This window comes from Anabrus simplex, chromosome 4, assembly GCF_040414725.1.
Source record: "Anabrus simplex isolate iqAnaSimp1 chromosome 4, ASM4041472v1, whole genome shotgun sequence".
In the NCBI taxonomy this organism is placed as follows: domain Eukaryota; kingdom Metazoa; phylum Arthropoda; class Insecta; order Orthoptera; family Tettigoniidae; genus Anabrus; species Anabrus simplex.
Genome location: NC_090268.1, coordinates 75,460,307 through 75,748,664, shown reverse-complemented (window position 1 = coordinate 75,748,664; position 288,358 = coordinate 75,460,307). Strand labels below are relative to the sequence as shown.

The window sequence follows — 288,358 nt, the reverse complement described above, 5'->3', positions numbered from 1 at the left end:
TCTTGAAGTACACTTTGAAGTTCAGTTCATACTGGTGAATCGTTCTATACATTCATTGGTATGTTTATACTAAACATTCTGGAACATTCTATGATATGGATGTAATAAAATTTATCAAATAATACATTAAAATACGAAAAAAATATGAAAAAAATGTTCACATGATTCTTGCGGTACGTTTTGGAATTATATTAATTTTGTACATTCACAGATATGTTTGTACCAAGCATTCTAGAATATTCCACTATGTATGTTGTTTTTCTTTTAAGTTCATATGATTAAGAATGTTGAATAATGAACATGAAAATATTATGGTGTATCATTAGTTTTCTTGGTACTAATCTCGTTAAAAGATATTGAGTAGGTGCAGATGCTCCCTCTTTGTAGTTTTGTTGTTGGACATTCAGTAATCTGCGAGAACAGAGAAGAATGAAGTATAAGAATTTTCTCAGTGGAATGTCTAATGAACGTGTGGAATAAGTGTTTACTTACATAATCCTGTTGACTGGTCGAATGTGTACTGTTAGGGAGCACGTCGTGTACTGCTCCGTGTACGTCTAGGGCTAGTACTTGCGGTAATGGAGAGGGGAAGTGGAGGGGCATGAGGGGTATTGATTGGGGAAGGTGAGGTAGAGTTGGTAGAGAGGGGGAGTGGAGGTTCAATAGGGGTAGCGATTGGGAGAGGTGGAGCATGGCTGGGCGTGTCTTCGGGAGGTTCCTTGATATATATTGGATTCTGTTTTTTAACTATTTTTATGTAGGTGTTTTTTAAAATCGGGATGACTGTATTAAAGAGGATATTAACTTTATCTGTAATTTCGTTCAAGTTATAATTTGGGTTTGCGTATTGATCTATAGTAATGTAAAAATCTTCCGTTTTGAGATGTCTCCGATTTGATGATGCTCAGACGAGAAATGAAAGGAAATCCGTCGATAAATTGGCAGCGATATGAGAAATATTTGAGGGCTTTGTACAGCGCTGTAAAGTGTGCTATTCTGTGGGAGAGTACGTCACAGTTGACGAGATGCTTGAGTCTTTTCGAGGGCGGTGCAGTTTCAGGCAGTATATGGCAAAGAAGCCAGCAAAGTATGGTCTCAAGATTTTCGCCATGGTGGATACACGGATGTTTTACACCTCAAATATGGAGATCTACCCTGGAGTTCAACCGGATGGGCCGTTTGTTACCGATAACAGACCAAGTGCCATTGTGAAAAGATTGACAGAACCAATAAAAAACACTGGGCATAATATAACGATGGACAACTGGTTCTCTTCAGTGGAGCTAGTGAATGAACTGGTGAGAAATGACAGTCTTACTGTTGTCGCTACCATCAGAAAGAACAAGACTGCAATCCCATCAGAAATTGTGAACACTAAGCAAAGGGAAGTGAACTCTACTCTGCATTGCTTTGTTAGTATCCTACGTGCCACGGAAATACAGGAACGTGATACTAATATCAAGTATGCACAATTCTGACGAGAACGATGAATCTTCTGGTGACTTGAGGAAGCCTACAGTCGTTACGTTTTATAACCTTACCAGGGGAGGGGTGGACGTAGTAGACAAGCTGAAAACTCTATACACTGTAGCAAGGGTGTGCTATCAATGGCCTCTTTGTATATTTTTCACATTACTTGATATAGGAGGAATCAACGCCCAGATCATTTTCTGAAGCAACATGAATGAAGAGATGACGCGAAGAAAGCTCTTGAAAACATTGGCTTTAAATCTGACCAAGAATCACATGGCACGGAGAGCTTCTACTAGTGGCATTCATTCAGATCTTCGAATGAGAATGCAACAAAACCTTGGGCTACCACAAGAAGAGCTGACAACTCTGCCACAACTAGACTAAGCTAGGGCGAAAAGTGCCTACTGCCCGATGAAAAAGAATCGAAAAACAATGACAAGATGCAGTAAATGTCAGCTCTCAATATGTGGTCAACACACTGTCAGTATTTGTCAGAGGTTGAGATAGGCATGGAAGACAGTAACTAAATGTACCCCGAGTCCACAACACAGCATGCATGGTCGAAAAAGAAAAGCATTTATCAGTGACATAATAATGTTAACTTGATAATTATTGGAATGTTAATTATGCATTTCACAACAATAATTTTTACTGTAATTTGTAGTTATTCATTGTGCAGTGTTAGATTCCTATTTATTTGCTGTAAAATATGTAAACATATATTGCACATGTAGAATAGTAAGAAAAATGTATTTAAAAATGACATGTGTAGCATTAAGTACTTTACCATGGTGTTTGCAATAATTATGTGTATTCTGTTTCAATGAATATTGTACTTAACCTATCAACAAAAAAATAATTAAAGAATAAACAAGTATCAAAATTACAACAATAACACCAAAAATAATAACAATAAAGGCCTCAAAAATCATATTACGTTACTGGTGAGTGCTCCAGTCACCCGCGACCAGCGACGTTAAGAAATGAGGTGCGACCAACGGAGGGTTAAATACAATGGATCAACAGTCAACCATCTGTATTTTAATACATCATATACAGATATTTCATAGATTTGGGACATAAAATGAAAGATTCTTAGGTTTCAATGTTTAATATTGTTGTATTGTCATTTTGTCCGCAAAATGTTGGTACATAGTTAATTTTAAATAAGGTGTTGATACACAGACGTTTCATAGAGTTGGGATATAATATGAAAGGATTTTCACGTTTGAATTTTCTAACATTGTTGTATTGGTCTGGGGTGGCTAGTCACTTACTCTTATCTTCTTCTTCTTCTTCTTCTTTTATGACCACATAGGATCACTTTAGTCAGTCCGTCGTTCAGGTCTCTTTGAAGGGATTGTTCGGGCTTTGCGGTCCTCCCAGTACTTCTTCAGACGCTCCGATCTTCGTGCCCCACTTACTCTTATATTATGTGGCCTGAAAGAATGGACTTTGGAAAATACCTGCTTTGATCTCTTGCCTTCAGTCTCTAGCAATGAAGCTAAATAGCTGAAGTGAATGGGTCAATCACTCTACACTAGCATCAATTCCAACAATACACTTTTAAAAGTGCAATAATGATCTTTATGTTAACTATCTCTTTACATACTTCCTACAAAAATTAAAATACCGTATTTACTCAAATAATACCCGCATTTTTCTTTTAAATGAGGCACAAAATTGAGGTGCGGGTTTTATTTGTGTCAATGTTGGCAACACGCTCCTGGCTCACGTAGTTTTCGATACTGGGTGTAGAGATATGCTTTGTGTAACTGCGGATGGAAAAAAAAAACTGTCCCCATGTCATATTTAAATAGAAAACAATTCAGACTTTTAATTTAAAACTGTCTTTACATTTTAAAAAAATAGTATTTTACACAGTAATTTAAATTCAAAATTTCTCCGTAACACGGTAGAATGCATTTTCGGGAACGTGCAGGGATAGCTTTCTGCACTATCACTCACTTTGGTGTGTTGACAGTTTGTTTCATATTCGAGTGAAATCATAATTCTTTTGTATTCAGCATTTTAAGGAACAGTATCCTGTAACAGGCAGTGTGCGAAGAAGCAGAATCCGCGAACACTGGCGATTCTCTTTGGCGATGCCGACAGCTGGCGAAAAAGCGTGGATCATAATTATAATCAATTTGTATGCAACGAACAATATTGGCAATGCCAATGAAACTACATTTTTTATGCCTAGCTCAAATGGACTTTTTTTAAAGGAGATGGAGGTCACTGTACTGTGTTGCAATGCAAACGGAACCAAAAGACTTCTTCCCATCGTGATAGGAAAGTTCGATAAGACACGATGTTTTAAGGCCGTTGGGTAATTACCATGCAAATACAAGATATCTAAAAATGCGTACAGTATAGTAATCCAATGAATAAAGTACTTGCACAGGGGAGCCAGTATAGACTTCTCGTCTTTGAATATTTGTCTTCTTTTTTCTGTCGTTGCGTGAGGTTATGTTTGTCAGTGAGTTATCCAAATGCATTATTTGAATACTGCAAATGAAACTTGATGGATACATTTCGGAGAGGATTCCAGTGGTGCAAAAGACGATGAATCTTTCGATCTACAGGATATCAAGTCTACTGCAAGTTCAGATTAATGAAATACATATGCCTACTTGATAATTTTCATGGCAAATATATTTTATAGCAGTGATATTTCTCAAATATGGTCAGGCAAAGCAGCTATTTCCGTAAATTTACGCATTCATATTTGCGTAAAGACCACGTGAACCTTGCAGAGTGATACAAAATGTTTGTGTATGCCTATGTTACTCTTTGAATGGAAAAATTTTTAGTTAATTTACTTTTTCTCAAAATGAGCCTTCCTAAAATTAGGGTGCGGGAATTATTCGGCGGCGGGGATTATGCGCGTAAATATGGTATTATTTAATGCTGACATCAATTACATAGTGATAAGAATTAACAATCAATGATAATGATGTGACAACTGCTTTTACAATAGTTACTGAAGTTACTGAATATAATTGGAGACATACTCCAATGAGAAAATTTGTTTATATAAATACTGTTATTACCAATCGCTGTTTATAAATATATATGATTGATATTCTATTATTTACTTTCATAGCGAGTTTCACTAACAGGATCTGTGCATTCTGATGAAGGAGATACATGGTTATCTGTTCTTGTGTTTGAAATGGATATTTCATGCTTGTTATGACCTGTTATTTCGTTGTTCTCTGAAGGTTGATTGTAGACTTGTGCCGACTTCAATCCCAAAATCTCTGAATGTTCTTTCCAAAATGCATCTCCAATCATGTCAGTAAAGAAAGGGACCACAACTTGACGAAGTTTTTTATCTTCATGTATTTTACATAATTTTCTGAGAAGAATGGTTCCTTTACGATATATAGCTGGCTCGTTGTTATAGTTCAAACCAAATTCTGTAAACAACAGCTCATTCTTGTCAGCTGCTAGGGTGCCTTTTAGTCGTTCTTCAGCCTAGAAAAATAAAAAAGTAAGAATGTTAGGTTACTATTGTAAGACCAAAATAAAAAACCTATTTGCAAGAAGTAGCTTGATATCTCGGACCCAAATATGCACAATAAGTTCAAATGAAGGACTTAAGTGCTCTTAACTTTAAGATTAGCATGACTTCAAAGGTTCAGGCATGTGAAAAGCATGTAAATCACAAGAGAACCTACTAAGTGCACAGATTAGAGATGGGTGAACCAGCAGAGAGACAATGTGAAGCAAAGAGAAACAAAATGGACCACTGCAGTAGAGACTGAGGCATACCTACATAACAACTCTGCAAAGAGCTCACTCGGCACCACCCTAAAAGGGTTACATCATAATGGTCTCTGATATTACAGAAAAATGAAAATCCACAGCCTGTTTCCAATCATTCGACCGGGTTAGGAATGGAATGAATGAAGCCCCCATCTTGCGGCGAGGATAGGAATTGTGCCGGCTGACGAAGCGTTGCACTCTTCTAGGGCAATGATCAATGACTGACAGATAAAATGTTAATGGACAGTATTGCTGGAATGAAAGATGACAGGAAAAACCGGAGTATCCAGAGAAAAAGCTGTCCCGCCTCCGCTTTGTCCAGCACAAATCTCACATGGAGTGACAGAGATTTGAACCATGGAACCCAGCGGTGAGAGGCCGGCACGCTGACGCCTGAGCCACGGAGGCTTATCTGATATTACAGGAATGAACTAATTCAATAGCGTTGCTAATAAAAGCATTTCTCAATGGCCTTAAGATATGGTAATCGCAGAGCAACAGATCAGTTCTGTAGTGTTCCACAACCATTTTCTACTCATGGCACATCAAAATGTTATTCCCCTCAAAAACGTATGATATGACACTATTAATATAAATACATATACTTCCTGCAAATCCTTGAATCTTATCCGTGCTAGTAAAATTACTTTTGTTCCTACCTTGCATTTTCTGTTCAGCTCATTTTAAGCATGTGAAAATATCAGAAAAATATGCCCAAGTTTCATCATCTGTGAATAAACATGCATACTCATGCCTTTCAACAGTCAAAAATGCAAGTGCATACTCATGCCTCTCAACAGTCAAAAATGCAAGTACCTTGTCTTTAAATTTCAATATTTGCATTAACAATTTTCCTCGTGATAACCATTGGTACTTCTCAGTATAACAGGGATGTAGTGTGTTCCGATCCCATTTCCTGGCACAAAACGGAAAATAGCCTGGAATTTAGGGGACACAATTTAACAAGGTTCATGGCTTTTACCACAACGTCCAGCGCATCTTTAAAAAAAAAAAAAAAAAAAGTGGCAAAGTTTTAGCAACAATGGCTTTGCAGTGAATAAAACAATGATCACGTTGTACACTAGGATTAAATTTGCATTTTTGAGCTGCTTCGCCTGTTGCCATTTCTTGATGAATGCAGTACTTTTTGCATCTGTCTCTTGGCAAAGACCAGAGAAAAATGCAGCTTTCACCTAAATCCCAGCCTCGTCCATGGCCGTGACAGTATGGAAGCTGCTGAGGTATGGCGTTGAGTAATGAAATTCGTTGTATGTCTAGCGCATCTGAATTTTTATGAAAGGAGTTGCTCAAAGGGTCAGTGTGCTGCAATAACACTTTCCGGCTCAGTGAAAAAATGAAAACCTACAATCTGTTTTCCAGTCAATGACCGAGTCAGGGATGGGATGAATGAAGCCCCCAGCTTGCGGCGAGGATATGAATTGTGCCAGCTGCCGAGGCCTGTCGCACTCCTCTAAAGCAATGATTAATGACCGACAGATGAAATAATAGTGTAGAGTGTTGCTGGAATGAAAGATGACAGGGAAAACCGGAGTACCCAGAGAAAAACCTGTCCTGCCTCCGCTTTGTCCAGCACAAATCTCACATGGAGTGACCGGGATTTGAACCACGGTATGCAGCGGTGAGAGGCCGGTGCGCTGCCACCTGAGCCACAGAGGCTCCACTTTCCGGCCCAGTGAGAAAAGCAATGGCAAACCACATTTCCTAATAGCTTCATTTCAGCTGTGCCATCAGTTTTTATGGTTTCCCTATAACCACATAACCTTTGGTGGTGCTATTTGAGGATTTTTTTGTTGTTTTCTTGCTACTTGCTTTACGTTGCACCAAACAGATATGTCTTATGGTGACGATGGGATAGGAAAGGCCTAGGAAGTGGAAGGAAGCGGTCGTGGCCTTAATTAAGTTACAGCCCCGGCATTTGCCTGGTGTGAAAATGGGAAACCACAGAAAACCATCTTCAGGGCTGCCGACAGTGGGGCTCGAACCCACTATCTCCCGATTACTGGATACAGGCCGCACTTAAGCAACTGCAGCTATCGAGCTCGGTATATTTGAGGATCCAACCAGCCTCCAGCCTGATGACTTAAAAGACAAACGTTGAGCTGCAAATCCTTTCACTTGGCCTGTCATAGGATAATCTCCATCTGTACAAACATTAACAGAATCCTTCCATTCATTTTGGAACACACATTAATTAGTCACATGAAATATTTCTTCACTGGTGGATTGCACAGGAACTTTTTTGCAAAAAAAAAAAAAAAAAAAAAGAAGAAATTAGTTGCAATTACACCTCCATCAGTGTATCGAATGTAAGCAAGAAGTTGTGCATGGTGGCTAATATCGGTGGACTTGTCGATCTTAAGGGAGAAATGCTGATTGCTGTTGATTTTATCCTTCATAATTTCTTCAATATTACTGGACATGTCGCCTCCCATAAGTCCAACCCCTCGTCCACGTCGTGGGAGGTGGGCAACTACATGAAGTAGGGGATTGCCTGTAGGGGTGAAGTACAACAGGGACTGTGTGTGCCCCAGGACCGCTACGTTAGCTGTGAAGGCCCTTCAGGAACCCTGAAAAGTGACAGCTAACGGGGCTCTGGTGAAGTCCTCAATGGCAGATGCGGCGGAGAAGGAGACCTTTGGAACGGCAAATCTGGCAGACGAGGCAACCCTTTTCACTTGGGGTTGAAGAAATGGGGGAAACCACTGCCTTGTGGTGGTGAAGAGGGATCTTCAAAAGCTAAGGGAGACAACCCCTACAGAAAACGGCAGGCTTGGAGGCTCAGGTGGCAGTCCCACCACCAAGCTCGGGTGCTGTGGGCTAATAACTCGCACATTTTAAATCCACTTATTAGGGAAACTGAAGTGAAACGAAACCGGATGGATACCTCGATGACGAGAGGAATGAAAAGAAGAGGATGTGAGAGCCAGAATAAGGAAAGCAAGTAGAGCCTTCAAACAACTGTATACGGCACGGAATAATAACAACATTTCAAGGAAAGCGAAAATAAAAATTTTCAATACAAATGTTAAATCAGTCCTTCTATATGCTTGTGAAACTTGGAAGGTTACTCAAACTATCACTAATCTCTTGCAGATATTTATAAACCATTGCTTACGGCGCATCAGAAACATCAGATGGCCTGAAATTATATCCAATGATGAGCTATGGAGAACAACAAACCAAGTTCCAGTCGCAGTGGAAATCAAAAGGGATAGGTCATACTTTGAGAAAGACAGTGGGATTTATAGAACGCACAGCACTGGAATGGAATCCGCAAGGCGCACGGAGGAGTGGTCGTCCTAGGAAGACCTGGAAGAGGACTGTGGAGGAGGCGGCTCTTGAAGCAGGGAAGACTTCGAAGGAAGTTAAAGCATTGGCAAGTCGACTACCACAATGGAGACGTTTCACGGATGCCCTATGTTCCAGTGGGAACGAGAGGAATTAAAAGAAAAAAAGACTGGACATGTCGCCTTGTAAAAGATCTCTGGTGACACGGTGTTTACCCGACAAAATGAATTAAAACTGGGCCATAGGTGCCCAAAAGAGATTCAGTTTACTCTGCTATCTAATAGACCTAGAGTAAAACAGAACGTAGAAATTGGATAGCAAACAGCCAGATGGCATCAAATTGAAATGCTTGCACATAGTAGCTGAGGGTATACGATTATTGTTATTATTATTTACTAGACATGACAATAACTCAATGACTGGTTTTGTCAACAGAGATAAATTTTTGAAATTTTGCTAAGTTTCTTTTTTTAAATTTGCTTTACGTTGCACCAACACAGATTGGTCTTATGGCGACGATGGGACACCTAAGAGTGGGAAGGAAGCGGCCGTGCCCTTAATAAAAGTACAGCCCCAGTATTTGCCTAGTGTAAAAATGGGAAACCATGGAAAAAAAATCTTCAGGGCTATTGACAGTGGGGTTCGAACTATCTCCCAGATGCAAGCTCACAGCTGCGTGCTCCTAACTGCCCGGTCTATTCTTGTTCTTTTCAGATCCTAGCGTATTAGGTCACAAGGCCTCGGGAGTCTTTCACTTTCACGACCTGCATGGCCCTTGTCGTTCTTTGGCCGATACCTTCATTTTCTGAAGTGTCGGACCCCTTCCATATTTTCTCTCTGATTAATATTAATAGAAGGTGGTTGCCTAGTTGTACTTACTTTTAAAACAATAATCACCACCACCCTCTACAGCAACCGAGTGCTAAGCCCCGGAGTTACATGATTATGAACGAGCAATAGAACACTAGAAGTTCAAAATACTCTGTTATGTCTCGTTCGTCATTATAACACTAAAATAGTTCAATTCTGCAGTTAATATTTACCTGTCTGATATTATTGTTAATGCCTTGAAAGGAATACTTTGAAATTTTATCATATTCATTTTTTACATAGTATTTCCCGCCCGGCTACTCATTCTTGCCACCTGGCTGACGAAAATTTCTGGGGAGAACACTGGTCTTCTTAATTTCTCTCAGCTTGTTGGAAGTAGAAATAGCTAACCGCCAAGATAGTTTGACATAGCTGAGAACAAACATCCGTACCAGGTATGTTCATAGGTGTAGGTGGCAAAAATGCTGCTTCTTTTGCAGCTTTGTCCGCACGTTCATTTTCCGCAATCCCAATGTGGCTTGGGAGCCAAGTGAAAATGATTTTGGTGCCATTATCACACAACCTAGCTAGGTCATGAATTCGCCGCATCAGTGGGTGTTGTGGGAAACAGATGTCAATATACAGCAGAAAATCGAAATCAACTTTCAACCTATTAGGTCGTGTTCTGTACATGTAAGTATGTGTTGAAGAGATGTTAAGTACAGAACAAAATTGGCCAACCAGACACCAGTGGTATCCGAACAGATCCCAGATTAAACCAGTGAGGGATAAGCAAGGAAATATGCTGTTATCACAAGAAGAACAACTGAGAAGATGGCAAGAGTATTTTTCAGAAATTGTAAACAAAGATGAGGGAAATGATCAGGAAATGCAAGAAGTAAATGAAGGTTTAGATAGTGAAGACTCAAGAATAAAGCTAGATCCCCCAACAAGGCATGACGTTAGGTTAGCACTGAAACAATTAAAAGAATGTTAAAGCAGCAGGTATAGATAATACAGATCCAGAAATATCCGAACAGATCCCACTGGTGTCCGATTGGCCAATTTTGTTCTGTACTTAACATCTCTTCAACACGTACTACATGTACAGAACACAACCTAATAGACTGAAAGTTGATTTCAATTACAATGCAGTCATGAAAATTCAATATTCATGCAGCAGAGAACTTAATGAGACAGTACATATGAGAAAGTGGTATTTTTTGTCATCCAGTGCAAACTGCAGAGCTTCTAAGATGGTGAAAAGCTCTGCAGTATAAATGCAATACACATTGGGAAGCAAAATCTTTGTGCTAATATCATCAGAGACGAAATGGCATCCTAGAGTTTCCCCAATCTTAGAAACATCTCAAAAGATATCTCGCATGGTCAGATACTGGTGAACAAAATCCTGGAAATAACTCCGATGAACATAGATGTCCATGTTCACCTTTGGTCCACCGAGTAATCTTAGCCATATATCCAGCCGCAGAACTAGCTACAGTAGGTTCGAATCCCACTATCGGCAGCCCTGAAGATGGTTTTCCGTGGTTTCCCATTTTCACACCAGGCAAATGCTGGGGCTGTACCTTAATTAAGGCCACGGCCGCTTCCTTTCAACTCCTAGGCCTTTCCTATCCCATCGTCGCCATAAGACCTATCTGTGTCGGTGCGACGTAAAGCCCCTAGCAAAAAAAAAAAAAAACTAGCTACAGAGGTACTTTGCTACGGGTCCATTCAAGATTAATGCCAATAGCCACATCTAACTCACGATACAAGCTATCAATTTGAATCCCAACTGGCCGTGTGGGATCTGGCCGGTTTTGGTACCTCTGGTGGTATTGGGTATTAAAAATGCATTGATAGCCGAATACTGTGGCATTTTACGAATTTTGGCTGTGTACGTGAGGAGTATCTGCTGTCATCTGATTCTTATAGGTGGAACTCCTGATTTGGTGAGTAGGATGGAAGTGGGACTAGTACGGAAATAGAGAACATCATAATATCTAAAGAAATTTTTAGGTCATGATAAGATGTGCTAACTGCTGAGATACTTAAACTACTGAAGGAATAACAGTCTTTCCTTATGGCTCGTTTGTTCAACAGCATCTATTGAAGTGTAATAATCTCAAAGGACTGCCATAAATCAACTTTCAGAATGTTATTGGAGAAACCATGATACAAAATGAATATACCATAGATGTGAAGAGATCCTAGCAAAACCAAAATGTTTTAAAACAAAATTTGCCTTACATCACTACCACACAGATAGGTCTTGCGGTGATGATGGGATAGGAAAGGGCTAGGAGTGGGAAGTGACCGTGGCCTAGTGTGAAAATGAGAAACCACGGAAAACCATCTTCAGGGCTGCCAACAGTGGGGTTCAAACCCACTATATCCTGAAAGCAAGCTGAATTTGGTTTCAGAAATGGTTATGGTTATGGACAATGTCATCATGATATAAAGGTTTTCACTTGTTAATACAAATAAGGCAACATGACAATAAGTCCCTACCAGAAGAAATTAAAAAAGAATGTCTTGGTAGTGAGCTCACCGTCCTTTTTTCATAACCAAAGTGAAGAAAAATTCAAAATGCGTTTGACAAAGTCCAATATCACAAACTGATGGAAATTTTTCTGAAAATTGGGTTTTACAGACATGACATCTAAATGATAGCAAAACTGTACTGGAACCAGAGATAGAAAAAGATGCAAACATCTGAGAAGTAGGCATACCACAGAATACTGAAGATATCTTGAAGAGGTAGCATTTCTAATGTTGAACTCTGGTGTTGTTATCATCATTTTCATTTCCCCTTGTCCAGCTGCTGCCAGGTCGGGGTGTTGATGGTATTTCTCCACCATTGCCTCTCCTTTTCCAAGATTGACATTTACCATCACTCATTTTTAGGCTGCTGTTATGATGGGGTCGCCTCTCCCAAAGGCTTTTAAAAGCTACAACAGCTTGCAATTATTCAGGTTGCCTCTTACATGAGGAACAGACGCCCTTGCAGCCATCCCTAAAATGGGAAACAAATCCTGCTGATGAATCCCCAAGTACTGGGCTGCTTCTTCCGCAATCTCCACTGTTCCAAAGTCCATCTTCTCCGCTGTAGATTCCGTTGAGGTCTTCACTCGTAACCCTGAGCTGGGACCCTTACCAGATGATGCACACCGGGTCAGTGTGCTCTGGAACTCAAACAAATAATGTGAAATACTTCATACCATCAAGAAAAGAAAACTAGAATACTTTGGTCATATGATATGGTACAAAAATATCATCTGGACCAAGTAATCCTCCAAAGCCTGAACCAAGTTGTCCAAGAACTTAAACGAGTAAGTGGTATGGACTGAATACATTATTCTGCTGTTTGGAATGGTATGGACAAAAAAGCAAATCAAGCTACTGCCAACATTTAGAGAGGACCAGGCACCCGAAAAACAATGTCTGCAGTTTCAACCTTGTAAGACACCTTATACAAATCAGAAGACATGACAGTAACTTCCTATAAGGAGAATTTTGAACAGAATGTCCTCGTAAGAAGTACATTGTCCTTGTTCAACAGGCGTGGACTATGAAATTACTCAGAACTTCTTTCGTAACCTGATTAAATGAAGAAGTAGAATGTGCGTAATTTAATGAGGCTAGGCTATATAAAATTACAATAGAATCCTGTAAGATACAGCAGATCCACTGCAATACTCTATCGTATTAAAAGGTTCAATCCTTTCCTCCTGTATTCACACTAGTATGGGAAGTAATTTGCCTCACATGACCCTACACCTTACAAAATACTGTGCTTATTTGTATAAAATTTTAAATCCCCTGTTAGTAAGTAAAATCTTGACAAGTCATCTGTTTATCACTTTGTAACTGTGTGACAATTTTTAACTGTAACTAGTATTGTATTTGCTGCATTGCAAAAGGTTACCACACAAAAATATAACAGAATAAAAACTTGTAAAAAGAAATTATTCAAGACTGGCTTGTATGTATGTATGTTCAGTCCTCAGCCCTAAGGCTGGTTGGATCCTCCACAGCTCCGCCATCAGCTGTCATAGATGGCCTAGGCATCACTGCAGAGGCGTACTAGGGAAATGAGGAGTGAGGTAGTTTCCCGTTGCTTTCCTCACCGAGCCAGAAATTGCTATTACATATCAGTCTGCCAAGCCTACTGAAATGCATGCACCAACCAGCCCTATGAGCAACATTTTACACCATTCATAGCAGGGACTGGCTGCAGAAGGAATGGCATTACTAGCATCGCTCATACCTTAGTCACTTTCATATTGTCAAAGCCAAGGATAAGACAGCGACAGATCAATGAAAGTAACAAAATTACTCTAGCCCATACCAGAAGACATAGTGCAGTGTAAACACTAGGTCCTGCCAGCAAAGGCATAAGACTGGCTTATTAAACATAATTGTCTTCAGCTAGTATCCTTCTCTTATGATTGCTATATTTCAACTGGCCCTAATAAGAAATCAAACAAGGCTGGAAAAAAGTATATTATGGTCCCTTCAAATACCATATTATCTTTACTGTGAAATTCATGCCTTTTTTTGTTTTTTACAATTTGTTTTACGTCACACCAACACAGGTAGGTCTTATAGTGACAATGGGATGGGAAAGGCCTAGAAGTGGGAAGGAAGTGGCTGTGGCCTTAATTAAATTACAGCCCTAGCATTTGCCTGGTGTGAAAATGGGAAACCATGGAAAACCATCTTCAGGGCTGCTGACAGTAGGGTTCAATCCTGCTATCTCCCGGATGCAAGCTCACAGCTGGGCACCCCTAACCGCACAGCCAAATCTCACAATTTCATTTCAACTAAAAACAAGTGCTGGATATCCTATTAATAAAGTATTGGAACTGATTTTTGACATGACAGGAGATCTGTGAGTGCCTGTTGTGTTTATCAAAATTAAAATCACAATTATTAGAGCCAGGCTCATCTACACAATCTTGGGTTTTCCAGGCTGTTGAAAAATTACACATTCACTTATTCTGACTAAAATATACTTAGTATTATATAAATTATCTACAAAGGATATGACTTTGCAGTTCATACTACCTTTGCATTTGAATATCCCTTCTTCAAAACTAAGTTCCAAAAAGCTGTGTTATATAAATTGTTGACATGGACGTCGGCTTGTCTCCAACTTAAATAATCGCGCAGATTATTATCTGTAGGGTACAGTACAATACGAGCATCAAAACAGGGAGGATACTGTAACTGAACTGGACTAAAAAATGCTGCCCAGTGGTAAACAAAAGCAGACGCAAACAAACTGTTCACATTTGTCATCAGCTTGGACGCTCTACGATTGAAAAGGGAAGTATCCTTCCTGAATACGAAACTGTACTCGTCACTTTGACCATAAGAAAGGCATATATCTTTGAACTCCTCCATAACGCATGTTGCTGCCTTCGACATCAGATTGAGAGCACGAATGTCATTAGGTTTCACAAATTCATGGATGTCGGCAAATTTATGGAAAGTTCTTCCATCTATCCTCACAATTATCCAACAGTTTGGAAGACAAGTATCGTCCAACTCAAAATTTTTCACATACTCGTATTTACTTTTTGCCATTCTTGAATCGCGAAATGTTCTTTGTTTATGCTCAATAAAAGTCCTATATCTGAAGAATTGACTGCTAATATGGCTTCGAAATCCACAAAAATACATAACTCACACACCGTAACTTAATCATATCATAACCCTATTCATGTACCATAACATGAAAATGTTAGCCCATGCCCCGTGGCCTACCGCAAACACAAACTTCTTCTTTTTCTTCTTCTCGGTAATGTAGTCCTCTCCGTGTAAGGACGTACCCTAAGGGTGCAACCTTATACTTTTTCCCCTGTAATATTAAGATATTGATTTATGGTTACTTTTCTTGCTGTTGGGTCTTTTTCAGTGTCGGTAACCATACAGTTTAGGGACCCTACTTGCCGATACGACGTCTTACATTTACCGTTAATCTGGCACGTTGGCAACGTTCAATCACTGCTCTAGCGTGAAGTGCGTGTTGCCACCGCATCGCCGTTAAAGTCACTAGTGATACATTTGCGAGAATATTTAAAGCATATTTTCTTTTTCGGTGGGATTGTAAATCTAAGCAAAGTTACAGGAGTAGTGGGACTCTGGACGAGTTTCACAGTGGGGAGTGCAAGTGGTAAGCCGAGCTTATCTGTGACTGGCTTTAGCTGAATGCAACTAAGGATACAGTTCAGATGGTAGAGCGCTGGCCTTCTTGGCAACCTGGCAGGTTCGATCCTGTCTCAGTCCTGTGGTGAAGGTGCTCAAATTCATAGTTAGTGGGACGTAAAACCAATAACAAACATTAATTAATAATAGTATTGCAACCAAATGGTCATGATATATACACTTAAATAACTTAGATGTATATCACTAATAGTGATAATATGCAGTCAATGCTTGCAAAACATGATCAGTTATTTACACAGTTGTGTCAAGCTTCCTTTTCTATGGACACATTCGATAGCATGGTATATGCCGCATCGTTGGTCACAGAAGACACATACGCAACCCGGTCCTGACTTGTGAAATTCCATGGTTCTGCACACCTTATGGTGGAACCCGTGTACGGCAAACCTGGTCACTGTATGCCTCAGGTCATATCCACCACGCGTCCAGTCCCTGTTTAACATCGCATCAGTTGAGTAAAACTCGTCCCATATCATAGCCCTCTTTGCTTGCAGTTCTTGTAGCAGCTCTCTGTAACTCCTTGTCGCTGAGAGTAACAATCTAAGTCTTATGTCTTCAATGAAGTACGTCTCCTTTGCCAGAACGTATACTAGCCTTGATAATGTATATTTAGAAACGCATAAAACTCTCTTCAAGAATCTAGCCTTCAAACTTTCCAGCTCTTGCAGTTGTCTTTTTGAGAGGTGTTCCCATTTTAGCTCTAGACCATATATGGCTGTTGGAACAACTTTCGTATTAAACAGAGCCATGGCTGTCTCCAAAGATAGCTGTGGAAGATGTTTAATATCGCTAATGCTTCGTATAGCTGCGATGATTCTCTCCTTTAGGTGTATTGTGAATGTTGTTCCTGTTACCTGTATTGTGATCCCTAGATATTTGTACCGGTTACTAATTCGTAATTTTTGTCCTTTACACAGGATGTAATCGTCTCTAGATAATTTTCCTCCCCTCCTAACAACAACCAATTCTGTTTTGTTTGCATTAAGGTCCATTTTATTATCTTCTGCCCATTCCACAATTAAGTCCATGGCAACTTGTAGTTCCTCTTTACTCTCAGACGCAATAGCCATGTCGTCCGCATATATGTACGCGTTAACCTTTCGTGTTTGCTTCTTAATTTCTTTTATTGCATCCTGTGTGAAGATGTTAAACAGCAGAGGGCTTAGTGGGTCCCCCTGTAATACCCCATTTGTCTGCCGAATCCATCTTGATGTGCAGAGATTGTCGCTTATTTGGATATAGTTCTCCGCAAGTATGTTGGCAACTAGTCTAGTGAGCCAGGTACGACCGATGATTTCCTCTAGTTTTCTAACAAGTTTCTGTCTATCTACTGTATCAAAAGCCTTGGAGTAGAAAATAAATATTACGAATATTTTGCCTTGCTTTTCTCTGGTTGTTTCGTGAATATCTTGGAGGAGGCATTCCACTGCCATCAGAGTCGATCTCCCGGCTCTAAATCCGAACTGTTCGTCAGGGAGAAGCGGGTCTGCTATTCTATTGATTCTCTGGGTTATCAGTTTGGTTAGAATCTTAAAAGCTGCTGATTCAAGAGCCACTCCGCGATATGATTCCGGTTTGTTTACTTCTCCTTTCCCTCTGAATACATTTCGAGGCTCGTGAAATAATACAGTTTCCGTGTTCCGATATACAGTAAAAGAGACAAAAAATGTCGGTCGGTCACTTGCTTTCTTGGCTTACGCTGCGTGAACCATCAACGATAGACCCCAAGTGTAAGTGTACGAATTGTAGAGCATAGAAACCTCTACAAAAAAGTCTGCGATGGTATATACCTATTTCCAACCATTTGCCCTCTAGAAGCGATTTTATGCTATACTCAGCGGTAAAAAAATACATAATTCCTTAACATTAAATAAATATTTCGATATTATCCTCGAATTCCTCATCGAAATAAATTGTTTGACCTCCTCCAGTATTTTATAAGGATTACAATAACCTTGTCAGGACATTATTTGCATGAATAGTTCAGAAGTTATGGCCATTTTAGACTGTAGTGGTAGTACGTGTCAGCAGGACGGGCGAGTGACCTTAGTAAAGCTGCACATGGTCCCCCTACTGTGAAACTCGTAGGGCCGATTGCCGAAACGGTATTTAGACGATGTTTACGGTTAAACAATGCCTAAGTATGGCTGCCGCATTGCAGAGACGTTATTTATCACTTAGACACTGTCTAAAACCGATGTTCAACCGGTCATGTTTAAACACTGCCGAGAGCACCCTTTAACCTCAAATGAGAGGAGTGAATCACAATAAGAGGTTATGTATCACGAAATATGTGATTTGCATTATCATGTTGAGACGATTACGGGAAGAAAGGTTAGTCCGACGGCCTCTCTGTGGGTCGCCCGCTGCTAAATCGCAGCAATTCGTTTGACATTCACGGGGAGATAGATCTTAAAATACGGTTTCGCTTTTCGAGATTTGTTTCTTGAGACTGACAAAGTGACAGTCCGGTAACTGTCAACTTGAATACACTTCTTGGCAACCGATATATTTTATTATATACATGGGGCAATTTCCACGGAATTGTGTCATTTCGACTACTCACGGTACATTTCAGAATTACGTGTCCCGATCGTCAGAGGGCTGTCACATACATCAACCGGGAGGGATTGACTTATATTTACTGCTAATTAAACACATATAATAGTGAAAACTAACAAGTAGGTTGTGTGGGGTTTATATATATATATATATATAATCGTATAAGTTTTCGGTAACTATCAGTTAGGAAAAGGCAAATGGTGGTGAATATTGTTTAAAGTGTACTAGGTAAGAAGAGCCGTGGCCGTAATAACAGCCCTAGTATTTGCCTGGTGTAAAAATAGGGAAACTACGGAAAACAATTTTCACGGCTGCCGATAATGCGTTTCGAACCTACGATCTCCAGAATACAAGCTACGTCTGTATGGCCTGTACAATACACTCGGTTACACATTACTGTTGCTTCATCTTCCCTTCGTCGAAGCTACCATATTTATGAGTAGATTACACTCACTGTTACAGCGTTATATTAAAGCTACACTTCCCCGTACAGTGGAGAATCGCTTGTCGATAATATTGTGAGATTTAATTTCCACCGAAAGCGATACTCTTATCTGTGGGCAAGTCATGCTCAGCCATATTTGAGTAATGTGTAGGAAGACAAACAGCTGACTGGCGTTCGGCGCGCGCACTGACGAATTCCATTGGTTGCGACAAGCAAAGAGTTACATGAAAGATACTTCTGTCTCCATTTTCAAACCAAAATTGAAACTTTAAGCGATGTCTAGTTAAAAATCGACTGAACAATGTTTATGCAATGGAAGATCATGCTTGATTTAGACGTTGCTTAGGTAGACGATGTCTAAGGCTTAAAACTAGTCATCGTTTCTGCAACAGGCCCGTAGTATTTAAGCCAAAGCGTAAGCCTTGCTTAAGCGACGTTCGTGGCTTACTAAAGCTTCGGCTTAAACTCAAACTGTGAAACCGGGCCTAAGTCTCCATTTGTCTGAGTGATGCTTTTTGACCTAGTTGTCCCACCATCTATCATAATTCTGTTTGAGGTCAGAATATTATTTACAATAGTCACCAATTTGTTATTTTTTCCTACCAACAGCTCTAGTTTGTGTATTAGAATTTCCCTATTTATCAAGTCAAAAGCTTTGTTATAGTCAACAAAAAAGCATGGAATTTCTCTTTAGGGTTTCGTAGAGTTTCATCTATGTTATCCAACAAATTTGCTACAGCGTGGAGTGTTGATCTTCCTTTCCGGAAACCAAATTGTTGATCAGGAATCTTGTCACTGATTTCTTCCCCCAATCTCCTTTTCAGTAAACTGGTAAATAGTTTTAACAGGATATTCTCTAGAGCTATGCCTCTGTAGTAATCTGGTGATCCCGTAACTCCTTCACCTTTGTAAAGGATTTTAAGATTGGCTTCTCTCCATTCATAGGGACATACAGGTGTTGAATAATGTCACCTATATTCCTAGAAACGCTTCCATAGACAATTTTATATGTTCGTTTAGAATACCGCTAGGACCTGCTGCCTTTTGATTTGCCAGTTGTGTTTATGGTTGTTTTTACTTCCTCTTCCGTGAAATATTGAAACTCCATGTGTTTATCCGTATTTTCTTTCATCTCCATGGCCACCGGTCGGTTTTCTCTGTTCAAGATGCGTGAAAAATGATCTGTCCAAGTGTTCATTGGGATATCATTTGGGAAATGAGGTCTTCTAGCAGTTTGCGAATGGAACGGGTTTTGCGAGCTGTTTCAGCAATTATCATTGCTTCCCTAACCAGTTAATGTCTACGCGAGATCACGAGAATTCATAGCTAAGACACAGAGTAATGTAAAATCAAATACAGTAGAGACAATACCACAGTACGCGACACTTACAGATTTATATAGCCTGGTTAAAATGGGAGACAATTCGACGGTGGCGCTCCTAGTGACTTGACCTGAAAAGTCGCGCTAAATTCAAATACATCATTGCCTACGAGATATACAAGGCCGGGACATAGCTACTAATTTGTCGCTTAAAAAGCGACCCGACCGTGTTCACGGTTTGGCCGCTAGATGTCACGTTTCCATTCTGTTCTTGGCAGACTTTAACATAGTGATATGCGGAGTAATTGTGATGCTGTGTTGATTTTGTGCAATTTATTGTGAATATTGTTTCTGTCGGTGAATGTCTGTGAGGTTGAGAAGAAGATGCACTGTTGCGTACCTCTCTGTATTTCGGGTGACACTAAAAAAGCATGAAAATTGACGTTCCATAGTTTCCCTTCCGAGTGCGGTTTAAGGGAGAAATGGAAGCAAACTATTTCTAGGCAAGGTGATATAGTAAGATCTGTTTAGGAACCTAGCACTCTCATAAAACAGATTTCAGCGTAAGCACATCAAGCAAACTTCCTTCTGTTTTCATTGTGTATCCTGTTCACAAACAGGAAAATGTCAAACGCAGAAAGCGTCCAGCTCCCAAAAATGATGTATTGCCATCAACATTTTTTTTGCTAGTGGCTTTACGTCCCAGCGACACAGATAGGTCTTATGGCGACGATGGGATAGGAAAAGCCTAGGAGTGGGAAGGAAGCGGCCGTGGCCTTAATTAAGGTACAGCCCCAGCATTTTCCTGGTGTGAAAATGGGAAACCACGGAAAACCATCTTCAGGGCTGCCGACAGTGGGATTCAAACACACTATCTCCCGGATGCAAGCTCAAGCCGCGCGCCCCTAACCGCACGGCCAACTCGCCCGGTCCTTCAAAATTAAGTAAACGTTCCGATTCAGATAACGATGAACATATCTTCATACATCAGCCACAAACGAAAAAGGAGTACAAGTCTCGTTTCTATATCAAAGAAAGTCTACGAGTATCTCTGTTAGATCTTTAAAAAAAATACGGATGAGAAGATTAAATACCAGATTACAGAAAAGCAATCTGTAAATTGAGAAGTAGGATACGGGTAATGAAATCAGAAAAAAAAAAGTTTTACGGTATCTGAACTTAACCAAAAAAAGCAAACCAAATTGAAAAGCATGCTAAAATTGGTCATCTAGGAGCTTTATTCCTGTTAGAACGAATTTAAGTTTCTTCTTCTTTCTTCATCCGTTTACCCTCCAGGGTCGGTTTTTCCGTCGGACTCAGCGAGGGATCCCACATCTATCGCCTCAAGGGTAGGGTCCTGGAGCACCAGACTTCGGGTCGGGGGATACAGCTGGGGAGGATGACCAGTACCTGCCCACCTCATCTGCTATGCTGAACAGGGGCCTTGTGGAGGGATGAGAAGATTGGAAAGGACAGGCAGGGAAGAGGGAAGGAAGCGGCCGTGGCCTTAAGTTTGGTACCATCCGGGCATTTGCCGGGAGGAGAAGTGGGAAACCACGGAAAAACACTTCCAGGATGGCTGAGCTGGGAATCGAACCCACCTCTACTCAGTTGACCTCCCGAGGCTGAGTGGACCCGTTCCAGCCCTCGTACCACTTTCCAAATTTCGTCGCAGGGCCGGGAATCGAACCCGGACCTCCGGGAGTGACAGCTAATCACACTAACCACTACAACACAGAGGCGAACATAAATTTAATTTTCCGGGAAGAAAAAAGAGATATACGGTGAAACGCCGCTAAATATTTGCGTGACGGGCATAACATCGCTCAAACAGCGGCTTCAATACGAATGTCAAAATACCAGATGTGCGGAGGGAAAGATAATTGGCGAAAGGGCGATTAAACCCAAAGTTATTTATGACCGCAATCTCGATCCGCTTATCGGATACTCTGAGGCACAATTAAAGGAATCGGTAAGAATCGACAAACTCGCTATCAGATTTCTCTGCTTCTTTCGTGAATTACTTATTTCGTTTAAGCATATTGTTAGGATGGTGGTGATTCAAAGTACAACAACATTGCTTCTTCCCATCATAGAAATCAAAACCAGTGTTCTAATTATTACAAATTTCTCATATAATAAATATGTGTTTTTTATAAGTACCCTTTGTTTTCTATACTGCCTTTATGAATAATCTTACTCCATTGTAAAAAAATGAGTACTTTTCCCCCACAATTAGTACTTTTTTAGGGGAAAATTTAGTACGAAACTTTTTTGCTCGGTGGCAACCCTGTGTTTATTTTTAGCATTCATTCATTGTGTTTGGGCGCGAGCAGCTTGCTGTTGAATTCAGGAGATCCAGTCTCGTCCGCGACATCGTACTGTACGGTTGGTAGTGTTCGAGGTTTCGTGTTCGGTGTCTGAAGTTTCTCGAACTTACTCCTGCACTCGAGTGCTAGCTTGCGTGTGATTGTGAAGTGGTGGCATGAGTTCTGATAGTGGAGGAACTCGGGACTTTCATCCCGCGTCAAATAGTAATGTTGCACGGGAAGAAGAAGTGAAAATGGATACAAACGTGAATGATAGTTCTACTACTACCCCTTCGTTGCAAACTTCGACCCAATGCAATAACCCTCCCCTTCCTGTCCAACCTCCCAATACTATTGCATGTAATTTATACCCATTAAACCACCCGGGACCGTATCTTGTTTTTGTTTCATCCAAACAAGGTAATAACATTGGCAACCTGCACCCTATGGCTATTGGGCGTTTACTTCATGAAAGAAACTTTCCTGTTAAATCCATCCAGTATAAAGGCCGTAATAGGATTCAAGTAAACTTTCACTCTCCCAATCATGCTAATGACTTTTTGCAGAATAAGTTCCTTGATACACACAAGTTGTATGCCTTTATTCCTCACTCCAATATCTTCCGCGTAGGCATTATACGCGGTGTTGAGAAAGATCTAACTGAATCCGATATTACATTACTTCAGAGTGACGTCAAAGTTCATTCTCTTCATCGCCTACGCCGTAAAACCCTCCAAGATGGTCAGGCAGTATATCTACCTACCGGCTCTGTAAAGATTGTTTTTTGCTCCAAAACTTTGCCCAAATATGTTTCAATCTATCACGTAATGTTAGAAGTCAATCCCTTTATATTCTACCCCATTATTTGTTCCAATTGCCAGCGTTATGGTCACACCATACACAATTGTCAGTCCACTAACTTTCGCTGTCGCAACTGTGGTTTGAATCATGCTACCTCAGACTGCCTTGCTAATGTCAAATTATGTGTACATTGCAATCGGGAACACGAAACGGGTTCATCAGATTGTGCTGTTCATCAGAAGCAAGTGGAAATCAAAAAACTCATGTGCACTGATAACATCTCCTTCTCAGAAGCTTCTGCTCGACTATTTCCACCTACTTATTCTGAGTATAATAACATTCAACAATTTCCTCCCCTGCCCTCTCACGATCCTTCTTCAATACCAGACATCCCTCGCAAACGCAAATTCACACAAGTGATTGTTAAGGATTTGCCACCTAAGCCTTCTCCCGGATATGATAGAGCTGGATATCTCCAGCTAGTGCAATCCACTACATCCTCTCGCCCCTCTCAATCTCTGAGTTATCAATACCCCATTCAACCCAGCCAGACAACTCCCTCAACATCGAGCCCGTCAATGCCTCTGCAACCCGCCCAGCATCACCAAACAGCTACTGCACTCCCACAGCGAGAACATGTTCAACAGTGTGTTCTCAATCTTCTCATGCAGCTTACTCAACTAATTGGCGATCACCCCAATATCTTACCAGTTATTAGTCAACTTCGAGAAAGTTTACACCTTATCTTTAATAATGGTAGTACGCATACTTCAATGGAATGCTAGGAGCCTACAAAATAAACAATACGAATTCAAAATTCTCATGCACGAAACATCTCCTCATATAGTCGCTTTGCAAGAAACTTGGTTTTCTCATACAACTAACTTTTATTTTCCAGGATATTCTATCGAACGCCATGACGGACCAGGATTTGTTGGTGTCGCACTTATGATACATAATTCGTTATCGTACACTCCATTACGTCTACAATACATAATACCAAATACCTATTCCCTAGGCCTTATATATCAGAACACATATGTTATAAACTTGTATAATCCCCCTGATAACTACATTTCTTTCACCCAATGGTTCAAATTTTTTAATCAGTTTCCACCTGATACCCCACTTTTTTGGGAGATGTCAATATTCATCATACTCAGTGGGGAGCCCCGCTCGACACCTCCAAAGGCACTCAGTTCTTACATGCTGTAACTCAACATAATCTCTTGCTTCTGAACGATGGTTCCCCTACCAGGTTCACTCCTCCTGGTTCGTTGCCTAGTGCAGTCGATCTATCACTTTGCCGCAACTCTTTTGCCTCTATCACCACGTGGCGGGTACTCAGTGATACTCATACAAGTGATCACTTTCCTATCCTCATTACTTATGGCCATGGGTATATTACTAAAAACCCACTTAACGACCACTATATCGCTCCGCTACGTTCCATGAAACAGTTCAATGCTTCGTGCTTTAACTCCTACATGGTCACCCAATTAGAGGCCTTCCCTGTAACAGAATTATCCTATCACTCACTTCTCCAAATAATAACACAGTATCTGGACCTATACCATCCTTTTACAACACCATCAAACTCCATGACAACTGGTACCTCTAAATTAAAGTGGTGGGACAGCGAATGTCACCAATTAATCCGTAAACGCAAGAGACTCTTCAAAATTTATCGTAAAAATCTAACCCCTTCACACTACTTTCACCTCAGACATCATATTGCTCATATCAGACGTGTATTCAATCAAAAACGACGACAGGCCTGGAAAACTTTTATATCCTCTTTCCATAACCATATTTCTCCATCTCAGTTATGGAATGCTATCCGTGCTCTCACCCGGGCTTCCACTCACGTCCCACGCCCTCAAATCCCGCCGAATATTCTAAATGACTTTCTAAGGTCCCTCACTTCAGATCATGCACTTTCACCTTATACCCCAGCTATCTCTGCTTCCACTAGTCAGTGTTCAGTCCTTTCTCGTCCCATCACTCTCCCTGAGCTCACGTCCGTTCTTAACTCCTGCAAATCATCCACTCCAGGTCCTGATTATATCTCTTATGCTATGTTACAACAGTTGCCGACCAAAGCCCTACAAGTGCTTGTTCAGTACTTTAATTTTGTGTTACATACTACGACTCCTCCTCCCGAATGGAACACTTTTTTCCTAGTCCCGGTTCCAAAGCCTCGTCGTCCAATGACCTCCCCTCACAATATTAGGGGAATAATTTTGCCATCTTGTATACGCAACCTATTTCTTAAACTCATGCTTCAAAGGTTTCTTTGGTACTTAGAATATTATTCCCTTCTTCCCAAGTATCAGTATGCTTACTGTAAAGGTCGAAATGCTCAGGATGCGATCAATATGCTTATAATAGACATATTATTAGCTAAATCTAGAAAAGAACACACTATTGCTGTCTTCCTCGATATACCAGGTGCCTTTTATTCCGTCCCCCCTAAATATGTTATGGGATGCGTTATCACAGAAAGGCATCCCAACCACTTTCATAACTCTTCTACATCATCTGTTAACGTCTCGCACTCTAATCTTCAAACCTCCTCTCACTACACCATCCCCTCGTCAAGCTACTGTCGACGTCCCTCAAGGTGATATATTCAGTGGAATACTGTTTGCTTTATATTTATCCGGCCTCGAGCAACTTACCCTCCAATCTGCCAGAATTCTTATGTATGCCGACGACATAGTTCTCTACTTTTCCCATAAAGAGGTAGATGTCGCTCGCGAATGCATAACACGGCTGCTAATTCACGTTCAGTCCTGGTTACACACTCATGGGTTCTCTTTATCACCCGATAAATGCTCTGCCGTAATCTTTACTACCAAGCGGGTTTACAACTCCGAGTCTTTACTGTTCGATACTTATGAAATTCCCATACGTTCGCACCATAAATATCTTGGCATTATCCTTGACCGTAAACTACAATTTTCCCAACATATACAACACCTACGCAACTGTACTGCCACGTATATTAACCTCCTAAAAGCCCTTACACGTCGTCCCTGGGGAGCTGATCCTGTTACAGCAAAATTAGTCTACTGCTCCACCATCCGTGCTCGTTCCGACTACTGGGCACATATAATTGATCTTGTATCACTCTCCGCCCTTCAATCCCTCAATACAACTCAAAATCAAGCACTACGAGTTTGTTTTGGTGCGTTGTCTACCATTCCTACTAATGCCTTATTAGTTGAAACTGGTGACCCTCCTCTTCTCCTTCGACGCCGATTTCTAGCATCTAAGTATCTCCTCAAACGACTTCTAGTGCTCTCCAATAACCTTATACCCAAAATACAATTACTTGCTCAATCATTCTCATCACCTATCACACATCCTTGCCGAGCCCCTGCCTTAATTTGGGCATTTGAGTCTGTCTCCCCATTTAAATCTACTATTATTCGTAGTCACGTGCTACCATACTATTCTGTGGCATACGACGTTATTCAATATACTCCTACTATTATTCATTCTAAAGAATCTTCTTTTGCTATGCTCCCTTACCGGCTTTCATTTTTTCCTCTCCATTCTAAAAAAGTTCGCATTTCATCCACTAATGCCTGTCCCAATTTTTATACTGATGGATGCAAAAATTCTTGTGGTGTCGGCGCTGCTTTTTATTACGAACAGACTCAGTATGCTGAATTGTTTCACTTATCGTCTCACTTTTCTATTTTTTTCTGCTGAACTCCTTGCCATACGACAAACATTACTGTACATAAAAAATTCATCCATACAATCTGCGAATATATTCACTGACTCTCTCTCCGTGCTCCAAACACTAAAATATAACAAGTTTACGCTGAACTGGTATGTGTATAATGTAAAACATATCCTCTTCAATTTACACCAATTAGGTGTCCAAGTAACCCTCATTTGGATACCTGCACACAAGAACATACCAGGCAATGAACGAGCCGATCGATTAGCGAAAGAGGCTTCCCTATTATCTACAACCCCAGCTACATTTTCTGTTCCAGCCACAGATTTCATATCTCTCCTCAAATCACAACAACGACAATTATGGCAAAACACATGGACAACATCTGCATGTCAGAAGGGCAAATTATATCATAATCTCCAACCCATATTACCTACTACTTTCTGGTATCAACACGCCAGTACGCCACCTACACTCGTCGTCATATCATCAATATCATACGTCTTCGCTTTAATCATTCCCTCACACCTCTATATAAATTTAGATTTCGCTTACAACAGCATCCCCTATGTCATTGTGGATCTGTAGATGCTGATATTGCGCCGTTCCCGCGTCCAGGCAAGGACACAAGAGATCCAGACTAGCTCTAACTTCAACAAATCCGGTGACTAAGTTCTACGGGTGTGAGTTCCGCAACAGAAAAACATCCAGGTCAATCAACGGTATTCTCTACCTAACGCAGAAAGACGTCTCTTGCTCGTATTTAGTTAGGTACCATTCTCATTAATTCTTAAGGAAATCGTCGTCGATCGTTACTACTACAGTCTTACAACTAATCCTTATGCTAAGAACACAGAGAAAGAGTTTTTAGGTTTCACCATTCAAAGTTTATTTAAATATTAAATCAGATATTCAAGAAATTATTTCAAAATTTTACTAATGAAGTAGCCTTTGTAATGAGTGACTCATTGTCGACCTAGTAATCCATGTCCGTCGATAACTTTAGAAAAATCACGTCTTCCGACTTCACCCTAAATGATTGAATGCCTTCTCGGCTTAAATAGCTTCTTTTCTTAGTACTCATTCATCTCCGAAATCATCAATTAATAGTGTAAATGACATGTAACATGTGGGAAGATTCTTAAAAAGAAACTGCCCTATCCTTCTCTTTCAATTCACCTAGCGAGTTGGGTGATGAGTAAATAAATTAAATTGAACACAGCTAATAGTATTTACAAGTGCCTTCTTGGCAAGAAAATAAACATGAAAATTATTTACATTAAAAATGTAGGATGCATCCACAGAAAAGAAAAGAAAACTCCTATCAACTATTATTTACAGTTTTTCTAGTTGTATTCCTTTGAGAAATAAAGAATCGCATATGGAATTTCTGAGCCATTGTTCAGTCAAGAAAACTTGCGCCGTTCCCGCGTCCAGGCAAGGACACAAGAGATCCAGACTAGCTCTAACTTCAACAAATCCGGTGACTAAGTTCTACGGGTGTGAGTTCCGCAACAGAAAAACATCCAGGTCAATCAACGGTATTCTCTACCTAACGCAGAAAGACGTCTCTTGCTCGTATTTAGTTAGGTACCATTCTCATTAATTCTTAAGGAAATCGTCGTCGATCGTTACTACTACAGTCTTACAACTAATCCTTATGCTAAGAACACAAAGAAAGAGTTTTTAGGTTTCACCATTCAAAATTTATTTAAATATTAAATCAGATATTCAAAAAATTATTTCAAAATTTTACTAATGAAGTAGCCTTTGTAATGAGTGACTCATTGTCGACCTAGTAATCCATGTCCGTCGATAACTTTGGAAAAATCACGTCTTCCGACTTCACCCTAAATGATTGAATGCCTTCTCGGCTTAAATAGCTTCCTTTCTTAGTACTCATTCATCTCCGAAATCATCAATTAATAGTGTAAATGACATGTAACATGTGGGAAGATTCTTAAAAAGAAACTGCCCTATCCTTCTCTTTCAATTCACCTAGCGAGTTGGGTGATGAGTAAATAAATTAAATTGAACACAGCTAATAGTATTTACAAGTGCCTTCTTGGCAAGAAAATAAACATGAAAATTATTTGCATTAAAAATGTAGGATGCATCCACAGAAAAGAAAAGAAAACTCCTATCAACTATTATTTACAGTCTTTCTAGTTGTATTCCTTTGAGAAATAAAGAATCGCATATGGAATTTCTGAGCCATTGTTCAGTCAAGAAATGGAGTTCCATTTGTTTAAGTCAACCCTTCTTGGAAATCGCATTAGATTATGGTAATTAACACTTGATATTTATTCTAAAAACTGTCACATTACTTAAATTTTCACTGACTGATTGGCTGTCTGTAGTTTTAAGACTATCAATAAGGCTATTATAAACTCTTCTTGCGTTGTTCTGACAAGCACACACGTATATGTTTTACGTCTTAAATATTGATCTCTGCCTATCTAGTCGCTTCTTAGACACTCATATTTCCTTGTGTTACACATCATGAGCTAAGCTATGTCCATTGTAAGCCGTAATCATCCAATAAGTAACATCTTCGCAAGATTTAATTCATGAATTTAAGGTAGTATGACCTTATCTTATTGACATAGACTACGTGCGTACGAAGTAGCAAGAAACGTCACCACACTGGTTATACAGGGTTATAATAACACATACTACCAACGGAAAATCTACTTAATCGGATGACACTATCTCCAGCTAAAAGAAAATGATTCTCCTTCGAAAACCTAGGTCACCAGTGATCGGCCTATAGATTGAAATTTATACAGAAATGTAATTATTCAGTGTGAGTTCTCGAGATCTTCCTAAGCGAATCAGTGAAGGCTCAAATCTATCCAGAGTAAGCATATGCTTCTCCAGGTAACTTAATATAGATAAAAGAAACATTGCACTACACGTCCCGAGATCATGTCCTGAGCTAGATAAAATGCGTAGGCTTAAAATCATTGCGTGGAATTGGCGAAAAATCAGTGACCTTCTCAAATATAACATTTGAAGTCACGAGACCTTATTTCATGCAACTATGACTCTCTCTCGAAGAAACAATAACTACAACCATCCTACATCATCAACAACTCTATATCATATCCATGACGCGTTAATTATTACTCTTATTTCATATAACCACACTATCACTTCATCACGTAATTCATTACCTTGACTTGCACATCAACGTGCCGCGACATTACTAAAATGCCTACTTTATTTACTACAGTCATAGTGCCAAATTTAACGTAACTTAGAGTAGTCTACTGCCATTCCTTCATAACACAAATCCTATGCATGATCTCGAATAATTTGACGTTGCTTAAGTTTAGGACACGCAGATATAAATGCCTACTTCAATCTTTACACATCACTGATAATAATAATAATAATAATAATAATTTTAGCGATCTCTTCACGCATATCTCTGGAAAACATTACGATCGGGACATCACTTGGTGACCACGCCTACAAATGGAATTGACGTTTCATACGGATGAGTACCTACTTCCAATCAATTTAGCTAGATGTTTATTTACGCACTGTGTTCGCACAAATAAATATTACCAAGCAAAATAAGAAATAATATCTTCTTACTTACGAAAACGACTTGGATATTGGACTTAGCTTTGCTCAAGATGGTCTCGGCGTTTCCTCCTCTCCGGTCATCTGAGACTAGGAACTGGTCATCTGGTTCCTCCACAAGTGGTCGGGTACATCGTGGCCTCTCATCATCGCTCACTGGTCATCCGGGACAGCCAACATCGTCTCGCCTCGTCAGGATCCAAGCAGCATCGCCTTGCTTCCTTACAGACCCATGGTGAAGACTCGTGCGTATGGAACAGAACAATGATAGAATATTTGACTCATTGCTGACATTTTCCAAGTACTATAGCTCTTGCGTTGCTCAGATTGCATAGGTTTTTACTGGGACACAGTTAAATCAATAAATAGTCCAGAATTGTCTAAGACATATATTCGGTATATTCTGATTTGAAAATAAATTTCTTTCCGCCGTCTTTTATCAGCCTAAATGCATTCAATTACTGGTCCGTAAGTGTCTTTCAATGTTAAACGGTGTCGGGCAAATTTCATCAAGGGCTTGCGTCACTGCGTGACGTAGTTCCACAGTAGTATATCTTATCTCTTATTGTTTCTCGTATTAAATCTCCCGCGCGGCGTTTAAATCTTGATCTCCGCAAAATAGCGTGTAGTCGGGAATTAATCTTCGTTTCCAAATCTCCAATATATCGCTCCGCTGGATAATTCCTTTAAAATGAGTTTTACGTCTTCTTAATACACCGAAGTCAGATTAGATAATAAAAGATGAGCATCTTTTTTCTTGAATAATGGTTTCAAATAATGTCCATCTGTCATTTTTTTCTGCGCCTTCTAAACGCGGCTATTACCGTAACCGACTGACGAAAAGACTTATAATTTGGCCCGTACTGACGTTAAATGTATTTTATTTGAGATTTTGACCGCAGAGACTCCATCTTTGTTGCTCTAGCTCTTATAAAGAATTGTGAAACGGCACATTAACATTTTCTACTTGCGCCGTTCCCGCGTCCAGGCAAGGACACAAGAGATCCAGACTAGCTCTAACTTCAATAAATTCGGTGACTGAGTTCTACGGGTGTGAGTTCCGCAACAGAAAAACGTCCAGGTCAATCAACGGTATTCTCTAACTAACGCAGAAAGACGTCTCTTACTCGTATTTAGTTAGGTACCATTCTCATTAATTCTTAAGGAAATCGTCGTCGATCGTTACTACTACAGTCTTACAACTAATCCTTATGCTAAGAACACAGAGAAAGAGTTTTTAGGTTTCACCATTCAAAGTTTATTTAAATATTAAATCAGATATTCAAGAAATTATTTCAAAATTTTACTAATGAAGTAGCCTTTGTAATGAGTGACTCATTGTCGACCTAGTAATCCATGTCCGTCGATAACTTTGGAAAAATCACGTCTTCCGACTTCACCCTAAATGATTGAATGCCTTCTCGGCTTAAATAGCTTCCTTTCTTAGTACTCATTCATCTCCGAAATCATCAATTAATAGTGTAACTGACATGTAACATGTGGGAAGATTCTTAAAAAGAAACTGCCCTATCCTTCTCTTTCAATTCACCTAGCGAGTTGGGTGATGAGTAAATAAATTAAATTGAACACAGCTAATAGTATTTACAAGTGCCTTCTTGGCAAGAAAGTAAAACATGAAAATTATTTACATTAAAAATGTAGGATGCATCCACAGAAAAGAAAAGAAAACTCCTATCAACTATTATTTACAGTCTTTCTAGTTGTATTCCTTTGAGAAATAAAGAATCGCATATGGAATTTCTGAGCTAAAGTTCAGTCAAGAAATGGAGTTCCATTTGTTTAAGTCAACCATTCTTGGAAATCGCATTAGATTATGGTAATTAACACTTGATATTTATTCTAAAAACTGTCACATTACTTAAATTTTCACTGACTGATTGGCTGCCTGTAGTTTTAAGACTATCAAGAAGGCTATCATAAACTCTTCTTGCGTTGTTCTGACAAGTACACGCGTATATGTTTTACGTCTTAAATATTGATCTCTGCCTATCTAGTCGCTTCTTCGACACTCATATTTCCTTGTGTTACACATCATGAGCTAAGCTACGTCCATTGTAAGCCGTAATCATCCAATAAGTAACATCTTCGCAAGATTTAATTCATGAATTTAAGGTAATATGACCTTATCTTATTGACATAGACTACGTGCGTACGAAGTAGCAAGAAACGTCACCACACTGGTTATACAGGGTTATAATAACACATGCTACCAATGGAAAATCTACTTAATCGGATGACACTATCTCCAGCTAAAAGAAAATGATTCTCCTTCGAAAACCTAGGTCACCAGTGATCGGCCTATAGATTGAAATTTATACAGAAATGTAATTATTCAGTGAGAGTTCTCGAGATCTTCCTAAGCGAATCAGTGAAGGCTCAAATCTATCCAGAGTAAGCATATGACTCTCCAGGTAACTTAATATGGATAAAAGAAACATTGCACTACACGTCCCGAGATCATGTCCTGAGCTAGATAAAATGCGTAGGCTTAGAATCATTGCGTGGAATTGGCGAGAAATCAGTGACCTTCTCAATTATAACATTTGAAGTCACGAGACCTTATTTCATGCAACTATGACTCTCTCTCGAAGAAAAAATAACTACAACCATCATACATCATCAACAACTCTATATCATATCCATGACGCGTTAATCATTACTCTTATTTCACATAACCACACTATCACTTCATCACGTAATTCATTACCTTGACTTGCACATCAACGTGCCGCGACATTACTAAAATGCCTACTTTATTTACTACAGTCATAGTGCCAAATTTAACGTAACTTAGAGTAGTCTACTGCCATTCCTTCATAACACAAATCCTATGCATGATCTCGAACAATTTGACGTTGCTTAAGTTTAGGACACGCAGATATAAATGCCTACTTCATTCTTTACACATCACTGATAATAATAATAATAATAATTTTAGCGATCTCTTCACGCATATCTCTGGAAAACATTACGATCGGGACATCACTTGGTGACCACGCCTACAAATGGAATTGACGTTTCATACGGATGAGTACCTACTTCCAATCAATTAGCTAGATGTTTATTTACGCACTGTGTTCGCACAAATAAATATTACCAAGCAAATAAAGAAATAATATCTTCTTACTTACGAAAACGACTTGGATATTGGACTTAGCTTTGCTCAAGATGGTCTCGGCGTTTCCTCCTCTCCGGTCATCTGAGACTAGGAACTGGTCATCTGGTTCCTCCACAAGTGGTCGGGTACATCGTGGCTTCTCATCATCGCTCACTGGTCATCCGGGACAGCCAACATCGTCTCGCCTCGTCAGGATCCAAGCAGCATCGCCCTTGCTTCCTTACAGACCCATGGTGAAGACTCGTGCGTATGGAACAGAACAATGATAGAATATTTGACTCATTGCTGACATTTTCCAAGTACTATAGCTCTTGCGTTGCTCAGATTGCATAGGTTTTTACTGGGACACAGTTAAATCAATGAATAGTCCAGAATTGTCTAAGACATATATTCGGTATATTCTGATTTGAAAATAAATTTCTTTCCGCCGTCTTTTATCAGCCTAAATGCATTCAATTACTGGTCCGTAAGTGTCTTTCAATGTTAAACGGTGTCGGGCAAATTTCATCAAGGGCTTGCGTCACTGCGTGACGTAGTTCCACAGTAGTATATCTTATCTCTTATTGTTTCTCGTATTAAATCTCCCGCGCGGCGTTTAAATCTTGATCTCCGCAAAATAGCGTATAGTCGGGAATTAATCTTCGTTTCCAAATCTCCAATATATCGCTCCGCTGGATAATTCCTTTAAAATGAGTTTTACGTCTTCTTAATACACCGAAGTCAGATTAGATAATAAAAGATGAGCATCTTTTTTCTTGAATAATGGTTTCAAATAATGTCCATCTGTCATTTTTTTCTGCGCCTTCTAAACGCGGCTATTACCGTAACCGACTGACGAAAAGACTTATAATTTGGCCCGTACTGACGTTAAATGTATTTTATTTGAGATTTTGACCGCAGAGACTCCATCTTTGTTGCTCTAGCTCTTATAAAGAATTGTGAAACGGCACATTAACTTCCATTTTCTACTTGCGCCGTTCCCGCGTCCAGGCAAGGACACAAGAGATCCAGACTAGCTCTAACTTCAACAAATCCGGTGACTAAGTTCTACGGGTGTGAGTTCCGCAACAGAAAAACATCCAGGTCAATCAACGGTATTCTCTACCTAACGCAGAAAGACGTCTCTTGCTCGTATTTAGTTAGGTACCATTCTCATTAATTCTTAAGGAAATCGTCGTCGATCGTTACTACTACAGTCTTACAACTAATCCTTATGCTAAGAACACAGAGAAAGGGTTTTTAGGTTTCACCATTCAAAGTTTATTTAAATATTAAATCAGATATTCAAGAAATTATTTCAAAATTTTACTAATGAAGTAGCCTTTGTAATGAGTGACTCATTGTCGACCTAGTAATCCATGTCCGTCGATAACTTTAGAAAAATCACGTCTTCCGACTTCACCCTAAATGATTGAATGCCTTCTCGGCTTAAATAGCTTCTTTTCTTAGTACTCATTCATCTCCGAAATCATCAATTAATAGTGTAAATGACATGTAACATGTGGGAAGATTCTTAAAAAGAAACTGCCCTATCCTTCTCTTTCAATTCACCTAGCGAGTTGGGTGATGAGTAAATAAATTAAATTGAACACAGCTAATAGTATTTACAAGTGCCTTCTTGGCAAGAAAATAAACATGAAAATTATTTACATTAAAAATGTAGGATGCATCCACAGAAAAGAAAAGAAAACTCCTATCAACTATTATTTACAGTCTTTCTAGTTGTATTCCTTTGAGAAATAAAGAATCGCATATGGAATTTCTGAGCCATTGTTCAGTCAAGAAATGGAGTTCCATTTGTTTAAGTCAACCCTTCTTGGAAATCGCATTAGATTATGGTAATTAACACTTGATATTTATTCTAAAAACTGTCACATTACTTAAATTTTCACTGACTGATTGGCTGTCTGTAGTTTTAAGACTATCAATAAGGCTATTATAAACTCTTCTTGCGTTGTTCTGACAAGCACACACGTATATGTTTTACGTCTTAAATATTGGTCTCTGCCTATCTAGTCGCTTCTTAGACACTCATATTTCCTTGTGTTACACATCATGAGCTAAGCTATGTCCATTGTAAGCCGTAATCATCCAATAAGTAACATCTTCGCAAGATTTAATTCATGAATTTAAGGTAGTATGACCTTATCTTATTGACATAGACTACGTGCGTACGAAGTAGCAAGAAAAGTCACCACACTGGTTGTACAGGGTTATAATAACACATACTACCAATGGAAAATCTACTTAATCGGATGACACTATCTCCAGCTAAAAGAAAATGATTCTCCTTCGAAAACCTAGGTCACCAGTGATCGGCCTATAGATTGAAATTTATACAGAAATGTAATTATTCAGTGTGAGTTCTCGAGATCTTCCTAAGCGAATCAGTGAAGGCTCAAATCTATCCAGAGTAAGCATATGCTTCTTCAGGTAACATAATATGGATAAAAGAAACATTGCACTACACGTCCCGAGATCATGTCCTGAGCTAGATAAAATGCGTAGGTTTAAAATCATTGCGTGGAATTGGCGAAAAATCAGTGACCTTCTCAAATATAACATCTGAAGTCATGAGACCTTATTTCATGCAACTATGACTCTCTCTCGAAGAAACAATAACTACAACCATCATACATCATCAACAACTCTATATCATATCCATGACGCGTTAATTATTACTCTTATTTCATATAACCACACTATCACTTCATCACGTAATTCATTACCTTGACTTGCACATCAACGTGCCGCGACATTACTAAAATGCCTACTTTATTTACTACAGTCATAGTGCCAAATTTAACGTAACTTGGAGTAGTCTACTGCCATTCCTTCATAACACAAATCCTATGCATGATCTCGAATAATTTGACGTTGCTTAAGTTTAGGACACGCAGATATAAATGCCTACTTCAATCTTTACACATCACTGATAATAATAATAATAATAATAATAATTTTAGCGATCTCTTCACGCATATCTCTGGAAAACATTACGATCGGGACATCACTTGGTGACCACGCCTACAAATGGAATTGACGTTTCATACGGATGAGTACCTACTTCCAATCAATTAGCTAGATGTTTATTTACGCACTGTGTTCGCACAAATAAATATTACCAAGCAAATAAAGAAATAATATCTTCTTACTTACGAAAACGACTTGGATATTGGACTTAGCTTTGCTCAAGATGGTCTCGGCGTTTCCTCCTCTCCGGTCATCTGAGACTAGGAACTGGTCATCTGGTTCCTCCACAAGTGGTCGGGTACATCGTGGCCTCTCACCATCGCTCACTGGTCATCCGGGACAGCCAACATCGTCTCGCCTCGTCAGGATCCAAGCAGCATCGCCTTGCTTCCTTACAGACCCATGGTGAAGACTCGTGCGTATGGAACAGAACAATGATAGAATATTTGACTCATTGCTGACATTTTCCAAGTACTATAGCTCTTGCGTTGCTCAGATTGCATAGGTTTTTACTGGGACACAGTTAAATCAATGAATAGTCCAGAATTGTCTAAGACATATATTCGGTATATTCTGATTTGAAAATAAATTTCTTTCCGCCGTCTTTTATCAGCCTAAATGCATTCAATTACTGGTCCGTAAGTGTCTTTCAATGTTAAACGGTGTCGGGCAAATTTCATCAAGGGCTTGCGTCACTGCGTGACGTAGTTCCACAGTAGTATATCTTATCTCTTATTGTTTCTCGTATTAAATCTCCCGCGCGGCGTTTAAATCTTGATCTCCGCAAAATAGCGTATAGTCGGGAATTAATCTTCGTTTCCAAATCTCCAATATATCGCTCCGCTGGATAATTCCTTTAAAATGAGTTTTACGTCTTCTTAATACACCGAAGTCAGATTAGATAATAAAAGATGAGCATCTTTTTTCTTGAATAATGGTTTCAAATAATGTCCATCTGTCATTTTTTTCTGCGCCTTCTAAACGCGGCTATTACCGTAACCGACTGACGAAAAGACTTATAATTTGGCCCGTACTGACGTTAAATGTATTTTATTTGAGATTTTGACCGCAGAGACTCCATCTTTGTTGCTCTAGCTCTTATAAAGAATTGTGAAACGGCACATTAACTTCCATTTTCTACTTGCGCCGTTCCCGCGTCCAGGCAAGGACACAAGAGATCCAGACTAGCTCTAACTTCAACAAATCCGGTGACTAAGTTCTACGGGTGTGAGTTCCGCAACAGAAAAACATCCAGGTCAATCAACGGTATTCTCTACCTAACGCAGAAAGACGTCTCTTGCTCGTATTTAGTTAGGTACCATTCTCATTAATTCTTAAGGAAATCGTCGTCGATCGTTACTACTACAGTCTTACAACTAATCCTTATGCTAAGAACACAGAGAAAGAGTTTTTAGGTTTCACCATTCAAAGTTTATTTAAATATTAAATCAGATATTCAAGAAATTATTTCAAAATTTTACTAATGAAGTAGCCTTTGTAATGAGTGACTCATTGTCGACCTAGTAATCCATGTCCGTCGATAACTTTAGAAAAATCACGTCTTCCGACTTCACCCTAAATGATTGAATGCCTTCTCGGCTTAAATAGCTTCTTTTCTTAGTACTCATTCATCTCCGAAATCATCAATTAATAGTGTAAATGACATGTAACATGTGGGAAGATTCTTAAAAAGAAACTGCCCTATCCTTCTCTTTCAATTCACCTAGCGAGTTGGGTGATGAGTAAATAAATTAAATTGAACACAGCTAATAGTATTTACAAGTGCCTTCTTGGCAAGAAAATAAACATGAAAATTATTTACATTAAAAATGTAGGATGCATCCACAGAAAAGAAAAGAAAACTCCTATCAACTATTATTTACAGTCTTTCTAGTTGTATTCCTTTGAGAAATAAAGAATCGCATATGGAATTTCTGAGCCATTGTTCAGTCAAGAAATGGAGTTCCATTTGTTTAAGTCAACCCTTCTTGGAAATCGCATTAGATTATGGTAATTAACACTTGATATTTATTCTAAAAACTGTCACATTACTTAAATTTTCACTGACTGATTGGCTGTCTGTAGTTTTAAGACTATCAATAAGGCTATTATAAACTCTTCTTGCGTTGTTCTGACAAGCACACACGTATATGTTTTACGTCTTAAATATTGGTCTCTGCCTATCTAGTCGTTTCTTAGACACTCATATTTCCTTGTGTTACACATCATGAGCTAAGCTATGTCCATTGTAAGCCGTAATCATCCAATAAGTAACATCTTCGCAAGATTTAATTCATGAATTTAAGGTAGTATGACCTTATCTTATTGACATAGACTACGTGCGTACGAAGTAGCAAGAAAAGTCACCACACTGGTTGTACAGGGTTATAATAACACATACTACCAATGGAAAATCTACTTAATCGGATGACACTATCTCCAGCTAAAAGAAAATGATTCTCCTTCGAAAACCTAGGTCACCAGTGATCGGCCTATAGATTGAAATTTATACAGAAATGTAATTATTCAGTGTGAGTTCTCGAGATCTTCCTAAGCGAATCAGTGAAGGCTCAAATCTATCCAGAGTAAGCATATGCTTCTTCAGGTAACATAATATGGATAAAAGAAACATTGCACTACACGTCCCGAGATCATGTCCTGAGCTAGATAAAATGCGTAGGTTTAAAATCATTGCGTGGAATTGGCGAAAAATCAGTGACCTTCTCAAATATAACATCTGAAGTCACGAGACCTTATTTCATGCAACTATGACTCTCTCTCGAAGAAACAATAACTACAACCATCATACATCATCAACAACTCTATATCATATCCATGACGCGTTAATTATTACTCTTATTTCATATAACCACACTATCACTTCATCACGTAATTCATTACCTTGACTTGCACATCAACGTGCCGCGACATTACTAAAATGCCTACTTTATTTACTACAGTCATAGTGCCAAATTTAACGTAACTTGGAGTAGTCTACTGCCATTCCTTCATAACACAAATCCTATGCATGATCTCGAATAATTTGACGTTGCTTAAGTTTAGGACACGCAGATATAAATGCCTACTTCAATCTTTACACATCACTGATAATAATAATAATAATAATAATAATTTTAGCGATCTCTTCACGCATATCTCTGGAAAACATTACGATCGGGACATCACTTGGTGACCACGCCTACAAATGGAATTGACGTTTCATACGGATGAGTACCTACTTCCAATCAATTAGCTAGATGTTTATTTACGCACTGTGTTCGCACAAATAAATATTACCAAGCAAATAAAGAAATAATATCTTCTTACTTACGAAAACGACTTGGATATTGGACTTAGCTTTGCTCAAGATGGTCTCGGCGTTTCCTCCTCTCCGGTCATCTGAGACTAGGAACTGGTCATCTGGTTCCTCCACAAGTGGTCGGGTACATCGTGGCCTCTCACCATCGCTCACTGGTCATCCGGGACAGCCAACATCGTCTCGCCTCGTCAGGATCCAAGCAGCATCGCCTTGCTTCCTTACAGACCCATGGTGAAGACTCGTGCGTATGGAACAGAACAATGATAGAATATTTGACTCATTGCTGACATTTTCCAAGTACTATAGCTCTTGCGTTGCTCAGATTGCATAGGTTTTTACTGGGACACAGTTAAATCAATGAATAGTCCAGAATTGTCTAAGACATATATTCGGTATATTCTGATTTGAAAATAAATTTCTTTCCGCCGTCTTTTATCAGCCTAAATGCATTCAATTACTGGTCCGTAAGTGTCTTTCAATGTTAAACGGTGTCGGGCAAATTTCATCAAGGGCTTGCGTCACTGCGTGACGTAGTTCCACAGTAGTATATCTTATCTCTTATTGTTTCTCGTATTAAATCTCCCGCGCGGCGTTTAAATCTTGATCTCCGCAAAATAGCGTGTAGTCGGGAATTAATCTTCGTTTCCAAATCTCCAATATATCGCTCCGCTTGATAATTCCTTTAAAATGAGTTTTACGTCTTCTTAATACACCGAAGTCCGATTAGATAATAAAAGATGAGCATCTTTTTTCTTGAATAATGGTTTCAAATAATGTCCATCTGTCATTTTTTTCTGCGCCTTCTAAACGCGGCTATTACCGTAACCGACTGACGAAAAGACTTATAATTTGGCCCGTACTGACGTTAAATGTATTTTATTTGAGATTTTGACCGCAGAGACTCCATCTTTGTTGCTCTAGCTCTTATAAAGAATTGTGAAACGGCACAATATCAATCATCCCTTTTTTCAATGCCCATTGTAAAACTCTCCTCGCAGATGCCTGTACTCCAGCTTAATACATTACAATTATCCACTCCCCTCGTCAATTGCATGTCTTGTATACAAGCCCTCTTCCACAATCATACGTATCTTAAATCGGTTCTTAGATCACTCTAATTTACAACTCTAACCCCACTTTCCCACAATACATTGACACTACTTACATATTTCATCATATTCTCATTTGCCTCACGCCCTCCCTGACGCCTCTTCTTCAACCAAGACACATAGCTACCGTTTATTCTCATCTCCCCCTCCACCGATCGCGTGTACATTTTCATTGATGTTCATATCAACCACCGCCGTCTCAGCGCCTCCTAGAGAACAAGGCCTGGCAATACGATTCGTGACGTCACCCGACTGGGCTCAGCCGTGAGCACCACGGCTCAGTGCGAGTGGATAGTAGATGAAGCTAATTCCTTACGAAAATTGAAAAATACGCTGGTTAAAGTGCATTCTACGAATATTCTTTCTCGTAGACGCGCATATCGGAAGCGAAATGAGTAATATACCGTAATAATTAGAAAGAACAATTTAAAATGCAAAGAATTTTTTAACAGTCTTAATACTGAACAACTTTAATAATATGTTTATATGACACTTTCTTGCGTATATTTAAGAGTCAAAAATGATCAGTTCCTTTTACAAAACTCGCCATAAGACCTCTCTCTGTCGGTGCGACGCAAAAAAAAAGAAAAAGCAAGCTTTTACAGAACTGAACTTGCTGATGAAAGGTAAAAAACAACATGTAAGTACAGAAAAAGCTATTAAATAAAAATAATAACGTATAAACTACCTTACTTACAGTATATTAGTAGCAGTCCAGGAACATGCAAGCTGTAATGCTCAGTGTTGTCGGTCATGAAAACAGGTAAACATTTTTTTTACAATAGAAACCTCACATAAATTAAGGGCGTGAAGAGCCCACACAATTTGGCTGTTATGCAAAGAGAATGATTATAGTACATGCCAACAATAGTTTGTTCATCAAGTCATCAAAATTATATTCGCATTCCCTAGTGTAAATAAATGTACTTATATGATTTTGGACCCTGATTCAAATAACCAGAACAGGAAAAAAATTGAAATTATTAAATTTGAAAAGTAGCATGCCAATTCTTATTACATTTGAACTGACCTTCAGCCAGACATTTTCTGAAATTGTTTTCAATTTAACTTCACCAGGTTGCTTAAAATTGAAATGGACATGAGGTGAACATTATATAAGAAAATATAAAAGGAAATCTCTATGAACAGTAATTGTTAAAATCCTAAGAAACCATATTAAGAACTTGCATCCCTGCCATTACATTAATAAAAAAGTAGCAGAACACACACTGAACTACTCATTTCACGCTTTATGAACCAGCTGCACTATATAGATATGAGATCAATTAAGTAATTAATCCCCAATTTTTCACAGATGCATGTTAGATTCATTACATAACATAAGCTGGAAGGAGTACTCTCTCCAAGAGGAAATTCATAACCAGAGTGTGAATAGGCTATAATGCTGGAAGAGGAAATTCATAATTGAATTCACAATTACTCAAACAGGAATGTTTACTACTGAAGGAATTTACAGTGATTAGCCCTGAATTCAGAGTTTACACATTCCCTTTGAATGGAATTCATAGAGGTTCATCAACTCAGTGATAAATAATAGTAATGTACTAAAAAAAAAATTAGAAAGCCTCAGCTTACCACAGACAAAAGGAAAGGATGGTTAATGATTTTGTAGGATATGTGCCACCAAGGTAATGAACCGTATTTGTTAAATGACAAAATACCTGTTTAACATAAAAGGTGCCCTCTCAAATGTAATATCACTCCCTGAAAACGTAACACCTGGCAATAAATATGATAAAATAAAAGTGCTCTTGTGTTATTACTGTATTATCTTCTAAAGAAACTACTGTGGAAAATAGAGCTACTAAATTTGTTCCTTTTCAGAGCAGTTCCAGTCTTGTTTTACAGATATTGAACTTAATTTTTCTTCAAATTCCTGGAAGTTCTTGAAAGAAACAGTACTGACATGAGCTTCATAGGTCTCTAAACTTTGAGCAAGAGCCTTGGCCAAACTTTCATTGTCTACTCGACAACGCCTATCGTCTGGAGCTTCTCGGTGGGCAAATGTGGTATCAGACAAGTACTCTGGGTAGTTTGGAAACTGAGAAGGAACAGCTCCTGAAACGTTTAGACTAAGTTAGAATGCATTCGCCTGGATATAAATGCGCTCGTCTATTAATTCATGGCACCACTTACTTCACAGGACCATGTCATGTCTTAGATATATCTGGTTGATTTTAATATAAAATGAATAGCACACAAGGAGACAGAGAAAAATCATTGAACTTATAATAATTATACAGAATCTAACATAGTTGCAATAAACACAATAACATTGCTGTCTAGCCTGAACTAAAAATATTAACCCACACTAAGTGGTATTTTTCCTCATGCGATATAATAAACAGAACTGGCTCACTTGCAGTTACGGGGTCCAGCACAGAAGGAATACTTGAAAGCCAATACCTTACATACCTTCATAATTTAGGCCCTATAAGTTTTCCCAGAATATCACTATACCCACAACAGTAGTCCTTTGAAGTAATATGAATACTCAGCACATTCCAAACTAAATGTAATAACTGGTCAATTCAATACAGCAAATGCTTAAATCAGTAAGATATAAATCACCCTAAAAATCTACTATTTCATTCATCAATAGCAAAGATATAAGAGACCTATCCACAACCTTTCACAAGCCTTGGATGAGATAATGGTGCAGTCAATAATTTCCCATTTCTCTCATCATACATGCTGGTCGTCTTTTCAACCTCAGTTTTGAAATGGAGCTCGCACACCTACAACACAGGGCTCCATTTCAAGGACCATTCCACAACTTAAGTGATTGAATGATTGGAATCATATATAATACACTAATAACTAAGACTTACCTCTGCAGTTTTGGAAGGAACGAAATCATCCCGGCGAATAGCTCGTAAACACTTAGCTCTCTCCGAGTCGTCAGTTGGAAACGAGAAAACACTCACTTTAGGGCCAGTGCGATAATTGCCCTTATAGTTTTGGAACACTGCATTTTTGAGGCATCGTTATTCATAATTTGAAAAACAGTGATCGCAATTCACAACACACCATTAAAAATAAACTCAGTTCTAACCTCACGTGGTGGCCATGCCGGCACTTTAAACACAATTTATCAATATTAACAATTTATAAGTACTATCACCTTTAACTGAACTTACACTAATAGGAATATTAAGCGAGTATTAACACACAAGACTCGATTAACATTAATATAATCGATGAAAAACACACATAATAGGGAAACGCGTCCTCATACACCAAGCAGCAACAAGCTAACTGAGTTACTGGCATGGGCCAACTTCAACATACGTCATCAGCTACTCTCATTCGTATTGCCAGGCCTTGTTCTCTAGGAGGCGCTGGCCGTCTCGATCCTCTTATACTGCCTGCTCTATGCCACTCGTTTAACACATGAAGACGCGACTACCAATATTTCTCCAAGTCGCCGTAAGAGTGCAGCAGTAGACGCACAATATTCGCTATCAGTGTGGGTGTAGCACTGTGTTATTGGTGCATGAATGTGTGTGAAAACCTGAGTTATTTCGTACGATGAGTAAATGTGTCTGGTCACGTCCGTTCGTACAAGATATATATTGCATAGAACTGTGAAATGAATTAATCATGTTATGGTTAAAGATATTTCAAAAGTGATTTTAAGGTGTTGGGACTTGGTTCTTTTCATTCGTGCAAGGTATATTTTTCATAGAACTGAAACTTCAGATTCTTTCCCCAAAATATTGAACTGTTACGTACCATTTTGCCAATCTCGGCAAGGCTGTTCGCAGCCAGAAAAGATACGAACCCATGAAATACCGTCTAGAAGGGAATTAAGAGAAAAGCGGCTGTCGGCTTTATCTAGGCAAGGGCCTAATAAAGGAAACAATTGTATATCATCAGATTACTCTCTCATCTGTGCCTTTACACCTTATTTCAGAAGGTGACGGAACCTCCGCGGCTCAGGCGGCAGCACGCCGGCCTCTCACCGCTGGGTTCTGTGGTTCAAATCCCGATCACTCCATGTGAGATTTGTGCTGGACAAAGCGGAGGCGGGACAGCTTTTTCTCCGGATATTCCGGTTTTCCCTGTCATATTTAATTCCACCAACACTCTCGAATATCATTTCATTTCATCTGTCATTCATTAATAATGGCCCCGGAGGGGTGCGACAGGCTTCGGCAGCCGGCACAATTCCTATCCTCGGTGCTAGATGGGGGCTTCATTCATTCTATGCCTGACCCGGTCAATTGACTGGAAACCGGCTGCGGATTTTTTTCTACAGAAGGTGATTATAGCCGTGGAGGATAGTGGATTCCTTGTGATAAGAATTGCGACGGACAATCACAAAACAAACGTCTTCATGTTTAGACATTTGGGACAACCTCAGATATCCAGACGATAATATTCCAATCAAACTAGAAACAAGAAATCAAATCCTAATTTGGGGGTACTAGGTTCGTGTTGTTGAAGAGAGGATGGAGTGTGACATTTGTGTCAGCAACATCTCACTGCCTAGAACTTCGACACCGCTAAATAGAACTGTTTATGCATCAGGACAGAGGAAGAGTTCGATACCCAAAACCTAGTTTTGTTGCTCTGGTGAAGCATCTGCAGGAGTTCGTTTAAGTCCTTCAAACGTACGAGCGTACTACAAGGACTTGCGATATCTTCCCTTTCAGAATACCGGGCGAGTTAGCCGTGCGGTTAGGAGCGCGCAACTATGAGCTTGCATCCGGGAGATAATGGATTCGAACCCCACTGTCGGCATCCCTGAAGATGGTTTCCCGTGGTTTCCCATTTTCACACCAGGCAAATTCTGGGGCTGTACCTTAATTAAGGCCACGGTCGCTTCCTTCCCATTCCTAGGCCTTTCCTATCCCATCATCGCCATAAGATCCATCTGTGTCGGTGCGACGTAAAACAAATAGCAATAAAAACTTTCAGAATGTGTTTTGTTACAGTGTGAAGTGAATGAACATCAGCAAACTGTTAGCGATATTATCATAACCAAGTTCGTAAGACCTCTAATATTTGATATTGCGTTGATAAGAACACAAGAAGTACGGTACCACGCCAAGCCTTCGTCCAGGAAAATCTTTAAATTGTGCATGAAGAGGCCAACTGCGACTTTATACAGGTAATATTGCCGATATTTTATATTACTGATGTAATTTACGAGCTTCAGTGTATATATGACCATACTGCATAGTGTTTTGTAGACTGTCGTCATTAGAATAAGTTTAGAACATTGTGCGTCTATGTCTGCCATCTAGCGGATAAATTTTGTCGCAGCGTAGTCCCAAAAAGGCTCGCATAGAGCAGGTAGTATAGGAGGATCGAGACGGCGGTGATATCAACACACTGTCGCCCCCAACGAGCTAGAAAGAGGATTATAGAGTGGCTATTGGACCGGCATATTTGAATCTACTTGAAAGCCACGTCCGCCACATTGTAAGCGACCAAATCGAGTGGGCTTGTGATGAAGCAAGTACAGAGGCTGCGGGAATAAATACCGTTTCACAGTTTTCTTTATTAGGGAAGCACTCAAAGATGCGCAATATCTGTTTAAAAGGACATTAAAAAATACAAGATACAGGCTACGTACTTACATACTGTATAAAGAAAGAAAATTAGCGCATTTCCACTAGTCCGAATTACAAAACAAATCACAAGACATTGCCAAAAATTTAGACCCACTTACAGGGAATGAAAATATAGAACATAAAACCTTGAGCAAAGCAATACAACATCGAGAAATAATTCATATAACTTTAATAATAATAATAATAATAATAATAATAATAATAATAATAATAATAATAATAATAATAATAATAATAATAATAATAATAATGTGCCCTTCTAAAGGCAACGAATGCGGTGAACTTCTTCCTTCTGTGCGCCGGCTGCTCCTGTAATAAATGACATTTAAATGATACTTACCGCTGCATGTAGACTCTTCTTCCTCAGTCGCGGTGCGTCCGATGATATCCCCGGTGATAGGCCACACGTCGATCAGGGAGTGAGGAAATGAAAAGATGTGGTAAACTAACTATAAATGACGGTACCCAAAGACTGAATTGAAAATTTAAATGACAAACTGATTTATTGAACAAAGTGCAAAGTGCCAAAATTGAAAATAAACTGGTGAAAAAATAAACAAAGTGTAATGAAATAGAAATTTAAAAGAAAGATTTAAGATCTACCTTACAATAACTCAATTATCTGCCTAATAAGACTGACTGAAAGTCGATCAAAATAATTATTCCAGACTACGTTGACACAGTCTTCAAGACGATGACGTGAATGAATTCAAAACTCTGGTCAGAAAACACCACCTCATTTGAAATACTGAAGTGTACTACATAGAAAAATGTCACTCAAAATAAATTAGTGTAGTTGAATAATTAATTAATTAAGTCATCAAACCAACACTGACTCAGAGGTGTTTATCAAATATTTAACACATGTGACTCAGTTGGGAAACACCCAACTTTAAAATAATCGTGGACTGCACTAACCATGTGTAACAAATAAAAGACAGAATTCAAAGAAAACAGCCATGAACATCGTACTTCATTTACCACATAACCACTGCCACATTCAAAACTACTCGTGGTTGAAAAGGAAATTATTGAAACATGAACCTGAGTGTTACAGTCACTCATTTAATTATTTAAACTTCACGTGCATGACTGTGATAGCCTGGACTTCTTAAAAATAATCCAAATGATTAGGCCAAGTGCCTCATGTTTACTTTTGAAATGAAAGCGATCCTTGTACATTAAAATTTTACTTAATTTGCCGCTGACTGCATTTCATTACGAACTCATTATTTGTGGTACCACCTCTAGATGGAGGCAGATCCGATCTTATTTACATCATTCATTTGCGGCACTGTGATACAACTGGTTTATTAAAGATCGCTTCATTTCCTAATTAAAATGTAGTGGATTTTAAAGTTTTGGTAATTACTGAATGTCTGGTATGAGCATACCACTACTATGGTTTTTGACTATGACCTAATCGATGATCTCTTATCCTAACACCTGAAATCTTATTTACATAATTAAACTTGTTAATGGAGAAACACTGCTCCAACCAAAAAAAATTCAGAAATCAAAACTAGCCCAACTACACCTATCTATTTACATCAATCAAATACAAATAATTCACATATGGTCAGATCCTAAAAATAAACGGTAATAACAGGTACACAAAGAAAGAATAATAAACAAACAAATCTAGATCCCAACATCGCTGCCTGCTGAAAATAAATAGAAATAAATGAATAAATAAATTGCGCAAATATCGGAGTCTAAAGAACTCTTTTCCCCGCTACGAGTAGCAAAAATATTGTGAATTTGACGGCAATCTCTAACCTCAGACGAAAAATGTCTGGCCATGACACTATTTAACTTTTATGGACAATAATTACTGCTATTCCATGTCATCCATGACTCTACATGACTATCAAAATACACATTGATTCGTCGCTCTGCTCACATATACCTCGTACTATAACTAGCATATTTGCCGAGCATCTACTTCCCTGAAACTATTTGAAACAAAATACAGGCTTCTGCCTACAACCATAATCCATGTCGTAACGTATTCAACACACTTGGTTAAATTATTCATCTTTCAATTCTACTTACTCATCATTATTCTCGACGTAGTACCTCATAATACGGCCTCGCTCGTATCCGGCGGGCGAACAATCTGTCGTGCACATCTCTATTTCTTACGACAGTTCATGACATGGTCCAAATATCACATTTCCATTATCAACGCAGATCATCAGGGATATTATTCACTTAGTTCGATCTCTAGATCATTTTCTGCTTCACATATCACAAAATATCAGAGCTGACTCATCAATGGCTTCCTGTCACTAACTGTTTACTAAAATGACGAGATTGCCTCTCAAAACACAGCTATTGGAAAATGTGTAACCGCAACTATACACAGAAATAAAAACTCGCGTCCACCAAATCGTCGCAAAATACACGGTATAAGAACTACCGGAAACGTTCATCTGAATGATGATTACATAACATAAACAAACAGAATGCGCAAGTAGCAAAATAAGTATTAAAAATCAACAAGGCGGCATCTACAAAAATCACAACTTCAACAGAAATATCGCTCAAAACCAACGTTATAACAACATGATTACTATTATTATTATTATAAAAATCGGCATTACACTCATTGAGATCTAATAATATATCATCCTAAACTGTCAAAGTGACTTACTACAATTGATCCATAATAATACGCAAACACATCTACGTAAAGGAAGTGCGCAAATAACCCTAGCTCAAAGTGCAAAAATTATTATTATTATTATTATTATTATTATTATTATTATTATTATTATTATTATTATTATTGTGATTATTATAATGTGAATTATTTACAATCCTATCTAACAGTCTAAGCTACATTTGATCGTCGATTAGTTCACAGTCCTACCTATTTATTTACACATTATTTTTGTTGTTGCTCATACCTTGGTGCTGGAGGCAGGTTGGATCACCCTCCGGGCTCCGTCATGATGAATTAGAATTCCATCTTGAAGCTGATGTGGTATTCCGAATTTTCACACACGCAAACTTGATACATTTTATAAAGGCGTACACACGCTCACATTTACATAACACACGCATTTTCTAGCACTTCAGTGAAGATTATACAACAGCACTGCATAACATCTGACGTGAATTCGAAAGTTTCCTCTCCGCTACCTGCCTGACGCCTCCTGCTGGTCTCTCACACACCTCTCAGTTTGTTTACTTACAGCTTACCTGTTGTTCACCTCTTCGGAACATAACAGTTTGTTCAATGTCTTAACATCGCGGCCTTCCCTTAATGAAAAGTCATTCTCCTCCCTGTCTGCTTTAACTAGTTTCTCCCCGAAACATCTCGCTTGCCATAACAGTTTATTGTAAGTGATGAGAAGCAAGCTAAAAGTACAGTTTCCAATGATGTGTGGAGAAATTTTATACTGATCGTCCTCCAAAATGAAAGAATAAAATAGCTTTCCAACAAATGTCAAACTACACGTGGATTAGAAAGGTTTTATGCAGTCGCAACATGTTCCATTGTCCCTCTCGGTTGGTAATGTGAGTTCATTTAAGGCAAGTGTTGAAAAGTGTAGCTATTGCCTGTCATCTCTGCATAAACTCAAATAAAATAAATAAAGTTTGTTAAAGTGTTCATTTCTCCTGAAATATCACTCTCCCAAGTAAAAAATACATGGCTCAGTCGCAATGCCAAAAAGTGTCCCTGATCGCGGGTTCAAACCCGGCAGAGGTAGTCGGATTTTTGAAGGGCGGAAAAAAGTCCATTCGACACTCCATGTCGTACGATGTCGGCATGTAAAAGATCTCTGGTGATACATTTGGTATTTACCCGACAAAATTAATTAAATCTCAGCCATAGACGCCCAAGAGAGATCCGGTTTACTCTAGGTCCGCTAGATGGCAGACAGAGTAAACCGGAACGTCGAAATTGACGAGCAGACAGCCAGATGGCGTCAAATCGAAATGTCTGCAAACGGTAGCTGAGGCCATACGATTATTATTATTATTATTATTATTATTATTATTATTATTCCCTGATCGCGTTCCTACCAGACTCAGAATTCACAAAAGTAAAGTTCACACAAGACTGAATTTGAAAGCTGACTAACTGAATTAGCTGACACACTCTAAACACACTCTGAATCAACTAACCCACACACACACACACACTGAAGATTCACCACTCTGCTCGCTGGTTTTGTAATCGGTTCTCCCCCCACCTCGAAAATAGTTCTGTGGAAGGGATGTGGCGTAGTAATCTAGCACTTGGGAGCGCTTTATCATACATCCGTAGGTTAAAGCTTCAAAAATTATGTACAAAATCTTCCTAATTTCGGTCTGACTTACTTGTTATATTGCGCCGTGGGAAACGATCACAGGATAATCCACACGACGGCGCGCGTCACCGGCGTTATTTTCTTCCAGCGAATGGTTTCTTCCCGCCATGACAGTTCAATTCCTGGGCGATACTACTCTTCCGTGTAAAGTTAAAATTTTATCAGTTAGCCAATAATTATTCACACCTTCGCACCGATGAATTTTCAAATATTATTAGGAAGTCAGGACACTGTTTTACACAACTACTCCGGGCTCCAAATAGCGAAATACTGGCTGTAGATTCCCGCTATGACACGACATTCAAATTTGGAATTTTGTGATTGGCTGAGACTTTCGCGCTCTTCGCAGCATGGATGCTTCCATTTTCTCCCAAGGGTTGGCAGGTATTATCGTTGTCTCTCTTGTCCTTCTAAGTAGGTCAGGCCTCAACGCGTGATTTTCTCGTGAGAACCAAGTAGAAAGTTGCCACTCCTAGCCGGTACCGTAAATTTTATTGGATGCAGCACTCAGGTCGGTCTATAAGCTGTTCGTGCTCTGAGAAAAGTTTCGAGGATTTCCTTGCCGACTGACTGGCGCCAGAATGTTGCTTTGTGACTGCTAGCTTTCACAGCCTACTGTAGTATTCCATATGCGAATTATTCAACTTTTAATTCATAAATTAATTACGTAAATTCGCTTATGGGTGCAATAATAATAATAATAATAATAATAATAATAATAATAATAATAATAATAATAATAATAATAATAATAATAATAATAATAATAAATCCTGATATCTTTCCATTTACCTGGAATTGGCATTTTGTATGGATTTAGCCTAATTTTACGACCGGATGACCTTCCTGACGACGCCAACCCTAGGTGGAGTGATGTATTTACTATTGCGTGTTTCTGTAGTGGTTTGTAGAATGTTCTGTTGTGTGTAGATGAAGAAGGTTATCCAGTCCCGGATCCAGAGGAATTAACTGTCGACTACCCGGTTAAAATGCTCAACCCGGTCGAATCTGGTGCCCTCTGAACCAAAGCCTAGCATGCTGATCATTCAGCCAAGAAGCCGGACACTAAACAACTTGGCAGGTTAGATCCTGGCTCAGTACGATAGTATTTAGGTGCTCAAATCCCTCAGAACTCCTGCGGGACAACATTCCGGCACCTCAGCTTATCCGAAAAAGTAGTTAGTAGGGCGTAAAACTAATAATAATTTACGAAAAATAAGTATTCTGGAGCCGTGGGGTACAAGGTTTTAAGTGAACAATGGTGTAATAAAGTATCCCTTAATAATAATAATGATAATAATAATAATAACAACAATAAAATAAGAACAAGAATTTGTAGGATAAACAGTTTGAAATAATTGCTAAAAAAGAGAACAGTTCTTCTTGTGATAATGATCTTAAATCACATAAGTTAACTTTCCTGAATAATTCACTTCGATTATCTTTGGAAGAAGATTATGGTAACGCCGATTTTTTATTTGCCTTATGTAGCACCCACTCAGACACACCGTATAGCTACGATGGGATAGGAAAAGGCTAGGACTGCGAAGGAAGTGTCAGTGGCATTAACGCACAGCAGCCCCCGTATTTGCCTGATGTGAAAATGGGAACCACGGAAAACCAGCTATCAGTGCTGTCGGCGGTGGGATTAGAACTTACTATATCCCGAATGCAAGCTAAGAGCTATATACCGCGAAGCACGTAGCCAACTCGCTCAGTAGTAGTCGTGATGTAGGACTGAAAGTCCTCATATTACTCCGTATCGTTGGCAAAGGGGATGAGGTGACTAGGAAATTCTAAATATTGTAGGTGTGGCGTTGGACAGCAGGCGTCTTGTAACATCGTTGTTCACTTTATATTTATTTTCAAAATGCTGGGGAAATGTGCTCTGTAGGATACAATGTAATAATAAATAGTGGTATTGGTTTTTCGTCCTACCGACTACTTAGTACGGTTTTCGGAGAAGCTGAAGTGCCGGAGATTTGCCCCGGTGGAGTTCCCTTACGGGCCGGTAAATCTACTGACACAAAGGTAACCTATCTGAGCACCTTCAAATACCAAATACAAGAAAATAAAAGTAGGCCTAATGTACACGTGGTGGATTGTGCTACACAGGCAACGTAATTCTGCTAATCGCCCAAAACTGTGTACTTTAGTAAAAAAAAAGAATCTTATCTAAAATATGATATTTATTCTTCGTCTTTTCTCTACAATTTATGCAATTGCATGCCACACACGTAGAGAGCATATTTTCTTCGATCTAATCTATTAGAAGTATCGCACCGTATGCGGAGAAATTATATGAATGGCGCTTAAACTATGGAGTCGCTATTTCGCCTTGGCACCACCCAGAGCACTGTAGCAGCCATGTTAGTCACTCTATAGTCCTCTTTCTAGCTCATTGGTCGCCCCTCTTAATCTTTTGTTTACGATTTCAATGACATTTTGCGCTTCTACATCCCGCATATACGTTGGTCAGATATTTCTTTCCATCTGTCCAAAGTCCCACACTCTCACGTATATCCACCCCTCCGTCGTTCCACTGCCCTCTCCTGCTTATCCCTTATATGTTGGCCCGGTGTGTATGTTTTTGTAGAAGTCGCTGAGATCGGCCACTCGAGCGTGAAGATTAGTATACCTTGTGTCCCTGTGCTTTTCCTATATCTCCTAGTCTTGTATACATATTTCCTCACTCTCAGTTGTCTAGGTGATACGTCTTTTCATGAACTACGTCAAGTGCTTTGAACCCATTTTGTGAGTCCGCTGCATGATCTACTTCCCTCAATCTTCAAGTACTTCGTACTCCGAACAAATTGTGAACTGCATTGGTGTACTACTTTATTGGAATTGTGTCCGCGTGTAGAACTAGTACAAATATAATACAGTATTGTGACTGGGTGAATTAACGAGCCCAAATCGGAGGCGGCAAACTATCGATAGTAATCGCCATCGATATTTTCCGATATTATGAGCTCTACTATCGATAGTAATCGATAGTTTGTCCGGCCCCGCGGTGTAGGGAGCAACGCGTCCGCCTGTCACCCGGTGGCCCGGGTTCGATTCCCGACTGGGTCAGGGGTGTTTAATTGTAAATGATTAATATCCCTGGCCTGAGGACTGGATGTTTGTGTCGTCCTTAACGTTCCTTTCCTCACATTCAACACTCTACACTTCCTCCATTCCGATTACACGCAGGTTCTTCTCACATAGTGCAAGTAGGGGCAAAAGATCTCTATAGGCCGACGCCCCGAACGAACAGCATTTAAAAAATCGATAGTTTTCAAAAAGTGGAACGAATCATACCATTATGCCTGAAAATAGAACATTTATTGAACACGATCTACAAAAAATCATTACAAAGCACAACAATTTCATGCCATGTAATTTCTGAAATTCAAATCGGAATCGCTCATATATCTCTTCAGTGGCACGTCCGAGACATTCTCGGGCTGCACGCGCTTGCCCATAACGTGGCCGCCCGAGAGATTCTTGTTCAGCTGCAGTGTTCATTTTGCGATCGCCCGACATTTTCTTGGGTATTGTAATATCTTTGGAAAATGTTTTACAGCATTCTCAACAGCTGCCAGGAGAGTTTTCGGTTGTTTTCATTAAGTCTTTGACCTAAAATGTGCCTTATCTTTTCTTGCCAACATACAATCTCTGACAACTTATAAATCTCATTGTTTGTCCCGTATTGGTACCAACCAAGACCGACTACAATATATCAGACAAGACCAACTACAATTACATCAGACCGTAATCCAGAAAAAACATGGCGGACATCGGTGGGCGATATGAGAGTTTGAGGGAAAGGTTATGCATGTTTATTCCAAGTCACCTAAAGGAAAGATCACAACTCGAACGTTATGAAATGCAACTCACTAACTCAAAATATGAATAATTAAACACTAAAATATCGTTATCACGTATTGTAAGTCTAAAATGTAATTTTAGAGGGGAAAATAAAGAAGGGAGAATTATTGTATCAACGTCAGGTTGAAACAGTATAAAAATATTTCACATATGAAACTCCGGCCAGCAAATAAGATATATAGATGTCAACAACGAACATTATTAACCTTACATGAAATACTATGCAACACCACCATTAACCACAGCCCATTATGTAAAACACTCAAACAAATTTCTCCAACAAAATTTCAACCCTCCAAAATCCACCTGTATTGTTGAGTAGGTACAAGCGATATTTGTACGATACACTTGACCATATAAAGCACTCGTCACCTTAAAACTCACCAGAATTGATGGCACAGTTGTATTTTATATAAAAAAGAACATAATCCTCATGTTCAATCACGGGAATTGGGGTTAGGTTTAGTTTACGCACGTTCATTGTAAAACGTTGAAAATTAATTACATCATTCTTGCACCACCGTTTAAGATTAATTTAGTCTCTACGTCATACATTTTATAATGATTTTCCGGATCTTACTAGGACTGATTTAATTTTCTTTGTAGTAAGGTACGTTGGCTGATAGGGCAAATGCTAGGATAGGTAACATTAGTTTTAATTTCGGAAGTTTGCGCGGCACTCGAATTAGGTCAACACCTTCTATGGGTATATAATATCTTCCATAAAAATACATTTGATTTCAAAAATGATTAATGCACACAACATTATTAGGTCTATCTTTTCCTTACGAATGCTCTTAACCCAATTTGGCTTAATACTACGTCTTTTGGAAACGGGAACACTGAAGCTTTTGCCCTACCCCTTACTTACATCCAGGCACACAGCACTTTAAACTATAAACATAATGCACACGTAACTAAAAATAAAGAAAATGGCCTACTTTCAGAGAAGAACATGAGAATCAACATTAACCTAATCACCACCGATATTGTTGAAATAAATAAGCTGTGTGAGAACAAACAGCTTCTTACGGCACTGAACGAGGATCTATAACCTTCTTAAGACTATAAATAAATATAATGTACGATTAATAATATTCAAATTTCCGTAAATATTTGGTAACAACACGACTTACACAAATCAAAACAAACGCAGCTAACACTCCAGCTGCCGCCATTATGGACAGTTTCGATAGCTCGGTTAAGGTCTGAGGTATTGTAGTTGGTCTTGTATCAGACCAGGACGAATAGAAATGAATAGTGTGACGACTCCCTCTGAATCACATGTTAACAGACACGGTGTACATGTTCCCCGCCACCTGCAGCGCTGCTGTCGTTAAAAGGGCCAAGTACGCGCGCTTTTTGTCGTCTTTATGTAGATGTGTGTAAACAGTTTGTGGTCTTTTTCGGTAGTTTTATACGTTTTCCAGTTTTATACGTGCAAAATATCTGGGGCTAAATTTTCGTGAACTAAAAAGTTAAAAATATTTAGGCATTTGAGAAGTAGGACGTATACTTGGGCATAATCTTCAATTTACTTTCGCATCTGAATATGCCTACAACTTGCCATGTGCCGGGTTGCAAGTCAGGTTACGATAAAAAATCGAATGAAAAATGGCATTTTTTTTCACCCCCAAAAGATCCCACTCTGTTCTCGAAGTGGTCGAAAGCTATCCCACGTCAAGATCTGCCTTTAAGTGATAAAAGTCGTGTCTGTGATCTGCATTTTGCGGCCGAACTTATCCAGAAATGTGACAGTTTCATTATTAATGGTGAAAAAGTGGAAATTCCAAGACAGAGATGGAAACTGGATCCTACAGCAGTCCCACATATTTTTCCTAATCTTCCGAAATATTTATCACGAAACATCACAGTAAGAAGATCTCCATATCAACGCCAGTCTACCAAATTAGATGTTCCTTCCACAGGTGATTATTCCACACTAGCCTCCCCTAGCTCTGTATGCTCTAGTGCTGGTAATAAATCACAGGTTAGTGCTGATAACAAGAGGGTATTTATCTTAAAAAAGAGAATTAAACATCTCCAGAGGAAAGTTACTTTTTTAGCAGAAGATTAAAAGAAGAAAAGAAAAAGAATGCTGAACTAGAAAGGGAGCTTGAAGAAATTAAATCACCCAAAAAACAGGTAAATACCCCTAATGAAAGACTAAGTGGGAAACAGAAGATAATAATTGATACCATACTGAAGAAGAGCAATACCAGAAGTTCAAAAGGCATGCGTTATGATCAGGAACTTCTACTGGAAGCACTCCTGTTGAAAATTAAGTCCCCAAAAGGTTACAGGCATTGTATACAGCATGACCTTCTGCCACTGCCATCACCATCACATCTTCGCAGTCTGTTGAAAGGCCTGAAGTGTTCATACGGTATCAATCATCATTCAGTCAGTGCCATTTCTCAAGCCTTTAACACTTATGATGATGATGACAACAACAGGTTAGGAATATTAATATTCGATGAAGTTAAACTAAAAGAAGAAATACAGTTTAATGGCACTTCTTTAAAAATAGATGGGTACGTGGACTTTGATGATCTCACACCAGAAGATCAACAAGCAAATATTGCAAATCATGCCCTAGTGTTTATGTTTGTTCCGCTCTTAAAGCTCTGGGTGCAACCTATTGCAATATATGCAAGTCGCAATTCCACACCTGGTGACATACTGTCAAAAATAATAATCCAAGTTATTATTCAACTGGAAAATGCTGGGATTCACATTGTTGGATTTGTGTGCGATGGGAGTCAGACAAACAAGAAAGCTTGGCAAAATCTTGATATCAGTGGTAAACTAAATAACTTAAATGTAAGCATTCCCAATCCTGTGAGCTCCTCCAGAAAGATTTGGGCATTTTCAGATGCAGTTCATATCCTGAAATGCATTAGAAACTATTTTCTTGCCAAAGAAAATTCTACCTATAAAGGCCACAATATTAGCTTCAACTATTACAGGCTAGTTTATGAAAATGACACCCTCCAGGATTCTGCAGGTTTGCGAGTATGTCCAAAAATAACCTCATCACATATCAACCCTAACGGTTTTCAGAAAATGAATGCTCGTTTGGCGTTCCAGTTATTCAGCAGGTCTATGGCAAATGCAATTCATTTTTTTAGAGACAGTCACACCAATGGTTTTGAAGGAAGTGAAGCCACAGAAATTCTAACAAGGGACCTCAATGATGTTTTTGATGCATTGAATGCCAAAACTCCTGACGAAGCATTATTTCCTGATTGTGAGAAATTTTATCGTTTGTGTGAAATGAGTGAGATCTTAAAAGCACCAAACAATACATTCGCTTCTGAGAGAACTCTTGAGTCCATGCGTATGACACTTAAAAGCACAATAGAACTTACACAGTATTTGTGGAGCCGCGGTTTTTCTTATGTGCTTACAGGCAAATTCAACCAAGATCCCTTGGAAAGGCATTTTGGTATCCTACGATCCATAAGCTGTGATGATCACCCTTCTACAGTGGACTTTTTGCATCTGCACATGTTACAATCAGTGTATGTCCCACTAAGCAATGCTATACCTAAAGGAGGTAATTGCCAGTCTGAAGTTGAAGTACCCTTAACATCATTTTTCAATCAGATTAGAGCCATGGCAAAAGCTGTTGCCAAAGACAATGCCAAAATCATAAGTACAGCTCAGGAGAAAATTTACAGCAAGCTTACCTTTCATCAGCCATCCTTATCAAGTTGGGAAGATGAACAAATAGTTCCTTTCACCAGTTCAAAAATGAATGTTATTCATCACTTCTGTGGGTATATTGTTAAACATGCAAGCAAAGTGACAGACTGTACAGCATGTATTGGGTCTCTGCAAAACAATACCGAGGAGGCAAAGGGTAGCCCGTTTTCAGCTTTACCAAGTCTACAGGAATATTGTAACTCATCCAACTATCTCATTTACCCATCAAGTGAATTATTATTAATGTTTTCTCGTGTAGAGGAAGTTGTTGTTAGAAATATTAGTGTACAAGAAGCATTATGGGGCGAAATATTTCAAGAATGCCTGGATAGTTTACCTTCAATTACTGTTTCTCATAGACTTGGGTGCTGTACTGAACATGCTCAGGACTTGGTACCAAAATTATTTTTTCATTACATACGATGCCGATTTTATTTCCGTATAAAAGAAGTACGGAAAGAAATGCAAGCTTGTACGACCGCAAAACATACCCGGAAAATGTCCAAGGTGTCCAGTTAACTGACTGATGTGGTGAAGTGCTGGTAAGATTCATTAATCTGAGCATGTTAATATATAATTTAACTTAAATAGTTATGTAGGAATTACATATATATGACATAACGGTACGTAACATCATTTGGGTGCCTGCAGAGTTTTAATATGCTTATATTACGTAGCATGTACACTAACAGTTGAACATGTGTATTTTTAAGGTTATAATTAATAATTGCAACTGAGTTTGATTTCGTGGTGAATTCATGAAATATGACTTAGCTCTGTGCACACATACCCGTTTGAGATATTCGTTAAGACACTGACGAACCAATTTCAGAAGTAATGTCATTAAATCATTACTAAATGTAAAATATTTCCTCCGAATTTGTCACATATTACTTTCAAAGCAAGGAACTCTATATCTTAATTTGCACGAAACACAGATCGCACATAAACACAGTCATCCATCAGCAAAGAGAATGCACATTCCTGAAACATAACAATAATAAACCCACGGTTTAAAATAATTTATTTAAAAGATAAATTCCGAATTAAGTCACATCAGATCTCATTTAAAATCACATGTTCATTGACAGCTGATCCCTCTTTACCTACACCAGCGCCGCGTAGTGTAGGAACATATCAAACAGCAGAAGTCGTCACACTATGTACTTCTATTCGTCCTGATCAGACCTTAATGTTACTATCGATTGGGAGGAAAATGGCGACTTCGTGGGCGAGCTTTTGAGACATGTGGTTGGTTCATATCTGTGTTTACATTCTGTTAAAGAGTGTTATTTTGATCGAGTTATGATGTATAAAGTATATGTTTGGTAAAATAGTAATCTATAACGGTTTATCAGTATGGTGTTTTGTTAGAAGTTTATTTGATGGTATTATTAATGTATAATAGTGTTTATATTGCCGTGCTGTAACATAGCACAAAATGGGTCGTTCCTGCTGCGTTCGTGGTTGTAGATCTAATTATACCGTTGCTGAAGCATTTAAGTTCCCTGAAGATAGATTTCTACAGGAGAAATGGATAAGGAATATTCACCGGGAAAATTTGGAAATAAAAGACCAAACTATCGTAGGCTATGTGTGTAACCAAAATTTGTGGTTAGGGAAGATCTCTTTCCAACCGATAATGGTGAGCCTATTCGTTTTTGTTTTCTTACTCGGTCGGAGTAATTTCATGTTAGTTGACGATAAGTATTAGTTTCTATGTCGAATATAAGTGTGTGAGTGTATTTATATGGGTCAGTGGTCACTAAGATCTGTAATTATACGCAGTCATGTGAGAATATGTTTGTTTTGATCGTGTTGTGAACCGGATTTAAATCGAACTATGGCAATGCCTCTCATACATCTATTCTTAAGTTCGATAAGGAATGAAACATTAAGAGAGAAGTGGATCAGGAACATACATCGTGAATATTTCTACAAAACAGTAGTGTGCATATGTCATCTGACAGTAAGTCTGAGATTAGGGAAAACTATTTTTCTAATTCTAAATGGTGGACCTATTCGTATTCTTCTACAAAAACAAAACAAAAAAAACACAATTCATTTAGATAGTGATAATTGATATGGTGTCTATGTGCTTCAAAGTGTCGTGTGATTTAGATGCAATTGTATTTTGAAAGAATCTGTGCTTGCCTGCGGGAACATTTGGCTAGATCTTGGTGTATAACAAAACTTATAGTGTGACAGATGGACCAATCTGTACACTGTTACACAGAAGAAATAGTGACTTGCAGGGATGGTGGTGGTGGTGATTTTTTTTTAAGAGGAAGTACAACTTAGGCAACCATCCTCTATATAACACTGATCACAGAGAAAGAATGGAAGGGGTCCGACACTTCGAAAAATGAAGGTATCGGCCAAAGGAAGACAAGGGGGCACGAAGGGCATGGAAATGAAAGACTCCCTAGGAATCCATACGTAATACCGTTGGGGTCTGAAAAGAACAAGTGTTGACAAAGGGAGGTCGGATAGGATAGATGAAAGTGAGGAGCCTGGCACAAGTGGAAGCAATGCCAGGACTCAGCTGAGGGCCCCGTGGTCGCCAACCCACGCTCCAAAGTTCAGAGCTCCTGGGGCTCCTTTTAGTCGCCTCTTACAACAGGCAGGGGATACCGTGGGTGTTATTCTACCGCCCCAACTCACAGAGGGGGACTTGCAGGGATTAGCTTTGTTTGTAACTCAGAGGTTTTATTGTAGCAATGCCTTCCGATTCATGCTGTGGATATCTGCTATCAAGCAGTCTACACCAAATTGTAGCTCGTCCATGTAGGTTAAAGACATCATTGTTTAGAGTCAATAGTGTTGTTTTACTCATGTCCTTCAATGGGGAAAATCCTATTATATCTTTAGTGTTTGAGCGCTTCATTTCTAAGTTTACCATCATGGTTGGAAGTGCTACTATATCATATGTAAACAAATGATTTAAGAGTTTCCAGTAGGGAAGGCTAAACATCACCGGGATGTTCATTGGGCTGGCATAATCATTTTGGGTGTACTTCATTTTCATCGAGTGCTGAACATTAGAAATTGTCCACCACCTCGAAACTAAGGCAACACGTTATGTTTCATAGTTCTTATGAGAGTGAATAAATTGAGGAACTTCGAACCTAAAATTATTTTTAAACATTCCAAATTATGTTATAAATATCATTTTAACAGTTTTATAATGTATTTCCATCTATCCAGCAAAGTGTAATCTAAGAGAAAACGTTATTTGACTCAGTGAAATTTCGAAATAATCAGCTTGTTCTTCTCTTTTGCTGTGGGGCTGTCCATCTATTCTAGCAGAATATGTGTGATTCTAGTTGTTTATATGTGATGAGTACTTGTTCGCGAAGCGTTTTCATCGGTGCAACAGTGATTTTCCCTATGATGTTACATTTATCATGTTAAATTACCTACCCCCGTTTGCAAAATATGTACCGGTACGTGATCTTTTCGTAATTTCTGGCTGATTGAACCAGATATTGTGTAGCTCTTTCAGTGGTATCAACACAATAATTTAATGTGATGCCGGGCTGAGTGACTCAGACGGTTGAAGCTCTGGCCTTCTGACCCCAACTTGGCGGGTTTGATTCCGGCTCAGTCCGGTAGTATTTGAAAGTGCTCAAATACGTCAGCCTCGTGTCGGTAAATTTACTGGCAGGTAAAACATATCCTGCGGCACTAAATTCCGACATCTCCGAAAATCGTGAGTTGGTTTATCGTCGAAATGAAGTTATTGCGTGCTACCCTAATCTTCATCAGTCGGCAGCTACTGCGCCCACGACGTCCACCATCTTGATTTTGATATTACGGTCTGATATATTGTAGTCGGTCTTGTACCAACTCAACTAAAGTTAGGTTGAATGGAGAATCCCACCTTCCAAAATGCTAAATAAGTCTTTCTGGCGGCACTGAAGTCGCAGGTACACAGAGATACTTAAATGCACACCTCTGAATTGGAACAAATTCCTCACCAGTTAATTGCAAACAGCGGTACAATTTCTGTTAGGGTATGAAATAAGCCAGTGAGGGAAAAAAACTATCGTTGACTATCGATATCAGACGATAGTGGTCGCTATCGATGGCACTATCGATATTTTTCCGCCTCTAGCCCCTTCACCATTGTTGCCAACTTCAGCGACAAGTCGCTAAATCTAGGGAATTCGGGAACCTTGTTAGCGACAAAATTTTATTTTTCCGATTAGGGACTTTTCTGGGGATTATTCAAGCACTTTAGAGGGAAAACTGGTGAATTTCATAGTTTAATAAAATTATCATCAATTTAACGGAATAAACTGCAGTTCAGTACGTGAATGTTTATGACCGGTTATTTTTCAATCTGAACTTCCTTGTATATCATTTCATGTGATTTTATAATCACATTAAGACATCCTTCGGCAATTCCTCTTCTTATCTGCTGGATGACATCATGTGTAGGCGCTGGGAGTTGCACAGACAGCGTTAATACAGTATTAACGCAGTAGATTAGTCAGTCATTCGATTTTTTTTTTTTTTTTTTTTTGCCTCTTAGTTACGCGTAACATTACACAGCGGACGGAGGTGATTTAGGCGCGCGCGCTAAGAAAATGAATTGGTCTCTTCGCACCTATCAGTATGATAATAATAAGTTCTGTTGTGATCTGTGTTTTTTCTTGAAGTCATTCATGTTTTTTTAGGTGTATTTACGCAAATTTACACGTGCGATTTCAAATATTCATTTTCGTATTTTCTTGTTTGTGAACTGTGTTTTTATTTTTTGCTCAACACCATGGGTAAGCCAAAGTATCAGGAAAACTACTGTGAAGACTGGAAACATCAGTTTAAATGGTTATACCGGTAGATTCTGGTAAGTCCAAAGCCTACTGCATCCACTGTAAAACAGAACTGTATGCATGGGCGCCCGCAAGGGGGGGCAAGGGGGGGGGGCGCTTGCCCCTCCCTGGAATTCTAAAAAGTTGATGTTCAATTGTTTAATATCATACCAGATTATTTCATAAACTGAACTTACTGACAGTCATCTAGCATCTGTTATATTCGCAAATTTCTGTGAACAATTTAATGTTGCTGACGTTATATTGGTATTTATATTCAAGAAAATTGTTAATGTGCCCCCCCCTTGGAAAAGATCCTGCGGGCGCCCATGACTGTATGCTAAATATAATGATTTAAAGAAACATTCTAAAACTTAGTAACATAAAATGCGATCAGGGCCGTTTACCTCACCACTGCAGAAAAAAATACCGTTTGCAAAAGTAAACATAAGTACTGCTAGGAATGAAGGAAGTTTGGCATTGTTTATTGCAGAGTACTGCTCATTGTTGACTGTAGATCACTTTGTCAGAACTGTGTGTTAAAAATTTTGGCGATAGTTCTAAACCAGCAGATCTCCGTTTACACAGAACAAAATATACTGAAGTAATAAAACATGTACTAGCACCATATTTTGTTGAGGACATGGTTTCTGATATTGGCGATCAGGGTTACAGTTTAATAATAGATGAGGAGACAGATATATCCGTTACCAACTTGTTGGGTGTCATAATTCGTTACTTCAGCGCCAGTGTGAAAAGGATAGTATAAAGATTTTTAGGTTTGCTAGACTTACTAAATGGCACAGCACCAGGAATATTCTTAGAGCAACTGAAGCCTGCTAATTTGTTAGGTATAGGTGTAGACAACGCTTCCGTGAACACTGGGCTGAACAATGGGGTATATGAACTTATGAAAAAAGAGTTTAATATTCCTCATTTGAAAATGATTAGGTGCGTGTGTCATTCCATACAGCTGGCTGTTTCTCATGCCACGGAAGACACTTTGCCGCGTGATGCTGACTTCATTGTCCGTGAAAGTTACCTTTGGTTTGCTCATTCCAGCAAGAGACAGGGCATTTAAAAGCAAATTTACAATGCAATAAATAGTGGAGAGTCTCTCAAATTTCTAAAAGTTTGTGAAACAAAATGGTTATCCATTGAACCTGCTGTTCGGCGAATTGTTGAACAGTGGGATGAGGTCAAATTACACTTCGATGTAGTAAGGACACAAGAAAAGAGTTATACTTCAGAGATATTATTCCAAATGTACTCTGATTTATCAAACAGACTGTTCATGACTTGGTACCTAAAAAGTATTCTGCATGAGGTCCAAAAAGCAATTAAAGTATTTGAATCTGAAAATGCAGACCCCACTCGTTTACTTGATGATCTCACGAATCGTATACAGTTTTTAGGAAGGAAAATCCTAAACCCAACTGCTCGATTTTATATGTTTTCTCCATCAAATGTGATTGATAGCTACGTGGACCCCAAACCCTATCTGGGTGACGAGTTCGAAAAACTGGCGGAAACTCTATCAGTAGAAAAGGTAGAAGTGGTTAGGGGCCGCGGTATTACTTCACGAAAAAGCTAATTACAGAACTAAAAAATAGGCTACCGAAGAATTTTCAAAACCTAAGGAAAATGGCTCTCCTTTCTATTAAAAACTGTCTGAATGTTGTCAAAAACCCAATATTTGAGTTAGCGGAAGATATGGGTTGTAGTATCTCAGATATAGATCACATTAAGAATCAGTGGCGTAATTTAAACGCAATAAAATGGAGTCAAGTTTCACATACCACAGATTTCTGGATAGAGGTGTTACAGTATAGTGATTCGGCAAGACAAAATCCCTTCAGGGAACTATCTACTTTTGCTATGCAAATTTTGGCTGTCCCGCATTCAAATGCTGAAGTAGAAAGGCTCTTTAGTAAACTTGGTATTGTGAAATCTAAATTGAGAAACAGAATGAAAGTCGAAACAGCAGCATCCATCTTGCACATCAGGAATGCGCTTATGTGCCTGGGAAAAACCTGCCATTCCAACAAAATTCCAGAGAAGGTCGTCAGGAAGATAGGAACTAAAAATGCTTATTCAACAAGACTGAACTATTACCTGCTCCATCAACAACTCAGCAACCTTCCACTTCACAGGCTACATCGTTTGCTGAGGAGGAAATGGAAGACGATGAAGATGGAATATTTTTTCTGCATACGTATGTCCATTTTATTCATGTTTACTGGTAATTTTATGTTAGCGACTTTTCTTAGCGACTTTGACAAAAATGTGGCTATTTTTAGAGACTTTCATCAACGAATTTAGCGATATTTTAGGATGTACAGTTGGCAACACTGCCCTTCACGAACAGAACAGAATTCAGGAGATGGAGCCCGATGAAGCTAGGTGATGTCTTCAGATAAGACCAACTTTATTGTAGATGGTCTTGTTTCAGATCCTGAAAATACTATAGAGAGCTTTAAAGATGATGAGCTGTTCGTTTAATTTATCAGAGTAGCCGTAGGCGAAAATCGATTCGCAAAGTGTCCATTCCGCGCCCCTCCTTGACTGCGATGTCTCCTTTGCCTCTGTGTGTATTGGAAACGCGAATTTTCTGAACTGGGAGAGTAGTGTTGATATTTATTTATTAAATATCCTGACAGTTTGAGCCCTATTGTACATGAGTATATTAGGGTTATAGTTTTGATCATTTTTTAAAAATTATTGGTCCTTAACACAAAATTAGGATACAAAATTATTGATGATGTGAATGAACTTAAGGAACTGTTTGTAGTAGCAGGATTTCCTAAACAGATGGTATAAGTTAACGGCTTTGAAAGTTTCACATTACAGTATGTTTAGGTGACACTCAAGTTCGAATCTTGCCCTTCCAAATATGGCACAGTCGAAGAGTAAATGGTCCACCGTTTGTGAAGATCCATAAAAGCACAAGTAATCGCCTGCAATGTTAATTTTGAAGCATTCAAAGTAGAACCTAAACTTTTCATGGTCAGAGAGAAACTGAGTGAGAATGAATTTGGACACTAATGTTTTGCACTGGAGTCGGCTGTGTACTGTATGTACGGTATGTATGTATGTTCAGTCCTCAGCCCGAAAGCAGGTTGCATCCTCAACAGCTCCACCATTAGAGGCATACTAGGGAAATGAGTGAGGTAATTTTCCGTTGCTTTCCTCACTGGGCTGGTAGTTGCTATTACATATCAGTCTGCCAAGCCCACTGAAATGCATGCACCAACTGACACTGTGAGCAACATTTTCACACTGTTCATGATAGGGACTGGCTGCATAAGGAAAGGCATTACTAGCATTGCTCATACCTCGGTCACTTTCAGGCCCAGGGTCTGTGAATTGGAGCGTGGGTTGGCGACCACGGGGGCCTTAACTGAGTCCTCACAAGGCTTCCTCTTACTTGTGCCAGGCTTCTCACATTCATCTATCCTATCCGACCTCCTCTAGTCTACTCTTGTTCTTTTCCAACCCCGATGGTATTAGAGCACTCACCCCCTTCGTGGCCCTTGTCTTTCTTTGGTTGATACCTTCATTTTTCAAAGTTTTGGATCCCTTCCATTTTTTTCTCTCTGATTAGTGTTATATAGGGGATGGTTGTCAAGTTGTACTTCCTCTTAAAACAGTAATCACCGAGCTCGATAGCTGCAGTCGCTTAAATGCAGCCAGTATCCAGTATTCGGGAGATAGTAGGTTCGAGCCCCACTGTCGGCAGCCCTAAAAAGGGTTTTCCGTGGTTTCCCATTTTCACACCAGGCAAATGCTGGGGCTGTACCTTAATTAAGGCCACGGCCGCTTCCTTCTCATTCCTAGCCCTTTCCTGTCCCATCGTCGCCGTAAGACCTATCTGTGTCGGTGCAACGTAAAACAACTAGCAAAAAACAGTAATCACCACCACCTCAGTCACTTTCATATTTTCAAAGCCAAGGATAAGACTGAGACAGGTCAATGAAAGTAACAAAATTGCTCTAGCCCATTCCAGAAGACATGTTGTTGTTGTTTGAGTCATCAGTCCATAGACTGGTTTGATGTAGCTCTCCATGCTACCCTATCCTGTGCTAACATTTTCATTTCTACGTAACTATTGCATCCTACATCTGCTCTAATCTGATTGTCATATTCATACCTTGGTCTACCCCTACCGTTCTTACCACCTACACATCCTTCAAAAACCAACTGAACAAGTCCTGGGTGTATTAAGATGTGTCCTTTCATTCTCTCTTCTTTCGTCAAATTTAGCCAAATCGATCTCCTCTCGCCAATTTGATTCATTCGTGATTCGATCTATCCATCTCACCTTCAGCATTCTTCTGTAACACCACATTTCAAAAGCTCCTATTCTCTTTCTTTCTGAGCTAGTTATCATCCACGTTTCACCTCCATACAATGCCACACTCCACACGACAGTCTTCAAAAACATCTTTCTAATTCCTATATCAATGTTTGAAGTGAGCAAATTTCTTTTCTTAGAAAGCTCTTCCTTGCTTGTGCTAATCTGCATTTTATGTCCACCTTACTTCTGCCATCGTTAGTTATTTTACTACCCAAGTAACAATATTCATCTACTTCCTTTAAGACTTCATTTCCTAATTGAATATTTCCTGCATCACCTGCCTTCGTTCAACTGCACTCCATTACTTTAGTTTTGGACTTATTTATTTTCATCTTGTACTCATTACCCAAGACTTCGTCCATACCATTCAGCAGCTTCTCAAGATCTTCTGCAGTCTGAGATAAAATAACAATATCATCGGCAAATCTCAAGGTTTTGATTTCCTCTCCTTGGATTGTGATTCCCTTTCCCAATTCCTCTTTGATTTCCTTTACTGCCTGTTCTATGTAAACACTGAAAAGGAGGGGGGACAAACTGCAGCCTTGATTGCTGCTTCTTTTTCAAAGCTCTCAATTCTTATCACTGCAGACTGATTTTTATACAGATTGTAGATAATTCTTTGTTCTCGGTATCTGATCCCAATCACTTTCAGAATCATAAATAGCTTGGTCCAATCAACATTATCGAATGCCTTTTCTAGATCTATGAATGGCATGTATGTAGGCTTGTCCTTCTTGATTCGATCCTCTAAGATCAGACGTAAAGTCAGGATTGCTTCACGTGTTCCTACATTTCTTCTGAAGCCAAATTGATCTTCTCCCAGCTCAGCGTCAACTTGTTTTTGCATTCTTCTGTAAATAATACATGTTAAAATTTTGTAGGTATGATATACTAAACTAATGGTGCGGTAGTTTTCACACCTGTCAGCACCGGCTGTCTTGGGAATAGGTATAACAACATTCTGCCGAAAATCGGATGTGACTTCTCCTGTCTCATACATCTTACACAGTAAATGGAATAACTTTTCCATGCTGGTTTCTCCTAAGGCAGTCAGTAATTCAGAGGGAATGTCATCAATTCCAGGTGCCTTGTTCCTATTTAGGTCGCTCACAACTCTGTCAAACTTTGACCTCAAAATTGGGTCTCCCATTTCATTAGCATGAACAGCCTCTTCTTGGTCCAGTACCAAATTATCTACCTCTTTACCTTGATACAACTGTTGGATATGTTCCTGCCATCTTTCTGCTTTGTCTTCTTTCCCTAGAAGGGGCTTTCCATCTGAGCTCTTAATATTCATACACCTAGATTTCCTTTCTCCTAAGATTTCCTTGATTTTCCTGTATGCAGCATCTAGCTTTCCTAGGACCATACAACCTTCGACATCCTTGCACTTCTTCTTCAGCCAGTCTTCCTTAGCTACTTTGCACTTTCTATCCACTTGATTCTTTAATCGCCTGTATTCTTTTCTGCCCTCTTCATTTCTAGCATTCTTTGTCGTTCATCAATCAGGTCTAGTATCTCCTGAATTATCCACTGATTCTTAGTTGATCTTTTCTTCCTTCATATCATTTCTTCAGCAGCCCTACTGACTTCACTTTTCATGACTATCCACTCTTCCTCTATTGTGTGTCCTTCAGCCTTTTCATTTAGTCCTTTTGCAACATATTCCTTGAAACAATCCCTCACACTCGTTTCTTTCAACTTGTCTAGATCCCATCTTTTTGCATTCTTTCCTTTCTTCAATTTTTTCAGCTTCAGATGGCATTTCATGACCAACAAGTTGTGGTCAGAGTCCACATCTGCTCCTGGGAAAGTTTTGCAATCCAACACCTGGTTTCTGAATCTCTGCCTAATCATAATGAAGTCTATTTGATAGCTTCCAGTGTCTCCAGGTCTCGTCCACATATAAAGCCGTTGTTTGCGGTGTTTGAACCAAGTATTGGCAAGGACTAAACTATTGTCAGTGCAGAATTCAACCAGTCGACTTCCTCTTTCGTTCCCTTTATCCCAGTCTGAATTCTCCTACTGTATTACCTCCTCTTCCTTAGCCTATCACTGCATTCCAGTCTCCCATCACAATTAGATTCTCATCACCTTTTACATATTGTATTAAATCTTCTATCTCTTCATATGTTCTTTCGATTTCCTCATCATCCACTGAGCTAGTAGGCATATAGCCCTGCACTATTTTGGTGGGCATTGGTTTGGTGTCTATCTTGTTGACAATAATTCTTTCACTATGCTGGTCGTAGTAGCTTACCTGCTGCCCTATTTTCTTATTTATTATTAAACCGACTCCTGTATTTCCCCTGTTTGATTTTGTGTTGATAATTCGGTTAGTCACCTGACCAAAAATCCTGTTTTTCCTGCCAACGTACTTCATTTATACCAACTACATCTAACTTTAGTCTGTCCATCTCCCTTTTCAGATTCTCTAATCTACCACAACGATTCAAACGTCTAACATTCCACGCTCCAACTCGCAGAATGTCAGTATCCATCTTCCCGATGATCGCCCCCTCTCGTGTAGTCCCCACCTGGAGATCCGAATGGGGGACTAATTTATCTCCAGAATATTTTACCCAGGAGAATGCCAACATCAGTACATAATTCACATAGAGAAAGCTGCATGTGCTCGGGAGTTAGTTACAGCTGTAGTTTCCGGTTGCTTTCAGCCGTGTAGCAGCATCAGCACAGCTAAGCCATGTTGAGTATTATTACAAGGCCATATCAGTCATTCATCCAGACTGCCGCCCTTTCAACTTCTGAAAGGCTGCTACCCCCATTTCGATGAACCATTCCTTAGTCTGGTCTTTCAACAGATATCCATCTGACATGGTTGCACCCGCGGGTTGGCTATCTGCTTCATTGGGACACGCAAGCCTCCCCACCTCGGTAAGGTCACATGGTTCACAGGGGAGGCCAGAAGACATAGTGCACTGTAAACAATAGGTCTCGCCAGCAGAGGTATGAGTCGGCTATATATGTCTGGAAAAAATAATTTTCTTGTGACAAACCCTGTTGTACTTGATGTCCAGAGGTTGTTCCACTGTCTTACTAGATGTGTTTTGATTAGGGCTTTTGCATAGCTTGGGGGTGATTTGTTGTAGGTGATTTCTATATTGGATGAGGAGGCTGCTTTTGCGAGTATGTCTGCTGTTTCATTTCCAGGAGAACCGGTGTGTCCTCGTCTCTAGGAAAGACAGACATGGGGGCACTGTTGTGCCCTAGATCTTATAGTAGCAGCTACTGGATTGACATTGTGCTTGCCGTTGATTGTGTTCAGTGCAGCCTGCGAGTCTCTTAGTATAACTACTGTTATGTTAACACTACTCCACAGCAGACTTGATTTCTCATAGCTCAGCTTGAAATACTGAGCAGCTGGATGACAATTTGTATTGGGCTGAGAACACTTCCCTTCTGTTTTCTTAGACAACGAATGTGCACAATAATAGTTTAATTTTTTTATTTTGAAGGCCCACCTTTTCAATACAAACTATGCAATGTTTACATTACATCTTACTTCCACAATCGTCTGTACTCCCGTACCCCTCAGCCCCGCCTTGATCCCTTTCCTTTCCACTTCCCTTCCTTCCCCACTCTTTTCTCTCTTCCTTCCCACACCTCCTCTTCAAGGCTTCTGTAGAACCTCAACCACTCCACTCCCCAGTCACGCCTCACATCCAGCTTCGCTCCACATGTTGCATCACGAGGTGATTCCCATACAGCATATGCTATTTATTTATATTCTTCCTCCTTGCTGTTTATTCTCTTCTTGAATATCTGTACAGATTTTGGAAAAGGATCAAACACTACCCCTGGTAAACTGTTCCACTCCTTCACATCCTTCCCAATGAATGAAAATTTACCCCAATCGCTTCTGCTAAAATTCCTTGTAATTTTATATTTGTGGTCTGTCCTGCCGATATAATTATTTTCCAACTGAAGCCTCTCACGGATATATCCCCATGCTTCTTCTCTTATTTAGGCTCTATATAATCCTATAAGTCTAGTTTTCTCCCTTCTCTTACTTAAAGTTTCCCACCCAAGTTCCTTTAATATTTCTGATACACTACTCTTTCTCCTGAAATCCCGTGTTACAAAATCTTGCTGCTTTCCTCTGCACACTATCTATTTCTTTTATTAGGTATTCTTGGTGAGGATCCCAAACACTGTTTGCATATTCCAATAATGGACAAACCATACTTAAGTAACTTTTTTCTTTTAATTCTTTATTGCATCCTTTAAGTAGCCTCATTATGACATGTAACGATCTGTATGCTTTCCCAACAATGTCATCAACATGACCCTTCCAGTGCAAATTACTTTCAAATCTCACACCTAAGTATTTGCACTTGCCATCTTTAGGGATAACTACCTCATCCAAAGTATATTCAAATTCAGTTTTAAAGCTCCTGTTTGTAAATGTTGTAACAGTTGATTTGCCTCCATTAACATATTATTTTCTTCAACCCATTGTTGGATACTTTCAAGGTCCCTTTGTAATTCTGAACAATCCTCAATATTATTTATTTCCCTATAAACAATTATGTCATCTGCATACAGTCTTATTTTTAATGTTATATTGTTCCCTAAATCATTTGCATATATTAATAAAAGTAATGGACCGATTATACTACCCTATGCAATTCCCTTCCAAACTTTCTCTTCCTACGATACATTATTTCCTACTTTGACTTTCTGAACCCTTGAATTTAGAAATGTTTTTATCCAACGTGTAACCCTTACGTCCAATCCTATTCCCTCCAATTTCTTTAATAATATTCCATGTTCCACTCTATCAAAGGCTTTGGAAAGATCTATGGCTGTGCAATCTAACTGACCTCCTGAATCCAATTGATCTGATATGTCCTGCTGAAATCCCACCAGTTATGCCTCACAAGAAAATTTCTTTCTAAATCCATATTGGCTCCTCATGAACCAATTTTTATCATCACATATCCCTCTGATGTACTTTGATATTAAACTCTCCAGTATTTTACAAACTATACTGGTCAGGCTGATTGGTCTGTAGTTCTCTGGTTTCCTTTTGTCACCCTTTCCTTTATAAATTGGTACTATTATAGATTGCTTCCATTCCTTTGGTATTATACTATTATTTATGATATAGTAAAAGAAATTTTAAATAAGGCACTATGTACCACCCCATTGTCTTTAATACCTCCCCAGTAATTTGATCACTTCCTGCTGCTTTTCCTTGCTGAAGCAGTTGGATTTCTCTTAAAATTTCATTTGTGAATGAGAAGCTTCTTGTTTCCCTCTGTGTCTCTCCCTCTCTATCTTCTGTTTCGGTTTCCAACTCCTGACAATCATCTACTGAATCTCTGAATTCCCTACTAAATAGGTTTGCTTTTTCAGTATCTGTTAAACAGTATTCACCCTCTTCTCCCATCATTGTAGGAATTTGGATTCCTTTTCGTTTTTGATTCCTGATATATGAATACAACTTTTTCCATTTCCCTTTGTGGTCATTACCCTCTTGAAGTATGCCATTCATATAATTCTCTTTTGCTTCCTTCTTCACTCTATGCAGTTTCCTCATTAGCTCTTTTCTAGTTTCTCTACTCTCCCTACCCTCTTTGATTTTCCTGTTTACTATTCTATATTTTCTTTTTAATTTTCTTATTTCCCTTGTATAATAAACAGGGTCTGAGGTCATTTTACCCTTCTTAACAGGTACAAGTCTCTTTTCTCCTTCCCAAATGATTCCTTTAAATTTAGCCCAAAGTATATCCACATTACTCCCTTCACTTATCCAACAACTGAATTGTGATTTAAAGTAAGTCCCAAATTCATCAACTTTAGTTTTTCTGTACAATTTCTTGTCTTGTGTTACCCTCTTATTAAGCCTTTTTGGTACGAGTCCCACATCCATTATTACAGCCTTATTGTCTCCTATTCCTTTAATTACCTCAGTTTTATCAACAGTTTCCCATGGTTTAACCAAGAATACATAGGTGCTTTGAAAAGTTCTCGGAATGTACTAGAATTAAGTATCTTACCTCGGTGGAACTGCTTTTATTTTTTAACATAGTCACCCTGTAGACTAATGCATTTGGTCCAACGATGTTCCAATGCCTTGATCCCATCTCGAAAATGAGATTCCTCCAGGCCTGAAAAATACCTCTCCAATTAGGCTGTCAGTTCTTCCCTTGTAGAAAATCTCTGTCCACCGAGGAAAATTTTCAGCTTGGGGAATAGATGAAAGTCTGATGGTGCCAAATCAGGTGAATAAGGTGGATGTGGCAACAATTCATACCCCAGTTCATGAAGTTTTGCCATGGCAATAACACTTGTGTGTGGCAGAGCGTTGTCCTGATGAAAGATGACCCTTTTCCTTGCCAAACCAGGCCTTGTTTCGCATATCTTTTCCTGTAGTTGGTCTAGGAGGTTTGCATAGTATTGCCCCGTAATTGTTTGGCCAGTAGGAAGATATTCTATCTGCAGAATACCTTTTGCATCCCAGAAAACTGAGGCCATGACCTTTATGGCCGAACGCACTGCCTTTGCTTTCTTTGGTGGTGGTGAATCAGCATGTTTCCACTGCTTTGACTGCTGTTTTGTCTCTGGGGTATAGTAGTGGACCCAAGTTTCATTTGTAGTCACAAACCGGTGCAAGAAATCTTGTTGGTTGCACAGAAAACGGGCCAGACTTTGTTCGCACATTTCCAATCTGGTGCGTTTATTGTCCAATGTCAAGAGCCGCGGCACCCATCTTGCGGATAATTTTTTCATACCCAATTCTTCGGTTAAAATATAATATACCCGTTCAGAAGACATACCTACAGCTTCAGCAATCTCCCGCACTTTCAGTCGACGATCCTCCATGACCATTTTATGCATTATTGCGATAAATTCTGGGGTCGTAACACTTTTTGCCCATCCACTATGCGGATGATCATCCAAGCTCTCCCGACCAAATTTAAACTCGCTGGTCCACTTGGCAACAGTTGAAAATGAAGGAGTATATTCCCCCATTGTGTTCTGAAAGTCGGCATGAATTTCCTTTGCTTTCATACATTTCTTTACAAAGTATTTAATCACTGCTTGAATCTCAGTTTTTTTCCATTGTCACAAATCACTACGTGGGAACAACAACAACAAAGAGTCGTCACTACCACACTCCTGCAGCTAGAGCACTGACGCGCCACGTGTTCACTCACAAAGGATGTGTGATTATTGCGCAGAAACCATGTTGCTCTAGCACTGACATCTAGCGATCATTCCGAGAACTTTTCAAACCGTCCTCGTACATGTAGTAAGTTATTGAGACGAGTCGGTTCTTGTACTACTTGTGTAAATCCTCCCTCCCAAATTAACTTATTTGCCAGTTTCTGTTCATGGGCTTCACTTGCAGCTCCATTCCATTCAACTTCAGGCAAATTTAGATCTCCCCCAATTATTACCATATCATTATTATTTTTATTAGTATAATCTGCCGGCCCCGTGGTGTAGGGGTAGCATGCCTGCCTCTTACCAGGAGGCCCCGGGTTCGATTCCCGGCCAGGTCAGCGATTTTTACCTGGACCTGAGGGCTGGTTCGAGGTCCACTCAGCCTACGTGATTAGAATTGAGGAGCTATCTGACGGTAAGATAGCGGCCCCGGTCTAGAAAGCCAAGGATAACGGCCGAGAGGATTCGTTGTGCTGACCACACAATACCTCGTAATCTGCAGGCCTTCGCTTGGTAGGCCAAGGCCCTTCTAGGGCTGTAGTGCCATGGGGTTTGGTTTGGTTTGGTTTATTAGTATAATCTATTATTTTCTCAAATATTTCCATGTCTCTTCCCTCTCTTCCAGGCCTGTATGTTCCTATAATTCCCACCTCCTTCATATTATCACAAACTAATTTTATCCCTAATATTTCATCCCTTTCATCGGTAAACCATTCATGTGAACAATAAGTTTCCTTCACCAGAATAAACACACCCCCCCCCCCCTCCCTTTCTATCTCCTCTGTCTCTACGATAGACTGTGTACCCTTCTGGAAATACTTCTCTATTACCCACCCCTTCTCTCAACCACGATTTCACTCCTATCACCACATCAGTCTCATAAGATTCCATCAATGTACCGAATTTTAATTGTTTATTTACTACGCTTTGACAGTTTACCAAGAGCAATCCATCTTCCTGGCAGAGAGATGACGGACGTTCCTTAGAAGTTCTCCAATGATGACAAGATACCAGAACATGCGCAAGGGTTTCATACTCACTGTAGCATCTATCACAGGATCTGTCCTGGGATCTGCCTGGTAGAACTCGTATAGATAGGCCCTATTACATTTGCTGTCATCTTGATAGAATGTTGCCACTCTAAAGATGTGAGGCTTCTTTTATCGAGCAACCATTGATTGCCAGGTGTATATTCGTAGTATAATTCTACCCCTTTTCCTTTGTGGGGAAGTTCACACCATTTCTTGTATTCATGATGTTTACTAACATTTTGCTTGCAATAAGAGTTACGGTAGTATCTTAGCACCTTTCTCACATTTAACAATGCGCATCACAATATTGTGAGAGCCCATTGACATGTTTATGGCTATCCCCTGCATAGCTAATAATAGGCCTATATCTCGATTTGTAATAATATGGCTAAAAGTACAATCATTCATATGAATTTCATCATTGGAACACTTCGTGGGCTAATCTTCATTCTTGGAGGTGTTAATACACAGTACAAACTAAACATGTACCAACCACATGTACCTGTGAAGGCCTTGATTCTTAAATATTTTAACACGCAATGTGCAGGGGACTAAATCATCTTTATGAATATCCTTTTCAATTTGTGTTATTTGACCCATCATTAAATATTGTTATTTCATATAAATTGAAACACACTGTCTGCTGGTTATCATCAAGTGAGGAGACTACTCATGTCCTTCATTTTCAAAGAAAGATGTTGAGGTTGAATGCCAACATTTGTTTCTGATGATGTTGGCTGAGCATTCAAAAGGACTTGGCATTGATAGAGTTTCACTGCAGTTAGATCACAATGTAAATTTGAAATTTTTACTATTTGACTTTGATGATGTTAAATCCGCAAGTGAATACTTTGTTCACATTTTTACTTATTTTTAAAATTGAACTGTTAGTCAGTTTCACCTCACAAGGTGAGGTGAATCCGATCCACTAACTTATTTTGCATACAAGAATGGAATCAATCTACCAATGTGTGAATCACTATTTGAGGTTTTAAAAAACATGTTAAATATTTATAACAATGTATCAGATTTATTACAGTCTTAATTTGTAAAAATAATACAGTAGGCCTGCACTTAATTCTAACAGTAATGCTATGCAAAACATTTGAATTATGAATGATTCCCACACAAATCTAAATTACTTGAGTTCCAAGTGGTGAAAATGTTTGTCAACATTTATTCAATATCATAATCTTTATACATAACTCATTTCTGCATAATTCTGTTTTATAGATAAATTTCTGTAGGTCCCAGCAAAATATATAACTTTAAAACATGTTAATTAAACACCATTTTTAAGTAACGTATTTATACGTAATTCAGTGTTATATGTAAAAGTTTCGTTAAATGCAGTTTTTTTATGTGACAAATTTAAAATAATGTTGCTGACATATGCATTTCTTATGATCAAAAAAAGGGTGAGTTGATACATTAGAGTTAGCTTTTTTGGTGGTGAGACTTTAGCCCCAGATTTTGAAGGGATGCAGTACGGTAATGTAACGAATATCGTGGGAAGTGACCATGTGGCATTAAACTGAAAGAAATAGATTATGAGATAGTCACCTGTTCATGGAATACAGTTGATTTGCACATAACACAGTTAAAATAATGCCGTAGGCATATGAATTTCTTGTTTTTACTGAAATACAGGTGAGTTAGAAATGTTGTACATTAGAGTCAGCTTTATTGGCAGCGGGCTTCAGCTGTAAATCAGAGGGGCTCAGTGCGGTGGTGCAGCAAAGATCGTGGGAAGTGACCGCATGGCATAAAGCTAAAGTAGAAAGATTACGAGACACGTGTTTGGGACATAGGTCCCTTCCATTTTAACTAAGCGTGTTATGAAAATGAGATACATTAAAATGATGCTGATGGCTGACATTTGCCTTTTTTTAATAAAAACTGCAGTTTTATCGGTAGAAATTGCATGTAGCTGTCAGTTGGCTGTGAATAACAGAAAGAAAAAGTTACACACTGGACGAGAAAGTAAAATTTATTCGAGAAGTGGACTATAATTCACATGAAACTAAAACTGAAATAGCTGGAAATATAAGAAATGCTTATATCACGGTTTTACAGTCATTAGTAAAAGAAACATTATATTTGACAAAATTTTAAAATTGGGTTCAAAATCAGCAAAATGTAGCTGTCAACAACATGGGAGATATGCAAATTAGGAAAAGGCTCCCATTACATGGTTTCGGTAAAAATGCGCTACAATTCTTCCAGTCAGTAGCGACATGTTGAAAACTAAAGCAATAGATCTAGCTAAAATTATGAACATCACTGAAGATTTTAAGGCATATTCAGGATGACTGCAAGGATTCATAAAGATCTTGGAATCACTGGAAAAACCGTTTGCGGTGAGTCCGAGTCTGTTGGCAAAGTCACAGTGCAGCACTGGAAAGAAGAGATTCTACCAAAAATCCCAAAAAAGTAATAAATATATCAGCCACAAAACATTTACAAACTTTTTTTAAATTCCATGAAACATTCCTTTGGCACTTAGATCATTTTGCCCTGCTACTCTTCAATTTTCTTTTATTATACAACACTCACGTGTTTGCGGAAGGTTGTGGTGGTTTTGAGGGGGTACAGCAACAGAATCATCCATTCCTTAACCAGTTCTAATGACAAAATAGTATAATATATTTTTAGATGATATACCAATATTTTTTGATTAATCATCATCGTTATTTTTTTTTTTTTTTCTCTACAGTTCTGAACCCCAAGAGATCACAAATCTAAAAAAAAGACTAAAGCTTTCTTCCAAGTTTAATGCTTTTGAAATGTCTTATTTTGATGGCTCAGATGATAATGGAATAATTTCAGTTGGTGCAAAGACAGGTGTAGTGGAATATTCCATGAATTATTCCTTTTTACAGGTAATCTTCTTTCTATTTTTTTTCTTTCTTGTAACTTGCTCCTAATTTTATCATTTTAAGTTTGGCTATATTGAGGAATTGTTCGGCATTGTTTCTAGGACTTAACACCAAAATAGCATGCCATTTTACTGTAAGCTTTCTCTGAACTTATGTTACATATCATATTTATTTGGTACTGAAAATTTGTGATACCAGGGTCTATATAAAGTTTAAATATATAAAGCCTGCTCAAAAAATGACCAGAATTTGAAAATACTGTGCAAGTGCAAAGTCTTAGCAGTTCGTGGAAAGTGGCACAATATAATGGTATCCTTCCTAAGTAACTACCGGTAGCCATTTGCTACACACTTCTGAAATAATTAGTTATCGTTCAGCAGCTGTCAGTTTATGAGTGTGTTGAGAGTACATTGTGAGGTGTGTATATTAAGCTGACAAGTGAAACTTCATATGTTTAAGACCTGCAGTTGACCGGGCGAGTTGGCCGTGCAGTTAGGGCCGCGCAGCTGTGAGCTTGCATCCGGGAGATAGTGGATTCGAACCTCACTGTCGACAGCCCTGAAGATGGTTTTCCGTGTTTTCCCATATTCATACCACGTAAATGCTGGGGCTGTACTTTAATTAAGGACACAGCTACTTCCTTTCCACTCCTAGCCCTTTCCTATCTCATCATCGCCATAAGACCTATCTGTGTTGGTGCAATGTAAAGCAAATTGTAAAAAAAAAAGGATAAAAGACCTGCAGTTGAGATTGCTCCTGACATCTAATGATGCAATAAACATATGGGGAAGAGGGCAGAGAAACAGAAAGAAATTCCACAGCATATATGCACTGTTGTATAGGGACTGAACTGAAAATAAAGAACAAAGACATGTAATCAATTGATATGCAATATGCAGATTCAGCTACAAGCTCTTGAAAGCCTAAAAACTTGATCCAGGAAAGGGATGCATCCATGAACTGTGTGAATAAAAATTTAACCATCACCATGTTTGTTTACAATGAGCACGAACAACCATCACTTCAGTGATTGTCAGTTCTTCATTGTTTAGATATGTAGAGCATTTTGAAGAAGTAAATAAAATAAATTGTCCAGAACAGTACTGTGCAGAAAAATAGAAACTATTACCGGTAATTTATTTTAACTGTATGCTGTGACTAAGGAATTTGCATTGCACTGCAATTTCTTGAATTGCATGACTCCGTATGAATACCTTTGTGAGGGTTCAGGTATGAATATATCACAACAATTCTGAAGTATAGCAGTTCAGTTTTGTTATTCAATTATTAGTGTTACGGATTTTCTGTTTAGCAGAAAGAGGTGAAAGAAGGTGCTGGGTAGAATGGGTCTATCTACGATATCAAAAATTAAATTAAAACTTCTAAACAAAGGTTATATTTCTTTACCAATCACAAAGTTAACAAATTTTTCACTGAGTGAAAACAATAAATCTCAGGTACAATGCTAATTTTCCTACAAGGGTGGAACACCCCAGACTAGGGAATTTAACAACTTTGGGCTTCAAGCCCCAGATTTACAAGTTCTGAGCTACAAGCTCCAGTTTACAAAATTCACAACATCTGCAAAAATTTCAATGTTTATGCAAGGAGAGGAATATCCCATTTTTAGAGCACTTTGCTCCAACAAATTTACAGCCTTCCAGAGGCACCCCTCAATATCACAGTTGAAGTTAGAAAACACAGAAAAGAGCTTACATGCTCTCTCACTTTAACTAATTTCTTACAGCCCGCTTAAGGCAACATTACACAAAACCTTACAATCTCTGGCCCCTCTAGGCACAATTTACAATTTTAAATTTTTACACAGGGGTATCAGTTACCCAAACTACTGGGCCTTCGTGGAAAGAAGAACAGGTTACATTTCTGGCCCAAACACAAAATGAATGGAGGCATACACTTGCGCTCCTAGAAAATTAGATATAAAATCCTAATTGGGCTCTCAGCCCGATGATGCAGAGGCTAATCCCAAGCTACTGAGGTGACTAGAATGGAGATTAATTTAACACTTTACAGAAAAGGGAAAAGGTTACAAAATGATAGTCACTTCAAATTAAATTGAAGGGGAACTCAAGAGAGTAATGCACTCTCTATCTCTGATTTACAGTTTTAAGAATTTATGAAAGTTTACATTAGCCGAAAGAAGGTTTACGTTTTAGAAAATAGCAGATTACATAATTAGAAATTTGAACCTTCCCCTCGTGTAAGTCTGCAGAGGTAGCTACAGAAAAATAAGATTGGTGGTCATTACCTTCGCTGATGGACTGGCGATCAAAAGACAAGGTAGCCGAAAAGGCCGCAGCTTATATACGCAAGGGGACGGTTCGAGAGAGTTCTGGACTAACTCCGGACCCGCCCTCTCATTTTTATTGGTAAATTCAAAATGAACAAAAAATGTGTGATTAATTACAGAAAAATTGTGATTGGTCAGATTCAAAACTGGCAGAATGAGAAAGAAGTGTTGCAAAGCGCGAAATAACAAAATAAATGAACATTAATTTAGTTGGGAAACATAAGAAAAAAAACTTCTTTAAATCACTAATTCTTCCGTCTTGCACCAGAGTGCATGACCACAGTTTTTGTAGAGACATCTATGGAGAAAAGTTTGAATATCTTGATGTACACCAAACAAAACAAAAATGAATCCACACAGTTTAGGAAACTTAGAAATGACAAACTTCTCAATTATTCAGTAGTGACATCTTCTGATTAATGTCCCAACTTCATGCCGTAGCAGTTTCACGTTATGTTTGCTAGATAGAGTTTTTTAAGGTGCTTCTTTTGAATGTGCGGAGTTGAGGTGTACCTCCCGGTACAATTAGGATCACACCATTACCTTCAGGGCAGATCCTCAAATGCTACATCAATCAGCTGAGCTCAACTCGAGTGCCTCTACTTGGTCTCACATACAGTACTCATTCTGAGAGATCCAACAGTTTAAGTCGCCTATCGGTCACATTTGAGATGCCCAGTGTCGTTAGTGATCATTGTTTTTAAGAGGAAGTACAACTAAGCAACCATCCTCTATTAATACTACCGGTAATCAGAGAGAAAAAATTAAAGGGGTCTGGCACTTCATAAAATGAAGGCATTGGCCAGTGAAAGGCAAGGGCCACAAGGGCATGAAAAATGGAAGACCCCTTAGGCATTGAATGCTCTAATATTATTGGGGTCAGGAAAGAAGTTGAGTTGACCAAGGGAGGTCCGATAGGATAGATGAAAGTGAGGAGCCTAGCTCAAGTAAGTGGACGCAATTCCAGGATTCATCTTCAAATAGGCCTAGACATCACTATTTGTGTATACACCTTCCGTGTAGTATTATCCATGGCATGTTGTCCTTTTCTCTGATATTTGTTAATAAATAAACGTGCTATATACTTAACTTTAAAAAATATAGCAATTACCAAGTAATCCTACTTCTCTTTCTTTATTCAAATTTTATCCTCATAGTCCTCTAAGGTTCTTTTCACACCTTACTTTGGTACCTACCATAAACTTGGTCTAATTTGTCATAAAACTCTCCTTTCTCTTCCTCATCTGCATTCTCTGTTGGAGCATGTATACTTCCTAACTGAGAAAATGAGCATCCTGAAAAATCCCATCCAGTTGTTTAATGTCAGAGGGCAATGACATACTCATGTAAGAAGTTGCCATCATAAATGGAGCATCTATGTGTATGGGAAGTAATTAGATAGCACTGTTTCCTGTAAACAGCCATAAATAGGAATGAGGTGGAAGGTAGCACGCAGACTATAGGTGTCTTATGCATGCCTGTTCGTGAAGTGCCATAGCTCAGTGGGTACAGATTAAGGTTCACAGTGGGAGGGTGGCTAGTTTGAATCCATTTGGAATTTTTTTTTTCCACTCTGCTGGCAGGAACAGTGGGCAAACCAAGCAGATTTCATGATGCCTCTAACAAACTTACTGCACACAGCTACGTCATTCTACCAGCAACTGTGGCACACCAAGGACTTCTCATCCATGAGCAGGTAGCTGCTTTTGTTGAACAAGGAAATCTAACTGCAGCAGAGGCTAGATGACATTACGGTATCACACAGAGGATGGCGACACGTAGGATAAGACATTTTAGAGAATCAGAAGACAAGCCGATATGCTGGCTTGGATTCGTGGCAGGTCTCAAACCAGGAACAGGATGATTGCTTGATTGCCGAGGTCATTCAACCCTGTTCATGAACACTGTCAGGCTATGTCAGGTCATGTTCCCGGAAGCTCGAGGACAGCCCTAAAATGCCTGAATGAGACAGGGTTACAATCCTGGTGAGCGGCTAAGAAACAAAAGTTCACGGATGAGCAGAGAGTGTACCGCTTTGCATTTGCCTCTGACAGTGTACTATGCGATTGGTCGAATGTCATATTCTCCTACCAGAACATGTTTTCCTCGGTGTGCGATGGGTCGGTACGTGTGTTTTGCCCTTCCAGCACCCCGATACATTCCAGGATATGTTGCCGAGTGTCAGCACTCTGGCCGTGTATTTGTTGCAAGGTGGTGTTGGATTAGCTCTCATGGGATAGGAATGTTGCACAGAATCAAGTAACATCTCACCGCTGGGCAATATGTGCACATTTTAGACAACAGTATGGTCCCTTCTATGCTTGTGCTTTATTCTGTCGGTGTTATATAATTTCAGCAGGACCTGTCTTGGATCCACATATCTCATTTAGTTCAGGAGCGATTCGCAACGCAAGGTCGGGTAGAGCTTATTGGTTGGCCTTCTTGTGGGGCAGACGTGAATTCCATCGAGAACATGTGGGCTTATAAAAAAAGCACTCTCTAGGATGTTGTTTGTTAGTGCAGCTACTTTGTCCCAGACAGTATGATGTGAGGATTTTTAAAAGTATGTGTCTATAAATACTTGCACTTGTGATATTCCTTTATTAGTTTCAGGCTGATAATTTGGTCTGGGCAGCTTCTATATGGGCAAAATCCTCCTTGGTATTGTCCAAGTTGTGGTTCCAGAGTGTTTTTGATCCTATTGTAAATTATGCGAGGGAAAATTTTGTATGTGCAGTCTAAAAGGGTTATTCCTCTGTAATTATCTGGGTTGGTTTTATCTCCTTTTTAAAATAATGGATGGATTATTCCTGCGGTCCAGTGTTCCAGAATTGTCTCCACGATCCACATTTCTACTAGACATTGATGGAGATTAATTATCACGGGTTTTCCAGCATTTCACAATCTATAATTTCATTTCCATATTGATTATATTCACAAATATGAAGTATTGAAGCTTCCACCTAATCAATACATATATATGTTTATTTTCCAGCATTTTTCCAGATTTCTGCAAAGATAGGTCTTCACCACATTCCTTGTTATATTTTAATTTTTTAATTGTAAGTTCTATGGTGTGTCAGTGTTTACTTAAAATATTTCTAGTGGTTCGTTGCATTTTAGAAGTTTGTTGACCGAGCTCGATAGCTGCAGTCGCTTAAGTGCGGCCAGTATCCAGTATTCGGGAGATAGTAGGTTCGAACCCCACTGTTGGCAGCCCTGAAAATGGTTTTCCGTGGTTTCCCATTTTCACACCAGGCAAATGCTGGGGCTGTACCTTAATTAAGGCCACGGCCGCTTCCTTCCCATTCCTAGCCCTTTCCTGTCCCATCATCGCCATAAGACCTATCTGTGTCGGTGCAACGTAAAGCAACTAGCCAATAAAAAAAATTAAAAAAGAAGTTTGTTGAATGTCTCAGCGAGGATCTCTGCATTTTCTTGGTTACTATGGGCTAACTTTCCTGTTTATCTTTCAGCATCATATTTTTGAAGATATCTGCCAAAAATTTTTGATAATCTTGTTATTTTTTCTGGAAATTCTTTTCTATCCTTTCTAAAGTTTTTTTTTTTTTTTTTACATTTTATTTGATGATTATTATATTTGAGTCTTTTCTTTTTCTACTTCTGTTTGCTCCCACTTAAAAATTGGTACTCACATTCCATGTACCAGTACTGAAATATCTGAATCTTTTCTGTTTGTCCTGCTTTGGGCATCATAAATTAAAGACATTCTGGCTATTTCTGTGACTAGGCTTCTCAACAAATAACTTTCCATGGAACAGGGTTGTCCACCCAACCCCCAGCGTGAAGGATGAGGGCATCACTGCAAATTCTGCTCCATTCCTTAGATTTGCCCTGCTTCAAAAACTTTACCAAGAGCTTAAGCTACCATTCCTTCTAAGGATCATTTTAGCACTTAAGCCTCCAAATACCTGGCTTAATACATTTGGCCTTCATCAAAGTGTGATTACCTGTAGAAAGTCTTTAGCATAGCACAGAATATGACATTAAGGAAACATTTAGACAAGATATTTATATATAAATTTTAACAATTTTCTCCAGTATTTTTTTTGTGATTGGGTACATACAGAGTTTCACAAACCTGAGAAAGTTGGAGAGCCTATAAAAGCTACTCTCCTAAAAATAACTGTGTGTTTGTCAAAATTCACAACATCTTTGGTAAAAACTGCCTACGGTACCTCATCAGAAATATCATGACTATGCACTACCTCAGAAAAACGCTGGCTATCACTACTGTTTCACAAGAAAGAGATCGGAAAGCAATAGAATCAGAGCCAATCATCTTTGAAATTCCAGCAGTGAAGTTGGACGATTGGAAGGTGTCAAATTATGCTTTAAGACATGTCTACACAAGACTAGCATATATGGATTCCATCACTGGTTATGCAGCTAAAGAAGTAATCACTGATTAACCAAGGAATGTAAATGTAAGCTCTGCAAACAGCAATTTGGGAAGTGCCATATCACCGCTTAAGAAACAATACCGCCTATCACACAATGTTCTTCTTATCATTTATGTTCCTTAAGACTGGTCACGCCGCCCAACCCATTATGGATATGTACAGTAGTCCATCAGAAAATACGGGGTCTCAGTAATAGTGTTTAATATATTGCATATTGTTTTTTTCTTTAGTGACTATCACTAGCCAAAAGGGATGAGGGTTTGAAAAGGGGTTGCATACAAGAATTGCTTGAGATGGAAAAACTTGTGGACCACTCTGTAATTCCTGATGTTCAGGGTTTTATTCCTAAAATTATACTGCTTTTAACTACATAGAAAAGGGAGTTTTGGAGAAAATTCTTCATTTTTACACCATTTACCACTACCACCACCACAACAACAACATGTGACCAGTCATACAATCCAGAACAATCTCCTCACCATGGGATACAGAAGCAAGTGTTCCGTGAGGGTACCTTTACTCAACACCTGTCACAAGGCACAACAACTGACATGAGTGGTGGTGATTATTATTTGACTCCATGAAAGTGATACAGGTTCTCAATAATAGTGTTTGATATATTGCACATTGTTCTCTTCTTTAGTGACTATCACTAGACAAAAGGGATGAGGATTTGAAAAGGGGTTGCATACAAGAACTGTTTCTATAACACTCCCACACAAAGGAGATATTTACATCAAAAAATTCAGACTCATAGTGCAGGAGTATCACTGAAATAAATTGCTTGATTTCTAAAGGTGGACAGAAACGCTATCAAAGTGGGGAAGAAAGACAGATGGTGATATTACAGACTAAAAGAAAAGGTAGGAGAGTGATAAAATTTATGTCTAGCACAAAGCACTAGAGAGAAAAAATGGAAGGGATCTGACACTTCAGAAAATGAAGACATTGGCCAAAGAATGACAAGGACCATGAAGAGCGTGAAAACGACTCCCTGAAAATGAAAGACTCCCTAGGCCTCGAGTGCTCTGATACCGTTAAGGTGGGAAAAGAGTAAGAGTTGACCAAGGGAGGTCAGATAGCACAGATGAAAGCAAGGAGCCTGGCACAAGTAAGTGGAAGCAATACCAGGACCCAGCTAAAGGCCCCATAGTCACCAACCCATGCTCGAAAGTTCAGAGCCCCTGAAACCCCTATTTGTCGCCTTTTACAACAGGCAGGGGATACCATGGGTGTTATTCTACCGCCCTCCACACGCAGGGGAGAACTGACATGAGCAAAGAAACAATGCCATTGGACGCTCAAAACATAGAAAAAGGTAGCCTGAACAGATGAGTCAAGATACCAGTTGGTACACGCTGATGGCTGGGTACGAGTGCATCATCAACCATCAACAACATAAGGTAATGGATCCCTCTTGCCATTTGGAAATAGTTCAGGCCGGTGATGGTGGTATCCTCGTGTGGGGACTGTTCATGTGGGAGGAAATAAGACCCTTAGTACATCTAACAACATCCCTCACTGGCAAATGTTACGGGAACCTGCTGGCAGATCATGTTCACCCCTTTGTTTCCCTCCAGCACTCTACAGGCGATCTATGCATACAGTAAGATGATGCTCCAACCCATCGTTCCCTAATTGTGCCCACTGGAATCGGTAACTTCCTTCCTAACCACCACACACAGGACGATGATACCTGTGTCCAATTAGTGGGTGAAGTCGTCTTCCCTGTTGAAGTTATTTGTGCACAGCTCTATCTCTATGGCTTACCTCACAAGTTGAGCATAGAAATCATATGGCTTCAAGTCATCAAATACATGGAGACCTGTACTCCATAAATACAGGCATAACACCACCACGGCACAGTGCAACGTACTCCAGAAACTGTCAACAGACAGCGGTGAATCAGTAACTTCACTCCCAACCACCACAGCACAGCGTGATGATATCAGAGTCCAGTTAGTGGGCGGGAGGCAGGAAAAAGTATGGTCGTGACTTCCACGTTCTTTGAAGAATTTCTATGATCACTGTCAGAAGCAGATCTTCCATGCCCTGATGAAGACCAGTGTAATTTGTTGGAAACCTTGGCTTTGTTTTAGTAATAAATAAGTGGCTTTAATCCAGTTAATCATATTTATTTATTTTAATGCTTCACCTACTCTAATTCTATGAATTCTGTTTTCTAAAAATTTAGCCAGCTATTCAATCACTCTTTTGCCTAATCCAGCAGCCCTCATTTTTGTCAGCAGTCTCACATGATCTACCCTATCAAAAGCCTTGGATATGTCAAGAATAGTTTATTTTATTTCTGTTCTGCAGGAAGATGATTCTCCCAGATTCATCATTGAAGAAATAAAATTTGAAAATCCTATCCACAGTCAAGAAATGAAACTATGTATTTCTGAATGTAAGGAAAAAAATGATTTCCAATTGCTGCAGATGTTTATGATAGAATATTCAGAGCTCTTTCAATGCCGTGAAAATATCCTTCAAAAACTGAATGAAAAATATGGTACATATTTCTCAAATAAACATGATATAGACAAGGGCTATGTTATTGATTTGACAATTTCTGGAAAACAGTGTCTCCATGCAAACTGGACCATTGAATGTAAACCACACCACAACTTTCAGCATAAACTAGATATTAGTGAGCCAGGTAAGAGACATAAAATTTCCATTATATTTTTCCCATACAGCTTTACTTTGAATAAAGGAGAAACAAAAAATATAAAGTTAATTTTAATTTTAGAAATAGCCTTAAATAAGCAATTGCCTTTCGTAAAAATGGAAAATACAGAAATACATCCTATTTTGTGTAGGCTCCACAAGCAAATGTTCTTTGCTACACCGAATAGTCTTGAGCTTGCCTATTTCTGTGGTTTTCTGCATAAAGTATTAGAGCTTTGCCAGAATGTCGTGGCACCAAAATGCATGCAGAGTGAGCTAGGCTAGCAGGGAAGAAGAGGAGTGGGGATACACCAGTGTTGATTAAGAGAGTGAGATAGCAAATTCGGCACTGTACAGTGAAGTTAAAGTACCTGCTGGACTGCTTGTTGCGGTCTGAACTGTCACCCCTCGGGGGCTTCAAGGTGGGGGACGTACTACAACTTCCTGGCTGAGCTTTAACTTCCTTTTGAATCTCGCTTCATATAAAACCCTTTGGTTTTGTCTTCCATCTCTTTGTTTAGTCAAACTTACAAGTAACAATGAAGCTTTCATTATCAACAATGCCTCCAAAAATATGGTATCCATACTAAAATACTCGTGGAACACAAAAACACGCAAAGCAAAATCGAGAAAAGATGAACAGTGAGGTAACCTCTACAGAGTTGAAGCTTGTACAGAAGCACAATTTTTGAGTTTGCATTCAAATATACTGTGTCATTGATTCTAATGCACATCCTGATTTAGGAGACTAAATTTGGTTGAAAAAAGTACTCATTAGATTCAAGTAAATATGATATATTTAATTGTCTGCTGTGTTTATGATTAGCAAAACAAGACAAACTGATGTTAAACTTACTCTGCATCCTTAGAGTTATAATTTTGGTTTATAATGGTCTCGTTATCTAGTGTTAATGAGAAGTGTTTCTGTGGACCTGAGTACTTACTGCTGATGTCCAGCCTTGGTCTCCTTCAGGATCAGAGAGTATGAGAACTAGGATGGACATTTCTTGATTTTGTTAGTGATGGACTTGGGCAGAAATGGGGATCAGAAGATATGAAAAAAATTACTGATGCTTTTGTGGTGACATATTTATAGGGGAAAGAAGCATGATGAAGCATGAAAGATATTTCATACCAAGAGAGAGTGTTCTTAACCCTAGAAGACAAACCGTCATCATTTTTACAATGCTCTTTTGGCAACACTGGTGTACCATATCTCTTTGCATTGTCGTGTCAGATAGGATTCATTCTCAGTACCTTCCTACATTTATAAGTGATAATTTTCATTTCCATGTTGACGTATAATTTATATAATAGGAATTGATTGAGGGATGTGTTGAATGGTGGAACATCCCTCAATTATTTCCTTCCTACATTGTCGTAAAGTTTGTCATAGGATGTTCATTGTCAGAATGTGCTGGCTTAATTGTGAGTAAATAGCTATCACGTCGTAAATTTTACGAAGGTGTGTGAGTTCATAGGCAAGAAGTGAAAATGTGACTTTTTGTTAAATGGAGAATTTTGCAATGCTGTAAGTTATGTAAATGTATCCTATATAATTATTTGCATGATTAATTAATACTATTACAGATGAGTACTCTACATGGTGGGGACCCTGATTTTTCAGAAAAAATAATGAAAATGATGGATGAAGAAGAGAGTGGTTTTGATGATGACATAAGATCTGGGGAAGAAGACCACCTGGAGATTGACAATGTAGAACCTACAAGAGATGAATGTATAGATATTCCGGCTCAAAATATTGTTATAAGCAGCGGTGGAGAATCTGTTGTACTTGAACAATCTTAATCCAAATGCAATCAACTTTAGGCAACTTCTCAGGATTTCACTGGTTCCAAAGCTGGAGATGAACAGAATTATGTTTCTGCCCCAGTGCAAAATGCACATAAAATAATGGCACCAATGGCAATTCGCGTACTAGAAGTTCAGGCGTTGTTATAGATTTAATGGATTAAATATAATTCCACACATTCCGCACATTTTACCTGATTATTCAGATCACAAAATGAATTAATGAAATACAGAATAATGGAGAAAAAAAGAGAGTTTGCAGAGAATTACGATTTTCTTTCAAAGATGAAATACGTACTTTGACCATTTTAGTCACGTTACCATTGTAAAATTTTACATACTGTAATATTGCAAAACTAAGTACAGAAAATTACCAAACCATAGTCGGCAATTCTGAAAATGGCTGGGCATGGTCGACCATTATCACTTTCTTATAGTGAAAAAAAAACTTGTGTTTAATAATTGTTTGACTATGTTTCCGCTACCCATATTAAAACATTTAAACCTCCAACTTGATTGCATACGCAGTTTTACACTTGCGCGCAACTCGAAAAAAAAAATCAACACAAAGCATTGGAAACTGAAACAATGCCTTAGTCACACGAGGCAAGGGGACTAAGAGTGTATGTACGCATGCACGATTCCACGGAGTGAAACTGCCAAGTTGTTGGGAACAGAACCAACGTCTTGGCAGGCTGGCAGACCGGCAGATAGTTATGGACAGTGCTGAAAGTAACTAAAGTATGTGGAGCCGAACTACGAACGATAATGACAGAAAAACACACTGTAATGTAACATTACACTTAAACAAATTAAATAATTTATTATTTTTCTTTTGATTTTATTTGGATGTTGACAAACAACTTACATACCCTGAGAAAACACCACTGAATGGCACCTAAAATGGGCCTTAGAGGTAAAAACAATCACTGCTAGTCTGCAAAACCTGCAACTAGATCTACAAGTCGCATGCCAATATTATCCACTTTGTTCAGACACGAATTGGACAAGCTAGGGAAGCAGAAAACCCCGTTGATTCATTTTGTTTGTATTTTACCATTGATATGCTGGGAGTAATAGTGCATCATACAAATATAGAAATAGCAAAGAAGCAGTTGAGGTACAAACAAGACAGCAAAACCTACTCAAGAAATTACTTGTATGACAGAGATGAAGCCACTCCTGGGAATAATCATTCTAACTGCGGCACTGAAGAATAATCACTTGGCAGTCCCGGAAATATTCAACACAGAATTGTGTGGCTGTGAGTTCCGAAAGGTTTGAATTGTTAGTGTCGTGCCTGAGATTTGATGACAAGGAAACCCATCAGGAAAGGTGAGAAAATTATTATTTCACACCTATATGTGAATTATGGGAACAGTTCATTCAAAACTTTACAAAGCAAACCCAACTGTAGATAATCAGTTATTAGGTTTTTTGGTAGGTGTCCTTTCTGGATGTATATAACATATAAATCCAGTAAATACAGGATCAAAACTGTAATGGCAGCACACACAAAAACCTAGTATATGGTCGATGCTTCACCTTATCTAAGCAAATGTACACAGACTAATGGAATGCCTCTCGGGGAATTCTACATCAATGACTTGACCAAGACCCATCATGAATTGAACAGAAATGTGACCGTTGACAACTAGTTTGCCTCTGTGAACCTTGCAGAAGCCCTCTTGAAAGACAAATTGACAATGCTTGGAGCAATTCACAAAAACAAACCAGATATACCACCTGAACTACTATTGATGAAGGACAGAAAGGTTGGATCATCTATGTTTTGCTTTGACAAAGAGAAAACTGATTTCATTATCTTTAAATCGTTAGAAACTTCTCTTACCCTCCATAACAAAGTCCATTATTCTCCTAGGTAATCTATCCTCCTCCATTCGCTCCACATGACCCCACCACCGAAGTCGGTTTATGCGTACAGCTTCATCCATCGAGTTCATTCCTAAATTAGCCTTTATCTCCTCATTCCGAGTACCCTCCTGCCATTGTTCCCACCTGTTTGTACCAGCAATCATTCTCGCTACTTTCATGTCTGTTACTTCTAACTTATGAATAAGATATCCTAAGTCCCATAAAGCTCCCATAAAGCAAAGTTGGTCTGAAAACAGACCGATGTAAAGATAGTTTCGTCTGGGAGCTGACTTCCTTCTTACAGAATACTGCTGATTGCAACTACGAGCTCACTGCATTAGCTTTACTACACCTTGATTCAATCTCACTATCCACGAACCTGCTACGCCTGCGTAGCAGGGGGAGAGGTGATACTCCCACGTGGCGCGTCCCAGGTGGCGGATAGGGGGGTCCTAACCGGCTTGCCGGCGGACTTGAGGGAAATAAAATACCTCTCGCGGACCAAACACACACCCGCTGTGGGTGGGGGAGGCAGACGAATAATACACCCACGGTATCCCCTGCCTGTCGTGAGAGCCAACTAAAAGGGGCGACCAAGGGATGGTTGTATTCGAACCATGCAACTACATGTGATTAGTACCACCACGCGGAGAACACCAGGGGTTGCTTTTACTTGTGCGTAGTACCACGATATTAGGTACGAAATAGGTTTGTGATTAGTAGCACACAGGAGCACTACGCGGTCGGCTTTTGCAGTACCTATGATTAGTACCACCATATGAGCGGGACCATGGGATGATAGCTACTATGGACCTGCCTTACCTGTGATTAGTACCCACTATATGAGGAACACCACGGGATAGGGAGAGGTCCCTGTGGTTAGTACTCTTATGTGATGAACATCATAGGTTTGCGTTGCCTGTGAATGGCGCCGCAGAGTGAGAAAAACATAGGTCTGTATTAATGTTGAATTTCATAAGCTTTGAGTAGTACAATAGTGTGTGGAATACCGCAAGTCTCTGCTACCATTGATTAGTACCGCAACAGGACAGATACCATGGTTCTACATTACTAGCGATAAGTATCATTCTGAGGGGCCTTTGACTTGTATTTTGGACTCATTTAGACACCAAGCATCCTCGATTTGCTTTGGAAGTGGTCCCTTGGTCAGTAATACTATTAACTATGATAATTTTTTGAGTCGGATCCACTGATTGTTTTAAATTCATGTTCATTCATTCATTCATTCATTCATTCGTTCATTCATTCTTCATGACATTTTTTTATTTTGGTCAGTGGATAATTTTGAACTTTTACTTTGTCGTTTCATTTCGTACCATTAGGGGCCGATGACCTCGATATTAGGCCCCTTTAAACAACAAGCATCATCATCATCATCAATCTCACTATATTACCATCCCGGGAGAACACACAACCTAAATACTTGAAATTATCGACCTGTTCTAGCTTTGCATCACCAATCTAACATTCAGTTCTGTTGAATTTCTTATCTACTGACATCAATTTAGTCTTCAAAAGGCTAATTTTCATACCATACTCATTGCACCTATTTTCAAGTGTAGTGATTACTTGGATTTGATTACTTGGACTTGGAAGACTGTGAGGAGTATATGTTTGTGTTAATTTGGTATGTAATGTATTTATTCATTTGTTTTGGTCTCTCCTCGGTATGTGAGTTTTGGAATTGTTTGATTTTCGTATGGCTTCAAGATTGTTTCTTTGTCTTGGGTAAGAATAAAGCAAGATGTATTAGAAAACACCCTGTAGTGTACATGCGCCAGATCGGCGAGGGATATTTCTGGTTTCAGGATATTGCATCAATTTCGTAACTTCTCAATGCTTCTCAATGTTCTTTGTCAGCACTAATTTCTGGGCCCTAATTGGAGAAAATAAACATAAATGTGATTGGTAGGTGAAGGAAAAAGATCGGACACTCATTGGCTGTTGTAAGGTTTCCTAATTTCCGGAGAGAAGCGTTTCGCTAGAGCCTTGCTCTTCCAAGGCGTCTTTTCTGTTTGACCAGTGAAGGGAAAGGTTGCCTTCTACAGGGTAACGGGTCTTCATGGCCCCTCCACCAGGTAAGCACCTAATGGTTTTTCATCTTTCAGGTATTTATTTTAAAATGTAGTGTTTCATTTAATTTCTCTCGCCGGAGCTTACCCATGTTTTCCTTCAGCTTCCAAATTTTATTAAAATGACTTAGCCTTTTCGGTAAGTCACGTCACATTTGTAAAGAGACAGTTCCCATTTTATTGTTTTCATAAATTGTGTGTTCAACGCCTTTCGATGTAATGATAAACTATTATTTTCCACTTGGGGCTCTCTCTCAGTTCTGCATAATCCTAGAAGTATTCACTTTTAGTACAGGCACCTTTCTCAGGAGTGTTTTTGAGGAGGCTGCCTACTAAGGGTGCGCTGCACTAGGATAATTATCTTAAATGTATTGTCCGTATTTTCTATGAATAGGCTTCTAAATGTGTTCTGTGTAAGGATGTGTTTGCACAGTGGTAGCAGATATAATTATTATTATAAACTATTACTTGTAACCTTACTTATTTTGTGCAAGGAGGAATAATAATAATAAATAGCACGAAATTAAAACCATAACAAACAGGTTAACAAACATGACGTCTAAGAAAGGATAGTGTGGAAGGTGGCTGGGAACCATATCCAGGCGGTGGAAGGTATTGGCATTGCTGAAGAAGCGAAGTCAGTGATGATTCAAAATTAATATTCAGTTTACTTAAAATTAGATTGAAATGAAAGCTCAAATGATCCACAAAAGTACACCTTTTAAAAATCGGAAATAAACAATAATTACAATGATTACCCAGAAGGCTCCAATTCAGTGATTCTACTTTATACAACTTTAGGTCTAAACATTTCACACATGGCATAACGTTTAAATTACATAAAACTGTCAGAAGGAATAAAATTTAGGTAATATAATACCGTTAGAAGCCTATTCATAGAAAATACGGAAAATACATTTAAGATAATTATCCTAGTGGAGCGCATCCTTAGTAGGCAGCCTCCTCAAAAACACTTCTGAGGAAGGTGCCTGTACTAAAAGTGAATACTTCTAGGATTACGCAGAACTGAGAGACAGCCCCAAGGGGAAAATAATAGTTTATCATTACATCGAAAGGCACTGAACACACAATTTACAAAAACAACAAAATGGGAACTGTCTCTTTACAAATGTGACGTGACTTACCGAAAAGGCTAAGTCATTTTAATAAAATTTGGAAGCTGAAGGAAAACACGGGTAAGCTCTGGCGAGAGAAATTAAATGAAACACTACATTTGAAAATAAAAACCTGAAAGATGAAAAACCATTAAGTGCTTATCTGGTGGAGGGACCAAGAAGACCCGTTACCCAACCTTTCCCTTCACTGGTCAAACAGAAAAGACGCCTTGGAAGAATAAGGCTCTAGCGAAACGCTTCTCTCCGGAAATTAGGAAACCTTACAACAGCCAATGAGCGTCCGATCTTTTTCCTTCACCTACCAATCACATTTACGTTTATTTTCTCCAATTAGGACCCAGAAATTTGTGCTGACAAAGAACATTGAGAAGCATCGAGAAGTTACGAAATTGATGCAATATGCTGAAACCGGAAATATCCCACGCCGATCTGGCGCGTGTACACTACAGAGTGTTTCCTAATTGATCTTGCTTTAATCTTACCCACGACAAAGAAACAATCTTGAAGCCATACAAAAATCAAAGAATTCAAAAATTCACATACCGAGGGGAGACAAAAACAAATGAATAAATACATTACATACCAAATTAACACAAACATATACAATTCCTCACTATCTTCCAAGTCCAAGTAATCAAATCCAAGTAATCACTACACAAGTTCCAAGATATTAGACTGCAGGCTTTCAGCACAATCTGCCATTAAGACCAAGTCGTCAGCATAGGCCAGACTGCTTACTACATTTCCACCTAACTGAATCCCTCCCTGCCATTTTATACCTTTCAGCAGATGATCCATGTAAACTATGAACATCAAAGGTGAAAGATTACGGCCTTGTCTAACCCCTGTAAGTACCCTGAAACAAGAACTCATTCTACCATCAATTCTCACTGAAGCCCAATTGTCAAAATAAATGCCTTTGATTGATTTTAATAATCTGCCTTTAATTCCATAGTCCCCGAGTATGGTGAACATCTTTTCCCTTGGTACCCTGTCATATGCTTTCTCTAGATCAATGAAACATAAACATAGCTGCCTATTCCTCTCGTAGCATTTTTCAGTTACCTGGCGCATACTGAAAATCTGATCCTGACAGCCTCTCTGTGGTCTGAAACCACACTGGATTTCATCCAACTTCCTCTCAACCACTGATTGCACCCTCCCTTCCAAGATGCCAGTGAATACTTTGCCTGGTATACTAATCAATGTGATACCTCGATAGTTGTTGCAATCCTTTCTATTTCCTTGCTTAAAGATAGGTGCAATTACTGCTTTTGTCCAATCTGAAGGTACCTTACCAACACTCCATGCTAATCTTACTACTCTATGAAGCCATTTCATCCCTGCCTTCCCACTATACTTCACCATTTCAGGTCTAATTTCATCTATTCCTGCTGCTTTATGACAATGGACTTTATTTACCATCCTTTCCACTTCCTCAAGCGTAATTTCACCAGCACCATTTTCCTGTCCGACTCGTTGGCTGAATGGTCAGCGTACTGGCCTTCGGTTCAGAGGGTCCCGGGTTCGATTCCCGGCTGGGTCGGAGATTTTAACCTTCATTGGTTAATTAAAGTGGCCTGGGGGCTGGGTGTTTGTGCTGTCCCCAGTATTACTGCAACTCACACACCACACACAACACTATCCTCCACCACAATAACACGCAGTCACCTACACATGGCAGATGCTGCCAACCCTCATCGGAGGGTCTGCCTTACAAGGGCTGCACTCGGCTAGAAATAGCCACACAAAATTAAATTTAACCATTTTCCTCCTCCTCATGAGCTTGGCTGTTTGCAACACCACCAGGAAGATTACCTTTTACGTTGAGAAAGTGTTCAAAATATTCCCTCCACCTCTCCAGGTATTCCCTGGGATCTATTATGAGTTCATCTGAATTATTCAAAACACTGTTCATTTCCTTTTTCCCTCCCTTCCTAAGATTCTTTATCACTGTCCAGAAAGGTTTCCCTGCTGCTTGACCTAGCCTTTCCAGGTTATTACCAAAATCTTCCCACAACTTCTTTTAGGATTTGACAACTATTTGTTTCGCTCTGTTTCTTTCATCTACGTACAAATCCCTGTCTGTCTCTGCCCTTGTTTGGAGCCATTTCTGATAAGCCTTCTTTTTACGTTTACAAGCTGCTCTCACTTCATCATTCCACCAAGATGTTCGCCTTTTTCTATCTTTACAAACAGTTGTTCCTAGGCATTCTCTTGCTGTTTCTACTACAGCATCCCTGTATGCCACCCATTCTCTTTCTATATCCTGAACCTGTTTACTGTCTACTGTTCGAAACTTCTCACTAATCATATCCATGTACTTCTGTCTAATTTCCTCATCCTGGAGATTTTCTTCCCTTATTAGTTTGCAGACAGATTTCCTCGTTATCTCCCCTTACCTGAATATCACTTACTCATAGCACATCCAGATTCATCCTCATAGCTGACTCAGCCAGTTCTACTTTCTTTCTTTCTTTCTTCATCATTTCTCTACTGTAGGCCTAGAGATACTTAGTTCGCTACAGATCAGATAGTGGTCTGTATCATTAAGAAATCCTCGGAAAACTCTTACATTTCTAACAGATTTCCTGAATTCGAAGTTGGTTAAGATATAGTCTATTATGAATCTGGTACCCCTAGCCTCCCATGTGTAGCGGTGAATAGCCTTATGCTTGAAGAATGTATTCATAACTGCTAAACCCATACTAGCACAGAAGTCCAGCAAACGCTTCCCATTCGCTTCCATATCTTCCCCACATTTACCATTCACCCTTTCGTATCCTTCAATTCTATTTCCAACTCTCTCATTGAAATCGCCCATTTGCACTATTCTATCCTTGCTGTTGACCCTGACCACGATATCACTCAATGCTTCATAAAACTTGTCAACTTCATCCACATCTGCACCCTCACGGTGAATACACTGAGACAATTCTCATCCTAATGCCTCCAACAGAAACTGTGTTGCATGCAATGGTATTCCTGATAAACAGCCCTACCCCATACTCTGCCCTTCCCTTTCTAACATCCGTCAAGTACACTTTATAATCTCCTATCTCTTCCTCGTTATCTCCCCTTACCCGAATATCACTTACTCCTAGCACATCCAGATTCATCCTCTTAGCTGACTCAGCCAGTTCTACTTTCTTTCTTTCTTTCTTTCTTCCATAAGCCCCATTAATATTGATAGCTCCCCATCGAATTCCATTTCGTTCGCCAAGTTGTTTCCAAGGAGTCCTTCGCCTGTCAAATGGGAGTGGGACTCCGTTACTCCCATAGGACCGAGGCTTGCTTAAAATGTTCTGAGCTCAGTAAATTCATGAAGCAGGATGCTACCCTACTCACACATAGTCCAAGTGAGGATCTCTCCTCTAACGGGTTATGGACCACCGGTGGATTGTATAGTCCTAGCCGCCTGAGCACAAGGAGGGCCATGACTCAGAATATGTCCGAGATGCCCACTCCCATTCCATAGCAACTGGAACCCGACTCTCAGGACCACTTACTCGGCCACTCAGTAATCCATGAATAATAATAAAATAATGGAATAATGCAATAATAAAATAAATTTAAATTGGTTGAAACTATGGAAGAGAATAACTTTAAGCAACAGATGGCTTCTGGTCGAATTGTAAAAACAGGTTACTAAGTGCACAAGGTTCTATGGGTTGTTGAAAAAAGAAAATCTGTTATTTCCATTTTTTCCTTTTCGTTCGGCCGAACACCTTAAAATTAATACTCAATATTTTATTGGTTTTAAATAGTTATTGTTTAATCTCGAGGGTGTTTTATTTCTTTTACTTTTCTTCTAATTATGTCTCCTTTTTAACTCTTATTTCCTGAATAAAATAATATGTACCTTGTTCTCAATGAACCTCTTGTTTTCTTTAGTAGTGTTAAAACAACTTATTGCCATACCGTGGGTTATCTTGGTCCATGGTCTCTGAGTAATTGATGGTCTTAATTAAAGTAATGGTAAATGTTTGAGGTTAACGTGTTATTTTTGGTGTTGCCTCCTATTTTCTTGCCTATGTTTAACTTCTACTGCTGATAGTCGGTAAGGCGGTAGAAATGTCATTATAATTCTTAAGTATTCCATTTTTTTTCTTTTTACAACTTCTAGTTCTGCACCCTCTAACCTCCATCCCCTTTCATTTTTCTTTATTTTCTTTTTTTACATATCATTACTTCTGTTTTCTTAATGTTTATTAAAATAATAATATTTGTTTTTATGTCCCAATAACTACTTTTATGGTTTTTGGAGATGCCCTGGTGCCAGAATTTAGTCCCGCAGGAGTTCTTTTACGTGCCCGTAAATCTAGCGATACGAGGCTGAAGTATTTGAGCACCTTCAAATACCATTGGGCTGAGCCAGGATCAAACGTGCCAAGTTGGGGTGAAAAGGCCAGAGCCTCAACTGTCTGAACCACTAAGGCCGGTTGTTTATTTTCAAATTCCATATTCTTCAATATTCAGCAGTTTTATTGAGACTGTTCTGCATACTGCCTGGTGTTAGGAAGAGCAGAAGGAAGTCGTCCACAAAAACTAGGCCAGGAATTTCTTTATTATTCATACATGGGCATGTCCTGTCCTCCTTTCCTTGATTATCCATTACATCATTAATGAAAAGTATATTCAATATTGGCAATAATTTACAGTACATCCTTGCTTAAGTCCAATATTTGAGTGTATCTCTCATACTGCTAAGTCTTCCTTTAATTTAATTGTGCATATCACCTATTTGTATAGTTCTTCTGTGGCCCTAATCATTTTATTTGACAACCCTCTTCTAGCCAGTTTTGCAACGACAGCCCACTTGCTCACTGAATCAAAAGCTAGACAGAAATTTGAAGGTTTCAAAATATTGTTGACCTTATGGAAAACCAGAAATATAGGTGATTATGAAGAGTATCATGGGTTCGCATTCATTATTATTATTTCTTTATTTCAATTCATTTCAGTGATCCATAAGAATTGACAAAGGAATTGTACACATAATTTTGGGGTGGGTCTTTTACGATTGAACTCAGTCAGTTAGGAGGTACTAATAAAAGGATGAAATTTAAATATATTGTGGAATTAGTGTGGAGTAAGTATACCTACAAAATGTAACATAAACATTCACAATAGGAAAATAATTACCAGAAGATTATTGATGTACAAATATTTAACTGACAGATATTCATGTTCCACATCATTATAGGAAAACAGAATTAAAGAAACCAGGAGAACATTTACAAATCATAGTTTACTGTGTATATAATTGATGAGATTCCCAGTAAACATGTGCATCATGTGGTTCATTTACGTCCTTACCACTGCTATTTGAATTTTTAAAAAAATGATATTTGTTAGTGGTGTCGACCTCTGTAGATCTTTTGCCATTACTTGCATCATATGATATGAACCTGCATGTAATTGTAATTGCGGAAGTGTAGAGTGTTGAATGTGAGGAAAGGAACGTTAAGGTTGACACAAACACCCAGTCTCCAAGCCAGGGATATTAATAATTTACAATAAAAAACCCCTGACCCGGCTGGGAATCGAACCCGGGGCCACCAGGTGACAGGTGGCTGTGTTGCACCCTACACCGTGGGGCCGGACAATTTGAATCCTACTGAATTGATATGGGCACAAGTAAAGAGATATGTCAGCTGTAAAAAAAAAAATATCATGTTTATGAATGTAAAACTAATTATTGCAAGAATTAACAAAGTTGAAAGTTAAAACTGACAGAAATAGCGTGCCACACTGGATATCTGATAGACAATGCCTGGAAAGAATAAGAACTCTTAGAAAAAGTCATTGATAGTGTTGTTATTTCAGTTAGTATTAACAATTCAAGCTCTTCTGAATCTCTTAATATGTAGTAGACTGATGAAATTTGTGATGCAGATGGCAAAGACCTGGATGTTCAAATGATAGAGACAGTAGCTATTTAAATAGTCTGGCAGCAGCATGCTGCAGTCAAGATATGTGGCTCAGAACATCAGTCATAATGTAATTTCTCACTTACTTTAATTGTTCGTAACATCATTCCATAACATAGAGAAATTCCACGGAGAATCACATTGTACTTGAAATAAACTTCCAGTTTATTAAGTCGTGTTGAATATATACAGTAAATGCCAGAACAAAAATTGCAGTAGGCTGTCACTGTTGTAATGGCAGCAGAGTTTTGAGGGTTTACGAAACTTACGAGCATTACTGATTAGAAAAAGACAAATATTATGTGGATAATAAATTTCATTCAATAGAACTTGGTACACTTGGATTGGGGGTAATAACTCGGTCCAATACGGGTCTGTGATATGAGAAATAAGAGACATTATTTAAGAGTTCAGGAGTAATATTACAAGTTAAAGTAAGATCAATAAATGAATTGCCCAGTGTGCTAGGATAATTACTCGGCAAAACATTCAAATTAAAGTGATTTGTAAATTGTTTTCGCTGTTTCAGTTTCTCATAGTAATGCCTATTACGCTTTTTTTATCATTTCTTTCATTCCTTCATCATTCACTTTTCTTGTTCAACTCTTGCACATTTTTGCTGAATCCTAATCAAATCTTTCTTTTCCATTATTAAATTTGTTATTCTATACAACTGATGTATTCATGACAGCTAACCTTCAACTGAGCAGGCGAGTCAACACAGCATCATCTTATAACCAAGTATGCATGTGATGTCAATCTTTCTTTTCCATTATTAAATTTGTTATTCTATACATCTGACCACAATGTATTCATGACAACAGCTAACCTCCAACTGAGCATGCGAGTCAACACAGCACCATCTTATAATAGAGTATGCATGTGATGTCACATCTTTAGCACAAATTTTGCCTTACTTTGAAACGCTCTTTCATGAAAACTATGGTTTCTGATTTTATTATTCTTAATTTTATTTTTGCAACAGGTAGCCTCTTTTATCTGTCAATTGAGATATTAAACATAATAATAAGTTAAATACTCTCAGTGATGTACGCGTTCTACCCAAACACTAGAAGCATCTTAAATTTTTTCTTTCTGTGTACCTGTTGTTGAGGAACATAAGTCTACATTAAAAATGGGTAACACCACTCACCAGTGGGATCTAAACCTACAACCTTTCAATATCACATCAGGTGCCCTACCAGTTGAGCTATGGTGGCCTCAATAATATTTAAGGTCTTCCGTTCCAAAACTCGTCTTACTCATTAAAAAAATAAAAAATAAAAATAAGAGTGAGTTAGAGGTAGCATTGCCTTCTTGGTTAGGTTTGTAATAGTTCTATCCTGAAATTAGGCACCAACACTCGCCTTTTCCTGTAGAAATCTGTCACCAAAGTTAGGCTATTGTTCCATAACTTGCCTTATCCAGGGCGCTTGTTGTTCCAAAACTTGCCTTATACAATCAACCACTAGGAAGGGATAATTTCAGCAGGTGACTTCACGCTACTATTTATCCATGGTTTACATCAATCTTTCCCAGCAACACCCGAAGCAGTGAAGAGGGTAGCGGGTTTGGACATTCACATTTAGTGAGATGTACATCACTCGCACTCAATGTGCACATACGAACTGTCAGAGTTGATAGGTGGATAATGATGTAAATATATTGTGTTTTCTTCTTGTTCTTTCAAACTTTGTAAATTGCTTTCTTTGACTGTATAGATATGTTAATTTGTATTTACTTTGTATTCATCTTTCACTTGTTGTGTAAATAGTTTATAGGTTGTCATTATTCATCATACGCCAAATAAATAAAATAATCAATCTTTCCACTCTTTGAGTTGTTCTTGAACTGTGTTCGCCTTTCATGCAGTTTTGTGCTGTGAGGATGACAGAGAATATTGCTCTTATTGTGAAAGGTAAAGGGAGAAGATTCATGGAGAAAAACTAAGGAGAAAAAAAGAGAGGTATGCTATGAATGTTACATCCTAATATTTTAGTTGAGAGTTGCCACTTTTAAAATACATGTTTCCGCAGGGGAAAACTGTGTCTACTGGAAATATTTTAATTTTGTCTTCACCGGGTGAGTTGGCTGTGCAGTTAGAGGGTTCGTGGACTGTCGGCAGTCCTGGAGATGGTTTTCCATGGTTTCCCATTTTCACACCAGGCAAATGCTGGGGCTGTACCTTAATTAAGGCCACGGCCACTTCCTTCCAACTCCTAGGCCTTTTCTATCCTATCGTTGCCATAAGACCTATCTGTGTCGGTGTGACGTAAAGCCACTAGTAAAAAAAAAAAAAAATTGTCTTCATTAGTTAACGATTTAACAATTTCTCTTCTACAGCTCAGATTTCTTCTCAGAACACTGAATGCACAAACCCATAGGCACAAAGGGTTACAGTATTCACAAACTTGACAAGCTTCAAGGTCAAGCTATTTGTTATCTCACAAATTTCGCCCGTCCTATGGCCTAGAACAAGAGACCAAGGGAGATGCACATTCCACAAGGGATGGACAAAGAATGCCTTCAGGGCTGCATAAAATGTGATTATACCAAGCAATAAAACATATGAGGAAGGAATGAGGTTTCAATGTAATGAGAAGTAGCTTATGGTTATATTATGAAATCTTAAACGTGAGCAATTTTGCGATATACAGCACAGTACCTTGAGGAGAAATCATTCACTTCATTGCAGGCATGGGCCTACTAGTCCTCCAGACAACCTATAATGGAGTCACAATTGTCCAACCTTCAAATGTTGTAAATTGCGGATGATTGATATTCAGCAGTTTCATGGAAACTTTCACGAATCCAACAAAAAGATTCAACGAGATACATTCATTTTAAAGTATCTGAGTGAAGAAAAGCCCAAAAAGAAAAGAACTGTCAAGGAGGGAAGTTCAAGAAAATATGTTTGTGTTCAGTACTACTGTATATAAAACTTACTAATACAGAGAAATTTCATGTTCAGGTCTGCCAAAAGACATTCCTGAATGTTTTGCATGTGAACAAAGATCAGGTTCAGAGGATTGCTAGAAATCACTTCACAACAGGGAAACTTCCTACAGAAAAGAAGGGAGAAGCTAGGATTAAACCAAAGTACATTGAAAAGATGCTGTCTGTGAAAAATTTAATTGAAAGTTTGCAGTGTTGTGAAAGTCACTATTGTCACGGAAAGTCACCGGTCAGACAGTATCTACCCAGAAATTTAAGCATCACTAAGCTTTGCAAAATGTATTACAACAGATTGCGTGAAGAACTCAGGGTGAAGCAGTGGTTCTTCCGCGAGATTTTTACGCATTGCTACAACATAGGATTTAGAACACTATTTATTTACTGATGTTTTGCTCAGAGTGCATAGAACTCCAGGGGAAAATTCAACTTGAAAGTTTGAATGTATCACTGAAGAATGATTTAATCTTGGAACTCAAAGTACGCAAACTAATGGCTGCAGCTTTTTTCAAAAAAGCTCCAAGAAGGAAGAGACAGCATGGCAGTATTCTCATTTGACTGCCAAAAGAATCTTGTGAATCCAATAGTTCCAGAACAAATTCCCTATTACAGTCACCAATTGTACACCAAATTTTTACTACTGTGAGGGGTACCTCACATGCCAGGTTGACAAAACACATGGATGGAGCATGAATTCAAGAAGGGGTCTAATGAAACAGTTTTTGCAGTTTACCATCAGTTATCACAACTGATTTGTCAGACTTCACAATTATATGACTTTGTGCGAATGGCTGCGGAGGACAGAACTACAATTTTACAATGATTGCAATGTGCTCATATCTTGACACGCACAGCTCCACCTAATATAAAAAGTGTTGTATTGGTTTTTCCTATGACAGGCCACTCATTTCTACCCTCTGACAGGGTATTTGCTCAAGTCGAGAGAGAGAGAGAGAGAGAGAGAGAGAGAGAGAGATATGGAAATGCCCTATCATCTGTAATCTAGCAGAATATGAAGACATCTTTAGCAAACATGCTGAAGTCTTCAGGTTAGGCAGAGACTGCTAGGTAAACAATCAGAAAATTGTTGCTGAAAATATGATGAAAAATCCTGCATCTTGGCACTTTAAATTTTCTTCTGTGAAACAATTTGTTATCAGCAAAGACTCACTGGGAAATGTGACCCTTACGGGAGAACCTCATTAAAACTTGGACATCGATTTAGAAAAGTCAGTAATGGAAAAAGGAAAATGCCTGCGAGATATGATAATGCCCTCTGAATTATTGCCAGGTGAAGTGAAAATGAAAACCTACAACCTGTTTTCCAGTCATTGACCAGGTCAGGGATGTAATGAATGAAGCAGATATAGGCTATTAGTATGATGGGGTTGCCACTCCCAAAGTGATTTATTAATGACTGATAGATGCTATGAAATGAGAGTGGAGAGTGTTGTTGGAATGAAAGATGACAGGGAAAACCGGAGTACCCGGAGAAAACCTGTCCCACCTCCACTTTGTCCAGCACAAATCTCACATGGAGTAACCGGGATTTGAACCACAGTATCCAGCGGTGAGAGGCCGACGCGCTGCCGTCTGAGCCACGGAGGCTCTCCTGCTGAATTAAAGGACGTAAAAAGTTTGCTTGAAAGCATTTTGGATTGGATTGAGAAAGGAATGAGTTGCAGGTCAGTTTTAGGAAAGGTTATTCCACTGAAGCTCAACTTGTAGGATTCCAGCAAGATATAGCAGATATCTTGGATTCAGAAGGTCAAATGGACTGTATCGCGATTGACCTGTCTAAAGCATTTGATAAGGTGGATCAGGGGAGACTACTGGCAAAAATGAGTGCAATTGGACTAGACAAAAGAGTGACTGCATGGGTTGCTATATTTTTAGAAAATAGATCTCAGGGAAATAGAGTAGGTGAAGCTTTATATGACCCTGTAATAATTAAGAGGGGAATTCTTCAAGGCAGTATTATTGGACATTTATGTTTTCTTATATATACAAATGATATGAGTAAAGAAGTGGAATCAGAGGTAAGACTTTTTGTGGATTTCTGTATAGATTAATAAATAAGTTACAAGATTGTGAGCAACTGCAAAATGACCTTGATAATGTTGTGAGATGGACAGTAGGCAATGGTATGGTGATAAACGGGGTTAAAAGTCAGGTTGTGAGTTTCACAAATAGGAAAAGTCCTCTCAGTTTGATAGGGTGGATCATGGGAGACTACTGGCAAAAATGAGTGCAATTAGACTATTGTCGCGGCCACCAAATTAGGCGGGTGAGGAAAACTGCGCTGTCGTCAGATATGGGAACGGCGAAGCGACAGATGGTCGAGAGTCGCTTACCTCCGAGCACGGATTGGCAACGCTGATCGTGCAGTGCTCTCTAGTTGAAGCACATCCACTCCAGGCCACCTTAACCCGAGTCATTCCCTGTCATGCAGCTGCTGAGCTCGCACCGTAAGTGCTGTTAAAGATGGGTAGTGAATGTGTTCAACCTGGTGTTTCTTCGGGTCTATCATCTGAAGGGGACGAAGTAAGTGCGAGAAACGAACAAGAAACTCCTCTGAAGCGTCGTTAGTTGGAAGGGCTTAAGAAGAAGTGTTTAGCCAGCCAGACAAAATCCATAATAGTGAAAGTATTGCAATATGTGCAGAAGTTGGCCGAATCAAATATTCTACAGACTATGAACTTCAAGAAAAGCCAAGAATTGACTGCAACGGTGTGTAATGTTCGCCTTCACTCAGTCCAGAGATGTGTTAATGAAGTGAAATATTCACCCAATCAAAAAATACTTTCATCTCCAAGGAAAAACTTGATGAATTAGCTCTCTCTTGGGGCCACGAGGTAGTAAGTTTGACACCCTACCACTGCCAATACAACCCAATTGAATTGATTTGGGCTCAAGTCAAGAGAGAAGTGGCAGAGAGGAACAAGACATTCAAAATAAAGGACGTAGAAAAACTCACGTCAGAAGCCATCGACCGTGTGATGGCTGCAGATTGAAAAAAGTGCTTCAATCGCCCATAAAATCTTCAACCAGACGATTAGGCCAAGGAAATAGTAAGGGATGAAAGAATGGAGCCATTCATCATCAGTGTAAATGACGACTCGACAGGTAGTGAGATGAGTGATGACAGTGACTAAGAAATCTTAGACTGCCTTGTAGCTAGAAACTGACTCTTAATTCATTGTAAATTAATGTAAACCTATTCTTTAAAATAGTTATTTTTCTATATTACTCAATCCAATATATAGTATTCAAATATTTAAAGTTATATTGTAATAAAACCTATACAGATTAATATGTAATCTGAACGTATTTACGGCGTCCTGCAGCCTGTGCTGACGCGCGCGCCCCGAACTGCCTCAGCTAGCGACATTTACATGATCGCTTTTCGAGCCATATTCCAGGCAAACTACAAGACTCACGGAAATATGTTTCAGATATAAAATATAAGTCAGGCAATTTTTAACATTTTTCCCGCTGACAAAATGTTATTGGCTGAAAAAATAAAAACTTGGCCGCTTACTGAAATTTTCAATACATGATTCTCCGGACTTAAATTTACTCTTTCAAGGTTTTTATTTTTAATAATTATTTTACGTGGTTTATATGAAAATTAGTTATACCACTAAAATCAGCAGTCTTTTCTGAAACTTGTAGTATAATTTGTTTTGAAACATTGTATGAAGTAACATCAGGAGCCTGAGAGAGAACAATTTACCTCACGTTCCGAAATTACGTGTTCAGTTAGACATTTCTTCGCCAGTTGCTACATAACTTGGCAACAGCGTAATTTCTCTGACCCGCCTAATTTGGTGGCCGCGACAATAGACAAAAGAGTGACTGCATGGGTTGCTATATTTTTAGAAAATAGATCTCAGAGTTTTAATTACTGCATTGATGGGGTGAAAGTTCCTTTTGGGGATCATTGTAAGTATCTAGTGTTAATATAAGGAAAAATTTTTCATTGGGGTAATCACATAAATGAGATTGTAAATAAAGGATTCAGATCTCTGCACATGGTTATGAGGGTGTTCAGGGTTTGTAGTAAGAATGTAAAGGAGAGGGCATATAAGTCTCTCGTAAGACCCCAACTGGAGTATGGCTCCAGTGTATGGGACCCTCACCATGATTACTTGATTCAAGAACTGGAAAAAATCCAAAGAAAAGCAGCTCGATTTGTTCCGAGTGATTTCCGACAAAAGAGTAGCATTACAAAAATGTTGCAAAGTTTGGCCTGGGAAGAAGTGGGAGAAAAAAGACGAGCAGATTTTAATTCTTAATTAAAATCACTTTTTGTGTATTGAATAGGTGGAGTAAATAAACATTAATATTTCTTTGACTTTATTGTACAATTCAATACGGACCAAAATATGAGAATTATAACATGTAAGTGGTATGTTCCGAGCTGTCAGCGGAGAAATGGTGTGGAATGACATTAGTAGACAAATAAGTTTGAGTGGTGTCTTTAAAAGTAGAAAAGTTCACAATATGAAGGTAAAGTTGAAATTCAGGAGGACAAATTGGGGTAAATATTCATTTATAGGAAGGGGAGTTAGGGACTGGAATAACTTACCAAGGGAGATGTTAAATAAATTTCCAGTGTCATTGAAGTCATTTAAGAAAAGGCTAGGAAAACAACAAATAGGGAATCTGCCACCTGGGTGGATGCCCTAATTGCAGATCAGGATTGATTGATTGATTGATTGATTGATTGATTGATTGATTGATTGATTGATTGATTGATTGATTGATTGATTGATTGATTGATTGATTGATTGATTTCTTTTTATAAGAATCTGTTCATCACAATTTCTGAAGACGAAAACAATTTTGTTGAAGAAACAGAAGTTCTTTGTGATGGATATCAAGAGGAGGGAACAGATTTGAGAGTTTAGTGCATTATTAACATGATTAACAACAAAGTGATATTTTATTGTTCAAGTTATTTCTATTGTGAGTGCAGTGTAATCTATAAAGGAAGAAATCTCTCCAAATACTGAGTGTCGATTGATAGGATGTAAATGTGATAAATCACACTGCAGTGTTTAATTTATTAGTGAATATCATTATATTGATAGGAAAAAGATGTATTACTGTACTAGTGAGTTTTATTACAACAATCTATTATCAGTTGTTTCACTTTTCTTGTTTTCAAAATAAGTTGTGCTAGATAATATATTTAGATTTTTTTGGATGTTCCAAAACTTGTTTTATCCAAAACACAAATTGAATTTATTGATGTTCTACTAATGTTATATTTATAATCCTTCAGTGAGATGACCCTGTGACATTAGACCTGAATGCATGGTAATACAAGTGAGACTTATATTTACAAAAATTGCAAGTTTTTCGCTTATCCTGAAAAATCACTTATGGTGGAGAAGATGAGTTTTGGAATGGACCACCTCATTTGTTCTGTTGGAAAGGATCTGAGCTACAGGTCAGATACTACTGCCACAACAAATTAAGTGTGTACTTGTTGCCTGCTGTGAGCCAATTCAAGTTAATATTTAGTGGCCAAGAAAGTAGTGGAGAAAGAAAAGAGGAAAAGCTGGGCCTTATTCACACAGAAATTGAGAGATGATACGCAGGGCAGCAAGAAATTACTGTATGGTATCTTAAGAAACAAAAAGAGAGATCAAGTAAACACCAGATTTGTGAAGGATGAAGGTGGCATAATTTTAACAAAGCCAGAAGAAATAAGAAATAGATGGAGAGAGTATTTTCAGAAGCTGCTGAACATAAGAACGGATGACAGTCATTCAATGGACGACCAGGAAAGACAATTAGTTGACGAAGAAATGGATAAAGAAATTACAATGAATGAAATTGAAATGGCAGTAAGAAAGATGAAGAATGGAAAAACTGCTGGAATAGATGAAATTTCAGTGGAGATGATAAAGGCAGCTGGAGCTGTAGGCCTGCAGTGGACATATCGGGTTCTCAGGAATGTCTGGGAGAATAAGGAGGTCCCTGAGGATTGGCAAAAAGGAATAATCATCCCAATTTTCAAGAAAGGTGATAAGAAAGTTTTGAAGAACTACAGGGGAATTACTCTAATATCCCATGTTGCTAAGATAATGGAAAGGATACTGGGAAGTAGAATAAGGTTGAGGGTTGAGAATCAGATACAGGAAAATCAGTTTGGTTTCAGAAGTGGAAGATCAACAATAGAGCCCATTTTCATTATGAGACAACTAATGGAAAAGCATTGGGAGTACGGGAATGATATGGTGATGACATTCATTGATATTGAAAAGGCATATGACAGTGTCCCTAGGACGAAAGTTTGGGACAGTCTGGTGCAAAAAGGAATTGGACAGGGATTAATAAAAATGATCATGGCATTGTATAAGGAATGTTGTAGTTGCGTGCAAACACAAGTTGGCAGGACAAGTTGGTTCAAAATAACTAGTGGGCTGAGACAGGGAAGTGTTCTATCACCAATCCTGTTTACAATAGTAATGGATGACATCATGAGAACAGCAAAAGCAGCATATGGAGGAAGAGAAATGAACACGATGTTATTTGCAGATGATATTGTGATTTGGGGAGAAGACGACAGGAAGGTTCAAGAACAGTTGAATGTGGTGAATGGGAAGATTGAAGAATGTGGATTGAAAATAAGTGTAGAAAAGAGGTCAGATTAGACTTGCAGACAAGCCCCTGGAAGTAGTGGAAACTTTTAAATACCTGGGGAGTGAATTAATGGAGAATGCTCGACTGGATGCTGAGATTAGTAAAAGGATTCAAGCTGGAAGTTGTTTCTATCATAGTGTAAGAAATATGTTATGGGACAAAGATGTGCCAATGGAAGCAAAGGATACTATGTACAAGATGTATTACGTACCCATAACAACTTACGGAGCAGAAACTTGGACAATGACAAAGAAGGATGAGAGTCGAATACAGGCAGCTGAAATGAAATTCTTGAGGAGTATGATACAGAAGAGTAGACGAGACAAAATAAGGAATGAGAAAATCCGGGAAGAAATTGGAGTGGAAAAAATGAATGATAGAATAGAGAAGAGCCGACTAAGATGGTTTGGGCACATAAAGCGAATGAGCGACGAAAGAATGCCAAAAAAGGTGATGGAAATGCAAGTCCAAGGAAGGAGAGGCCGTGGACGACCACGATTGAGATGGAAGGATACCATCCAACGCAGCATTATAGAAAGAAACCTGGACTGGGACACAGTGTTGGAGGAGGAGTGGTGGAAAGACCGAGGAAAGTGGAGAGGAACCATATTTGCCCCTACCCGGCTACAGCTGGATAAAGGGAAATGATGATGATGATGATGATGATGATGATGATTTAGTGTTAATGACCACATTGTAAATTAAATAAACTTGTAGCTTATTTGGTAGTTTTGAGTTCATATTGCTGGCCAGTTTGGTATGTACTGTATGCATTCAGCACCACCTAATAAGCTGGAAATTTATTTTGAGTACAGTAAATCCTCAAGGATCAATCATTATTGAGTGGTGATGTAAGTGGCCCTGAGTTAGATTGAACTAAATTAAAAACTTTTGTGTGCTAAAACCAAACATTTCATCTCTTTTACATGTTTTATTTAATCAACAGAGACAAAGAGATTTTCTTTTTTGATCACTTAAAGTTATATCTGTACTTGAATTAAAAATGCATAAACATGAAATATATATGCAATAATTGGATGTAAAATTTAAGAATAATAATGTTTTGACTGAATAACAAAATGGTGAAAAAGCTTAAATCTCTTCTTTTCTAGGAAAATTCATATTGACAAGTCAGATGGCAAGGTACCTGTTACCACTGTAGTTTTCCTAAGCTTTGAGAATAAAAAATGCTGGGTTTGTTCTCTTAAGGGTGGATTGATAGCTCATCTTAACAAAAAAGTAAAGACAAAAGAAATTATTCTTGTTTTTATATTGCATTATCTACAGCGAAACAATTGGAACTGCTTTACTTTCATTGGGGCTAGGGCACTGCTTTTGTTAGCACTGTGTGTTCATTGAATACATGAAGTGTCTGACAGCTGAGTATTATCCAAACGAATGGAAACACTATAACTGGGCTGAATCGTTCAAGTGGTAGACTGCTGACCTGAACTCAAGTTGGCGGATTTGAAACTAGCTTAGTCCAGTAGTATTTGAAGGTGTTCAGATATGTCAGCTTCATGTCGGTAGATTCACTGGCATGCAGGACAAAGTTCCAGCATTTTGGAATCTCTACAAATTGTAAAAGTAGTTGGTGGGATGCAAAACCAATAGCATTATGAAAACAGTAAGTTATAGACTTTTCAGGACCTTTATTGGGATGTCTCCTGATGCTGTCTCCGCAGAGAAAATTGATCATCATACAGTATGTTTTCCTATTTTGTATTTCTTGTATCCGTATTATGGACATCAAACTGCTATCAGAGGTTCCGCATCCAGGATGATTCTTTGCCCACCTCCTTGTTTTCCTTTCTCATTTCAGAAGATGTGACCAAAATAGGTTGCTTTTGTGCATTTTGCAAGGGTATTTTCCTGGCTGGATGGAGTACCTCTTTGTTGGTGACATGGTCTACCCATGTGATCTTGAACATTATTGGGATGATACCCATGAATTTTCTTCATGATAGTTGCTGTGTTTTTGTGTCATATAATTGTCTATTCTTTTTGCTTGTTTTGAAGCATACATTTGAAGGCACTGGTTTTTGGAGAAAAGGTGTTGTCAAATTAATTCTCTTCTATGCTTAAGGTTGTACGGTATTTACTATATACAGTACTGTATATGTGTATAACAGATTTACCTGAAATATTTTTTTAGCTGACATATGTGAAATACTTGGTTTAAATTATGTTTTGAAAAGTATAATTTATGTATAAATGATCTTGTTTCTTTTAGAATCACCTAGTAAACGACTTCAAGAATTATGCTCTAAGTTGTGTTCAACTGATGTACAAGAGTATTTTCATTTGCAGACAGTTTGGATGGAATTAATGGACTGTTTAGTGGAAGAAAAAATGAACCAAAGTACTTTTATTCATGATCTGTGATCTGCTGATGAGATTTAAAAAAAGAAGTATAGAAACAAGAAAGAAAAAAGCAGTTTGCAATCCCATTTTGTAATGTAAATTATCTCCCCTTCGAAAGGACATCTCAACCACTTGTGAGTTTACATATTAAACAACAGATTTTAAACAACGTTGTAGTGATATTCTACACAGAGTATTCATTTGGTTAAAATAGATACTGACTTGGTTCTTTAACTAGGTAACCAATTGATGAACTTTCTTTTCAGTTTTGTGACCAGCTAGATGCAAGCGGAAGCACTGCTGTTAATTTATCAAATTTGACTTGTTAATTTTTATTATCAGAGTTATCTGTTTGTTCATACGGATGTATGCAGACACTCTGCAGGATCCATGGAGAGTCAAAATGAAGTGTCTCTTTCTCTTGGACAGCAAAACTCATTTTGCTGATCTTTACAGTGTGCAAATACAAATTGAAAACCAATAGGTGTGTCTGCCAGAAATGGATAGATATACTGAAGGATTTCTATCATAATAAAATTTTTAAAACTGCCAGTTTATTTTAATTACATCTTTAAAAATTGCAAGAAATACAGTAATTTAAGATTTGCTTTCACATCACATTAAATCAATAAGATTTTGACTGTGGGAAGATGTTTGTGTTATAGTCATTTTTATGAAGTAAAAACATTTTTGTCTGGCGCAAGGGATATATAATGTAGTAAAGTTTTCTGTGGAGCACAACACATTGAGTAGTGGGATAACACATTTTCATACCAATCGCTTGGTTGAATAATTCTGCATAACCTCTTGACACCAAAATGCTTTCCATTTGACACAGACTATAAATGACAACACATATTCTTCACCAGTAACAAATAAGAAATCAGTGTTGTAATTAGATAATATTATGATTAAAATAACAATAATGTGTTACATCTTTTTGATGAACTTTCTTTTCAGTTTTGTGACCAGCTAGATGCAAGCAGAAGCACTGCTGTTAATTTATCAAATTTGACTTGTTAATTTTTATCATCAGAGTTATCTGTTTGTTCATACGGATCTATGCAGAAACTTTGCTTATACTGTTGCTGGAAGTCAACAATTTTTTGTACATTTGACTGTGTGGATATGGGATTACAGCTTCATCTTATTATGACACTAATTCTTAAGAGGAACGCAATACAGTACACAGTCTACAAGGAGGTACATGGATTGTCTCAGGCTGGGTCAAGCTGCCAGACTGACATGGTAGCCATACCACTGGGCTCAAGTAATGAGTACATAATAGACCCCACAATCAGTTCTGAGGCATCATCTACTCAACCATATGATGTACATGAGGAGAATTGTGACACATATGAACTTGCAATTCCATATTATGCTGAGAAATATCACCTAGACTCGATACAAATATTGGGATCAATGACAGGCAAGATTACTCATATATTTTGTAACTTTTGCAAGAAATTTAATTTGGATAACCATTTCATTAAGGACATTGGGTTAGCTGTCCTGAAAGCCTCGTTGACAATAGTCAGAAATCATTTATACTCTTTGTAGTCTCTCTTAGCTATATTTTTGTCCTATAAGGAGTTCCTCATAGGTTTCAAAATACTGATATATATTTATTTGACATTTCATTTGTAATTTTCAATCCACTTCTTATGTAAGCTTTGTTTTTTCGGTAGCCTCTAAATGGGGAAAGCAGAAATGAATACATTTCTAAATAAAAGTTTACATCGTCTTTCTGACATTACCAATATGGTATTGGTGATTACTGTTTTAAGGTGAAAGGTAGTGAGATAATCATCCCCTCATAACTCTAATCATGATGAAAAAAGTAAGAGACCCAGCCCTTAGAAAAGGAGTATAAGAATGTAAAAGGCCTAAAGACTTGAAAATGAAAGGCTTCCCAAGCCTCGCAAATCTTGTGTTGGTTGGAGTCAGAAGAGAAAAATAGCTGACCAGGAGAGGTTGGCTAGGAATGATCTAAGTGAGGAAACTGGCACAAGTATGTGAAAGCAATGCCGTACTGAGATAGGGACCCTGTGGTATGCTTAAAGATGATGAGGCTCTTTCAGATATTCTATACCACTCACTGTATTGCCATCACATGAGGGATTTCGAGGCTGATATACAGTACACAATAGATTCTCTGCATTATAAATTAAATCCATACAATTTAGATTTTTTTTCATAGAAAATCTTTTATTTTACTAGTGCATATGATCATCCAGGTTGCATATTGCTTTCAGAGACAATTCATACTTTATTTACACTGAAGTAACTGAGCGAGTTGGCTATGATGTTTGAGTCATGTAACTGTTAAGTCACATTCATGAGATGGTGTGTAATTAAGTAATAAGTAAGTCAGTCGTCTTTATTCATGGTGAAGTTAGGGCTCCAAGCTCTTTCTTACAATTAACCACAACATTTAAAATAACCAACAGAAATTAATATTTTTAAATACAACACTTTTTAAAAAATAATATAATAATAATACCAAATACGGAGATAGTAATAAAGAAATAATTATAGAATGTACAACATAACAATATAAATGAACATGATAATAATTATAAACCTAACAACAGTAATAATAAAGGAAACACAGTAAAAATATATAATTAGCAAATACATTTCTAGTTTTTATGAAAATATGCACATTCACACTTCACTTATCGTACAAGTCAGCTAGAAGTATTCAGCAAGTGATTTCGGCAATCCATCTTAAATCTTCTACGAGAATGCAAATCCCTAATGGTAGCAGGAAGGGTATTCCACAGCTTAGCGGTAGTGACTACAGAGGAGCAGTGGTAAGCCCTGGAGTGACTGAGAGATACCGTATGTTTAAAGAGGATCCATATCATGTATCGTGGCTATGATAGGAGGAGAGGTAATTATAGAGGTAATCCGGTACACCTGAGTTTAGAACTCCATGCAGAAAGGATAACATGTGGAGACTTCGATGCTCATGAACATAAAGCCATGACAACTCCCTATAATAAGGTGAAATGTGAGAATCATATCGCAGCTAAAATATAAATCGAATAGTGTTTAAACTCCGTTCGAGCATCTTATTACTGTCTTGAGATATGTCCGTAAGTTCAGTGTTGCAGTAGTCTAGAATAGGTAAGATTAGGGATTTGACCAGTTGTATTTTAAGATGATTTGGAAATATAGTAGAATAGCATTTGAGAGGCAAAAAGGAATTTCTGAACTTTACAGGTCTCCCACAAGTCCAACCCCTCCTCCTCGTGGTGGGAGACGGGCAACAGCGTGAAGTGGGGGATGGCCTGTGTTACCGTGTTTTGGTGGTAGGTAGAGGTGTAAGAAGGTGCGGGCGTGAATGGGTCTCAAACTACGGAATCAAAGTTAATGTAAAATTTAACAAGGTTATATTTTCTTTTCAATATTAAGTAATAACAAAGAACAGGTACTTAGTAGCCGAAACACGATTTGAAATGTACAATTACAGGGGTTACAGAGTTTGGGCTTCGAGCCCTGAGTTCACAATTCTTGAGCAACTAGCCCAACTTTCCGATATACAAATTTTAACAAAGGGGCAGAAGACCCCAATCAAACCCTGGAGCACTTGCTCCAAATTACACAGTAAAGCCTCCTCGAGGCACACCACTCCGTTTCCAAAAGAGCCACTCGCTCTTTAATTTAAGCCTCTCCCAGGCCACACCAAACTCCACCTCCAAGTTGTCCTCAATGGACATAAACACAGGGGTAAAATACCCAATCTACTGAGGTCTATTAAATGAAAAGCAGGTTAATTAAATGACCTCTAAAACAATTTGAGAGGAGGCGAACTTGCACTCCTAATACACTTTGATTTTAAAACCTACTTTGGCTCTTAGGCCACTGATGCAAGGGCTAATCCCATACTACAGAGGTGACTTAGAAAAGAACAATTTGTTTTACGTTATCGAAGAATAGGTTGAGAAAAATAAGTTCACCTCAAAACAATATGAGTGGGAGCTCGAGAGGGTTAGCACTCTCTATCCCAGTATGTAGCTTTACAAGAGAATAGAAGAAAAGAGTAGTTACATTTTAGGAAAAGGTTACATGGTAGAACGCTTCGCACCCGCCCCGAGAGTTAAACTGCTGAGCAAGAAAAGAATGAATTTATTAATCGGCCATTACCTTATTGTTGACCGCTGCCGAAGAAAGAGGTGCTTCCCGCCTCCTGCTATGTACTTAATACACTGAAAGATGGAACAGAAGTGGCCCGGAGACCCTAAAATCAGCAGTTTATATCCTCTCGCGGAAGGTTCTAGGCGTTAGGGGAATGAAAACACCCTCCCTCAACGTTTTTATTGGATAGGACCCCGCAACAGATTCAAGTTGGGGGAAGATACCCCTGATTGGTCAGAAATTAATTCGGGATTGGTTACATTCATAACAAGGGGAAGAAAGGGGTAAATATTGCCAACTTAAACAATGACAGAAAGAAATTTAACAAAGAACAAACTCTTGAAATTAAATTTTCTCCAAAAAAATAGTTCTTTGACTCCTCACTAGGTTGCACTATTGTTGATCTTCAGTAGTGTCCTCTAGAAGAGAAAGTTCACACTTCTTACTTCAAGTGAAACAAAACCACATCAAAAATGACACAGTTCAAAAACTCAAAATGTTCCACGTGGTGACATCTTCTGAGAAAGTAGAGAATTAATAGCGTAGATAAAGTTCAGAGTTCCTCCAGCAGAGGAGTTTCAACTGGCGCACATTTTAAATTAGCGGAGTGGAGGTGTACCGCCCGGTACAGACCTCCCCCCCCAAAAGTTCCTCCAGGGATGACACATGAAGTCAGTTTGAAACAAGTTCCAAGTTATGATGTGAATATGAAGATAGATTGCAGAAGCTTTTATGATATTTTCTTAATTTGGTTTGTTTTACTTTCAAAATTTTGTTGTTGCAGATGAAGAATAGTTTTTAAGTTTGTAGAAGTAGAATTCTGAGGATAAACTTTTAATACTTAAAAGCGATGAAAAATTTTGCAATGTCCACCAAATATTGCTGTTGAATTCCCATGAAACGGTATTAAGGTTGAACAGGAATGTCTATGTAGTTGATGTAGGCTAAGTTGGATGGCCAGACCGGCCGTTACAGCTTGCGTCCAAAGGAAGCCGCTCGGACCCCTCAAGTACCCTGAGATACCGCTCGCCCGCACTATGAGGGGAGCAGAGGTGTTGAAACACGCCGCGCCCGCGGTGAACATATACAGGCTGCGGGCAAGTAGCAGGTCGTGCGCCGCACATCAGCCTTGGCCGGGAGGAGAGCTCCGGCTCGCCGTGCACATGTCGTCCTCGCTGGGGCCGAGGGGGCCCGTCCTCGGGCCCAGTTGCCGCACGGCGCCGCGCGGCTGCGGGGGCACTGAAACATTAAAACTAGGCGGCAGAATTGTGTTGGACCATCATGTATCTTTTGAGGGCACAGGCATGTAGAGAGATTGAGGGGCCAGCGGCGTGGAGATATCCATGGCGTTTCATCTAAGCCAGCCACTGTGTGTAGTGGAGCAGGAGACGGGAACGTGGTAATGGCCGTGACAAGGACAGGATGGCAGTTTAACAATAGGGGGAGGTTTACAAGAAATGCTTACATATAAAATAAAATAGAAGGAGCAGAATGCCTTAAGAGTGGAACTCAAAAAAAAATATAACCCTCATATTCCTTTCAAATTATATGAAGCAAGTTGACACAAAATTTACACTGGTTTCACCTGTGACAGGTGAACCCTAAATATCCTCTCGGTGGCTGGATTGCTTACTAACAACGTAACTGGCGTAAGAAAATCGAGAATGATACAAGGCCCATGAAATCTGGGGGCAAGCTTGCCCGCGGGAACAAAATTCTTGACCATCACCTGGTCACCTACCTTCAAAGGGGAGGGTCTCCGTCCACGATCATACTTTTCCCTAACCTTTTCATGAGATACCATAAGATTGGCTTTAGCCTTCTTCCAAAGATCTTTGATATTATCCGGATCTATTGTCTCGGGTAGAATGTCACTCAGAGACCAGAGGTTAGAGAGCGGCGTGTTGGGAACAAACTTGAACATCAAGGAAGCTGGAGTGAACTTATGAGATTCATGAACCGCCGAATTCAAAGCAAAAGCTAACCAATGCAGGGACGTGTCCCACCTGGAAGGATCTTCATGATGATAGGCGATAAGTGCGGACCTGAGATTACGATTAACCCGTTCAGCCAGAGATGGTTGAGGGTAATAAGCAGAAGTGGTTACATGAGAGATGGACAAGTCAAAACAGAATTTACGAAAAAGATTTGATGTGAACGCCTTAGCATTATCAGATACAATATATTGGCACGGACCAAAAGAAGCAAAAATAGAATTTAGACAGGTAATGGTGGACTGAGCGGTAGCCAGCTTAGTCGGAAATAACCAAGAAAATCTGGTAAAACCATCTACACATACAAGGATGAATTTGTTGGCATTTCCCTTCGACTGGGGGAAGGGTCCTACATAATCAATATACAGGCGTTCCATGGGGCGCGACGCTTGATGAGAAGACAAAAGGCCTACTTTAGTGGACATGGTGGGTTTACTGAGCAAACACGATTTACAAGCTTTTACAAGTTCCCGAATTTCACCGTCCATACCTTTCCAGATGAACCTTTCACGAATCTTTTCACGGGTTTTAAAGATTCCAAGATGCCCCCCTAATGGGGTCTCATGATAGTATTTGAAGATCATAGGCACCAGAACAGCTGGAACGACAACTTTCATCATCTTGTCCTGCCTCGAAGGGCAACATAAAACACCATTCCTCAGAACATAAGGGACAACATGTTCCCCAGAAGAAAGGGTTTCCATTATCGGAGCCAGCGTCGGATCTTCACGTTGGTATTTCTCGATATCCCTAAAAAGCATGGGAGCATCTGTTAGGATGGCATTAACCTCAGATAGCATGGACTCGGGAGGTGATGAACTGTCGACCTGTTCATGGTTATCAACGTCGTCTGAAAACATACGGCTGAGTCCATCAGCAACAACATTTTCGGTACCTCTGATATGCCTGACATCGAATTGGAAGGCAGAAATACGGATGGCCCAACGGGCTATACGACCAGTACGACGCGGCCTACCTAAGACCCAGCTTAAGGCTTGATTATCGGTCTCCAGGTCGAATTTAACATGTTCCAGATAGAGACGGAACTTCTCTAAGGCGAATAAGACTGCCAAACCTTCGAGCTCATAGATGGAATACTTGGCTTCTTGAGCCGACAAGGTCCTAGATGCATAGGCGATGGGTCGCCTCCCTAGTTCAGTCTCTTGAAGAAGGACTGCAGCTACTGCTGACGACGATGCGTCGGTTTGGACGATGAATTTCTTCGAGAAATCAGGCATAGCAAGTACAGGGGCATTACAAAGTGCTAATTTAAGGTCTTCAAAAGCGGCTTGTTGAGAGGGTCCCCACTCGAATTTGATGCCTTTCCTACGAAGAAGGTTTAAGGGCGCCGCTCTATTAGCGAAGTTAGGAATAAACTTCCTGAAGAAATTCACCATACCAATGAACCTGGCGATACCTTTAATGTCCTTGGGAGGTTTAAAATCACGAATGGCCTGTGTTCTAGAATGATCGACTGCTACACCATCAGGTGACACAATATGCCCTAGGAAAGACATAGAGGGCTTAGCAAAGGCAACCTTGGACAACTTAACCGTTAACCCAGCCTTACGAAGGCGATCGAGAACTTCTCGCAGATGATCTAGATGTTCTTCAAAAGTCTCTGAAAATACGACGACATCATCCAAGTAGTGATATAAGTACTCAAATTTAATGTCGGAGAAGACCCTATCTAGTAGCCTAGTGAGTACAGCTGCTCCGGTGGGGAGCCCGAAAGGCACGCGGTTGTATTCGTATAAATTCCAGTCCGTAGCAAACGCTGTAAGATGTTTAGACTCTTCGGCAAGGGGAATTTGATTATAGGCCTGATTCAAGTCCAAGATGGTGAAGAACTTGGCCTTACGAAACCATGAAAAACAAGAATGAAGGTCAGGAAGGGGCACAGATTGCAACACCACCTTCCGATCGAGAGCCCTGTAATCAATGACAGGCCTGAAGCCTCCTTGGGGTTTCGGGACTAGAAAAATAGGCGATGAATACGCCGACTTAGAGGGCCTAATAATACCATCCTTCAACATCTGATCGATAATTTCTTTCAGAGCCTTCATTTTAGGAGGAGATAGCCTATAAGGTGGAAAACGGACAGGAATCGAATCCGTTACCTCAATTTTGTATTCAATAAGGTCAGTAACACCAAGAGTATCAGAGAACACCTCGGGAAACGACTGACACAGTTTGCGAATACTATCAGCCTGCTCCTCAGGTAGATGTCTAAGGTCTAACAACATCTCATCCTGGGTAGGCGAAATAGAAGAACATGACACAGAATTACACTTTAATAGTGGGATTTTACAATTAGAAGCAAATTTGAATGTGCACGACCTAGACTGGAGATCGAGCACAAGACCAGTGTGAGAAATAAAGTCCGCTCCCAATATAATGGGGCAAGACAATTGCTTGGCCACAAACAATTTAACTTTCCATGTAAACTTAAAAACACGAATTTTGACCAGTAAGGAACCTAGAATTTCTAATGGAGATGAATTAGCCGAAACGTATTGAACAGGAGAAGAAACATAGTCAGGAAGTTTACAAACCGTTTTCAATTTAGAATACCATTCAGCCGAAATAATCGAACAAACACTGCCTGAATCTAAGAGAGCTGTTATAGGCTCGTTATTTAACTCAATCTTAAGAAAAGGAACAGGTGCGGGGGTATCCGCCGCAATCCTAAGACATTCTTTAGGGCATTCAAAAGATGAATTTGAAGGCTGATCGTCCTCTGAATTTACAACCTGTTTACCAGGGGCTGAGTCTCGGGAAGATGGATTAGTCGACTCAGCCGAAGCCACTAGTCACTTTTTGTTATTGGCGTAGGTGGAATTTGCACCAGAAGTTGAGCAGGAGGGGGTGCTATTCGAGTTTGGGCAATTCTTGGCGATATGTGAGAAGGCCCCACACTTAAAACAGCCTTGTGATGACCCGGCTCCATTCCTCGTCCCACTTGACTTGATCAGTGGACACTTGTTGCGCAGATGATCAGGCGACCCGCAAGCATAACATTTACGGGGATTGACTGGTCGGCGAGGTGGAGGCCAAGTGTTACTAAAGGAAGGCGGGGGTTCTTTCGCGACACGCAAAGAATCGGCGTATCTAACTCCTTCCGCTGAAACGGCCAATGCTTCAAGTTCAGAGAAAGTTTGCGGGCACGCCGCGAAACACAAATATGACCTATAGGGAGGTGAAATTCCCTCTACAATAGCCTGTACAATTTGATCTTCAGGAAAATGAAGGGCAAACACCCTAGTATAAAACTTAATGTCCTGTATGAAATCAGCCAAGTTTTCATCCAACCTCTGTACTCGATAATAGTATTTCTGAATCAGAGATGACCTCGCGCGGGCAGGAATAAAATTTGCAAGTAGATGTGCATGAAAATCTTCGATGGATGACTGTTCAGCTATGGCTCTTACTATTTTGTCGGAGAGAATGCCAATTGCATAGGGATAGATGATTTGCAAAATTTGACATGGAGAAAGAGAAAACACGAGGGCATGATCCTGAAATTCCACTAGAAATCTTAAAAATGAAATTACGTCACTGGTGGTATTAACAGAAAACTTGGATATACCTCTGAGCAACATTGCCAATGGATGAGGCAAGCTGCTGAATCCGGGTGACATAGTGGGTAAAGGTTTAAGTGGCAAGGAAGTTAATTCAGAACGGATGTTACTCAATGATGCACGACGTTCAGATTCGTTGTCCAATGGGGCAGGGATAGTTTGAGCAGCAACGGTTATCCTATTAACTTCTCCCTTGGGAGGCGCTTCCTCACTACCTGCATTCACTATGGTGGGTTGATCAGATTTGGGAGGAACTTCCCCAGTTAACAATTGAGTGACCTTACTAGATAATTCGGAAATATTTTCCAGGAGCGTACTAGCTTCCTTCCTCTGAACGTCATTCAGTTTTAGAGACAACAGATCGTTAACCCTATTCGAAAAATGATATAGCCTGCCTTGCACGCGCTTAATTTGATTAGGAGACGGATCATTTTCATCAAAAAAACTAACTACCGAAGCTAGCCCAGTAATATTCTCGACGATCGTGGAAAGAGAGTCATCAATTTCTTTCTCTCCCAAATTGGGGATGGAAATGGGCAAATCAAGGGACTCTCTAAGCTTGTTAGTGTCTACTGCAACCGTGCCTCCAGATTGCACATTTCTGATAGTTAATTCATAGATCAACTCCTCTTTGCGCAAATAATTAAGATGGAGAACATCGCGAGGGCCTGGCATGATAACAGAACAATTTTGAACAAGTCAAAAAAAATTCCAGCAACTGAGAAAATGGTTAGAGTTCGGATCAAAACAATGTGTAGCCGTCAAAAGGGGCTAAATTGAGACCCATTCAACCACGCTCTGCTACCACTTGTTACCGTGTTTTGGTGGTAGGTAGAGGTGTAAGAAGGTGCGGGCGTGAATGGGTCTCAAACTACGGAATCAAAGTTAATGTAAAATTTAACAAGGTTATATTTTCTTTTCAATATTAAGTAATAACAAAGAACAGGTACTTAGTAGCCGAAACACGATTTGAAATGTACAATTACAGGGGTTACAGAGTTTGGGCTTCGAGCCCTGAGTTCACAATTCTTGAGCAACTAGCCCAACTTTCCGATATACAAATTTTAACAAAGGGGCAGAAGACCCCAATCAAACCCTGGAGCACTTGCTCCAAATTACACAGTAAAGCCTCCTCGAGGCACACCACTCCGTTTCCAAAAGAGCCACTCGCTCTTTAATTTAAGCCTCTCCCAGGCCACACCAAACTCCACCTCCAAGTTGTCCTCAATGGACATAAACACAGGGGTAAAATACCCAATCTACTGAGGTCTATTAAATGAAAAGCAGGTTAATTAAATGACCTCTAAAACAATTTGAGAGGAGGCGAACTTGCACTCCTAATACACTTTGATTTTAAAACCTACTTTGGCTCTTAGGCCACTGATGCAAGGGCTAATCCCATACTACAGAGGTGACTTAGAAAAGAACAATTTGTTTTACGTTATCGAAGAATAGGTTGAGAAAAATAAGTTCACCTCAAAACAATATGAGTGGGAGCTCGAGAGGGTTAGCACTCTCTATCCCAGTATGTAGCTTTACAAGAGAATAGAAGAAAAGAGTAGTTACATTTTAGGAAAAGGTTACATGGTAGAACGCTTCGCACCCGCCCCGAGAGTTAAACTGCTGAGCAAGAAAAGAATGAATTTATTAATCGGCCATTACCTTATTGTTGACCGCTGCCGAAGAAAGAGGCGCTTCCCGCCTCCTGCTATGTACTTAATACACTGAAAGATGGAACAGAAGTGGCCCGGAGACCCTAAAATCAGCAGTTTATATCCTCTCGCGGAAGGTTCTAGGCGTTAGGGGAATGAAAACACCCTCCCTCAACGTTTTTATTGGATAGGACCCCGCAACAGATTCAAGTTGGGGGAAGATACCCCTGATTGGTCAGAAATTAATTCGGGATTGGTTACATTCATAACAAGGGGAAGAAAGGGGTAAATATTGCCAACTTAAACAATGACAGAAAGAAATTTAACAAAGAACAAACTCTTGAAATTAAATTTTCTCCAAAAAAATAGTTCTTTGACTCCTCACTAGGTTGCACTATTGTTGATCTTCAGTAGTGTCCTCTAGAAGAGAAAGTTCACACTTCTTACTTCAAGTGAAACAAAACCACATAAAAAATGACACAGTTCAAAAACTCAAAATTTTCCACGTGGTGACATCTTCTGAGAAAGTAGAGAATTAATAGCGTAGATAAAGTTCAGAGTTCCTCCAGCAGAGGAGTTTCAACTGGCGCACATTTTAAATTAGCGGAGTGGAGGTGTACCGCCCGGTACAGCCTGCAGGGGCGAAGTACAGTGGGGACTTTGTGTACCCCCGGCACCACCACGGTAGCTGTGAAGGCCCTGCAAGAACCCTGAAAAGTGACGGCTAACGGGGCTCTGGTGAACTCTAATGAAGTCCTCAATGTCAGTGAAGCTGGAGAGAAGAGTTGTTGGAACGGTGGAACTGACAGAAGAGGCAACCCAGTTTTCTGGGGTAAGTTGGAGTAGCAACCACTGCCGTGTGCGGAAGGGGAGGGATCCCTAAAGACTAAGGGAGAGAACCCCAACAGAAAATTACCACACGTCTGAAAGCGGAAGGGGGCAGCCCCCTACCTGGCTAGGGTGCTTAGGCTGATAACTCATGCTGACCCGAATAAACCTCATCAAAGAAACCGAAACAAGAAATAGCCAGACTGATTCAAAAGATGTGACATTTGCTACGAAAAAGACACTCGAATTTGGATTTTGGAACATTCAGATCATGTGGCAGACTGGGAAGCTCGAAGAAGTGTCAAGAGAATCGATATGGTATCGACTGACAATTTTGGCTCTTAGTGAGACGAGATGGACAGGTTTTGGAGAAATAAAAATTATGAATGGAAGTACTCTGTTGTATTCAGGAAGAGAGGATGACAACCATGCTGAGGGGGTAGCTCTACTACTGAGTAGCACAGCAAAGAAGAGTTCATTAGAGTGGCATCCTATTTCTGAATGGATAATCACCGCACGATTTGCATCTAGAGCAAGAGTGGTTACCTTAGTACAATGTTATGTACCGAAGGAGATGGCTGAAGAAGAGGAGAAAGATAGCTTTTACTGTATAGTAAGGTACATGAAACTTAACTAAGTATATGGAAAAGCGATATTGTTTTGGTAATGGGAGACTAAAATGCAAAAGTTTGAAGCGCTAACCAATGCCTGGAGCAAATTATGGGAAGGCATGGTATGGGAACCCAAAATGATAATGGAGAATGATTCATCGATCTGTGTGGTATGTTTGGATTGGTTATTGGTGGTACAATTTTCCCTCACAGAGAATGCCGTAAGGCAACCTGGGTCTCTCCGGATCATAACTGAAAACCTGATTGACCATTTTGCCATAAAAAGGAATTGGCGCACCTCTCTACTCGTGAGAAACAGAAGAGAGGAGCAGACGTTGGTAGTGACCACATTAAGACAGCATCAGCGAGATGATCAGGTCAGTATGGTAGAGTGAAATATAACACCAGCAGACTGAAGGAGACTACCATCAAAGAAGATTTCTCAGTAGAACTTCAAAATCGGTACGAAGAGCTGAGCAAACTGGAGCAGGAAGAGATCAAGCATATTGATTGACTTTGGACTAAGGCTAAAGAAGCATTCAACTCAACCTCTGAGGTGACACTTGGAGTAAAAAAAGATGAAGACCTGACTGGGTTTCACAAGACACTTGGAACTTAACTGAAGAGAGAAGAATCCCTAAAACCAAGAGAAATGCTGCTGAAACACGAGATGCTAAAGAGAGGACCATTAAAATTGAAATAATTGATAAAGAGATTCAACCTATTCAATACAAAAGAATAAGAAATGTAGTTACATTCCCATTTAATAATAAGTAGAAATGGTACCGGTTTCGACCCTAGTCCAGGTCATCATCAGCCAATTAAAACATGAAAAAACAATGCATAGGAAAAGGAAATGAAAGATCAAGTACAGTCCGGATCAGTAGAAGAGGTGATATAAAGATGAACGGGGGTAGACACTGTAAAACTCAGAAGAAGTAAAATGCAAGTTCACGTGCGCTCAGAGAATTGCGCAGTTTTCTTTTGAGTGAGCTTGCATTTTACTTCTTCTGAGTTTTACAGTGTCTACCCCCGTTCATCTTTATATCGCCTCTTCCACTGATCCACTGATCCGGACTTTCATTTCCTTTTCTTATGCATTGTTTTTTCATGTTTTAATCGGCTGATGATGACCTGGACTAGAGTCGAAACCGGTACCATTTCTACTTATTATTAAATGGGAATGTAATTCACTACATTTCTTATTCTTTTGTATTGAATAGGTTGAATCTCTTTATCAATTATTTCAATTTTAACTGTAATATTCTTCAATACGGAACAATGAAATTTTTAACTTTAAAGAGAGGACCCACAAAGAATACGCTGCCATCAATCCATCAGTTAAGCGTTGCTTTCTCAGGGATAAAAGGGTGTTTATTAATAAGCTAGCCACAGAAGCAGAGCATGCACCACAAGTAGGAGATGTAAGAACTGTCTATACCATCACAAGACAATTGGCCAACAAGAAATTTGATGGTAGTGAGCCTATTAAGAATAAAGATGGCAACCTTCCTACTTCTGAGTAAGAGCAGATGAAGAGATGGAGAGAGTATTTTACGGATGTCCTGAACTGGATTACAGAACAAACTGAGGAACCAGAGCAGGAGGATTAAGAGATAGCAGAAGACCAAAGGTTCAGCAGTGAGCCACCAACAAAACAAGAAATAGTAAAAGCCATCAAACACCTAAAGAATGGCAAAGCTCCAGGACTGGATAATGTCATACCTGAAGCTTTCAAAACAAATCCAGAGGTATCTGCAGATTTACTGCATCCACTGATATCTGCTATCTGGGAAAAAGAGACTTTCCCAGAAGAATGGAACAAAGGGCTGCTTATCAAACTTCCAAAGAGAGGGGACCTGTCGGTTTGTGACAAGTGGCGTGGTATCACACTACTCTCTGTGCCCAGCAAGGTTCTTTCACAAGTCATTCTCGACAGGATCAAAGTGTATGTGGACAGTAAGGTGAGAAAAGAGCAGGCTGTGTTCCGAGAAGGCCACTCCTATGCCAATCAGATCAATACCTTACAGATGATTGCATAGCAATCAGCGGAATACCAGTCATCTTTGTATTTGCTCTTTATTGACTTTGAGAAGGCCTTCAACAGCATTTTAGAGCTAAGATCTTCGGCATTCCCAAGATGATCATCAGTATGATTAAGTGCATGTATGATAAGTATACTGTACATGCCAGGTGGAACATAAAAGGACATTTGACAGAACCAATTGATGTCTACTTTCACCCATATTGCTCCTTATGATTCTCGATGTTGTCATGAGAAGCACAATGAATCAATGATTGGGAATCCAGTGGAATTTTACTCAACGACTGGAAGATTTGGACTTTGCTGATGACCTTGCTCATAGTTGTAAAGATATGGAAATTAAGCTTAAAGGCCTGGAATTTGAGGCACAGGAAGTTGGACTTCGGATTAACATTAAGAAGGTGAAGGATGTGCAATTGAGAAATCGCAATAACACTCCGTTGTTATTGGATGGGCATGTTATAGAAAGAGTGAATAGCTTTTGCTATCTAGGAAGCATTGTAACAGTGAATGGAAGGGCAGATGGATATGTGACCAGCCGTTTGAACAAAGCTAAGGGTTCGTCCTCAACACTCCGTCCCATATGGAGGTCTAAAGAACTCAGTATGAGAACAAAACTACGGATCTTCAATAGCAATGTTAAGTCTATGCTGCTTTATGTATGTGAAACATGGAAAGTGACCAAATCATTGACACGGAAGATGCAGACATTTGTGAACAACAGATTGAGAAAAGAAAGTGGCAGTGGATTGGTCATATACTGATGACAGCACAGCAAAGCAAGCTCTCGAGTGGATTACCCAGGGGCAGAGGAGGAGAGGAAGACCTAAGATGACATAGAGGAGATCAGCAGAGATAGAGAGTGAGCAGCTTGGGTATACATGGGGAAAGCTGAAACACATGGCACATCACAGAACCAGATGGCGAAACCTTGTCTCGGCCGTATACTCCTCAACAGGAGTTTAAGGAATTAAGTCAAGTCAAGAACTTCACGGCATGTATTTGTCACTTGTTCAGTCCAATTTGGCATCTCAGTCATGAGACCTAAGTTTCTTACTGGCATACAACAGGGCATGAAATTATTATTTAAAATAATTGGGGTTACATATCTACATTTAACAGGTTAAGGTTTCTTTAGGTATCAAATATTATAGTATATATATTAACAAGCTGTTATTTTTGGCATAGTCATTCAGTCATCATAAGTCAAAATTTACTCTGTCAGTGGCTACACTTATGTCTTGTTAATATGAGTGATTCTGAAAATCATCTCTATAGATGTGCTACTTGCTATATTTCAATACATCCCCTGTGTTGTTCACACTAACAACAAATAAAAGTGGGCCCAAAACTGACCCCTACAGGATACCTATTGACTTTTTATGCTATCCTGAGTACATTGTTCCCACAGATACTCATTGCCGATGGTCAGTGAGGTAAGAGCTAAAACATTTTTTTTTTTTTTTTTGCTATGGGCTTTACGTCGCACCGACACAGATAGGTCTTATGGCGACGATGGGATAGGAAAGGCCTAGGAGTTGGAAGGAAGCGGCCGTGGCCTTAATTAAGGTACAGCCCCAGCATTTGCCTGGTGTGAAAATGGGAAACCACGGAAAACCATCTTCAGGGCTGCCGATAGTGGGATTCGAACCTACTATCTCCCGGATGCAAGCGCACAGCCGCGCGCCTCTACGCGCACGGCCAACTCGCCCGGTGCTAAAACATTTAAGAGATGTCCCATTTAAGTTGAGACTGCAGAATTTGAATAGTACTAACATAGGGCTAACTATGTCAAAGGCAATGCTTAGGTCTAGTAGTGTTGTTACAGTCATATGTTATTGGTAAATAGCATATCTGATATCATCCGTAACTCGCAGTAATGCTGTCACGGTACTATGTCCTTTTTTAAAGCCGGATTGAAAAGGGTCAAGGAGGGAATTCTGGGTCAGGATACAGTGATTTGTGCATGAATCAAATGTTTGAATGCTTTTGCGAGGGATGGTAGAATGGACACAGGGCGGTAATCTGATGGAGAATTCAAGGTAATGTTTTTCAGGATTGGCCTTGGTGTAAGATCCCACTGTAAGCAACCCTGAAGATAGTTTCTCATGGCTTCCCCATTTTTGCACCAGAAAAATGCTGGGATTGTACCTTTTTAGACCACAGTTGCTTCCTTCCTAATCCTAGCCCTGTGTTATCCCATCATTGCCATAAGACCTGCCTGTGTCAGAAAAAAATACATTAAAAATAGACTGAAGTATCAGTCAAAGAATCTTAAAATGTTTTCAATTCTTTTTAATTGGTCATATAACTTGAACTGATGTTACTAATTTAATTTTATGACTTTTGTAGAAATATTTAAAATCTTATATCATCTGCCAGCTGAAAGTATAAACCTAATAACACTTCAACCTTCCACTACTCAAACAAAATAATACTATAGCATGAAGATTTGTGCTGTTCAGAAATTTGGGCAATTGCATGATGTTACGTTGGGATATAAATAATTCAAGTTTTAGCTCTATAGGTGTGATTAAAAGGAAGACTTGCATGTGATTAGCAGATAAATGACCCCAACATTTGGCACATAGGAAGGTTATGATAGTCAACTGATTGAGTGGTAAGTTGAAGAGGTCTAATCTCAAAACACATATAGACATATAAGATGGTCTGGAAGGGATCACGTCTCTAATATTAAAGAAAAATGTTGCATTCTCATTTGCTGTACTTTAGTTAAGGCCATGGCCGCTTCCTTCCCACTCCTAGGCCTTCCCTATCCCTTCGTCGCCATAAGACCTATGGTGTGACGTAAAGCAAGTAGCAAAAAATTATTACAGTACAATGTCTGAGTTTTGTGTTCAAGGATATGGACTTTTTGTTCCCACAGATAAGCCATTTCCATTTTATTCATGCGTGACATGAAATCTTTTTCAGAGATGTTTGGTTCTATCGATTTGCCAAGATATTTAAACTTATCTGTCTGTTTGAATGCTCCCTGGTTCACTTTGAGCTCTCTTGGTGCTGGCTTGATGTTAGTTATGAATTGCATTTTCCACAGAGAGATGTCGAGGCCTGCTTTTTTTGCCTATGTCTTGAAGTGATTAATTTGCTTTGTAGCCATATCAAAGAATCAAAAAAATGCTAGATCATCTGCAAAAGCTAAACAATCAATCAATTGAAAGGTTCATGTTCTTGTAACCCAAATTCACACCATTTTTGAGCCCATCATTGTTAATTTCTTTGCGCCACTCACGGTTAACTTTATCAAGACGCAATTGAATAGCAGGGGGGAGAGCCCATCTCCCTGCCTAACTCCTGTCTTTATCTTGAAAGCATCTGAAATTTCTCCTCTGAACTTTGGAGGTTGTGTTAGGTAGAGTCTGTTCAATAATTGCCCTGGTTTTGTTATCCAAGACAAATTCCTTTAGGACTGTCCAGCTCCATGGTTAAATGGTTAGCGTGCTGGCCTTTGGTCACAGAGGTCCTGGATTCGATTCCCGGCAGTGTAAGGAATTTTAACCATCATTGGTTAATTTTGCTGGCACGGGGACCAGATTAGTTTCAGATATGAGAGGATAGATTTCAGATTCATAATAATAATAAAAATATTATTATTATTATTATTATTATTATTATTATTATTATTATTATTATTATTATTATTATTATTATTATTATTATTATTATTATTATTATTATTATTGAGCAATTAATGGAATGTAATGCACCAATAAAACTTTCTATATCATGAGAAATAATACAGTAAACTAATGGTGATAGGTCACAGGTCCCATTATTAAAGCTTGAAGAGTTCTGACACTTAGAAGTAGGGAACAAGAAAGTTTATGCTGCAAGGAAATAAAATTATTTAAGTTCCGGTACCGTACCTAAATATTGTTAGGCTATGAAGAGAATAAGGGATTATCAAGGGAGAGTCAGATTGAAAAAGTGAAATAGAGAATCCATGCAAAATCTTATTGCTTCCTTCAAAGGGGTCCCGGGTTCGTTTCCCAACAGGTTGGGGATTTTAACCTTAATTCATTAATTCCGATAGCTCGGGGGCTGGGTGTATGTGTTGTCTTCAGCATTATAAATCCTCCTAGGTAAGGTCCCTTATACGGCGTCAACTCGAAAGACCTGCACCAGGCCTCTCCGGAGGGCACACGCCATTATTAAATTTAAATAAACGAGACGACGATAAAAACTGTAATGATAACAAATTGCCACTTAAAGGGATACGGTATGCATGATATTTATTACGAACGTGTGAATGATCTTGTACCGTGCTGTATTGCTCAACAACCATAGGCTACAGTTTGATCAATAATATAATACCGTTTCCAATTTGCTTAGCAACTACATTAGTTTCCCCCGTCATAAACCAGCGTCGTTGATATTGAATGTAGGTATCGTTGTCATACGTGTGAATATTCTGTGACTTCTTTCCACAGTAGTTCGCGGTTTATATTTGTTACCGGTATTTTGAAGAAAATATAGTTGTCCAAGAGTGAGAAAAGACCACACCTTTACCATGAGCAGCGTGATCACAGATGTGGCCAGTGGAAGGTAAGATTATGTAGGGTAGCTCAGTACGGTATACAAGAATGTTGATAACCGACATGGAAGAACGGTGAATACTTTGATAGCCTATACCACCAGTACCTATGCGAGGAGAGAGTGCTTGCGCAGTGCTACTCCTACAGACTGCTACAGTGCAGCGCTATAACACAATCGCACGAAAAAAAGAAATGAAAGACAAAGTTAACGTACCGGTAACGAAAATAATGTACCATTTTTTATCTGATATTTATTGTTACTTGAAGAGATGTTCGAGCATGTTTCAGGAAATGTGCTCTGCAGGAGAAACAGATAAATAATACAACTGCATAGGTACCGAGTCGGTAGATCCGAGATAGAATGAAAATAGCATACCGTAGGTACCGTAATGTAAAACTTGATAGGTGCCAACAAAGTGTTCTAGTACTAGTAGGCCTACTGGTTTTTTTTTTTTTTTTTTTTTTTTTTGAAATAGCCACAACAGGCTGTTAATAGTTTAGTATGGTACCAATAGGTATTTATAAGAGCTATTATTTTGTTATTCTTTATTACCTACTTTCCCAGAGCAGTTTACTCCTACGGTAGGCTGTAACAGAAATATAGAAATAGTATACAAAGAAATTATAGTCACATATTTGTGTACAGGCTACACTTATAAAGTTTTCTGTAATTTCACAAAAGTTATATACAGTGGTGGGAAAGTTCGTCCCTACGGGATATAGGACTACTTTACTGGGAATATATATTCTAACAAAGATCATTGATTGGTATGGTACCGGTATATGAACCATTCGCTATAAGATTAAAATTGAAACAAATTACTACAAATAAACAAAATAAAGAAGAAGCAATGTAGTTTATATCTCTGCGGTTTTCCATAGATGTCACGAACCTTCCAGTCTGAGCGTGCCAGCTTCGAATCATGGCCGGACTTTACTAGTGTAGTCTGGCCATGTTCGAATCCGTCATTGATACATGTACAGACTAAGATTTCAGCCTCTTTGAATTTGATATGCATTTATTAATTGTTCGGTTCAATCTTTTGGCGTCCGAGAACTCTTCAACCGAAACATTCGTTCTCTTTAAAAAACCATTTACGTTAGCCTTTATCGGCAAGTTTTCCCATTGTCTTGTAAACTGAAGACAAATCCCAACAATTTAATGACATACGGAAATGATAGAATACGGTACCTATTCTCTATAATAAGTGTTATTATTTTGTTTTCGGTAGACTACCTGTCACATCTGGTGTAAGTATATAGGCCTATGGTGAAAATAGGACCCAGTCTAATTCAAGCGTTGCTTCCCGTGCTTGTTATGTTATCTATTATATTTCTCATTCAAACTTCTCTGGAATCTTTCCTGAGCGATCTCCCTTGGTCAAATCTTGGTCTCTTCCGACCTAGACGTTACCGTATGTCAGGTTTGTACGGCAGAGGAAGGCTTTCGTTTTCGCGCCATTTGGGACTACTACCACAACCACCTTACCGGGACGTACGGTACATCATGACCGGGGCAACGCATATTCATTTCCCACTCCGATAATACTGGAGTCCCGAGACTTTTTATTTCTTATAGCCATTTCATGAATTTACGGCCCCTACTCACGCTACTAATTTCGAGAACACATACAGTAGTTTATCACTGAGTTAGGTCTGTTGTACTGTAATATTTTTTCCAGTGACTGTACGACGGACTAACTATAGCTTACGTACCGCAATTCGCCTACTTTTGCTACGTTTTCCTAAGTCATGACCTGATCAATTCTGCGATAGTTAACGGGTATTAATTTTCACCAGATCCATCATCCAAGTTGTCACACCATTCGGGTCAGCAAATGAGAAGTCTATGAATACTGTAGCCATGAATAAGTATTAGTAGCCCAATTTCTCGTGAACATTCATTCAGAGCTACGTACGGCAGAGGTTAATCAGAATATACAGTTATAATAATACCTCGCCGTCGTCTTCGCAGTTTCCTGGAATCTATTTCGCTGGTGACCCAATATACTGATTCTGGACAAATGCGATCTATAACAAGCGTCTGGAACCAAGACGGTTTCCTGAACGTCATTATCAAATTGAGTTAACGTCCGATTGGGTGTACTACTTCCACGAAGCTGGGGATATGTTACAAGACAGCCAATAATGTAAAGTAATGCCAGAATTCATACGGTGCTAGTAAATGTGCAAATGATCGATCACAATAATATCGGACTTGCACTTACAGCGATGGTGTCAGATAGGCTATAGCAAAAATGCTCTTACAATTTTCACCAGGTTAGTTGGCCTACCGTAATTAAAGATTTTATTTTTCTTCTCATGTTTTCACACTTGATATATCTGTTTATTGCTGTTCTGGATGAGAAGAGTGTATGCATGTCAGCGTTATAGGCCTATATCTTTTATTAGGTAGCGATTTCTATTTACAAGCGCAAAATGCAACACACAATGCAGTGGTGGGAAAGTTCGTCCCTACGGGATCTATACTACACTGATCATTTTCAAACTTATTCATAACATACTACTAACAATTAATTTTAAAATATGCAAAAATATTACATTAATTCATTCAGTTGAATTGATTCACTGTATGATACAATGTCTTGTACTACGCGGCACGAACGATGACGGGTGGCGCAGACAGAGACAGAAATAGAAGGATAATACGAACCACAACGTTGCCACACGTGAGAGAAAGCAATAGCTGCCAGTAGTCCTTATATTAGATTATGTTTCGCATTGTTTCAGTTGTATATAATCATCCCGTAAGATTACTTCGGAAATTTTAACCGTTGAGGATATTCTTCTACAAAACTCAAGTATACATGATACTTTTAACATATAGGCTACTTTTTATGGATTTATATTTACACCAATGCATATTTGAACGAAGAAGCAATGTGAAACCAATAACTTTGTAAACTCTGTAATTAATGGATTTTCGTATCTCGATACATTGTCAGAGATTATAACTCCACAATACCTCATTTGAAGCAGACAACCCACTAACCGTAGACATAACATACTTTCTTACAACAGGATCACGATACAAGATGGCAAAACATCAACAGCCATTCTACAAAGTAACGGGGTATTACAAGGGGACTCCCCTTAGCCCGATATCAACATAGCCTTAGCATATATCACAAATATCAGTCACAATACATCGGTTGTGATGTATCAGTATGCAGATGACAGCAATAGGATCAAGCAACAGAGACAACCTACAAGCTGTAAAGGATAAGCTCGATGAGTATGCCGGGATGAATAGTCTCATAATCAATAGAAAGAAAACAGTCCAAATGGTTTTCCGGAAAGGAGGGAGAATAGCGACAAATGACAGGATAACAAGCAGTGAAACAGTCCTGGAAGTTGTGAATTCATTCAAATACTTGAGGATTACGTTCCAGCCCTCTTCCACTTCTTTTAGAATTCATGTAAGAGAAAGGTCATTGGCAGCCATCAGAAATATGTATGATCTGAAGGAACCCACTAAACTGTCTCTAAATACAGCCATGACGCTATCCTATAAAGAGGTTCTACCAGCCCTGACATACGGTTTGGAGCTAATTTGGGAATATCTAACTCTATCTGACCTTAGAGTTATTGAGAATGTCAAGGCTAGATTCTTGAAAAGAATTTTAGGTACCGGTATTTCCGAAATGGCACCTTCAAGACTTGCTTATGAGCCAGGCAGAAAAACCTTCCTTATGGAAGACACACGACAAGAACAGGAACTACTTCAAATCGGACTAAAAAAAACGAACGGAAATTGACTTAGAATTCTACAGGACGGACGCAATGATTAACTGAAGCTAGACTGGACCGAACAACGAACTGAGGAATGCTCTGAACAGACTGGTCATACATGTTTTCCATAACAAACTATGCACGACCTGGTTTTCATGACCCACCTGTGCAGTGCGTGTGTGTGTTATGTAACAAACTATGTGATCGATACCATTTTAATGAATACTGTAAAGGAACAATTTCCTTATTTTATTACTCTAAAATGTAATGCCCATCTGTACGCAACTTCTTATTAAAATGTATTATTCCGCGTCCTCCCCTCAATCACTCGTATCTGCATCCGATGATTACGGGTTCCAAGACGTTGTCTATAATAATCTCCTATTTGAGGTCATCTTCTTGAACGGTTTCAGCATGCCGAACACAGTCCGTCCAAGACTTTATCGTAATAATTCCAATAGCTTCATGAACTAATTTCTCCCTGTCTGCAATTTTGAATGTAGTGTTTCTTTCCGCCACGAATCCCTTAACCTGTGACCATACAACAAGTTATATCGGATTGTCCTGGCAATGATACGGCGGCAAGCGCACAACCGTATGGCCATGTTCACGAGCGACAGCGTCAAGTTCGTAAGCTTTTTCGCGCGACTTATGTATTTTAACCAGTTGCAACCAATGACTTTAATATTTCTTATCTAGACTCACAGAGCGCGCTGATGCTAAGCGGAATATTGAACACTTTCGCGCATCGCCATGTTGCGGGCGCTTCAGCTTCGAATGCGTGGCTAGCACGTGGTAATGTTTACAGACCCTTGTATGTTTTCGATTTGAATCATGCCTGTTAGTGGATCTGGTTTGGTATTATATGTGACGGAGTGATAATTATTGTCAAATATTTTCACGGAATGTGAGAGCTGATACATTACGTTAGTTAAATTGATCGGCTATATTAGGCTTAAAGTTAGGCATTACCTGTGGAATGGAAAGATATTCACGAGGATGAATTCGTGTGCAGCCTTCATTTGTACAGACTGCTATCAGAAGGGATTTGGTATTTCTGTTCACATGTGAGTAGAAATTGAACTGTTAAAAAATAACTTTCATTTACCATAATCGAGAACTAAACAGGTTATAGGGTGGTTGATTCAGAGAACGCATGGACATGAAATTTAGAATATTTAGGATTATTTTTCTTGTTTGCCTTTTTTCAATTCATCGGGGATAATTGTTTAGAACTAAAAAGCTGTTCTGAAAAAGACTACATATTTTTCATACAAACTGTGTAGCGGTATTACAAATTTGATAAACCTGGGCCTAGAATCCGTAAGATATGATTGATACAACTTGATAAAACCTTCTAATATTTGGGTAAGGTATTGTTTCAAATTATCAATTATCTAAAAAATGATTTATTAGTATCGTATGTCTTAATTTCTCTAATTTTTCCCACTTGCTTTATAATAAAAGAATACAATTGTTAATACGCTATTCCAGAAAAATCTGACAATATAAAGTCCAAACAAAGCTCATTACAATCTTGTCAATCCTAGTCTGCATTAGAAAACGCTAATCAAATTAACTTTTCACTATGATATTAATCTTTTTTGTTTGCAAGTGCTTTACTTTCAATTTCATTTTATTTTATTTCTGGTGTAAATCATGGTGCTCATATTAGAGAAAAATTAGAATGCACTTTCTATTTTTATGTGCTCAGATAATGTTAATTCAGAATGAGTTTGTAAAAGCAGTAATATTTAAGAAGATAATACTATGAGGAGGGTTTTACATCTTAAATGATAACATTATTACTTAGGCCTAACTGGGCGAGTTGGCCGTGCGGTTAGGACTGCGCAGCTTTGAGCTTGCATCCGGGATATAGTGGGTTCGAGCCCCACTGTCGGCAGCCCTGAAGATGGTTTTCCGTGGTTTCCATTTTCACACCAGGCAAATGCTGGGGCTGTACTTTTAATTAAGGCCACGCGCTCTTCCTTCCCATTCCTAGGCTTTTCCTATCCCATCGTCGCCATAAGACCTATCTGTGCCGGTACGACGTAAAGCAAATTGTAAAAAATAAAACTTAAGCCTAAACTACGCAGAGAAACTCAAACTAACCCTAGACATTAATTTCATTTTAAGAAATACACAATAGAAGACTAGCACTAGTGTAACGAATGTCAGGCAACATTTACCTAAATCCAAATCACACAAACATGATAATTTAACTTCTACTCATCCAATTACCTTATTTCATATCCAAATCAAACCAAACCCCATAGCACAACAGGCCCGAAAGGCCATGGCCTACCAAGCGACCGCTGCTCGGCTTGAAGGCCTGCAGATTACGAGGTGTCATGTGGTCACCACAGCGAATCTTCTCGGCCGTTATGTCACCGTCAGATAGCTCCGCAATTGTAGGCCTAATAACGTATGCTGAGTGGCCGGAGGTTGCTGTTTGGCCGTGCGGTTAGGAGCGCGCGGCTGTGAGCTTGCATCCGGGAGATAGTGGGTTCGAATCCCACTGTCGGCAGCCCAGAGGATGGTTTTCCGTGGTTTCCCATTTTCACACCAGGCAAATGCTGGGGCTGCACCTTAATTAAGGCCATGGCCGCTTCCTTCCAACTTCTAGGCCTTTCCTATCCCATCGTCGCCATAAGACCTATCTGTGCCGGTGCGACGTAAAGCCACTAGCAAAAAAAAAATGCTGCAATGACTTATCTGAGAAGAATTTTAAGCTATGTACCTTTCATTGAAAGATTTTATTTCACAGGTTTCCTTTTTTGTTGATATTGAAGATTATTGTTATCGGTACAGGAGTTTGTAAAAATTTATGTGTTCTCCAGTCTGCTGAGAGACAGGTAATTTTTATCTCACGATATGTAATCATACTTAAGTTGTAGACCGCTTTTTGAACATGTCTTCATATGTTCAATAAAGCTAAATAATTGTTGATCCTAGGTTTCTCAACAGACAGATTGTCACATGATTCTCGTCCTTTGAGTCTGGCCTTCTTGACATGATCATTTTCGAGGTACCGCTAGTGTACTTTTGTAGTAGTGTATTTTTAAGTCTTCTTATTCAGTCTGCTAAAGGTTTTTTTTTTTTTTTTTTTTTTTTTTTTTTTTTGTGCGCCACCTATAGGTTATCCAAAGGATTTGTGTAGATTGTTCAGTTTATATACAGAAGTCTTTTAATATTACCACAGTCTTGATATTATATTTATTTATTGCGTGTGTACACGGTAGTCTGTGTAGGCTGTCATTAATTTTATAAGGCGAATGTTTTCATGTGTGCGAAATGTAAGTTAAAGCATGAATTCCATACGATCTCTGCGTCAAGCTGAGGAGCGCCCGCAACATGGCGGTACGCGCATGGACATGTCTTCCCCAGTCACACGCTTCTGCGCAGCCAGCGGTGTGGGGCCTTGGTTGCAACACCTTCGCACGTGTTTGTGAAGCCGAGTGTGGACTGACATACTGGATATAGAGCATTCCAACCTTAAAATGCAGTACAGCAGTAATGGGACAATACCGTCTCTTTCCTTCTCCCATGTTTTGCGGGTAGCGGTGTCCTACTCTAATGCAGCGGGTCTGCCAAATATCCGTAAATCAGAATGTTATCGGTTAAAATGGGTGAATATCGTGTTATGTACAGAATTTCAAGGCGCATTTGATGCCGTTAACAAAAAAATATAAAAAAATAATTTAGTGTGAAATTGGTAATATAATGGGAAGTTTCGCCAAATGCAAAATCTTCATTGCATAGAACTTATCATGTCAGAAATCCTATTTTATATTCATTATTTTACTAACTTTTTCACTGTTGGTAAAGAAACATTTCAGCTCGATGTAGATAAGTTGATTTTTAAATTTAAATGATAACAAAATGCATCATATTCGTTTATTTTCAGTCATGTTCAGGGAATGTTATGTGTAGGCACGAAAAAGTCAGTCGCTGTCCAGCGTCTTTCCTATTGAATTTGCATGGGGGTCAAAGGGAGACAAATGGTCTTCAGATATGGAAGATATTTTTAAAACAATCCTGAAGTTCTTATCTTGTTTAGTTCTTAATTTGTGACTGGAAGAATATCTCCTTGAATTTTGGTTTCGCGCGTGACTCGGCTGGCTGTCTGTCTGGCTGGCTGAAGTAACGGCAGTGATCTGCCAAACATGCGCTTTTAACATTTCCAGACAGTTGCATGCAGTGCAGTGCTCATTTCGTCAGTAGTATGTATAATAGTGATTAAATACATACCGGTGACATATGTACAATTCTTGAGGGAAAGTATATTTCGTTTGTGTGGTTCGTGAGTTCGTACTCGTGCGTGGGGATCTAATTTCGAAGAAAAAGTGCAGAAGGATCATGACGTGGTTAAAGCAAAGCATACGGTCTTCGGATATGAAAGTTATGTTTAAATCATACCTCAAGTCCTTATCTCGTTATCTCGTAATTTATGACAGGGAGAACGTCTCGTTTGTTTAGATTTCACGAGTGACTCGGCTGGCTGAGCTTTTAAATATACTGACAGCCATGTGTAGTGGTGTTCATTTAATCAGTATTATAAGATTGATTAAATAAAGATTAGTGATACATAGATAATATTTAATGGCGTGTGGCCTCCGAAGAGGCCGAGTGCGGGTCTTTCGAGTTGACGCCGCATAGGCGACCTGCGCGTCTATAAGAATGGGGCCCTACCTGTGATGAATTCTAATGCTGAAGACAGCACACACATCCAGCCCCGAGCCATTGGAATTAAGCAATGAAGGTTAAATCCCCGACCTGGCCGGGAATCGAACCCGGGGCCCTCTGGACCAAAGCCTAGCACGCTAACCATTTAGCCATGGAGCCGGACATGATCAGTGATAAATGTATAGTTCTTTAGGACAAGTGGATTGTATTTGTGTAGTCTGTTCGTGCTCGTGCTTGTGCGGGGGGGGTTCTTAGTTCGAAGAAAAAGTGCAGAAGGATGTACAATGGATCATCAAATTAAACGTTCCGTAGGTAAACTCAGGGAAAAAGAACGCAATATTATAATGAGTGTCCTGGATTATATTTTAAAGACTATGAATGTGAGAAGCGCAGTCAATGAAACAGCTAAATCTACAGGTTGTTCCGAAAGAACAATCTTTGCTATAAGGAAGGAACACACACATGGTCCTTTGCGAACTCTCGCAAAAAAGAGGGGGGGAAAGGACGGCAGAAAAATGCAAGGAAAATTAAATATGATGTAATTGTGCGAAGTGGAGTGCGGTGGGTGGTTCACTCTCTTTTATTTGCTAACATACCACCGACACTGAACGTGATTTGGAGTCGGGCAAATGGAGAAGATTCTTTGCCACGATTTTCCAAAACTACGTTGTATCGCTTCTTACATGATATAGGCTTCCGTTATTTAAGACGGGGTAATAAAGCGGCTTTCATTGAAACCGATGAAATTATTAATTGGAGACACAGATATCTCAGGAAGATAAAACGTTTGAGGGCACAAAATAATGCTCTAATTTACACAGATGAATCGTGGGTAAATATTGGGCAGACAGTAACAAAAGAATGGAAGGACGACAGTGAAAAGTGCACGGCAGGCCACCATTGAAGGGGTGAGTTCGAGACTTAGGCCACCGAAAAGCCGAGGACCGGGATTCGCCTTAGTCCACGCGGGTAATGAACATGGTTTTGTTCCAAATGCTGAACTAACATTTTTATGGCATAAAAACCTCGTTGGATGCCCACGAGGAAATGACTGGTGAAATTTATGAGAATTGGTTTTCGGAACAACTGATGCCAAACACTCCCGAAGGTGCAGTGATCGTGCTGGATAATGCCGCTTATCATTCCCGTAAGTTGGAAACTTAGCCGGTGGCTTCTTGGCGAAAAGATGACACCGTACAGTGGTTACGTAAAAACAAATATCTATCGAGGACGGGATGCTCAAGCGAGAATTGTTGCACATCGCTTCTCAGCATAGGGCTCTGTGTGATAAGCAGAGAATAGATGAATGGCAAAAGCGGCAGGTCGACAGATTCTACGTCTCCCGCCTTATCACTGCGAGTTAAACCCTTTTGAGATGGTGTGGTCCCTGGTGAAAAAATACATCCGGTATCATAACGTATAATTCAAGAAAAATGATATGGAAAATTTAATAGCCGCTGCGTATAAGAACATTACGGTGGACAATTGGGAAAATTACGTGAACGAAGTAAAGAAAAATGAAAGAGATTTGTGGAAAGCAGGCGAATTACAGGACGATATCGACGATGAAAAGTTTTTAATGAGACTTTCTTCATCGTCCAGATCATCCTCAAGTTCATCTTCGCGAACCCGGTTCATCCAAAGCGGGAACAATCAGGCCTTGCAGAAATGATAGAAGGTGTACGTCCAATGTCTGAGAGCAACGCCAGTGATTAAGGTATGTTGCATTTATTTTACCATCCTAAAAATATTAATTTATGAATGAATGAACTTAAAATTACAAAATTACAAACGAAAAATGTGGAACTGTGACGCCCTGTTTGAGTCACACTCGAGCGTGATCTTCACGAGTCGATTTCGCAACAGCGCGATCCATCTACACTGTACTGCAATTTAAGGTTGGAACGCTCTATAGCCATGCTACAATATCAGCCTTCTTACTATTTGTAGTTGGCGCTTTATCCCTTATAACTGAGTGATAGCTAGCATTATCCATCACGATTACGGACACTGGAGCTAGATAGGGTAAAAACTGTACGGTACTTTGAACCACTCAGTAAACGTCACTGCACTAATTTCACTATGGTAGTCAATGTTACTGTTATGTTTGGACCTAAACACTAATTTGCTTTGAGGAATGAATCCAGAAACAACAGAACCAGCGTGACAAATTATTAAACTATCGCCCATACCAGTCTGAACTTTCAGACCCCCCACCAAGCTATCATTCGATTTCCAGCAAGAACTTCTGGTATGGTTATGATTTACCCAAGTTTCATCTAAGAAATAAATTAGGGACTTTCCTTCTTGCCTGATTGGATGCATTGTCCTCAAGAATACGGCCCCTGCAGCAGCGAAATCAGAACGTTCTATAAGGAAATTTCTTCCGTCAGTACATTTCATGTATCTGAAACCTATACCCTTTAAAATATGTAGCATTGACGTAGTACTTCCCTTGAATCGCACAGATTCGTCTTCCTCCATAGCCTTCACCAATTTCTTTGCCGTTGGAAATTCACGTGCAGCATAGTACATGCCATATAATTTGCGCTCAAGAACGTCTTGTTTAAAACCATCTAAATTCGGCACAGTCCTTTCACGGTTGTGATGTTTACCTGGTGACCGTAATAGTACACTACCATTTCCCTCTAAGGAACATTTACTTTCCTGAATTATTCTCTCTGCAGTTCTAAGGTTAATACCACACGCTTCACCTGTTACTTGGCAACGTCGTGAATCGGTTTGCCAGCATCTGATTCTCGCTTAAAGTACTTATATACACTAAACACTGGTTCCCTTGCTTGCTCGTGCAGAACCTTACGCTTATGCTGTTCATCTTCCATGATTTAACACACGGATTTACAGTTAATGTCGCGAAATAACAACGGTTCACTTCCTATAAATTTTACATTGAGTACTTACCTTGCCATCACAAGCTCAAAACGTTAAGTGAACTGACAGGCTTTCTGCGGAGTACAGTAATGAGGTAACTGCGCAGAAACTCGCTAAACTGGGCAGTCGTCGTTCATGCCGCGCAGTGTAATGTGCCCACACCAGTCTCCCATCCACCTCAAAACGCGTGTTTCTAAATTAACTCGAAATCAAGCAGGAAGTTTCATTGTATCGTTTTGTTGGGTATTGTATCTGAACACCTGGGCTCAGAAATCAATTTTATCATGGATGTGTTTGGACTGGGGTCTATCTGGAATTAGTGTGGACGGAAAAACGTCGACAGAAAACCGACAACGTGGTAACCAGGCAAACAGTGGTCTTCGTCATCTTCCTCACGTTATTACAGATGCCAGAACATTGCCTCCTATATTCAGTAGGTACAAATGGCAGAGTGTTTTAAACAAGTTTCCTCTGCCTTTGACTGGTGTTTCGTCTAGGTTACAGCCAAGACCGACTCCAATCCTCAGACCTTAATGCTACTCTCGATCGTTCAAAGATGGCGAATCGAGTAGTCGGAATTGTTGGAAATGCGGGTTTGTTTTGGTTTGTTGTTATCGTATGTAGTCGGTTTAATTTTATGAAAGTTGACGATAAATGTTAGTTTCTTTGTAGAATATAAGTGTGCGAGTGTATTTATATGAGTCAGTGGATACATAGGATCTGTAATTATACGCAGTAATGTGATAAAGTGTCTGTTTTGATCGTGTTTTTACCCATTAATGAACATGAGTGCACTAGGTGGACCAGTTTTTTGTCTAACTATGGCAACGCCTCTCATACAACTATTCTTAAGTTTCCTACGGAATAGAACATTAGAAGAGAAATCAATTAGGAATATACATCGTGATTATTTTGATGTCCATGGCAAAAATGTAGCGTGCATACATCATTTTGAGAATAAGTCTGAGGTTAGGGAAGCCAGTTCTTTACTTCCAAACTATTCGTGTTCCTCGAAAAATATTAATTTAGATAGAATATAATTGATATTGTGTTATTCCGTCAGTGTCTATGTGCTTAAAAATGTCTAGTGATTTAACTTAGATACAAGTGTATTTTACAATAATCTGTGCTTTGCCTGCGGAAATGTTTGGCTGGATCTTGGAGTATAACAACACTTAAAAGTGTGACAGATGGAGCAATCTGTATACTGTTACACAAAAGAAATAGTGACTTAGCGGGATTAGCTGGGTTTGTAACGTAGGGTTTTACACTACCAACACCTTCCGATTCATGCTGTGGTTATCCTTCATCAAACAGACTGCGCCGAACTGAAGCTCGTCCATGTGGTTAATTAGCAAAGTTTAATCAATAGAGTTTTTGCACTCATGTTCTTTAATGGGTAAAAACCTATTATATCTTTAGTGTCTGAACGTTTCATTACTAAGGTTACTATCATTGTGTCAAGTGTTTTTATGCCATATGTCAACATTATATTAACATTACTAGGGTCTTCATTGGGTTAACATAATCATTTCGGGTATACTTGATCTGAGTGACTCAGACGGCTGAGGCGCTGGTCTTCTGATCTCAAGTTGGTAGATTCGATCCTGGCTCAGTCCGGTGTTATTTGAAGGTGCTCAAACACGTCAGTCCCGTGTCAGTAGATTCACTTGCACGTAAAGGAACTACTGCAGGACTAAATTTCGGCATTTCGATGTTTCCGAAACCCGTAAAAAATGTAGTTAGTGGGACGTAAATCCAATAACATTATTTCGGGTGTACTTCCCATTCATTGGGTGGTGAATTTAAGAAATTGTCCACCACTTCAAAACTAAGGCAACAAGTTATGTTTCACCGTTCTCATGAGAGCGAATAAATCGAGGAATTTCGCACCTTAATTTATCTTGAAACATTTGAAATGATGTTAGAAATGTCATATTAAGAGTTTTATTACGTTTTTTCATCTATCCATCGAAGTGAAATGTAAGAGAAAACGTTATTTGACGATTTGAAATGTCTAAATATTCAGCTTGTTGGTCTCTTTTCTAGTAGTTGATGACATTGTTGGGAAAGCATACAGATCGTTACATGTCATAATGAGGCTACTTAAAGGATGCAACAAAGAATTAAAAGAAAAAAGTTACTTATGTATGGTTCGTCCATTATTGGAATATGCAAACAGTGTTTGGGATCCTCACCAAGAATACCTAATAAAAGAACTAGATGGTGTGCAGAGGAAAGCAGCAAGGTTTGTAACAGGGGATTTCCGGAGAAAGAGTAGTGTATCAGAAATGTTAAAGGAACTTGGTTGGGAACCTTTAAGTAAGAGAAGGGAGAAAACTAGACTTATAGAATTATATAGAGCCTATACAGGAGAAGAAACATGGAGAGATATCCGTGAGAGGTTTCAGCTGGAAAATAATTATATTGGTAGAACTGACCACAAGTACAAAATTAGAAGGAAGTTTAGCAGAAGCGATTGGGGTAAATTTTCATTCATTGGGAAGGGCGTGAAGGAGTGGAACAGTTTACCAGGGGCAGTGTTTGATCCTTTCCAAATTCTGTACAGATATTCAAGAAGAGAATAAACAACAGAGAAAATAAATGAAATGTTAGAGGGCATTCGACCAGTGCAGGATATTGTAAATAAAAAATGGGTGTGATTAAATTAATTCCATACCCTGGTCTATGGAGTTTGGACAGCCCAAGTAGGGGACTGCCTGTAGGGGTGAAGTACAGTGGGGACTTCGAGGGCCCTGGGACCGCTACGGTAGCTGTGAAGGCCCTTCAGGAACTCTGAAAAGTGGTGGCAAAAGGGGCTCTGGTTAAGACGTAGCAGGTCGTTATGCTACTTAGGTTCCAAAATGGGTAAAATTTAAATATGTAAATAAATTCAATGTTAATTTTAATTTTATACCAGTTGTATATTATTAATAGAACTAATTTCACATACTGTATATGAGTTGACTATGTTTGTAAGATATTATAAGTAGAATTTTGTAAACAATATAAATTTATTAAGGATGATGTATGTGTTTAATAGAACAAATTATTAGCGTAAATTGTATAATATTGTATTCTAGGAAAATTTTCTTCGTCTCTTGTTAATGTAAAATTTAGTGCTTGACAATAATGTATTTTAGTGTACCATTTGCCACCGAGGTAGACACCTCATTTGCAAATAAAGAGATTTTGATTTGATTTGATTTTTGATGTGATTCTAGTTGATTATATGTGGTGTGTACTTGTTGGCGAAGCGTTTTCGTACGTGTAATAGTGATTTTCCCTATGAAGTTACATTTATCATATTAAATTACCGCCATTTATATAATACGTACGTGATATTTTCGTGTTAGCTAATACCAGCAATCCGGCTACTTCGGCCGCCACGCTTTTTTATATTACGGTCTGAGGATTGGAGTTGGTCTTGTTACAGCAAAGTCGCTTACACGCGGTGACGTCACTGAAGGCAATCAGCTTTCGTGATCTATGTACATATTAGGTCAGAAGCATATATTATGCACATTGCTATAAGAACGCAAGCTCAGTTTTTCGCGAAAAATACTTAATTGAACCTCAACACTTGTGTGATTTAGTACAGATACTCGCACTGCACCTAAAAGCATACCATGAACCTGCTACGCAGGCGTAGCAGTGGGAGAGGTGATACTCCCACGTGGCGCGTCCCAGGTGGCGGATAGGGGGGTCCTAACCGGCTTGCCGGTGGACTTGAGGGAAATAAAATACCTATCGCGGATCAAACACACACCCCCTGTGGGTGGGGAGGCAGACGAATAATACACCCACGGTATCCCCTGCCTGTCGTGAGAGGCGACTAAAAGGGGCCACCAAGGGATGATTGGATTAGAACCATGAAACTACTTGTGATTAGTACCACCACGCGGGGAACACCACGTTATTACTTGCGCGTAGTACCACTATGTTAGGTACCAAATAGGTTTGTGTTTAGTAGCAATCAGGAGCACCGTGCGGTCACGCTTGTACGGTACCCGTGATTAGTAGCACTATATGAGCGACACCAGGGTTCTGGCTTGCCTATGATTAGTACCCACTATATAAGGAACACCACGGGATAGTACGAGTCCCTGTGGTTAATACACGTATGTGATGAAAACCATAGGTTTGCGTTGCCTGTAAATGGCGCCGCTATGTTTGAAACACCATAGGTCTGTATTACCTGTGCGAATTTCATTACCTGTAAGTAGTACCATAATGTGTGGAATATCGCGAGTCTACGATACTGTTGGTTAGTACCGCACTATGTCAAATACCATGGTTCTACTTTCCAAGCGGTAAGTACCATTATGAGAGTGCGATGACCTATATTTTGGACCCCTTTAGCTTGCAATCATCATCGATTTAGTATTGAGCTATAGAAGCAGCCCCTTGGTCAGTATTACTATTGTTTTCCGTCAGTTTCTGAGACTGTGACATTGCGGGTCGTCTCCACTGATTGTTTTAACTTCATATCCATCCGTTCATTTTTCGTCCTCACGTTTTGAACTCTGGTCAGTGGAGGATTTTGTATTTTTATTTTGTCATTGCATTTCGTCTCATTTCGTACCATCAGGGGCCGATGACCTCGATGTCAGGCCCCTTAAAACAACAAGCATCATCATCATCATCCTAAAAGCATAGAATTGTCGATATGAACTCGCTCTTTCATTTTCTAAGCAGGAAAATATATCCACGATTTCTGAGAACATTATTTTGAGGTTCATATTTACTTTTGAATTATTGATATAAAGGTATTTGCTCCTGGCTTTCATTGTTCTCGAATGTGTGGTTTGGTTTCAGCCTGAGACAATGATTTCACTGGTTACTGAGTCGGCTCTTGATTGGGTCAACAGTCTGCCAAGTAGGTTATATCCAGGATTTGTTTGGCTGTTTGATAATCCCATCTAAGGGATACTATCGTATTAATATTATTTACATGCTTAGATATAGGCTTTCGGTCACACCAGGTCCTTTATTCAACAGACAACCGCCCACTTTTCAGATATTTGTATTTTAAATAATAATTACAAGTTTGTGGAGTGCTAGTGATGTTTATTTCCTTACGCAATCAGCGAAGGCTGGCAGAAAAGTAAAAATTGCGAAGCATATTGAGCCATCCTGCTGACGAAAATAGAAATGATATTTCGATCAGGATGACCTGATGCCGGCATCAATATTTGATAAATCCAGGAAGTGCACAGAAGCAGTTGGTACATTAGCACCGAAAGAAAAAAAATATATATAATCGCAGAATGGAAGTGAGATACCTAATGATCATACGGCAACATTAATTACAATCTGCGTCAGTCAATAACTTGTGAGCTTATCCGACCGTCATGCATGTGCAAAAGATAATTTGGGTAGTTACTAACCGTTTGTGAACAAAGCAGCATTCATAGGCTTCAACGGGAAAAAGAAAGCGACGTTGCTGCGTATGTTGCTAAGTGAAAACATTGTATGATGATATGAACGCTGAACTTCCTCGTTGAGGATCACATGATTTTCTAATAAAATTACTATATGGTCGGTTATTGACTATCATTGGGCCGGAATATAAACAGTTAAGCCATGTCTAGGGATATCTTTACGACAAGTGGACTACATAAAATTTCGTTTAGAAAGTTGTGTACTACTGTAAAATGATTAGAGGCGACAGCAACAGCCATGTTAGGTGCATTAAGCAGATCGTTCTCAACTGCGTAAACAATCTTTAATGACAAAAGTTAAAGCCGATGAGTAAACGGCAAGCAAAAACGCACACAACCACCTTTGTACATTTATTAGTGAGGGACGTAGAGTAGCTAGATGAAATATTAGCGAAAAATCACCACAAAAAGACATACATACATAACCCATACAAATTGCAAAGATATACAAACGCATGAGATGGTAAAAGGAAAAACAAATCCCGTACGGTACGCAAAAACTAAAACTGTAAACTCTTCAACCGAAATAATCGAACAGTACACAATATGTTGCAAGGACGTAATTAAAATGAAAAGAGAACTATAAAGGTCATATTATAACCATGAAGGTGATACCATGAAATACTGTAAACGTGGAAAGCAATACATCAGATACTTGATAAATGTAATAACAAACCAAAAGTTATAGAACTTGAATGTGGAAATGTTCCATACACTTCTAGTTAAGGTATTAGTAAAACTATTAACACATTTTTCGTGAATATAGTCGAAAACTTGGTTAGAGATCTTGGTCCAGGTAACACCATATTGCTATCCAATCATACGATCTGCAACTCTCTATACCTTAGGACAACTGATGTTATGGAAGTACACACATCATAGAAGCACTAGCTACCATGAATAACTACACAGATGACGGAACAACTAACATGCTCCTCGAAAGATGTGTAAATCATTTGGCCCCATTGCTTAGTGAAATTGTTAATTTTTCACTGCAAACAGGAGTAATATCCGATAAATGTAAAATTTCAAGCGTGGTACGAGTATTTAAGAACGGATCAGAATCTAAACCCAGTAATTACAGGCCACTATGTATACTATCTTCTTTAGCAAATGTACTTGACATAGTAATAAAAAGCAAGTCTTGAATTTTCTCACAAAAACTCAACCATTTTCTTCTCCAAATTTCAGCATGGCTTCCTAAACAAACATAGTACACATTCACTTGCTTTTGACATAGTGAACCTTATACAGTACACATTAGATAATAATAAAATAGCAGCTGGATTTATCATGGAACTTGCGAAGGCATTTGACACAATTAAGAATATCCTACTATTAATAAACTAGCAAATGCAGGAATTAGAGGTGAGTTGGCCATGCGGTTCGGGACGCGCAGGTGTGAGCTTGCATGCGGCATATAGTGGGTTCGAACCATACTGTCGGCAGCCGTGAAGATCGTTTTTCATTGTTTCGCATTTTCACACCAGGCAAATGCTGGGGCTCTACCTTAATTAAGACCACGGCCTCTAACTTCACACTCCTTTCCCATCCCATCGTCACCATAAGACCTATCTGTGTCGGTATGACGTAAATCAAATGGCAAAAAGAAGAAACTAGAGGAATAGCCTTTGGGTGGTTTAAAAATTACTTAATTGGCAGGAAGCAATATGTTAATATTAATGAAATTAAAGGGCCCATCTACAATGTTAACCATAGTGTTCTACAAGGGTCTATGATGGGACCATTACTGTTTCTAATATTTGTAAATGATGTAGGTTATCATATTCCTGTTTGCAGATGATATATTTATATTTTATGACAGCAGCTGTGATCAAATGACTATGAGTTATATTCAATAAGATCTGGACATATTAACATCATGGCTGAACAAGAATATTCCTGTAATAAGCTCCTTAAATACAAGATACATAATATTCCATAAACCTGCACAGTTACCAATACCTGTAACATAGTAAAATTGGCAATGAACCCATTGAAATAGTAAAGCAACTTTCATACGTAGGCATGACTTTGGACAATAACTTAAATAACTTAAATTGGAACGAGCATATCTCAAATGTAAAGAACACAATTATTAGTGTAATTGGAGTGCTAATAAGATTGAAGGACTATGGAATAATCAACCAACACTTAAGAAGCATATCTCTCTCATACATTCACACCTTATGTACATGCATGTAATATGGGCAAATTGAACACAGGAAGCTAAAAAGGAACTAGAAATACTCCAAAGAGGTCTTTAAAATTTATGCATGGGTATGATTTTCTGAAACACCCAACCCACAGGTAGTCAGGGGTTAGAGCATAGTCATCTAATCGTCAGGAACAAAAGGACAGCAACTCAGATCTTGATTGAACCTGGTGCAGATGATCTCGTTTATGCCACCAATACACAAGAAAAAATTCCAATAAACATAAGGTTTTAGTGGCAAATTGTAACAATTCGGACGTATGATCAAAGACTCTTCACACGTATCCTAGGTTTAGGTCAAACATTCAACTGGCCGCTCATAAACCCAGAAGTAGTCAAACCTCTTACAGATTTATTGCTATTTGTCTCACCGACACAGATATGTCTTACGGCGACGATGGGATCGGAAAGACCTAGGAATTGGAAGCAAGCGGCCGTGGCCTTAATTAAGGTACAGCCCCGGCATTTGCCTGGTGTGAAAATGGGAAACCACGGAAAACCATCTTCAGGGCTGCCGACAGTGGGATTCGAACCCACTATCTCCCCATTACTGGATACTGGCCGTACTTAAGCGACTGCAGCTATCGAGCTCGGTAAACCTTTTACAGAATTGGATTTCATATCACTTTTCAACGTACTTGTCGACAGACTCTCAGCAAGGTTTGATAGACGGGAACACATTCTTGGCAGCATACGGTACCTTTACCCGCAAATACAGACCCCGATTCCAGCTAAAGGAAATGAATAACCCATATCGGGTAATAATTCATGGTTTTCCAAATATCCTACGACTTTATATCCTAAACGCTAAAACCAAAAGCCACATCATTGAACATGCAATCGAAACGAAAGAACCCACCAGTTTTTGCAATTCTAAGAATGTTGGCTGAAAAATAAATAGTTGCAAGGAATTCACGTTGCAGCAAGGGCTATACAGACCATCGAAAATTTGTTGGGATAGTCCTCTCCATATTACCCTATAGAAGTCTGGAGATTCTACACCGTGGGGATCTTAGGAAACTGAACTGTGTCACCAAATCCCACAGATACTCTACACAATTCCTCACCGACTGCATCCCCATCTTACAGAGAGCTTCCATATTTTCAACCACTGACCTTCTACATGCTTATCAACAGATACCAGTATATGAAGCAGATCACAACACTCTTCGGACTATTTGAATTTCCTTGCATGTCATTCGGACAACGAATCGCTGTCCAGACCTTCCAGAGGCTTATGATATTCAAAGAAATAATTTTGTACCTAGATGACATTTTTGATTCCTCCTCAAATGAAATGGTACATGCTATCAAATCTGCACCGTCTGTGAAAGGATCATCTACTACGGGTTATGCATAATCGTTGCCAAATGTGTTCTTGATGTACAACAGTTCAACTTCGTAGGATATAAAATGAACCCTCAAGGACCTAAACTTCTATCGGTCAGACAAATTGGATTAAGGATTTTCAAGAACCACAATCTTCCATGGAACTGGTATTTTTGGAAGGTAAACTTCAACCGTAAATTCATCCCAGAATGCGCCAAAATGAAGCAATCTCTATAGCAATTACACAACCGACACATAAATTGAAGTACGAAACCACTGGACTGGGCCGAAGGAGTTCAAACATCTCCCACTGTAATGAAGAGCGCCCTTAGCGATGCTGTTCTCCGCGCACACCCTATTCCGTGTGCGGTGTTCACTTTAGCTACGGATGTATCGGACGTCGCAATAGGAACAGGATTTAAGCAAGATCTCGTTTTTTCACGCAACATAACCAAAGCTCAGTCTAAACACAGCGGTTGTGACCGTGATTTACTACGGTATATACTGCCAAAATTAATTTCGGACATCTACTCAAAGGTCAGCCTTTTGCAATTTTTACTGAATATAAACCCTTGGTTTATGCTTTTAAACAGGTCTTGAACAAGGTATCACCCAGAGAGGCTTGAAAATCGCAGTACATCACATAATTCACAACCAATATAAAATATGAGCCTGGTGAACGCAGCATCCTGGCTGACACCCGGTCACGTTTAGCCACATAACATCACATTCACCGTTTAATTATGAATTATTATCATACCTCCTCCTGTGGGTGGGGGCGGTAGAATAACCCCCACGGTATCCCCTGCCTGTCGTAAGAGGCGACTAAAAGGGGCCTCAGGGGCTCTGAACTTTGGAGCCTGGTTTGGCGACCACGGGTCCCTTAGCTGAGTCTTGGCATTGCTTCCACTTACTTGTGCCAGGCTCCTCACTTTCATCTATCCTATCCGACCTCCCTTGGTCAACACTTGTTCTTTTCCGACCCCGACGGTATTATGTATGGAGGCCTAGGGAGTCTTTCATTTTCACGCCTTTCGTGGCCCTTGTCTTCCTTTGGCCGATATCTTCATTTTTCGAAATGTCGGACCCCTTCCATCATTTTCTCTTTGATTAGTGTTATATAGAGGATGGTTGCCTAGTTGTACTTCCTCTTAAAACAATAATCACCACCACCACCTTATCATACCGAGCGAGTTGACCGTGCAGTTAGGGGCGTGCAGGTGTGAGCTTGAATTCGGGAGATAGTGGGTTCAATCCCCACTGTCGGCAGCCTGGAGATCGTTTCCCAGTTTCACACGATGCCAAATCTGGGACTGTACCTTAATTAAGGCTACGGCCGCTTCCTTCCCACTATTAGCTCAGGATCGCCTTAGGACATATCTGTGCCGGTGTGCCTAAAAGCAACTTGTGAAAAATTATGATCATCTAGTATACATTCAAGAAGACGAAGACCTGGTGTCACTGAAGTGGAGTCCGAGATTGGGAATGGTTACGTTTAGTCTGACATTGCACTACGGAATGTATAAAGAGCGCATACGTCCGTGCATCCCGTGCAACATCCAACAAGTGGCATTTTCATCTGTTAATCTTCTTTCACATCCAGGAATCAGAGATCCCCCAAAATGTTCACCGAACGATTCATCTTGGCCAGTATGTGAAGGCTGCCAACAGTGGACCCGAGCGTGCATTGATAGCCAAGAATCTAAAATACACATGCAAACTAAATATTCAGTTGGGTAGGTTTTAGTTTTCAACAACAGATTCAAACACATAATCGTTGATATCGTCGGACCCCTACCACTTTGCCAGGAAGTCGGACACCTATTCATGACCATAAGAAAGATATTTAGATAGATAGAGGCTGTACATTTTGCAAATCTTATGGCCGAATCCGTTCCACGAGAACTGATAAACTCTTGGTCTTCTCGTTTTGGGAATTCCTGAAAGGGTAACTACCGAACATGGCTGACAGTTTTAGAGTCATTGTTCAAAGCCGTGAGCAACTACTTCGGATTTCACAACATTATAACAACTGCAAATCATCCTCGAATTAATGGCGTCATTGAACGTCACCATCGAGCGGTTGGCTGCGCAGTTTAGGTCACGTAGCTCTCAGCTTGCTTTGGCGAGATAATGACTGCGAACCCCACCATCGGCTGACCTGAAGTTGGTTCTCGTGGTTTCCTATTTTCATACGACGTAACTACTGGGGCTGTGCCTTAATAAAGGCCACTCCTATACCTGTCTTCTCCCATCGTCGGCATAAGACTAAGTGGATCGGTGCGACGTAAAGTAAGTTGTAAATGAACGTCAACGTCGCACCATGAAAGAAGCACTCAAGCGCCATTTGCTACGATTTTCACCGTGGGCAAATTTATTAGCTCAATTATTATTGGGCATTTGATTTTTAACCAAAGAAGACTTAGGCCCCTCAACCACTGAACTGATCTATGACACACCGCTTCGCCTCCCAGGAAAACAGTTCGCTGATCAATCTACGGTACTGTAAGATGACAAACAAAAGACAGATATCCATGCATGGCAAAAGGACTGTCTTTGAGTAAAAACATCTCGCAACTGCTCCCATGCCTTCGTATACCATGGAACTTCATCATTTAAACTCCTCCAACCAACGTATGACGGTCTCTACCCTGTGAAGAGTCGAATTGACAAATTTATCCGATGTGGATGTAGGTGGGTCGAGTAAACGCATTTTTGTGGAACGGCTGAAGGCATCTTTCCTGTTAGAAGGATTGCTCTAATCCTCAACAAACCACACCCACACGAGGATACTCACACTGGTACAACTGGACAGAAATTTACCAGATCTGGATGCAGGGTCCGCTTTCCTAAGCGTCTCCTCCATACCATCACTTACACAAAGGTGAAAGTGTAATGTAACCTAATATTTACTCATAGAAAGAAAAAATCTGAAATATGGATCTTACCCGTTACTCTCCCGTTTTTGTTTTTTTATCCTTGTATATACAGTATATGGGAAATATGGTGGCGGTGGTAGTGGTGGTGGTGTTTATTGCTTTAGCAAGAAGTACAACTGGGCAACAATTCTCTATGTAACACGCCGATCGGAGAGAAAATCGAAGGAGTCCGACATTTCAAAAAATGAAGGTATCGGTAAAAGAAAGACAAGGGGATAGAAGGGCGAGAAAATGAAAGACTTCTTAGCCCTGGCGACCTGATAGCTTCGGGATCGGAAATGAACTAGAGTTGACCAAAGGTGGTCGGATATGATAAAGTAAGTAAATAAGTAAGTAGCCTGTTCATCATTAAAGGCAACCGCAGCCAAAAAACAACAACACAAAAATCAATTTGCTCGAAACAATTTGGAGATACGAAGAAAATGCACATAACACTTCCTGTATAATATTTTATTTTAGTGCCACCTTGTACAGATTAATTTCAATATGACCAAAGATTTGCCCGTTATTTCATTTGATGTAAAATCCCCGTGGTGTAGGGGTAGCGTGCCTGCCTATTATCCGGAGGCTCCGGCTTCGATTCCCGGCTGTAGCCATGTTGAAACACCGGATCCCGTGAGATCTCCGAAGTTAAGCAACATAGGGGATGGTCAATATTTGGATGGGTTGCCACGCGCTGTTGGTTGGGGGTAAGGGAATGGAAGAGCGGAAAGTAACTGACCACCCTACCGCACGTAAACTCCGACTCAGGCACACCTCTGTAGTGGTTTGGACCTACCCTCGGGCAGAATACACCCTTACCTTCATTTGATGTAGGTAAAAAATTGCCCAAAATTGAGATTTTAAAATCCCTCACTAGTTCAAAACTGTGAAATATATGAAAAGGAAATAATTTAATATTATTGTTTTTACGTCCCACTAATCACTTTTGACGGTTTTCGGAGACGCCGAGGTACCGGAATTTTTCCCGCAGGACTTATTTTTCGTGACAGTAAATCTACGGACATGAGGCTTACGTATTTGAGCACCTTCAGATACCACCGGACTGAGGCAGGATCGAACCTGCCAAGTTGGGGTCAGAAGGCCAGTGCCTCAATTGTCTGAGCCGCTCAGTCCGGGGTTTGAAAATGAAATGAATCCCTTGCGTGACCCGGGATTTCAAGCTATAGCTTACAAAATTCCAGCTAATTTGGTCCTTTAGTTTTCGAAAGTATCCGGAAGAAACAAGCAGACTCCATCTCATTTTTATTAATAGTAGGTATATATGTAGATACTCGTAATCTGCAGGCCTTCGGGCTGAGCAGCGGTCGCTTGGTAGGCCAAGGCCCTTCAAGGGCTGTAGTGCCACGGTGTTTGGTTTTGGTTTGGATATATGTAGATATATTGTATTGTATTTTATTTCATCCAGCTGATCATACAGTGATGTGGGACACGTCAATAACCATATTTACAGTAACAAAGGATAAAACAGTAATATGTATGCCAGGAAAAATACAGAGAAATATACAATGTATTAAAGAAGCACAGAAAAATCTGGCTTATTCGTCGGTAGGTGAGGACCTCCTTCAGGGTGCTCATTTTACCTTTTCTACATCGAATAGAATCATTTGTAGGAATTTATGCATAAATGTTGGGTGAAATTGATATACGAGGGTAGGAGTGACAGAACAATTTAGAATTGGGAATTTCTGGTCTACTTGCAGCAAAGGTGAGTTACTTTATAACTGAAGAAACTTAAATATCCCCATTTGAATTATGGTTTGTAGTCTAAACGTACTGTACTCACAACATTAAGATAAGTGGATTTACTCACACTCCATCTGATTTTCAGTTACTTCCAAACGCACGTTCTCATTGGTGTTATTCCTCTTCATTTTTCTAGTCTCAGTGAATGTGATCTACTGGAGATTGACCTTTTAGAACGACTTGACTCTGAGGATCTTCTTGCTCTCAGGACACATTTCTTTCCTGAAGGTGAGACAAAGAACCAGCAAGCAACAAAATACACATCTGGCTATCATTATAGTGGACAAGCTTTGAAAAAAGATGAATTCATCAAAGCAGTCGACACGGTTGTAGGTAAGTGTCAAAATAAATATCAACTCAAATCTTCGTAACATTCATTTCCTTCCTTATTTATGATTCCATAACAATTGGGAATTACTTAAAAATACAATTTTTCTCAATTATAAACGCTGGCATGTCGTGGGATGATTAAAGTTCGTTGGTGTAATGTTGTGATTGTTCTTGATTCTTATTAGATGCTTGAAGAGATTTCCGTATAAACACGAGTAGATACACTGTATATTAACAAGTGTTACTCTGAACTTTGTCAGAGTGTTAGTAACTGTAACTATTCAGGCGTAGACTACTGTTGAGAAAGGGGCTATGGAATTTCAAATAATTGATTACAATTGAACTTTCTTCGACTATCCAGCCAGCCTTCTGGCTGAAGACTTGAACATAGCGTGGGAAAAGTCTGGGACCGGGAAGGAAGGTACCATGGCAGCCCCAATCTTTGCAAAGCTCCTGAAAATTATGAATGAAAGTAATGTGATCCGCTAATTAAAATGTGGTGTAAATATATTAGTTAATTGTAAAGTGCTTCATGTCAGAGTTGCTATGAATTGTTCTGTTTTCTCTATCCCTGACCAGAACGCAAATTCTGAACGTATTTACTTTGATAAAAACTATGTAGACTAAAGGCAGACATAAGATCACGACATATATTGTGAAATTGTATTTTGTGTGCAGTTCAGTTTGAATTATATTAACTGCCCCCAGTCTTACGGAGATCTGTTAGAAAAAAATAACTTAGGAAAGAAATTACAAGATGCATGTAGTTCAGTATGAATACTAGAAATGCGTGTGGTGAATTGCTCTGAACGGGGAATGATTGTGAAATTGACAAGGCAGAAATATTTCATAATTAAAACCTCCTTCTTTTTTTAACGTTGAAGAAGTATGTTGTTGACCTAGACTGTGTTTTTCTTGTTATACCTTGGCTAATAAATAATGTTTTAGTTTTGTCAATAGAAAAAATTAGGATGCCTTTCACTGAAGTTAATCTGTAGTAGTCTCTGTAAAAAAAAGGATCTGGTGTAGAGAGATGTATCTTTCTGTTTATCTATGAGGTATTTATTTTCGTACAATGATATAATGACAACAGGCATGGTACATGGTTTGTCTTTAATCCAGTCATTCATAAGGACTGAATCTGAAGGAGTGTCACACGGAAACTATGCACCTGTAACCGTTCAAAATCAATATGAACGAACATAAATGTGTTACTTCGTGGATTCATACTTTCTCAATTTCATTGTAACACCATGTATGTTTCAGGAAGTTCCTCATACTCATTAGCAGCTGCTAAATTCTTCCAGAACCTCGACACTGAGAGGCGTGGAATTGTATGGTGGGAACAGTTACTTGATCATTTCATAGAGAGGTTAGGACAAAGGGACCAGGAAAATGGGTCCTTACAACCAATTGATACAAGCATAGCAATGCTTACTGCTTCTCACTGCAAGGTATTATTACAAAATAACTGTATAGCTTAAAGATTAATTTAAAATACCGATATTTGGAATGTTATTGATAAGTTTGATTATACACTCTACCGTAGTTATTTATCCTAATAATCAACAAGAATAAAACATATTGTCAATATGACTGTAAGCTATGTTTCTTTCATAAGGTACTTTTTTATGTATGCACTGAAATAAAGATTTCCAAACACGTCTAAAGAGGCAACCTTTATACCAAAGGAGAAATAGTAGGTCTGCAACCCGCCTTGCATATGATAAGGTAATCTAAACTGTACCTTAGTCAAATTATTTATTGCAGTCAGCCAGATTTTAACACAGATTTTATTTATCTTTTGTGTGGTTTATGAAGTAGGAATAACTATTATAATTTCAATGTCTCCTTTCTAGCGGCAGCTGCGTGATACTCGAAATAAACCAGCCTATTAGTTAATACATGTAAGCCAGGGACGTTCCTACCATAAGGGCACATGTCACGTACCCCTCCAACAAAAGTCCTTAATGCAATTGAAAATATGTCATTTATTCAGATAGATATCTTTTTAACAATTTGGCTCCATTTTTCGGTTTATTTCGTGATTTGCACGTCTTCACAAACCTGGCAACATATCCATCGGCACACAAGATTCATAGCGACCGAGTAGATTGCGAACCAGCGCGTGACCTATTAACGACTTTGGCCAGCACCCGTTGAACTTGCTACGATACAATAATTAATAGTTTCCCGGTGATTTTTCATTATTTATACACCATCCTGCTGAGACTGAAAGCGAATATGAGTCGTAATACATTGCATTCGAAAAAGTGGCGTTTATCACGTAACAATGAAACTGACCATTAAGGGGATTTGGGAAAGTCAAAGGACAGATAAAGATTGACTTCACAAAGGCAAAGGGAGACATCTTTCTCCAAATTCACTGCCCAGGTTCAAGTATATTACTCATTATTCACATAGCTGCCTCTGTGGATCAGTGGCAGAGTGTTGGTCTCCGGATCCCAAGATAGCGGTTCACAACACGGCAGAGGAAGTCGGGCTTTTAAGGGCGGAAAAAAAATCCATTTGACACTCCATGTCAAACATTGTCGGCATGTAAAATATCTCTGGTGACAGATTTCTTGTTCACTCTACAAAATTAATTAAATCTCAGCCATATACTTCCAGGAGAGCTTCGCTTAGTCGGTCTGCCATCTAGTAGGCCTAGAGTAAAACGGAACGTCGAAATTGACGAGCAGAAAGCCAGATGGCGTCAAATTGAAATGTCTGAACACGGTAGCTGAGGCCATACGGTTATTGTCATTATTAGTATTCACAGCAGTTGATAGTGAAGAAGCTGTTAACTATCGTAGAGAATATCTATATTCTTTACATCCTGTCGGCTTGCCACCACACAAAAGTAGATACTTACGTAATCTACATCCACCAAGTTTATGCAATGGGACGCGATTGGCGGTGAACATTTTGAAAGAAATGTTTGATTGAAGCTACTAATTGAACTGGCTGTGGAACAGGAGAAACAATCCCTATGATTCCTTCAGATTTGCCGCTTGATTTCAAGCAGTCCAATACCCGGCAAGAGTCTGCTTCAGCATGAAAGAAAAGCAGTTTTAGACAGCGTGGCTGGATTTGTTCTCATGGACAGCTTTACGTGTCCCTTTCGCGGGTTACATCAAAACAAAGTATTTTCGTTTTCATTACTGGAGGAAAAATAAATAATGTCATTTAATGTCATTTACCTTAAATTCATAACTGCCCCCGTGCGAAGCCGGGGATTGTAGCTAGTTTTAAATATTTGGCACTTCATGTCCTCTGTCATGTAGTTGTTAGCAACTGCTAATTTTTCATGCTTATGTTCTGTTGGAAATAATAATGGCTTGTGGCCTCCGGAGAGGCCTGGAGAAGGTCTTTCCAATTGATGGGGCCATAATATCTAAGATGAAATGTAATGCTCCAGACAAATGCCCGGCCATGCACGATAGGAATTAACTAATGAACGTTAAAATCCCCATCATAGGCGGGAGTCGAACCCGGGATCCACTGGACCAAAGGCCGTCATGCTAACCACTATCAATGGAACCGGGCGTTCTGTTGGAAATAATCTAATCTACATGTCTGTCACTACTGCTATCGCACTTTTGAGTGGGTGCAATTCAACCCGTTGTGGGCCATGTCAATGAATATTTTTTCATGACCGCATTATACTTACAGAAACATTTGCTGTATACTAGAGGAATGAACCATTTTCCCTTCAGTTTATATGGTAAAATGGAAAATTAATGCAAGATTCCCTGTGTCCAGAACATAATATATATGTGTTAAATATTAGTTACAGGAATTTACAGTGCCTATTCAAGTACTGTCTCAGGTGCCTATCGAGAGTTTTGTGATAATGAGAATAGTGCCCCTCAAGGAAATTAAAAAACTCGGCGCCTATAGTGTGCACGTGCTTATGTAATTATTACAGTCAAGTATAATACCTTGAGAGATATAATCTTTAGGGACATCAAATTAACAATCATTATGGCTGCGAAATCATCCCCAGATGTTTACATCCGGAGCATGGAAGGGTGACAACGCCACCTGGGCATGGTATGTCAAGATTTTCATTATCTCTGCTAGACTCTCTATGCTTCTTATCCAGTTTTTTATGGTTAAAACTGTTCTCCTCCGAGGGAGTCTTTCATTTTCTTTCCTTTCTATAGCCAAAGACTTCACTTTCAAAGAATCTCAACGCTTTTCCTTTTCTTGAAATTTTAATGTTAAGAGGGACTGATGATCATGTTTTTCTTTAAACATCAACTATGACTACTGCTATCGTGATAGTCTCAAAATAATATCTTACTGTGCATTATTTATATCTGTGTAACTCTACTACTTCCCATTATATACGAGTACTAAAGATAAATGACATAAACAATTTTACTTTGTGTTCTGTTGTGAAGTTCTCAAAATAATATTATACAGTGCACTGTTTCTATTTGTATACTACAATTTCTTCCTCCCATTATATATTTATGACAGATTTTACTCTGTGTTCCAGAGGGAAAGTATTATGAAAATAGTTCCCATAGAGACCTCAAGAACATTTTGTTATGCAGTTGTATCCAAATTCGGCCGTGTGGGAGTGTATAATGGTCAGCTTCAACAGTGTGAAGAATATTGTGTTCAAATAACAGCAGAAGGATCCGGAGAAATTACCCAGGACAGCGGTAATGTACATCGAGTGTCATGCTCCTGGGTAACAGATGCTCTTTATCTCCCAGATGCAGGAGCATTTCTTATCGTTACATCCGGAAGGAGTATGCATCTGTTTGACGCAACAAGTTTAATTCATGCTCCCTTGTGCTATATTTCTGGATTAAAGAATTCTCCGCAGTGCCTTGCTTACACCACAAGTTCCCAGAAGCACCCCTCTATGTTGTTTATAGGAGATGATCAGGGCAATATCATTACTATGAAATTTCTTCAACCCAAGGTGTCTCTCTTACGCAAGAAACATCCTGACAAATTAGACAAATATTATTGGGTGGTAAGTTAGAATGCTATATTCACAAACTAATTTACTCAGTCATAAGACTAATTTGATGATTTCAAAATTCTCTAAAAGCCAAAACACCGGCGTTTTGTGGGGGGGGGGGGCTTACTGCACATAATTGTGTAATTTTTAAGATGAGATATGATCAAAGAGAAACTTGGTGTATGAAAAACCTGTTATTTTCAGTAGACTAACTACTGTAAAATACTTTTATATATAACTAGCAAATGTACCCGTGCTTCGTTACAGTATTTTACATTGTATACGGATATCGAAATAAATTACTGTACATGCAGTGAATAAGATATCTTTTTTAAATTCCATGTAACTTAGCGTTATATGAGAAACAGCATTGGGAGATCTCAATACGTTGTTTCCAATTAAAGTGTGAATTGCGGAGTTGCGATGATAATGGCAGGCTAACTTGCCTACTGCCGTTCACAATGGAGTTGTGAAGCTTAAATTATAATAGCAGGCCCCATTGCCTAATGCTGGGTCACAAGCGATTTGGAAATTTTTTGTTACAATTGCAGGACCCCTTTCCTACTTTCAGACAGATTACAGTTGACGAGTTTTTATTATAATGGCGGGCAGCTTCCACACTGCCAGTCAAAATTCAGTTGTGCTGTTATCATTATAAGACAGGCGCTTTTTCCTAATGCCAGTCAGTTTACTGCCTGTCACACCGAGTTGGTGAGTTTCCATTAAAACAGTAGGCCACTATGCCTAATGCTAGTCACATTTTAGATGGACACATTTGTTCATAATGGCGGGCACCCTTGCCCAGAGCCAAACTCAATCGGGTAGGGGAGTTTTGAACAAAACTGCACGCTCCCTTGCCTTCTGCAAGTAAAATCGAGAATGGAATTATTCTTTACAATGGTGGGACCTGCTAACTAATGCCACTTACACAGGAGTTGGAAAAGGACTGCGTGCCTACTGCCAGTCAAAGTCGATGTGGGTAGTACTGATTACAATAGCAGACACACTCTTTCTTGATCGCTACAAGTCGACATCAATGTATATGAATATATTGTCGATATACAAAAGAATATGCATGTTTAAAATATTGCAGACCTTCATTTACAGATTAACTGCTGCTAAACGGCACGTCATATCGACAAACGTATTGTGCCATAAGACGCCGTATTTAGCGGTCTAAATGGCTGGACCTATGATATTTTCTCGTATCTCATCTATTCATGTGTCAGATTGAGTTAGGGACGGTTAATAGCGTGAAATTTGGGTAAGATTGTCTCACAGTGCATTACTTTTCGGATAATTATGTGACAGCTACAATCATAGGCATTTGGCTCACACATGGCTACTGTGTGGGCCAATGACCGTGTAGAATTTAATAATTCTATCTTTCCTATAAGTGATTCAAAGCATGAATTATGCGTGTGAAAAGTGCAAAATTTACTTCCAATTGAGAAATAGAGATAAATCTGTCGTATAAGGGATAGAGTTACGACAAAAAGTCACAGGACCAAAGTTGTAGAACACTCCAATTTGAACTGAGATTGTGCCATCCGTTTTGTGATAGGACTTACCATTTAGCCACAAAGTATCTCGAAACGAAGATCTGCACCGTCATTAGAACTGCCTCGATGTTTCGATATTCTTCGAGGATAAAAAGTGAAATATTTAAAGATCTTGAAAGTTTTCTGTCGGTTACTGGCTAAAACGTATAATTTTGACAAAATTCAATTTTCTAGCACGTCTGGCAGATTGTGCCACAATGTTGATTTCGGGGGAGGGGGGAAAACGCGGACTTTCAGGAAACTAAAGATAAAAATATGCAGACGGTCATTATTACCCTTTAAACGGATAGCTGTACGAAAATATCGCCATAATAGTCAATGTACATACACACGGTCGTTACGATTTTATTTTTGTAGATAGGTAAGGAGTATGCTCCACGTACAACAACTTTTGGGCTATGTCCGCTGGACTTATTAATCCTTATTAATCCTCCTATCGACATGATGCACATGAGAACAAGATTTAGAAATTGCTTTCCATTAAGGAGGGTAGATTTCGAACCCGACTTTCAACCTATTAGGTCGTGTCCGTACATTTAATACGTGCTGAAGAGATGTTACGTACAGAACAAAAATGGCCAACCGGCCACCAGTGGGATCCGAACCCACAACCTGCCGATTTTGCGTCGGTTGCTCTACCAATTGAGCTATGGGTTCGGATCCCACTAGTGTCTGGATGGCCATTTTCGTTCTGTACATAACATTTCTTCAGCACGTACTAAATGAACAGAACACGGCCTAATAGCCTGAACATCGGTTTCGATTACGATGCGCTCGTGGAAGTTCAATATTCATGGTAGATTTCCATTAATTTTGGGTGTGCATATTTTGCGGAAGTTCAAAATCATGGTTTCTGTTTCGGATAAACCCCCACCAAATTTAGGTAATCAGAAATAATATTAGCCCTATAACCTACCCAAGGACAGGTGGATTCTAAATATCAAGTTTGGTAGAAATATATCCAGTAGTTTTCAAGTTATAAGAACTCAAACAAACAGACAAACCGACAAACAGACACCAAAGCTAAAAAAAATATGCAGATGGTCATTATTACACCTGAAACGGATAACTGTAGGGAAATTTCGCTAAAATAGTCAATGCACACACACACACACACACACACGGTCGTTACGATTTTATTTATATAGATGACTTGACTCGTTCCTGTATTTCCTTTACATAAGCCATATTAAGTACCTTACCATTAAATGTTAGTAATTGTGATCAACAGCTATATTTTTAATTTTCCCCCATGATTTCCCTCATTAACTTTAACAACAACGACAACATAAACCACAACAACACCTACTACTACTACTACTACTAATACAACTACTACAACATCAAATCTTTCTTAGTCCATGGCTGCTCGTTTACTATGTCTGTCTGTTACAGATACATCAGTAAAGTTGTCAAGACCACACAAGTTAAGTGACATGTTTTAAACACAAAATGCTTACATGAGATTGATGACCAGGATGTCGATAGCTGATCGAGATAATTGGCCAATCCAAAGTTTGGACTGATGGCTCAATCAGCATTCACTAAGCCCCACGTGTCCAAATGAGGAGCTGTGGGATAAGAAGTGTAACAGGCCCAGTCGCAGAAGCCAAGCAATATCCTGACGAAGTCATCATGGTGATCACGTGACAGTAATTTATGCAGGCCAGCTGGCTGGGCAGACGTCAATGAGAGAAATCATGGGGAAAAATTAAAATATAACTGTTGATCACAATTACAGTACTAACACTTAATCGTAAGGTACCTATGGCTAATATAAAGGGAATATATGAACAAGTCAAGTCATTATACCTCCCTGTGGGTGGGGGCGGTAGAATAACACACACGGTATCTCCTGCCTGTCGTAAGAGGCGACTAAAAGGGCCCCAGGGGCTCTGAACTTTGTAGCATGCGTTGGCGACGACGGGGCACGTAGCTGAGTTCTGGCATTGCTTCCACTTACTTGTGCCAGCCTTCTCACTTTCTTCTTCACTATCGGATCTCTCTTGGTCAACTCTTGTTGCTTTCCGACCCCAATGGTATTACGTATGAAGACCCTAGGGTGTCTTTAATTTTCACGTCTTTCGTGGCCCTTGTCTTCCTTTGGCCTATACCCTCATTTTTCGTAGTGTCGGACCCCTTCCATTTTTCTTTCTGATTAGTGTTATATAGAGGATGGTTGCCTAGTTGTACTTCCTCTTTAAACAATAATCACCACCACACCACCACCACCACCACCACCACCACCAAGTCATTATATATAATGTATTCTAAAGTAGTTAGTCTACTGAAATGTACTATTATTATTATTATTATTATTATTATTATTATTATTATTATTATTATTATTATTATGATTATGATTATGATTAAACTCAGTTAATTGATAGAGGGGAAGATAACTGATTCGAAAAATCAACCATATCTCGAATATTATTTTTTCCCAAAATTTGAATCTGATATATTATTTGGATATATTCCTTGTTTACCAGTTTTATTAAGATTATTCATAAATTATCATGTTATGCGCAGAAGTATAGCGTTCTTTTCTTGTTCCTTACTAGGAGGGACAACAAAAATGTTTAGTAGAACCTAAGTGTTAAGTACTGGTACATCAAAGGAATATTGAATCTTGTCAATGGCTTTCGAGAAATGATTAATAATCACCACTTTATTGTGGTATTCCACTAATCTGCTATAAATTTGACTCTCTACATTTAGGAATTAGAGACTCAACCTGAGTGGGTTTCTGTAAGTGTGGATCACAACGTGCATGCAGATGCAGTACGCCAGATATCCTACTGTCCCGACAATGACACAATAGTGTCCAGCAGTCAGGACCCCATAACTACACTTGTGGTTCGCCATGCATTTGGTCGTAGAACGCCTTATATTTTCAAATTAACAAGGGTAAGACTTTAAGATTTCCAATTCTAAAATAAGTGTATAAAAAGAAACGTATAATAAAAATTAATAAACTAGCAATATGTACATCAGAACTATAATGTTATTCTGTATAATAATGAAACAATCTTATCATTTTGTAAGCTAAAAGCATAAACTTTTCATTTTCCTAATACGAATCTTGAGTATTCATTATGAATGTTCTTTCTTTTAGAATGTCACCTACGGTTGTAATAGTTATGTACCTTATTTTTGCAGGGTGTTCGTTGTTTTCATTTAGAACGGACTCTCAAACTGCTGGCAACTGGGAGTAATGATGGTGTTGTGCGCCTATGGAATCCTGTAGTTACGAAACATCCTGTGGTTTCTTTATTTGGTCATAAAAAGGCAATTGTTGATGTCCTTATCCTTAATCATATTTCTGCTATTATCAGTCTCTCAGCGGATGGGGTAAGTCAATGTTGAATTACTAACTAAAATCTCAGTTATAGACTGAATTGATGATTTCAAAATACCCTATAAGCCACAAAAGGTCGAGAATCAAATTGTTGGAATTAAGTGCATGTTGCACGTATTCTATTGTTGTGATGGCAGTAGTGCCAGATATGTAGCTGGGATTCTTTTCTAACCAAATATGACGTAAGCCAACATAGTTCACTTGATAAGAGCATTCGACGCGAAAGCGGAAGGCTGTAGTTTCAGATCCACCTGTGTCCGATTGGACATTTTGTTCTGTCTTTAATATTTCTTCGATATGTACTATAAATGTAGTGAGCGCGACTTAATACGTTATAACATTATTTCGAGTACATACCGAGCATGATTCAGTTTTCGTTGGAGGGCTGGTACATGGATAATATGATACATGCTGCTCATCTCCATTCGGGGTGTACCAGAAAAGAGCTGGAACACCTCGGAACGAGTAAATGAATTTACTTTACTCCATGTTTTCCTTTATAGAGTTATCCATATGATCTCTTCCTTTCCCCAACAAACACTTACTCATAAGTATTTTTAATTATGGAAAATATTTGTTTCTCTGTTGGGGCAGTAGATTGTATCCAAGGTATCTTCTGACTTGTCTTAAAAGGCTACTAAAGGAAGGACGAGGAGCTAGGAAATTGGGAGCGTTGGTTGGCGATCGCGATTCCCCTATTCTCCAGACCACTTTTTGAGCAGACTAAAGCGGAAGTGAGTGTTTAGACCAGGGGATGGCGCGGGCGACAGGGGTAACGCCTACGGTGTTGTCACACGGTAGGCGAGGGGGCTAGGGGGGTGCGCTACTCCCAGCGAGTTTTGGCAATGGTGCAGACAATGCGGAGTTGCCATACTTACTCAGTGCATGTCCTGAATACGTGGGTGCAATTTCAATCATAGTCTGTTTAAAACAGCAGTGAGAAAATTTTATCAGTGTGCTTCACTTTTACAAAAACAGTGTATGTGCGTATTGTGTGCTAATTCATAATTCTTATAGTCTCTTGTACGTTTGTAGGTTTCTCCTTACTTGTTATTGTATATTATTATGCAATGGATCCGAACAAAAATTCACCAGACTGTTATCAGTTAAAGAAGAAACGCAAGATTTTTACTTCCGGCGAGAGAAATGTGATTCTGTCTGTTTATAAGCATTTCCGAGCGAATAGTATTGACGGCGGGATTAGTTTACCTCGTGTGCTGACCCAGGTTCTGATTCCAACTTGGGTGTGCAGCCACTCGATAGTGACACATATTAATTACTGCGGCACAAGGTAAGCTGACGCTGAAACCTCCTGCATGATAATAATAATAATAATAATAATAATAATAATAATAATAATAATAATAATAATAATAATAATAATAATATTTTTATCAAAATATATTTGTAATAACTAATTTATTGAAATTTTACTGGACAAAGCGGAGGTGGGACAGGTTTCCGCCTGGATCCCTGACTTCATCTGTCAGTTTCCAGTTAATTCCAGTACGAGTAGGCCCATACATAATCCTCACTTCTCTCGCTTTTTCATAAATCTCCCGTGAATAGCAGCTCATTTCAATCAGAAATCAGGCCATATATTTAGATAATAATAGTGAATAATAAATAAAATATTATATATATATATATATATATATACTGTGAAATGAAAACCTATAACCTGTTTTCCAGTCATTGACCGGGTCAGGGATGTAATGAATGAATCATATATAGGCTATTAGTACGATGGGGTCGCCACTCCCAAAGTGATTTAGTAATGACTGATAGATGCTATGAAATGAGAATGGAGAGTGTTGCTGGAATGAATGATGACAGGGAAAACCGGAGTACCCGGAGAAAAACCTGTCCCGCCTCCGGTTTGTCCAGCACAAATCTCACATGGAGTGACCGGGATTTGAACCACGGTATCCAGCGGTGAGAGGCCGACGCGCTGCCGTCTGAACCACGGAGGCCCTCATATATATACTGTATAATGATAATAATAATAATTTAATGAATGTAATGCTTACTGTTTATGTCAAAAGTATTCGTTCGCAATGCTTTAAGCGTGAAATTGTAGTTAGTACATTACAATTGTGAAAGTCTCCGTGGCTCAGGGGGCAGCGCATCGGCCTCTCAACGCTGGGTTCCGTCGTTCACATCTCGGTCACTCCATGTGAGATTTGTGCTGGACAAAACGGTGGTGGGACAGGTCATCTTTCATTCCAGCATCACTCTCCAGTATCATTTAATTTCATCTGTCAGTCATTAATCATTGCCTCAGAGGAGTGAAACAGGTTTCGGGAGCCGGCTCATTTCCTGTCTTCGCCGCAATATGGGGCTTCATTTATTCCATCCCTGACCCAGTCATTGACTGGAAAACATATTGTAGGTTTTCACATGTAAAATGTAATTCAGTAAATTAATTGTTTAAAGATGTAAGCCATTAAAAAAATTGTATGGGATTCTAACACGCATACGTTAATGTATTAATTACTTTAAATTCATTCGAGGTTCAATCCGTGAGCTGTGCTATATTATGGTGGTGGAGTATAACTTTGAATCGCGCGCCGGCTCATTTGGCAACCACAGCGAGTGTGACGAGGCAATGACGTCATCTCCGCTTTAGCCTGCTCAAAAGGTGGTCCGGAGAATAGCTGAGAATGGCATTGCTTCCATAAACTCGCATGAGGCTCGTCAATTTCAATTTTCATATCCGATCTCCCTTTCTTAACTCTTGTTTTTCCGACCCCGACGGTTTTAGCATTACGAGGCCCAGAAGGCCTTTGTGGCGTTTCCCTTTCTTTTGCCGAAGCCATCATTCTTCAAAGTTCGACCCTCTTCCATTTTCTTCCTTACAAGTGTTATAAAAGATGATAGCCTAATAGTTTTTCCTCTTAAAGTGATCGCACCACCACCACCTCTCTGCACAAATGGTACCTTTTGTCTCACTCGTTGTTCCAGGATGTATTTCCCTCTCTGCTTATTTACTGTTGTTCCAGGAAATACTGGTATTATTCTTATCACATCACGTTCTTATATCTCACTTATTCTATTATTCCACCCTACCAAATTATTTCTGAACAAGGTAACAAGGTAAGCAAGACCGAATGTCTATCACTATGGTCCCTAAATGAGTGTTGATACATGCCCCCTTGATCAAGCTAGGACCTGAAAAGTAATGGTTATAAAACTGGGACAGACGAAGAGATGTTTGCTGCATGAAAATATCTACTCAAATCTAGTCTTCAGATTTAGTTTCGTTAATTCCTCGGTATAAAGACCAGAAGTTAAAAACCTCATTGTACAGCCGGTTCTTATCCATGTTAGGTTTTGTTTGTCTGCAACCTTTGAAACAGATCCCCGCTGCAAACGAAAATTTCCGTTTTCTTCCTTAATTGAAAGGCAAGCAAGGTTGTGAAACACATTGTTTCCAGAACAGATTTGGGACAAGCAAATAGATGTCACGTTGGATGAAAAATTCTGCCACATTTTCAACACGTATCCTCTCAGCTATGTACTCTATTTGACTCCCATAATCAGTGCCGTATATATGTATGGGCCTTATGGGCCCGGAACTGGGTCGGAAAAAATGAAAAGGAATAATGGTTTGAAGACGAGATTTTAGAATGCGGCCATTTTCGTAGTATTCAAAAGCGAAAGCTTCCAACATGAACAACGGAATTTTCGTCACGCTTATATGAAAGCTATCGGTAATAATATTATAAATACCATCACATCATTGAAACACAGTCCCCCGGTTCTACGTACAGGAATCATGATCTCTCCGTGCTGCAAATTAGTCAAGCGGGCGGGGAATGCACGCCACCTAGAGACAACCGCGTGGTGTTGAGTGAATCGAGAAGACCGATAATTTACCATAATGCCAAGAGATTCCGGTAAGTCCGTGAAAGTGAAAGGCATTATTATTCATTTTATGAGAGTTTTATTAAGTGGTTTTCGTAATACGTTCTCAACATGGATAGTGGAAAAAATTACGATAGATGGCACAAATTATCGCAAATTAGCAGAAGAGAAGAAGAGGATGGAAATCGAATTGTTCTCTCCAACATCAAAATAAGACTTTTTTCGACAGGACCCAAACTAAAAAATTCAAACAACTTCCTCTCTTACAACCGACAAAGATAAAAATGATGGTGTCGAGACAGAAAAGTTTGATGAGTGTACGCCCAGTTGTAATTTTAGTTTCCATTGGCCTGCTGTTGGAACTGTACGTGAAAATCATGATGATCTAGTACCAAGAGAAGATATTTTAAAACAAAACGATTGCCCTTATTTGTGGCTAAAAATAATGTTACTAGAGACTCCTATCCTAAAAGTGAAGTGAAAAAGGATCAGGACAATTTCTGTAATTTTATGCAGATGTAACCAGACAATTAGCGATTTCTGAGAAAAGTGCTGTTTAAAAGAATATTTCAAATGGAGACATTTTAAACGTGAATATCTGGATAATTCCTGCTGCCAACGATCTGTTTTTGTGCTCCTTGTAAACGTTTTGACGGGATATCCCAATTTTCAACAATTGGCATCAATGTTTGGAAGCACGGAAATCAGCGGATAACGGAACATGACAATTCACTCTCTCGTCGTGATTTTGAATTCATGTTTAAAAGATGGGTATTAAATTCTGGAGAGATGACAGCCGTCTGCTCTCACAATTGGAATTCCTCTCCTTCGTCTCATTATTAATTCATGGTCTTAATGTTCTATATTTTACCTTAGAGGTGTTCTACAATATTACTTTAACGACCTACCTCCAAAATTGAAACAAATCAATAAGTTGTACTGATTTAAAAAGAAGTACGCAGGTACTACCTTGAACAGTATGTTGGAGAATAAATCGATAACCACTCTGTACCTATTTTTCCACCTAAGTTTTGTTTATTTTGAACATCTTCTTTTTCCATGTAAAATAATGATATTATGATGGCAATCAATATTTGTAAAACATTCCTTGATATTTATAAATCTTATCTGTTAACTGAAAGCTGCCAAGCTGTGATTGTAAAGGGCAGTTCCTCCTTGAGCCACTAGCTCACTGGGACGTTCTATAACCAATAAATAAATACAATACTTTATTCATTGTATAAAATCATTGTAATTGCAATTTTGGCTGATCCATTTTAAGGAAAGGGGCGCAATATTATTTGGGTCCAGAGGTGTTGTAGTGGTTAAATTCGGTGCTGTCCACGATCTGTCTCTTATTCCTTGCAATTTTAGCTCTTGTGAGAGCATTTTCTTCTACGTCTGCTTTTTTTTAAAGAAAGTAAAACTGATTTGATTTCACGCCGCTGCAATTCTGAAATGATGTGCATTGTAATGTTTTATGATCGACTATAGCTAGTTTGCCCTTGACACAAATGACATATTTTCCTGTAAAGTCGTTTCCCTTCACAAGCCATTAAGCAATCTCCTTTTCTTCGAACCAGTCATTATTGAAAAAATGTAGTGTTCAACATGACCCGTTAACGCAGTCCAATCCACTACTACGGTAACGGAAGTCAAACTGCGAACCAGCAGTTACACAAATACACTAGTTCATTAACAACAAACGTGGAAGCCCCAAAGACACCATATTACATCACCAAAACAATCCAATAAACTAATAAATAAAGAACTTATCTGAACTGGTGGAGAGGTGTCACGACAAAACCGGCGGATACTAAAAGAAAACTGTACCTGGTATCAAAATGTTCACACTATCAGAAAGAAGAACTCATATGTTTAAGAAAATAGAATTATTTTTAATTCAAGAAGTTTACATAAAACAGGTGAACAAAGTAAGGTAACCGGCCATTTCAGTCGAACTTCAGAAATAAACAGTTTATGAGATACCTATTTAATTTATTATGAAACTTAAAACGCAGCCAGCTGACTTGCCCAAATAACAAGAACATCAAATAAAAATAATAACGACAGGTCGAGCACACATTTCTTCTCGTCAGTACCCCTTTTTCCAAATTAATCAAATGTATTTTACATATTTTTAAGTTTCCAATTTCCTTTAAACAAGATTCTCTTTTGTTGGGGTGAAGTTTCGCCTCGTGAGTTTCCACAATATCTCATCACGACCCCAAGAAATAACTTGTAGGCTATAAAACCACTCACACACAGTAAGAAAGGTAAAACAAATGAAGCAGAAAATCTGCAAAAAAATCTTAAAGGTAAATAGACAAACAAGAAATCATGCCACCAGATATTACACAGTATCGATGTAACACCATAACGTCACCAATAACGTTAACATGGCAACGTAGACACGCTGATATGACGGGAAGCACACATGGTTTACCTACACTAACGAGGTGAATAAAATAGCCAAAAACACCAAATGAAAATAGAATCAAATGAAGATAATCGAAGGCGGATATTAAGAAAATAATAAACCCGTATTATTAAAATATTGTAGAAACTCACGTGGTAGTTTTAACAACCCATTCACAGATTTCCTTTAGGCATACAATATTTTTACAATGTAACTCTTCAGAAATTAAGATTAACAATCATCGTTGTAGTAATCTGATCGTAAAATACAAATTTAGAACCCGATACACTACATATAGGCCCTATCGAAGATAGGTGATTTTTAAAATTCCATACGGAAGGAACAATTGTCTAGTAGGCACCGCGCACGAGAGATTACGATGAATACGATGGTTTTCCACAAAGGCCAAGTTCATAATGGCGTTAATACCAAAGTGAAGAGGATGTATGTTAAGAGACATACAATATCAGCTATGGCTTCCCAAGATGCGGTGACGTGATACCCTTACTCACAAGAAAGAACCTTCATAAGGTATACTCAATCTGCAGAAGTAACCAAGGGCGAAGTTAAAAGGAAGAAACATTTAAAACACTTCCGAAGATGAAAACATCCTTACGCTAGCATGGCTAGCAGTGGCGGCTCGTGCTGAATAATATTGGTGGTTCTGCTCTGTGATGCCCTGTCCATTGCAGTACCGTAAGTGCAATAGACAAATTTAAATTCGTATTGCATACGGGAAGTGTCAGCTGAGCTCGTGTGAATCCGTCCACCAACTCTGCGGAAACGCTTTACTCCATGTCCTATCAGTGTGAAGTTCTCGAAAATGTACCGAAAAACTTCAGGTAGAAGTTCATCTCAATTTGTAAGATCCGATTTTGAGGGACATTGACAATATAAATAACTCACTTGTACAAAAAAAACAACAATTAAAAAGTTAAAAAAAGTCCCTCTTCCGCTTATTGAAAAAAGAATGTTGACCTATCGACACATTCATATTTACAAAGGATCCGAGACCTGCATACATCTTTGGGAGGCGGCTTTCTTAATGGAGGGGGAACATCATCTAATGGTACTAGCGTTTATGTTTTCATTTTCATGACTACCTAAGTCGGAAGAATTCACTACCATTATGGAGAAACATAGCCATGATTACTTGTAGGCCTAAGAACTCGCTCATTCGCTTCGTACGAGAGAGAATGTTTTCGGTCGTTGGATAAAATTATGCTGAAGTCCTGGTCCTTTACACAAAAGAGAGAAATATACATAGGCCTACCCCCAATCTTAAGTTACGTTGTTTGAAGACTTAGCATGAACATAAATTGATTTTGTGTTACTTAATCACAACCATCCTCTTTTAACACGCATTTATCATGTATTTAATCCATTTGGGCTTTCTTTCTACTGAAGAGAAGTATCACAACTATACTTTAGTATCTGAGAATGTTTACATGTAAGAATTTTAAACCATATCAATATCCACACAGTTTTAAAAATTCTCTGTTTACGGAGGGAGCTTCTTCCAAAGAGCTGAGATTTCAACATGCTGGCATGCTGCAACGATTCTCTCACGGACGGTGGTGCTGGTGCTACCTCTAGCGTATTATTTACTAACTCTATGGTCACAGGAATAGGCCAACCGTACTGCAAGGCGTGCAGTTCATACAGAAACTTATGGGCGACTCTTAGCCATCCACCGGAAGAAAGCTGTGGTTAACTGTGCTCTCCTAGCTCGTTGGTGCTCTCCTAAGTTCTGTCGTTCACAGATCTAAACAGGGTTGCCAGATCAGCAGCAGCTGTATGGGTATCGATCTTTGGCCCGATATATACACTCAATATAGGGTCACTAATCGCTATATATTACTGTATATCTTTCATTGTGGTGGTTCTGCAGCTCTGCAGATCGTATTATGGAGCCGCGCCTGATGGCTAGCCATGATCCATTATCTTGTCCCAATCCAACGCCGACCAAGAACGCGTCTTTCACCCATGGTGGTCTAACAGATAATAATAATGGATGCTACAGGCACTGCCTTCGTTATATACAGGCCATACTGTAGCACTAATGACGTCACCCTTTTTCTGTGGGACTCGGAGTCGATACGCATCCGCTCCGCTTGAATAACACTCTCGTTTAAATTACTTAAGAAACTGTTAACACCTTATAAAACCAAAAACTAATCATAAATTTATGTTATTTCTGACATACAATGCATATCCTTCCCCTTAATGTTCTATTTCTCGCGTATATCCGTTCGCTTCCGTGAGTACAGGCTAACAATTTGAGACGTATTCTTGCGATTTCTATCCATTTTCCAGTTGAGTGAAGCATTCGCATCATACACCCTGATAGAAAACAAACAACCAATTACCAATACAATATACTACAAATGTAAATTATTTCTGTACCACCAATTCAGTACCTACAAGAAAGATTACAATTAAGCTAACCTCCAAGGATAACAAATCATTTACTCTCACGAAATTCAGTTATTGTTTAAAAATGTAGATTTTTAAACAGAAAATAATGCCCATACAATTATTTTTGTATTCAATTTTTATGGAATAACCCTGTTTCATTGCCTATGATATGGAATTTGATAGGAAAAATCTCAGGAGTGTTATTTCAGAAAACATTTCTACCTAAAATGTTAAAATGCATAGATTTGACTTGAATTTTCAGATACACCGAACTCAAATAAGCCGTAAGACAGATTACATAAAAATATATCTAATGTTGCCTATGTTTTTGACATAATAAGAAATTGTATATCACCATCTGGACGACACTCTAATTTGCCTCAGGATTTAGTATTCAGGAAATTGGTTTATAGAACTGTGTGGTGATTAAATATTAATTTCTCCCTAGGATTAAAATTCTTCCATAAACTAACTCTTTCTTCATCAGAAGGAAACAAAAATACTGCAGTGTGCTCTCCTCCTGTAAAATTTGCTTTGCAGCCAGGCACACAGCAACTCTTAGCATGGTGATTTCTCTCAATTATAACCTTAATTATATTATATACACATCATGGTTGATGATAAAGCGCTGAATGTATTAACTCAATTCATTTTACATTATGGACATAGAATTACACAAATAAGCTACAAAATTAAAGCACCGCAAAGCGATATTCTTAACCTATAGCCTCACAGGAATACACGCTCACGCTAAGTTTTCTTCATTAATTGAGGACTTCTCACTTTCAGTATGATATATATCTGGGTAAACATGCGGACAACGTTAAAAATTTCAATAAAACAACGAATAATTCACATGTAACTCAACTAACTCACGTGCTAAACCCCCCTAACGATCAGCTGGTTGCTTTCCCGCGCTTGCTACAGTATGGCCTGTACTTCACGAAGGCAGTGCTGCAGGCAAACAAGACGAAGGCGTGCTTACAATCAAACTGAGCTCTCAATCGCCGGAGAGCGCCAATGAGGTCACAAATAAAGTAACATCATTTTCCGCTGAGAGCAACAACACCCAGAATCAGAATATGCTCTCTCTAGTGTCTAGATGGTGAAATAGAATATTGAAGGCTTTTGAAACGTAAAAATTTGTCGCTCCAGCTGAGTAGGCTATCAGATTTCAAAAACATGACCCTCAATTGCGTAGAGAAATAATTGGAAGAAGACAAGTTGAGAAATAAACAAAACGGAACACAGACACGGCAAATAGGCAAATAGGCCACAACGAAAATATTAGAGAAAGCGAATGAACACGACACAACCTTGCCAAACTTTCTCTTTAGATGGCAATATGCGAGGTGTCTGATTTATAGACATAAAAGAAACTGAATTAATACCTAGATCTTCCACATCCTCCTCGTCATCGCATAAACGACGAAATATTATATCTGATAACATATGATGCAATGCACAGCACAGCAAAATTAGTGGAGATATTAAAGAACTGAGGACTAGAAATGTTAAAATCTAGTGATTTATTTAATCTACAATGACGCGGAACTGCCGAGTGTTGCTTGCCGGCAAGCTAGCCAGTCGGTGAGCCAGTGGGTATTGGAGAGGGATGCGCGCTCAGCATTCTCCCATTCTATTCCCGGCCAAATATGTATGACAGCCGAGCCTGTGTATATCAGTTGTGGCTGCAGTGCCTTTAAAGTGGAATGTCAATGTAAGACGAGGCATAAGTTTGTCCCATAGCCCTTTTCCCGGGACCCGAGGGAATATGTTAAATTCTGGGACAATCTTGCCGAAAACTGGACAGGTGGCAATTCTATATGTATGTGTGTGTTTTATTGGGACTAATATTATGTATGCCTAATATAAGTTTTCTTTTTGTAACAAGCATTATTATGTTTTCAAGTAGATAATAACTTAATGAATTCCACTGCCTATAATTAGCTCTCTGTAAACGTTTAGACTCCTGACTCAAGTCCTCAGTAGTCATGACTTCGCACCTTATTTACATTTAGAGAATATGACAGCACTAGCCTTGAGAAACGCGGGCATTCTTTTTTGTAGATTGCTTTTGTCAGCAGTAGCAGCATCTGCGGTCTGTGCAGGTTAGGCTAACCTCCCTCAAATAACACAGGTCCAAAAATACGCGGGATAGGTGCTCACATTGTACTTCCATGTACTACAATTCAGTTTAATCTTCCGATCTTCCCAGTGTTTATTATCCTCGTCGTACCCGTTCTTCAAATGTATAAGTCAACCTCAAAAGTGGCATAGACTTCATGTAAATTTTCGATTTCAAAACTCAATACACTGTGGTGTTTCTTCACAATGCGCGTCTGAGCACATCATCAGTTGGGTTATTTCAAAATAATAACAACACGATATTCTATCTTTTCAAATAATTTTATATGATTGGCCCCAATAAGAAAATGCTCACATTAAGGGGCATTATAATCGATCGTATGTCACAGAACAAAGCAAATATGAACTGTTCATTAAAGCTTCACTTGTGAACCCCCATGTCACAATTTGAATGTGTTGCATTCAGTAGACATTACAACAGAATTTACAGCAAGTAGAACAATCTTCTTTGCATTCTTATTTGAAAAATCACCAGTCTCTTAAGTGTTACATGTTTGTGGCATTGGGTTTTGCAGTTTCCGATCCTGAATACACTTTCATGATAAGTTTTCTTACAGTAACTGCAAATTGTATATTTTTCTGGTTTGACTTAATAAAGTTTTATTTTGTTGATTTATTTGCAAGTTTTTCTTGATATGGTTTCAAAATCATTGTTCAAAAATGCTTTTCCGCCAAAACCCAGTTCATTTGTCTACTTACAACAGTTCTGTCATTTCTTGACGTGAGTATTCAGCTAAATTTAGTAGAAATTGTTATTCTGGTTACGTGCCTAATATTTTTCAGATTAGAAACAAACCTTGAACTGCTGCGGATTAAGAGACTTTTAACTGAACTAATTTAAAACACACAGAGCATAATTTAAAGTTGTTAATGAAGCTGCTGTTTATCTTTTACAATATCTCAGGTTTCGCCATAAGATAAAGAAATTTTATCTTAGGCAATTTTTCGTACGAGAATATGTAGCAGCTTAAAAAATTGCCATTTCAAGATAACGTCCTGAAAATAACTCTTGGATGGGTTAAAAAAAGCTTTGCGACTTCCTAAAAGTACTAGAATATGCTACTTATTATTTGACAAACTTTAATAAACAATTCAAGTTTGACTTAAAAGAAAAAAGTTGGGTGTTTCTTGCTATAATTTAACAGTCTCTTTCTTGATGGTAGAAGGAACAAAATAACACGTGGAGATGTGGACAATCATAATCACGGAAATTGGCAATATCTAAAGATCTCCCTCAGGAATGGTCATCTCGATGTGCGTTGATATCCATCCCAATTAAAAAGCTAAAAATAAACACAGAATTATCAGGGACTGAAAAATACTAGAGCGAAAGGAATTGAGATTAACAGGGAGAAGGGATATATCTTCAATGGAGACAGCAGAAGGGTGTAAAAATGAGGAATTTGTGTTGGGTTGTGTGTATGTATCTTCTGTCTGTTTTGCTCCCTCTACCCATTGAACTGTTTTGTTATAGGCTTGGCATGCAATCTTAATAACCTTCCAAGCTTTCCATATAGCCATATATACAGTAGCTATCTAAATATAAACTCAAAATTTGCTTATTAAATTTAATGTCGTTACTACTTGAAAACGATGGTTTTAGACTTGACTAATTTAGTTGCAGTTGTCAATTACTTTTTTGCTTTTATGAGATGGAGTTGTTGATATTAAAGGTAATACAAATGACGGAACTTTTCAGGTCCTTAAAGCCTGGGATATCGATGATCAGTGTTGCACTCAGACCTTGCAGCTGGGTTTCCCTTCATTTTCTGCTCTGGGAAAGACAGTTGAGTTTGGTACTCGTTCATTATATTCAGGACCACCTACTAAAGCTCCAAGCTCCCTCAAATATCCCTCGCAGAAATTGTCCTCAACATCCACTGAAAGTGCTCCATCAGCTGAAAAACCTTCAGGGAGTTTTCAAAAGCTCTTGGTTGTGTGTTGTAACAATATAGCAGTGCTTCGTCTCTCTCCATGTAAACCTCGAGCCAGTACTCCATCTCCGTTACCTCCACCATCCAGAGAGCACCATCCATCAGTACCATCGCCATGGCAAGCTGCTGCAGCACGTGGAATCATCACACCGGATTCTTCTGTGTATGACCAAACTGGCAGGTAAATATAGGTCTCGAACCAGTTGTATTTCAATAGATTACGATAATTAACCTACAGTAGCATTCACCTAGCATGTGTAATGTTTCATCTAGTTAAATATAAATCCAAAATTAATTATCAAACAAAATGGCCAATCAGTCTGGAGGTCGTCAGGGCGGTGTTGCCTCCTCATTGTTATTGAACATGGTTTTTACGCTAGCATAAGAAAATAATTTGTTGGTAAACGTAGAATTCACCCTGATAGGAACTACTATGTGAGATACCTGATGTAAGAGATGAAAGAGGCATTATGGCCTACAATGTTGCCGAAGCTACGGACACCAAAATCTTTTTCCATCCCATGCTCGAGTTAAATCGGGTGTTAACATGACTCCCGCCGTTCCACACACGAGTAAGCTCGGATTTAAAGCAATGCGCTCTTCTCCACCTCCGAGTCAAGCTTGGCGCTATAATTTTGTTGTTCATCACATACTCAATTCAGACGACGGACGATTTATAAATCGCCTAATAATAATTTGATGATAATTATATGTCTTGTCCTTTACTTTCACAGCTGTCTTCTGAGATGAGTGCGCACAAGTGTAAAGAAAGCGTGAAGAAAGTTTATATTCTAGGGTATGATGATGAGCCAGACTGTTATGAGTGTTGAGCCATGCTTGAATGGCAGCTTCAAAAACGTTACCTTTCTGTCATTGCTAATGTCCTTTTCCGGGCTTCGCATTGATTGACTTAACTATTTCCAAAGTTGCACTAGAGAGGGCAGCTCTCTCGGTTGTGAACACGGGACATCATTCTTTCAGACGAGATAGTTGTCATATCTCTTTGGATCCAATCTTTGCATTGTTTATAGATAGAAGAATATAAAATGGAGCCCACGCATATCGGAGTGGCATTTTAAAGTTACAGATGGGTTTTTAATCGGTTCAAACTTAGCCTATACTACCTTCCTTGCTTTAATTCTAACGGTAATAATTTCAGGTATGGTAATTCTTGTTTTTATATTGGTTCTACGGTTCTCTCGTGGATTGTTTTCGCTTTTATTCATAGCTGATTGATACGCATCCTTCTGCTCTCCTGCGTGAATGGGCTGCGTGCTTGTTGTTTTTATTGGGATTGAGTTTTGTTGATAGCTGGGTCTCGGATTGATATTAATTATGTTCACTGCATTCTAAAGTGTTACGCCGTCAAAAGAACGCACGCCCCCGTGTCGACGTGAAATTCCATTCGTGTCGTACGAGGTGTGTAACCTGATGAGTTTATATGTGACTACGAGATCCTCTCTGATCCCACTGCTGAATTGTTTGAGCCGTGCACGCTGCTTCCGAGGTGTATGAGGTCTTTGTCGATGACCGCGAGAGTCATAGTATTTGAATTGGATCTCGACCGTTAACTGGAGTTGAGCTCATATTGTTGCCGATACCGGCAATGTCTGGATGTTTGGGTGTGTGTTGGCGAGTGAGGGGAGTGAAAGGATAACGTATCGCTCGGCTCAATTATCATTTTTCATCTTGTTTCTGTACCTTATGTTTGTTTTGGTTGCGGTGTTATTTATTTTAGCTTTGTGGCTATCTTGGTCGCTGGCTTGCCCGCGACGCCCCCATGTTTGTTTCTCTTACATTTAGGTTATGCGCATGCCTGTGTTTCTCTTTGGGTTTTGATCATTGCTTCTTTGGTCCAGAGATGTTTCCCCTCTCTGTCATGACGATACCTACATTGCTTTGTATTATCTGCACGGGCCTTCTTCTTCTCCATGATGCGTGGGAGCTTATCGTTGTAGGGTAATTGTTGTGAAGATGGTGGAGTTTAAAGACGCGTATGTGAAGGATGATTGTAGTCTCGCGGAAGGAACGAACTAATTGTCGCGTGTGGATTATATTTGTATTGGCCGATTATGAAATGAGATTACTTTTAAAGCTGTGAGCCCGTTGTAAATGTAATTTTTTCTCGGAGTTGAAAAATGCCTTGCTCACGAAATTATGTTACCACATCAACTCAACAGACTCTGCTCATGTAGGCTATGTATCCTTTGGTTATTTATATTTTTAAAGTTTTTGCTTCATTTTCTTTGCTTCTGTTTTTTCACATTTCATTATACAAATAAACCCTCATTAATCTTAATTTGAATATCATTGTTAGTAGTATTAGTCCCATACTTATTTACATCGGTAATGAGGGTCATATCCAGTTCAAGGCTGTTTATCTGGCCTTTCCTATTCGCGATCCACGACTCATAATCTCCCGGTGTGTGTGTATATGCTGGGGGTATTGTTCTCGGTAAGGGAGGGGTTCGGTCCAGTGTAGAGGAGTAAGTGTCAATGAAACAATATGCACTCCCGCCGGTACTTACAGAATTCTACCCTTGATCCCTGTGATCCGTTATTTTTGTACTTTTTAGGGCCATTATCACTAATTTATTATTTTCCCTTCTCTTTCTTGTAACCATTTTACTATCAGCTATTACTATTGATTGTATTGTTTCATCAATATTAATATGCTTTAACACATGTTCATGATTTCGAAAGTTTCCTGTCTGAAATATTCCTTAAGATCATCTGTATATTCATCTCTCCATCTATACCTTACCAACTGTTTCTCTTCATTAGTAAACGTTTCCCCTTGTTTTCCGTTCACTTCTCTGCAACTTCATATCAACCGGGAAAAGATGAGATGCTGCCCATTTCTTTTCCTTAATGCCTTTAATGTAATTCAGTGCCTTTCTAGAAGCTATAGCTAAATATGTCTTGCTCCCACCTGAGTCAACAATATAAGTTAAATTCCCTGTTTCATCACACAGCCACCAAGTATTTTTTATGTATAGTCACTCTGTTGCACACATTTCTAATAGCTTCTTACTGTACCATTCTTAGTACATTCTTTGTCTTGATATCTCCTTTCCTCTATTAATATTTCGCCTGTTTCTCTACCGTACATCGGGTTTTTCTCACTCACACTTGCTTTAAAATCTGCCATTTTAATTACGCCTGCTCCTATATTTTCTAGTTTTATCTGATTTATTTCCACAATGCGGTCTTCAAATATTTTTTCTTTTCAAAGGGCAATCTCCCTGGATGGTTGTAACAGAATGCTATAATCAATTATCTCTCCCCCTCTACCCTCTATATTATCCTAACTCAGACTACTTCATCCAAGGCCGACTCCTATATTTGTACCCGTTTCGATAGTGCTTCCCTTAGAAACACCTCCAGGATAACGACCATTACAACCTCTTTTTTGTTTTGTTTTCCTCCAGATGCTCTAACCTGGTATCTGTTGTACACATCAGGCTGGGAGCCATGTTGCTGTCTTTGCCATAATCTCATTTTCTGACATCAGACATCAGTTCCCTCTTCTCATGTTTTTCTAGTTTATTCAATACACCCTCTATATTTACATAGCCTATGTTCCACACTAGATGTTTACTTGTCGGAATATGTACAACATTCTGCTCCGAGTGACTCGTGTTTTCTCTTGTTGTATAATACTTCCACTTGGGGACTCATTACATCATCCTAAATACCGTATCTTTACTGTCACTCCTCATCCACTTTCTACGCCACATGTCTTTCTTCTTTCCTTGCTGTGCAGTCATCCACTTGGCACACTTCTTCGTCTTCTGGTTCTACAGCTCCACACTATTAATGGAGCAAGGCCGACTCTCTATGCATGTCAGCATTGCTACTTCCTGGTTGCTGAGCTGTATATGCTAGGTCGTCACACAATGGTCTCCTCTCCCTAGAGTTGACCTTGCCCCTCTTTGTTGACACATCGGAACGCCATTCCATATCCTCTAACTGTTTGTTTGCCCAAGATTTGCTCCACAAATCGCTGCCTTCTATTGGTCTATTACCACGAGTCAAGGCTTTGAGACCTGAATTTCCTAAGTGAAAGCGTAACGTTCTCGTGCCTTCCAGCTCTTCCGAATCTAGTTCTTTACAGATCCATATTTGAGTTCCTTTCAAGTTCTTCACATTTTCCAAAACTCGTCCCGCCTTTAAACTCGATACCATGCATACTTTCAAAGGTCTCCTTCCCGTGTTCTTTCCTATTCTAAACACCTTGTCAATATCGCTCTCACTTGTCTACTTCTAATTTTTCCCTAATCAGCGATGTCACTTCGTTTATCACCTCTTTAAAGGTATCCTTACTGGAGCCTTCCATTCCATATGTTACTGTATTTCTCTTCATATCCTCCCTGACTCGTGATTAATCCTTAAATTCTAGTCTCTTAATCCATTCTTCTAAGTCCAATATTCGATTATAATTTCCTATAACTCGGACTTACTTTGAGTCAATCTCATTTTTATGTCGATCAAACTCCGATTGCAAGTAGCTTTTCATATCATTAAACTCCTTGCGCGAGTCTAATAATATTTTCCTGGTCTTTCCTACTTTACACATATCTTTCATTCCCTCATTTTTAGCTTTTCTATGTCCTCCCAAGGTAGTCAAGGGACGAGATTCTTTTCAACGTCACTAAACACTAGAAGAGCCACATCCACCACTGACGTCAACACCACTTGCACTATAGGGAACTGTAGACATCTTGAATGTACTTGATTTCTATCCCGCAATGCCACCTCCCTATAAAGCATGGGTATTGCTCGATGGATACACACATTCTTGTGTTCCACACACCTGCGCTCTTAAGTGACTATCAGCACTTCACATCCGTTCACCTCGCTGACTGGATTACAACTGCGTAATTACTAAGTTACCTAAATCAGGATTTGATTAGACGTGTTTGACAGAACATTGGCTTAACATTCTCTCGTTGGAAAACGGACAAGAATTTATGTATGCGCAGTATGACTAACTAAAGTGAAAGGCATCCTTCCCATTAGTAAACTACTATGCTGTATCATGACTATTGCTCCATGCTCTAATACACTGCCGAAAATTAAATTACAACACCACGAATAAATGTGTTCTTCAAGTTGAGAGCTCGATACATCAGCGAGACCGGTTTCAAGGCTATTGGATTGTTCACACGGCCCTCCCAACCTGGGTGGTCACGGACGAACCACCCGTTTTGTACTGTGATGGTTATAGCGTCCGCCATGCCAAGTCGCTACGCGCCGGGGGCGTCATCGTTTCGGCTCCACACCCCTTACGTTCGAACGCGCCAATCACGAGCAACACTTGGTGTTAGGCCGGACCTCTCTCCTCCGTCCGCGGTCCCACACCAGAGGACGACGGAAATTACTCGACTATTAATCTGGAGTCTTCTATCTCGCGAGGTTCCTGGATACATCTAGCATCCGGAGTGTTCTGAAAGGCCCAGAGCAGGTATATAAAGAGAGGATTAACTTGGAGTGACAGTCAGTGAGAGTCAGTTAGAGGGTGAGTGAGCGAGAGCGAGACTGAGTTCGCTGGTGTGAGTTAGCGAAGAGCGCAGTCAGTGATAGCCTGGGCTGAGATGTCAGCCAGATGGAGTATCTGCCTGTTGGAGCAGAGGACTCGTTCCTGTTTCTCTGATGTCGTGTGTGTGTGTGTGTGTGTGTGTGTCCCTTGAGGCTGGCTGCTGGAGGAGAACCTGGAGTGTTCTGGAGCAGCGTGAAGGGAACACTGGGTGCCGACTGCGAACGGAGTTCGACAGATTGAGTGAACAGCGGATACTATCCCGACCTGCGAGACTGACGTGAAGGCTGTGGACCGTGACAGCGCTAACGAGTGTGATTGAGTGGCTGAGAGAATGTACTGTAAATAATCGATGACTCTGTGTGTGTGTGTCATTGTAGACGGAACATGAGAAACTAAGAGAGAGAGAGAGCGCGCGCAAACCGTGTAAGTGTGTAATCGTGTACGTGTGTAAGTAGTAAGCTCGGCTGTCGTCTGTGTGTGTGTAAATCTGTAATTGAAGTGCTTAGTTAATAAATCTTAGAAATAGACTGCTACCAGGTGCTGCACTAATTTATTTATTAATTACCCTGCCAACACGTTACAATACGAAGTCCAATAGATCTTAGTAGACATGTAGGGGGTGCAGTGACGTAAAGCACCCACATGTTAACCATTTCTTTGCCGACAAGAACGATGGTCATTGGTTGAGACAGCCCAGAATCTTGACCTACCTGTGAGTGGGTTACTTTTGAGGGTTGTAGCTGTACACGTTCGCCGAAATGCATCAACGGTAAAACTTGCATGGCAGGCAGTGATTAGGTTACGGGGTACATGCTCGGAGGCCTGGCACAGAAACAGCCTGGCGGATAACTGTGCAGAGGATTGGAGGTCCCGAACACACCTCGAGCAACAAGAGCGAAAATTCGTGCTGCTGTGGCACCACACGTTGTATGAGTGATGGTGATTATAGTTTTAAAAGTAAGTACAACTGGACAACCATCGTCTATATAACACTAATCGGAGAGAAAAATGGAAGGAGTCCGACACTTCGAAAAATGAAGACATCGGAAAAAAAGACAAGTGCTAAGAAGGGCGTAAAATGGAACAGTCCCTAGTCTTCGCGACTTAATAGCGTCGGGGTTGGAAAAGAACAAGCGTTGGCCAAAGGTGGTCGGGTATGATAGATGAAAGTGAGGAGCCTGGCACAAGTAAATGGAAGTTATGTCAGGACTCTGCTGAGGGTCGCGTGGGCACCAAATCTAGCTTCCAAATTGAAAGACCGTAGGGCAACTTTTCGTTGCCTCTTATGACAGGCAGGGGCTACCGTATGTGTTATTCCATTGCCACATCCACAGAGGTTATTGACCACCCCGAACTGTGGACGAACTAAACTTCGTGGTGCAAGAAGCATGGATAGCAGTTTCACAGGACGTAGTCCAGCGCCATACTGTAATATCTGTTCTCGGATGTGGGGGTCCTAGGAGTCTTCTCCCTCCGCGTGGCGATCGACTCTAATCTACGTCGCCTCCGACATGCAGTTAGTTTAAGAAGAAAGAGACAACAGGAAGGATTTTGAGTGTTATACTACAGGATTGTACGCCTGTCCCTATGCTCGGCATGCTATCGGGCCCCATGTGGTAATAGGATAACAATAGCGATGTAATTGGGTTATATGGGTCAGGACAAAACCACATAGGAGGAAATAGATGCCTACATGTAAAACCCGACATTCTGTATATAGCACATGCAAGGGTGTGGTTCTGGGAAGTTCCAAGTAATTGCGTTAGTTGGGAACGGGTATCATGCACATGTCTTTAACCCCTTTCTCCACAGTTCAGTTATTCAGGGGATCAGTATTTCTAGGCACTGCTGTGACTAGCGCGATCCTTGCGGTTTACCGAGCCATGCGGCGATAAGCCCTAGAGTTTGCCGCACCGCTGTGTCCTCTTACTCGTACTCAGTCTCCAATCCCGGAGAAGGAGGCCGCGATCGCCGAGTCGGCGACCTGCTGGATGGTTGTGGGACATGACTCCGGGTCTCCTTCCTCTCAGCCCGAGCCATGGCCCTATACACAGGGCAACTGCGATGAGAGGCGTGGTGGCCCCCGCTCAGTTGGTGCCTTCCTACGTGTAGCACAGGCAGTGTAGTGATGATCACCACCACAGCGGTTGGACCTCACTTGGAGCTCACACCTATCATGACGATTGCTCCATCTCAAACAGCGAAAACAATGCAAGAGCTGCTGAGGTGGCTTTTCAATCTCACCTGACTGCCGCTTCCCGCTGAGGTCCTCTCCTAATTGGCTCCTCGCTCGATTGCTTTCCTGAGAGAATTCCTGGGCTGCGGCTGGGTGGCCCTCTCCTGGTGGGTCGTCGTCTTCTCCTTCCTGGCTTGGGAGCGGCATCTGCTTCCTGGCGGTGGCAGCCTCTTCTCTGCCGGGGAAGGGGCCTTGTCCTGGTGACCCTCCTCCCGGCTTGGTGACCGTTGAGTAGCGAGTGGGCCCGTTTCAATGCCTTCTCTTCCCTCCTCCTGGCTGGCGGTGTTGATAATTACTGGCATCTCTTTGCAATCTCTGTCCCGTGAGGCACACATCGATGTCGGCATCGTGAAAGAGGCGCAGATAGGCCGTGAGTCCTAGGTAGTAGCCTCTTAACGCTTGGGGTGGGAGCGTCCGTCTCCGTGCCGCCTTCTCCGTCCGGCCCCCTGTGGGTGGGGGCGGTAGAATAACACCCATGGTATCCCCTGCCTGTCGTAAGAGGCGACTAAAAGGGGCCTCAGGGGCTCTGAACTTTGGAGCGTGGGTTGGCGTCCACGAGGCCCTAAGCTGAGTCCTGGCATTGCTTCCACTTACTTGTGCCAGGCTCCTCACCTTCATCTATCCTATCCGACCTCTCTTGGTCAACTCTTGTTCTTTTCCGACCCCGACGCTAGTAGGTTTTCGAGGGCTAGGGAGTCTTTCATTTTCACGCCCTTCGTGGCCCTTCTCTTATTTTGGTCGATATCTTCATTTTTCGAAGTATCGGACCCCTTCCATTTTTCCCTCTGATTAGTGTTATATAGAGGATGGTTGCCTAGTTGTACTTCCTCTTAAAACAATAATCACCACCACCACTTTCCCTGTCCGGGGCGCTTCCCTGGTCTGCGCCCGGGTAATGGGCCTTCCCTGGGTGGCCCGCGTAGGCGGTGGACGTTTCTGGTTGGCTGCCTTGACCGTCTGAGTGTACTTCGCGAACTGCAGCCTTTCGACCTGGGTCGCGCCGTCGTGACGTTCGGGACCGTCACCGTCTTTCTCGGCCGTCGCCCTGGGCTCCAGTGGAGTCAAGAAATGTGGGTCCCTGCTCTCCTGATGGTGCTTCTGCCTCCTGGCAGTCTGCGTGTTTGCGGTGGTCGCATCCTTCTCCTCGGGCAGCGTCTGGGTAGCTGTCTTCTTTCGGATGCCGTCCTTTGGCCCGGTCCCACAAACGGGCAGGCAGACGACTCACCAGTACCGGGACAGGTGCTCCTCATAGTAGCTGATACTCTTGGGTGCAAGATGAGCGCCCGTGAGAGGACTGTTTCCACGAATTTCTTCGGGTGTATGGTACCGAGTTCCTTGTACTGGATAAGGTGGGTGAAGAAAGTACACTCTTCCTCTGCCATTTCCGTGCCTTCTCGTTGACACGTCAAGAAAGCTGGCATGGCCGGGTCAGCGTGATCGGTCTTGGCTGCAATAATCTTCACCCATCCCGCCAAAATGGCGTCGAATTCCAGCGGGCCTACCTCGTTGCCATCCCATTGTTCCCTGTTGTCCACCATAGTACCTGTTGGTACCTGAAGCAAGGATTCACGAAAAGTGCTAAGTGACAATGCTCTAGTGCGTTTTTGAAAGTGCACAACTGTAGACAAAGCACTTTTAGGAATATACTAATAAATCAAAGCTATCTGCCTAGCACTAGAAGTACTCAGCGCGAAGCACGTACGTCCTCTCGCTGTAGCTGCCAACTTGTTCCTCGGTGATTTCATACCGTGCATGTTTCAGCAATATATTGCAAATCACGGTGGAAACACCCTGCATTGATCCGGTGTCCACATGTGTGCGCTGAGCAAATGAACGTGTTATGGTCTCTTCACAGCCTTACACACGTCCTGCACGCACTTTTGGGCCTTGTAGGCACAATACTTCGTAGAATTGTAATTTCCATTTTCCTGAGTGTGTGGTATTTATTAGGGATACCAAGCCGAGGCAGTAAATACGCGTTCGTTTCAGGTTGAAAATCGTTGGTTCGATACCCCGTCAGGAAGTCGAAACATTTAAGGAACGTGATTATCACTTTGGGAGCGGCACATGGCCCTGTGGATAGCTTAGCCTGCATAAACAACAACGACCACTTTAATTCCTGGGGAGATGGGGCAAAGGCGTGTGGAAATATAGCTGACCACTCTATCTCTCTTAGTGGCGATTGAACGATTAGTGGAAGCATTTGCCTTCCACTACTCCAAGGTCCTTTATGACCTGTTCAGAGATTACTTTGCTTTGCTATGAATGCTGATTATTAACGTTCCTAACTAAGTATTAAAAATATAATGAATTATATTAATGTCAATTTATGACCTCGATACATTGGATCCAAGGTCATTATTGTCATATTACATGAATCTATGATTAGAGAAAAGACCTGAGACACATTTAGAAACATGAAATTCAGTTATGAATGGATTCTGTATTTCTGAAGTGTATTTATCTTTGTGCACAGACAAAACCCAGTCCACGGAGATATATGGTTGAAAATATAGGACTGCATTGCTGGTTGAGTGTAGGAAGGTCTGGTGTCAAAAATTACGGTCCCTTCTGGTTTACTAATTAGGCTATGTTTAATGCACCGTTGGAAGAATCACTATGTTAACAATATGTTAATATTGGCATGTTAGTGACTTGAAATTCAACATATTCTGCTGTCTTTGTCCCCCACAAAAAATACTGCTCTGCCTGTGCCCCTCGCATATCCAGTGCATCCCCATCCAGGAGAAGAAAATGTTTGATTTAAGAAATTAACTGCCTATGTGTTAGATACTAACGAAAATTAAGATTTCTGACTTTTTGTGAAAATGAAATAGTTGTGAATATCTCCGTTGTTAATTTTTATACAGTAAAAACGAATGAAATATAAAAGATTAGAAATAATATTTCGCACCGCTTTTTTCATGTTCGCATTTTCGATGCAGCTAATATTAACGGAGAATTCTCGCATTTCCTGTTTGGTCCTCCTGATATTACTACGCTACTTTACGATATACAACATATAGCCTAGTGCACTCTGAGGTTATCCTTGAACGTAAGTAGTATCAAGAAAGTCTCTCAAGCTATTTTCTCGCGATGTTCACACAAATATTCAGACAGACAAAAATTTATCTGAATCCGATTTTGACATTTGTATAACTTACCTAACTCCAAATAAAAATGAAGTACGAGAGAAACATTTGAAGTTTATAGACTAAACTGTAATTTTTTATGTAGATATATCTCCAAAATGTATCATAAATTAATGAGTAAAATTTATGGAAATATACCAAAATTGACTCCGTAATGGTCCCCTAGGTTAATTGAATGCATTATTTCCAAACTGCCGTTAATATTTTTATTTTCTCTTCTCGATATATTATATTGCAATTTACGATTTTATCAAAGCATATTCGCAAAATAACATTATTTTACTTGTCAACAGTCCACCAGAGACTCCCACACCACCCAGGACAGCTGTGGAGAGCAAGGAGGAGACCGAAGAACAAGAGAACTACCTTCCTCCACCTAGCATACCATCGGCTCAATACTCAAGCTACGACCTTAATTTCCGCCGAACTACACAAGAGCGACGCACGCGAGACATGCAGATGTTAGTAGACAACTGTGCTCCACATCTTGCCTTGCCGTTGTATGATCTCCAGGATATTCGCTTCTCACGCCTACTACCAACCACTTCACGTATGCGTGAACTTGGAGTTGATGTTAGTATGCCTGAAAATTTACTGGCTGGTACCATGACTGGCAGTGCAAGTGTTAGTTCTCTGGGAAGTTCAAGATCCATGTCTCATCACGGAGATCGTCTTACACCAGACAAAGCTCTTTTCAAGTCACGTAAATAAGAAACACTGACTCATATAGTGTATAGATTGTCCTTTTGTGTATCCAAATGAAGTGAAATAAAGTAAACAATAGTATGTTCATAATGCATAACTTATTTCTGCTGTTGTTAAGTATATATTACGTCCTTTTGTGATCCCTGTAAACAGTGATTTCATTAGAAAAATATATTTGGGGGAGCTGACCTTCATTACAATAGTGCCTATATCGGTTGATACAGCAGGTTTCTTTCACTTGATTCCGAATTGCGGCATGCTGTCTATTTCGAAAATCACCTCCTGCCCTCAACCATGAATTTACACGAGGAACTCGGTTGAAAATAGTTTAAATGTTTATAAATATATGAAATAATATTAAATAAAACTCGCACTGGCAATAATATTTTCTGGAGCAGAGCTCCGATCCACCTAAAGCACTGCTTCTGATTTAATCTCGCGTGCGTGCATGTGAACTTGATTATACGTAGGTCGAGGCATAAGTCATGGCAACTACGTTTTTTTCTCGCGAACAGGGGACAACACGGAAAATCTAAGATATGCATTTGGAAACGTACGGTATGGACTTGTGTATGATGCCACTAGATGGTGTATGTAAACAACAGTGTGGGTCTAAGCATGACCCCAAGTTCAGTGTGTGAGTGAGAGCGTCACAAATGGAAGTCAACAAGCAGGAGCAACGATCATACATTAAAATAGCAGTTCTCCGCGGCAGAAATGCACACCAATGCAATGCAAAGCTGTGGGAAGCCTTAGGTGTGCATGCCATGCTCTATAGAACAGTGGTGAGGTGCGTGTAGACGTTCAAACGGGGTAGAGTATCAACTGCCGATTTCGGAGAGAGGTTTCACACGTTAGCGATACACAAGCAGCGAATGGTATTCAGCACCTGCCCCACCGCTGGCAACGCACAGTCGAAGCCTTGGGTTATTATTTCGAAGATCTGTAACCAGTGGAGACCTGTCCTTTGGTAAGTAGTGTTGTGTAATTGCAGCTGTCTATACCATAATAAAACAATGTTTACCAATGGCATGTGTTCTGTCACTTTCCTACGAGAATCTCCTTAAGTCAGAATTTGTATTCAGGCACTATGCATAAGTACATGCCCTATATTTCCAAATGCATATCTTAGATAGATAGTTATGGCAACTATTTTCTTTTTCTCGCGAACAGGAGACAACCCGGAAAATCTAAGATATGCATTTGAAAACGTACGGTATGCACTTGTGTATGATGCCACTAGATGGTGTATGTAAACAACAGTGTGGGTCTAAGCATGACCCCAAGTTCGACCCACGTAGATCATATGAGATTTAATAGGGGTTAGTAAACCATATAGCATGGGATGAACCTACGCTGGATTTTCAAAAATTAAAATTAACTAGAAAATACTGTATGTACAACGCTGTGCTAATGGTTGAACATATTTGTCCTAAATATAGCTATTTTTGAGCAGGACACAGACGCAATTATAGGTGATCAGAAAAGATTATGTCTTTACTGGCATGACCTAGAGTTCTCAGTACATTATGGTCCGATTTTATAAAGACATCTGACTGGAGGTCAATTAAGAACTTAGTTCTGAAACTGAACTGAGATTGCGACTTCATGGCGTTGTATAAAACTGAACCCGGTTTACACATATGTAGTTCAAATGTAATCGGAGTTCAAAAAAGTGGTCGTGGCAACACCGCAAAACAAATGAAATTGGAAATATCTCGGCCCGTTGGATAATACTTAAATGGTGGGATTGACTGGCCGTGACTGTCAACAAATGAAATACGAAATTGCCGTGACTGTCGAAGCAGGAGAAGAAGATAATATTGTAATCTAGCGAAGTAAACATGGAAGGAACTTCAAAGGTGCGTTCCGCGAATTTCACACCGAAATAAAAGGACGTTCTGGTGGATATTGTAATATCGAGTTACAAACAGATAATATAAAATAAAAGAACCGATATGGTGACATCAAAGTTGAAAGAGAAAGCCGTTGACTTGTCAATTTAAAGAGATCTCCAACAATCATTTGAAAACTTCCTGTAGCTTAAAACCTCCCATTGGATTTCCTCTTTCAGAGAACACACGGGGAGCCCGACGAAATTCATCATTTTCATCATCAGAAGATATATCCGAGAAATCAAAGTAATCAGACATCAGTAAAGTACGAACGAGATAAGATAGTAACGTAAGCAATTTATCGAGGTTATGTTACATAATTATTACACTACACTGCAGTAATAAAAGAAGCGTAATATTGCCTATATACGGACAACTATAGCTAGCAATGTATGAGGTTAGACTTCAGTGTATTTTTTACCATTTATCGTTAAAAGCACAGGTAATATTTTATTAGCAATCAGCTGTTCTTGTATCTCAAGTATTTTTTAGTATTTAGTATTTATTGAACCTCACAGGTTTACACCCAATACATGGTTCAAAGTTGGTATAGCCTAAATGACATGCAAGAAAAATAAAAAGAACAGCCAAAAATAATAAACTGACAATAAAAGGCAATCATTCCCCATATGCACTGCCACATGGCCTTGATCAACCTTTATTAGTGATCCATAGACCTTGGCATGCAATGGGCATAAATGGTTAAAAACAAAGTAAATAAACAAAACGAAATAATAATAATAATAATAATAATAATAATAATAATAATAATAATAATAATAATAATAATAATAATAATAATAATAATAATAATAATAATAATAATAATAATAATCAAGAAAAAGGAAACATGTTTCTCCTTGGACATGCCATGAGGTCGATCGGATACTCCGGAAACGTGACCCCCAAGATGCAGGCCACCACAGTATTCTTCCGTCCCTGCATGGCCTGTCCAACGTCAACGACCCTACTGTATTGTCCCTCGTGTCTAGCCAAGCAAACTTTTGCATATTTCATTCCTCACTTGACCCACTCTGTCTAGCTGAGTCAAGACTTACATCATCAGCCGCTTATGTACACCTCATTCTGCTCACGTTGCAATTTAATCCTTATACTAGTACACTCTGTTACAACTCATCATAGCTCACCATGCTTAATTTCATTTAAATACCCAGCCATTCTCCACATTAAATTTTGCCATTACCAACTCAATAAAATAAACGCAATCAAACATTTCAACGGATTCCCTCCATTCATGGATGGTTATATCATTCACATAATCTCTCCATAAATAATTTTGTTTTACAGAACATCAGTTCATATACAGTTGCTTCTCACCTGGACGGAAACAGCTCTACTGGCCCGTCAAAATCTTACAGTGCGGTTAGGTGCATGTACCTCAACAGCAGGAGTATCCGAAACAAACTTCAGGAAATAGAAATTCTGTTGCACATTATAGGCCAGGTAGATATATTGATTGTGACAGAAACTTGGGTAAAAGTGAGGAGGCGAAATACTATAATATACCAAATTATAGAAGCATCTTTTCACACAGAGACTGCAAAGCTGGAGGTGGCTTAGGTATTTACATTTCGCACTGTTGGAAAGCAAATGTGAAAATGAATTGAGAACTTGATCATAGCTCGATATGGGTTGAAAATTATAGAGATAAATTTAGTAGTAGTAAATATAAAAGTATTGATTTAATTGCGGGATATAACCCAAATAGGAATAATGTCATACCATTTCTAGCATCCCTCGAAAATTTTCTAAGTAAAACAACTAACAATTTATGCCTATTTTTGGGTGACACGAATATTGATATCTTAACTAGTGACCAACTAAAAAGAAAATACATGAACCTGCTTTCTTGTTATGATTTCAAGCAATGCAATAATGTATATCCAACACGAATATGTGATACCACAAGCACTTTAATAGATCATGTGTCTATAAATAATTCTGGAATATATTATTATTTATCAAATGTTGGTAGCTATATAAGTGACCATAATATATTAATATTTGATATTCTTTTGTCAAATTCTAAATCTCCATCACAATCGCTTGAACTGAAAAGGCTGAAAGCAACTAATGTAGACCAAAATGATGATAGACCTGAAAGTAGTAATATCACTGAACATAACACGAAAGTCATAAACAACACTACTAGTAGAATTGACATAATGTATAATTCCTTTTTTGACCAGCTACCGCTTAGTACACAAAAACACAAAGAACTGGTAGCTTGCCATGGATATCTTCTGAACTTCTCAGCCTTATTAAGCGACGTGACATTTTACATGCAAAACTTAAAAATCCCACCCTAAAGAATAACATCAATCTCAATCAGGATTATCGCAGGTGTAGAAACAATGTGACAAATCTAAAAAGGAGCTTAAAAAACAAATATTACTCTGAAAAAATTAGAATTCATAACAAGAACCCAAAGGAAACGTGGAAAATAATCAATGAAATCATACATAACAGAAAAACAACAAAAGGCGATAATTGTACATCTCTAGAAATAGATAACAAGATAATTACAGACAGTCAGGAAATATGTGAATCATTAAATTTATATTTTACAAATATTGCTAAAACTCTGGCTTCAGCAATCCCTCCCCAGAGCACTGAAACACTTGCGATTCCTAGTTACTTGAACTCATTTTACCTATATCCAACTGATGAAACAGAGGTAAGATCTATAATCATCATCATTAGTCGTTGTGCTCATTACTGAGCGTCGTGACCTCATAACTCCATCATTTCCTTGTTGCAACCTTGACAAGATGTCTCCATCCAGAGCGGTTTTCACATTTCGTTAGTATGACCTGAAGTGGTAGCCCAGTGATCTTCTTCGCCTGATCTATCCATCTGCTTGCTGTTCTTCCTCGTGGTCTACTGCCTTCAATTTTGCCTTGTAAAATTACCTTTTCCAAGTTCTCTCCGTCTCGTCTCAAAATGTGGCCAAGGAACTGGAGGTAACGTTCACTCACACGGGAAGATAGACGTTTCTTGATGCAGAGTTCTTCCAGAATGGAAACATTAGTTCTTTTTTCTGTCCAGGATACATGTAGCATTCTCCGCCAACACCACATCTCAAAGGCATCAATGCGCTTTCTGTCTTTAGCATTCACGGTCCAGGTCTCACAGCCGTACAAAAAGACGGAGAACACTAGTGATTCTACCAAGCGCATCTTCGTGGCTTTTGATATTGCCCGGTTCTGCCAGATCTTAGTAAGTTTAACCATTGCAGCACGACCTAAGACAATACGTCTTTTTACCTCTTTATCACAGTTTCCCGTGTCGTTGATGACAGACCCCAAGTATACAAATTCCTTAACTATATCCAGGTCTTTTAGGTATCCCGTAAGTTGGATTTCACCTTGCCGATCAACTACCATTAGTTTGGTCTTTTTTATGTTTATCTCTAGACCATACTGAAGACTAGTGTTCTTCACCCTTACAAGCAAGTCATGAAGTTCCTCTTCACTACCAGCGATGAGGGTAGTATCATCTGCAAAGCGTAGGTTATTAATTTTTCTGCCACCAATCGAAATTCCACCATTCCAGCCATTGAGAGCTCTTTTGATGACACACTCTGCATAGATGTTGTAGAGTTGAGGTGATAATATACAACCTTGCCTTACTCCATTCGTCACATTGAAAATGCCTAAGAGATCACCATCTACCTTTATGGTTGCTGCGTGGTTTTTATACAGGCTTTTCAGTAACGATATTAAGTGCAGTGGAACCCCAAATTCCTTTAGCACCTGCCACAACTTGTCCCACATAACACAATCAAAGGCCTTTTTGTAGTCCAGGAAGCAAATAAAGGCAGGGACACAAAACTCGCGACATTTCTCAATTATCTGTCTCATGTTCAAGATAGACTCTCGTGTTCCTTTACCTGCAACAAAGCCTGCTTGTTCTGCGGATATCTGAGGTTGCAGGAATGGTTTTAGGCGTATATTTATTATGTAGAGCAGAACTTTGCTTGCATGGGATATTAATGCGATAGTACGATAATTGGAACAATCCCTTATAGACCCCTTTTTGTGAAGAGGGATTAGTATTGATGTTGTCCAGTCCTTGGGCCATTCACCAGTTTTCCACACCATATTACATACCAAATGTAAAACACGCATGCCCTCCTCCCCCATCACTTTCAGCATTTCTCCCGAAATACCATCCATACCTGGGGCTTTGTTGTTCTTCAAATGATTGACAGCGTTCACAATTTCAGTTAATAAAATATCAGGTTCTTCATACCTCAAAGAATTTTCCTGTTCAGCAGAATTATTTCCTTTGCAATACAGCATTTCACAGTATTGTTTCCACCTCTCTATTGCTTTGTTCTTATCAGTAATGAGGTTGCCATCTTCATCTTCAATCACCCATGTGCGTGGTTTGAACTCATGGGTAATGCTGTTGACTTTTTTAAAAAGATCACGTGTTTGATTCAGCCTATGATGTTGGTCTATTTCATCACAAATACTGGTGAGATACCGTGTCTTGTCAGTTCTGCAATTGCGTTGTATTTTGCGGTAAAGTTCACTGTATGCTTCTTCGTCTTGCTTGGATTGAATGCCACGTTTCTTTAGTGTGCTCCTCTCTTCTATCAGCAGTAGAGTGGTGTTCGATATCCAGGGGTGCTTAGCTTGGGAAGAATTAGTAAATGGTTCAGGGAGAGAAGAGTTAATGATTGTCTTGAGGTTATCCCATGTTTGGGAGGCTGATCCTTCCTCCTGCACTTGCTGGAGTTTTGGCCTTATTCTTTCTCCAAAATCTTTGAGAGCCTTTTTGTCAGTAACGCGAACTTGTGTCACTCTCTTCTTCTTGGTCAGCTTCAGTTTGATCCGCATTTTCATGGATAGCATAATGTGGTCACTACCACAGTCTGCTCCAGGATAGGTTTTGCAATCCAGTACAGAAGTCCGCCATCGTTGCCTCACCAAAATGAAATCAATCTGATTTCGAACCCTGTCGCCAGGAGAAATCCATGTGTATCGACGCCGTGGGTGATGTTGGAAGAGAGTATTGCAGATAGACAGGTTATTGCCAACACAAAACTCCAGTAGACGCTGACCACGCTCATTCCTCACACCTAGACCGTGCCTTCCAACCACATGTCCCAAATGATTATCTTCAATAGTCTCGCCTATCTTCGCATTAAAATCACCCTGAATGACTAACATTTCCTTCTGAGGAATCTTTCTGATGGTGTGTTCCAGCAACTCGTAAAATTCATCGATTTCTTCATCCACTGCAACTGCAGTAGGAGCATAAACCTGAATGAAGTTGATCCTACACGGAGAAGCATTCATCTTAATGGAGACGATTCTGTCAGAGACAGGCTCATATCCGACGACAGCACTGGCTAGTATTTTAGGAATGACTACAGCGACACCATTCCGACTGAGATCCTCGCTTCCAGAAAAATATATGGTGTTATCCGAGTGAGTGACAAAGTGGCCACAACCTTTCCAATGTGTCTCGCTGAGTCCAAGTATGTCCAGATCATGTAGGCTCATTGCTCTTTCAACGATAGCCAGTTTTCCTGTCTGTAAGAGACCTCGTACATTCCAGGTTGCAATCTTTCTAACTACGCGCAAAGTTGGTTTGGATTGATTTGCACGTTCAGATGCTCCACTTAACCATGTCCCCCCCGGAGATCCGACTGGGAGACTTACTCCGGACACTGATTTATGATTGAGTAAAGCCATGAGGTTGTCTTGGGAAAATTAACAGTGGTGGTTTCCCGTTGCCTTCCACTGACCCCCAATTCCACTCTGCTCACCGACCCAGCTTCCCGCTGGGGTTGTTACCCAACCTTCCACTGGGTTGCTCGGCTTAACAGGGGCACCACGTGTAGGTAGGAAATGGAGAATTGAGGTGAGAGAGGCTAAGAAAAACTCTCTTGTTCAGTTCTTATATTCGCATCACACCTCCATTTAGCCAGAGTCTCAAGGTGGTCGCAGAGACTCTCCCTAGGTCAGTTCCCAGGGCCCAAGATCTATAATATCAAATCTAAAAAACAAGAGTAGCTGTAGGCAGGATGGTATAACTGCCAACTTTCTAAAAGAATTCCAGGATTCTTTAAGTGGGATGCTAGCAGATATCATTAACGAATCCTTGGCATCTGGTACATTACCTAGTGAGCTAAAAATAGCAAAAGTAGTTCCTGTCTTCAAGGGTGGGGACGGTAGGAATCCTAGTAACTATAGGCCTATCTGTATTCTTTCCATAATCTCCAAAATATTAGAAACTATTGTTAAAAAGAGACTTCTCACTTTTTAAACAAAAATAATTTCTTTTACAATGCACAATATGGCTTTCGTGAGAACTCTAATACTGAAATAGCAACCGTAGATCTCATAAATATGCTGCAAGAGTCAATAGATTTTAATAGTTTTGCTGGTGGGTTGTTTATAGATCTAAAGAAGGCCTTTGATACAGTGGACCATGAAAGACTGTTAGCTAAATTAGAGAGAGCAGGAGTTCGTGGTGTTGCATTGAAGTGGTTTGATAGTTATCTGTCCGATAGAAAACAGTATGTAGTGCTGAATAACTGTAGGAGCTCAGCAATTAGGGTAACCTATGGCGTTCCACAGGGGTCAGTATTAGGGCCGATTCTCTTCCTAGTGTACATCAATGATATTGCAACTTGCCGATTGAAAGGACGTATCACACTGTATGCCGACGGCACAAACTTGTTCTATACTGGTTGCAATATAGACTCCATTGTTAAGGATATGCAGGAAGACCTCAATACTCTGTGCTTTTGGTTTCAAGCAAATAAATTAACTATTAATGTGCAAAAGACTAATTATATGATAATGACAAAACAGGGTCAGAATGAAATCCCACACAGTAAAATATATATCCAGAATACTGAAATAAAACTAGTTAGAACTTCAAATATCTTGGGTTGGTGATTGATAGGAACTTGAACTGGACAGACCATGTTGAATACATTACTAAAAAGATCACACCTGTTGCAGGAATTTTAAAGAAACTTAGTTATCTTATCCCACAACATCTTCTAAAACAGATCTACTACTCTTTAATTCATAGTCACCTACAATATTTGAATGTAATCTGGATGCACTGTAAGAAGTCTGACTTGAATGAGCTAATGGTAGTACAAAATAGAGCTGTTAGAAATATACTTAATCTTCCCTACTTAACACCAATCAAATATCTATACCTAAGTGCTAAAATACCACCCCTAAGCATGAGTGCAGAATTCAATACAGCTGTATTCATGTATAAAATAAAACATAAATTTATACAACACAACACTACATATACTCTGAATTCTGACAACCATCCATATAGTAATAGGCATGCAAAGGACTTTGCCTTATACAATGTTTGCTCTTATAAATATGGTATAAACAGCTTGAAGTTCTCTGCGATCCAGTTATTTAATAACATCCCTGTGGAGATAAAAACAGCACCAACTTTGGCAAAATTCAAACAAAGAGTCAAGCATTATTTTTGGGAAAGGTACAGTGCTGTTTAAATCAAAATATCAGTTGCCATTTAACGCATTCTCCCAAACAATCTTGCAAACTGTCCGGAACTATTCTTCTACCTCTACAACTTTTATGTTATGTAAATGTAAATACTCTGTAATCTGTTCTTGTACCTCTGCAACTTTGTGTTATGTATATATACTGTAAATACTCTGTAATCAATTCCTATACGTCTGCAACTTTTATGTTATGTAATTGTAAATAATCTGAAATCTATTCTTGTACTTCAGCAACTCTTATGTTATGTAAATGAAAATACTCCATAATCCATTCTTGTACCTTTGCAACTTTCATGTTATGTAAATGTAAATACAGTCAGAAATAATTCTCTGTAATCCTCATATTGATGATGTACATATTTTATGTATTGTATGTGTTTATATGTTCAACCGTTTACTAATATCTTGTATACACAAACTATATTTTGATGTTTAAGTGCCCGCCAGTATGTAATGTCCTGTACAATTCCTATGTATGAGCCTGCAGGCTCGTTGGAATTAATTGAAATAAATGAATGAATGAATTTACCGACTCAATAATATATACCTCCAGCTCCAGCTCCACCTCATCCTCACCCTCTCTCTCCAATTAACTCGCCTCCAAAACACATTTCACCAATACTTTCACCATAACAACAATTTCATCACACTTCCCAAACACATTTCACCCATACTTTCACCATAAACCACTGATCAATAACCAAATACATCTTACTTAAATACAAACACCTACCTCTATAAACCATCAGCTCCGCCTCATTCTCATTCTCTCTCTCTAACCGTAAACACATCTCCAGAACACATTTCACCAACAACTTCATCATATCCACTATACTCAAAATACAAACACCTACCTCCATAAACCATATTCCATCCATACAGATAACACTGTATCACTAACATAATCTCTACACACATTGACCGACTAAATAATATGTACTTCCAGCTCCACCTCATCCTCATTCTCTCTCAAAGACACCTCCAGAACACACTTGACCAGCAATTTCATCACAATAACTCTTCCAAAACATTAAATTTTGCCATTACCAACTCAATAAAATCAACACAATCAGACCTCCTTTAAACAAGCACCTCTTATCAAATCTCCTCACTCTCAAGACTTAAATTCTGCCCTTACGAACAATGAACACACCTCCAAAACACATTTCACCAATACTTTCACCATAACAACAATTTCATCACACTTCCCAAACACATTTCACCCATACTTTCACCATAAACCACCGATCACTCACCAAATACAGCATACTCAAAATATAAACACCTACCTCCATAAACCATCAACTCGGTCTCATTCTCATCCTGTCTCTAACCATAAACACATCTCTAGAACACATTTCACCAACAATTTCATCATATCCACTATACTCAAAATACAAACACCTACCTCCATAAACCATATTCCCTCCATACAGATAACACTGTGTCACTAACATAATCTCTACACACATTGACCGACTAAATAATATCTACCTCCAGCTCGACCTTATCCTCACCTTCTCTCCAAACACACCTCCAGAACATATTTCACCAACAATTTATCATTACCTCATCCTACTTTCACCATAAATCACCTATCACTTACATACCAAATACAGCTTAATCACACCATCATATCCACTATAATTTCATCTCCAAAACATATTAATTACAACTACTTACTAATATTATTAGAGTTTTTGCTCCTTGTAACAATACCCTCATTTATTTTTATTCCCCATAGGTCCCTTAAGCTCTTCTTACTTCCTAAGCCCGACTTGCTTCCTCTGCTCAAACACAGTTCAATTTTCTGCCTGGGTACCTCTGCGCTGTCTTTTTCACTCTGCACTTCCCTTACTTCACTGCATTCACTTCTCTGATTTTCCTCTTCATTGCTGTGGCCGTAGCTATATTCCTAAACCTTTCTATTTGCACCCCAATGTCCACCGCTCTTCCCCTTTCACTATTCACGATCACACTTTCACTAAGATCCACTCTCTGTCTATCTTCATTCACCTTCCTGTTTTTCTTGGTATTTTCCTTATTACCTTGTCCGTCTTCTCCAACATTGCTGTGTATAACTTGCCTTTCTATCACTCTCTTCCCCATACATATCTCCTTATCTTCCTCCTGTGTCATCTTTTCCTCTAGGTCCAGTAATTTGGTCACGGTTCAAATCCTTTTCCAGCAGCCATTTTTCACTACCAGTTCCTCTCCCCTGATAGAAGCTCCCAAACCTTGGTGTATGGCCCGAATCGTGTGCTTCTTAAGAATTTTGGCATTCCTGACCCCTTCACTTCCCATGTCTCTTCTGATCCATATTTTTTCCCTATGTATATTGCCCGCATTTCCCATCACTATATCGACCATCGACATGGAAAACAGTCGCACTTTAATCGGCCTATTTCCTTTTACTTTCCCTATTCTCGCCACATCGTCTAAGTCTACGTCACTTTTTCATTTTCATTTTCCCCTGAATTAGGTCCACTACTTTATAAATAGTGAACAGTTTGTCATCCCTCTTCTCCTCGCGCATACCATATATAAATAGGCATTCCTTTCTCTGATTTTGTGTACTGATTTCTACTTCTGATTTCAGCTTCAGCGTTTCCTCTTCTAATCTTCTTATTTTCTCCCTTAATGAAGCGATTTCTTCTGTGTTATTTCTCACTTTGACTGTTGTTACATCTGCCTTCTCTCGAAACCATTTCTTAATTTTCTCGAACTTCTTCGTTTGTTCTTGTATCAAATTTTTAAATTGCTCAAATGGGCACACCTCTTCAACCACCTCTCTTACAACTCTTTTGATTAGCTCCATGTCTTTCCAACTCATACTTCCACTGGAGTTCGTCCCGGGGTTCAATCAACTCCTCCGATACATAGCATTACTATAATCAACGCCGCTGTCAGCATCATCTCTCCCTTCATTCCCAATACCATTCTACTCCATCCTAATTTCACTTCTTCTTTCTTATTTCTCCCCAGCCATCTTCCTATTACTGCCGTGTATTGTTCAACACCAATCTTCTTAAAACTCCTCACTTCTTTCCTCCATTCCCCCCCCCCGGACCTCCCCACTTTCACTACCGGGACCGTCTACTCAACACGTCTTCGCTTGTCGAGCGCTTAGGCTATTCTCGTATCTCAAGTAGAAAACAACTCCTTGAACTAAGATCAAAGAGTTTGATCGGATAAATTTCTCCAGTCAAAGTTGATCTTAGTTCAGTGCGAATTGATCTCCGATAAATGTTTATAGAATACAAATGTCCGAGTTTTGCGTGAATCGAGATCAATTTCGTCTCTGATCTAAGATCAAACGGTTTATACAATCGGTCCTATGTCTTCTGGCATGGGCTAGAACAAATGTGTTACATTCATTGACCTGTCTCAGTCTCACCCTTGGCCTTGACAACATGAAAATGGCCGAGGTAGGAGTGGTGCTAGTAATGCCATTCTTTATGCAGCTAGTCCCTGTTATGAATGGTGTAAAATATTGCTCATGGGGTCAGTTGGTGCGTACATTTTAGTGAGCTTGGCAGACTGATATATAATAGCAACTTCTGGCTCAGTGAAGAAAGCAACGGTAAACTACCTCACTCCTCGTTTTCCCAGCGTGTCATATCGGTGACACCTAGGCCACCTATGGCAGCTGATGGTGGAACTGTCGAGAATCAAACCAGCCTCCGGTCTGAGCACTTTACATACATACAGGTAAGATTAACTTGTGATTCTAAATATCGTTCTCATTCTAATTAATCCAATGATACGCTGGTGGTTAAATGCAGTTCACTTTATAATCAGCTCAATCCAAAAATTACAAAATGTTAGTGCAATTACAGGAGGTGGTTGTGATTATCGTTTTAAGAGGAAGTGCAACTAGGCAGCCATCCTCTATTAACACTACTCAGAAAAATGGAGGGGGTCAAGCACTTCTAAAAATGAAGGTATTGGCCAAAGAAAGACTAGGGCCATGAAGGGCGTGAAAATAAAAGACTCTCTAGGATTCGCAAACCTATTACCGTTGGGGCGGAAAATGAAAAAGAGTTGACCAAGGGAGATCGGATAGGATAGATGAAGGGAGCCTGACACAAGTAGGTGGAAGCAATGCCAGGAGTCAGCTAAGGGACCCATGGTCACGAACCCACTCTCCCAAGATACGAGGCCCTGGAATCCATTTTAGTCGCATGTTACGACAGGCACGGGATACCGTGGGTGTTATTCTACCGACCCCTGTCACAGGGGATGTCAAGTAATTAGGTGCAGATAAACTTGACAAAAACAATTCAGAATACTAAGCTGACTTGTAGCTTAAAGATTATTTCAAAGCCAACTTCTTAAATAATCAAAAAGTGAAACAATAGCATTTCCAGTCTGATACTTTTGACTTACAATGTTGCTTAACCAACTCTGCGGCGAAATATGCCTTTATACCTCTATCGCAAAATTGCTGTTTATAATTTTACTGAGTATGGAAGTATCATTCAGGATGGATTCTGCTTTACATAAAATGAAACAAAGGGTAATAGAGGAGCAAATGAAATTTGAACAGCCATGTTTAATTATTTAACCATCGTGGATAGTCGCGTTCCAAGTAAAAACAGCATTTTCTCTACTGTAGTAGCTGCCCTGGTCAAAATAAGAACAAGCAGATTCTAACCATGATTCGTGAAGGATCTCAAAACATACACTGAGTAAAACTGAAATTTCTGTTGCCAGGTCACTCATACATGCATGCGGATTCAACCCATTGAATAATTGATACATTCATACAAAATAGACTCATCTGGGTTCCAGCAAATGGCGAACTGTTTTCAGTCTGGCAAGAACCCAACCTAGAACTTACGATGCCTCTGCACTTCATCACACTGATTTCGAAGACTGGAAAATTAGCTGCTCAATCATCCCTTCCACTACGGTTGATGGAGCAGCATTCAAAATATTAGATGTAAAATAATGGTAATTCAAAAAATTCAATGAAATAGTCATTAATATGGATTATAAAGAGATCAAGACAACCTCCATAAGCATTGGAAACCGCCGAACCACACGTAATTCAACAACTGTTGTATGGATCAAGAATATACCCTTAAAGCGTACTTATGTCAGAAAATAAGTTCCGAGATTTGGAAAGATTGTGCTGTAAGACAGGACCTAAAGTGTACCACAGAGCATGATGATCCCCAGAGATTCCAGTGTTTATGACACTCCACCAGAGACAGATGAACAATATTTTTTCAAGAAAAACAATTAAAGACAAGGTTCATTTTTCAGTGTTGTTCATCAGTTCGAATGTCCATTGACCAGTGGCGGCGCGTGACACTTACCAAAGTGTTAGCACACTAGTTTGTAGAAACATGGATAAAAACAATGTATGCGTATTAAAGCTCCAATAGAATAATGCATTTTTAAACTTGCACAAATCTATCCTCTCCGTACACCTACATATGTTATATCTTGTAACACAACTCTAGAAGGCGAGTTTTGGTAGCAAAAATATCTATAACACAATCATGGAACCCAGGATTCTTCCTATAGCTTTTCAGGAGCTTCTTCTCAATTGAAATTCATGACAATTTTAATTAACTCTCTTGTGCTTGCGTGCTTCTTAAATAAGTTTTGTCCGCTTCATTGCCGAGAAAGATCGTTCGACAGAGGCGCTATTAGCAGGAATAGTCAAAATTAAAGAAGAGAGTTTGGTTACTTCAGGTAATCTTACATTTTATCCTGAACATATAAGATATGTATGCAGGACTTCGGTTTTGAGTACCAGGACGTTGAAGTAACTAGCACATGATTAACCGGGGACTTGAATGGCCGAGCAGGAAAAGAGTCCCTGTATGTTTCAAACAAGTCAAAATCGAAAAGAGAAAGAAATTCCAGCTTATTCAGTTTGAAAAAGTATATACGTTATATGTCGAACCATTGTGTTAAGTACTTCACAATGCAGTCTGTAGTTTGTCAATTTCCACACCACCTCTTCGCTGCCTTTTAACGCTAACTTATTTTTTATTTGACAAAACTGATGAATATTCGTTTGTGCATTGCTTCAAAAACAAATTAAATTTACACGTTTGTCATTCAGAAATCTCTTGAATTCATCGACAATGGAAGCATAATATCTTATGTTTTTAATTTTGGTTTGAAAAATGTTGAACAAGATTTTTGCTTGAGATAATACCGGTGAGAATAATTTAAAAGAAAAACATATTCAAAATCTTGCAGTGTGGCAAAGAAACCTCTCGGAATCTTGTTTCACCACGCCATACTTCTATGCTGCTTATGAATTACTTGAAGAATGTCTTCAGATCGTGTTGTTACTTCTGATATTACTTCAATCAAACGATCTGTAAAATATGTGACTAGCGGGTCAGGGCAATTGATGGGAAATGCTTAGTATTAAACTCCTGAAAAGCAGCATTTCTCTTTGAAGATCTCGAGAAAATTTTTTCGAACTTAGATAGAACTTCAAAGAATACATTGCATCTCTTAACACCTGTACCAGATTGTTTTAGTACTAGATTTTGCTTTTGTGCATATCAGTGCACATGTAATGTTAACTAATGTTTGGCAAGAATAATCTGTTGTAGACCGTTATGTGCTCCAGCAATGACAGAATACCCATCGTACTTTTGAGCGACTAATTTGAAACTAAACTGGAATTCGTTGATTAAACTGAGATCATGCCCAGCCATAGAAATAGCAGAGCGATAGGTACTTACATCAATGAATTGAATAAATCCCTCCTGAATATCATAATGTGTAACATAACAAAGCACAGAAGAAAGCTGAGATATTTGTCTTACGTCCATGCCCTAATCTAATATCACAGCTAAAATGGCGCTTCTTTATTTTATTTAACAAAACTATTGAGACTGACTCGATTAACTCGTTCTGGATGTCATGGGAACTACCAAGAAAAGCAGGAGAGAAATTTTAATCGTAAGTGGCTCTATAATGGAGCAATTTAACAAAATTTCATCTACAGATCGTCGTTTTCACTATGGCTCCTAAAAGACAGATCTTGCTCCGCCAGGAAACAAACAGCATCTATTAAACAACAGTCTACTGTTACCTATTTGCTTTAATTTTTTCTTCAGATCTGTCCCAGTTAATTTTGAAGGCAATGCTTAGAGATTCCGCTGTTCTAGTGCCAGCGAACTTCAGTAAAGCTAATTTGGAATTAACATATTCTACAGACTGTTCATTTCGTTTCTTTAGTATTTAATCACTGTTAGCATCACAAACTCACTTTGTTGTCCAAACATTCGTGTCTGAGGAAAATAAAAGGCAAGACGAACAATACAACGAACACGACTTCATGTAGCCATACAGCCGCATTCGTCCGCCATCAGAACTAAATCTCCCTTTAACAACAAGAAAGCCAGAGCAGGCACAAAACACGCTCCTAACAATCACCACTGAACACTGCATATGATACTTAGCCCCTCGATTGAGGCAAATACGCCAGCCTAGTGGCCAGCATGGTCAGCTCTGTCATCGCATTCGGCTCTGTGCAGTGTTTCCGAGTGTATCGAATGTGCAAGCGCGCCACCACTACTACGGACTCTGACGGTTACACTATCGTCAGGTACAGGAACGCGGGCCGCAAACCCACTCCTCCCCCTCCCAAGACCACTCCCACACCCATCCCCGCCCCCCTAACCACACCTAACGGATTCGCCCCACTGAACTTCCCTAACACTCCACCCGCGCCTCTAGCGTTCACCTCCCGAGCCCCTAATCATCAACTGGCCTCCACTTCCTAAGCCTCAAACGGCCCCGCAGGACAACCAGGACACACAGGCCAGAAAGGCCAGTATCAACATTCCGCCGGTCTATGTCAAGGAGATTACTGACATAAACCAGCTCTCAGCACTGCTCATCTAGCATCAAGTGGACTTCCGCATGAAAGCCATCCACAAAGGAGTGAGGGTGGGCACTCGAACTAAAGAGGACAAAGAGACCGTCATCCACGTCGTGGAAGACCGTAAGTGGCAATACCACACTCGCCCACTTAGAGATAAGCGCTACCGCAAAGTGGTTATTCGAGGGCTGCACCACGCGCAAGACATGAATGCCATTAAAGACGAACTCATTTCCCACGGCTAGGACATAGCCTGCATAGCACAGATAACCTCCCCGAGGTCAAGACAGAAAAAGCTACTCTTCCTGGTCAATTAGAACGGGACCAATGCCCAGGAGAGCTCAATCTACGAAATTAAAGGCCCTGCCAACACCACGGTAAAATTAGAACGATATCGCGGCCCCCAAGGCCCCATTCAATGTTATCGTTGCCAAGGTTTCTGGCACGGCTCTAACGGGTCCACTGCAACCAGAAGTTTGTGATATGCTATGAGCCGGCGCCTCTCCCAGACGTGAGCAAAATGAGTTCGTCCCCACGTGCGCTAACTGCAATAAAAACACACAACTAACTACGGGGGGTTGTGAAGTCTACCTCCGCATCTTAGAAGGGAGAAACCATCGCCTCCCCTTCTCCAAGAAAGGCAACACCGTCCCCACCCCGATTAAGAACCCGGCCCTCAGGAAGAAGGAAACAGCATTCGCCCAAGCCATGGGATGGAACCCGGACCCCCCCCCCCCAAGCACCTCCTCCACACCCAACCACTCCTCTTTGCCACAGTCATTAAAAATACACTAAAACACACTCGCTTACCAACCCCAGGTGTTCTTACAGACCTGGAGGCCACTATAGTGTTGGTAGAGACCAGTCGAGGACCTTTAGCTGTTGCTTTGTGCTACTTACCCTCTCACGCTGAGCTTAACACGGACGAGTTTGACTCCATACTACGAATCAAACCAAGAGTAATCCTCGCGGGAGATTTAAACTGTAAAAACACCAGATGGAAGAGCCGTCTTACCACGCAACGAGGCCATACTCTCGCCACGTACCGCGATAACAACAACGTGTTAGCTCACTCTATCGATAAACCCACTTATTACTCGTACAACCATAATATTCTTCCTGACCACCTCGATATATCCCTCTCACGTAAACTTAATTTATTCCCATGTCTCACCACTGAAGACTTCTTAGATTCCGACCATAAATCCGCCCTTCTCAACCTAGACGCCGCCCCTCAGCACGAACGTGATACTATCCCGCTACATCAGCACACTATAGACTGGGAACGCTATTGCAGTTCACTGAGTGAGGCTATCACTGGCAATCCTGGCATTCGCTCAGCCGAGGATATCGACCTCCAAGCAGAAGCAATCACGACGGCCATTAGGAATACACCTGAAACTTCCACCGTGGGACCCTCTACCAGGAAGCCTAAGGCTACCTCGCTGCCCGATGAGATACTCCAAGTCATCAAGTTGAAGAACCGGGTTCGCGCCTTGTGGATGAACACCAGGGACCTTCGAATGAAGGCGATCTGGAACAGACACAAGCGCAACCTACGAATACTACTAGAACATGATCATAGAGCTGCATTCCAGTCTAAACTATCCAAGTTAAGCTGAGCGGACGGCTCCGCCTACCGCATGGCACGGAAAATTACGGGTGAAAGGACAGACATACCCGCGTTACACGGATGGAGAGGTTTGCCTACACCGATGAGGAAAAGGGAGAAGCACTGGCGGACACGTTAGAAACTACGTGTTCTTCTAATGCTGAACATGCGGATGAGGATTTCATAGACGAGGTGGAGGAATATCTACTGGAGATAGACGACCGCCACCCGCCTCTGGAATTCAAATTCGTCTCTACCGCTGAGGTCATGTCCCACATTAAAATGCTCAAAAACACGAAAACCGCCGGCCTGGACGGGATTTCAGCGGTATTCCTAAAGCACCTCCCCAAGAGGGCGAAAGTAATTATGCTCCCCAAATCTCAATCTGACCGGGCGTTCCAACGGAATTACATGCTCATTTCTCTCCTATCTATAATCCCGAAACTCCTCGAAATGATCCTCCTACGACCTCAATCTGCAGCTGAACGAGCAGTTTGGCTTCCGGAAAGAGCACTCTACGACACACTAACTCCTCAGACTGACCGAATAAATAACCAAATTTTTAACGACAACAGATATACAGTAGTTTGTTTTCTCGATATTTCTAGAGACTTCGATAAGGTTTGGCATGAGGGATTACTCTATGAAAAATTTCGGCTTCCCACCTCATTTGACCGCTCTAACTGCGAGCTACCTCTCATTGAGGAAATTACAAATTTCCATGAAAAATGCGATATCATCCATCCGTACTATTACGGCGGGCGTCCCTCAAGGCAGCGTGATTGCCCTCTGCCTGTTCAAACTATTTATCTCGGACATGCTTAAACCTCCTAAGGCAAAGATCTATTTATATGCTGACGACACGACAATCTCAGTGGTATCATGGCAGGCTCCCAGAGTAGAAACCTACCTACAGGACAACCTCTCCACTCTCGAGCAGTGGTTTGAAAAGTGGAGGATCAAAATCAACGTTACTAACAAGGGACAACTTTGACCTCGAACGCTCGGAACCGCACGATAACATGCTTAGAATAACAAGCAATCATAAAAAAAAAACAGTGGTGTGCTTCATTTCCATGCGAAATTCCGCACTTGTCTGCTAGCGCCAATAGACGGTGGCAGTAGCGGCAACTAAGTGGGGTAGTCGCCCCCTCCCCCCACTTTGTAGAGAAAACATAATATTTTTATTCTATTTTAGCCGGCTGAAACTAGAAATGATAAGAATTATTACAAAACAATTTGTGCAAATGTTAAATTATTAACAAAATTATTATCGAAAATACGCACAAATGTCGTCAGTAGCGGCTAACCGAATTGTACAGCGCCACAGCAAGTAGTGGAAACTTCGCAAGTGCTGTGATGAAGGGAAACAGGGGTATATTTTTCCAAGGTCGTAGGGATGAGGGTTGATTCACCTGCTTGCCGCGTGCATTTGTCAGTCTGGCAGTCTCCTTAATACGGTTTGTTAGTTTCTTAGAGTGTAGTCAAATACTAAATGATTTTTAATTTTATAATCAAGCCGTACTTCTGTTTAATTGTAATACGTGTGTAATATTGTTTCTTTGGTGAATGTTTTATTGTATAGGGTTGAATCAAAATCTCAGAAAACTATCATTGCCGCACATAAGTTGGTAAACTGTCAACCTTTACCTCTCTGTCGAAAATCGCTCAAAGACCATTAAAAACTCACCATTTTGTAGTTTTCTTGTTCAGTTTTGATGTGTATAATCCCTCCCCGCCCTCTTTATACCACAACTCGGCTACTTTCTGTTTGTATATCCCCCCCCCCCCCACTTCTAATTCCCAATCGCTGCTACTGGACGGTGGCATAGTGTATCTGCACTAACCAGTGCTCCAGTTGCGTGACTAGTATAGCTTCAGTACGTATTTGTCTCTTGAAGTGTTCGCAAGCGTGTTACTGTGTAAACGGTGTACAGTGCAGTGATAACAGGAAGCGAATTAATCCTACGCATGCAGTTCAAATATTAGGGACCAAGTTGCGACGTGCTGAATATGGAAATGACATCGGGGCCGATGATATGAAGTTCGCGGATATATTATATAACATAATATCTCAGAAATATAATAGCGATGACACAGAAATACATGACAAGGCTGAATATGGCATTTCATCCAGGCATATTACTGCATTTGTCACACGTAAGGTCATAGAAGACGATAATGTTATACGTCAGAAGGCACAACAATTTGTGGAAGAAGTGAACATGTTTATAACGGAGGAGAGTGTGGAGAAAGGTAATGTTTGGAACAGTGACCAGAGTCAATTCCAGTATGAAATGCCTTCAGCATCAACACTGTCCTACAGTGGAGAGAGAACTACACGTAGTGTGTTGCATTCTATACATAGCTCTACCCACAGCTACACAACTGATGTGACTATCAATGGCAGGCAGACAAGCAAATAAGTTGTACATTTGTTTTCAAGAGACACAAGGCACTTTCGGTTCAAATATTTGAAAGAAACTTGAAACAACCTGTCCATGAAACATTCATGTGGAGGCAATCAAAAGTGGGAAAATGACTAAAGAACACATGAAATGTTTTCTAACTTCACTCCTTAGCGAACATGTAACAAATGAAATGAGCCTATTGCTGTGTGATTCCTGGGCAGGTCATACAGATCGTACCCTTCTAGATGTAAGTTTTCCAAACAAAGATGTTACGCTGAAGATATTGCCGCGAAAAACAACAAAATATTGCCAACCCCTTGATGTTTACTTCTTTCGGCAATATAAACTCTATATCAGAAGGATTACTGATTTTGTAAGACTACAAGGTGCCAAACCGCAAGTGAAGGTACATGTTCGTTATTTCATCGTGAAACTTCACTCTGTGATTTACGATCAATTTGCTGCACCTACGTATAAGCCTATGTTGCAATATGCTTGGCGAAATTAGGTTATGATATTGACTTACCAACATCATCGCTTGAAAATGTGGCTTTTGACATTGGACTGCGTGAATGCGAAAGTGATTTGGAATGTGATAACGTGGCTTTAGTGAGATCTGCACATTGTTCTCTCACACTTTGTTTTAACCACTTCATTCGAATCCAGCTTCTGCACTTTGAGGACTAATATAAGCACTTTCAGGTGTGTGGTACTGCTGTGTATGTGTATTATGCGCTATTATAAGTACATTAAGCAGAGAGTTTTTGGCGCTGATGATTGAAAATGTAATGATACACTGACGCCATTAAATTACATATAATTTCTTTCCCATGGTATTGATATCTTGTTACTTTCTTTCTCTCTATTAAAATGTTACTTGAGGTAGATTGCAACGTTTTGCGTGGAAATGACGCACACCACTGTTTTGTTTATGATTGCTTGTTATTCTAAGCATGGTTTCGTGCAGTTTCGAGCGTTCGAGGTCAAAGGTATCCCTTGTAAGAGTCGCGCTACTCTCTTCACCAAGCGGACTTCGAGACTAGAGGGTGGTCTGGACTTCTTTGGCGAAGTCATCAAATGGTCCCCGACCTTGAAGTTCATGGGAGTAACCCTAGAACGAGGACTGACGTTTTGCCGGCATATATCTCAAATTTCGGCCACCGCCCACAGAAGGGTATCACAATTATTCCCTTTACTTAATGCTAATAATAGCCTCTCCACAGAAAACAAGCTCCTGCTGCTTGTCACTATGATTAGGCCGCTACTCGTGTATGCCTGTCCTATATAAGGCATTGCCGCCAACAGCAACCTGTATAAGGTGCAAGTCGTCCAAAACCGAGCACTTCTCCCCATTACGGATGCTGACTTGTACACTAGAAATACAGACATTCATAACGAATGTCATATCATCACTGTGGAAGACTCCTGGCTAGCAAGCTGTACAAGCGGCTGCCTAATGTAGGCAACCCGTTTGTCAACCAGCTAGGTAACTACACTTGTGTCTCGGGAACGCAGGATGAGGAGCCATTCGGAACATCTCGGAACACTTCGGCTCTCTTCAGTTCCACGAACTATAACTAGGTGAGCTGCTCTCTTCAGTTCACGAACTAGGCTGGACTTAGCTACAATAACGCGCCATTTCGGACACCAACACTTTCCCCACGTGCGTGTGGTAGCCTTTGTGTTCTTCTGTTACTCGTGTGTGTTTTACATTAGTAGGTGAATTCTTACGTTCTTCTGTTACTCGTGTGTGTTCTAGATTAGTAGGTGAATTCTTACGTTTTTGTGTGATTAAGAGTGCCGTAGTGAGTTGAAGGTATTATTACTGAAGGGGTGGATAGGCGTAATTATCTTGGTTTGTGTTTGGGTTCTCTAGGCACTTTAAAGTTTTCCTATGATTTATAAGAGTGTCGGCAGATAGTCGTAATTTATCGTTCAATAATGGATACGTATAATTGTAATTTCTGCAGCGAGTCATTTAGTGCACATAAAAACTTACTGAGGCACATCAGTACCAAACATCGTGGCAATCAAAATGAGAGTTTTAAGTGCAGCTTATGTGATTACTCCACTGCAAGACGTGACAATCTTAAGCGGCATACATTCAGCATGCATGAAAAGGTCTCTGCAAAATTTGAGTCAAAAATACTTTGTCCATTATGTAAATATGACTGTGCATCACGAAGCGAGATGCTTCGGCATTACTCGTCACAACATGATATAGACGTAGTTAATGAAACTGTGGAATTTTCTAGTGAGAGTGATTTCGATAACTGGAAATCTAAGGTCGAAAAAGATCATCTATGCGAGTTTGTATGCAGCAGGGGACGTTGGGTTAGAACTACAGATAACTGCTCAAAATTGTCATTTCACTGTCATCGTAATGGTGTTTATAAATCAAGAGGGCAAAACGAGCGCCACCAAAAAATATTGGGAAGTAACAAAATTGATGGATACTGCCCAGCTAGCATGGATGTCACATGTCATCCTTCTGGCAAAGTTGAGGTTTCATTCTGCAAAACGCATGTAGGTCATCAGGCTGAGCTAGGCCGGTTAAGACTTTCAAAATCAGAAAGGGACGAAATTGCAAGGAAAATATCACTGCACATTCCCTTTGACTGCATTTTAGACTCTGTTAGGTCTTCAATTAAAAGCAGCGAATTAGAGCGCCGCGATTTAATATCAAATAAAGATCTTCACAACATAGCAAGAGATTATAACTTTAAAGCCGAGGCAGTTGGACATGCGAATGACAGCATGAGTGTGTGGACTCTTGGGTGAAAGAAATGTAAGAAACAGATTATGTAGTCCGGTTCTACAAACCTCAGGGAGTTAGTTTGGAAGCCCATCCACAGCTGCGCGAAGAAGACTTTGTCTTAATTGTAATGAAATGAATGAGGCGCAGATTGAAATGTTACGCGATTATGGAAATAATTGTATTTGCATGGACAGCACACATGGGCTTAATTCTTACGGATTTGAACCGACAACTCTCCTTGTGTTGGACGAGTTATTTCAAGGATTTCCTTGCTCGTTCATGTTTTCGAACAGAGGAGATCTTCTTAACAGTTGTTCTGGATACTCTCCGTGCTCCACTTCAACCAAATGTACTTATGTCTGATATGGCAGAAGTATTTCATAATGCCTGGTTGAAAGTTATGAAACCACCTCAACATCGACTGTTCTGCTCATGGCATGTAGATCGAGCGTGGAGGAAAAATCTTTGCAAGATTAAAGGACGTGAAAAACAAGCCGAAATCTATAAAATCATTAGAACGCTAATGCAGGAGAGAGATGAAGAGGCCTTTCGAAAGATGTTTGACGAGGCTCTACGGCTTCTGAAAGAAGACCCAGACACCTTAGAATTTGGTATACATTTTGAAAATAATTATCGGGCATCTGCTCCAAGCTGGGCGTATTGTAATCGTCAACACTCAGGTCTCAATACAAACATGCACTTGGAGAGAATGCATGGAGTGATCAAACATATATATCTAAAGGGAAACAAGCCCAAACGATTAGATATTGCCATCCATGCTCTAATGAGGTTTCTAAGGGACAAACTCTATGATAGACTTATTCATCTGAATAAAGGTAAAGTGACCTCAAAGCTTTCGGCCATAAGGCAACGCTACAAATCGTCATTTCAGCTAGACCCTGAAGATGCAATATATGACAATAATGTGCGGATAGTGCAGTCAAAGCATTCCAACGAACTCTACGAAATAAGGCGAATGAGTGAAAGCTTGTGCAAGTGCGAATTGCTTTGTACCGAGTGCGAGACATGCCTCCACGCATTCACTTGCAGCTGTCCAGATTCATCAATCAAGTTCAACATGTGTAAACACATTCATTTGATATGCAGAGTAGTAAGTAGAGAGTCTTCCAGTGCAGCTGAATCTACAGACAATAATTTAATCATCCACGAGGCATCCACTACAGACCGAAAACAACGTGTAATAATCCAAAAACTACAATGGCCTGGAGCAGCAAAGGCATGTGACAGTAAAGCGAAGAGGCGAGAAATGTTAATGGATAAATTCAGGCACATCCTACATGAGGCTGAATCCGATGAAGACTTCGACATTATTGACAAACGTCTGCAAAATTTATTGCCAACCATTCAGTCCCGCAAATCTGCATCTTCGCTACCTCCAGTTTCACCAGCAAAAAAAATAGAATTTGAACCTCAGAATGGTTTAAGCCAACCAAGAAACCTCATAAAAAGATGTCGTTATCCATCGCAAAGCCCGCAGCCACAGAAGAGCAAGACATTGCAATAAAATTACTCTTACCTAAATCTGAACCACAGTGATCAATCATGGGTCTTCTAAACACAGTAGAAGGTGATAAGTAGCAATATTTATATTATAATTATTGGCAGAAGTGTACTCCAAAAATAATTCTCAATTACCTACTAATAGACTGGTAATTAAATGAGTGAAGTGTGTGATTTCTGAATTTACAAACTAAAATTCATACATACAGTATAAACTTAAAGTATGTCACCTGGAATCTTAATTCTTCTGCTTTGCTCGAGACAAAACAGTGTAAGTATATTCCAGTATAGTAAAATATCACATTAGGTTTAACATTCAGTTGTCAACAAGTATTCTTATCTTGGATGAATTAGATAAATTGAAAGTTGACAATGGCGCAATAGTTACAGGCTTACGTTAGATTTTTTTGTTGTAGGTGTTATCAGTGGGTGATTTTGATAACATTTACAAGCAAGAAGGATCTATCCACTTCAATACCACATAGGCTACATGATATGTTGAGATCACTTCCAATCCACAGATTTTAGGAACCCTTGGGCTCTATAGTGAGGGGTAAGTCATCAATCAATCACTACTGAACTTTATTTAGGGCAGTCGCTCAAGTGGCAGATTCCCTATTTGTTGTTAAACATTGGAAATTTATTGAACATCTCCCTTCGTAAGTTATTCCAATCCCTACCTCCTCTTCTTATAAATATCTCTTGCATTCCAGCTTTATCTTCATTTTGTGATCTTCCCTACTGTTAAAGGCACAAACTTATTCGTCTACTAATGTCATTCCACGCCATCTCTCTGCTGACAGCTCAGAACATACCACTTACTCCAGCAGCTCGTCTCCTTTCTCCCAAGTTTTCCCAGCCCAAACTTTGAAACATTTTTGTCAATCTACTTTTTTGTCGGAAATCACCCAGAAGAAATCGAGCTGCTTTGCTTTGGATTTTTTCCAGCTCTTGAATCAAGTAATCCTGTTAACGGTCCCATACACTGCATCCATACTATAGTAGGTGTCTTACCAGAGACTTAGATACCTACAATGATCCCCCAAAGGAAGTTTGACACCATCAATGCAATAATTAAAACAGAGAGGACTTTTCCTATTTGTGAAACTCACAACCTGACTTTTAACCCTGTTTATTATCATACCGTTGCCTACGGTCCATCTCACAACATTATATAGGTTATTTTGCAGTTGCTCACATGTTTGTAACTTATTTATTACCAGTGGCATATACAGAGGGCTACCAAGGCTATCAGTGAAGCCCAAATCTCCATTGAGAATGATGGAAGTCTAAAGCACATTGTAGTCTAAGCATCTGAAACATTGTTCCATTTACAAAACTTGAAAGCAGTGAGAAAGAAACGTCACGCATATTTCTGAGAGCAAGGCATCGGAGACTGATATTGCAGCCCAGACTCTCGCCCCTTTCCCCTCGACTCGCCACACGCAGCTTGCTGCTGGATATCGGATAGGAGCGAGGACCAGCGGAGGATAGGTGTGCTAGGCTTCGGTCCGTCTGTTCGCCACTGCTAACTATTAACCATGCGTTACTCATTGTATATACACTGACTGACAGAGCAAATGCAACACCAAGAAGGAGTGGTCAGAACTTTATGCCAATTGCAGGGTAGACTGACGTCACTGAGGTATGCTCATGATGTGAAATGCGCCGCTGTGCTGCGCACGTAGCGAACGATAAATGGGACACGGCGTTGGCGAATGGCCCACTTCGTACCGTGATTTCTCAGCCGACAGTCGTTGTAGAACGTGTTGTCGTGTGCCACAGGACACGTGTATAGCTAAGAATGCCAGGCCGCCGTCAACGGAGGCATTTCCAGCAGACAGACGACTTTACGAGGGGTATGGTGATCGGGCTGAGAAGGGCAGGTTGGTCGCTTCGTCAAATCGCAGCCGATACCCATAGGGATGTGTCCACGGTGCAGCGCCTGTGGCGAAGATGGTTGGCGCAGGGACATGTGGCACGTGCGAGGGGTCCAGGCGCAGCCCGAGTGACGTCAGCACGCGAGGATCGGCGCATCCGCCGCCAAGCGGTGGCAGCCCCGCACGCCACGTCAACCGCCATTCTTCAGCATGTGCAAGACACCCTAGTTGTTCCAATATCGACCAGAACAATTTCCCGTCGATTGGTTGAAGGAGGCCTGCACTCCCGGCGTCCGCTCAGAAGACTACCATTGACTCCACAGCATAGACGTGCACGCCTAGCATGGTGCCGGGCTAGAGCGACTTGGATGAGGGAATGGCGGAACGTCGTGTTCTCCGATGAGTCACGCTTCTGTTCTATCAGTGATAGTCACCGCAGATGAGTGTGGCGTCGGCGTGGAGAAAGGACAAATCCGGCAGTAACTGTGGAGCGCCCTACCGCTAGACAACGCGGCATCATGGTTTGGGGCGCTATTGCGTATGATTCCACGTCACCTCTAGTGCGTATTCAAGGCACGTTAAATGCCCACCGCTACGTGCAGCATGTGCTGCGGCCGGTGGCACTCCCGTACCTTCAGGGGCTGCCCAATGCTCTGTTTCAGCAGGATAATGCCAGCCCACACACTGCTCGCATCTCCCAACAGGCTCTACGAGGTGAACAGATGCTTCCGTGGCCAGCGTACTCTCCGGATCTCTCACCAATCGAACACGTGTGGGATCTCATTGGACGCCGTTTGCAAACTCTGCCCCAGCCTCGTACGGACGACCAACTGTGGCAAATGGTTGACAGAGAATGGAGAACCATCCCTCAGGACACCATCCGCACTCTTATTGACTCTGTACCTCGACGTGTTTCTGCGTGCATGGCCGCTCGCGGTGGTCCTACATCCTACTGAGTCGATGCCGAGCGCATTGTGTAACCTGCATATCGGTTTGAAATAAACATCAATTATTCGTCCGTGCCGTCTCTGTTTTTTACCCAACTTTCTTCCCTTTCGAACCACTCCTTCTTGGTGTTGCATTTGCTCTGTCAGTCAGTGTACTTCCTCACCCCATACTTCTGAATGATATAGGTAAGAGAGTGTGGGAATTCCTCACTCCCGTTTACTCCTTGTAGGGAGAGGCCGCAGGGCTGGTGTTAGATGAGCAATATCGTTTTATTTTCATTGGTAGATCTGTAAAAATGAAATGCCACCTTTCAGGTTTAGCGTTTTCTTTCTTTTGTTGGATTGCCGGGCTGAGTGGCTCAGACGGTAAAGGCGCTGGCCTTCTGAACCCAACTTGGCAGGTTCGGTCCTGGCTCAGTCCGGTGGTATTTGAAGGTGCTCAAATACGTCAGCCTCGTGTCAGTAGATTTACTGGCACGTTAAAGAACTCCTGCAGGACGAAATTCCGGCACCTCGACGTCTCCAAAAACCGTAAAAGAGTAGTTAGTGGGACGTAAAACAAATAACATTATTGTTATTCTTTTGTTGGTTGGAATCGAACCCACGATCATGGGTCGGACACCATCACTGATCTCCCGAGGAAGCTAATTTAACCAGTGAACGATGGGTAGGACTGCTGTAAAATAATAATAATACAAATATAATGGGACCGGGAGAGTTGGCCGTGTGGTTAGGAGCGTGCAGCTGTGAGCTCGCATCCGGGAGATAGTGGGTTCGAACCCCACTGTCGGCAGCCCTGAAGATGGTTTTCTGTGGTTTCCCATTTTCACACCAGGCAAATGCTGGGGCTGTACCTTAATTAAGGCCACAGCCGCTTCCTTCTCTTTCCTAGGCCTTTCCCATCCCATCATCGCCATAAGACCTATCTGTGTCGGTGCGACGTAAAGCAAAATAGAACAAAAAATAATAGGGCATGGCAACTATACAGGCTTGGTGTTGACCTACTGGGGATAAAATGAATGGCAAAGACATCATAAATACCCAGTCCCCAAGCTAGGGGAATTAACAGTATGAGGGGGTTGATTCTGGAAATTGAACTGGGGCCATCAGACCAAAGGCAAACGTTCTATCCATTTAGCCACAAAGCCAGACTCTCATTTCCTAAACCTTAGGCTACCATCTCCACTGATCAGGGGTTGAGCAATGGCAGTAGCAGAGTCCGGTGCAATAGCCTGTAAAGCAGCCTTCACAACACAGCAGGCTTCTTCATTGACTACTGGCTGCAGCTCAAAACGCTGAAGGCTTGACGTTCACTAAACCAACCATCGAAAAGAGGTAACCTAAGTCTAGTGCAGTGGCGTATCCTGGAATCTCCACTGAGGCATGCAACTAGTAACCATGCAGTTAACACAATGTATTAAGTAAATTTCAATTCTACTCACCCTAATTACATGTAGGTGAACTCGAGCCAAACAGTTTTACTGTAAGTTTCTGGATTGAACGTGCGTACACAATTCTTGTTTTCTCTTTTTAAATTTACGAGGGTCCGCCTCTGTGGTGTAGTAGTTAATGTAATTAACTGCCACCCCCGGAGGCCCGGGTTCGCTTCCCGGCTCTGCCACGAAATTTGAAAAGTGGTACGAGGGCTGAAACGGGGTCCACTCAGCCTCGGGAGGTCAACTGAGTAGAGGTGGGTTCGATTCCCACCTCAGCCATCCTCGAAGTGGTTTTCCGTGGTTTCCCACTTCTCCTCCAGGCAAATGCCGGGATGGTACCTAACTTCAGGCCACGGCCGCTTCCTTCCCTCTTCCTTGTCTATCCCTTCCAATCTTCCCACCGGACGAGTTGGCCGTGCGCGTAGAGGCGCGCGGCTGTGAGCTTGCATCCGGGAGATAGTAGGTTTGAATCCCACTATCGGCAGCCCTGAAGATGGTTTTCCGTGGTTTCCCATTTTCACACCAGGCAAATGCTGGGGCTGTACCTTAATTAAGGCCACGGCCGCTTCCTTCCAACTCCTAGGCCTTTCCTATCCCATCGTCACCATAAGACCTATCTGTGTCGGTGCGACGTAAAACCCCTAGCAAAAAATACTAGCAATCTTCCCATCCCCCGCAAGGCCCCTGTTCAGCATAGCAGGTGAGGCAGCCTGGGCGAGGTACTGGTCATCCTCCCCAGTTGTATCCCCTGACCCAGAGTCTGAAGCTCCAGGACACTGCCCTTGATGCGGTAGAGGAGGGATCCCTCGCTGAGTCCGAGGGAAAAGCCAACCCTGGAGGGTAAGCAGATTAAGAAGAAGAAGAAGAAATTTACGAGAAAAGGTAGAGGTCTCGCGGCTTTAACTATTTGCATCTTTTCATCAAACGAACGGCCAGTAAATGGCTTTTCAAACTGATTTACAATTATATCCGTTTTAGACTCGTCCATCGTTAATACCACATTGCGCAAAATATAATAAAACTCCGAAAACGACGAATAGCACAGGAACAGCACACACAGAATGAACTCACTAATCAGCAAAACACACAATGAATTAACTCACTAGTTAGCCACAACTCAAGCACTGGAGATAAGTCACCCTAGTGGCATTGGTCAGTTTCGTCACGTTGGGTTCTCGCTAGGGGGTAATCTGTGTGTCCCGTTCGCTGTAAACATGTCGACTTTCTCCATGTTGCTAACAGATGGCAGATGGTAGCACGGGTATGGGGTGACAAATTCTGACCAAGTTTCAATTGCAGCGACATCGTTCGGAGGGTTTCAGAACTACGTCTGCCACTGAATGCAATTTTAAGATTGAATGCCTTACGTCGTTAACTCCTCCATTTGCTGTCTCTTTCTTCCGAGAGTGGAGTAGACGGCGAGACTACACCAGCACCACACGTAGTCAAGCAACGGAACCAGTACAGTTGCGCGGACCTTTTGAACTTCTGAGAGATGAAATCGTTAATATTTGACCTGAAACAACCTAAAATCGTAAATCAGACAGTTCTTTGTGTTATCAAAACGCATGCAATGAATGCCTTGCATTCAAGGAGAATACGCCCCTGGTCTAGTGGTAGCCCATGTCTTAATCTCAGCATACACCACTGTTTATTACTCTGTACAGAATAACATCGTCTGCAGAAAGCCTTATCCCTGACTCCATTTCTTTACACATGTCATTGATATATATATATATATATATATATATATATATATATATATATATAAGAAAACATAAAGGTCCAATAATACTGCCTTGAGGAATTCCTCTGTTAATTATTACAGGGTCAGATAAAGCTTTGTCTACTCTAGTACTCTGAGTTCTATGTTTTAGAAATATAGCCACCCATTCAGTCACTTTTTTTCTAGTCCAGTTGCACTCATTTTTGCCAGTAGTCTTCCATGGTCTACCCTATCAACTGCCTTACATAGGTTAATCACGATATAGTCCATTTCACCTCCTGAATCCAGGATATCTACTATATTTTGTTGGAATCCTAGAAGTTGAGCTTCAGTGGAATAACCTTTCCTAAACCCAAACTGTCTTCTATCAAACCAGTTAATAATTTTGCAAACATGTCTAAAATAATCAGAAATAATGCTTTCCCAAACCTTACATTCAGTGCATGTCAAACTGACTGGCCTGTAATTTTCAGCTTTATGAGAGCCTACGTGGCTCAGGCGGCAGCGCTCCGGCCTCTCAACGCTCTCAAAGCAGAGCCGGGACAGGTTTTTCTCCAGGTATTCCAGTTTCCCCTTCATCTTTCATTCCAGCAACACTCTCCAATATAATTTCATTTCATCTGTCATTCATTAATCAATGCCCCAGAGGAGCGCGACAGGCTTAGGCAGCTGGCACAATTTCTATCCTCATCGCTAGATGGGGGCTTCATTCATTCCATTCCTGACCCGGTTGGACGACTGGAAACAGGCTGTGGATTTTCATTCACGCTTTATGATGATAAATAGTTCTTCTGTATAAAACATTTAACTTCCCTTTACTGCTTGAAGACAAAATGAATATTACATACCCATACATACATACATACATACATACATACATACATACATACATACATACATACATACATACAGAGCTACAGATGGTTATGCCCTTCAGCATTCAGTCTGCAAGCCTCTGTGAGTTAAGCAATAATAATATTATTATTAATAATAATAAATAATGTAGTATTTTATTGCAGTGAATGGTCATAAGATTAAATTACAATTCATAATTCTTTTAAGTTACACTAGAATAATATGCACATAATTTGAACATGAATATTTTGCACATTAAAGTATGGTATCTTTCAATTCATTATTATTATTAATAATATTATATAATGAATGCACCAAACTTAACATTTCACTACTCATAATGAGGAGTAAACATTACTTGCAGCAGAAACATGTCAGCGATTCTTTTCTCTGAAGACAGGTAAGAGTGCGATACCTATCACAAGCTCTACAGACTGGAGCGCAGATACACTGCGTACTTGGCCCGTGGTAACTGAACGCTGAAACCTGCCCTCACTTTGTCATTCCGACAAGATTTTGCTTTTTTACTATCTTTACAGAGGGTTGTTCCTAGGCATTCCCTTGCTGCTTTTACTACCGCACCACTGTGTGCCACCCATTCTCTTTCTATATCGTACGCCTGTTTCCTGGACTGCATTACTTCCATAGGTCCGAGGCTTGCTTGAAGTGTTCCGAGCTTGGTCTACTTCCCCTGTTGTTGGGGGTGGTAGAATAGCAAACCTGTTATCCCCTGCCTGTCATAAGAGGTGACTAAAAGGGGTCCCAGGGGGCTCTGAACTTTGGAGCGTGTGTTTTTGACCAAGGGGCCCTTAGCTGAGTCCTGGAATTGCTTCCACTTACTTGTGCCAGGCTCCTCACTTTCATCTATCCTATCCAACCTCCCTTGATCAAGTCTTGTTCTTTTCCGACCCCAACGGCATTATGTATGGAGGCTTAGGACATTTTTCACGTTTATGTCCTTCGTGGCCCTTGTCTTCCTTTGGCTGATACCTTCATTTTTTGAAGTGTCGGACCCCTTCCATTTTTTCTCTCTGATTAGTGTTATATAGAGGATGGTTGCCTAGTTGTACTTCCTCTTAAAATAGTAATCACCACCACCCTGTGTCCGGCTCAATGGCTAAATGTTAGCGTGCTGGCCTCTGGTCACAGGGGCCTTGGGTTCGATTCCCAACAGGGTCAGGAATTTTAACCATCATTGGTTAATTCAGTTGGCACTGGGGCTGGGTGTATGTGTCGTGTTCATCGTCATTTCATCCTCATCACGACGCATGGGTCGTCTATGGGCGTCAAATCAAAAGGCCTGAACCTGGCGAGCCAAAGTTGTCCCCGGGCACTCCCGGCGCTAAAAGCCATATGCCATTTCTATTTAATACCACTCTGTGAAGCAGGATGCTACCTTACTTCTAGTCCTAGTGAGGACCTCTCCCTTGATGGGTCGTAGCCACCTGAGCGCAAAGCAGGCCATGACTCTGAAAATGTTAGGGTATCTTGAGTCTGAGGACCAGGTTATAGGCCACTCAGCTGTTACCTGTGGTTCTTGAAGTAGGAGTGACAGCAGTAACCCACACCATGAACCACAAAAATTAATAGTAGAATTGAAGACATGCTCGCAAAAACGGTCTAACCCTCAAAATTAAAAAAAGTGAGTTAGGTGCTGCTATCTATTGAGCAACATGAATAGTACCTATTCCTACATATGCTAATATCAGGAGGGATCATTTAGAGGAATACAGTAGGTGAAAATTTGAGTATTTAACCTGAGGGCCTTTGTCAGAATGCAAAAATGGGCTAACCCCTATAGAGCAGAAATTAAATAAGTGTACGCAACATTGCAGGCTTAGCACTAACATTGTGGCGTAGTGTGGTGGTGAACCAATGATTGAAACAACGAATTTGCCGAGAGCGGGTAACATTATGAACATTACATAAGAATTTTAATGTAACTTATCATTAAAAAATTCATTACTGAGAATACAATGTCCCTGGTTATATACGAATATATACCTACTCCAGAATGTTCATTGTATCAGTGTTGGTGACCCTGGCTACTGCTTGTAAACAACAAACATGGTGGACACAGAGAGTGAATTTGCTGAGCGAGCTGAAGAAATGTGCGGAAATGATCGTAAAAGGAAAAGTAATCCTGCAAAATGGTGTCGGGAAATTCAGAAAAAGAAAAGGAATAGTGGTGAGGAATATGTTAATTACAAAGGTGTTGTATTAGAGAAGAAGAGTATTGGTGCAAACTGCCGCTGTTCGCGTAAGCGTTGAATTTGGGTGACCATGACTTACAAAATGCGTACATTTCTGGCTGTGTACAGATTTGCTCAGTGAAACGAAGATATGTGAACGATTCTCGTAGCAGTAGAAGACAATGTTCATGTGTTTTCAAGGTTATGGTAGATGCAACAGAGGTTGTAAGCCGTAAAATGGCCCTATTGTCTATATTTGGATTGAGTAATGGACGACTTTCTCGAATAATTCAAGAGAAGAAAACTTCAGGCACCTTCAAGGTAAGCAATCACTGTGATTCTAATCAATTTTCACGTGCAGTTCTCTACGTAAGTTAGGTTGTGCTTCAAGATAATAAAACAAGGTTGTAAGAGAACATGGTTTGATTCTATTTTAGTTGGATCAGAGGGGTCAGCATGGAAACCGTCCCAACAAAACAGAAGAGGCAGATATAAACTGCGTAAGGGAGCACATTGACAGTTTCCCCACGCGGTCGAGTCATTATTCTCGGAAAAAGAATCCTAACATGAAGTACTTAAGTGGAGAAGTCAATATTAGTGTTTTGTATAACCTTTATATGAAAAGTGCACCCAGGAAAATAGGACACCAGTTAGTTTTGCCATTTACAGAAAGATTTTCTATAAATATTATAATTTGTCGTTCCAAGCACCTCGAAGTGATACATGTAAAATATGTGACAGTTTAAACATTCAGATTTCAACAGAGAATGATCCTCTAAAAAAAAATGATCTGGAATGTAAGTTAGAGTTGCATAAATGAAAATCAGAGTCGGCCTATGAGCAGTTAAAAGCAGACACACAACTAGCTAAGGAAGACAGCACTGTTCATGTGATTGCTTTTGACCTGCAGCAATGTCTCCTCACTCCCCACTTGAGTGTAGGGATAATATTTTATAAACGTCAGCTTTGGACTTTGAATTTTGGTATTCACAATGTTGCAAATAACGCTGCAACAATGTTTATGTGGCCTGAGGATGTAGCGGTAAGGGGGGCCGATGGTATAATCTCATGCCTTCGGCATTATGTTATGACTTCCGTTCCTGATAATGTTAACCACCTGATAGTATATTCTGATTCTTGTTTTGGTCAAAACAAGAACCTTTCTTTAGGTAGCTTTTGGATGTTTGTAGTCCAGACGGGAAGATTTAATATAATAGAACATAAATATTTAGTGCCAGGTCACACGTATTTGCCATGTGACAGTGACTTTGGCCTTATAGAGAAGAAAAAGAGGCACGTATCATCAATTTACATTCCAGATCAATGGATGGAACTTGTTAGGAAGACTAGGGTTAAGAAGCCGTTTGCAGTGGTAAAGATGACACGTGATATGTTTATCACTGCTTCGCCTTAACTGGATAAGATAACGAAAAGAACAGTCTCTGATTCGAAGCAAAAGGTATTGTTAAGCAAGATTACATGTTGTAAAATCATTAAAGACGATCCATTTAGGTTACTTTTCAAGTACGCATACTCTTCAATAGAAGAGTATGATTCTGTAGATCTCAGAAAAAAGTATCTGGTAGACCATCATTCGGTATTGAACACCTACCATGCAAGTACGACAGACCTAGGCCTGTACTTCCAGCCAAAATCAAGGATATTTTAGACTTGTTGGATTACATACCACCTCTGTATCATGCATACTACAGAAATCTTGCTTCCAATGCGTGTAGTCCCGTTCAAGAAGATGAAGACGATCCACTTTTTGATATTCCTGATTATGATTAGGTTAAGATACAGGATTAAGTACCTGTAGGCCAACCTCATTATTGCATTTGTTGATATGTTGTTGTGTTGTTGTTGTTGTTGTTTGAGTCATCAGTCCATAGACTGGTTTGATGCAGCTCTCCATGCCACTCTATCCTGCGCTAACCTTTTCATTTCTACGTAACTATTGCATCCTACATCTGCTCTGATCTGCTTGTCATATTCATACCTTGGTCTACCCCTATCGTTCTTACCACCTACACTTCCTTCAAAAACCAACTGAACAAGTCCTGGGTGTCTTAAGATGTGTCCTATCATTCTATCTCTTCTTTTCGTCAAATTTAGCCAAATCGATCTCCTCTCACCAATTCGATTCAGTATCTCTTCATTCGTGATTCGATCTATCCATCTCACCTTCAGCATTCTTCTGTAACACCACATCTCAAAAGCTTCTATTCTCTTTCTTTCTGAGCTAGTTATCGTCCATGTTTCACTTCCATACAATGCCACGCTCCACAGGAAAGTCTTCAAAAACATCTTTCTAATTCCGATATCAATGTTTGAAGTGAGCAAATTTCTTTTCTTAAGAAAGCTCTTCCTTGCTTGTGCTAGTCTGCATTTTATGTCCACCTTACTTCTGCCATCGTTAGTTATTTTACTACCCAAGTAACAATATTCACCTACTTCCTTTAAGACTTCATTTCCTAATCTAATATTTCCTACATCACCTGCCTTCGTTCGACTGCACTCCATTACTTTTGTTTTGGACTTATTTATTTTCATCTTGTACTCCTTACCCAAGACTTCATCCATACCATTCAGCAACTTCTCGAGATCTTCTGCAGTCTCAGATAAAATAACAATATCATCGGCAAATCTCAAGGTTTTGATTTCCTCTCCTTGGACTGTGATTCCATTTCCAAATTTCTCTTTGATTTCCTTTACTGCCTGTTCTATGTAAACATTGAAAATGAGAGGGGACAAACTGCAGCCTTGCCTCACTCCTTTCTGGATTGCTGCTTCTTTTTCAAAGCCCTCGATTCTTATCACTGCAGACTGATTTTTATACAGATTGTAGATAATTCTTCGTTCTCGGTATCTGATCCCTATCATCTTGAGAATCATAAATAGCTTGGTACAATCAACATTATCGAATGCCTTTTCTAGATCTACGAATGCCATGTACGTGGGCTTGTCCTTCTTGATTCGATCCTCTAAGATTAGACGTAAAGTCAGTATTGCTTTACGTGTGCCTACATTTCTTCTGAAGCCAAATTGATCTTCTCCCAACTCAGCTTCTACTTGTTTTTCCATTCTTCTGTAAATAATACGTGTTAAAATTTTGCAGGCATGAGATACTAAACTAATGGTGCGGTAGTTTTCACACCTGTCAGCGCCGGCTTTCTTAGGAATAGGTATAACAACATTCTTCCGAAAATCGGATGGGACTTCTCCTGTCTCATACATCTTGCACACTAAATGAAATAACTTTGACATGCTGGTTTCTCCTAAGGCAGTCAGTAATTCAGAGGGAATGTCATCAATTCCAGGTGCCGTGTTTCTATTGAGGTCACTCACAGCTCTGTCAAACTCTGACCTCAAAATTGGGTCTCCCATTTCATCAGCATCAACAGTCTCTTCATGTTCCAGAACCAAATTATTTACATGTTTACCTTGATACAACTGTTGGATATGCTCCTGCCATCTTTCTGCTTTGTCTTCTTTCCCTAGAAGTGGCTTTCCATCTGAGCTCTTAATATTCATACACCTAGATTTCCTTTCTCCAAAGGTTTCCTTGATTTTCCTGTATGCAGCATCTACCTTACCCAGGACCATACAGCCTTCGACATCCTTGCACTTCTCCTTCAGCCATTCTTCCTTAGCTACCTTGCACTTTCTATCCACTTTATTCTTTAATCGCCTGTATTCTTTTCTGCCCTCTTCATTTCTAGCATTCTTGTATTTTCGTCTTTCATCAATCAGGTCTAGTATCTCCTGAGTTATCCACTGATTCTTAGTTGATCTTTTCTTCCTTCCTAACATTTCTTTAGCAGCCCTACTGCCTTCATTCTTCATGACTCTCCACTCTTCCTCTATAGTGTTTCCTTCAGCCTTTTCATTTAGTCCTTGTGCAACATGTTCCTTGAAACAATCCCTCACACTCTTTTCTTTCAACTTGTCTAGATCCCATCTTTTTGCATTCTTTCCTTTCTTCAACTTCAGATGGCATTTCATGACCAACAAGTCATGGTCAGAGTCCACGTCTGCTCCTGGGAAAGTTTTGCAATCCAACACCTGGTTTCTGAATCTCTGCCTAATCATAATGAAGTCTATTTGATACCTTCCGGTGTCTCCAGGTCTCGTCCACGTATACAGCCGTCGTTTGTGGTGTTTGAACCAAGTATTGGCAAGGACTAAATTATGATCAGTGCAGAATTCAACCAGCCGACTTCCTCTTTCGTTCCTTTGTCCCAATCCAAATTCTCCTACTGTATTACCTTCTCTTCCTTGGCCTACCACTGCATTCCTGTCTCCCATCACAATTAGATTCTCGTCACCTTTTACATATTGTATTAAATCTTCTATCTCCTCATATATTCTTTCGATTTCTTCATCATCCGCTGAACTAGTAGGCATATAGACCTGCACTATTGAGGTGGGCATTGGTTTGGTGTCTATCTTGACGACAATAATTCTTTCACTATGCTGGTCGTAGTAGCTTACCCGCTGTCCTATTTTCTTATTCATTATTAAACCAACTCCTGCATCTAACTTTAGCCTATCCATCTCCCTTTTCAGGTTCTCTAACCTACCACAACGATTCAAACTTCTAACATTCCACGCTCCGACTCGCAGAATGTCAGTATCCATCTTCCTGATGATCGCCCCCTCTCGTGTAGTTCCCACCTGGAGATCCGAATGGGGGACTAGTTTACCTCCGGAATATTTTACCCGGGAGGAAGCCATCATCAGTACATCATTCATACAGAGAGAGCTGCATGTCCTCGGGAGTTAGTTACGGCTGTAGTTTCCCGTTGCTTTCAGCCGTGTAGCAGTATCAACACATCTAAGCCATGTTGAGTATTATTACAAGGCCGTATCAGTCAATCATCTAGACTGCCGCCCTTGCAACTATCGAAAGGCTGCTACCCCCCTTTCGATGAACCATTCGTTAGTCTGGTCTCTCAACAGATACCCATCCGATATGGTTGCACCTGCGGCTCGGCTATCTGCATCATTGGGACACGCAAGCCTCCCCACCGCAGCAAGGTCACATGGTTCGCAGAGGAGGTTTGTTGATATATCATGTATTATTTGTTTGTAACAACACTTTCCATATCTATATTATATAATTTATTGCCAGAATTATTTGTATTTCCCTTCCATTTATCACAAAGTCAGGTAGGTAGGTTACAAAACTAACACATGTACATTGAGTATACAACTTCCCTTAAGTTCATTTAGCTACTGCATCGCTAGTCTGCAATAAAACAACTTAAAATTGCTATGAAAAGATTTTCCCTGAATGTATACTTTGATTTGATGTGCAATGCACCAGTTAAAATTAATGCAGTATATTTTTTTTGTTCAGTTTGCAAAACTTAAATTTTCTCCTTTCAAGCAAAGTGAGAGACCGTTTTTGCGAGCATGTCTTCAATTATACATCTGGGGCTGTTTCACATCTAGTATGAAATTGAATAGTATTTCACAACAGTTCATCATATTATTGTAAGTTATATGCTGTTTTATTATAGCCTGCCCGTTTTGCATTTCCTAGTACTAGGACATGGGATTATTCAAAGAGCAATGTGTATAATTAATATGAATATGAACTTTGTTTCAATGAACTCTTTTTTTTAAAAGGCTAAAACCCAATTCTGTGCCAACACAAAATCTTGCCAGCAGCAGCGTGAAGGGCGTTTTGAGATCAAGAAAAGGAGGGAATTCACGCAAGAGGAAGAGAGGAGGAGAAGAAGAAGAAATGGAACATCTCCATCCACCAGTACTGCTCAGGTGCAGCCAACAGACAGACTTCTGCAAGGTGTCCTAAAAGTGTTAATAATGATGTTATACAAATTGAAGGGTGAGGTGTGCAGGTTAGAGAAAAGTAAGGTCTCAATTGCAGCTCATACCGAAAGGTATGTTTTAAGGGTCATATGGAAAACTTTCTTCGTAAGAGCAGAGGACGGTGATTCACTGACAGCGATAAAACTGTTGCTCTTGCAATATACGTTTTTCTTCTAAAGCATACCAGTTCACCCTTGTCTCGGGAGCGCATCGTGTATAACCACTCGGAACTTTTCTGCTCTCTTTGATTCCACGAAGTATACACTACGTATCGTCAGTTGTTGCGGTGGGTGTGGCACTTGCAGGCTGCTTAGCATGCCACGTTTAAGTATAAATTTCCTTCATTCTTAAGGAATAGTACAAATAAAAGCTGTCCCCCACCCCAGAAACTGAATGGACTTGAGTCCCAGTTGTCAGTTCGAAAAACCTCAATGAAGGAAAATGATTCCATATGACATAGTTCAAGTTTATACTCTATGTATGAATTTGAGTTTTTAAATTCACAAATCACACACTTCACTAACTTAATTATCAGTTTATTAGTAGCTAATTGAGAACTATTTTTGGAGTACACTCCTGCCAATAATTATAATATACATATTGCTATTTATCACCTTCTACTGTGTTTAGAAGATCCATGATTGATCACTGTGGTTCAGATTTAGGTAAGAGTAACTTTATTGCAATGTCTTGCTCTTCTGTGGCTGTGGGCTTTGCGATGGATAACGACATCTTTTTATGAGGTGTCTTGGTTGGCTTAAACCATTCTGAGGTTCAAATTTCTATTTTTTTGCTGGTGAAACTGGAGGTAGCGAAATTGCAGATTTGCGGGACTGAATGGTTGGCAATAAATTTTGCAGACGTTTGTCAATAATGTCGAAGTCTTCATCGGATTCAGCCTCATCTAGGATGTGGCTGAATTTATCCAGTAACATTTCTCGCCTCTTCGCTTTACTGTCACATGCCTTTGCTGCTCCAGGCCATTGTAGTTCTTGGATTATTGCACGTTGTTTTCGATCTGTAGTGGATGCCTCGTGGATGATTAAATTATTGTCTGTAGATTCAGCTGCACTTGAAGAATCTCTACTTGCTACTCTGCATATCAAATGAATGTGTTTACACATGTTGAACTTGATTGATGAATCTGGACAGCTGCAAGTGAATGCGTGGAGTCATGTCTCGCACTCGGTACAAAGCAATTCGCACTTGCACAAGCTTTCACTCATTCGCCTTATTTCGTAGAGTTCGTTGGAATGCTTTGACTGCACTATCCGCACATTATTGTCATATATTGCATCTTCAGGGTCTAGCTGAAATGACGATTTGTGGCGTTGCCTTATGGCCGAAAGCTTTGAGGTCACTTTACCTTTATTCAGATGAATAAGTCTATCATAGAGTTTGTCCCTTAGGAACCTCATTAGAGCATGGATGGCAATATCTAATCGTTTGGGCTTGTTTCCCTTTAGATATATATGTTTGATCACTCCATGCATTCTCTCCAAGTGCATGTTTGTATTGAGACCTGAGTGTTGACGATTACAATACGCCCAGCTTGGAGCAGATGCCCGATAATTATTTTCAAAATGTATACCAAATTCTAAGGTGTCTGGGTCTTCTTTCAGAAGCCGTAGAGCCTCGTCAAACATCTTTCGAAAGGCCTCTTCATCTCTCTCCTGCATTAGCGTTCTAATGATTTTATAGATTTCGGCTTGTTTTTCACGTCCTTTAATCTTGCAAAGATTTTTCCTCCACGCTCGATCTACATGCCATGAGCAGAACAGTCGATGTTGAGGTGGTTTCATAACTTTCAACCAGGCATTATGAAATACTTCTGCCATATCAGACATAAGTACATTTGGTTGAAGTGGAGCACGGAGAGTATCCAGAACAACTGTTAAGAAGATCTCCTCTGTTCAAAAACATGAACGAGCAAGGAAAGCCTTGAAATAACTCGTCCAACACAAGAAGAGTTGTCGGTTCAAATCCGTAAGAATTAAGTCCATGTGTGCTGTCCATGCAAATACAATTATTTCCATAATCGCGTAACATTTCAATCTGCGCCTCATTCATTACAATTAAGACAAAGTCTTCTTCGCGCAGCTGTGGATGGGCTTCCAAACTAACTCCCTGAGGTTTGTAGAACCGGACTACATAATCTGTTTCTTGCATTTCTTTCACCCAAGAGTCCACACACTCATGCTGTCATTCGCATGTCCAACTGCCTCGGCTTTAAAGTTATAATCTCTTGCTATGTTGTGAAGATCTTTATTTGATATTAAATCGCGGCGCTCTAATTCGCTGCTTTTAATTGAAGACCTAACAGAGTCTAAAATGCAGTCAAAGTGAATGTGCAGTGATATTTTCCTTGCAATTTCGTCCCTTTCTGATTTTGAAAGTCTTAACCGGCCTAGCTCAGCCTGATGACCTACATGCGTTTTGCAGAATGAAACCTCAACTTTGCCAGAAGGATGACATGTGACATCCATGCTAGCTGGGCAGTATCCATTAATTTTGTTACTTCCCAATATTTTCTGGTGGCGCTCGTTTTGCCCTCTTGATTTATAAACACCATTACGATGACAGTGAAATGACAATTTTGAGCAGTTATCTGTAGTTCTAACCTAACATCCCCTGTTGCATACAAACTCGCATAGATGATCTTTTTCGACCTTAGATTTCCAGTTATAGAAATCACTCTCACTAGAAAATTCCACAGTTTCATTAACTACGTCTATATCATGTTGTGACGAGTAATGCCGAAGCATCTCGCTTCGTGATGCACAGTCATATTTACATAATGGACAAAGTATTTTTGACTCAAATTTTGCAGAGACCTTTTCATGCATACTGAATGTATGCCGCTTAAGATTGTCACGTCTTGCAGTGGTGTAATCATCACGTAAGTTGCACTTAAAACTCTCACTTTGATTGCCACGATGATTGGTACTGATGTGCCTCAGTAAGTTTTTATGTACACTAAATGATTCGCTGCAGAAATTACAATTATACGTATCCATTATTGAACGATAAATTACGACTATCCGCCGACACTCTTATAAATCATAGGAAAACTTTAAAATGCCTAGAGAACCCGAACACAAACAAGATAATTACGCCTATCCACCCCTTCAGTATTAATACCTTCAACTCACTACGGCACTCTTAGATGATGAAGATGTTTGTTGTTTAAAGGGGCCTAACATCGAGGTCATCGGCCTCTGGCACTCTTAATCACAGGAAAACTTTAATAAAGCCTAGAAAACATGAACACAGACACATCACAACTGTGCGTGAACCTTCTCCTGTGCGTTACTTCGCAGTGGCGCCTTACGCTAGCCGAGTCTAGCCTGGTTCATGTTGTACCGAAGAGAGCTGAAACAATCCAAGTGGTTCCACGCACTGCGTGATGTACTGAAGAGAGCTGAAACGTTCCGAGCGGCTCCACACGCCGTGTTCTCGAGACAAAAGTGTCTCTCCCTCTTGTATGTGTAAATTGTAGAGATGTGTTCATTTATAAAGAATTAAATGTTTTAATAAAATATTATCTGAATGAAGAAAATTAAAAAAGGAATGGGAATTGAGATGGAAACATTAAAGCAAAGATGATCATGCATATGTAAATAATTGCATACAAAATATTTGGCTCGACGAAGATTAATCATTCAGGACATGTTGTTTTACATATAGAGTTATTCAGCTGAATGTACATATGTGTGAGACTAACACATCATACTTTGCATAGTTCTTTAAAGTACTTTCAGTTTTCACACTTACTGTACATTTTCGTGGTGTCTGTATGTTCAAAGATATTGGTACAGAGGTGTTTCTTTTTTAAAATAATGTAACATATTTAATATCGCCATATATAACTGGTAAATGAAAAAGATATTTGCGACTGGTTTCCTTCCCTATCCGAATTGATTGAAACTATATCTTGCGCACCTGAACATTAGTGCTCCGGGTCACCACTTGTATCGCAAACATCTACGCGCAGAATGACTGTCGCTGGGGTAATGTTGATTATTACATAATCTGCAGATTTCATTCTACAAGACTTTTAAGGTATTTATTTACATTTTTCTTTTGGGTTTGTCATAGTTATTGTGATTTTGCGTTCTGAGATTCTATTCTGCAGACCCCTATCTTTTTGGTCGCTGCAGACCTCATGTTTTAATTTACATATTGCTTGTTCCGTGTGTATCTTTACCATATGCGAGAGTGGAGATTGACACTGATCTGTGTAAATTGTGTGTGTACCTGTGACCTTGATTTGAGACCCTGTTTAATTCTCTTCGAGTCTACGACTGGCTGAGCTTGTAATACCAATATAAATGGTCCGTTATTGGACATTATAAATTTTGATATGTTTTGACGCTAGTGATACGCATCTCATGTTCACCAAAAGAGAGGTGATATGAGTATGGAATGTATCATGCGTTATATGTGTGTCTTTCACTATTGTATTTGGGGTGAGCCTGGGTTGCTGCGCGGCCATCCGACATTGTGATATGTGTATCTTGTTCAAGCTCACAAGCCTCTGGTTTTATTTGTCATGCATTGCGAGCATTCTCGTATCCTACCTTGACCCCTATACTTATTTGGATTTGCCCATATTGGTCTCTAGGTTGTGTGTGCATGTGACTGTGTGCATTGATGGATGAGATTTGTGTTGGTTTCCACATCTTGCAAATATTATTTTTGTGCCTTCCTTATTTTCTTTATTGCATTTTTTTCGGCTTATTTTTAAAATATTTTCTTTCAGTTAACATGTTTCATTGTTTGAGATATTGATTGATCTCGGTAACTATGGCAGCCTATCACCTTCCTAGATTTTTTCTTGTTTTTTCTTCCGGCCGGGGTTTTGCTTCTCGGTGCCTTTCTGATAGCTGGGGATGTGAGTCTGAATGGAGCTATTGTTATAGTGGCCTGCGTCTTTTGAATGGACGTGGCTGTTGAGGCCTATCATTGCTGTATACTCCATTATGCAACTTTCTGAGTTATATGTGTTCTTGTGCACCTGTTCTACTTTTCACAGACACAAGGAGTAGACACAGAACAGACAGTCACCACATAACCTCGGACAACACCAAACCGACAAACAGCAACTGGAGGGACATTCAACAAGATAAACCAAGCAGCAGCTTTCAATACGAACGTTGATTTACGTCCCTTTCAATCATCCTTATCAAATCCATTAGTTCAACGAACGGTCATTGACATCTATAAGAACATATCTTTTCAACAGCATTCGCCGAGGTCGTATGTCAACAAGCATATACATTTCTTGAAGACCAACATTTATCCTGTTACAAGTTCAATCATCAAATTGACGATAAATTTGAATCTTTATAGACTCTTATCCACAAGGGATAAATAACTTTTTTACCAGATTTCATTGCCAAGAAAATCCTCAAATTTAGCTCCTAAGATTGATTTTCACGTCTTTCTAAGATTTTGGACATGATATATATATTTTTATTTAATTTAATATTTTAGTACTCTCTCTTCCATAATTTTAATGTATCTTCCTATTAAGCACATGTAATTAAGCCATGTATACAAATATTTTATATTTTATGATATTCTAATAGAGTAAGTTTTAAGTTTGTCAAAAATGTTCTAATAGTTCTTAAGTCATTATTTACGTAAATAACAATTATTCGAGATTCAGATTTGGCTGATGATGCTCTATAAGGGAGCGGAATATGTCCCATATATAACTTTTTAACTATAGAAGTTATTATTATTATTTTTTTTTTTTTGCTAGTTGCTTTACGTCGCACCGACACAGATAGGTCTTATGGCGACGATGGGACGGGAAAGGGCTAGGAGTGGGAAGGAAGCGGCCGTGGCCTTAATTAAGGTACAGCCCCAGCATTTGCCTGGTGTGAAAATGGGAAACCACGGAAAACCATTTTCAGAGCTGCCGACAGTCGGGTTCGAACCTACTATCTCCCGAATACTGGATACTGGCCGCACTTAAGCGACTGCAAGAAGTTATTTTAAATGTGACCACATTATAATGTATTGAACAGGTGGATTCATAATAAAACTTTATTATTGTATATCAACAGATTTCAATACGGATTAAAACATGAGATTAGTCACTTGCAACTCTGTTAGTGTTTGTAAAAAGATATTTTTTTTTTCTGAATTGAAAGGAAATTGACTATGCACTTGTTATTCCTTGGACAGAATATGTAAATTATTTGTTATTTGTATCCCCAGCTTTTGTTCATTGACTCATTTAATTTCATTTTTATGTTAATAAACCCTTTTATTGGATCACTTTTCTTTTATTGGGGGTTATGCCTCTATCATTTCCTCCCTGTAATTTAAGAGGCACGAGTTCAGATCCAGGCAGTTTTCAGCCTGTTCATGTAGAGTCCACAAGGTAAGTATTCGTGTTGTGGTGAGTATATATTTACTGATCCGTGAGGGTTGGCGGACCTCTCATGGACGGCGTGATCGGGTGGTGCACAAGACTGCCAACTTGTCTACTTGGGAACTAAGAAAGGCACAGAATTATGTTTTTGTTTTTTCTTGCCGTACAGAGATTATCCACCGCGGCCATAGAAAAAATCCTCTCAAAGAGATTGGCCTGGATGTGCAAAACTAGGTTACAGTTACTAAATGACGTTTCTTTCTTGGCGTGCGGACAGTATACTCCTTTACAGGGTGTATTTACTTGTGCTTTTATTATGCGCTGGTTGATGACGGTATGTAATTCTTATCATTGCTGGGAATTATTTCACACTCCATTTTACACTGGCCGGTGGCAATGCTAGTAGCTTCTAAAGCAATGGAGAATGGTGAGTGCTGCTCTTTATTATGTAATAAAAAGTAAATGTACTTCTGGGGGCGTATTGATGTGTTCCTGGACATCGCAGTTATCACATCTGTCCTCTGAAAGGAATTCCACGTAACATTTGCATAATTTCTACTTCCTTATAATGTTATCACGCTTGCAATATGCAGAGTATATTTTTACCCTCACCCCCCTTAATCAATCCTTATTCTTTTGCTCATTTTTCGAAGAATCAAACCACTACTTTCTTTTCCTTCTCATTAGTGTTAAAAAGGGGTGATTGCCCAGTTGTACTTGTGCTACTTCTTAAAATAATACTTCCAAGGGTGACTTGCCTGTGGTTAGGGGCGCTCAGCTGTGAGCTTGCATTCAGAAGATAGTGGGTTTGATCCCCACTGCGGCAGCCCTGAATATGTTTTACCTTGGTTTCCCATTTTCACACCAGGCAAATGCTGGGACTCTTCCGCTTTCTTCCCACTCATAGCCCTTTCCTACGCCATTGTCACCATTAGATGTATCTGTGTCGACGCAATGTAAAGCAACTTGTAAGGAAAACAATTTATGAAGATAAATACCAGCTGATATGCTGGAAAAGGGATCCCATGCGAAGACCATCCTGTTCATAAATGGTATTCGTAAAAGAAAAGTAGTTGTTGTCAATAGGAAATTTAAGGAGTCATAAAAGAATTCTTTCGATTTTAATCAGTTTGCTATTATTATTGAGATTCAGCTATCGGTATGTTGAAATGCATGTTGGTGATATCGTGGTAATAAATGGAAAAATGAGGTAACAGCAAAATGATAGAAATTTTTGAATAAATTGAAGTTCTGTAGGTGGGACTGTTCCTAAAACTGATAATGGGCCTCGTAGGTACCGGTATGTTTATTTTGTGTATTTTAGGGAGTGCTCTTGCAGTTAGTAGTTTGGGGCTCATGTTAATTTCAATGTCTGCTGTTCATGTAACAAAAACTGAGAATTTTTGAGTGCTGCACAGTAGTATTGCCTTTATGTAAGTTGTCCTTGATTTTTTGTTTTAGGTGGTCAAATTGTGTGTTAGCTACTGATTACATATTTTTATTGTCCTATTGTTTGTGAATATTAAGAAATTTGTGTTAATATATTATTTGATGAAAAAATTAAAATAAAATACATTAAACAAACCAAATTCTTCTTCTCATCCTACTGCTTTTCTCATATGTGTGGAGTAGGGGGTGCGACCTGGCTCGCACATGGATTTGGCCCTAATTTACGACTGAGTGCCCTTCTTGACGCCAACTCTATATTGTCCCCGTTAAAATTGGCGATATTACGAATATTTTAACAAGTGGAAAGTGAAAATGTTATTGTCTGCGTGGAACTGCAGCATATCATTTGGGGAGTTGTGGCGAGCTGAGAACGAGTTTTTTTCGTCGTTCAGAGGGGTGACACACCGGCAAGATTGTGCCAAGGTCAGAGTAAACCACGTGACTGCCTTCGCACGCGCGCAACCCAGCTTGTTTCTGGAATAGTCTGCGCCAATTAAATGAGACCATCAGCCAATTACCGTCCTCGCTGAAGATCACACCTCCCTGGCTAATTAGATAAAAGGCCTTGTTTCGAGTAAATCGCTCTCTTAATGCTCTTAATGCTCTTAATGTTCTTGAAGCTCTTACTCTGAATATCCTTCGTCGTGTTGTGCTGCACCACATTCTCAGACCACGTGGAGAAGTAATTTCAATTCAAGTCGACGCCGTTCTGCTAGAATTTAGAGAAACAATTAGTGAATTCTATGGAATAAAGACGCCTAGGAGCCAAGTTAAGTGTGACAGTGTAGACGAGATATTTATATTCGGCGTGTGCTTGTGCAAAGTACTTAATTTTGTCATCTCAGTTACAGCTTGTGACCGGCACTCTACGGAAGTCGTCGTAGAATTGAACATCTCAAGATGGATAATTCTGCAACCACCGACAACATCATTTCATCGAGGGACACCTGTTGCAGAGCCTCCATAGAGCTGTAAAATGTGAGGCGTATCTGGGAATTGGAAGGAGACTGACCGGAGGAGTATGCTGGAATAACTGACTGTCGACGAGAATCGAACCCCATCAAAAACTTGAGTACCTTTTTAATTTAATTTATCTGTCTTATCTTTTGTACAACTAGAGGTCTTTCTTCTTAAGTCGTAGATCTATTAGTTTGTTGTAGTTAGAGATATTTCATTTTTCCACTTCTTAAGGTGTCGTGGTAGACTAGGTACGTGTGAATGAAATTTTGGAATCTATTAGAGTAGACATGTAGGTTGTCTTTGAATGATTTTCCATGCTTAAGGAGCTTTATATTTAATAATCACTGACCACACGATAAATCTACTCTTCTTGTAATGTTGGAAGTTACTGGATGGAAATTTACGTGTACATTTTGAGTGAATAGGGTCGAACCTAGTGTCTTTCAAGATCACTTGTTGTATTTATGATGAAGTCATCTAATTTTACGATATTCCATGAGGATCAGTAGATGTAATAATCACTTAAATAATAATAATATTAACTAAAGATCGGGTAAAACAGAAGTAAACGCTCGTGAGCCATAAAACTACTGTAGAGTCCTTAGATTGAATGTGCTTTGTTCATGAAGGGTCTGGAATATGACCAATCCTGAGGGATACTTGTTGTATAATTGTGCAGTTGATGATTTAATGATGATATTTGACTTATTCTTGTGTATTGGGAGCGCAAGATGGATTATAATTATTGGAGCACGTGTTGCGAGTGTATTTCACAGGTAGGAAATAAAAGTAATACAAGTAAGGCTCACGCTTGCGGTAATTTCAACCTGTAGCCCAAATGATGGTAGTGCTTATGGATTTTACTAGAATCTTCCATTATAATTTCATGAGTTAGATGGACTTACATTGATATGTGAAATGTGTTTTTACCAAGTGATACCCATGACTTCGATCACTAGCCGCTATAAATGAAGGATAATTTCAGTACACGGATTATTTCTGCTAGACATTACGCGTCCCGACCACCCATAAAAATCATGCATAAACTTGCCAAAACAGGATTCGATGTAAAAATGTACATAAAAACGTGTTTCCCTAGTGTGAATGTGTGTGTGTATGTAAATATGTATATTTCTCTTGTGTCATGTTGGTTTCATTTAATTTTGATCTGGTCACGCACTCGCTGTGACGCAGATTGCACTCATCGTTGTGTGTTGCCTTAAGAAATAATTTTCATGCCCTTAAGGGAAAGTTTGATTAAGTTAAGTCGAGGAAGACTAGGAAGAATTTATTTTCTTAATTAGCGAGATTTAAAAAGAAAGATCATCTCGTTACTTTGTGAAGGCACTCGATTTGTAAATAAAATTTATTTAACTAGCTCACACGTTGGTAATGTAAATTTCTAAAATTTTGAAATACTTTAAGATTAATTTGAATAGAAATGAAATACAAAGATCAGAGGTAGAAATTTGTTAGCCGCATGATTAATTGGAATTATGGTGAAATAAGTCATTAATAATTAATTCAAAATAATTACTCTAAAATGCTAATGACGATCATTAGGTAAATAATGCAGTGGAAAATTAATAAGAACACGATCGTGTGACAATGAAACATGGGCTAATTAAATGATGAGAAATTAATAATAATAATAATAATTGAAATAATAATTAATTAATTTTGAGAATTTTGAAATCAATTTTCATTTTCTATTGAGGTTCATGTTGGTGTCATTGACTATTATTAAATACTATAAATGACAAATTCAGTTGAGTACATCTTAAAACCACGTGTTGAGACTACTTTGAATTGGTAAAGCTTTGAACACATTTATTGTAAAACCCTCGTTAGCAAGACAGCTGTTTATGATTTTATGAACTTCTGTGTTAATTTATTTAATTCTTTCAGTCAAATATTTTGATTTGAAAAGGCAAGAGGCCTAATTTTCCTTTGGTTTCTTTACAGCACAGTAAGGCTGGAGATTAAGAACACGTGTCACTCTAAATCGAGGAAGAAATGCAATATTATGAAAGTTCTCTGTTAAAAGAAAAATATCAGCAAGAATATTTTATTTGTTTGTTTGCTTATGTGAATAAATGTCAGAGTGTTGTTTTAACATTTCTTTTTATCCTGCTTGGTCATCAATCCTTAACAACCCTTAAATGCCTCTAGAAAGTGATAGCCAACGATCGAACGGTCCACCTTGGGATCTCTCGCTCGACGGCTTGGGCTTAGCTCGGGAAAAATGGGGGCAATATGGAGGGATGCAATCACCAGCCCTCGGATTTTAGGGAAAGACCTATTTTGTTCTTGAAGGAATGAGTTAAAATGAAGTTGTATTTACACATTTCATGTATTTGTAAGGTTAGAAACTGTGGTCCTATAGTGCCCTAAAAAATGTCCAAACTGGCGTTAAAATCTATAACTATAATCTATCAGCTTCATTGTCCGTATTGATGAATTAAGAATAAAAGGGGTGATTGCCCAGTTGTACTTGTACTACTTCTTAAAATAATACTTCCAAGGGTGACTTGCCTGTGGTTAGGGGCGCTCAGCTGTGAGCTTGCATTCAGAAGATAGTGGGTTCGATCCCCACTGCGGAAGCCCTGAAGATGTATTTGTATTTGTAAGGTTAGAAACTGTGGTCCTATAGTGCCTAAAAAATGTCCAAACTGGCGTTAAAATCTATAACTATAATCTATCAGCTTCATTGTCCGTATTGATGAATTAAGAATAAAAGTATGAAGAATGAGATTTCCACCTAATCAATACTTTATTAAACATTTTGTAATAAAGTATTGATTAGGTGGAAATTTCATTCTTCATACTTGCTATATCTATAAGTCGTATTTTTATCCCTAAATCGGTTAAAAATGCATTTCAGTATGTTCCGAGAAAATAAAATATTTGCTGACTCGTTTTCGGTATCTTAAACAAAATTACAATCGGGAAGCTGTAAATCACACACCCCGAAATGCCTTAAAACCTCCATCACTTCCATAGTTTGTCAAGAGGCAGGAGGCAGTAGCCATTGATCTGCTGGAGAAAAGAACTGCATTTCATTCTGTGAAAACATTTCGGTATTCCCGTTTGTTCAGTGCGTGAATTATGCCGAAAGTGTCAGGTTCCAACTCGTCTTTAATTAAAAGTGGTTACAGGAGTTGCTCCTGTGACGTTTGCAGCAAAGAGGTGAGTAAAGTTGTTTATTTCCCCTTAACGAGTTATTATCAATTAGCAAAATAAGTATGGTATTTTAATTGATACATATTAAAATACGTACAATTGAAGCTGCCTAAAAGTATTTTAGAACCTACTTGGGTCTTTTAGGCAGCTAAAATAACCTTTTAACACCAAAAGATAGGCCTGGCAATCACAATCGTATGTTTCTGCGGTGGTTGGAAGTGCAGTGCGTTGTCTGAATATTATTAAGAGGAAAGTGGTGGAACAAACACTAACAGCCAATATCTGAGCCAGAAGAAATAATTATACGGGATTAGAATCTCATACTTAAAAACGTGCCGCGCTAAGCAGCCTGCAAGCGCCACATCTCGAGTGGAACCGAACAGAGTCGAGATGTTCCGAATGGCTCCTCACAAAGAGGATTGTGGCTCCTCACCCTGGGTTCCCGAGCAGAAGTTCCCGAGACATAAGTAGCCAGTCCAGCCTAGTTCATGAACCTAAAAGAGCCGCTCCCAGCTATAGTTCGTGGATACATATTAAAATACGTACAATTGAAGCTGCCTAAAAGTATTTTAGAACCTACTTGGGTCTTTTAGGCAGCTAAAATAACCTTTTAACACCAAAAGATAGGCCTGGCAATCACAATCGTATGTTTCTGCGGTGGTTGGAAGTGCAGTGCGTTGTCTGAATATTATTAAGAGGAAAGTGGTGGAACAAACACTAACAGCCAATATCTGAGCCAGAAGAAATAATTATACGGGATTAGAATCTCATACTTAAAAACGTGCCGCGCTAAGCAGCCTGCAAGCGCCACATCTCGAGTGGAACCGAACAGAGTCGAGATGTTCCGAATGGCTCCTCACAAAGAGGATTGTGGCTCCTCACCCTGGGTTTCCGAGCAGAAGTTCCCGAGACATAAGTAGCCAGTCCAGCCTAGTTCATGAACCTAAAAGAGCCGCTCCCAGCTATAGTTCGTGGAACCGAAGAGAGCCGAAGTGTTCCGAGATGTTCCGAATGGCTCCTCATCCTGCGTTCCCGAGCCACAAGTGGTAACTACGAGACCGATGGCCTCAAATACAGGGTGATTAATTTGAAAGTACAGAGCGGAGTGCCGAGGATTAGGCGCGCTGGGAAGCGGAGACAGCGAGCGCAGTGCCCGCCATGACAAGCAGGCATAGTCGGCTCAAAGAAGCGGCATGATTACGCCTATAGAAACTAAACGAAACTGAATTCGCCGGCTACATAGATGCTCTGGACAAATAAGTAAATGAATGAACAAATAAATCAACTAGGAAATTAAACTGAATTCGCCAATAATAAATAAATATATAAACAAATAAATAAATAATTCAACTAGGAAATTAAACTGAACTCACCAGTATTTACAGACGATGCTGAAAGTGATCTCCTTCAGCTGCAATGCAAGCTTCACATCTTGTAATGAGATTTTGAAACACAGTTTGTAGTTCATGGACACCGATAGAACGCACAATGTTCCTAATTTCAGTTTTTAATTCTTCTGCAGTTCGAGGATTATTCCTGTAAACTTTTCCTTTAAGATTTCCCCATAGATAAAAATCACATGTGCTTAAATCAGGCGAACTAGGGGACCAAAAGCCTTTATTGATGATCTGATCATCATCGAACATTTCCCGTAACCGTCGCATAGAGCTACGCGCCGTATGGGCCGTTGCACTATCCTGCTGGAAATAGCCGTACCTTTTCTCTTCTTCAGTCAGCTCAGCAAAAATTGATTCCAGAATGTTGTGAATATAACGGTCAGAAGTAATCGTGTCCTAACAAAATATCGGACCGATAATTCGTCGGGCACTGACAGCGCCCCACACACTCACCTTCACATCGTGCAGAGGTCTCAGCTGTAAAATGTGCGGGTTGTCTGTATCCCAGATTCTATTGTTCTGTGAATTGACATATCCACTCAAATGAAACCAGGCTTCGTCGCACATGAAAAGAAAGTTCGGATCCACAATACCGTCGTGGACAATATTTATTAGCCAATTGAAAAAGCGTATTCTTGCATTGAAATCTGTAGGCAGTATGTTATGGACTGAATGAGTCCGATAAGATCGTAAACGTAACAATTTTGTTGCATTACGTGCTGAAGAAGGTGAAATACCACTTTCCTGAGCTAATCTCCGAAGCGACTTATGTGGACTGTCCTGGAGTCTTGCCTGTATATCTTCTAACCTCTCTTGTGTGAGAGCTGTTCTCCTTCCCTTCTTTTTCTTATTGCTTACGGAACCAGTACTACGCCACATGTAAACGGGCTGATACACGTAACGTTTTGATGGTACTGTCGCACCGGGAAATTGTCTGCGGAATTTTCGAAGGCACCTTTTAACTTGTTTCTTCTTCTTTGCAAATAACAGTTGACCAAAAATATTCTTTACTCTATAGTGTATTTAACCATCGGCGTATCTTTATCATGCGACATATGCGAAGTTTTCGTCACTTAAAGTGGTATTTATGCGGAAGAGCCTTAGGTTTTATGGTTGTTACAATATAGTGTACCGTATTAAATAAACAATTTATAAATTTATGTAGTCATATTCGTTGATCTTTCGTTTTAGATGGTGTTAGCCCGGCTAACCGGGGAAACATAGACCCACCGCGCCTGCCACTAATTTTAATAAATTGAATTAAGTGTTGATTAATGTGAAGTAGCTTAAAACTGTTCGGTAATCTTACAGTGTTGTTGTAAGTGACGTAAAAAAAAAACTACACAGGTGCGAAGTATTGCAAACGTTATATCGTAAGCGACGTCATAATGACATTGTTACAATTTACAGCCCGACAAATTTTCTTAAGTGCAATTTTCTGACACTCGGGATTTATAAGGACGATATATTTTTATGGAGGTGCAGGTTAGAAGGAACAGTTAGGAATGGTTGTAGAAGTAAGGAGAGATTGAAGAAACTTACGAGGATATTGAATTTCGCCTAAAACTCAGCAAAGGATAGCACGGTGACAAGCATTATTTGGCAGTCATATGGATTTTAGTGAAAAAGAAAGGTACTTATAAGTACTTTAAAGCAGAAATAGGTTCCATGAAGGGAATTCCATGAATCATGCATGAACTAAGGGAGCGTACATGCGAAAATTTGCAGGAGGCAGAAGTATGTAGTCAGCAGTTTGTTTAAGAAAACTGAACTGGACATTAGGATAATGTCCAGGTAGAAGAGGTGTCTATTACTAGTGAAGTTCTGAAATTTACCAATAGTAATAAAAATATTTTCAGAAAGATACACCAATTAAAAGCTGGAAAAGCAGCTAGAATTTGTAAGATGTTTAGGGTTATACTAAAAGCAATGGATTGAGATATAATCATACTGTATGTGAAGTATTTATTTTATTACTGTTATATCCAAATGAATGGAGAGTTGCTATAACAGTCACAGTGTACAAAGATAAGAGTGATAATCATGAAGCAGATAATTACAGGCCAGCAGTTTCACATGTGTTGCATGTAAGCTCTGGGAAAGCATCCTTTGTTTTATTAGGCACGATCGTGAAATTACTAATTGGTTTTGGGAAGGCAGATCATACGTTGTATTTAAGAAAGATATTCCAATGACGTTCAACTTTCAGGATTCCGGCAAGATATAGCAGATATTTCAGAATCAAGAGGTAAATGAACTGTATATCGATTGGCCTATCCAAGGCTATTGATAGGTAAAATTATGGGATACAGCTAACGAAAAGGAGGGGTGTTGGCCTAGACAAAATTGTGATCGTTTGGGTAGCTAAATTTTTATAACACAGAACTCAGAGAATTAGAGTAGGTGAATAATGGAAAAGACCGCCGTCTTGGTGTAGTGGTTGGTGTGATTGGGTGCCATTTCCGGAGGCCCGAGTTTGATTCCCGGCTCTGCCACGTAATTTGAAAAGTAGTACGATAGCTGTAACGGGTTCCACTCAGCCTCGGGTGGTCAAGTGAGTAGAGGGAGCTATCCTAGAAAGGTTTTTCCGTGGTTTCCCACTTCTCATCCAGTCAAATGCCGGGATGGTACCTAAATTAAAGCCACGGCCGCCTCCCTCCCTCATCCTCGTCAATACCTTCCGTTCTTCCCATCCCCCCACAAGGCCCCTGTTCATCAGAGCAGTTGAGAACGCCTGGGTGTGGTACTGGTCCTCCCTCCCAATTGTATCCCCGGCCCAAAATCTCATGATCCGAGACGCTACCCTCGAAACAGTAGAGGAGGGATCCCTCGCTGAGTCCGAGAGTAAAACCAAACCTGGGGTGTAAAGGAATTAATAAAGAGAGAAAGAAAGAAAGAAAGAAAGAAAGAAAGAAAGAAAGACAGACAGAAAGAAAGAAAGAAAGAAAGGAAGGAATCAGGAATAATAGAAGAGATATGGCGTATCCCTAGGCTATTATGTAATTCTGGTCCTGCAATGATTAAAAGGAGGGGCGAATGGGGTCCGCAAGGCCGAATTGTTTGACTTTTATGCTTTCTCATATAATATACTGTATAAATAAGCAGAGAACTGGAATTACAGATTAGACATTTTGCGAATGGCAGTATACCACAAAGTGAAACAAATAAATCACAAGATTTTGAGCGACTAAAAAAAGAAAACCCCGACAAGAGGAAAAAATGGAAGTGGCCCGACACATCGAAAAATGAAGGTATCGGTTAAATGAATACAAGGGCCATTATGGACGTGAAAATGAAAGACTCCTTAGAATTCGCAGTCTAATACCGTGGAAAAGAAAAAGAGTTGGCAAAGGTAGGTCGAATAAGATAAATGACAGTGAGGTTCCTGGCACAAGTAAGTGGAACCAATGCCAGGACTCAGCTTAGGGCCTCATGTTCACTAACCCATGCTCCCAAGGTAAGTGCCCCTGAGACCACTTTTAGTCACCTGTTACGACAGGCAGGGATACCGTGGGTGCTATTCTACCGCCCCTACCCAAAAGGCGATGTTGTGAGATGGACAGCAGGGAATTTTATCATTGTGAACTGGGTGAGAAGTCAGGTTGTAAGTTTCACAAAGATAAAACGTTTTAATTGTCGTGTTGAGAGGGTGGAATTACGACATGGAGACCATTGTAAATACCTGGGATTTAACGTTAGGAAAAATATAATTTGACTACAACAGGGTGTATATGTTGTGTTTGAGTCTTTAAAGTTGTGAAATTACTCGGAAAGTGAGTGAGATATATAAAGTGACGTGCACAGTAACTGTTTTAAAAACGTGTTGGCCGATACTAAGTTCTGTGTATTATAAAGTTATGACAATAAGCTTTGTGTTAATCCTGTATTAGTCACAAACGGATTGGTAATGAATGATCTCTAACTCAAGACTGAATTCCGAATGTATATAAACAAGATAACATTATCGTTAACAGCAGCACCGAGCAGAGTGGCCGTGCGTGTAAAAGCGCAACGACTATGGAGCCAAGCTCTGCATTCGGAGACGAGTGAGTTCGAACCCCACCGCCGGCTGTCCTGAGAATGGTTTTCGGGAGTTTCCCAATTTCCTTTCCAGGCAAACGCTGGGACAGTTCCCCTGCACAGGCCACAGCCGATTCCTTCCACCTCCTTACTCAATTCCATTCACCATCTTTAATTTTATCTTCATTAGCTTCTCAACTGAGGTCGGCGGCAGTAAAGGCATCCGGCCGTAAAAAATGCCGTATCAATTCACCTCACCTCATCTCCGACCTCGAATCAAGACAGGGGTCTAAGGGGCAGGCATACATCATCGTTGACAGCGACATGAATATACAAATGTAATGTGACAGTGTTTGAGACGTGCCCTCCCAACTAGTGTTATTGTCTGCCTGATAAGGCAGTGACACCTGAACTGTGAATAATGATATAAGTAACGTGAAATAGGTAGAAATAACAACAAAATTTATTAAAACATTATTGTTAACATATCAGTTTGATTCAGTACGCAAGTGGAGCGCAATATTAAATTTTCTAATAACTCAGGCATTATGACTGAGATGTTGTCTATAGATTATTTGTGTTAATACTGACTAAACCCAGTGTGCATTTTATGTACTTGATGGTGGCATGTACTTGATGGTGGAAGGAATAAACTATTTAAACAATCTAAGCTATGCTATCTAACTACATGATATATTCCACTACGTCCAGAAATAATCTAAAAATGTGCGACTGAGAAGTATCAATCAATCACTACTGATCTGCATTTAGGGCAGTCGCCCAGGTGGCAGATTCCCTATCTGTTGTTTTCCTAGCCTTTTCTTAAATGATTGCAAAGAAATTGGAAATTTATTGAACATCTCCCTTGGTAAGTTATTCCAATCCCTAACTCCCCTTCCTATAAACGAATATTAGCCCCAATTTGTCCGCTTGAATTCCAACTTTATCTTCATATTGTGATCTTCCCTACTTTTAAGGACACCATCCAAACTTTTTCGTCTACTGATGTCCTCCCACACCATCTCTCCACTGACAGCTCGGAACATACCACTTAGTCGAGCAGCTCGTCTCCTTTCTACCAAGTCTTCCCACCCCAAACTTTGCAACAGTTTTGTGACGCTACTCTTTTGTCGGAAATCTCCCAGAACAAATCGAGCTACATTTCTTTGGGTTTTTTCCAGTTCCTGAATCAAGTAATCCTGGTAAGGCTTCCATACACTTGAACCATACTCAAGTTGAGGTCTCACCAGAGACAAATATGCTCTCTCCTTTACATCCTTACTACAACCCCTAAATACTCTCATAACCATGTGCAGAGATCTGTACCCTTTATTTGCAATCATATTTATGAGATTACCCCAATGAAGATCTTTCCTTATATTTATGCCTAGGTATTTACAATGATCCCCAAAGGGAACTTTCAACCCATCAACGCAGTAATTAAAACTGAGAGGACTTTTCCTATTTGTGAAACTCACAACCTGACTTTTATCCCCATTTATCATCATACCATTGCCTACTGTCCATCTCACAACATTATCGAGGTCATTTTGCAGTTGCTCACAATCTTGTAACTTATTTATTACTCTGTACAGAATAACATCATCTGCGAAAAGCCTTATCTCTGATTCCACTTCTTTACACATATCATTGATATATATAAGAAAACATAAAGGTCCAATAATACTGCCTTGAGGAATTCCCCTCTTAATTTTTACAAGGACAGACAAAGCTTCACCTACTCTAATTCTCTGAGTTCTATTTTCTAGAAACAGAGCCACCCATTCAGTCACTCTTTTGTCAAGTCGAATTGCACTCATTTTTGCCAGTAGTTTCCCATGATCTACCCTATCAAATGCCTTAGATAAGTCAATCGCAATACAGTCCAACTGACCTCCTGAATCCAGGAATCCTACAAGTTGGGCTTCAGTGGAATAACCTTTCCTAAACCCAAACTGCCTTCTGTCAAACAAATTATTAATTTTGCAAACATGGCTTATATAATCAGAAAGAATGCTTTCCCAAAGCTTACATACAATGCATGTCAAACTGACTGGCCTGTAATTTTCAGCTTTATGTCTATCACCCATTCCTTTATATACAGGGGCTACTATAGCAACTCTCCATTCATTTGGTAAAGTTTCTTCATGCAACCAAAAATCAAACAAGTACTTCAGATATGGTACTATATCTCAACCCATTGTCTTTAGTATATCCCCCGAAACCTTATCAATTCCAGCAGCTTTTCTAGTTTTCAACTTTTGTATCTTACTGTAAATGTCATTGCTATCATAGGTAAATTTTAATACTTCTTTAGTGTTAGTCACCTCCTCTATCTGGACATTATCCTTGTAATCAACAATCTTTACATACTGCTGACTGAATACTTCTGCCTTTTGAAGATCCTCGCATACACACTCCCCTTGTTCATTAATTATTCCTGGAATGTCCTTCTTGGAACCTGTTTCTGCCTTAAAGTACCTATATATATATATATATATATATATATATATATATATATATATATATACTCTTCCGTTTTTCACTAAAATTAGTGTGGGCACCAATTATGCTTGCCATCATGTTATCCCTAGCTGACTTCTTTGCTAGATTCAATTTCCTAGTAAGTTCCTTCAATTTCTCCTTACTTCCACAGCCATTTCTAACTCTATTTCTTTCCAACCTGCCCCTCCTTCTTTTGTCTCTTTACTTCCCTGTTATAATGTAGTGGATCTTTACCATTCCTTACCACCCTGTTTCCCTGAATGTACCTCCCTATAACCCTTCTAAACAAATTTTCTAACTTATATGTACCATTGCGGTTTAAGTGAAGGCCATCAGAGCGCAGATCCCTATCTCCTACCCACCCATTAGGATCTAGAAATTTCACTCCCAGTTTCCCACACACCCACTCCATAGTCTCATTTAAATCCCCAATCACCTTCCAGTCAGTATCCCTGCTACACAATACAATAACAGTACAATAACAAATGACCGTCTTCCGGTTTTGGAAATACAAAGTATTAAAACAAATGTTTGAAAACATTGTTAATTTCAGTGAAATTCAATATACAATTTCCAATTGCTATAAAGGGGGACCGAACTTAAGAAGTAGATTTCACGACTACTAAATTACATTATCCACAAAATTATTATTATTATTATTATTATTATTATTATTATTATTATTATTATTATTATTATTATCAGAGATAGAACTTCATGCTCAAGTAAAATTGTGAATGAAGCGGTGTAATGTTTTCTCCGATATTGGTGAGGACACAACACGTAATTGCACATTTTCCATGTAAATTTTCTGGTGTACACTCTCCACTTCTTCGTCTGTGTTCAACTCTATTACATATTTATGTAAAATGTCTGTGTTAGGCGATAACTGTCTATATGTAAAAGCAAGTCCGTCTAGAGATATATATATACCAGGTGGCTCCCGAACGCCGTACTTTCTACATATAAATGTCCCGCATGCACAAATGGTGAATGGGATGTCTACCAACTGATTTTCACAGGGGAACTACTGCCAGCGGGCAGGTTACGTCAGAACATGAAGAGATAAGAATCGGAGTGTCCCTCGCAACATGTCACTCAGCGCCACAGGTCTAATGCACCCCTTGCATTAGTAAACCTCGTTTTCCACCGCATAGTTCTAGACTGGTGTATGGTACAGCCGCACTAAATTTGCTGTCTTCATATTGACAATGACTAGTGTGTTCAGCAGCGATGAATAAACAGACATTATTTTAATCTGGTCAACCTGGTCGGAATGCAACAGAAGTTCCAAACAGACGTATGCCTTCTACACACATATTTCGCCGTACAGTATTAGTTTTTGTTTCCTACAATCAACTCTTTATCGAGTGGAATGTCTACACGTGTATAAATTAATAAGTTATTAGATTTCCTTTACTGCATCTTTGGCGTGTCTACAAACAGTAGCGGCTATGAGGGGGTGGGGTGAGGAGGCAGAGTCGCCTCCCCCAACTTTGTAGAGTAAACATTACATTTTTATTCCACTTTAGCCAGCTCTTAAAAAGCTATTTGGGCACGCCTTGTTGTGTTATATGCTAAATATTTCCAATAATTAACATAATCATTGGCGGAAATACGCACAAAACGCCGCTTGTCGCGGCTAACCGATTTGTATAGCGCTACGGCAAGTAGTGGAGACTTTGCATGTGCTGTGAGTAAGGGTAGTAGGGGTACATACATTTTTTGCCAAGGTCGTGGCCACTGAGTTATAATTCACCCGCTTGCCGCGCATTCGTCTGTCTGGCAGTCGCTTTAGTGTCTGATAGTTTCTTAGTGTGTATTCAAATACTAAATAATTTTTAATTGCATAATTATACCGTACTTCTATTTAATTGTACCGGGCGAGCTGGTCGTGGGTTAACGAGCTCGCAGGTGTGAGCTTACACTCGGGAGATAGTGGTTTCGAATCCCACTGTCAGCAGCCCCGAAGATGGTTTTCCGTGGTTTCCCATTTTCATACCAGGCAAATGCTGGGGCTGTACCTTAATTAAGGCCACGGCCGCTTCCTTCCCATAAGTTCTATCTGTGTCGGTGCGACGTAAAGTCAACTGTAAAAAGTATATATTTAATTGTAATTGTAATTTCAGCGCGAGATAATACCAACTTTACTTTCACCGGAATAAATTATTTCGTTTTTATTATGTTATTTTATATGTATATGTAATTAACATGCCCCGTGGATTATTCGTAATAATAGTTTTTTTAGATTTTGATTCAATGTGTATAATAAAATTTTCATCAGGTCTCACAAACATACTACGGGGTAGGTTAAATACATTTACCGGTACCGTACTTAATAAATAACATAACAAAAAAAAGTAATTTAGCCCAGTGAAAGGAACGTTGATATTATCTCCCGTTGAAATACAATTACAACTGAATATCTTTTTTTACAATTGGCTTTACGTCGCACCGACGTAGATAGGATTTATGGCGACGATGAGACAGGGAAGGGCTACGCGTGGAAAAGAAGCGACCGTAGCCTTGAATAAGGTACAGCCCCAGCACTTGCCTGGTGTGAAAATGGGAAACCACGGAAAACCATCTTCAGGGCTGCTGACAGTGTGATTCGAAACTACTATCTCCCAAGTGCAAGCACACAGCTGCGCGCCTGTAACCCCACGACCACCTCGCCCGGTACAATTAAATAGAAGTACGGCATGATTATGCAATTAAAAATCATTTAGTATTTAAATACACACTAAGAAACTAACAGACACTAAAGAGACTGCCAGACTGATGAATGCGCGCAGCAAGCGGGTGAATTATAACTCAGTGGCCACGATCTTGGCAAAAAATTATGTACCCCTACTACCCTTCCTCACAGCACATGCAAAGTCTCCACTACTTGCCGTAGTGCTATACAAATTGGTTAACCGCGACGAACAGCATTTTGTGATTTCCGTCAATAATTATGGTAATAATTAAAGAAAATAAACGAAGGAATTACCAGATAAGATAACAAGGTTTTTAAAAATAGCTTTTTAAAAATAATTACTTGTCCCAGCTGCCTAAAGTGGAATAAAAATATAATATTTACTCCACAAAGTGGGGGGAGGCGACTGTGCTTCCTCGCTCCACCCCCTAATCGCCGCTACTGTTTGTAGAAACGCCAAAGATGCAGAAAAGGAAATCTAATAACTTATTAATGTATACACGTATAGACATTCCACTCGATAAAAGAGTTGCTTGTATGAGACAACAACTAATACAGTTCGGTGAAGTACGTGTGTAGAAGGCAGACGTCTGTTTTGAGCTTCTGTTGCATTCCGACCAGATTGTCCAGATTTAAAAAAATGTCTGTGTATTCGTCGCTGCTGAACACACTAGCCATTGCCGATATGCAGACAGCAAATATAGTGCGGCTGTACCATACACCAGCCTAGAACTATGCGGTAGAAAACGATGTTTACTAATGCAAGGGGTGCATTAGAACGTTAGCGCTGAGTAACATGCTGCGAGCGACACTCCGGTACTTATCTCTTCATATTCTGGCGTAACCTGCCCGCTGGCAGAGTTCCCTTGTGAACATCAGTTGGTAGACATCCCATTCACCATTTGTGCATGCGGGACATTTATCAGTAGAAAGTACGGCGTTCGTGAGCCACCTGGTATATAAAGATACAAATATGAAAATAGACGTGAATTAATTATGGGCATCTCAGAAACTTACAACTTGATACCAGAGAAACTGATGACCTGAGGATCCCTAGAAAAAACTGAAAATTCTCAACATTCCCTGAGTGGGCACGCTGGAGGGGCTTCAAATTTTGGGCTGAGCATAAGAACGCAGTCGTATTTATCCAAAGTGATAACCTAAACTTTCCGAGGGCTTAAAAACTTTCAGGAAATTTGCAATTTTTACCACCTCCCCCAAATCATGATGGCGGCACAACCTGCCAGACGAGCTAGAAAATTGAAATTTGGCGAAATTATGGCTTTTAGACTGTAACAGACGGAAAAATTCGAATATGTTTAAATTTATCATTTTTTACCGTGAAAAATATCGAAATATGGAGGCAATTTTGATGACAGTGTAGACCTTCCTTTTGAGGTATTTTGTGGCTAAACGGTAAGTCGTATCACAAAACGGATGGCACGATCTTGGTTCAATGTGGAGTGATTTACAACTTTGGTCCTATGACTTTTTGTTATATCTCTCTCCCTTATACGTTAGATTTGGCTGTATTTCCCGATTGTACGTAAATTTTGTGCTTTTAATACACATATTTCATAGTTTGACGCGCTTCTATGAAAGATAGAGTAATAAAATTTGGCAAACTCATTGGCACATCCGAGGGCCGTATGCGAGCCAAATTTCATAATTCTAATTTTCACGTAAGTATGCGAAGAATAATGTAATGTGTTAAAAATGTACTCATGTTTTGCCCTATTCAACGTTTCTCGCTCACTAACAACCCATAAAAAGAGGAGTCAGGAAAAATTTTTATAGGGTCTACCATGTACATCGCTAAAGGGGCCGCCCCCAGTTTGCAATCCGTGTTTTTATATGTGACGTACCGTGAAGCAGCAGTTAATCTGTAAATGAATGTCTGCAATAGTGTAAACGTGCGTATACTTTCGTATATCGATCAATATTCATTGAAGTCGATTTTAGCGATCTAGAAAGGGAGTGTCTGTCATTATTATTACAGTGATACTTAAACAATTGATAGTCACTGTCTTCAGGAGGACGTCTCCTGTTTTAGTTAGTTCTCCCTGCAAGTACTTTGACCAGCAGTAGGAATGCGGTCCTTCTGCAACTCCTGGGTAACTGATATTAGTAAGGAGGGCCTACCGGTTTAATGAATAAGTCCCTTCTCAGCTTAACTAGCTTAACTAGCCGATTGTGTCTGGTATTAAGTAAGAGTGCCCGCCATTATAAATAAATTTACCCATTTAAAATGTGATTGGGGTTAGGCAAAGTGGCCTGGTATTATAATCGAAATTCACCAACATGAGTGACTGGCAGTAAGCTGACAGGCATTATGTGGTGGTGGTGATTATTGTTTTAAGAGGAAGTACAACTAGGCATCCATCCTCTATATGACACAAATCAGAGAGAAAATGGAAGGAATCCGACACTCCGAAAAATGAAGGTATCTGCCAAAGGAAGACACGGGCCACGAAGAGCGTGAAAATAAAAGACTCCCCAGGCCTCGATACCTAATACCGTCGGGGTCGGAAAAGAACAAGAGTTGACAAAGGGAGGTCGGATATGATAGATTAAAGTGAGGAGCCTGCCACAAGTGAGTGAGTGAGTGAGTGAGTGAATGAGTGAATGAGTGAGTGAGTGAGTTGCCAGGACTTGGCTAAGGGCCCCGAGGTTGCCAACCCACACTCCCAAGTAAATAGCCTTTTAGTCCACTCTTACGACAGGCATGGGTACCATAGGTGTTATTCTAACGCACCCACCCACAAGGGAAGACTGGTGTTAGGAAAATGGGCCTGTCATTATAATGATAACAGCATAACTCAATTTTGACTGGCAGTAGGGAAGGTACCTGCATTTATAATAAGTTCATTAACTGGAATATCTCTGGAAGAATATTTGGGCCCACGAGAGTTTGAGTCTGACGTTTAACATCACTGGAGAGATAAAGTTGACTAACGCCGCTCGAAAATGGTCTGTTGCAATTGCAACGATAACTGTGATGCCACTTTTATGGAAGCTATCGCCACGTGGGTTTGCTTACTGTCAGTCGCTTTTGTGATTATTCATAATGGTACTATGTTAGCTGTGTTAGTTGTTGCTGGTTTATGTAATTATTTACGTGTTTGTTTCATGAATATTATTTTCGTTAGCCTTTTTTGTAAGTTAATCAGTGGCTAGTTGTAGCCTACAGTTATATTCTCTATTCAACACGTTCATTTGTTGAGGTTATCGTCTATTTACTGATTATGGAATTTCATATTTATCGACAACGACGTGTTCTGTCTTAAATGCCAGAATTATCAGTGCGAGCTTAGGAACGGCTCAAAGTTTATTGAATTGCATTACGCCTACATATTTGGTTAAATATTCAGCCTGTATGAAAGGCTGATATGCTGCAGATGGAGGTAACTATGAGACCGCAGGATATTTTGTAGTTACTGCTTTCACCGCTCAAATGACAGACTCAATGAGATAGAATAACATAGAGGGGCTGTATGCTTGACATCAGCGCTCCTTGCGGAGGCAGGTCGATAAAGGCAGCCATGTTTCGAGTTCTCAGAACAAAGCGAGACAAAGCGAGTTGTGCGAGAACATATCAGGAACATATGTTAAGGTGACTTGGAGATTGTGGCGTGGCGATTGAACGTCGTATGCTCAGCGCACGGCTGCTTTATTTGGAGTAAAGTGTTTGATAATGTTCCCTTTTTTCATACTTAATATAACAAAGCAAAGCAAAGCAAAGTCACCTCCGTACAGGCAATGAAGGTCCTTGGAGGAGTGGAAGGTAAAGGCTTCCACCATTGTTAACCTCGGCACGTGATGGGGTAGAGTGGTTAGCTCTACGCCCGGCCGCCATTGTCCCCAGGAATTAACCTGGTACTCGGTTTTGGTGTAGGCTGAGTGAACCTCAGGGCCATATGCACCTCCGGAAGTGGAAATCTCGTTTCTTAAATTTTACGACTTCCTGACGGGGATTCGAACCCACGTCCTTCCGGGCGAACCGAGAACTCCTTTACCGCCTGTACCAGGCAGCCCCTTCAGACTTAATATAAGTGAGGATTTCTTGGCACCTATTTATCTGTGCTGTAGACAGATAATTTGTGTTGCCATCTGGCAGAGGCAAAGCGTGCTAGTATCCACTGTTACCACTGGTAACAGTTTGGAAATACAAAAATCGAACATTCTTTAATATTAATATTTAATATTGTTGTTTCTTCGCTGGAACGTGTCGCGAGAACGCTATTGCAGCAGTCTGCCACCGTCAAAGCTGAGCGAGAGGCTGTTACCACTCCATGCAGTGGTAACGCTTTGAATCTCCTGTAACAGCTAGGCGAATATTACTGCGCCTGCGCCAAGCAAGGCCCCTTTCCCTTCGGCACTGGGATGTATCCTGCTACGTTCTCCGGTCGTGTTAACACACTGAAAAGTGGAAAGAAAAGCTCCTAACGCCGGTGCTGAGCTGTTCAGTCTGTTCGTTCCGCCGCGCTCAACAGCGCATTGTTATATTATTGTGTTATTGTTTTCTATTTTAATAGGATGTGACTTCTCTTGTTAACGTGTGAATTTATATTTATGTTAGGTAAGGATAGCCTATAGGACTGCACAACGTATTAAACATTAAAATAAGTGCTGTCACTTCCACCTCGAAAGAAGTGAGTTGGCGAGCCCAGAATGTTCGTGTATAATAGCAAATGCAGTAGAGAAAATACGCGACACTTTGCGATATATCGAGAGACAGCCATTAGAGCACTATCCAGTGGAGTGACCTGAGAGTTACTGATTCTGTCATAACACAGCCTTGCCTAAGCCACGGACAAAGGAGGTCGCATTGAGCGGTGAGTCCCGGGAGGGGGAGTGGAGTACGAGAGTGTGGAGTGCTGGAAGGTCGCCGAGAAGTGGGCCGATAATGATTGGTATAGAGCAGTACAGAGCAACGATAGGAAGATGGCAGAGGAAAATAAAGAAAGAAGAAAAGAAGCCAGGTGGGTGTAAAATGGATATGGAGAGGAAAGGAGAACTATTGTTATCGGCAGCAGTGATTATAATTTTACTATGTATTGGGGGAGTCGAGTTGAACCCAGGCCCGTCATCTAGTAGAAATGAGGAAAGAGAAAATATGGACGCAATCAAAAGAGCTGTACGGGAGGTGTTGACAGAAGTTTGCCCTTTAGGACAAATAAAAGAGATGATTAGAGAACAGACCAGTAAGATTGACGAAATGGAAGTATGGATAAGAGGAAAAACGGACGACATAGCAGCACAGGTGAGAAATAACACCGAGGAAGTGGTAGCATTAAGGGAAAAAGTAGGACGACTTGAAGAGGAGAATTTAAAGCTGAAAGTAGAAGTGGAAGCGAATATTCTATATATAGAAGGAAGAAGTGCTTGTTTATTTATGGATTGCCTGAGGAAACGAGTGAAGCCAAAGTAATTACAACTTATAAAGTAGTGGACCTAATACAGGGAAAAATGAAAATAAATTTTAGTGAAGTGGATATTGACGATGTGCAGAGAGTGGGGAGAACTAGAGGCAATAGGCCTATAAAGGTTCAATTGTTTTCAACGTTGATGGCGGATACTGTGTTAGCAAATGCGGGAAATGTCCAGAGGGGTAAAATATGGATAAGGAGAGACGTGGGAAGTGACGCGATCAGAAATGAGAGGCTACTCAGAAAACACAAGATACTGGCTGTAAAACAGGGGCTGAGGGCAACAATCAGAGGTCAAAATCTAGTGGTGTCAGACAGAAACTGGAAGAGAAGCTGGTCTGTGGATAGATTGATGGATTTAGAATCGAAATTAAAACAAGAGGGAGAAAAGGAGAGTAGTGCAATAAACTGTAGGCAAGTGAGGAGAGATACAAATAACAGTGTGCAGAGGATGGACTTTGAGATGAAGTCAAAGAGGGCTGAAGAAAAAAGGAGTAGTGCAGCGAGTAGTGGAGAGGATAGGCAAAATACAAGAAGTAACAGTGTACCGTGTCAAGAGAGGCAGGGAGAGGTGTCAAGTGATAAAGTGGCCAATGGCAGTGTTCGGAGTGAAGAAGTGCGGGTAGAAAGGACAAGTGAGAATGTGACTATTTGCTGGGAAGAGAGAAGTAAGGGAAGTGTCAGTGAAGTAAGGGAAGAGCAGGATAAAAGCTTGTTGAGTCTCGTCCAGAGTAGGGCTAGACTCAGGGACAGAGATCTGAGAGCAATGTGGGTTCAAGTAGACCATGGAGGAGTGGTGGTAGGGCTTGGTATGTATGATTATGTGTTATTTATTTGTGGGGACTGAAATGTTGTGATGGAGAAGTGATGTATAAGTTATGATATGTTACAGGGTTGAAATGTGGTGTTGGAGAAGTGGTGGTATAAGATGGCGGATGGCAGGTGAGTGTAATGGTAGAAGTAGAGGTGGTATAAGAGGTGGAGTTGGTGTTGTATTGCTGAAATGTGGTGTCGGGAAATATTTAGGGCTTGGTATGATTATATGTTATGATTAATTATGAAGTGTTATATCGTTGGAATGTGGTGTGGGAGAAGTGGTGATATAAGAGAGGTGGTATATGATGTGGAGTTGGTGTTGTATTGCTGAAATGTGGTGTTGGAAGTATTGAAGGCTTAGCTGAAATGTGGTAATGGAGAAGTGGTATAGGATGAAGAAATATGATGTTGGAGAGGTGTTGGTAGATGCGTGATTGGTATTTGTTATTCATTGTAATTTTATTAGGTTACGATGGTAATTATTTGTGAAGGCTGAAATGTGGTAATGGAGAAGTGGTATATTTATTGTTGATATTTGGAGTTGGAGGAGTGGTGGTAAATGTGGTGTTGGAAAAGTGTTATATCGTTGGAATGTGGTGTGGGAGAAGTGGTGATATAAGTAGAGGTGGTATATAATGTTGAGTTGGTGTTGTATTGCTGAAATGTGGTGTTGGAAGTATTGAAGGCTTAGTATTTATGATTAGGTGATGTATGGTTTGGTATTGAGATGGTTTATTTATGGCTGACTTCGTGGAAGTTGGGAGGTGGTATTATTGTATTGGTGTCTGGTATGAGTATTTAATTTTTGGAGCTGGAGAGAGGTGAGTTTATTATCATTTTGTAAATTTTGGTTTGTTTGTATGGAGAGGAGGAAGAAATATGATGTTGGAGAGGTGTTGGTATATGCGTGATGGGTATTTGTTATGCATTGCCGGCAAGTGCTGAAATGATGATTGATTAGTTGTATAGTGATGTAAGTGTTGAGTGAAATAAGGTCATCTGAAGAATATGGGAGTAAGTATGTGTAAAATGTATGTGAGTTTGTAAGAGTGAATGCGGGTTGGCAAATGGTGAGTCATTGATGTATTGTGTAATATACAAATCTATTGGTGGCGAAATTGTGGAGACGGACGGGTGTAGGAGATATGCATTGCTAAAGGACAGAGTTACAACAGGTGAGGTGTGAGGTAAACACAGTTATGGCTAGCGAGGCAAGGTCTGCCTGAGCACAGCAATGCAGAGTGGGTCATGTAGAAAAACAATGGCGGTGTGGAATGTGCAGTGTCAACATGGACACTTGGTAGAAGGAGTTGTCTGCCTCCGGGAGCGCGCATGTGATATTATATGTTTATATTGGCAAACGGTGCATAGAGGGAATCAACCGTTGGCCAGCTGATTATTAATAGTATTATTAATATTATATTATTATTATTATTATTATTATTATTATTATTATTATTATTAGTAGTAGTAGTAGTAGTAGTAGTAGTAGTAGTAGTAGTAGTATATTTAGTTATTCATTTGTTTATTTGATAGTTGTAGGGTGGCTTAGGTAGAACTCTATTGTGAACATGTATTGGGGCTAAACGCCTGTGTTGTTCATTAATAAATAAATACTGATTCCGTCATAAGAGCACGTGTATTTGTTTGTGACGTTTTTGGGGTTATTTATGAGTTTGCATTAAGTTACATAAGTAAATAGTAGCGTTTGTCATTCCTTTATATGTCCTGTCAATATGAGTGGAAAGATATGTGCTGCGTTTGGCTGCAATAACTATGAAGTGCAGAAGGATTCGCGGTCTTTCTTCCGTTTCCCTCGTGACAAGAAAATGTAAGTAAATATTGTGTTTGCATACCGGTATATATTCTTCCAGTTACAAAGATATTTTTATAGAAGGTCTAATTCCTAAACTTCTGACCTGCGCAACCCATATTTTAACTGGCTTAAAATATAATATCGTCGCCATAAGACCTATCTGTGTCGGTGCGACGTAAAGCCCCTAGCAAAAAAAAAATATATATATAATAAGCTTAATTTATTGTATTAGTGCAGCAGTTAACCTTCAATACCACTGTGTTGTTGGAGGTGTGATCTGTGGGTTTTGATTTAATTCAGGAAAATTCATATGCATATGTGTGTGGCTGGTTGTGTTCCAAGTTACCCCCATTTGGAATGCCGAAATGCGTTGTCAAGCACTGAAGAAAATATGGGTGATTTAAGAAATGTGATGATGATGATGATGCAAATTTGTTTTACCCTAATGTAATGGCAAGTATTGTTTGTAGGGAAATTTTGAATGTGTTTGCGGCTAAATTTATAGATTTTCTTTCTGTTAGTAGGCTTCAAGTTAAAAGGAAAATAGTCCAGCTCTTAAATGTAAATTCATTGAATCATGTGTGTAAGGAATGTGTCGATATTTTTATTGACAAGTGTCCTAATGCGATGTGCAATGCTTTTAAATGTGAAAAAGACAAATCTAGACGTGAAAGTTCAAGCAGGTATGCTAAAGCTAAAAAAGTAATGCATAAAAATGAAAGATCAAGCCCTTTCTCAGCCGTCCATTTCATATCTTGATTATATGTCTAATTTCAGCCTTTAAATAATAACCAGTTAAATAATTCTTCATTCATGTATCCAGAATTGCTTTAACAAATTTGAAGTTAATATTTTAGCAACACTTTCTTTCTAGACGTAATTTATTTATCCATTTCCATTGATATTTGAATTTAGCGCGAATTTTCAGTTCACGCCACTAGGAGCGCCACTTGCGAATTGTCTCCCATTTTAACAAGGCTAAATCCAAAAGTGTCGCGTACTGTCTCTACTGTATTTGATAATAGAAAGCTTAATGAACACGCCATTTTCGTTAAGAACTTTTAAGAAAAACATAATTGAAAAGGTAGACCCACGCTTTCTATTAAAATGTACGGTATTCAAGGAATCGAAAAGAACAGTACGATACTTTCATGACTCGTAGTACCAAATACAGTACAGACAATACGCGACACTTAGCGAGATATCGAGGGACAGCTATTGGAGCTCTCTCTAGCGAGTAGACCTGAAAACTACTGATTCTGTCATAAGACCACGTGTATTTTTGTGTGAAGTTTTTGATGTTATTTATGCGTTTTCAATGAGTTGGCATAATTAAATAGTAGCGTGTGTCATTCCTTGATATCTCCTCTCAACATAAGGGGAAAGGTATGTGCTGTGTTTGGCTGCAGTAACTATGAAGTAGAGAAGAATGCGCGGTCGTTCTTCAGGTTCCCTCGTGACAAGAAAATGTAAGTAATATCGTGTATGCATATATATTCTTCCAGTGACAGAGATCTTTATAGTACTTCATAATCTTCTGACCTGCTCGACCCATATTTTAACTGGCTTAAAATGTAATACGCATGTTTTATTGTATAGTGCAGCAGTTAACCTTCAATACCGATGTGTTGTTGTAGGTGTGATCTGTGGGTTTTGAAATGTCACATAAGTGATTTTGATAAGGTGTACAAGAAAGAAGGGACGTTACGCTTATATAACAATTATAAGATCTGTTCAGATCATTTCCAGGCCAGCGACTTATAAACCCTCGACTATACAGCCAAGGGTATGTTACATTTTTACTCTAATTGTACGTAAATATTCCTCAAAGCATCACCATCGACAACATTTTCATACTTTTCTTTCTTTTATTCCTCTTCTCAGATTAAAGCTGGGATTTTATAGATTTTCTTTCTGTTAGTAGGCTTCATGTTACGAGGAAAACTGTCCAGCTATTAAATGTTAATTCATTGCATCGTATGTGTAAGAAATGTGTCGATATTTTTATTGACAAGTGTCTTAATGTGATGATACGATGTTTTAAATCAGAAAAAAAAGACAAATCCAACCGTAAGAGTTCAGGCAGGAATGCTAAAGCTAAAAAAGTAATGCATAAATGAAAGGTCAAGCCATTTCACAGCAGTCCATTTCACATTTTGTTTATATGTCTAATTTCAGCAACTTCGAAGTTAATATCTCAATAACACTTTATTTCTAGACGTAATTTATTTATCCATTTCCGTATATACATTTCCATTGATATTTGAATTTAGCGCGATTTTTTCAGGCCAAGTCACTAGGAGCGCCAACGTCGAATTGTCTCCCATTTTAGCAAGGCTAAATCCGTAAATGTCGCGTATTGTCTCTACTGTATTTGGTAGTACGTAAATCTGAACTGGTTATGTGGTTGTGCGAAAATGAATGAACTCTACTGTTGGCCATGTATTATATTTTCCTCAGAAAATAATGCTGGAATAAAGACGACGTGGACAATTTAGATAGTTTCAGAGTTTCAAAGAGACGCCATGAGGTGTCTCAAGCATACATCAGCGCTGTTGCCGATATGATTCAGTTCGGAAGGCCCAGAATAGAGTTCTGGTTGAGTACAGCTTACAGAAAGAAAATTGACGAAAATAATTAGCTAGTAACAAGTACTAGGTCCGCCTCTGTGGTGTAGTCGTTAGCGTGGTTAGCTGCCACCCCCTGAGACCCGGGTTCAATTCCCGATTCCGCCACGAAATTGAAAAGTGGTACGAGGGCTGGAACGGGGTTTACTCAGCCCCGGGAGGTCAACTGAGTAAAGGTGGGTTCGATTCCCACCTCAGCCATCCTGGAAGTGTTTTCCCGTGGTTTCCCACTTCTCCTCCAGGCAAATGCCAGGATGGTACTTAACTTAAGGCCACGGCCGCTTCCTTCCCTCTACCTTGTCTATCCCTTCCAATCTTCCCAGCCCTGCTAAGGCCCCTGTTCAGCATAGCAGGTGAGGTCGCCCGGGCGAAGCACTGGTCATCCTCCCCAGTTGTATCCCCTGACAAATATCTCACGCTCCAGTACACTGCTCTTGATACGGTAGAGGTAGGATCACTCACTGACTCCGAGGAAAAAACCAACCCTGGAGGGTAAACAGATTAAGAAAGTAAGAAAGAAGAAAAATAACAGATATATTGTCAGCACTTTAAGAGATGTATAGGAGTGCATGAGTAGCCTGACATACGTTTCTCATGATGTGAACTATTTTCAATTAATGCATAATCGAGACTGCTAGTCTCTATGATTTTGATGCTCACTAGTGTTCAATATATTATGTGCCATTTCATCACTCTCAAATTATGTTATCTTATACAAAAGTAATATCAATTACCAAGACTTTCACTTTTATTAAATGACATCTGTACTGCTCATAAAACTGCTGTGGTGCGAGCGACAATATACTCTCAGAAGGAGTGCGGTAACACTTTTCAAAACGTCACGCGTTGCCACTGCCATCTGGTGATGATGTATAATTCATTTAAGTTGATATTCAGGTTCTTTCTTTCCCTCCATAATGGTCCTGAAGACTTGTCTTGTGCGTGGGCATTGGTTTGATGTAGGCCTATTTCATTCAAACGTACACCAAACATGGTAAATATAGAATTTTACTGGTTTTCGTGAAATTTATGACGTGCTTATTGTACACCGAGCGAGTTGGCCGTGCACTTAGGGGCTTCCAGCTGTGAGCTTGCATTCGGGAGACAGTGGGTTCGAACTCCAATGTCGGCTGCCCTGAAGATTTTGTTCCGTGGTTTCTCATTTTCCCACCTGGCAAATGCTGAGGCTGTACCGCAATGAAGGCTACAGTCACTTCCTTCTCACTCCTAGCCTTTTCCTATCCCATCGTTGTCATAAGACCTTTCTGTCTCGGTGCGACGTAAAGCCAATTGTAAAAAAAAGAAGTTTATTGTAGATGTCAATTGCATTAATATTTAAAACTTCATAATGGACAATTTTCAAGGTTTCGTTTCAGCTGGTAATCCCAGTATAACACGGTAAAAGGGAAAATCGAAGTATATGTCCCCTGCAGTATAATAAATATTTCTGCCGAGGAGAGTTGACCGTACGGTTATATATTGGTGTTATGTGCGTACGGTTATGGTCGCGCAGCTGTGTCCTTGAAATCGGGAGATAGTGGATTGGAATCCCACCGTCGGCAGCCCTGAAGATGGTCTTCTGTGGTTCCCCATTTACTCATCAGGAAAATGCTGGGGCTGTACCATAGTTAAGGCTGTTCCGGGGATTCCATGAACGCAGAGGTGTAAGAAGTTGCCGGAGTGAATGGCTGGTTAGGGAAATGACCAGAGCATAAGTTAAAGCACAACATTTTGAAATTTTACTTCCTTCCTTCTTTTCTGTTTTCTTTTAAAATTTGTTTTATAATTTGAATGAACAATAACAATATTATGATGAGCTCGTCCGCTCGGGTAACTACAGCGGACTCTTAAGTCCAAAAATTAGGCACAATGGAGAACATTATCGACACAATAATTTACAAGGGATGAGCATCGTAGCTGTGAATGTATACTATTTTACAAGAGCATATTTGCTCGACTCTTTTACATCTTAGGAGACTTAGCTCCGAAAGGTTACTGTAGTCCAGCATCTAAAAGGCTGTTAATCCCAGTAGAATGCACGCATGTCGACCACAGCATTTATATAGACTGTTTTATTCTTAGTCTTCCCATTTGTTGAGGCTGATTATTGAGATGTATCATGAGACAATTTCAATACAATTATATTTGTAAGCAATGTGTTCACGTTCGCGCTTAATTATAAATGTAATTCGTGTATGGTCATAACAATTGGCTACGAGGACAACATTCAAACTTCAAAGGGAAATGATAATATTGTGTGTGAATAAAAATATGTTCTGCGATTAGTGACTGAACTGAAACACAACTGTCGTTTTACCTATATAATCTCGACTACGTACATATCATATTCCTACCATTCAATTAATTTTACGTGTGGCATAATTCAAAACATTCCTACATGGATGCAGACCAGTTTAGGCAATTTTTGGCGGCAATTAATGCCAATCAACAGGCACTCTTAAATCAACTGCAAAGTCAAGCATCAGTTCAACCTACTCAACCTATTATTAATTCGAATGCATTTCTAATTCCACCCTTCGAATGTTTCAACCAGCAAGCTGAGATCTTTCGAGAATTACCGGCAACATTTTGAAAATTATCTACAGTTGAAATATATGTTCACCAACAAGAAATACGCCTCTCAGATGTTACTTAATTCGGTTGGATCTACAAGTTATAACACATTATCTGCACTAGTGGCACCGAAAATGCCTAATGATTTCAATTATGACAATTTAATTGAAACCCTAGAAAAACACCTTTGTCCTAAGAAGAATGTTCTTGTAGCCCAGCATAGGTTTCTATCCACTTTCCAGCTTGAAAACCAACCTATTGCTGACTATGTGGCTACATTAAGGCGTGCTACAATTGACTGCGACTTTAATTCTGCATGTGAATGTAAGGTGAGCATTGCTGATGTATTTCTATGAGCACAATTCATCAGGGGAATTTATGACCGTTAAATTCGTGAACAATTACTCCAGGCAAATGTTCAAGAATTTGACGAAATTGTAACAAAATCTATCGCTCTTGAAGCATGTAAGTTAGACAGCAAGGAACTATCACCATCAGCTGTATACAAGGGTACTTATTCTGTTCAAAAAATTAATCACTAATCAAGGCAGGACGCATCTCATCATGATCAAAGCTAAGCAACACCAGCAAACAACTCCAGATCAAAAACTGACTACAAGAAATTGGGAATTCAAAATATGTATTTACATTGTGATAGAGACAATCATCTAGCGAAGGACTGTACGACTGATTTTAACAATTTGAAACGCAGTTCATGTGAAAAACTCGGCATATTAAGAAAGTGTGCAAACGTACTTTGTTAGCAACGAGAAGGAATTCCAAAATCGACTCTCGTTTTCTTCAGGAAGAAGATATTACTCAAACATTTGGCGTTAGCCATATTATAGACATTTTTCAGTATCACGATTACCCACATGCAAATGAATTTTACGATACTGTTCTTATAGAAGGAGTACCCCAGAGATTTGAAGTAGATTCTGGGGGGTTTTACCTTGCTATTACGATCTAGTTTCAAAGCTCTTGACTTACGTGTACAACTCCAGAAATCGGAGGTTGCATTTCGTTCTTATACCTACTAAGAATGTGTTTTTACCTGATGGCAAGGTTAACGTTACTGTTTCTTATCAGAACAGGACTTCATCTGAAGAGTTACATGTAGTACCAGACGACTTCGAGCCACTTCTGGGGCGTGTATGTATCCGTCACCTTGGTATTAATATTCAAGAAATTGACCGTGAAGCGGAATCAAATACCAGTCATGTCAATATCCAATCAGTCAGTAGTATTATTGAGTTAATCAACAGATTTCCAGAAATTTTCGAAGAAAGATAGCGAGCGTGCCAAATTTTAAAGTTTCTCTTCAGCTCCGGAAGGATGCCAAGCCAGTATTTCATAAAGAACGTGACGTTCCATATGCCTTACGGGAGAAAGTAGAAAAATAATTAGACGATTTAGAAGCAGGTGGGATAATCTCAAAAATCAATTACAGTGATTGGGGTTCGCCACTAGTAGTGATTCCAAAGTCCGATGGTGGAGTTCGACTTTGCGTTGATTACAAGATAGGAATTAATGACAAATTAGTAGCAGCAAACTACCCTATTTGGAAAGTGGATGACATCCTAAATAGCTTGAGAAAAACGAGGTACTTTTGCCACCTGGATATATAAAGGATATCCTCATCTCTAGGTTGATGAAGAGAGCAGCAAGATCCAAACCATACAACTCATTGAGGTACATATCGCATGCATCGTCCTTCCTTTGAAAAAATAACAACTCCGGTCGAATTTAATAGGATCATAAATAAAGTTTTATCGGGTCTATCAAAAACTCATTCACATTTTGATGACATTATTATCCATGGCTTTACAAAAACATAATGTCAACAAAACCTATTTGCCTGCTTTCAAAGGCTCAAAGAGTTCGACTTACATCTAAATCAAAGGATGTGTGCTTTCTTTGAAACCAACATCGAATATCTGGGCCATGTCATTGAACATAACAAAATCATGAAGTCACCAGCAAAAGTTAAAGCAATATTTGAAATGCATCGTCCGGTTAATAAAGACGATGTTCGAAGATTTCTTGGAATGATGACATATTATTCAAGATTCATTCCAAATACTTAAACTATGACCTATCCTTTTTAGGACGCTTCTCCGCAAGAATAAGAAGTTTCATTGGACCAGGTCATGTGAATTAGCATTTGCCAGATTAAAGAGGAGATTGCAAGTGATCGAGAGCTGACACCTTATAATGCAGATCTACCACTGGTTCTAGCTTGTGACGCCAGTACAACAGGTATTACTGGAGTCCTGTCACACATTGTTGATGATGTTGAAAAGCCTATCGCATTTGCTTCAAGATCATTGTCTTCACCCGAGCGTAACTACAGCCAGCTGGATCGTAAGGCTCTAGCAATTACTGTACGTTCTCTGTCAACCATTTTTATATGTATCTGTTTGGACGTAAGATTAAGTTTATAACACAATCTTCCATCAGAATTCAAGATACCAGGGTTACCTGCTAGATGCTAATATGTGCGTCATTCCTTTTGGGGTTTGACTATGAAGTTGAGTATATGTTCAGAACATACCAACGTTGACTGCTTGTCAAGAGCAGCAATCAATCAATCAAACATTTCAAAAGACATAGTTTCAATGAATAATTTCATAAACTCTGTTCTTCTTCTATCGCTGAAATAGCAACCACGGAATTAAATCCCGATAGATCGTTTTCAACAGAAAACGATGCATTGTTATCAAAAATCAAAGCAGGGGTCACGCCACCTGAATTCATAGACAATGAATTCACACTAGATGTTGGAATCTTATTGAAGGGTCAAAGAGCCGTCATTCCTTCAAAGCTCCAGCCATTAGTCCTGAAGGAATTCCATAGGACACACGTAGGGATTACAAAAATGAAACAATTAGCAAGGTGGTATTGCTACTGGAAGAATATCGATAAGGACACTGAGAAAATGGTAAAATCTTGTGAGGCCTGCGCTGACATTCGATCCTCTCCAGCGAAGGCACCGATTCACCATTGGGACGTCCTTACAGAAAACTGGAGCCGCGTCCACATGGATTATGCAGGTCCATTTCAAGGTTTATACTTCCTTCTAATTGTTGATGCAAAATCCAGTTGGGCAGAAATCAAAGTAATTCGAGAAGCTCCGACATCTGCTCAGATAACTGAGCTATTAAGAGAAATTTTTCATTTCATAGATTCCCAATAGCGATAGTCTCTGATAACGCTGCAATATTTATAAGTGATCTATTCAAATCCTTCTGTAGGGAACACGGTATATTCCAAAAATTCACAGCTCCTGGGCATCCAGCAACTAACGGAATGTCAGAACGAAACGTCCGGACGCTAAAACGTCGACTAAAAGCAATATCGAATGAGCCCTTGTCGATATCCAGAAAAGAGCAAGAGATCCTTCTGAAATATCATTCCACCCCTCTAGATTGTGGAAAATCATCAGCTGAATTGTACCTGAACAGACCGTTACGGATCAAACTAGACGGTATTCGACCAATCAAACAGGAAATAAATCAAGAGGAGACTCATGGACATCGCAATCTACGCGTGGGAAACAGAGTCCAAGTGAAATTCTATGAAGGGAATAAAATGTCATGGAAGTATGGAGTATACATTGAAAAGTTTGGTGATTTACATTATCAGATTCAGATAGACGATGGTTATAGCCTCATAAGACATTTTGACTAAATACTTAGGTGATGATTATGATGCTTGTTGTTTCAAGGGGCCTAACATTGAAGGTCATCGGCCACCAAATACTTAGGACGGAGGTTCCGAAGAATACGGGAACATTCACTTTTTTCACATCTGATTTTTTTACACATAATAAGTAATACATAAAATTATTTCAATTATTTAACAAATGAACACACAATTAGATAGAGAAAACACAACAGGAACCGTCTTTACAACTTCTTATTGCCTAATGTTCATTGATTCTTTGAAGTCTCAGAATATCACAATAATGCACATCCGTAGTTGACAAGAATTAACAAGTAACAAACGAATGTAACTAGTCTTCTTTTTGAGTTCTCTGCCCATATATATTTAGTGTAGCCACTACCCCACTCTGTCATTCTTTTTCTCTCTTCCTCTTTATTTTCCTCTCGCCTCACCAAATTGACCCATACCGGAGCGTGGTGCGATTCAATCCAGTCCTCCACTATTATGTTTTTAATGTGACCTAGCAAGTCCTGTGAGCTCATTACTAAATCAATAACGCTCCCTCCTTGTTCAGTGACATAGGTCATTTTACCTTCTTTATCCCCCTCCCAAAAGCCATTCAAGATGCAGAAACTCCCGACTTCACATAATTCTAAGAGTTTTCTACCATAGTTATTGATTACCTTATCATTACTACTTCTTCCTGCTCCAACTATCAATTCTTCTTCTTTACTATACCTTGGACTTCGCTCGCCTATTCTGGCATTCCAGTCTCCAAGTAATAATATACCGTCCTCCTCATACCTCCCTCTGATGATACCGATTTCTAATAATAATTCTTCAAAGAACTTATCATTTGCATATGGAGATTCCCTGGGGTGACAGTAGGCAAAAGCCAGGCACACATGTTTCTCTCTCCCTGCTTCTCTCCCCATATTAAATCTTATCCACATGACCCCTTCAATTTCACTCTCGATATGCTCTATACATTCGTTCAGCTCTTCTTTGACTAATACTACTATTCCTCCTGGCACGCGGCCCATTTTGCTTAATCTCTTCCTTGACTTGTGCCTTACCGTGAATCCTCCCCAAGTTATCTTCCTGCCTACTTCTAGCCATGTTTCTAAAAGCGCTACAATATCGAAGCTTTCTATTAATGCTTTTACTTTTACATTGTCTATCTTTCCCAGTACACCTTCAATATTAACAAATCCTATTTTCCAGCCTAGTTACAGCTTTTTCTCCCTACTTTCCAGACCACCATCTTTAATCTTACTTCTCGTCACCCTCTCACTCTCAGCTTCTACCTCCCTTCCATCATTCCTCGACGGTTTGTTGTCATCCTTCTTCTCTTTATCTTCTACACCTTTATTTCTTTTCCACCATAGGTCTTTCAGGCTCCTGCTTCTTCCCCTGGTCGTAAGGTCTCCCTCTTTCTTATTCCCCCCCAGATCGGTAATCAGAGCACCCTCTTTTCCTTTCGGAACCCTGTCTGCTAACACTTCTTGAACCTGCACAATTGATCTTTCACTCACACTATCTTGCACTGTACTGCTTTCTTGCCTCGTTGCTTCAGCCATGTTAACCACATTTCCTCCCTCCTCTTGAGCGTACTCCCGGCTCTCTCTTGGCCGTTTCGAACGTTCCTCTTCCTGTTTCAGCCCTTCCTCCATCCTTTTTAGTTTTGCTACAGACCAAACACGCCACCATACACCATTTGTTACCACTAGCCTTTGATCCTTGATAAATGCTTTAAGGCCCTGATGTTTAGCTCTGCCTAAATGTTTCCGTAGGATTTTTATATTCTCACTCCCTTCTTTTCCCAGGTCTTTGCTTATCCATATCCTTTCGCCTTGTAGATCCTTTGCGTTTCTTAACACTATGTCCGCCATTATGGTTGACATCATCTTCACTTTTACTGGTCTCCTACCTTTCACTTTTCCTACTCTTTCAATATCGTCCATATCCACTTCACTGAAGTTAAGTTTCAGCTTATTTTGAACAAGGTCCACCACTTTATATATAAGCTTAACTCTATCTTCATTTCGTTCTTCCTGTAACCCATATATATATATATATATGCATTTTTTCATCCTTTGTTGGTTAACGATGCCGAGCTCGTTCTTCAGAAACGTCACTTCCTTTTCCAGATCTTTTACCTGCTCTTTTAGCACTCTCGTTGCTCTCTCATTCTCTTCTATTCTTTTTTCTGTGGCTCCCCACTGATCCTTGAACCAGGACTTCATATCTTCGAAGCCCTTGGCTTGTTCCTTTTTGAGTTCATTTACCAATATCTCTCCAGTGCTTGATTTTATCGCTTCACCTATCATTCCCTTAATTCTCTCCCAGTCCTCCCAACTCATGTCAGGACCGGGATTCATCTCTACACCTCCTATAATTAGTAGCACCGTTATTACCGATGCTACCAGAATGACTTCACCAATCTTCCCCAGTTCTCCATTATTCGCCACTTGCTTTGACGCCTTCTTCTGCCTGCCCCTCCAGCCACCTATCGCCGCGCGATATTGCTCTATGCCGATCATGATATGCTGTTCACACCTAACCTTGTCAAATACTCACTTAATCTTGAGCTTGAAAACTCCTTTCTATCTCTTATACAGGACCACACGAGACCCCACACAGCTTGGTTCACCCAGGGGATAGACACTGCGGTTGCACTAAGTGTTAGCGTGTAATAACCAAGTTTGCATGTACAGACTCACTTTGGTAAGGGAAGACACCTATGCAATATTGGCACTCAGTCGTTCATACTGGCGAGAAAAACCACCGCTGCAATCTGTGCGACAAGACATTTACTGGTATCACGGTCGTGGGGTGATTGACCTTGGCAGGCTCTTTGTTCAGCTAGACGGTATGCAAACTTACATGACTTAACCTCACTATTAGCCCAGATTCACGTGCAACCAAAATTTCGCTTCCTACTCTACTTAACCCAGACTTTACCACTTACTACCACCTCCTCATATCCAGAACACTTAGCTGCATCTCACAAATCAACTAGACATTACGTCTTCACTCGATCCTTCTTCTATTTCACTTATATATCACTCATTGTTCCCTCGCCAATCTGTAGTACTCCAATGGCAATGACGAATGTGACAAACGAATGAATCATACAAACGTATATCACATTTTTATACATTCCATCTTATTTTTTATTTTATATTTTAAATTTACCCTTGGCACTTCCAGCACTTCACACTTACAGAACACTACTTAGCTGCTCTACATATTCTCCCAACCATCCCTTCCTTTGCGGACACTGAATGCACATTAAAACATAGTCACTTATCTTGGACATCCTTTCGAGGTCATTGTAAGGCTCAGAAGATTTCAGCATACAGTCGACTTAACAACCTAACAGTAATACGATAGCACTGTTCAGTTGCGGCGGTTGTAAACTAAATACAGGGCGGATCACTCATTCAGGCGCGATGTATGTGTTCGGACGTCCGATGATACACTTCAACTTCTGTTTAAAATTATTCCATGTCGGTCGAATCTGCGTACACGTTGTAAGTCGGTGTTGGATTGTATCTTTATGTTGACAGAAGTTGCACAAGACCTTCTCCATCATATGAATGTGATGAAGTGGACTCTTTGTCGGTATAATGTCCTGGATTACTTTAGGCCTATACCAACTTTCTTTTACTTCGTCTGGAAGGATGCGATTAGAGATATTCCTCCATACTCGATTCCACTTGATTACCATTGCTGCTTTCGTTATGTTAGGGGCTAAATACTGTTGAGACAGTATACAGCGATAAACCTTTTTCGTTGAGGCATCTGGAGATGTGACGACGTCCTTTGCCATATAACTTAACTCGACTCTCAGATATCTTGCGTGAGGTGCATGGCCTAGGGAGCGGTGAAAAGGGAACAGGGAACTGGAAATCAAGTAGGGATGACATAAAATTGTTAGTATTGAACTGTAGAAGTATTGTAAAGAAAGGAATAGAATTAAGCAATTTAATAGATATATATATTTACCAGATATTGTAATAGGAGTTGAAACATGGCTGAGAAATGATATAATGGATGCAGAAATTTTCTCACCGCACTGGAGTGTGTATCGTAGAGATAGGATAGGAATGGTGGGAGGGGGAGTGTTCATTCTGGTGAAAGAAGAATTTGTAAGATACGAAAAAGTTAAAGATGAGACACATGAAATTCTAGGTGTAAGGCTCATTTCTAAAGATAATAGGCAACTTGATATATTTGGAGTGTACAGATCGGGAAAGGGTAGCACTGACGCGGATTCGGAATTATTTGATAGGATAGTCAGCTATGTGGGAAATGACGTGGAAAGAAATGTGATTGTAGCGGAAGATCTGAATTTGCCAGATTTAAATTGGGAAGGAAATGCGAACGACAGGAAGCATGGCCAACAAATGGCAAATAAGTTAATATGGGAAGGACAGCTGATTCAGAAAGTGATGGAAGGATGTCGTGCTGATAAAACCAGATGAGCTCTATAGGGAAACTGAAGTAATAGATGGTATTAGTGATCATGAAGCTGTTTTTGTGGTAGTTAAAAATAAAGGTGATAGAAAGGAATGTCTTAAAAGTAGGACTGTTAGGCAGTACCATATGGCTGATAAAGCAGGCATGAGGCAGTTTCTAAAAAGTAACTATGATCGGTGGAAAACGGTAAATAAAAATGTAAACAGACTCTGGGATGGGTTTAAAGAAATTGTTGAGAAATGCGAAAACAGGTTTGTACCTTTAAGGGTGGTAAGGAATGGTAAAGACCCACCTTATTATAATAGAGAAATAAAGAAACTAAGAAGGAGGTGCAGACTGGAAAGAAATAGAGTTAGAAATGACTGTGGAAGTAAGGAGAAATTGAAGGAACTAACTAGAAAATTGAATCAAGTAAAGAAGGCAGCTAAGGATAACATGATGGCAAGCATAATTGGCAGTCATACAAATTTTAGTGAAAAATGGAAGGGTATGTATAGGTATTTTAAGGCAGAAACAGGTTCCAAGAAGGACATTCCAGGAATAATTAATGAACAAGGGGAGTGTGTATGTGAGGATCTTCAAAAGGCAGAAGTATTCAGTCAGCAGTATGTAAAGATTGTTGGTTACAAGGATAATGTCGAGATAGAGGAGGAGACTAAGGCCAAAGAAGTAATAAAATTTACATATGATAACAATGACATTTATAATAAGATACAAAAGTTGAAAACTAGAAAAGCGGCCGGAATTGATCAGATTTCTGGGGATATACTAAAGACAATGGGTTGAGATATAGTACCATATCTGAAGTACTTATTTGATTATTGTTTGGTCGGAGGAGCTATACCAGATGCATGGAGAGTTGCTATAGTAGTCCCTGTGTATAAAGGAAAGGGTGATAGACATAAAGCTGAAAATTACAGGCCAGTAAGTTTGACATGCATTGTATGTAAACTTTGGGAAGGCATTCTTTCTGATTATATTAGACATGTTTGTGAAATTAATAACTGGTTCGATAGAAGACAATTCGGTTTTAGGAAAGGTTATTCCACTGAAGCTCAACTTGTAGGATTCCAGCAAGATATAGCAGATATCTTGGATTCTGGAGGTCAAATGGACTGTATCACGATTGACCTGTCTAAAGCATTTGATAGGGTGGATCATGGGAGACTACTGGCAAAAATGAGTGCAATTGGACTAGACAAAAGAGTGACTGAATGGGTTGCTATATTTCTAGAAAATAGATCTCAGAGAGTTAGAGTAGGTGAAGCTTTGTCTGACCCTGTAATAGTTGAGAGGGTAGTTCCTCAGGGCAGTGTTATCGGACCTTTTTTTTCTTATATACATAAATGATATGAGTAAAGGAGTGGAATCGGAGGTAAGGCTTTTTGCGAATGATGTTATTCTCTATAGAGTGATAAATAAGTTACAAGATTGTGAGCAACTGCAACGTGACCTCGAAAATGTTGTGAGATGGACAGCAGGCAATGGTATGTTGATGAATGGGGTTAAAAGTCAGGTTGTGAGTTTCACAAATAGGAAAAGCCCTCTCAGTTTTAATTACTGCGTTGATGGGGTGAAAGTTCCTTTTGGGGATCATTGTAAGTATCTAGGTGTTAATATAAGGAAAGATCTTCATTGGGGTAATCACATAAAAGGGATTGTAAATAAAGGGTACCGATCTCTGCACATGGTTGTGAGGGTGTTTAGGGGTTGTAGTAAGGATGTAAAGGAGAGTGCATATAAGTCTCTCGTAAGACCCCAACTAGAGTATGGTTCCAGTGTATGGGACCCTCACCCAGGATTACCTGATTCAAGAACTGGAAAAAATCCAAAGAAAATCAGCTCGATTTGTTCTGAGTGATTTCCGACAAAAGAGTAGCGTTACAAAAATGTTGCAATGTTTGGGTTGGGAAGAACTGAGAGAAAGAAGAAGAGCTGCTCTACTAAGTGGTATGTTCCGAGCTGTCAGCGGAGAGATGGCGTGGAATGATATTAGTAGACGAATAAGTTTGAAAGGCGTTTATAAAAGTAGGAAAGATCACAATATGAAGATAAAGTTGGAATTCAAGAGGACAAACTGGGGCAAATATTCATTTATAGGAAGGGGAGTTAGGGATTGGAATAACTTACCAAGGGAGATGTTCAATAAATTTCCAATTTCTTTGAAATCATTTAGGAAAAGGCTAGGAAAGCAACAGATAGGGAATCTGCCACCTGGGCGACTGCCCTAAATGCAGATCAGTATTGATTTTATTGATGGTATTGTATTGAAAAAATGATGATGGATGTCATAATAAGCTGGTGGGTTAATGCATTGTTGAAGACTGCACCATCTCGTGAGGAAATTCTTCTATTTATGATCCCCTGCTTTGTGAAAGAGCTGTAAGTGTCTTGTTAAAAAGAAGGTTTTTGAGTTCTCTTTGACGTCAATTAGTCCCAGCCCATCCTGGGATTTAGGTGAGGTGAGTGTACTTCTGGCAAGTTGTATTAATGATCCTTGCCAAATGAACCAACCAACAACCGAAATTATACGTTTACCAATCATCCTTGGCATGGGAAGAATTTGGCTCAGATACCATATTTTGCTTAAGCAATACATATTCACATACATTATTCTTTGTTGCAAGAGGAAATAGCGATACCTAACCTGTTGCAATATGCCCCTGACTGAATGCAAAACATCGACCCAGTTATTTTTTATCATCTTGTGCACACTGTTAAAGCAGGTTATTCCCAGAATTTTAATTTCTTGTGTTAATATTACACATCCTGGAAGTGCCAATTGGACTCGGCCCAGTTTCCCAATCCGCATCGCGACAATATCCAGATTGCTAGGACTGAAAGTTTGCTGTAGATTACTAAGAAGGGGTTCTAGGGAGAGAAAGGAGAACAACATAGACAGCGGACACCCTTGCCGTACTCCTCTGTGGATGTGGATTGGCCTTGTTAAATAACCATTTATGTTAATCTTTGAAGAGCCTCCATGAAGAATTTTGCCCATGAGAGTCGTGAATCAAGTGTCAAATCCAAGGGCATTGAGTGTATCAATGATATATTTGTGGTTTACCCTTTCAAATGTGTTGGCAAAGTCTAGTGATATTAGCAGGTCCTTTTTATTGTTGACCAATGACTCGCTTATAATATCCCGAATGACATATAGAGTATTTATTTATGTGGCGTCCTCCATAAACGCAGTTAGTCTCTTTTCCACAATTTAGTTAATAGCTTATAGTCAAAATTTAAGAGCGTTATGGGCCGAAAGTCAGATAACTTGGTTGGATTTCTCATCTTGGGAAGAAGGACCACAAGGCATTCTTTCATCTTGTCGATGTTTCTTTTTGGATTACAGGCATCATTCATTGTTGCAGCAAGTTCATCTCTAATGATGGAAGTGTATGCCATGTAAACGGCTCTTCGTAGACCATTGAGACCAGAAGATTTATTCAGTGCGCTTTGTAGTACTGCCTGCTGGATTTCTACTAAGTTGATGTCTTGGGTCACACTTTCTTGTTCCCCATGCTGAATTCTTCCTCTTATACCATCAAAGAACCGGTGTTGGTGATTTATGATGGTGGGCGACTCTTCGTTATACAAGGACTGGGAAAACCTTTCCGCTTTTTCTTTTATTTTTCGGGGCTATTCGTTATTTGTCCATTAGTCGTTTCGATGTCATGGATGTATTTTTGACGTACTTTCCTGCAATTTCTTATAAGGTGGTAAATGGAAGGAAACTCGTTGCCAAGTATTTGATGATCTTGCGCTTGAATTTTCAGACCTTTCATTTCCCTTCGTTAAGTATCAGGGTTGGTAGGATCCACCTTATATAGCTGTCTTAAGCATTTATATTACAATTCTGTAGTTTGGTTTAACTGTCTTCTCCTCCCAACAACGTGTGACTTCAATAGCCAGATCGTGCTAGGTTTAGCGTATAACAGCCACCAATCATGAGTATCTCTATATCTGTGTATGTAGATTTTCCATTTTCGCCATTCAGCGAAAAATCTTTCAACCTCAAAATCCTCGTCCGCGTCTTGGTCCACACTCAGGTTGTCGGATCTTACAGATAAACGCACAAGGGTTTGAAAATTCCACTGGGCAGACATCTGTTTCCCTCACGTGTTCTTTCAGTCCCCCGCTGACATACATTCTATCTAGACGAGAAGTGCCACCTTGGTAATAATACGTATATCCAGTTGACCTCTTTTGCTTCACTTCCTATGCATCTTTTAGACGTAGCCCTTTTATTAAATCGGATAGCGCAGGACATCCCTGGAACTATCCTGTTTGGTCTTTGGGTGATAACACTGCGTTAAAATCTCCTCCAAGGATCATATTGTCTCTATGTCTGTAAAGAAGTGGAAGGATTTCTATGGTATAGAACATCCGTCTTTGCGTCCTTGCTTGTGATCCAGATGGGGCATAGATATTTACAATTAGTAAGTCTCGAATATGCATGCTGATTCCTCGAGAATTTGGCAGGAGTGCTGTGTCCTAGTATGGTATATTGCCCTTAATGTATATGGCCGTACCGCGTTTGTGCACGTTAACATTAATAATTTTATCGTATCCACGAATGGGAGCAAGGTCTTCGGTTGCCACTTCTTGCAACATAACGATATCCACGTCTGTTTAGTTGTACTTTGAATACAATTTATATTTAGTGTCATCAGTGTATATGTTAACAGCATAATCGTGAAAATATACATGTTTCTTCTCCTAACAAATTCAACGGGGATGGGGGGAGGGACTCTATTGTCTATCTCCTACTCTACCACCCTGTAGCCGCGGGTCTCTGCTGTTGTATGGCTTCTGTGTTTCCTCCCTCGAGGGTCTATGCGTTTTTACTTTTGTTTTGCTTTTCGAATTTGCAACTTCTTGGGTTGGTATTTCATTTGTCTTCAAGCTGTCTTGATTCCCTGACCTCGTCTCTTGTATTTTCATAAGATTCGAGGTTTCTACTTCGATCTCATCGGCCCATTGCATGCTATTAGTCGTAGTGTCTTGAATAACGCTCTTGTTCAGTGGTTGATTACTTATGTCCCTCTCTCCTGGTTTCTCTAGTGTCATAGCATTTATTGTATTCTTCGCTTCAGTGTTGCAGGTGTGTTTACAATTTCCTGTTCGTGGTTGTGTATTAGAGAAAGTTCTATTTTTTTGCTAGTTGTTTTACGTTGCACCGACACAGATAGGTCTTACGCCGACGATAGGACAGGAAAGGGCTAGGAGTGGCAAGGAAGCGGCCGTGGCCTTAATTAAGGTATAGCCCCAGCATTTGCCTGGTGTGAAAATGGGAAACCACGGAAAACCATTTTCAGGGCTGCCGACAGTGGGGTTCGAACCTACTATCTCCCAAATACTGGATACTGGCCGCACTTAAGCGACTGTAGCTATCGAGCTCGGTGAAAGTTCTATTCCGACATGACCTTCATTCTTGTGTTGACTACTCTCGGATGTTTGTTGTTGCTCTTGTTCGTCTTATGGTGATAGCTGTATTTGTTGCTGTGTGGATATGTCGTCCCATGGGGCTGCCTGGCTGACTTGTGTTGGCGATAAGGCACTGGAGTGGGTAAGCGATTCATCAACTGCGTGTTGTTCTGCATCCTGTGTTTCTGTGGCAGGATACTTCACCACAACTGGAACCCAAAATGTCTTGGAGTAATCTTGGATCGAACACTATCCTACAAGCAACATCTGCTGGGCTCTGCACAGAAACTGAAAACACGTAACAACATCATTCATAAGCTTTGTGGAACTACCTGGGGTTCTTAGGCAAGCGTTTTACGGTATTCAGGTTTAGGCTTGGTATATTCAAGTGCTGAGTGCTGTGCTCCAGTATGGATGAACAGTCATCACACAAAACTCATTGATACGGAATTGAATTCCATTATGCGCACAACTCAATCTACACCAACTCATTGGCTCCCGCTTATATCTGGAATAATGCCATCTGATTTACGCAGATCCACCGCTCTTATCAAGGAATTCAATAACATCTTAAGGAACCCCGATCTACCTGTACACGAAGATCTACGAACTATCAACCAAAACAGATTACGTTCACGCCATCCAACTTTACGCAACGCCTTAGACATGGTTGCTAGAAGCTACAATCCAACTACAGAGTGGAAAAGACGGTGGGAAGCAGCAACGGAGACACACCTGCACAGTATGTTCTCGAATGCCAAACTTCCAAGTGGATTCCAACTACCACGTAAAGCGTGGTCTGCTCTGAACGGAATAAGAACAGGCCATGGCAGATGCAGAGACATGCTGTTTAAATGGAACAAGTTGCCGACACCCACGTGTGACTGTGCAGCTGCACGACAAACCATACATCATATTGTCAGAGAGTGTGAAATGCGGCCATACACAGGCAGCAAAGTGGATTTCCTGATGGCAACTCCAGAAGCAATACAGTGGATCAGTGATCTTGAAATTCAGTTGTAGGGAGCCTTTTTTTGTTCATTGTTTTCTTGTTATGTAAATATGTATATAATTTATATCAACTCAACTTGATTGTATGGGCCATACGCTAAATAAATAAATAAACAGGGGCAGGTTTGTCCGTGTGAGGTATGCTTGTTGGTATAGTATCCATCTCTAATACAGCGGGTGAATCAGTGTGGTGTTCTCTTTCCGCAACTATATCACTGAGTAATATTGGCCCTGTTTTGTTGTCGTTCCCACCTCGCCGTATGGGGCAATCTTGTCTAAAGTGATCCGTAGCGTTGCAGTAAAAGCAAGGTTTAGGTTGCCCTTCATATATTACCTGCGCTTTATATCCCTCTATAGCCACGATGGATGGTATGGCAGTTTTAAGTTCTATTCGCATGTCTCTGATACCACTGTAAATGTTATAGATGTAAGTTGAAGACCATCTTTCATTTCTAATTTCCCTGACTTTCCCACACTTGGTAAAAATGACATTATTTTCTAGTTCGACATTTCTATTGGAAGGTTCATTATTCGGACCAAATTACTATCAACATCTGCACATGTAATAACAACATCAGAGAAGGAACCCTTGGATTTTCGTACCTGTGATTTTCCGTTTGTAGTTAGTAATGTCTTCTCCATCAGTAGTTTACTGGTTAGCTTGATGTAAACAGCGGTTTCCAGATTGTCGAGTTGAATGGCTTCCAATTGATCCACGGTAAGTTTTAAGGTTTGCTGAATCTACTCATGAATTTCTGCTGGCCCCGGTTTATTTGTCTTGTCGGTAAATGCACATTTTATTGTATTTCTCCTAATGCTATTGGTTACCATTGTCACTTTACTATACTTTACTGGAAAATATTAACGCACCGACTTCACACGCAAGGAATGCAGAGTACAGCGAACCGCTCTCTGCCACAGCTCAAACCGGACTACCCAACTGATCAGAAACTAGCCCCAAGTCAATAAGAGGAACATCCTGAATATAAACAACTTTTCATCTTCACTGACCGGATGAATGCACCAATCCCTGAGACATATCAAGGACTTGAGGCAGTAGAACATGCGAAATTGAAGACTTGAGGCAGAAGAAAACGGACCACTACCCCCAAACCTAACCTGCCGACCAAAGAGAAAACGCCGTCCACCGCAGTACCTTAAGGCCGGTCTCCACTGTTTAACATTTAACACCAACATGTTAAATTTAACATGTTACAGTTGACATGTATATTGTGATTGTGTCTTCGAATTGACTTTGCATGTTAACTCAGAATGTTGAGTTAACACTTTTAACATGTTGGCGTGTTTTCCGCTCCAAGTGGAAAACATGTCAAGTCAATTCGTTGTTCGTGCGATGTCGGCACAGCTTCGGCAACTTCCATGATGTTTCCATGCCAACACATAACCTAAACGACGCAAACGACGTGCTCCTCATATAGTAGGATTATAATTACAACACTCCGCAACACTCCTTCTCTTTGTTATAAGCTACAAATACAGTACACGCACGTGTGTCGTTCTTTCTGCACTATACTAAAATGTATAGTCAGAAATGGAGTAGAGCAAGGAGATTACTCTGGACTTAATTAATGTTATAATAGAAAGGTCTTATTTGTGGGATGTCTCATCAGAGGAATACAGATATAAAGCGAAGAAAGCCGACAGTTTCCTGGAACTCGAAAATATCTATAATTGTTCCCGCGAGTAAATCGAAAAAAAAGACTAGCGTCCTTCCGCTCCCAGTACAGTCGAGAATTGCAGAAAGTTCAGAAAATTCTGTAGTCGGGAGCGGACTAAGTTTATACTTTAAAGTGGTTTGCTTTTGAAGCAATGAGCAGAGTGAGGGGAGAAAAAGTGCCTAATAAAACTGCATTTCTAAATCATAACAAGAAGCAACAGTGGCAATAACAAAGGCCAATTCCTCTTCATCTGAGTCCATTGTCCTTATTTAAAAAATACTAGACACCATCTAAATGTATTACCATAAACTGATATGATGAACTACCTGTATATAAACAAAGGATGTCAAGTTTAACATGTTTATTAAGTGTGGACACAATGTTAAATAAACAGTTTTTGACATTTAACATTTAACATGCTAATGGTGTCACCAGTTAACATTTAACACTTTTAACATTTAACATGTTGTTGTTAAATGTTAATCAGTGGAGACCGGCCTTTAAGGACTGTGTTACTTAAGTGACCACCAAATTCTCTTCTTCAAAATAAGCGTGAGAGACTGTTATATCCCAGTAGAATGCGCGCATGTCGACCACAGCATTTATATAGAGACTGATTTATTCTTAGTCTTCCCATTTTTTGAGGTTGATTATTCAGATGTATCATGAGACAATTTCAATACAATTATTTTTGTAAGCAATGTGTTCATGCTTAATTATAAATGTAATTACTGTATGGTCATAACAGAGGCACAAGCTTTTCACAAACTTACGTCTTACAACTTTCAAAAACAGTGTTTGCTGTCACTTCTGCTGAACAGTCTATTACACACTCGTTTATAAAGAATTACACTTTAAACCGGGACAATGAGTTCCCATACTAAATGGCCTAATGTAAAAGTAAAAGGTTTAAGGCGATCGGTCATGAACAAAAGGCTAGGAGAAGAAACACTTGCACTCCTTTTAGAAAAACACTTAAAATCCTAAATGGGCTTATGGCCCGGAGTTACAGAGGCTAAGCCTATACTACAAAGAGGTGACTAAATGAAAAATATTAAATGACGAAGGAGTATGAAGAATTTAGAGGTTTCCAAAAGTTTAGTCACCCTATACCAAGTTGAATGGGAATCTACAGAGGGTGAACACTTTTAGTTCCCTTAATTCACACGTTTCCCAGCAGGGATTTGAACAGAGTCTTCAGACTTGCCGATAATTTACATTTAAATAGTGACTTTAGAATTTTACATTAATAAAAAGGTGTTTGAAACTCTCCCCCTCAAGTTATCTGCCTGGAGCTATCACATGTTAAGGAATATCTGCCATTGCCTTGAGTAGTTCGGCCTTCCGAACGATGGCAGGCAGTCTCTGCCTCATTATTACACCGCACACACATGAGGCCGGAGCGTTAAGATGACAATACGGCCCTAAAACGCCCAGCTTTTATAGCATCTCAGAGTGGAAGATTCCAGAATTCTCTTGAGATCGGCAGAATGACTGTACACACCCCCAATTTTAATTGGCTAGTGAAATAAAAACATCCTGATTGGTTAACAACTTCAGGAAGAACAAAGCCATATAAGTGTTGACAACATGGATACATTGAAAGACAATATACAAATTTTTTTGCCACATTCAAAAAATTAAAATTCCTTCAGAATTATATTTCCTTTTTCCGTCGAAGGGGAACATAGGCCGTTAGTAGAGACATCTAATGGGTGAATGTCCAAGTATCTTGAGTTACATTAGTTCGAGAGTCCTAGCCAAGACCGACACCAATCCTCAGATCGTAATATAAGAAAAAACATGGCGGCCGAAGTAGCCGGATTGCTGGTATTGGCTAACACGAAAATATCACGTACATATTATATAAACGACGGTAATTTAACATGATGAATGTAACATCATGGAAAAAATCAATTTTACACATATGAAGACGCTTCGCCAAAAAGTACGCACCACATATAATCAACTAGAATAACATATATTCTATTAGAAAAGAGACCGACAAGCTGATTATTAAAAATTTAAATTCGTCAAATAACGTTTTCACTTAGATTTCACTTCGCTGGATAGAAGAAAATACATGATAAAACTATTAAAATTATATTCATAACATCATTTTGAATGTTTCAAAATAAAATAAGATGCGAAATTCCTCGATTTATTCGCTCTCATGAGAACTATGAAATATAATTTGTTGCCTTAGTTTTGAAGTGGTGGAACAGTTCTTAAATTCAGCAACCAATGATAGAAAAGTACACCCGAAATAATAATGTTATTGGCTTTACGTCCCACTAACTACATTTTTTACGGTTTTCGGAGGCGTTGAAGTGCTGGAATATAGTCCTGCAGTAGTTCTTTTACGTGTCAGTAAATCTACCGACACGAGGCTGACGTATTTGAACGCCTTCAAATACCTCCGGACTGAGCGAGGATCGAATCTGCCAACTTGAGTTCAGAAGGCCAGCGCCTTAACCACCTGAGTCACTCAGCATAAGTACATCCGAAATGACTATGTTAACCCGATTAACGGCCCTGGTAATTCTAACATAATATGGACATATGGCATAACAGCACTTCACACAATGATGTTAACCTTAGTAACGAAACGTCCAGACACTAAAGGCATAATAGGTTTTTACCCATTAAAGAACATGAGTGCAAAAACTCTATTGACTAAACAATCACATGGACGAGCTTCAGTTCGGCGCAGTCTGCTTGATAACAGATAACCACAGCATGAATCGGAAGGTGTTGGTAGTGTAAAACCCTACGTTACAAACCCAGCTAATTCCTCTAAGTCACTATTTCTTTTGTATAAAGATTGCTCCATCTGTCACATAAGTTCCATTATACTTCAAGATCCAGCCAAACATTTCCGCAGGCAAGCACAGATTGTCGTAAAATACACTTGCATCTAAATCACTCGACACTTTGAAGCACATAGACACTGACGGAATATTACAGTATAAATTATATTCTCTCTAAATTAATATATTTCGAAGAACACGAATAGTTTGGAAGCAGAGAAATGTCTTCCCTAACCTCAGACTTATTCTCAAAATGATGTATGCACGCTACAGTTTTGTCACGGACTTCAAAATAATCACGATGTATATTCCTAATACATTTATATGTTAATGTTCTATTCTGCAGGAAACTTAGGAATACTTGTATGAGAGGCATTGCCTTAGTTAGACTAAAATCTGGTCCACCTAGTGCACTCATATTCTTTAATAGAAATAAACACTATCAAAACAAGCATATTCTCACATTACTGCGTATAACTACAGATCTTGTGTGTCCATTGACTCATATAAATACACTCACACACTTATATTCTACAAGGAAACCAATATTTATCGTCAAATTTCATAAAATTACACCGACTAGATACGATAACAACAAACCAAAACAAACCCACATTTCCAGTAATTTCGGCTACTCGATTCTCCATCTTTGAAGATCGAGAGTAGCATTAAGATCTGAGGATTGGAGTCGGTCTTGTCCTAGCACAGATGATGGCCTTCTAGAAGGCGCGCAGTTCAACGGGACGGAGAAGGTATACCCCCGGTACAAAGTCAATGGCCGCTATTTTCCCACTCGTAACCATCTCCCATCCTTCCATCACCGAAAACCTTCGATGTGTTCGCGCGATTTTAAACAAGCAGCAAAAATAAATAATTACATTAAACAATTGTAGAGGTACTCAGTGGGATGCAGTACGTTTAAAATATAATCAGAATGAGATTGTAACATATCGTAGGTTCCTTTCCTTTTAAGATCTTTATTCATAAACTCTCATTTT

At 39.7% G+C, this 288,358-nt stretch overlaps 3 protein-coding genes across 7 annotated transcripts in view; 2 read left to right on the top strand and 1 right to left on the bottom strand.

The window, feature by feature from the left end:
- The window catches only part of THG (tRNA-histidine guanylyltransferase), a 15,510-nt gene extending 344 nt beyond the window's left edge, over positions 1-15,166 (bottom strand). Inside the window, exons 1-3 of one of the 3 annotated variants that reach the window (XM_068227171.1) lie at positions 14,440-15,166; positions 4,575-4,956; positions 1-2,913 (exon numbers count right to left, since the gene is read on the bottom strand). The exon at positions 1-2,913 is cut by the window's left edge and continues 344 nt beyond it. In XM_068227171.1, coding sequence (XP_068083272.1) covers positions 2,900-2,913; positions 4,575-4,956; positions 14,440-15,057 — 1,014 coding nt within the window. In that variant the 5' untranslated portion in view covers positions 15,058-15,166 and the 3' untranslated portion in view covers positions 1-2,899. The other 2 variants (XM_067145121.2, XM_068227172.1) reach the window with 2 other exon arrangements.
- A 50,134-nt stretch (positions 15,167-65,300) lies between these two features.
- Positions 65,301-113,758, top strand: LOC136872419 (uncharacterized). 3 transcript variants are annotated; one of them, XM_068227458.1, is made up of 4 exons: positions 65,565-65,592; positions 78,488-78,653; positions 87,705-88,044; positions 112,747-113,758. In XM_068227458.1, the coding sequence occupies exons 1-4, from the start codon at positions 65,573-65,575 to the stop codon at positions 112,896-112,898; spliced, it is 678 nt and encodes a 225-aa protein (XP_068083559.1). In that variant the 5' UTR covers positions 65,565-65,572; the 3' UTR covers positions 112,899-113,758. The 3 variants fall into 3 exon arrangements, 1 of the variants encoding a protein (XP_068083559.1); XR_011018068.1 differs by lacking the exons at positions 65,565-65,592; positions 78,488-78,653 and adding an exon at positions 65,301-65,404; XR_010859887.2 differs by lacking the exon at positions 78,488-78,653 and having other exon boundaries at positions 65,541-65,592.
- Positions 113,759-114,122: 364 nt separating this feature from the next.
- On the top strand, positions 114,123-191,954 carry LOC136872174 (uncharacterized). Its single transcript, XM_068227355.1, has 11 exons — positions 114,123-114,306; positions 126,989-127,208; positions 127,329-127,650; positions 157,248-157,252; positions 157,376-157,627; positions 158,891-159,074; positions 162,128-162,616; positions 166,888-167,076; positions 167,329-167,520; positions 180,079-180,494; positions 191,537-191,954. Exons 1-11 carry the CDS (start codon positions 114,123-114,125, stop codon positions 191,952-191,954), a joined length of 2,871 nt encoding a protein of 956 aa, XP_068083456.1.
- The last annotated feature ends 96,404 nt before the right edge of the window (positions 191,955-288,358 follow it).

Excerpts from the sequence above, each read along its gene's own strand:
- LOC136872419 (XM_068227458.1), top strand. The coding sequence starts at position 65,573 with ATGGAGCCCGATGAAGCTAG. Across the intron at positions 78,654-87,704 it reads TGAATTATTCCTTTTTACAG|GAAGATGATTCTCCCAGATT; the intron begins GTAATCTTCTTT and ends TCTGTTCTGCAG. Across the intron at positions 88,045-112,746 it reads ACTAGATATTAGTGAGCCAG|AATCACCTAGTAAACGACTT; the intron begins GTAAGAGACATA and ends TGTTTCTTTTAG.
- LOC136872174 (XM_068227355.1), top strand. The coding sequence starts at position 114,123 with ATGGTAGCCATACCACTGGGCTCAAGTAATGAGTACATAATAGACCCC. Across the intron at positions 127,209-127,328 it reads GGCAACCTTCCTACTTCTGA|TGAGCCACCAACAAAACAAG; the intron begins GTAAGAGCAGAT and ends AAGGTTCAGCAG. Across the intron at positions 167,521-180,078 it reads TCAGTCTCTCAGCGGATGGG|GTCCTTAAAGCCTGGGATAT; the intron begins GTAAGTCAATGT and ends GGAACTTTTCAG.